The sequence below is a fragment of the Pezoporus wallicus genome, unplaced genomic scaffold, assembly GCF_028554395.1.
Source record: "Pezoporus wallicus isolate ANWC-B61680 ecotype Strahan unplaced genomic scaffold, APGP_CSIRO_Pwel_v1 contig_6312, whole genome shotgun sequence".
Lineage (NCBI taxonomy): Eukaryota > Metazoa > Chordata > Aves > Psittaciformes > Psittacidae > Pezoporus > Pezoporus wallicus.
The window spans coordinates 489103-777460 of NW_026642251.1; the positions used below are offsets into that span (position 1 = coordinate 489103).

The window sequence follows — 288358 nt, forward strand, 5'->3', positions numbered from 1 at the left end:
CCACAGCAACGCGCAAACTACCTAAAACATTTCTACATATGGAGCTATAGATACAAGACATGTGCAAAATCTGTCAACAAAGTACAGCATGAGTGGCATACAATTGGGTCCTCACAACAGGCAGCTAAGAACTAACTCAAACACAAACCACAATTGCAAAAGCAAAGACTCCTATTTTCAAACTGCAAGCTCAGTTCCTAAAAAAACAGCACCTGTCTCTGAATTCTAAATTCCCAAAGACCCAACACACTTTGCAATGCAAAAATCAGAGTTCATGGGGAAATTAAAACACAAGCACAATGTCAGCAGAAATCACAAATTTATTAATCCTTAAATATATCAATCATTTACCATTATGGCAAGAAATATGTACACTGTGTCCCATGGTAAACTGCAGTGTTCCAAAATGACAGAAGTGTGTAACTTGGTTGTGGTGGAGAGAACAAATCACAATTTCCTCACGTCTTGGTGTGGAAGACAAACTTGGTCTATAGTATTATGTCAACACCACATGCAATGTTAGAAGTATAAAAAAAACACCCTACACCTAATTTGTTAATCTTACATACAGTTATGCCACTTATAGCTGCTTCACAAAAAAAAAAAAAAAAAAAGAAGAATTAATCAGAAAAAAATGAGGCCATTACTTTTATCACAGATCCCATTGGCAGGTTAATATGGCTCAACACATTTATTGTAGATGCTTATTTTAAATATATATCGTTTAAAATCATGAAGTAATTATCAGAGAAGCTTAAATCCACCTACCATACATCCACTAGTAACAACATCAAAATGTTTAAGAACTGCTTTTGATTAGTAATCAACACAAAAAGGTGAAATGGTACAAATTTGGAAACTTTTCCATTTTAAAAACTGAAAGGGAATAAACCTAACTGCTTGCAGGGGTGTGTTTTCACAGCAATGTAAGGGAAGCAAAAGTAGTCCCTGGTTACAAAGTTTGCATCTGGAACCACGAGCACTCCCTGTGCAGCATATGAGTGTCCAGCAACCAAGCCAAGGTGGTGAGGCTGTGGAAATTGTTGTCCTTGGTGCTGTATGCTGTGTGAGGACATCAAGAAATCAAGAGCAGATTGAGGGGGAAGAAACTGATCTGTGGTACAGTGTGAGAGTCTTACTAGAAAACTGGTGTATCTATAACACATTTCCAGAAAAGCAAGAGCAGCTGTGTAAAGTCTTCATACTAAGCTTTTAAGGCCTAATATTTCTGGAGTGTATTAACCACACAACTGGTCTACAGCTTAAACAAAATGTTACCTGTTTTAAAGCCTTCTTAAAAAAATTATAGTACACCCAACAAGTGATAAAAATCTCTCTATTTTTCCATTTGAATCCCCAGAAAATGCCCCTCAATCATCAATTTGTTCCTTACAATTTTTAATTTGGCTTAGTCATCCAATAGAAATCTTCAATTAGCATAGTAAGGAAGAAAAGGTAGAGACTCAAAAGAAAAAAAAGAAGCTGCTGGCTCACCAGAACATCAGCAATTAATTCTGTTGTGATCAAGCCAGGAAGCGATGAAATTTTTCCAGTTTACACAGACTAATAAAATAAGAAGGCGTCAGCTGGTACAAAGCCAAGGTATTATCACTTCCACATTTATCAGTAATTTTGTCCATCTACATGCTGTAATTAAAATATGCTTTACAGTAACGGAGCTGCCAGCGGAAATCCTAACCAATCCTATCAGAACCAAAGCAAAATCTTGGGACTTGTAGGAGAAGTAGTCAAAAACCAGTTCTTAAAAAAAGAGGGTAAAATGTACTTTTTCCTTTTTTTTTTTTTATTTTCTTTTTTAATAAACAGGATTATTTTTAAAGTTCTCTGTCAAAACTTGGCATAAATGGAGAAAGTGACACACGTATTCTGTATCTACTGCTGTCTATCAAACTTTTTTTGTCTTTTAAGCCTTGTTACTCTCTATTTGCATGGAACATCACCTTCATTGAAATGTTAACAGTGTACAGATGGTACATACAGCAACATGGTGCATCACAATGTGTTACATGAAGAACCTTCACAACTTCATGCACTCAGAAACATGCATGAAGAGAACAGGATGGCCAAGATGGTAATCAACTAGGTGCGTTGGGTACAGAAAATGCAAGAGTGGTATCGCTGATATTTTTAGCTAGGAGGAAGGAGAAAAAAACAAAACAGATTGCCATTACTGAAGTAACATCGCCACCAGTTAATAGCACATGCTCAAGTGCTAGCCAATACTATGGAAAAAATTCTTCTCAAGATCATCTAACACAATATTGTGAAGGAAAACAAAGGGGACAAAACCCTTAAAACACTCAGCAAACTATTATTTTTCAAACAATTTCACAGGCATTTTTCATCTTTACAACATGCCAGAGTCTGTTAAGATAAAAAGGGAAACTGAGCTAGGAAGCCAAAGTACCTTAACCGATTTCTTAGAGGGAGGGCAGTGCTCAGACTTGAATCTACAAGATGAATTCACTTCCTCAGCATATTCATTACAGACACTGCCACAGACCCAGATTCTCATACAAAAATGAGGAAGAATCAGATGAAATTTACATGCAAGACATGCAGGAGCCATATGCAAAGAGAAAAGGAAAGGAACATGTAAGCAAGTACTTAACTAACTCCACTTATAGTAACGTTTGTATTACCGTAGCATCTAGGGGACGAAGTCATGATTGAGATCCCACTGTGCTAGGCACTGTACAAACACAGAACAAATTTTATTTAAGTCTTCCTGCTATTTGGTATTTAACTTATGAAAGTGCAAGAAGGTATTAAGGGAGGGAATATAAGCCTGGGAGCCTCAGGCCTGAATTTAGGTTTGGGAGTCAGTTTTAGGTCCAACAGCCCTTTGACTGCCCGTACCAACTTGAGAAGATGGGAATTTAAGAAAGAATATGTAAAATAACTAAGAGAAAAATGGCAATGTTTGGGCTGAAAGGGGAGCTACCAGCCTAGAGAAGACTTACTAGTCTTTGCCAGTGACCTAAGCACAAGCAGTAGGACTGATCTCAGGTAGTACACTTAGGTGGAAGACACTATAAACACAAAGGAAAATGAGAGTATTGTGCAAGAAGAACCAAATAACCTTGAAGGCTAGGTAATACAGAAATGTTACACATAAGAAGTACAAAACTGCACACTCAGCAGAAGTTTCTATAGACTCCTTGGTTAGAAATGACAGTTGAGGATAAATACGTGGCTATCAGATGATCCACTGATATGATGTAGATGACAAGAGTTTAAAAACAGTGCCAGAACATAACAGTTGTGGCATCATTCTCAAAAGGGAAAAGAAAGACCTTGTGAAGTTAAATAAAGCCCTGACCACAACTGTACACGGTATTTCAGAAGAAACCAGCCTAATGAAAAGATAAACCTCAAACCCAAAGAGGCAATGAGCTATTAAGGTAGCCAGGAAAATGGAGATCCTAACAAAAAAAAAGCTACCCAAGATAGTATTGGTTATTTACTCTACAAAAATAGAAGGTGGGAAGTGATCTCAATAGCCTTCATATAAAACAGCTCATGGTTGCATACCTATCTCCAGTATAAAAGCATGATGAAATAAGAATAATAGAGGATACACTGAATATGACTCAAATTTAGACTGGAAAGTTAAAGTTTCTAACCATCACACAAATGACATTTTAGAACTGTGATATGAGAAAGTCCAGAAAACCCCTCTGAATTCAAAAGGAGAGCTAGGTAAGGGATTTAAGTGATATTAATGCCAATGCTATGTAGAAGCTACATATTTAGGGTTATGTTGCAATCTCAGAGCATCTTTCCGTAAGCCTTAGCCAAACTCTAAGGCTTTGAGCTGCTCCTCCTCCTCTGTGGCCTTTTCAGCTTGGATACCCTTGTGCAATCCTCAGATCTCCTCTGTCTGACCCCACAGGCTCAAAATATCCACTGACATAGACATAACCCTACAGTCTCAACAAAATTATTTCTCAGCTTCTCCTCCTCCCATCTTTAGCAGAAATCCTTATCTGTATTAGAGAGCATGAGCAGCCATAAAGAACTGACATTACACAAGTCTTAAATACTGGCACTACTTCTGAGGGGCAAATCTCAGATCTGTACATACAACTGCATTCCCTGGAGATGTGAAGTCTAAGGGCCAAGAGCTGCTTGCTCTGTGGCATTTAGAGCTTGGCCTTTATATTCCAGAGAAACTACCTCTGGTGAGCTTTTGTGGGACCAGTATGCATCATGCCACACAGCAGCTCATCACACATACACGTTACAAGAACTAAGCGTCAAGGCTCCTGTTACACTGTCCCTCAGAAACAAGAAGCTGCAGAAGCTGTTCAGTATATATCTATAAAGTATTCCTCAAAGAATTCTTATAGGAATTATTGGCTAAATTCCATAATCTTCCATGAAAATAGGAAAAAGATGGCTGTTTTCTTGCCTTCTGGTTTTGGTATGTAAGAATGAGTGTCGGAAATTACCTCTTCTCTTTTGGATTTTTTCCTATAAATATAGTTTAAAAAAAAAAAAAAAAGAAGTGACACCACCAGCCCCCCTTCTCAAAAAACAGAGGGGATTGAAAACAACAAAGGAAGAGATTGAATAATTCTCTCGTCCAATTCATATCATTCTGCTAGAGACATTTACTGTCCAGGGTGCACTAGGGCAGATGAACCTGTTTCACTTCTGCTTTCTGGCTGCACACATACTCAGGTCAGGTCCCCTAACAAAATGCTCTTTTATGGAAACATCAAAAATCTACATGACACTGCATTTCACGAGAAGGTAACTACTGTTCCAGTATTATCCGTGTGAACACTGGCAGTGCAGCTGGCATATGAAAAACAGTGGATGACAGGGTTTTGGCTCCCATTGGTTTCACATTATGAAGTAAAATACAATAGTTATCAGTAAGTAATCAAACAACTTTAAAAAAAAAAAATCACCCAAAATCTGAAACTCAAACACAAAGAAACACCCCCCAAAAATAAAAACAACCCCCAAACAACAAAATCATCCCCACTGAATATGTAACACTTCATTCTGTTCTATCATGTTCCTTCTTTATCACGTATTATTTCATCTGGGAGAAGAATACTGTCGCAAGAAGTAAAATACGGGGCATGATGAAGTTGGAAGGATGAAATCTAAGCTCTTAACATCCAACCCAGGAAATTCAGCTGCTATCGACATTAAGATACCTTGCATGAACGTGATTATATCCTATCAGGGGAGCTTGCACCTGAGCAAACCAAAGCCTGTGCCAGTGCTGTCTAATCTGGAAACAGCCTAACCTAAGCCAGAAGTAAGGGGGGTGGGGCTCTGAGGATACGGCAGCATTAGCAAAGACTGCAGACAGTAGAACAGCAAAGGACGTGAACAGAACCTCTTGAAGCAGCCTCTTTATCTTGTTATTGGAACTATGAGTGTGTTGTAATTTAGACTGCTCTAAATCCGGCTCAATGAATTCAGGTTTGCATGCATTGAGTCATGGCATGACTTCGAGAGTATGAGAGGGCATGCAGAGATGCCCGAATGAGTAACAGAGAAAAATGATGACAAGCAAGATCTGAGGTGTACCCACACAGATGTCATAACTGTCAGACAGACAGCTTAACTTCAGCAGTTAAGCAAAGAGAGCATGGGAAAAGAGGTTAAAATGTGACAGGTACCCGTATGATTTAATTTACAAAGTAAATACATACACTGTCACAAAATCTACTCGCAGTGAACATAACTAGGCCTGCATAAGTAGAAGTGGCTGGAAATCACAACAAATATTACTCAGAACAGTGTTACTTTTTCAGAACAGTGACACTTCTTTCCTTGAAACTTTCTGGTTTGCTCTAATAGCTCCAGGTATCCTCTTGCTTTTTATCTTCTCAGGTTTTCAAATTCTGTGTGACTTGTCTCAAGCCTTATCTATATTCTAACATTTTTCTGCTCTTCAAGCTGTTAGTTCAGGGACTGAGTTGGATCAGTGGGCATCACAGTTGAAAGCAACAGCAAGAAAAGCATTATTTTAAAAATATTTGCACCAGTACTATATGCACATTACTGAACATAATACACACTGCACAAATGACCACAACTAATTACACTATCAAGAAGACAAAGTTTTTAAGGCCAAAAGCAGCTATTTGACTATCTGGTCTGACCTACATAATTTTAAGCTTTTGGTCTGAATTGTTGCTTACTTGATGGGTACTGTTGGTGACCCTGAACGGTGAAAATGAACATTCTGCCACTTTCCATCACGACGGTGCCAGACACGTGTTTCCTCTGACTGCATAGTCTTTGGCATCCCGCTTCCATCCATGTACTGTGTGAGCCGGATATATGCAATGCAAGCAGCATCATCACCCACCAAGTGCACATGAGGATTCAGGATAATGGTGTGGATTGGTTTGGTACTTTTTGATAAAGCTAGGAAGCAAAAACACACACACACAGAGCATAAATTACATTTTCTCTATGTATGCTAAAATAACTCATCCCACTTTAGACAACAAGACTCTGGAGATTAGCTGCTACAAAGTAGCAATTTTTATTTACTGATAATCATGACTGACAACTAAGTACAATTCAGCGCAGTTGCAGCATATTTTCCCCTTTCATATAAGGAAATCAAGCAAAAGTCTACTAGTACATATTATTTAATCCATGTACAAACATAGATTAACAAAGTGGGGGCCACCATCTTGAGTTTCCTGACTGAGTTTTCCCAATACTTCACTTCGCTGCTGTGGCTGATGTCTGATATTTGTACTTAATTTTTCAGTTAAAATAATTCAGCTTTTAACTCATACTTGTATCTTACTAAGTGCTGACATCTACGAAAAATAAAAAGCAGAGGCAATGAAAGGAAACAATATAAGGAAAACATATGGAAAATACTGTTTTGGAGGTGGAAAAGAATTTAGGAATACAATAATACCATCTTATGCTCAGACAATTGTCAGAAATTACTGGAAAGACTTCATTTATTTCCTTTTGAGTCAAGTCTGCTCTAAAATGGTTACCTACATTACATGGTCTTCCACAACTTTATTAAACCCACTCTACGGACAATTTTTCTTTCTAACAGCTGACATGACTGTAAAATATATATTATATATATTGTTTTTTTCATATATATATATACACACAGACACACAACCAATACCAGAAAGAGAGCTGATCAGCACTGTAGACAACGTCTTCCCAACAAATCACACTCACTAGAGGTGCTGACTGTCAGCTGCAATCATTGTCATCACACTATTAGGGATATTTCTTGTAAGTATATTCACAGCATGATTTTATCTTTTCCCCAATGGAAAAAAACAATGTATGAGAATTACTTATTGATGGTTTGTTTGTATTTTCTTTTGTACACCTTGGCTTTCTCTTTCCAAATACCTCAAACTTTCCTTCACTATCCAAAGTGCTTTGTATGAATGAGCAACAAAGGAACAGACAGGAAAACACACAGAGCAGAACTCTGAAAAAAAAAATAAATACTCTCTTCCCCTGCCCAAATCAATTAACACCCAACAAACACAATCCCAAGGAACAGATGAAGATTCATGGAGATGAAAAAGTAATGTTTACCATTTTCAAAGTAAAACCGGTGAAAGTCCATCCCTTCTACTAGATTACCCAATGCTTCAGGTTCAAAAGATGTAAGGCCTGGATCACAGATTTTTCTGTGGAACAGAGGAAATTTTGTCATCAACACATGCAGTTCTGTAAAAAAAACTTTGGGAAAGATTCCTTTTTAAATGTTTCCTTTATTCCCACTGGACATGTTACTTACCTGTGCCATCCTACTGGAAAAGAACAGAACTTACATAGGGAGAAGTAATGGAGTTCTGTTTCACCTAAAGTAGTAAATTTGGCAGCTTACTTTAGGTGGACTAGGTGTCACAGAAATCATCTTTTGAAAAAAAAAACAAAACAAAACAAAACTATCAAAGAAGGCCCCACAAGTCTATGGTATTACAAGTAGGAATTTTTACTTGTAAATCTGAAAACTGTTTCTGCCCAATCCAAAGGATATTTTTTATGTCTCACATCATAATTTAAGCAAGATTTTTTAATTTATTTTTTAACTGACAAAATTTAGATAAGAAATTGGATTAAATTTTTACTGTGAGGGTGGTGAGGCTCTGGAACAGGTTCCCCAAAGAAGTGATAAACACTCCATCCCTGGCAGTGTTCAAGGCCAGGCTGGACAGAGCCTTGGGCGACATGGTTTATTGTGAGGCATCCCTGCCCATGGCAGGGGGGCAGGAATTAAATGATCTTAAGGTCCTTTCTAATCCAAACCATTCTGTGATTCTAAGATTTCTCCTGACATCTGTACAACTGAGGATTCATTGTGATCACACCAAACTAACGTTTAGTACTGGCAAGTCTTTAAAATAGGATAATGTCCTAGGTTCAGCTGTAACAGTTATTTTTCTCCTTCTTAGTAGCTGGTGCTGTGCTGTGTTTTCAACTTTAGTCTAACAATGCTGGTAACATTGTTGCTAATCTTTTAATTGTTGCTAGATAATGCTTACCCCAATCAAGGACTTTTCAGTCTCTCATGCTCTCTCTGCCAATGAGGACGGGCACAAGAAGCAGGGAGGAAGCAGAGACAGGATAACTGATCCAAACTACCCAAAGGGGTATTCCATGCCACAGCACATCATGTCCAGTATATAAACTCGGGAGGGTCGCCCAGAAGGTCCTGATCACTGCTTGGGTAAGGCCGGGTATCCGTTGGCAGACAGTGAGCAATTGTACTGTGCATCACTTCGTGTTTACTGTTTTCCTTTTCCCCTTTTAGTTTTATATTCTCTCCCCTTGTTATTTCCCTTATAATTATTGGTGGTAGTAGTAGTGGTTTTGTATTATACTTTAGCTATCGGACTGTTCTTATCTCAACCCATGGGATTTACATTCTGTTGATTCTCCTCTCCATAACTCCAGGAGCAGAGGGGGAAGAAAGAGGGGACTGAGTGAGCAGCTGCATGGTTCTGAGTTAGCGGCTAGGATTAAATCACAGCAGATGAGCGCTGTCACTGCTGAACTGTGGGGCTTATGCTGCATCAGGACAGAATCCAACCAGAGAAACACAGGAGTCAAAAGGAAATGCTGAGAAGGGTGTTCTTCTACTTTTCAATTTATTATTTTTTTTTTTTTAAAGAGGAAGAGAAGCAGTGATGGAATTGGGCCTTTGCAGAGAAAAGCTGAGAGACAAATCAGTCCATTTTCTGACAGCAAATTCTTGCACGGTTCCTTGCTCCTTCTCAGCAGAGACTGGAGGAACCTAAATTTCACATGGTCTTTCACGCTCTAGCTACTATAAATCTCTACATACAATAAAAATTTTCTGCTCAAAGAGGTTTCTGCTGTGTCTTTTGTATTCTAAATCACAAACATGGCTTTACGTTAGTATGCCAAGACAGATCACTGTGTATTTCGTGTCAGTATTATGATCCTGTCTCAGCAGAGCAGTAGACTGGATTTACACTATTGGCTCCTCTGAAACTGGCAACCAGGCTTGTGTAAAGATGGGGCAAAGCAGCAATGAACCCATCTTGGATTTCTTGGGGGCACCGGAGGACTAACTCCAACAGTACATAAATACAAACACGCTCATATAAATATGCGTATTTACATCTACAGTACCAAATACAACAACTCTCCTCACTCCCTCCCAAATGATAAAACTTACGTGTAAGCTTCAAAGTCCCCATTGTTGATAGCTTCAATCAACTGCTCGGTAACCTTGATAATCTCCTGCTTACGAGCTGGGGAGAGATACAAATACAACTCAAAATGGAAGGCAAAGTGGCAGGTGACAGCTGAAAGGCTGTCAGAAGAAGAGCTGTAACAAAGGGGTTCTGTCACTCCCCCTCTGGCACAACAGCCATTTCTCTTCCTTTTCTATGACCAAAGGACATGATGTTATATTGATGCTTTGCACTTGTTTGGCTTCAGTATACTCCTGTATTCATGAAGGAAATAAACACATGTCAAGATCAATCCCCTTTCCTACTATGCCTCTTTTCATCTTCGTTCCACCTGCTGTTTAAAAAGCAAAACAGAACACCACCAAATTCAAACCCCAACTCTTACATTCAAATTAAAGGAAAATGATTTTTGTTTTACAAGCAATGCTCTAATGTCTCATTAGAAATGTTCTAATGTTTCATTAGGCCTTTACTTTTAAGTGTCTAATGCTGATTTTCAGGAATCTTTCTAACATTTAGTGTTCACTTTGGTCAAGTGTATGTTTGAGTACAGAGGAATTTAGGCCTTAAGCCTATAGTCAAGATCCTCTGGTGCAAAGTTCAAGGATTACATACAATGCATACACATCAACACAGGTCTAATTACAAGACCATGTCTTTCAGCTCTGACTTCTGCGACTATGCCTATCTTTTGCTTGTAAAATGCTTAATATACCTGTATTACAATAAAACTCACTGAGATCATTTGGCAATATTTTGTCTCATCTACTACTAACAAATGCAAAAGAGTAACAAAACAATATGTAGTTCTACTGAGAATATTCAAACTCAAGCAGCATTTGCGTATGCTTCAAAGGCAAAATTATGTGAAATAGTTTCTCCTTTATCTATCAATCAAGAAATGAGCTCTCAGTTCACATTTGTTGATGTTGATAGAAGTTACACTAAAACACTGCAGAGTAAACAAATCCCTGTACAGTGGTGCGGTTATGACTAATACCAGTTACTGTAGCAAGACAAAGTTTAAGAGACTTTATCGCTATGAAACATCTCACTGACTTCACTTAAAAAACTGACTTCAACTTCTAAAGACTAATTTTTTGAGAAGCAGAAGTTTTGTATTTTTGTGCTGTATATTTATCATCTGGTGAAGTTCAACCTTATACTGACAACGTTCAACCAGAGGGTCATTGCTCTCAAATACAAATTTTTGTGAGTTTAATGCTAAACGGGTAAGGGAAAGAGATTTTATTGGTACATTTGCAAGGATTTAATTTACATTCAACTCCTTATTAAACCTCAGAAAATCAGTTTGGAAGACCAAACTTGAAATCTAAAGAAATGCAAGCAATCAGGTTATAGCAGTTTCTCTTGTGCAAGCAACAGCTGCAATTCTCCTGCATGCTCCTACACATGAACTAGACTATTAACACACATGCAAATACGCTTAGAATGTTAAAACCAAAGTACTGAGACAGCTCATATTCTTCATCAAAACCAGAATGTTGGAGAGCACAGGCAGAATGTAAGTCTCCAATGCTATACTACAAGAACTTGCACTGTGGTGTTGAAGAAGCTTTTCATTTCTTTTATGCCCCACCACCTCCTTTAGCAAGTGCACACATAATATATTCAGACAAAAGGTACAAAAAGAAACCAGAAAAGAAAGAAGCAATTGAGAAAAAAGTGGATATAAAAGTGTAGTAAGGCTTTCTGTAAGTAGCTCTTAACTACTAGACAGCAGAAAGGGCAAGAATTTTTCAAGTATGACTTGCCCCTCCTTGACTGTGGAAAGGAAAAAGTATTGCAATGAAGAGATGTTTTGACTGCAGATCAGCAATGGCTCCATTGGTATATATTTAAACAACATAGATCAAACTGGACACTGTATAGCACTGTCAGCACAAGCCAAATGGCAGGATGGCTGAACACGAAATAACGGTGCAGTGTTAGAAAAGGCTTGCAAAAAGAAATCTAGAATATGCAGAGCTCATGCAGTGAGGAAATCACAAGTTTTGCATGCAAAATCTCACATACATAGACATCCCATAACGAAACTAAATAACCTGGTAACACATTCCAACCAGAGACTAGGAAATTAATATTAAATCAGACAGTGAAAAATAAGGTAAAAATCTCTGATGAGCTACTACTTAATCATGAGATCATCTTATTGGGTAACAGTGTAAGCAATGCAAATGTCTGTGAAAGTACTGTAGTTTCCACACCCAAGAGACATAAAACCACATAGACATGTAATATCACTTCTACTTGGCTAGGGACAATGGGCAATATTCCCTTTTTCATTAGTATCAGTCTTTCATTTTCCAAGTTTTACCAGGAGAAGCCCACAGTTCACTTAGATGTTACACACACTGAGACAGGGAACAGCAAACAACAAATACTATTATACAACATTCTGTGATCCAGGCCCAGAGGCTTATTAAAGTGTTTTGGTTTGTGTGTGTGCAACAACTCAATCAACCTGACTCACTGGAATCTGTTTGAGCCTTCAATAGCATGAATTTAAAGGAATGTGAATGACACAAGTTTTTCTCTGTGAATCTTTGAGATTCTTAAGACTTGATTTCTAGATTGAATGAGAATTGAAATTTGTTCTGGGTCAATCAAAATGTTGCACTTCAATCACATCTTTGATGTTGTACATTACAAGATAGAATTCAACATCAAGCCCAGAAGGGAGAAATGGAACCATGCTGCCAGATTGCTCCTGTTTTTTCTTCCAAAATGTAACTGCAGTGGAACACAGGCTTCCTGATAGGAGCCACATAACATTACAGAATACTGGTCTAGCAAAGTTCTTCTGGGCAGTTCTACCACCTAGCAGAGCTGTGTCTGCTGAGCTGTCCATGGAATAGAACACACATCCATCAGGAAGCCCTGCAGGCCACCAAAGGAGGTATCACTGGCTTAAACCAAATGTCCAACTCCAGCATTAGCATCAGTTCTCCCAGTCCTTTGGGAAAGACTTTGCAGGTCACAATACGGGCTGTGATATCAACAGAAAAATGCTGCCAAATAATCTGCCTTCCAACTGATTTCTCAATTTTTCTACAATATACCAAGCACCATGTGAAACTGCGTATGAAAGCAACTACGCTACTCTTCCCTTTCACCAACACACAAATAATTAGACACATAATGAGATCAATTAAATTTCTTCTGATTTATTTATCGGATATGCAGTCTCACTGATACAGGAGGAAAACTCAAAAATCATAACGGGATTCTGATAAAAATGGTTCAGCTACTTTTTCTAAGAGCTGTGCAAGAGCTAACTGAAAAGTTAAAGCCTGACCCACCTATACTGTCTTACAATTTGGCAATGGCATAAAAATATTGAATCTTTGTAAACAAAGGATTCATTAGCAAAAATACACTAGGTGTTTTTAAAACAGCTGAAGCATGAGGGAATAACACTCTTGAAAGAAGTTGAAGGTGCTGAGAAAAGAAGTCAAAGGTGCTGAGCTATCTTCTTGAGAAACTAATGGTGAAAGACTGCAGCTAATATAGCAGAAAGTTATCATAAAATAGCAAACTTGTATGGAAAACACAGTAGCTTTCACATTCTTCGCCCAGAATACAGATGAAGTAAATAAATTACAGACAAGACCATGGACCTACTCTCTAAACATAGCCTTTACCCCTGTAGGGTCAGTAAGCTAAGACACTGAGGCACCAGCACTTAAAAAAATATGACCCCTGCTTTGGCAAGTTGAGCAGATGTATGACCAATACAATACAAAATATGATGAAGACGAGCTATAAAAAAAACAAATAATAAGAAAAGAACAAACTAGAACATTTTCTAACGCTGGCTAAAATGATTTCTGCAGCACTGCTGCGGTGTATGTGTCCTTTTTAAATGAGTTATTAACCTCTAGTTATATTTCACTACCTTTTTTCCCCACTCAGCTATAGAGTGGAGATAATCCTTCATAATGAAAGAATACCATTAACACTAATATTTAAATAACACAAAATAAATAACAGCACCATTTACTTAAAATGCATCTAACACTATAAATGCCTTATACCTACAAGGTGCAGGCTCACAGCTACTGAAATCAAGTATCACAGGGGAAAAAAACATAAAAAACAACAGCAAAACCTCTTTTTCTAGAAGGGAAGTATGAGGCTCTCTTCTCTTCTTATAGCCTCAAGCAACATTCATCAACTCAATCTACAAGAATGGATATGTTGGTATTTTAATTGCAGAGAGGAGGTGTAGAATAAAAATGACTTGCAGATGCATAAAAACAAGGTTTTCAGAAATACACGTACAATAAACTTCATGTTCTGTGAAACACAAAAAAGAATTCCTGATAACTGACAGATATTATTGCCCATGATTTTTTTCAAAACTGACCCCAGTCTGTTTGTTCTGAAAATAACTTAAAACACCTTATGCTTCATTCAGATATTGGAGTACCTTTCTACTGTTATCAATAGTCTAGAAGATTGACTATGCAACTACTATACTGAAGTGGTTATTAGTTACCCCCACTGATCTTACAGAAGTAGGAATACGCTTTTGTATTGTGCTTTGACTTATTTAACACCAAATAACAACCCAACTGTTCCTACAGTCATCATACTGCAAGGTATAAAACCTGTATTTTTAGTCTTTCAGAAAACAGCTTATCAAGCAAGTACAGTACAGACATCACTTGCAACAGAGCCTATGGAATCCATAGCACAGACAAATCACTTTTATCTTTCAAATAATACCCAAACTGGGGAACTGCATATCCTTTCGTACTGTCTGCTTTGAAACAGACAGTGATGAAATCCCTGCTAAGCAGTGAAGCACCTTTCCAGAACAATAAGATATCATATTTACAGATTAACACATGAACTCAAAGGTGATTAAAATGATTCTGCTTCTAACTTGCTCACAGGTTGTTTCTCAAGGAAAAAAACTTCAAACATTTCAAATCAATACTCTTTCACTGCACATCTTGGTACACCTCACACTAGATTAATCTCACCACATTTGCGACATGTTTAAATACAGACAAGCAAATTTGTTCTCTCAATTCCCTTCCCTTATAGTGAATGGAGAGGAAATAAGGACTTTCAGGGCACGATTCATCATATCCTAAAATAGATATTTAAGACAAGTATGACTCATCTGACCTATTTGCATTGACTGAAGGGAGTCTAGACAACTAGCTCAAATATAGGCATCTACATTGGGGAGGATGTCTAAATCTGAGGAGACAAATCCTACCGATGGTGCTATCATTTTAGAATTGCACAGTCTGTATCAAGGTGACACTGGTCTGCTAAAATTTAATGGCACAGTATGGGGCAACCTAGCTTCACTTCTAATCTGAACATTGTCCTAACAAATAAGAATCAGATGGAAAGAACACAGCCATTAATGTTATTATTCCTACATTCTGAAAATAACCAAACTTTGAAAAGAAAGAGGAAGAGGCTAGAAATTCTATCCTCTGTTGCATAATGAACTCTGGCTATGTGGATGCACCAGACATCATCCAACTTTACAGAACACACTGCTACCCCAGCAGATGAACACAGCATGACATAAAATGTTTTTCAAAACCATTCTCTTCATATCAAATATTTGAAAATTCTCTGCTGATCATTTCTTTTACAATTTATTCCACAAATATGCCAAGAAATTAATTTCTGTCAAGAAAATAAAAGGTGCTGCATGGATAAATGACTGATTGAATCTCAGATCTACATAAAAAATATTTAGACCCTCAGATGACAAGGCATGCTCCAGGGGACGTCTCACTCAGGAATTTCATCAAAATGTAGCACATGTAAGAGTAGAACTTATCTCTCACCCCACCGCTTAAACTTAAACTTTGATATGAAGTATGGCATGTGAGTTGTCATCCTACATGGAACATCTCTTTCCTAGTGCCTGCTGATTCCAAAGACTCACCCTGATTCATCAAATTATGATACGGGTGGACAGTCTGCAGAACTGATTTTTAGGCTATTGACAGTCTTTCATCTTTCTGAAAACCTGTAAGCCTACCCCTTGTCTGATGAAAAGAGTTACTCATGAAATAAGTAGGCGAATAGATAAAAATTCAGCCCAGCAGTTTTCCACCCTATACTGACAAGAAAAAATAAAATAAAATGAATGCATCTCCTATTTAAACCTTTATCATAATGTAACATCATATGCACTACATAGTTTCTTGTGATTTATATGAAAACAATTATTCCTAAAGATGCTCTCGTCTTGGAGCTACTGTACAATTAGATTAACATTTATACTGCATGGCAAATATTGGCAAATGTTTATTTTTTAATGGAAAATCCCCTGCAGTCTCAGAACAAAGCTGCATCATGGTCACTGCATTTACAAGATACTGCACTATAGTTTCTCGACATGTTACATTAATCATGGAATCAGGCTGCTGTCTCAAGAAATGATACCTAAAGCCTTGATAACAGAAATATTAACAAGCTTTGCCACTGTGCACGTTTCTATTTAAACTATACTCCTATTTAACCACTCTACCAATTCAGAGAAATACTGTTGTTGTTGAATAGTGTTTTACAATGGAAAATCAGTAATAACCCTCAATTCTTCACCTCTTTACTTTTAAATAAGCTTTATAAGCAGTGAGCTGTGTTGACACAATAATAATCAATATCATCCCAAAACAACAGATCTAAGAAATATGGCATTTGCCCATTTTACTCATAGGAAAACTGTGTGACATTTAGAAACATATTCCTTAGTACCTCTAGCACCTGGACTGGAATGGGGATGTTTTATTCTCCAGGACTCACTTAACTATATGATAAACCTTCTGTACCTTGTCTTTTCTCAACACACCACATTTACATCATCTTCTTCCATGTCTGTGACAGCAGATTAAAACCTATCAAGTTCACCAGCTAAGAAATCAATATTTTTCTTTCTTAGAATTATAATGTATACTGATAATAATTGCTACTTAACAAATAAGGGAGTGAATTTAGTTTCATCCTACACAGAGCTAACACTCTTTTGGTTCCCACCTTCTTACCACCGTTCTGTCAGCAGGGGTATTCATCCAGCTAATCTCCAGAGCCTTTCTCATTTCCCAGACACTTCTGACATAAAGAAACTGCACGTGCCTCTGACCACCAGCTCCCATCCTCAACTTCATAGTCCGACTTCACTGTTAATTTTTTTCTTCTAAATTTGCTCTTCAAAATCACTGACATGAATTCTCCTGCTATGCAATTTAAAAATCGTATCACTTGAGCCAGTATTATGTTAGCAGGAAGCCCAGTAACTCCCATGTAGTGTCACAAAAAAGTCTTAACAATATTAACTTTCACTGATTTTCCTTAATGTTGCTCACTGCTTGGGAAAATTATTCATTACTACAGCTGTTTGTAGCACTTATCTTTTTTTCTGGTGAATGCAAGTGCGCCAAATGTAGACAACTCCAACAGCCTCTTTACAGTAATATTGCAAACACCTCCATAGTCTGTACTGATACTCTGAAACATCATTAGAGCCATCCAGAGAAAACTACTTCAAACTGGTGTTAGCATAAACACACCTTCTGTTAGCCACATCAGCAGTTTTTACCCCATTAAGCCTATCGTGTTCCTAATGTCATCTCTCAGCACTTAAGTAGTTTTTACTTGTACTTGAATTAATCCTATCCTTGGTAGACAATAACTACTTTTGGTTTTATGAAGAGCAGCCGTCCAATGAGCACAGTGTTGCTAATTCAGATTTAACGTTATGCTACAGATGAGGTTCACTGGGCATTTATGTCACAGGATTGACCTTTTTTGTGTTACTGTCAGATGATGAGGAGAGAAAAGCAGGAGACAAAAGAGATCATCTGGACAGATGAGTCTCTCAACTTACACAGTACAGAGGAAGGAGAGGAGTGGGAGAGTTCAGACTCAAGTGAAAGACTTTCTGAGTTTGTATTTTTCACAGACTTGCTCGCTGAATTGATGGAAAGAAACACAACATATGAACAAACAAAGATGAAGAGGTAGAACGTGATCAGAATCCTCAGGAGGCACTGGCAGCAGGAGCGGCCGCTGGGGCACGGCAAGGGTGGTGACCAGTGAGATGAAGAAGCAATGGAAGAAGAGGAGTGGTGGGTGGAACATAACCTCTCCAAGTCACCCTCCTTTGTGAGAGCTGTGTGAGGGTCAAGTAGACGTGAAGGAAGAAAAAGAGAAGGCCGAAAGAAAAATAATGATAATTTAATTACAAGCAACAAGAACTTGCAAAACCTTTGAGAACACAAACAATGCTAACAATGCACTTTTGGGTGCCAAAGAACAGTTGTAAAAAGGTCGTAGCCATAAATGACTGTTCAGATGCCAGTGCACATCTACTCCTCTATACAGAACTGAGGGTTTCGAAAGAGGAGTTAAAAAATGTTCTTTGAAGTTTGAAGGTTTTTCTTTACTAAAGCATGTTCCAAATGGATTAAACTGATTTCTTCCTACTGTTAAATAAATTGAAAACAACAGGTATAAAATGAAATAAATTAGCAAAATATATGAAAATAAATGTCTCCTGAATGGTTAATGCTTTGAAGTGATGTATTAAGTAGCAAAGATTAACCAAAATACACCTGATCTGTATGTGTCCTATAACTCAGCAATTTTTCCCATTGGGAATCATAATTCTTACTAGTGCCTTCATTAATTTATTTCCAGAGAAAAAAAAATACCATGAGAAATCTGGATTTACTAATCATGTTAAATCTAACAACTCAGCTTTATAAAAGTCTGTGTGTACTGCTGGCGAAAAGAACAGTGGTTATTCTCCAGCTGAGAAAAACCTTATCAATCTCTTATCAAAGAGATGCTGCTAAAGAGTTCCAGTTTATTACCACAGGAAAGAGAAATCCCACAAGCAATCCCAAAAGGCAGCATTGCTTATGGTCCAGTTTTCAGTATGTTCTTCTGTCCACTTCTGTCCTTAAATCTGGGAGGGATCTGTAATGCAGACTGCCCTATGACCAATGGTTAACATCAGAGGTTTCTGCTAGCAAGGAACCTGAACTTACAGCTTCAAGAAGATCCAGACTCACAGTCTAGAATTAGCTTATTTCTTGACTAATTAAAGCTCACTGTTGTTTGCTAAGGTCTGTTTCTAGTAAAAGAAATATGTTCCCGTCCTAAAAGATGTAAATGCATACAGAAGCAAGACAGTTACAGACATTAAAATTTTCCACAAATAACAACTGAAAACTAAGCCTGATTGTGTTGCCTTCAAGCTAAAATACCTGCCTTCAAAAGTGAAAATAGGGTAAGATCCTGAAAGGAGTGGATAATACTGTATGCATTCCCTGATAGATATCAAGCATCTGTTCTAGCTGATTTAAGAATTCTTTTTTTACCTGCTACCTTTCTTAATGTTGTAACATTTGTAACACTTTGTACAGACATGCATACACACAGTCACTCCCACAGGCATGATGCGAAGGAAACAAACAGGTTTGTAAAGTCATTTATCACCTAAGATATAAAACATGGCTTCCAGGTCTCAAATTTGATGAAAAGCGTCATCTTGAGCATACACATAGGGATCCAGACTGTTAGCAATCTGAGAGAATTCTCTGTGCTACCTCTGATATCCACTCATTCCTATCAGCATCTTATCTCCAGCTGCAGTCAGTGCAGCCAGCAGCTGCTCCTGATAAGACAACAGCTTTTTCACTGTTGTCCTAGAAAATCTACATCCAGAAGTCAAGTTTGGTATAGGGGGAAAATATAATTCGTAAGTACCTTGCTAAAGCATGAAGCTTTATCTTGTAATAGCTGTCAGGGTTGCAGGACTGCCTATTCCCTGAATCATTCTAGAAATTAGACCCTAGGGGTTACTGTCGGCTTTAATTATAATAAAACAACCTGCAAGCAGCCTCTGGTGGAAAGACTGGAAGTGTGAGAGGAATACTAAAAAGTGAAAAACAAGTAAGCTTGCAAGTAATTAACTGGGAGATTATATTTGTTGTTTTTTTTTTTTAATAAACAGAAAAGGAAATCCCTATGCACTGAAATAAAATGTGGACCTGGTGTCTGGTGAACAGGGTAGTGGCACTGCTGTGTGTTAGGCCATGGACCTGCTGCTGATACAACTGCATCAGTGTATGAAGTTGTCATGATCATCCCAGACATCAGCAGTTCAAACTGTCATTCTTGGTGACTCTACCTTCCCACCAAAACAGGTGAATTGCAATACAACACTACTCTGACCCCTCTCTTCCAAGCACAAGCAACATCCTTCATCTCCTCCTTCTGTGGTCTCCAGAAAACACGCAATGCAGCACTCTCTGGAATACAGCTTCAGCTCTTCTCACTGCCTTAATCCACCTTATGCCTTCTGTAGCACTATTATGTGGGAATGGGTCAGGAACCTACAGATAACAGAAAACTTCACCTGCTGAACATTTTACAGCAAAGAGAAGGACATGACTAGGATCTTGTCAGACCTGTGATTACTGCAAGATCCTCTTTTGGAAAAAAAATATATTGTGGCCATTCAACCTGCTCTTAACTGTGATGGCTACAGAATCATATTAAAGAATTAGGCGAAACATCTTCATTGTAGTTTTTCTTATAATTATGTTCCTGGGATATAACTGTGTGCTAAGTTTCAGACATAATTTTATAAAAATCCTACCATTATAACATCATGTTATATTGTCACACAGAGGCTCTATAATTAAAATATTCATTTAATGAGATTAGTGTCTAAACTACACATAATTGTTTGAAGGGAGAAAATACAAGGTGTTATGAATAAGGGTAAATAACACTGTATTTTCCTCTGCATCAGCCCCAGATACCTGCAACTGTCCTCCAAGGCATTACTTTGCATTCCCTCGAATCATTATCATTAGGTTGTTATTTAAAGTTAGTGGGAACTGGTTGTTAATGCAAGAAGACTGCTTAAGTGGAGGTGAAATAAGTCACTGAAACATCGGAGACCAAATTAGAGCTAACTGCAGCTCCTACAGTACTGTAATCACAATTTACAGCTACATTGCTACTAGCAGTGGATAGAAATATCTTCTCTCCATGCAGAGAACACCAAGTATGCCAAAGCAGAGGGAATTACTGCAGTGCAGCAGACCGTGGGTATTAGCCCAGCTGAGCTCCTTGGGCTTTCCAGGAGCAGCAGTACAAACCATTGGCTGGGCCCTGCCACAGGCCCTGCCCTGTGCAAGCCTGAGCTAAGGTGCCTTGATACAAATGCCTGAAGAATCTCATGCAGCATAACATAAAAGCTGCATTTTCAACCCTGAAATGCTTGGACAGCTGCTACCATCACACAGTGCTTTCATGTTTGCACTACCAGTTCATCACCCTGGCAATACTGGTATTTTTATCAAACATGCACATCACCTGTAGTCAGAAACTAAGCACTAGGTACTTTTGATACAATTCTAACTATGTTTGAATCTCTTTAAAGTTGACAATGCCCCCGTGCTCTTCAGAAGCCAGTGAAGCTCTTTAACCGGTTCAGGCCTGTGTTTTTGGGCACAACCTTTTGCATACACACTGTTAATGGTGACTTAGGCATTATACTTCCAACATATAGCAAGCCCCATTATTTCAATGGTTTCCCAATAATTCTGTTTTCCATTCTCCACATTTTGTATTTACTATCACCTCTGGCTTGTGTATATCTATAATGTTATTCTTTTGAAGCTGAAATTGAGTCTTTTCTGTGACCCAGAGATACACAAACCTAACACATTTTTTTTAAAGCCCTTTGTTTTAAAACACAATGTTACTGAAGTATGTGTAACATCACAGTATAATATACAGAGGGGGAAAATGAAAACAAGAGCAGTATCTGTGAAGTTACACAATTTTATTTAAAAAAAAATAGTTTTTAAGAGAAGATTAAAATATGTGTATGACAGAACAAAAAAGTGAAAAAACACTGGCATCTGAACAGAATAAAAATGCAAATAGTGACATGAAAAAAGGCAAACCCAGAACAGAAATGTATGCTAAAAGTACATTAAGTAAGAGTTACAAAGCACAGACTTACACATTTTTATTCTACTACTATTTTTACTGGAACTCGTATCTTAGTTAATAAGCGGTAACTTTATATTTTTCATTCCAAAACATCATGGCAAATGGTGTTTGCCAAAACATCATGGCAAATGGGAAATGAAAAGTCAAAAGTTAAGTCTGAAACACGTCAGAAGTAACACAGAGGAGCATAAAAGTAACTTCTTTTAAACAAGGAAAATTGTATTTTCTCCTATGATTCATTCGGAGTTTCTGTGTTTAATGACCTAAAAAAATACATTCACAGAACTCATGGTATGGCTTCTCCAAATGTTTCAAAGCTTAAAATCATACCTTTCACATCCTCATCTTCAATGGTTGTATTGGAACTCTCTGTTGACTCCTGTTGAGAAGTAAGTATCAGTGGAATGTATAAAACAAGCCAAGCCTCACTTGCGTGCCCTTGAAAATTACAGTTAGTTACAGGTATCATGCAAAGCCTTGAAGCAGGGTGGGATGTAATTCACAAACAAATGGTCACACATTGATTAAAGACATCTCCAGCTGAAACCGATGTCAAACACTGCTAGTCTCTACAATAGGGAACATAAATACATTTCCTGCTGTTTAATGCATTTACTTCACAGGAATGTGAAGGAAACTTTTTTTCTGTAACACCCAACTGCACAAAGTCTGTATGAAATGTTACATGAATTACCTCAGCCAAGAAGGAGTGCTTGCCATTTAAGCTTAGTGATTAAACCAACTGTGCAAAGTAAGTCATTCCATTCCAACTTTTAAACATGCAGACTTCTGCATGCTATGATTTACAGATGTTTTTCTGCTCATATGACTTAGCAACACATATTAAAACAAAGTCTCCCAGTGATTTTAAGGATATCAGACCAGAGTCTGTCATTTTCGTACTGGTTCTGTGATTAGAAACTTTTGAAGGAGATGGAGAATTGATAACTACATAACAACTTTGACAAACTTAGGTATCTTTGCAGTAGTATTCTTGAGACAACCAGTCATGCAGAGGAATGACTCATTATCGGACAGCTTGTACTTAAGCCACCAGACTGTTAAAAAGGCAAGGATACTGTACCTCAATCTTTCACAGATTACCAGAAACATGAAATACTACAGGCAAATCCAGCAGGGCACTGTCAAATCTAACAGGTAAGTGGGTTCAGAAATTTGGAGAGCTTATAAACTGGGGGCTTTTATATCTGTATTTTCTTGAAAAGCAGAATAAATTTCTTTTTCTTATTTTTTCAGTTCACAGCTCAACAGCAAAAAGCATTACCTGGTCCGTTTTTATTTGAGAGATAGAAGACAGGGCTAGTATTGTATTTAATTTTTGAAAGGATTTTACAATTAAGTAATAAAAGGTAAATCTGACAGTGCCCTTTATTTACTGTGTCCTCACAAGGGTGAGCTGAAGGAATGTTCAAAATGACTAATGCATTACTCAGACCTTTAAAAATAAAAATGTATGTGCATCCACAAATAAAACTACATGAATTAATGCACACACAAACAAAACTGAACAAGTTGCCATGCTTTTCCTGAACTGGCTGGTGTTAAGATGCTCCACTCTGCACAGGTGTATCATGCTCTATCACTTAAAATATAGGTTAAGTACTTGTAAGTAAATAAAAACCCCACACAGATACAAGCTGTAAACACCATGCACAAGCTCACATGGCAGATGTAGCCTCTAATACTGATGCATCCACTCCAGTTGCCATACTACAATGATAAATCTTTCAAATTTAGGAGTAACTCTCTGTATTAAGTGGTTTGCTTGTTTTCTGTGACCTTTTGGGGCTCCGAGTATCTTAATTGCTATGATTGTACAATTAAGTCAGGTAGATCTAGTCATGCCAATACTTTATCAGGGTTTTCTAGTCTTCAGTGGACTTCAGCGATAAAGGTCAGACTAGTGTTCAAACACAGGCTGTCTTGGGACCGTGAGTTTAAACGTGAGGAGCTGAAGAAGTAGTAAAAAAAAGCTTGTGTGTTCGACAGATGTGAGGTACATAGAGGAAGGGGATACACAAGCACAATACACACCATCGGCACTTTCATGCTTGAGAAATGTCTGCATGCATTATTGTTTCACTCAGATTCTATCCTCCTCGTATGAAATAATCACAAGTAGTTAAGACTAGCCAATGAAATGTCAATTCCTTAAGTCAACACTAAACAGTGAAATTTTTGTTGAAGAGCAAATTCATTCCAGGAAACCTAGGAACATGTGTTATATGTAAATGATGGTATTTCCTGGCCCTTTTCAAGTCCATGCATGCAAAAAACAAAACAAAACATGTTTTAGGAATCAGCTGCCAAACGTAAATGTCACAATACACAAGAAAAAGAAAAGAGTATGAAGAAAACGTATAAAAATCGAAAGACCTCTTTGTCACTTGAAATGTTAAAATTTTTTTGGAACTACTCAGTGATGTTATCGAAGAAAACCAAAGTCCTGTGTGAAAGACACATCACAACATGGGTGTACAAGCATGCTGAGAAACAGCAGATGGGATAAACTGAAATGACATCTTTATCTAAGGTGACAACTGCACATACAGAACTCATCGGTATGATCTCACCACACTCTGAGAAGAGCGTTCTTTGGTTTTACTTAGGCTGCAGCATTTTTGGCTGAAATGGGAGAGATGAGGTGGTCCCGGAGCCCAGCTGCACAGGGTACTACACACTGCCAATTGCTACTGACTCCCCAAGAGCTACAGAAGCTCAGCAATCAGCAGGACACATGAAGCAGATGAACACGGATCAGGACAGGCTCAAGAGACAACAGGTGTAACAAATGCAGGAATGAGATTTTTCTTGATAAACTCCTGGAACAGCCCTATTTTCCTGTGGAATAGTGGGTGAAATGTGAGGTGTGGAAAAGCAAGATGGAGTTGATTCTTTCTGAATACCTTATTTCCATCAGGGTTGTGGATTACTGTAGTTTGGGGCTCCTAAGCAAGAACAAAATAAAGAGAAAAAGAGTACCCATTGGTAAATACATTCTTGTTAGTGTGAGGGAGTGCAAGAAGAGCCAGCTCACAAATGCCGAACACTGACAAGAGCTAAAGCAAATGTTAACTGTTGCCAGATGGTGAAACTGGATGTCTCAAATAGATTTCCTCAACAGCAAGCCAGCAAAAAAAGATCATCTTGCCTAATGCAGCAGCATGCAGAGACCTTATTCACGACCAGTGTAAACAGGGCTTTGAAGCTCTGGAGATCTGCAGAGGCTCTCTTTGCATAAGGGCATACTAAATGCTTTACACATTTTCCTCTTGGAGCCAGGCAAGACAAGGCCAGAAATCACCCCTTTTCTTGAAGCATGTTTGCTTGCATTAGTATTAAGTGACCAAATAAAAATACAGATGAATCAATACGGATTAAGGATGTGTTGACTACCTCCATGTTTTGGAAGATGGAGATTAATACCAGTTGCTGCCCCAGGAGAGCAGCATGAAAATACATGAGAGATCTTTGCATCATTATAAAGTGTTCCCAAATCCTCTTCTCTTAAAATTAAAAAAAAAAAAAAGATGAAATAATCTTTGAAATGGCAGTTAAGCAGCATACTTTCAGCATGGATTATTGTGTGTGGCTATGTCTGGAAACAGACTGCCTTATATTCAAGCATGAAACCTGTTAACTGGTCCTCAGAACTTGCTTAGCAATGCCAGTTGTGAAAAAAAAAAATCAGGAGGAAAACTACCCACCTTTTCAAATCTATACATGGAGGCACACAGGAAATACCACCTCACAAGTGTTACTTACTGGCATATTTGTGAGTCCTGTGAAGCATGTATGCCTAAGAAATGGGAGCTACTAATAAAAGCAAGACTGCAATGGAAGCATTCATGAACAGCACTCCATTAGTAATATATTCCTAACAGAGCTTATTAATGACTTATGTCTCCTGCAGCTTTAAATGTAAGAGAAACAATCAGAAAAAGTTTAGCACTAGATGCCTCTTGATCCCAGTGAAGACCTGCAAAGTCCTGCTGTGTTTTAGGAAATGTGGAATGAAAATCTGAATAAGGTCTATTTTATGGTAGCCTAACAATAGTCCGGTTAGCTTTCCTTGATACTCACACTAATACAAAGCAGAGTAAAATAACAGAGGGTTATTTTTTTTTTTTTCGTTTGTTTGGTTTTTTTTTTGGTGCAAAAGGTTAGCATTAAAAAGATGGAAACAGTCATCAGGCAAATAACTAAGAGCAACACAAAGCACATTCTACTCTCTGGAACAGCATGCAAAAAATTCAAGTACAGTTACAAATGCTACGACTGTACCACATCCAGCTTTCATGTAACATTTTCTATCGATAAACACGCTCGAATGGACTTCCTCACAAAACAAAGAATAATTCAAACAAAAAGTTTTTCCAAAACCTGTTTTTAGAAAGCAAACAAGAGTAAATGCATGAAAAAGCAAAAAAGAAAGAAGAACAAACAGAAGACAGTCAAAAACTTCAAGATAGCATGAGAAGGTATACCAGCGCCGGGGTAGGAATATTTTCCTTGGGGCTGGTTACCACGTTCGTTTTGTTGTTTATCTGTAGATATGCAGAAAATAGAAACAGACAGGCCTTAGAACTCACAGTAGGCACTGTATCTGTATCTCACTGTATAGACCATCTATATACAGATATAGATATGGAAATAAAGAATCACAGAAAGATGAATTTATGAACTTGAAAGAACGCTAACAATAGATCCTATAGCTAGCTGCAGCTCCTCCAAACATGCTAGCTATGGGTTTTCAGGTGCAGTATATGAAGGTCTATAGAAGATGACTTCAGCTGTGACACTTAAAGGAGCCTTTAAGTAGCAGCTAAGCATATGTAAGAAGAATAAAGAATTAATAGGGGTTTGAAGAAAGTCCTCAATAGCCATTGTGATTTCTTGACATGCAACAGTATTAAATAAATTGCACCCAGTTGTTCTTTATTTCTGATTACCTATCACCTATTTCATTACCCATAGCTCTTCAGATATCTATAGATTGGTCCTATGGGCTTCTGGGAACAGATCTGAATAAATACAGCTGATTCCAGATATGCACAATACAACTAAAGCTAGAAAGAGACTGGTGCCCCTTTAGCTTTTTTGGTGTTATTTTAGAAAAAACTAATGGGCTGCTGTGATTACTTGCAGTCTCAAGAATCCTGCAGTAATGGCGTATCAGCCGTTCAATTTTGATACTATAACCTATAGTCACACTATAGTATTGTATATATATATATCACATTCTTACTCCACAAATCAGTACATATCTGCTTAAGTTTACATGTAGGTCATCGTGTTAATTCTTAAGCTTAGCATAGTATTACAGCTTTACTTATACAAAATTTTAATCCAAATTAAGCTATTCAGCAATAGGTTTAAATGTATCCGATTCTTTAAATCCACTTTTAAGAGTCAGCTTTCATAAACAGCATGGCATGAAAAGAACAGAAATACTAAAAATAACGTACCAAGCCAATTTTACATGCGCTATGAAGCAAAGTTAAAGTATAGTAAAACTAGTCTGAAGTACGCATTTTTTTCCTTTAACAATAATTAGAAAAAGTACATTTTGGTCATGTCAAATTCTAACCATAGCAGTCCAAAGTGACATGCAGAACTGGGTGTATAGGTATATAGTGTCTGGAAAGACTTTGATTAAAAAAAAAAGTTTTTACTGAATGTTCTAGTCACAGAACTTAGTGACAAATGTGTCAAACAAAGGAAAAATACCCAAAATTGTTCTGTTAATGGATTTTTTGTAAAAAAATGCAATTAATCTCTTCATTTAAAGAAACAAACCCTAGAATTTTTAGGGTCAAAATTGGATATTTTTTCTTATAAAATAAAAGCCTTTCTAAACTAATTTAAAAATGGCAATAAGTTAAGTTGCCTAGATGAAAAAGCATAAAGAAAGGGGAAGTCCTAAGACAGGGACCAAACTCAGCTGTGCATAAAACATCTTTTGATTTAATCCTCCCAGTGACTCTGTAGTTTCAGCTGAAGTATACAGCTTCTCATCATCTGAGTTTGCTCTGCACCAAGGGCTTTGCTAAATTCGAGCCTTCAGAAGTTAGCACCATGGGGCAAACTCACTCAACTTCATGTCCTCATCAGATTTGGGGGATTATTCTACTTTGGTACAGGTGTGGCAGCTGACTTGTCGATTACAGGAATTAAGTCTGGAACTGAACAGAATCTTACTTAGGATATGATGAGATCAGGATATGTCAGGATTTGCATTAATTAATCACAGACTGCCAATATCCTTATTTTAACCAGCATTTAACTGGCTTTGAAGAATATAAAGCAGTCTTGCTTTATATCAGGGTACAGTATCAGGGAACACTTTTGAAACTAAACATTATGTAGTAGTATTTGTGATAGGAACCATTTTCCCATGCAGAATGAAAACATTTTTCTTTGATTTAAAATCAAAGTTCATGGTGCTTTGTAACAGGAGGATGAGAAATAGTTATTCTTTTCACAATGGTCTTTCTACAGAAACTGTCATTAAGAGAAAATATGAGTCATCACTGAATTCCAAGTGTTCAGTTTAAAACCCACTTTGGCCCAGTTATTGTCACAATTACAGCCGTAAATTGCAGCGGTGTCTGAACCAAGACAGGTCAGAATAAATACCTTTATGCCCAAAGTAATTTGTGGGCAGACAAGTATTAGAAAATATTTTATATATCAACTAACTTGCTTTGATATTTATGGGACTGTGAGATGGCAAAACCTGACCTCCTTACTCAGGAAAAAATTTCAGAAAAAGCTCCAACCACTTCAACGAACAAGTTCTACAGGAGAATTGTGGAATAGTTGAGAACACATACAGTGCTGCTCAACAGCATACTAAACCTTCCAAAACAAACAGAAAAATCACATATCAACCTGTATAACTACAAGTTCCTACTTTTATGAGAGTGTAGTCATCAAGAGACTATGACTAAAAAGGCCCTAACAAAAGGCTGAGAGACACAAAGCAAAAACATGAGGCAGGAAATGAAGATTTCACCAGATTTCATACAGTTGTCTTTAGTAGTAGCTTAATACAAAAAAAAAGGGAGTGATATGCCAGACAAATGCCTGTTGTTGAATACATAATGGAAGTAGGTTAATCAAATTTCAATTCCAATTTTGCCTGAGTAAGGAGAGCAGGCTTAGGTCAATACTCCCTTGGTGAAAGTCCTATAAAAATAAACAGTATCTATTACAGCTGCTGCTGAAAACTGCAGGAAATACATTCAAGCCTTCTTAGATATTGAGAATACAGTATTCATTTGTAAAAGTACAAAGTATTTCTGAGTAAATGGAACTTGGTAAAACCCCTCAAAACTTGAGAGAGTAAGTCTGTACACTTTCTCTCCCTCACAGAATATACACAAGAGCTTCTATAACTATATGAACACATGGGGTTGTATTTTGTATATATTTTTAAAAGCAAATGGAAATGATTCCAAAATAAGTAACATTTTTCACATGTAACAGTTATTTTAAGGCTGAATTGTGCTCAATTCTACATGTTGCTAGGAAGGAGAACATTTATACTAATGAATGGCTTGTAAAAGGCCACTCTCTTAGGTCTGACAGTAGGACAGGGCAGACACACACAAACCCTCCAAACAGCTGGGCATGACTGTCATTACAAACATCATATAATGATATTGGTAATGGTAATCATTACTGGTCTTTACCAATATCATATAATATAAAAATATTTTAAGAAACAAAACCTGTATCCTGGGACTTAATCTTTTGCATGGTACTTCTGTAACAAAACGTTAAAGCACACTTCACATCTGGAATATCAGAAATATCCTCACTGTACCTTTCTGGTGACCCTTACTTGGACACTGCTGCCAGTGATTCTCTGCCACTGAAAGTCTGTGTTCACTTGAAGAACAGACCTCTCTAACTGCATGTCTGTGCAGACCTGACCAGCAATTTTTGCTTTTCAAGGCAACCTGTAGTCCCCAGGGGCAGGTGTGGATGAGGGATATTTGCCTTCTCCCTACAGGCAGCAGGAACAGAAGATGGCTGGGACATCAGCGTTGATCATCACAAACATCTCACAAGTCAGATTCAAACCCATAATAAATGGAAGTAGACGAAGCTGCTGGGTGGTATCACAGAGGACAAATGAAACACAAGACTGTAGAGTAGGTTGAGGAGGAAGACAAGTTACTGAGACTGACTGTCAGCGACAGAGCCTGAGCTGTAAAGGAAGATAGCTGGGAAACTAGTATGGAAAGACTGGGAAATTGTTTTTCTTTTTACTCCTGAGCATTTAGCATCTTGCCCTAGAATGGCTCAATTAAAGTGGTACTATTTCACTGTGTGATGGGGTTTGTGTTATATTTTATGATATTAATATCATTAACTTTTAAAATAAGGAGATTTTGAAGAAGGCTGTTACAAGGATACTATTTTGTTACTATTTTAACTAAGGACAGCTGCATTGGCCAACGTTACATCTACTTTTTTGTTTTCATATGTCCCCAGGTTAAAAAAAAATATGAAAACATTCTTGAAAGAACTGCAGAACAATTCACTGTGGATGGCATATAGCAACTGCAGGCTTAAAATTCACAAGGTTGTACTTTCAAGTCTTGCAGCTTCTCAAAGAATGTTAACCAAACAAAATGCAACTGTTTGATTTCCAGGTGTGAACATTTCACAGGAGTTAAAAAATCTGTTGATAAAGATCCTCACCATCATCTGAACACTCGAACTGGACTTCCTTTTCTGAATTGACCAGTCAGAGAGAAAGGAAAAGAAGAAAATGTGACTGGTTGGATTTGAAGTTTCAATGCATGGAATACAGTATATTTCTGTTTCAGCTTTTTTTCTTTTATGAAAAAGACAGCTTAGGCTGTAGGGGTGGGAAAATGATATGGAGTACATAGTATCTCAGTAACAGAAATGATAAAAATAAGACTTCCCCAGATGTAAATTTACTTCCTTTGCTCCACCTGACCATGTAGACAAACAGCAGACATATAACATATGCTGAAAACCAAAATATCAAACCCCAACAAGTGTAATATAGGCAAAATTTTGGCAACAGTTTTTTTTTCCACATATATATAAGCTATAACAAATACCATTGTAGACCTGTAGGAGGAATGATATTTGAAAAGGAAAAGCTCATCAGATGGAGTACATAAAACTTATATATTCCATAACAAAACAGGTTAAGGGTTTTCCATATGAATGAGAGCACAGTACCGAATGTATGCTTCTCCATATAACTAGGTTATCCACTACTTGGCAGTGAGAAGCATTAAAATGGTAGTGTACTAACTTCATTTCAAATCAGTCTCATGATTATTTTTTTTTTACTAGGAGAAGCATGCATATGTGGGAGAACAGGAAAAAATATACTATGAATCTGGTATTTAGATATACAACATTTTGTTAAAATAAAAAGTTCAGATTAAATAGGAAATTAAAACCTCAGGCCAAAGACACGCTTCTGAGTAAGCAGACAACGCACAGAAGAGTATCTTTTGCACCACCTAATGAAAACTTGAGGCACTTATTTTAATCTTCAGGATTCTCTGAGAAAAGAAATACTTTTCATTGCTGATAGTTTTTTTAATGGCTGTTTTTCAACATAATTATCCAGAATGTTCATCTGTGAAGCATCTCTCCTCCTGTGGGATCTGGTGATACGAGAATAGAAGCTCTAAATCATGTATGAAAGCTGCCAAAATGTTCCCTTCTTAGCAAGGCCTGCTAGTCAGGATGAGCTGATTTGTTGATATAGTAAAACCCCTCAAGTTCTGCCAAATACAGCAAGTGCATCTGGCAGGAAACACCTTATGTGGAGCCAAGCCTACCAAGTAAACTTTTGGTCTTCCATGAAATCTAATGAAAACTCAAAAGAGAAACAAGGAGGCAATAGGTCTGCAGATAAACACTGATACCCCAAAAGCTTACATGCCCAACACCAAACCCATATTTCTAGTTATAAGCTAATTAGTAACATCATTGAGTCATGTCCTGGGTTCTCCTCCCCATCCCTCTGGAAGTGGGGGAGGAAGCGAGGTGGGGAGTGAGCGAGTGGCTGTGTGGTTCTGGGTTGCCAGCTGGGTTTAAACCACGGCAAGTCATTAAGTGCAAAATCATCCTTCATTAAAATAGCAAGAAAAGCATTTTCACTGGCAGTTTTCTATTTTCCACTTACTAAAATGCTTGGTTTTCAATTACTTCATTTTATTTATTAGCTTTACCTTCTAATTTCAATCACTTTCAGTATACGGTAAGAAGCACTTACTAATAGATTTGATAAAAGAAAAGAAATAACAATGATTAATTCTAAAAACTGTCAGAAATTACAGATAGGTGGTGACTAACAAAGTAGATTTTATATCACATGTTTAACCTACCTTAACTCCATCTGGCTTTTTCAGTAAACTCTTGGCTGCTGTAAAATGAGACAAATAAGTTCAGTGTAAGGTGGTTACCCCTGAGGTTAGCCAGCTGTGCAGCAGACCCCCACTGCCTCCCAGCTGCAGATGTATTTTCAGTTTTTATGTCCTCCTTTTGTTGCTCTGAGTGTAGGAAGGAATAAATTCTAGATGCGAATACGTCAGATTATTGTACAACTCTTTTTCCACTGATTAAAGCTGTAGGTTAACTGTAATTATTGAAGCAGAGACCTTCTTGGATGGCATAGAGGAAATGGAAGCAGCATGGGTGAAAAAGAAGCGGCTTTGGATACGTTCATTTTTTCAGCTGCAATGTGTTCACAGTTGTTGATGGAGACTGTTTGATATGACTGTGAAAATTACCATTCTGATGGCAGGAACTTAGGCCTAGTGTTTGTAGAGCCCACTAGTGTCTTAATGATATTATTCATATGACAGTGACATAAAAATAATTAATATCAGATCAACCTGAAGAGCACAGTGAGGTACAATACTGTCTATTCCAGCTAATGAAAAATAAGCTGCATTTTAAATAAGCATCTCTGAGCAATGGTTCCCTGGGGGTTTCCCACCTTGACAACACAGTCACCATGCACGTAAGGCTAGGAATGTTGCAGGTAAGAAAGGAAGAACAATTTGCTAGCAAAGTGCTGTTCTGGAGGAACACTTCCTAGGAGTTATTAAGAACAAATGGCAGGCTTTGCTTCAACTTCTACTGAAGAAAACCTATTATTTCCCAAATTAGGTTGGACACTGATCAAATTTCTCCAAAGCAGTGCAGACTGTTGGGCAAAATTTCACCTGCCTTAACATTACCCATCTGTTAGGCTTTAAATTCCACCACTTAAAGCTGGCACCAAGACTGGGGCTGAATCACTCCAGATAACTAAATTTGGAGGGCTAATGTGCAGACAAGCACATCACAGCTCTGAACCTGAAAAGTTTACAACAGAAATACAGCTGGGTGACCTACCAAATTCAAATAAACCACTCACCAAAGCGTAGAGTCTTCATGACTCACTGCCAAGTCTTGAAGAAGAATAAATTACAAAACAAGCCTGGCACCTTTTGGTTTTAGTGTTGTTTACAACCCCATCTTCCTATCAGAAAGTGTATCATGGCTTAGGGTGTAAGTTCTATTCTATATACGCTGTTTTGTTCAGAAGTAGAAACCCTTTTCGAAAGGGAAATGCAACTAAAAATCTGGCATAATCAAAGGGAGACAGTCCTCACATGAAGCTCCCATCAGCATCTGCTCTTTAAAGCAACAAAAAACACCACGAGAACCATAAACCAAACCAAACCAAAAGAACTGGACCTTGCAAGCCCAAGGTCACTCAAACTAGCTGAGGATATTGGAGTTATTCAGTATGTAGTTTAAACTTGATTTTTGTATTCCTGGCTTATTCTTCCTCTACGTCTGCATTAAGTGCTAATTTAGCTCTGGTCCAGAGTACAGAAAATGTAAGACCATCTCAGAAACCGTACAGATATAACTAACATCTATTATTGTGTTGTTTACATTTAAAAAAAATGGAAAATGAAGCCAGATTGATGTTTCTAATTTCATTGTTATATCAGCCCTCCAAATTAAGTTTATTATTACGTACATCAGCCGTTACAATTTCCACATGCTCCATGATTTACAACTATAATAGAAATAAACATGCCTGCATTATGCAACAGGACTACTGGATATTTTTATTTACAGAAACATGTAAATTAATATTGAAAATAAACTGGTTTACATGAATTTTTGAGATAGACACATCCTGTTACAAAGTGTGCTTACAGGACCTGATGCAACATGGCCTTACATTTTATACTACCACAAATATTGGAAGCATTCCATGAACTTCAGAAACTCATTTCAAGAAAGTGAAAGGAAGGAGCTATTTCTAAAACCTATGGCCAAAACACCCAGAATTTCATTACTTTCAAAAGCTGTTTTATGCTGTTAGCCCTTAGAAAAAGATGAGAAAACATAAACTAATTCTTACAGGCTGCTGTTTGTAACAAATCGGGTCCTTTTGCTAAATCCGTACATAAAAGTTTTGAATTCTTTTAATACTTAACAAACATTATGTGTTATATGTAAACAATTAAATGAAAGCCAGTAAAATGAGGGCACCAAAAGCAAGAACTACAAGTATTGTGTTTATGGCATATCCTTCGGAATGTGCCTCATATGGATATTTTTTTTTTTTTTAATTATTTTTTGTTCAACATCTTTGTCAGTGACATGGACAGTGGGATTGCCAATGATACCAAGCTGTGTGGTTCAGTTGATATTCTGGAGGGAAGGAATGCCATCCAGAGGGACCTCGACACGCTTGTGAGGTGGGTTGATGCCAACCTCATGAAGTTTAACCATTCCTACACCTGAGTGGGAGCAATCCCAGGCACAGCTACAGGGTGGGCAGAGAAGAGATTCAGAGCAGCCCTGCGGAGAAGGACTTGGGGGTGTTGGTTATCAGTCAATGAGAAAATGAACATGAGCCAGCTTCAGTATGCGCTTGCAACCCAGAAAGCCAACCGTATCCTGGGCTGCATCAAAAGGACCGTGACCAGCAGGTTGAAGGAGGTGATCCTGCCCCTCTGCTCTGCTCTTGTGAGACCTCACCTGGAGTATTGTGTGCAGTTCTGGTGTCCTCAACATAAAAAGGACATGGAACTGTTGGAACAAGTCCAGAGGAGGGCCATGAAGATGATCAGGGGACTGGAGCACCTCCCATATGAAGACAGGCTGAGAAAGTTGGAGCTGTTCAGCCCGGAGAAGAGAAGGCTGTGTGGCGACCTCATAGCAGCCTTCCAGTATCTGAAGGGGGACTATAGGGATGCTGGAGAGGCACTCTTCATTAGGGACTGTAGTGACAGGACAAGGGGTAACAGGTTAAAACTTAAACAGGGGAAGTTTAGATTGGATGTAAGGAAGAAGTTCTTTCCTGTTAGGGTGGTGAGGCACTGGAATGGGTTGCCCAGGGAAGTTGTGAATGCTCCATCCCTGGCGGTGTTCAAGGCCAGGTTGGACAGAGCCTTGGGTGACATGGTTTAGTGTGAGGTATCCCTGCCCATAGCAGGGGTGTTGGAACTGGATGATCTTAAGGTCCTTTCCAACCCTAACTATTCTATGATTCTATGATTATGCAGTATTTTATGTCACAGGACAAATTCCATACATTTTGGCTTGGAATGTAGTTATGGTAACATCTTTCTGCATCTTTCTTTAAGCATAGATACTGCATACAAATAAAATATTCAAAGAATTTGCAGTAGCAAAGCAATTAGCATATTCTAAATTAAGCCCACAATGAAAGAGTTTTTGCAACCACAAGCAATAGCTATAAAGAAAACCTAAGTCAGTGCTAATAGGCCGAAAAGCAGACTAAAAAGAAATGGTGTTGTGACAACATGTAGAAAGTAAAGTGGTTCAGGACAAACAGCAATTTTGATTTAGAAAAGAGAAAAGATGTTCCTTTCACGTGCTGAGGGTCTTACCTCACAAGAAATATATAATCCACATAAAAGAAAGAAAGCAAAAGGAAAATAAAACACTTTTGTAGCCATATTGTTATGGACAAATGACCTTCAAAGGCATGCTTTGCAATGAAATCCAACAAACAACTGAAAAAATAAAATGTCTTCAAGGAAAACTATGGATCATTATGGTGTAAAACAAAGATGGCAGGTGAAAAATATCCAAATCAAAACCAAAACCCCTGTCTATTCCTCATGCTGAAATACTACTTTAAAGTTACTTCAGCTTTTTTTGGTTCATTAAAGTTGAAACTAACCCTTACACATACAGACAGTGAAAGTTATGAAAAGTGATGAGAAATGATGCATTTGTTTGAAATTTAATAATAATTCATGTTTACAAGATATGCAGCCTACAGTATTCCCACCTTTCAAATGAATTGGCAGATACTGGCAATCCATTAGGCATTAATGCAACATGATTTACATAAATGTAGTCTTCTGTGTTACAGGTGTGTGTTAAACATAGGAACTTAACTAAGAAATTGTATTTCAAGTACTATGTAAATTGAACAAGTTGTTTTTTGCATTCATGATTATGTAAATTAGTTTTGTTGACTCAGTTATCATCCAACTATTCCCAAAGCACTATCCTGCTTTCGTGCATAAATTAACTTATATTACACTCCAATAGTGACCACAGAGTAGGGGGATATGTAAAATTACTGGGTTTTGAATTTGGCCTTTTTTTCACTATTCACTTGAAATCTCAGATGGCAAAATGAAAATTTCAACATAGCACTGAAATTTTGGCAATACTGCTATTGAGGACAATTGTAGCTACAATAACAGCAAACTCATCTTAGCTTTTGCTATTAAAATTTGTTTAGTATAAAGATCTAATCTCGAGGGATATCACTACAAAACTATTCCATAAAGAGGAAACACCTCTTGTTATTTCCAGCTACGCATTAGAAGGAAGAGAAGGACTCATTTTACTACATTTTTTACACTTGTTACCTAGCAAAGCAATATAGAACGGATGTGTATTTAATATTTTTAATGCACAATACAACAGAATCCTGGAATGACATTTCAAGTATATGAAAATAAGTAAATTTTTAACTGTTGTTTGGTGATACTTATGCATGTGGAGCTGTATGCATAATTTGCCATTTTTCTGCACCAAAACAAAGAGGAAAACACTGTCTTTTGACAGATGACACTAAAAAAGCAAAGAGAAGAAACTCACATTTTACTGAAAAATTAAGACTGTCATCTACAAGAGATTCTAGTAAGCCCAAATAGTTTAAATTCTCGTTTGCTTCTGCAAAGGAAACAACTTAAAGACACACCATGTTTAGATGCTCCTGAATAATAAATATCTTTCTCTGCTAATAAATCCTAATTAGAACTTGATCACCACAGACATCAAAACATAAAGACCACATTAATCTGGAGCTCAATGAACATACCTGAGAAATTTCTGGTAGCCAGCATAGTTGTCAAAATGGCCCCCTGTGTACACATACATTTGCTCAAATTAGCATCACACTTGTGTACAGTTCTGAATGTGAACATGACACAACAAAAAGGAAAACACATGAGCAAATTACATCAATTACTACATTAACCCTGGAAGAATAGCTTGTCTGTGCATTACCTATCATGTATGATGCCATGAATGCATAAACTGTAATCTTAATTACACACCTATCAGCAATTCTCACAATCGCAAATATTTACCTGTTGTGAGTACGTAATGCACAGACCATGATTACTCACATGCACAGTTGTTATCAGCAAAAGACATAACTGAATATGAAATAAAATTTCACTAATGTGCTTAGATACCTTTATGAGTAGGAAGAGGAGTTTATTTGTAATGTGCTAACTAGAAAAGTTTGCATCTGCAAAGTTACCCTGTCTGGTCTGGTCAGGAGAAAACAAGGGACAACCTGAAAGAACAACCTTAAAGATTTTCCTTCAACAAAATATTTTTAAGGTGTATAAACGAAGATGTTTGATTGTCATTCTTTTGAATTTAACAGAATTATGCTATGTTCTGTTCACTTTCATGAAGAGCCAAAGGCTGATCATGTATCAGTTTGTTTAATACATAATACTCAAGAAAAAAATTGCTTAGGGACCATTTACTTTACACATAGAACACAAGCCAACATCCTTTTATCTCTCCAAAATCAGCTATTAATCCTTACAGATTTCATTCTTACCTTCAGTTTTCTTCTTGCATTGAATTTCTTCAAGCAATCTACAGTCTCTTGTCTGTGCATCATAGAGGCAACAGTAGAGCGTTGCTGAGAAGAAAACAATTTTAATGCACCCCGCCACTTCTCTAGCATTGAATTTACTCTACAAGATACATATTACAACCCACATAGTCCTTTAAGTTCTACTCTGTCTGATTACCCCTTTGTTCAGGTTTCTACACATTTGGGAAATTTCCACATCTACAAAACCAAGGTCTCATTTTACTCAACCATGTGTAAAGTGCCCTTGAAAGAAACAGGGACTGAAAACCCCACAAAATTAAAACAAGAAGGGAACTTTTCTTTAGCATTAGTGATATTAGGTAAGGTACATAAGATAATTCAGAGAAAATTCAGCATCTGAATTATCTGAGTTTTCCCTGTACCTCAACGTCCTCTGCATCACAGTTTTAACAGTAAGATAATGCAGCCTGCTGGAATGAGAAAGAGCTGGGAACCAGCTATTTGTCTTGCTGTGAATTTCAAAGTATCAGCCCAGTCTAACTGCAGAGTCAAACTGTAGAATGTACTGAGCACTGGAAAGCAGTCCTAGATTCAGTAATAGATAGGAAGCCTTTGCTATATGAAAACTGACCTTTTAAAAGTCCCTTAATTTTCTGCCTTTACATTTCATGCTTATCATAATATTTACAGGGAAATGAAGATGCAAAGCATTATCTAACTCAATATTACTTTCTTACACAGTTTTTTTCTTTGTGAATTTAGAAGAAAGAATGTTCTAATTTTGGCAGTGAACTGCACCACAAAGTCAATGAAAAGAAGTTAATTTCTGCAAAATCTTAGTCTAGGCTGAGACTTCAATAAATGATACTATTGACTGTATCAGTATAATTACAGTTTTATGCTCCCCTAGTTACATAGCTGCACGAGTAAGAACAAATATTATCCTCTAAACATCTCACTATATGCTGAAGTATGTGTCTGCCAAATTATTCTGTTAGATCTGTGGAAACTCCTTACACAGATCCATGGATGCTTCAGTGCTTCTGATGCTGTGATACGTTTTGCTGGGTTGATAGTAAGCATTTTATTGATAAGGTCTTTTGCCTCAGGAGTCACTGTATCCCATTCTGGTGAGGGAAACTGAAGAGAAAAAAGTATGTATGAGTATGTCATCTTGTACGATCTTTACACATTTTTACCTCGGGATTTTCACTGATACTATGCCAACCCAGTAAGGTTTATATTACTAAAGCAATACTTACTACATTGCATAAATACTGTGTATACTCACAAAGATAACCAATACAAAAATAATTTCAGAAATAATTCTTATTTCACTTTCACTCTAGAAAAGTTATGTAGGGATACAATTATAAATAACTCAATAGACAGCAAATGGTACATACATCGTAAGCACCAGCCTTGATTTGCTGGTAAAGCCTGTGCTGGTCTTCATCCCAGAATGGAGGATATCCCACCAGAAGGATATACAGAATGACACCTGCAGAGAATTCACAGTAGTATTAAGGGATTTCAAGAAACAAACCCTAGAAATTCATTTTGCACCTGACAACCATGTAAACCAAATGGCTTAATAGTATTAACCCAGCTACTGAAAAATAGTGCCTATTCATACTGGAGAAAATAGTAAATGTAGGGTTCACAAGATAAACTCCTTGCAGAGTGAGGGGAATAACAACTATCTGACACTGTACACACGTAGACAGCCGGAGAAATAATTTTCAGTGGTCACATATGTTCTAGGAAAATGCATTTTTACCTCTGGTTTTATCATGGCTTGTACTGGTGTCTGCAATATTGTGTTTTAACTAATCTCATGCAAAGAAAATTTGGGCATCTCAATTTATCTCTACCAATATATGGTCAACAGGAAATGAAAAAGTCCATTTGCTAGTCTTGCAGAGATGATTCACTGTGACTAAAGAAAAGTGCTTTCATAAATACATCCAAGTAAGCGTGGGTAGAAGTAAAATAAGGAAACCACCAATTGTTCTTGGATAGGTTGCTGCCACTTGCCAGAACCTTAAAATATGCTGTTTCAAGAACTGGATGATAAAGTAATTGCCCTGTACCTAACAAAACATTTAGTTTCCCAGTTTAAAACTGCAGTAGTAGGATACTGGTCAGATCAGATTTCAGGCTGCTTGTTAACCAAAACTAAGCATGAATTGTTATGATTTTGAACTAGTTAGGCAACAGGCACCTGCTTGTTTTATTACTTTCTGAAAGTGTGCTGTGTAGCCACAGCCAAGAATGCTACGATAACACACCTCCACAAATAATAATAAAAAAAAATGAAGCTGGTAGAATAACAAAAAAATTTGGCGACCTCTTCTAAAAATTAATACTGAATTTTACTGAATACATATTTTCTGATGTAGAGTATCATGTATTCTGGACATCATTTCTCACCCTTAAGATACCCTAAAGTGGACAGAACATTGTCTAGCAGAATAATTTCTTACCACATGCCCACATATCCACAGGTTTTCCATAAGGATCTTTCCGTAAAACCTCTGGAGAAAGGTATCCTGGAGTACCAGCAAAGCCTGTCAAAAGGCAAGGCAACTACACTCAAAAGCTGTAAGTGCTCTGCAAAAGCCAAGTGATTCTCAGCTCAGCCCACATCATACACAGGACATCATTTCCCAGGCCACTGACCACTAACTGCTTCACTGTGAACTTTTTATGGTGAATCACTTAGAAATAACAACAATGGGAATGCAAATGCAGACTTGGCACATCCTTTTCTGCCATTCTGTCTAGCAGGGGAGATTAAAAGCTGGCTAGTTACCCATCTACACCAACACTCCAGGTTCTACAGCGGTGTTAAGGATCTGGTGACGGTGCAAGAGAGGAAAGCTTCCAGAAAGACTACAAGGTAGCTGAATAAATTTCTTTCACGACTTCTGCATTACTGTAAGCTGTAGTGAGGCACCAAGTAGTGAGATGCAAATACATCTGGCTTAGGGTCAAAGTAAAAAATTAGCAAAGTAGGAGGAGTGATCCATCTGAGTGATCCCCTTGAAGATACTAACTGAAAGACAGAAAATTTACACAATGCATGCCAAAGACTGCTACAGGTTTGGTTTTTTTCAATCACTACTCTAACTTAGGCTATTTTTAATTAGCCCCAAACTATAAAGATGAGGATTATAAACAAGACTTTCATGGGATTTCTGGGAGTCTATCAGCTGTCAGCTGTGAACTGTTAAAGCACACCATGTACTTCCACTGGCTAATTAATAAAATGGAGGGGCAGCTAAGCTACAGTATTATGACTGTAAGGAGCATGTAAAGAGCCCTATTCAGTCTTAGAGGAGGGTAGATTTCTGAGTAGACAACATGAAGGGCTAAATTTAAGAAATGCTTACATATTGAGAGACCTCTTGCTTAGAATAAAAGAAAAAAAAAAGGAAAGTAAAACCACTGCTCAAATGTCTTCACACACAAGTGGAAACTCAATTCCAGTTCCAGATGGTTGCAAAATACATGGTCAGAGATGCTGAGGATTAGCTTTGACAAAAGCACAGCTGGCTATTACCTAGGATGAAGACCGTCAACTTGGGCTCAGCCTTTGCTGTTCATATTTTGCACAGATACTTCTAATCTTTTCACTGCAAAACTCACTCCTGCGTCTGGAAACCTCCTTAAGCTGACAAAAAGCATCTCTGGAGCAATGTAGCCTTTAAAATTTGCATGTTCTTCATTCTTTATTCATTACCATCTCTGCTGCATTCTCGTAAGAGAAATGGAAAAACTAGGTATAGACCCCTCTGTAAATAATAAAAACTAAACGACCAAAAACATTCTATGCCATCTCAGTTAGTGTGTCTGTTCTTTCAAGCATCTCTGCCTAAAATAAATGCTTGAGAATTCTTGAAAGGTAAGTATTTGGTGCCTTTTATGAAGGAACACGTCATTTCTGAAATACCACACTGGATTCCACAAAACTTATGAGACATGGCGATAACGTATAAATTGTACAGCTACAGATAAAGCAAGCCTTTGCCCTGCAGTTTGCAATCAGTTTAGAGTGGGAGGGGGGCAACGAAGGATGACATTATGTCTATTCTACTGAGAACATAGCTAAAATATTTTCATGAAAAATAAGCTTGGTTTTTCGCAGTGTCCTGATATGAGAACTATGAACTGTTAGAGTACTCTCATACAGAAAACATACTTAAGCTCTTTTGAGAAACTGAAAATTGTATGTTCTAAATAGCTTTGAAGATAATATTTTGTATCTCTTCTTGGCTGTAGTGCTCTACATTAATAGTTTTATTTTTTATTTATTTTTATTAATATTTTTGATTATTTTAAAACGGATGTAAAGTTGTCTCAGTTTTCAAGCTTATTGTATTTCCAGAAACATTACTATGCATCACTTGAAAATAAATACAGTACTTGGCTAACTTGATCTTCTGATGAAGATACAGGATGGGTTTAAACAGAAGTAATTGTTATGTTTTAGTATATATTCTGAACTTGTTTAAAGCAGCAAACACAGAAGAGTACACAGAAATGATTTCAGGGAAAAAGGAAAACATACTTGAAATTGTTAACTGTTTTATCAGGTAATTCTGTAAGTAGTCAGAGGGATCCCAATACAACTGTGTATCTTCCAGAAAACCACTGGTAACAGTAGCAATTACTTTAGCTGAAACAACTCACAAACCTGGAGACTGTGACTGTACAGTGACCAGAAAAGACTGCATCACCTTGTACTCCCATCACCATATGACTTAAGTAACTATCCAAAGGTCCAAGACATATGCTGTGCTTTGCTGAGTCCAGTGGCACGCTGCTACATAGTGCACGGTACTCAGCTTACAGTCTCAAAACCCTCTTACAGAAAGGCTACATATATACTTAACATCATAAATGGTGAGCATGTCTCTGGAGTCAAACCTGGGCTGAAGGTTAACTATAATTCCACAACATCAATCGATGCACCTTAAACACACAACAGAAGAGATTACTGCTCTTAAGATCTGCCCTATGCTTTCATCATCCCCTTGCTAGACTTACAGCCTTCTCAACACTTCTAATGCAAGGATTCCAAACTAAAATGGCATAATAAACCATGTTAGTTTAAACAGTCTTAAGTTGTACTTATTTGTTAACATACCTCCCTTTGACTCAGGAATAAAATTTCAAATGAGACATCTGGTGAGAACATACAGAGAATATGGCAACAAGGAGTAAGAGCAAGCAGCTGAGAGTAAGTATACAGTAGTAGCCTTCTCCTCCTGCACAGCTGGATCCAAAAGACTAACTGTAGAAAACCTAAATTTAATGCAACCAACAAATTAATTCAGTGGAGCTACTCAAATTACTTAAGTGGTGCATATTTTAGTTCTAGATGCAGGGCTGGACTGAGTCAGTGGAGCCCGCCTACACCCGCTGACGGGGCAGGGTGTTTCAGCTAAACCCTGTGACACGTTCTACAAATAGCCAAAGAACAGGTTTGCTTTGTCAACAGGCAAAGCATGAAAGTGTTCCCTTGTATTGGAACACACAGGGCTCTAGACAGTTTCCTGCTGAGACATAGTTATGGCTTAAGCAGAACAGCGACCATCACATCAGAGGACTACACCCAAAAGAAAAGGAAAGCAAAAAAAAAAAAAAAGGGGGGGGGGGGGGGGGAGGAGGGGAAGGGAGACAGAAAAAGAAGGAAAAAAGGAAAAAAATAAAAACATACTACTGCACAGCTATAATTGGAATCAGAACATGCTGTGAGTCACCAAGTGCTGCAGAATCCAGTGGAAAGCTGAAAAACCTTTCAGAAAGGAGCAATAAAAAGTTCAAAATGCCAAACACATCCAAGTTTTTTGCTTGTTAAAGCAGTCATAAAGTTGAAAGAAGGTACTCGGATCATTACAGAAAGGTTTTGCAGAGGAAGTTCCAGAAAAGGTACAGAACCCACTAGTCTTATCAAATACCAACAATAATAAAAGAGCCACATTTGACTACTTACTCTACTTTCTATTACTTCACTGCCAGCTTACCTCTTCTTTACATGTATATTTTGAAGACATTCTTTTCCATCTCCTTTCTCCCAAGTTCAGCATGGCAGTAGCTACAAGTCTAAACCAAGCACTTCACAGGAACCAAATGACCAAAAGATAAAGTGCATTATTTCACAGGGAATTGCAACCTTCTGTGGGTCATCTGCATCCACACAGATGTATTCTCTACAGAAAATAACCCTGAAGTCAAGTTCATTCTGCTGATTTTTTCTTGAGATACTTCATATTTACCTGATGCTTCTGTCATTATTATAAATCACTTGTGTTTTGCCCTATCTCTATCCCACTCCTGTTGTACTGGACTATTTGTTAATGTGCAAGAGCAATCTCCTCTGTGTTTTGTGGATTACTGAAATCCATTTATGTAAAGGTTGGGATTTAAAACAACAGGCTAGTTTATAGATCTACCAACATATGTCCAGCATACTGCCTGTGAATCCTAGATTTCCAACACTCACTCTCTCACAAATCCTTTGTGCTTCCATTCTAAGCTTTGACAGCAACTTCACAACTAGTTTGTTCAATTTCAAATGATACTTTCTAGTTGCTCTGAGTGAGAAGACATAGCTGCTACATTTTATTCTGTATTTTTCCCTCCTGGGATTTACAATTAAATTTTGTCCTGTGCTTCACATCTGTTCAGAGAGTGGTGTATGAGACAGATGCATTGCATTTGTACATGTCCTATTACTTACAATGACCAGTATTCAATCTTTTCCACTGTTTTCCTTTGGGCACTTGGTAACTGTAACAGTCTATAATTATCATTTGGGGTTTTTTAATTAACAAAAAAAAAAAAAGGAAAGTTTAGTGAAATTGGAGAGAAGTGCATTATATTTAATTTACTATCTTCCATCCTCTTAGAACCTGAGGAGAAGCACTGTGCAGGACACCTAAGATACATTTGAGGTGTCAGTTCTGGAGAACTGGATCACACCACCAACTGCCACCTTCGGGAGGGCAGACACCCTCCCTTTACAACATTTTGTGAGCAGATCTGAAGCCCAGGATCAAGCGGTCACATGCACAGACTGGGTTTGCTTCCACATTTGCATACATCTTTGTCACCTTCACCATCAAGAAAGCATACTCTTGATCGCTCCCAGATGAAGGTAATGTTTTCAAACAGAAACTCCAGTATCAATTTCTGAAAATGTTGTAAGCTGTGGACAGACAACCCTTTCCTGACAAATGTGCAAGGTTCCAGATGCTTTTAGCCACATCTTACCTTCCTGGGTTTATGCTCTCCATAATGTACTACATGAGCTGCTTATATAGTAATTTATGTACATTTTTAATAAGCCAGCTTATTTTGACCTCAGTGGGTCAAAGACCAGTTTTACAAACAGCTTCATTTGCAGATGTGAAGAGGCAGTCACCTCTAGGGCAGCAATATAAAGAGTTGTGACAGACAACTTGCACTGTCACAGCAAGATCTTGATGTGGACGACTGTGTACAGCCTCAGGTACCCAACCCCCTTTTATTTTCATTCAAGTCACATTCCTAAGTGCAAATTTTCAGGTATTTCCAGTTGACAGAAAATTTTTCAGACAAAATGTTTTTGATGACTGGGTGGGTACGCTCAGCACTATTAACGCACAGCCTTACTCTTCAGTCACACAAGCACCTGACTGGAAGGTGCCCGTCTCCATCCCAGGCTCTACACCCGTGTTTCCTTCATCTAGATACACAGGTGAAAGTGGGGGAGAAGGGGGTGGTATGCACCTAAGTCAAACCTACAGGCTGACAAAAGCTAGGAAAAGCAGGAATCAGGAAACCTAAGTTTCCAGGTCAAGAAATGTCAGTGGCACACAGACTACAGTCAAAAGGAACATTTGTAATGCTGTATTTACTAGAAGCATGAATTATAAAACCCTCTCCCTCCATCCTGCCCTGTACCAGTACTGCTGTGCTGGCAAAATCCCCAGTATGAATACAGTTGTGCCAACACAAAGACTTTTGCCAATTCCTTCGATGTTGTTGGTAGGTGATTTACCTTTGCCAGTGAAGAGGAAGCTATGAGAAAAAGAAGACCCACTTCTTGTCAAGTTGGCTCTGAGATTTGGAAATTTAGCCACAGGTCACTTCTGAAGTGTTGGGGGATTTATTTTTGTTTCTTGTTCTTTTTATTTTTTTTAAATTTATTTTTATTTTTTAAACACGTAAGGTCTGCTGCCAAGCTATGTTTAATTCAGTAAGAGTTACAGATAACATTCTTCCTGCAAGGGAAAAAGAATAGTATTTACTTACCAAACCAAGCCTGTTGTTCTCCTTGGACTTCTATAGCTAATCCAAAGTCTGCCAGTTTTACTGCTGCTCCCTTGGATTTGCTAGCTAGAAGTAAGTTCTCAGGCTTTATTCAGAGAGAGAAAAAAATTGAGATGTAAAGATAAAAAAATACGTTTTAGACAAGTTTTCACTTTTTCTTAGCTACAGTAGACTGGGAAAGAAGAAATACTTAGAGGAGTGAAAAAGAGAAGAAACCCATGTGTTTTCTCCATGAAACTGCAAAAATTGCACTTCCTATTCCTACTTGGAAAGAACCACCAGGCCTGTAAAGAGCCTTTAGGACCCCATGACAGCATGACTATGGAAAGCGTGCAGATCTGCTAGTGAAGGAGGTCAGCCAGAATGCTCATAAGGAATTGCAACACCCGTCTGCATGAGAGGACAATCCAAAGACTCCTCAGGGCCCACTACCAGAAAAATAATGAAAACTCTTATGAAAGATGCCTTTTCTTTAATTGCTAGTCTATCCTATGCAGTTTCCAGGATTAGGCATCTGTACTGTCATACATAAACTTGTTTTGCATGACATCTTAACAATAACAGACTTATTATTACATTTGTAATTAGAGGGTAGGTGCATTTACATTGCAAATCCTTCAGCCAAACCAGCATGCCCACATCTGTGCTTGCAAAGAACCTATTGCAAATAATAATGCAAGTCTGCAAAAGTTCCCTCTCTGCTTTTTTTCTTTTAGGGAATGTTGGTCACATCTGAAATCAAATGCTATAGTATACTCAGAGAATTAAAAGGATCTGAACAGAACAGTGGTATTCTTTCTGCTGTTCATAATGAATCCTTTTAACTTCATTTAGCAAATATATCAAATGCAAATTGTCGAAGAATTCAACAGATAATTTCAGAGAAGTGTGAACTCTATGGTATTGTCTTGCTATTTCTTTCTTTTCTATCTCCATTATTTTTTAAAAAGGTTTTGTTCTGCATTTACATAGTAACAAAACTTCATTCTCAAGGGTATTGCAATTTTTGTAGCAATAGGTCACAAGGGAATTCACTATATCCAGTCTGGCACTGCGGACCCAATTCTGCAAACTCTTAAACTCTGATTTCCTTTTAAATCCAGCAGCAATCCTATAGGTTTCCAAGGGACTATTTATGTGATTACAGTTAATCCCATGCAGGTACTAAGTCTGGAAACAACTGCCATCATAATCTTCTTTCAGCAAAGGCTGTCCTTAATACATCTATCAAGTACCCAGCAAAATATGCTTGACCTCAACAACTGTGATACTAATTAACAACACAACTGGCCCTGACAAACTCCTTAGTCTAAAGGTGTTTTTTCCCCCACTCACCAAACTGTAAAGGAACATTTTTGCATTTATTTACAATCATCCCTTTGTTGCTATGTCATGGAAAAGAGAGTATTAAAACCCTTGCACCAATTCATCAACTTAATGAATCTTCTATTTCCACACTTTTAAAAATTAAGATCACTCAGAATAAAATATAATCTTCATTTTGAAGCAACTTGAATTATCAGTAACCACTTCAACTACATGATCTCAAACACCGAATAGCTGAGGACTCTTCTCGAGGTTCATCAGCACTGATTTAGGCAATGTCACACTGTCATTCAACTACACTAATTCACACATGTAGTCACACAGTTCTTGAAGGTTTCCTATGAAAGTGAGAGACATTCAGTCATTACTTCTTGGAACGCACTTTCTTCTCAAAACCACTCAAAGTGACAGATGATCATACTTGGTTGTGACCTTCAGCAAGCCAAAAGCAGGGAAACACCTCACCCTCTTGTTTGAACACAAGCACTAATTTAACAAACACATACCACCTCACACCATGGGATCTCATACAAAAGAGTTTTGTGATTTTTGCTGCTGGGTTTTTTTGTTGCTTTTTTTTTTTCCTCTTAGGACTTTTTTTTTTTTTTTTTTAATTCCATTCTATGTCTATCCCCTGCCAATCACAGCACTCTGGATAATTACCACTGCCATAGGTATGTTTCAACAGAAACTGAAGCAGATTTCCTGATTTGCTCCTCTGCCAAAGACAACATTGTGTGGGACTATGTGCTTAAGCAACACGCAGCTCTCATTCCAGGATGACAGGAGCATATTAGATATTTACCATGCATTAACTTAGAATGAATGCAATTACTTGGAAAACATTAACAGCGCAGCTTGGACCACTCTGGACTCATATTTTGGAGTCAATAGTGTCAACTTGTGCCACCAGCACAGGACTGGCTGCAGTCAAGTGTGTAGAATGGCAGTGTTAACTACTACTATTACTTACAAGTAAATGAACATGATTTACGCCTTACTTTTCCAAAGGTCTTGAAATCTTGGAGATCAAGTACTTATGCCTCTGTGTATTTTTGCTTGACTACAACCAGGGCATCTGCTTTTTGGGGGGAATGCAAGAGGGTCATAATCATAGAACTTCACAAAAGCAGCAATGCTGCTAACTGCCAAGAGCTGAATTTCTACCCGGAAGTGCACTTTCACCATCTGTTAAAGAAAGGCTGAAACTAACAGGTTAATTTTTTCTGGTTCTAATTCCACCACCATTTTGACTTACACCATGGATTACAAACAGAGCAGCAACAAGCACTTCTGTAGGTTGTAAAAGCCTGCAGAAGCTCCTCTCTCCTACTAAATTATGCTAAAAGAAAGGTGAATAAAATGAGATTGTTCAAAATCTCTCCCTCACATTGCCCTCCCCAGCCCCAAACATGCCAACAAATTGTGGCCTGAGTTATTGACAGAAATCCATCAAGTTTTGCAGAGTAAGGATTCAGGCCAAGCCATAACCATCTTCTGCATATCTTGCCATTCTGGTCTTAGGCCTTGGCATCTTCTGCTGGGACTTCACCAGAATCTTTTGTATCACTCTGGCTATTTTCTTTTGCTACAAAGTAGTAACTGAAGAATGGTTTTCTGCTTCCTGAAGTTTTCACTGTCAGAAACGAAACTGGGTACGCTACAGCTTGGCAAAAGCATTTTTTCCTCACAGTTTTTCCAGTTCACCCTGGATTTGCCAAAGAAAGAATTCCACATTTTGGTTTGGAGCAGGTAACACCTGGACTTAATGCATTTTCAAAGAAAAAGTTATTTTGCCTGAATGTGTGAAAAGTTCTAGCAAGCATTCCTCATTTTGCCAGCTTGCCCAGCTACAATCTTTTATTTCAATTCCTTCTTGTGTATGTACATCGGGGACAGGAATGGCTGGAGCAGCTAGAGAAATGTGACATCCCTGAAATAAATTTAAACATACTCCACATGAGCAGGCTGATGCAAGATTTATGGATTTGATAGAGACTTGTCAGCCTCCTGTTATGCAACCATGACACAGGAAAATCCAGAAGCGCAAAATGGGTAGAGAATTTACTGTATGTATCCTTGAGTTTCATCATGCTCTCTGAACTTTCAGAATGTAACCCTTTCTGCTCCTAGAGGAAAAGAACTGGGATTTTATAAATCAGACAGGAACAATTGTTTACTTGGAAGTGAAGGCAAAAGAAAAAAAAAAAAAGATGATGGCATCCTGATTCCAGTGTTATTACTAATGATAACCAGTGGAAAATACTTATCCTGGAAGGAAATTCCTGCTCCGCATAACTCATTCAGAAAGGAAACTCAGAGGCAAAGAAGCTGTGCTAGAAGAAACTGGCATGTCTCACTGCCTTAGCCCACAGGCCATTTCTTGCTGCCTTTGTAAAGGGTCTGATATTTCAGACAGTGCTCTTCCACTTCATTTCAAAATAAACAAGCTTCTTTTACTTGAGGATCTTGAAGTCTAAGAGTCCAAATTAAGTACTCTCCTTATCCACACTGCTAGCTACTTTACTATCAGCTTTGAGGCAGACTTGCCTCTCTGAGCTTCCCAGTAGAAGAAAATGATCTTTGTTTATTTCTGTGCCAACATGCTTGAAATGCAGACAGCATTTTTGCAGTAGATGCCTCCAGCTATTCGGATGGGTAAGGGAGAGGTAATGCTCTTCTCAACACAAGAGTTTGCTTTCAGAGGCTTCTATCCCAACAGTACTGTTCATCCAGAAGGAGCTTGATTCCTTAGGTGATCATGGAGAGAACACTGTAGAAATTCACACTTTTTAAAGGTGTTCTGAAGCCAAACCATCATCTGGAGGAGGTCTTTGTGCCAGGAGCCTCAGAGCAGCTGGCTTTTCATCACTCAAATGTGTGACATTAGAGCGTAAGTGTGCTTCCCAGAAGAACTCCAAGTTATACTGATGAGAGACAGAAAGTTCCCCCTACACCCTGCCCCAAAAGCTCTGCATGACGGAGAGGAAGATCACGTATTTGATGAATACACCAAATGCTTGAAAAGAAACTCCTGTTCTCCCTGGTACTGACACCGCATGCCAGCGGACTGTGGACCTGGATAGTGAGGTAATGGGAAGTCTTGAGAAGATTTTCTCCAGCAGTTTGGCAAAGAAGTGATCCAGAGCAGGAGAAGGACTTGGGGGCGTCAGTCAATGAGAAACTGAACATGAGCTCACTTCAGTGTGCACTCACAGCCCAGAAAACACCTGTGCCCTGGGCTGCATCAAAAGAAGCGTGACCAGCAGGTCAAAGGAGGTGATCCTGCCCCTCAGCTCTGCTCTCATGAGACCTCACCTGGAGTATTGTGTGCAGTTCTGGTGTCCTCAACATAAAAAGGACATGGAACTGTTGGAACAAGTCCAGAGGAGGGCCACGAGGATGATCAGGGACTGGAGCACCTCCCGTATGAAGGCAGGCTAAGTAAATTTGGGCTGCTCAGCCCAGAGAAGATGTGTGGAGACCTCAGAGCAGTCTTCCAGTATCTTAAGGGGGCCTACAAGGATGCCAGAGAGGGATTCTTCATCAGGGACTTTAGCAATAGGACAAGGGTGATGGGTTCAAACTTAACCAGGGGAAGTTCAAGTTAGATCTAAGGAATAAGTTCTTTACTGTGAAGGTGGTGAGGCACTGGCACAGGCTGCCCAAGGAAGTGGTAAATGCCCCATTCCTGGCAGTGTTCAAGGCCAGGCTGGACAGAGCCTTGGGCGACATGGTTTAGTGTGAGGTGTCCCTGCCCATGGCAGGGGGTTGGAACTGGATTTTAAGGTCCTTTCTAATCCAAACCATTCTATGGTTCGCTCTTGTGCATAGGTGAAGAGAAGGGGAAAACAAAAAGGAAAACGCTACAACAAAAAAGAAAACTGCTCAAGGTCGTGGTTTTGGTAGGGTTTCCTGCTCTCTGCTCTCGCACGGCGTGGGGAGAGCTCGTCGGGCAGCAGCACTCACCTTGAGGTCGCGATGGACTACGCCCATCTGATGGCAGTGGAGCACAGCCTCCAGGATCTGCTGAATGCAATGACTGCATGCAAACACCAGGGGCGCGTGTTAGTCCAAAGCGTGAACTTGCCGCCCGCACGCCCGCAGCCAGGCGGGGCCGGGGCAGCGGCGGGAGCGGGGAAGGGGCCGTGAGGGGTCCACGCTCTCCTTTCCGCCCCGCTCTGCTCCGCGCCGCTCAGAGCACGACGGCCTCAGGCACCGCCGCTGTGGGATCCGTAACGGACAGCCTCGGAGACGTGCTGCGGGTCGGCTGCTTTGCTTTGGTCTTAGTTTAATTTATTATTATTTTTTAATGGCAATTTGTAAAGAGCAAATTGTCGGGAACGCGCACCAATTTTGCCAATAATTCATTGGCGAGGTCGTATTAAACATTTAGCATCCTCTGCACTTTTTTGGCCCTTCCTCACACATTCGCTCACAAATTGTAGCGGCCATTGTGGTAATACCCCCCCCCCCCCCCTCCAAGAGAGGCAGGTGAGGTCAGTGATTAACTTCTCGAGGTCCCATTTTGCCGGCAATTAGCATCACTTGCCTGAGGGTTCGTCATACTCTAACGCAGCCATGTGCGACCAGCGGTTCTGCAACTGCAACCCGGGCCTCGGAACACAAGTGGTGCTTAAATCTGCAAGCTGACATACATCACTGCCAAAGTTCACCTCCATGTGCAGACACAGTGATACATGGGCAGCCTCAACAGTTAGATATATACCAGAACACGTTTGACAGCACAGGGTAACTCCAGCGCCTTGGAAGGAGACAGGTTTTTGGCAACCATTCCCCCTTTTGCCATGATATATACTAGGCCTGTAGACTTGCAAACTGGAAAGAGGTATCATGCATTATTTGTTTGCCTAGTTGTTTTGAGGGTGAATAGGATAGGCAAGGAAACATCGCAGACAACCCACCCTCTGCCCCTACCCAGCAGAAAATAAATCCCCAAACTCTTATAGCCAATTGATGGGCGCCAGATACTGACCTTCAGGTCTCTGTGAACTATGCCATTTAGATGACAATGATTAACACTTTCTAGAATCTGCTGTATACAATGACTGCAAAGATACAAGGGCAGAATGGAAGGGAGAACATTTTAAAGGCACATAATCACATCAAATACAAAATAAAATAAAACTTAAAGAAAAAAATAAAGAACAAAAGCAATTTTACACTTCCTGACACGTCTCAACTGCACATTGACCAAAGCAATGTTGGATAGAGAGAGATCTCCAGCTGTAACGCATCAAAAAAAAAAAAAAAAAAAATCAAAGCCAAACAAAACCCCCACAAACCCAAAACCAAACCGATAAAAGACACTGAACATGGAACAGATGACACCTATGAGACAGAATCATTATTTTGTTTTTTCATTCAGCAGTATGGAAGCTTTGTCCAGTTTCCAAAAAACTGCTACAGGAAAAATAATGTGCAGGTAGTAAAACAATCACTGGTATGTTTTGGGGTTTTAGAATTTTTAGGGTAAAATTAACTTACAACACGTGCTGACACAAGGAAATGCTCAGAAATGCAATGATACACGGAAAACAAATGAAACAAACAAAAAAGGTAAAAAACTCAGGAAAAGCAAAACAATTCTCATTTTGAATCTAAAGGTTTCTTAAAATCTATTAGTAGAATAAAGCCAAGTCATTCAAAAAGGTGGCATGCACTTTCATTTAAAATATCATCAAGTACTAGTCACTCATGAAATGGAAACCCATGTTAAAAATGTGGAAAACTGTTTTATTTTGCTGCTTTAAATCATTTAATTAGCACCTAATTTTTCCATGCCCAAGTTTGCAAGTTTTGGCCAGCCTATGATGCCAAAAAGCACAACTGAAGTGTTCATCCTCTAGATCACTGGAACTTTTCAGATGTTTTTTGGTACCACAACAGCTTTTTTGGTTTTAAATAACATCTTGTGGCAGAAGTAAGTGATGGTAAGTAGTAGTCAAGGGCCACGGATTTGATACTGATCTAAATTTTTAACTATTTACATTTTTAACCATTTTGACCATGGAATTCAGAAGGAATGGTCATAAATCAGTAACTGGAGCCCAGGCCTGAAAATCCTTTCCTCTGCAAGTAGTTCACAACTCATTGAACTGGACTGCTTGTATGAGTAAACACTACTTGCATGAGTAAGGACTTGCAGGAGCAGACCAGTATCACAATCCTAGGATATGCAGCTATACATTTCATTAACTATTTCTATAGGGATATATATAGACACACACACTATATAGATATATGTACAAACACAGACACACACGAATGTATATATATAAATATATAAATATACAGAGATGCATTATAACTAAGTATTTCACTTATTTGGTCAGGTTTTACTGGATATATAAAATGCACACATATATATGATAAATATATATCATATATCATATATATATATGCACAACCCCTTCCAATATGTCACAATTCCAAAACAGAAAAAAAAAATCATTGCAATTTTTCCTTTCAAATCACGGGTATCTTAAAAACACACAATGACACCATACGCTGGCCTTTGGCATCAATACTTAAAATTTTGCTTGATTTCTACAACAGGTAGAAAGTAATTCAAAAATTTTTAAACATAACTCGTCTTCTTCCATGTCACCTAAATTAACAATTTTATCTTCTCTTCTACATTGTGTTTTGCTCTGCATTTAAATGCTTCAAGGAATGATGTTTCTAGTACTCCTACAAAAATTAGTGGGAGCAATAAACAGTAGAACCTTCCTAATATTCAAGAGAAACTTCTTGTTTGTTCATTATTATCCTACCACTGTTGCTAATGACGCTTAATGCTTCCCAATCATCTGCCAATTAATTCCAAGGGATAACTGAAATTTAAATATATATCAATGGTGGTGTGTGACTATGAACACACAAAACCATGAGGATTCTTTGAGAGAAATTTTCTGTGAAGAATTTAATGGTAGAGCATATTTTCTTTACAGTAATTGACCACAAAGTTTAAGATTCATAATTACATAAGAGTATTCAAGATTTATTATATGAGAGCAAACAGATTCTGAGATGAAAAAAAGGCCTGACGCTTTATGTCAGCATGCAAATTATGATAATTGTCAACTTACTCTTCAAGTTTTTCAACAAGCACTTGCAGAAAATTGCTAGAGATTTCGTATTTGAGCTCAGACTATGAGATGCACAGTGTAATTGCATATTGATGACACACAACAAAAATGTTTAAATACGAAAAGGAAATTAGTACTTGTGGTCTGAGAACAAGAATGGTATTTAATGTAAAATTTCTTCAAGACCAGAATATATTTCAAACTTTGATCAGCACATTTAAGAATCCCTAGATGAGACAGCTGAAATGTTATGTCCAGTTTGCAGAGGAGAAAACTGGGTAGGATTTTAACTATTTCACAAATTCACAAAGATTTTAACGAAGTGAGAAGTGATTTAAACCTTTTCAGATCAGCAAATATCAAGACTTCATAGAAGTTCTCCACCACACAGTCATAAGCTCAAAACAGCAAACTGTGCCCTTCCAAGCCTAAGAGACTCTAGGACAAATCCTAGAGTTTCACAGGCTGTGCTAGTGAAACTGATGCCAAACACCATGAGAGAGGTAAGTTACTATCCTATAGTTATTAAAGGCAACGTCAGAAAAACCAATTACTTACCTAGCATCTGCTTCACTATAATATTCTCTTGCAACTATATCTTCAAATAATTCACCTCCAGTGACTCTGTTAAATAAAAGAAGGTGGGAATGGAGATTTCAGAAGTGAAAAGCATCATAAATGAACTTGACAGGGAGAAGTCAGAGAGGAGTAACTGAAACATTTGTACAGAAATGCAAGAGGTCTTGACCAGCAAGGTGAAAGGACTCAAGTGGAAAGTTTGTCCATCCAAATCATTACATGAATAAAAAGAATGCGGTGGGAGAGCAATCACTGATAGAAAATAAAAGCAAAGAGCAGCAGTTTATTGGGCAAGATACTATACACCATTTAAGGATGTCAAGAATAAGCAGTAAAACTACAGATTAAAGGAAGCAGACCAGCATAGGAAATTATGAATGAAGTTCAGAACACTTAAGGATAGAAAACTGCAATGTAAAGACAGATGTAAAGAAGGAGAATAAGATAATGCTAGAAAGGCTAAAAAGGGAAAAGGGCCTTTAAGCTTAGGCCAAAACACAACAGGGGGATACCCATGTGCCTGAGGGTACCTCTTGTGCTTTTGCTAGAAAGAGGATTACTGAGTTGGAAGGAGAGTATCATTAGAAGCAGAGTACCTTAATCAGTTAAATGATAAGATTTTTCTTTTTTCTACAAAATTTTCAGTTGTCTTTGACAAGAAAGTAGAAATAGTTTAGAAAAAGTGTCACTTCAAATAATTTAAGAGGCATTAATGGTATGAAAGAAGAATTGTATGATCCAGGGAACCAGTAACAGAAGCAGCCATGCGTGGCTGCATCCTCAGAGTTTCATTGTAGAGCCAATGATTTAATAGTAGGAAGTGGTTAAAAAGAAATAAAACTGTGTTGTTATAACCGAAAGATGACAGTTCAGAATGAGTCACCAGCAGGATGCTTGGAATGCATTTGAAAAATGGTGACAGCAATGTTTTGACACACCACAGTAAAATCCCTCCTCATATGATACACAGTTCTGGTCATTCAAAAAAGGGAACTGAATCAGCAGTATGACCAGAAAATTAATACTAGTCTGTCTATTCACTTACTCATATCTTCCCATAGAAGCCAAGACAGTTTAGCTTGGCAAAACAAAGTTTAAGAGGGATGAAAATAACTACTGAAGACAAAGAACAGGAACCCTGTTCTCCATAAAGGAGTGCTGTAAGGGATGATATTGGTAGACTAATGAATAAGCATACAATACCTGTGAATAAATGTAAGGGTAAAATCAGGAACACAAGCTAACCAGAGCACCTTCACACAGCCTCAGCAGACAGGATGCACGAGTTAGTCTGATTCCTGCTTTCAAAAACCTTCATCCTACTGATGTGCCAACATAAATAATTCCTAGATGGAAGATCAGTGCTCATATTTCTTTGCCGATTATGAATAGAGTGATTTTTCTTATAGCACATTATAATCTCAATGAATTCACTAACATAAAAACTAGAGTAGGGATGCTTAAAGATTAAGATGCTTGAAAATCTATATTACAATGAATACAGTTAAATTTAAATGGATAAAAAAATTAAAAGTGGGGATACTTGTAACCTCCAGAGCTGTAACACTCATTTGCAAATTTCTGTACTAACTGTTCATTGTGGATCTCAGTTTATTTAGTCACATTAGATAATGACAGAAATGACCTGCTCGATCAGCAGCACAGTTCCTTTCCTCAAGAAGGCCAGTTAAAGAACTTTATTTTCATATTTCCATTTACATTTGGGATACATCATCCTTTATCTGAGTTTACACCTTGCTGACTTGGAAAGTGTCCTGGGTTCAGCAGTAGCTTCTCCTTCTTGGTAGCTGGTGCAGTGCTCTGTTTTGACTTTCGGCCTGGGAACAGAGCTGATAATGACATTTTTGTTTGGCTAAGGACTTTGTGAGCCTCATGCTCTGCCAGGGAGGAGGGGAAGTCGGGAGGAAGCAGAGACAGGACACCTGACCCGAACTGACCAAAGGGGTATTCCATACCACAGCATGTCATGCCCAGGATGTAACGGAGAGTTACCTGGAAGGGCTGGGGGACTGCAGGGTTGGAGGAGGTATAGGTCGGTGCTTGGTCGGGCTGGGGGGGGCGAGTTATCAGTTGGCTGGTGGTGAGGTGCTGTATTCTCTTCCCTTGTTATTTCCTTTATCATTATTATTATTGGTGGTAGCAGTAGTGATTTGTGTTATACCTTAGTTACTAAACTGTTCTTATCTCAACCTGTGGGAGTTGCATTCTTTTTGATTCTCCTCTCCGGCCCTCTGGGAGTAGGGGGAGGGCAAGAAGGGGGGGAAGTGAGTGAACAAGCTGGCTGGCTGGGTTTAAACCACAACAGAAAGTAATCACTTTCAGATAACAATGCTGTTCTGTAAAAAAGTCTGCAATAAAAGCAGAAGGAGGTAAAATATCTGGTTGCCTTATTTGTATTCTCTTTGTCTTTTACCTTCCAGAAACTGGTTTTGGCTCCTTTAACACAAAAAGTTTGATTGATGCATATTTTGACAGTCTTTGATACCTCCATTTTGCATGTGTATTTGTCTACCACAGTTCTGGTAAAGAGGAATAATTCTCACTTTGTGACGAACGAAAAAAAAAAAAAGCATCATTTGATCTTACTCTTCCCTAAAACATTCATTTTGATCCAAGCCCAGAAAGAAAAAGTTTTTGTCATCAAAGTGCATTTCAGTGGGAGAAACACCAAACTGATGCTTGTTCTTGAGCATGGAGAAGAGAGGGGGATATGCATTCTTACTTGCTGACACTAAACATTTGCTTGGTATTCATACCCATTGCTACGTGATGAAAAAAATGAAAGCAGGAACAGATAAGGTGAATTTCACTGACAAGCATAAGTCAGCAACTCCCATGCCCTGTCACTCTCAAGGATACATCAGGAATCATTCTCAGAAGGTAGCTACATGGCCATAATGAAGGAAGGTAGCACAGGGGATTAAGAGAGGCCAGAACTCTCCTGCATCTCCTGAGCCTCTGACTCAGAAAATCAGTATAGCCATGTTAGTGGCTTTTGCACACTAAGAGTGCATGAGCAATGAGCCCTTGCAGCAGCAAAGATCTGCTGCATCATGATATATATAGGAGAGCCAGGAGGCTGAAGGAAGCAATTCTTCCCTGGCATTTGGCACACATGAGAACACACCTGGATCATGTCCCCTTTTGGGCTCCCCAGAACATGAACAACATTGACACAATGGTGTTTAATGAAGGGCAACCAAATTCATCAGATTTGGACGCCCATGGAGAGGCTGAGATAATTAGGTCTTTTCACCATTAAGATGGAAAGGCTCAGGGGAGATCTCATTGCTGTTCACAACCCTCTAATGGGTAGATATGCAGAGACAGCATGAAAGGCAACAGACAAGCTGAAACACTGGAAATATCAAATAGATACAAGGATTTTTCTTCCTTTATTGTTATTATAATTATTTACTATGCACTTGTTGCTCAAAGAGGTTGTGGAACTTCCATTCTTGAAGATGTTCCAACCTTGAAAACCCCCTGAGCAAACTGATTCAATTGGACCGTGTTGTAGAAGGGGGTCAGACCAGAAAACTTCTAGGGATCTTTACCAACCTATGTTACTCACTGATTTTATAAATAAAGAACAGAGCAGTTACAATAAGCTGCTATATAAAACTGTAGTCCATACAGTTTAATGCCAAAGTTGTGATAAAGCATACTACTCCTTATTAGATGTCATTTTGTTAGGATTTTTTTCCCTTGTATCTTGTATAAAATATAAGTGAGACCGTAAAGCAGAGGGCAAAAAGTTAAAAAAAAAAAGCAAACCAACTTTGGTCCTTCGGTATAAAGCTACATGAACACCTACTGAGCTGTTCTGTTCTCAAGATTAGAATGGGAAGTAAATCTATCTCAGTGGCTTTCTGATACAGATAAATTGTCAACTTCAGTGAGATCCTGTTTCACAATAGGACATGCATGATATGAGCTCTGGTAACTCTCAGGATACAAATTAAAAGCCACTGCCTCTCACAAGTTATTACTCTTCTTCCATACTTTTCTGAAGAGTACACTAAAATGGCAACAAATAAATCAAGTGGGTTTGTTCAAACAGAAGTACAAGCAGCATGTGAAAACACCAAGGCCCTCTGTACCAGGTATGCTTCCAGGAAACCTGCAAAGAGGGAGGCAGAAGGATTCCATGTCCAAAGGATGATATTTCTGCTCACCTCACAGAAGAGGTACATCACAATGCAATTTTTAACTACTTCATTCAACTGACTTTTAACACTCAGTAAACAAATTACTGCATTTACAGTGTTAAATGCCACTTTCTTTTGTTGGAAACATTTGTAATAACACATACAAAAATACTCAACTTCATATACCATATGATTGATTAGGAAAGTTTATACTTTTAAGAAGACATTTAAAAGGATTAGCAAAGCTGGCTAGAAAAGCCTCTGCTGCTGCTGATCACACTGGCATTGTTTCCTCCTAGACTTCTTATTTCTTAAATTGTTTTCATAATGAAGGTGCAAGGAAGCAGTCTTACAAAATTACAATGGCTATATACTTGGTACATTTATCTGTGACCTTTCTACTTCCCAAAAAGAGCGGTTCAGGCATGTATCCTATGCAAACACCAGTCCAGAACATGTAAACTAAAGCAAACATTGTTTTGCAATTAGGATTTATTTTTTTTTTTTTTGTATTTTGGTTTCTTCTACACATACAATCCCTCCACTTGGATTCAACAGCAACACCAGGAGTCTTAATGTACCAATTGTTGCATCTCAAGTGCATGAAAATGGGCAACACTGAATCTTACTAACTTGCACAAGAGAGTCTTCAAGTGCTACAGCTGTTTCCATTCAGACACAGCAATTAATAACGACAGAATCGATTGGATTTTAACTCATTTAACATTATTAACGCTGAAGACAATCTCATTTGTGCTTAGCAACTGAAATGGGCTAAGAGATGCAAACCCTAATCACACTTGCCTCAAGCAGTAAGGGAGGAGGAGTAACAAACTTCATGAAGTCCATTACTAGTCTTACTTTGCACGTTTTACTATTCTGCTAATCACTTCACTATATCTAGTGAGAGAAATATAACAGGAGGAAGTTCTTTGCTTGGGAGAAAGATCATAGGCGGCTATCTCAGGTAATCTTGTATGTAGGGGCCATGTTGGTAGACCAGTAAGACGCCACCACTCCTTGAAAGTGATGTCAACAGGACCTTGAAAAAAATTTTGTCTACTCAAGTGCAAAACTACCATATTCCAGAATGGCACCATCATGTATGTATTTCAGAGATGGGGCGTTACCAACAGATATATATATATGTGTGTGTGTGTATGTGTGAATACTTTAGTGCATCTATTTTCTATGCAGAGCTTCTTACATGAATACCCCAACACCACATTTTATCAGAAAGCACATCTTTCATTGTTCAATGTCCAGTTTCCACATGGATTTTAGAAGACTTCCACCTTCACATTTTGGCACAAGAGCTCTTCACTCAAATGCACGCCTTCAACAGAGTACGTTAATCTCTTTTATTCCCTCCAGGTAAAAGCACAGCTATAGAAGTGAAGCAACAGGCTTCTCCTTCAGATTGCAGGCATTCCCATGACATTAATTCAACACAGATTATTAGAAATTCAAAGTAGAAAGTGGCAATGATTAGGCTTTTTTTTTTCTATTAACAAAAAAAGCAGTCTTCACTTTCTTATGTGGGATGCAGTCTGAAAGAAATTTCTAAAGAAACAGTTGCACCGAATTCCACAGAGTGAAAGAATTCATTAAGAAAATGACATGATGGTATGTGTAGGTGGAGTGACAGTGTTACACCACAGTCAGGCTCCTGTTGAATAGAAAGTAAATAAATAAATAAATGAAAGTATGTACTTGGCCTTCAAATTAAAGAAGTAGATATGGTACCTCTTTTGTGGCAGCTCATTTATGTACATTTAAAGAAACCACTAACCCACATATTTGTAACTGCAGTGAAGATGAAGTTTCACAAAAAAAAATGGAATTAGTAAGCATTAAAGCTGTAATTTCTTATTCTGAATGAAAAAATAACTGAGCAACCATCCTTAATAATGAGGCAAATGTTCTTTGCGAATGTAAGATGTTGCTTTTCCAAAGACAATGATCAGTAGGTACAGTCATTGCCTCTGCTATTTAGATGGTTTCTGTTTCTGCAAAGTAATTTATTTTGACAAAAAAAAAACAAACCAAATGATCTAAACATAATAAGCTGCATATGTGTGTGTGTGTGTGTGTGTGTGTGTGTGTTGAAGCCCTCTTTCTTTGAAGAGGATGAAACGCAAACTCATGCGGTTCTTGCACATGTTTAAGTCTGTTCACAGAATCACAGAATCCTAACGGTTGGAAGGGACCTCAAAAAATCATCTAGTCCAACCCTCCTGCAAGAGCAGGGTAACCTAGAGTACATCACACAGGAACTTGTCCAGGCGAGCCTTGAATATCTCTAACGTAGGAGACTCCACAACCCCCCTGGGCAACCTGTTCCAGTGATCTGTCACTCTCATAGTAAAGAAATTTTTCCTGATGTTCACATGGAATCTCCTATGCTCCAGTTTACACCCATTGCCCCTTGTCCTATCACTGGACATCACTGAAAAAAACCTAGCTCCATCATCCTGACACTTGCCCTTTACATATTTGTAAACATTGATGAGGCCACCCCTCAGTCTCCTCTTCTCCAAGCTAAATTGTCCCAGCTCCCTCAGCCTCTCCTCGTAAGAGAGATGTTCCACTCCCTTAATCATCTTTGTTGCCCTGCGCTGGACTCTCTCCAGCAGGTCCCTGTCCTTCTTGAACTGAGGGGCCCAGAACTGGACACAATATTCCAGATGCGGCCTCACCAAGGCAGAGTAGAGGGGGAGGAGAACCTCTCTTGACCTACTAACCACACCCTTTCCAATACACCCTAGGATGCCATTGGCCTGAACAGGACTGACAGGGAAAGTTCCAGCCACTGCAGAGTGCTTCTTGCAGAATCTAATTTTCTGCCAGGGCTGTATCTTCTGGTTAGGTGTTGATTTTTATTGCAGAATACAGGCTTGTATTTGTTCTGTTACTACTGAGATACAGATACTGGTAACTACAACTCTGTAGCTGTTCAAATGCCTCCTAGTTCACATTGCAATCTCCTGAGATATGTCTGGCATGATATATGAAATTTAATGCAGAAGTTGACTCACTGCAATTACAGTAGGCTATAGTTTCTAAAAGTACAATAGCACAACAAAAAAATAAAAATGCCACACTAGTGATATTGTCCTTAGAACCAAGAATTCTGCACGCACTTCTTGGAAAGGTTCAGGATTAAGAAGATTTTTCCAATTCCACATAGAAAGATTTCCTCTTAAAAAAAAAATAACAAAAAAAACAACAAAAAGACCCCCCCCCCCCAAAAAAAAAAGCAGAAGAAAACCCCAGTGCATGTCAGAGAACAAGTATGCGTGTTGTGCCCTACAACCATTTTTAAGCCAATAGTCAGAGCGCTTACCTGGGATATACACAAGTCAGATACAAGTTCCTTCTGAGCCCAGTTAGGATTTGAGCACTGAATCCTGAACCCCTTCACCGCAGACAGGCTATTTAACATTTTGTACTACTAGTCTGAAATCTAGCCTGGAAGAATTCTTCACAAATTTCTTTAAAGAAACTAAGTGAGAAGATAAACCAGAACAAAACCTGAACATGAGAGCACAAAATTGATTGTGGAAGACCCAGGTTCTAACCCACCTACACTGAATAAAAGTATTTCAGTTTGTATGCTTAGAAATGAGCTGTTTCACATATTTAGAGGAAATAACATATTTTCCTTTTAACCAGCATGTTGGATCTAACAAAGCTCTTGGGGGGAGTGGTGGTCATGTTTGTCAAAATCATAAACTGCCTGGAAAACTTTGCAATTGAAATAGGTAGTTCTACTCAAATAACTAAAGTTTTGTAAAATAATCCCTAATCATTCATGTTTGCCCATACCCAGAACTAAAAGCTGTAACTTTTCTGGTGACTAGAAAAGTTTGCTTGTCCCAGGCAGAATGAAGAATGTCAGTGTCTTTTTTTAAGTTGAGAGTATGAGACACCCAGTTTATCTTGTCACAATTCCTTCTTCCACTGAACAGCCTGATCTGGGAGGAATAAGCTCCACATATGCAGTCACTACATGAACAACTCACAGGACTCAAAGTCCTGAAGCAAAATGGAAAGTAAATAGGAAACTTCCTTTGTATATGCTGGGCATTTTATATTCTGAATGATGTCAAAATGAAACATTCTATTGGTAAGACATGAATTGGGAATAATAATGAAACATTCTATTGGTAAGACATGAATTGGGAATAATACAATGAAAGAATCTTTCCCTGTAGGAAACTCAGGCTTACCTTTCAATCCCACAGTGGAGATTTTCTGTAGAGAAACTATTGTTTCACACGTTGGTGGCTTTTTTTTTTTTTTTTTGTTCCTTTACAGATAACTGGCTTGCAGCAAATTATTTTTTCTGAGTCCTGTGTTTGCTTAGCTTTGGCAGACATCATGCAAATGTACTTACATACCTATATTTGATACTAAAATCCACTTCAACAGTGGCCCTGCTTATTCAAAGTTTTTAATATGGAATTAATATTCATTTAATATGGAATTTAATGTGTGATGCAAATCAGTTCTTGCACATGCAAATGACCAAATATGTTACTGTCCTTCCAGCTCTGTTTACATGTTTGTCCAACTCAGTGCACCAGAACCACTCATTTACCTTGTGAACTTGTATTTACATCTAAAAGTTTGAGTACCACATCCCCAACATGCTAAATATATGCAAAATTCATACTTACAAGTCAAAGACTAAGTAATGGAATCCTTCTTCTGAGATGCTGTCATGAAGCCGCACTATCGAAAGGGGGAAAAAAAGACGAACACCAGTCACCTTTTTAATGTCTTTAACATTTGTCTTTGATTTTGGGACAGAAGGGAGGATTACAGTTCTACTGTGGAGCTGGTACTGCATCTGTGCATGTTCTCATCAGGGCCTTGTTGGTTTTTGTTGCGGGTTATTTTTTTTTTTAATTCTCTACCCTCAGGATCATCTATTTTGTAAGGTGAGATAAACAAAGAAGCCAAAAGACTGCATGTGCAGCTCACTTGTACAGATCTTTTTAAAGGAGCTCTGCTTTTGCTGTGCCACAGAAGAATGCTGAAGCCATTTCCTACCACCTCCTGCATGTACAGACACATACGCACACACTGCACCCTGCCTTTGCCCTTCATGCTGAATCATAACTAAACAAGTACTAAAAGCAGAGTCAGACTTGATCTTACTATATGGTATTAATATAATTCAACAACCTTTTTCCTAGGAAAAACCATTAATCAGTCTTGTAAATACCATATGCAGCAGTACCAGTCACTGAAACAGTATTCTTAATGTCAGACAACTGTTTTTTCAGCAGTATTACATCTTAAAAGTTGTAAACAATGTAAGAAGGGAAAAAAAAAGAAGCCACAGTTAATCACAGATTTCAGCAGAATAACAAACGTAAAGGGCTATGTTAACAAATTCCATAATCAGACAATAGATGCAGATTTTAAAAGAGAAAGCATCGTTGCAAACTAAAAGCATTTGATCATACTAGAGTAAATGGGGTCAAAAAGGGAGTAAATTATATTCCAGCTCGCATTTCTATTATATGTACATATTTATCTCTTATATTCCTAGCTGCCATCCACTTCAACTACATGAATGGTGAGGGACTGCTGAAGGGATAAATCCGTGGGCAGACTGATGCCCACCAATCCATGCTGAATTTCCACAGCAGCAGCCACCACTAGAGCTGAAAACCTAAAGCAAAGGGACTGGGACTACTCCCTGCCTAGCTGCAGGTGCTTAGCCAGACCTGCAGGCAGCAGGGGTGGGCAGAAAAAGCAACTAAGCAAGTGTTTGTGGGTCTGACAGCTCAGCGAGGTAACTACCTCCCATTAAATCCCCATGAAGAGCCATTTCTGGAAAGATGTAAGATGCATGAAAGGACTTGCCAGAAGCAAAAGGATGTGATGCCTAGAAAAGTCACTAGCTTTTCCAGTGCTTGTCACAGCCAACAAACTTAAAGTATCCTAATGATTAAAACCTCACGCGGTGCTTACATACACCAATGTATCCATACCCAAGTTTTCCCTGAAAATGCACAAGTCAGCTGCAGAACCTTCACTTTGAATTTTAAGGGTTCAAATCACATTGTGGTAGAACTACGAATTAAGTCCTTGTCGTGGTTTAAACCCAGTCAGGTAACTTGTTCACTCACTCCCAGTGAGTGGTGCCGAGCTGACAACAATCGAGGTCCGTGTCCCTCTCCCCCCCCCCCCCCGCACCGGGGCTCTCCCCTTCCCCGCTCCCGGAGGAACGGGGAGGAGGATCGAGAGAGTGCAACTCCTACGGGTTGAGACAAGAACAGTCCAGCAACAAATCACCACCGCTACTATCAGCTAAAACAATGATAAGGGAAAATAACAAGGGAAGAGAATACGATACCACCGGCCAAGAAAGCGAGTTCCACCCGGAAGCCCCTGTCCTTCCGGGTAACTCCCAGTTACCCCCCACCCCGGGCATGACGTGCTGTGGTATGGAATACCTCCTTGGCTAGCCCGGGTCAGGCGCCCCGTCTCTGCTTCCTCACAGCTTCCCCTCCTCCCTGGCAGAGCATGAGCCTCACAGAGTCCTTGGTCAGGGTAAACATCACTTAGCAACAACCGAAAACATCGGCTTCACCAACACTGTTCTCAAGCTAGAAGTCAAAACACAGCACTGCACCAGTTAACACAAAGGAAAAACATGACTGCTACTGCTGAACCCAGGACATTATCCACCCCTTATTCCATACCATTCACGTTGTGCTCAGATCCCACATTTTCAATACACCATCGCTCTCCCACATATATACATCCATATACATACAGACCAAGAGGAAAAAATCATTTTCTTAGTGCATGGACCAATCCCTATAATGCTGCCGAGTCCATTCGGTCCATGATGTTCCAAGTTCATTCTCTGTTGGGATGATGGCTGGAGGGAAGTCAGGGCCAGTCGTTGGTGACCTGGAGACATCTAGTTGATGGGCTATAAAAGCATTACACAGCAGGCAACAGCATACAATTGAGTTCACTGGCTGTTTTCCCCTAAAATCAAATCCCCTTGAGGTATACATCGGACTTCCCCATCTTCCCGCATTACCCACCAAGTATATCCAGGTCCCTGAGCAAAAGCAATCCCACGAGTGGGTTTGCCTTTACCTGAAGCAGGAATAACCCAGACTGTCTTCCCCAGCAAATTCTTCATATGCACCACGGGAACTTTGTCCCCCTCTACAATATGTAAAAGTTCTGACTGGGCTAGGCCGGCCCTGTTGGCAGATCCTCTGGTGTTGACCAACCAGGTGGCCTTTGGTAAATGTGTATCCCAATGCTTGAAAGTTCCCCCACCCATTGCTCTCAGTGTAGTTTTTAACAGCCCATTGTACCGTTCGATTTTCCCAGAGGCTGGTGCATGGTAGGGGATGTGATATACCCACTCAATGCCATGCTCTTTGGCCCAAATATCTATAAGGTTATTCCGGAAATGAGTCCCATTGTCTGACTCAATTCTCTCTGGGGTGCCGTGTCGCCACAAAATCTGTTTCTCAAGGCCCAGGATAGTGTTCCGGGCAGTGGCATGGGGCACAGCGTATGCTTCCAGCCACCCGGTGGTTGCTTCCACCATGGTAAGCACATGGCGCTTGCCTTGGCGGGTTGGTGGCATTGTGATATAGTCAATCTGCCAGGCCTCCCCATATTTATACTTCAACCATCGTCCTCCATACCAAAGAGGCTTTAACTGCTTGGCTTGTTTAACTGCAGCACATGTTTCACACTCATGAATAACCTGGGCAATAGTGTCCATTGTTAAGTCCACCCCTCGGTCACGGGCCCATCTATATGTTGCATCTCTGCCCTGATGGCCTGAAGTGTCATGGGCCTACCGGGCCAAAAATAATTCACTGTCCCCTTAAGCAGTTTCTGCAGCTTGTTGCTGGGGACTCCATACAGCTGCCTTCCATCTCCGACGCTTCCAAAGCACTGGAGGGGCCCAGTGAACTAGATACTTGCCCATACTGTCCCACACACCCTGCCACTCATGACTGTCCAGCCTTGGGGAAAACCTCTTGGTCCCCCCATATTGTCGTCTAATCCCAGACAAGACCCAAACCTGACTCTGCTTAACTGTTGAGATCAGACAAAATGGTTGTGGGTAAAACACAGTCTGTGTGTGTGCCAACATGCTGATCCCCTTCACAATCAGCAGGCAGGTCCCAAGGATACCCAAAGGCCATTCAAAACCTTCAGAACTCTCAAACGATGCTGCTGTACTTGTCACTGGGGCGGGTGTAGCTGCTGTGCTTGCCGGCTCTCCCACCATCAGCTTCTCTTTTTCTGAGTCCAGCTCTTCCTCCTCTGCCTTGCTGGGAAATGCTGCGTGGTCTCCTGCGTCCTCCTGGGCCTCGGCAGGCGGCTTCCGGGGAATGCTCTTGGCCGTCTCGGGGCTCGGCTCGGCCGCGGGGCTCGGCTCCTCCGCGGGGCTCGGCTCCTCCGCCGCCTTCTCCCGCTGCTCGGCAGCCGCCTCCTTCCTCTCCTCGACCGCCCCGACCTCCTCCACCGGCAGCCGTCCCTTCACGGCCTCCGGCCCCGCTCCCGCCACCGCTTGGTCCCCGGGGCCGCTCTCCCGGGCCGGTTCGGCTGCCGCCGGCTCCCGGGGCCGCTCCCCCTCAGTTCCCCGCAGCCTCACGAAGATGGAGAGTAGGGTGAGGGCCAGGACGGTGAAGAGCAGCCGGACGGCCAGGTACAAGTCCACGGCCACGTCCGTCCCGCCCTGCTGCTGGAGCCCGCCCGTATTACAAGCCATTGCCATAAAGCACAGTGAGACAAGAACCTTAGCCCAGGCCCCACACTTGATAAACACTAACACAGCAAATACCGGCTCTAAGTAAGTTACAACGGTCTGAAGCTGTGAGATCAACAAGAACAACTCTGAGAGCCAATAAATCAGCATTGTGACGAGTGACTATCAATCCAGTCAGATCTGTTCTTATCTCAACCCCTCGTGCCCCACGTTGGGCGCCAAAAAGAACTGTCGTGGTTTAAACCCAGTCAGGTAACTTGTTCACTCACTCCCAGTGAGTGATGCCGAGCTGACAGCAATCGAGGTCCGTGTCCGTCTCCCCCCCCCCCCCTCCCGCACCAGGGCTCTCCCCTTCCCCGCTCCCGGAGGAACGGGGAGGAGGATCGAGAGAGTGCAACTCCTACGGGTTGAGACAAGAACAGTCCAGCAACAAATCACCACCGCTACTATCAGCTAAAACAATGATAAGGGAAAATAACAAGGGAAGAGAATACGATACCACCGGCCAAGAAAGCGAGTTCCACCCGGAAGCCCCTGTCCTTCCGGGTAACTCCCAGTTACCCCCCACCCCGGGCATGACGTGCTGTGGTATGGAATACCTCCCCGGCTAGCCTGGGTCAGGCGCCCCGTCTCTGCTTCCTCACAGCTTCCCCTCCTCCCTGGCAGAGCATGAGCCTCACAGAGTCCTTGGTCAGGGTAAACATCACTTAGCAACAACCGAAAACATCGGCTTCACCAACACTGTTCTCAAGCTAGAAGTCAAAACACAGCACTGCACCAGTTAACACAAAGGAAAAACATGACTGCTACTGCTGAACCCAGGACAGTCCTATGCTTTTTTCTTCTTACTTTAAATGAAACAGCAATTTCCAAAACTAATTTCCCTACAATAAATGAAGACTTGTCAGCAGTGTGATCCAAATCATTATCCCTTATAGAACCAAATAAAATAATGAGGATATCCTGAACTGCTTCATGTTCAGGACTGAGCTGATAAAAATGCAAAAGAAAAGGATTTTCAGATTTTCAGAGGCCCCAGATGGTAGCTTTATGTATTAACCATTTTTTCTACAACAGATGACATAAAAAGAAAAAAAAAGATCAAATAAACATGACTTTTTTACTTTATAATATTTAGCCCAGGGAAACATCTTCTGTTTACACAATACTGAAGAGAAAAGCAGCTCTTGGCTGACTGACTGCCCAGAGCTTGTGATGATTCAGCAAAGCCAAGTAGGTCTCAGTCAGAATTTGTGGTTTTGGCTGGCTCTATAGCCTCGATCTGTCTAAGTTTTTATGAAGTGCAAGCCTTTATCATAGAAGACCAAGGTAATACACTGCTGCCAATAAAAAATAACCCCAAAACCCAGAATCAACTTTCTTTCTGCTTGAGTTCTTTGAGTTGAGATTTTAATACCCCAAACGTCTGCTCCTTAAACAAAATGTGAGACACCAATTACTAGTCTAGAACAGTATCCTGAAAATTCTAGCTCAGAACAAGCCTGTAAAACTCTGGGCTTTTGAGCCCAACACTTGGCACAGTAGCATCAAAGATTCTGCTCAGGAATGAGATTTAGTACAAAGCCTTGGGTGTGTCACAGAAATGCAAGATAACATAAACCAGTAAACTCTGGAGTGCATCTAGCCCTCTTTGCCTCTCTCCAACAAAGTTTAAAACTTTTAAAGATTTTCATACATAGCAACTGATATCTTTTGATAGAAACTGCCTGTTCCTGAAATAGATTTATAAGAACTCAAAGGATGTTTTTTCTGTGAACATTTTTTTTATTCAAAGACGCATTCCTCTCTCCTCACTGCTCGCTAACAGCGTTATATTCAGACAGAAGCCTTCATATTCGATTTCCTGTATCATGCACAGATACTGAGAACTACCAAGTAACTTCTGGTGAGGCAGATTATTTGCTGCCAACTGCTTTCAAGGAGCTCTGAAGCATGTAAAACCACCCTGATTTTTTAAATGTCTTTAGTGACTTGAAACAAAGTATCAAACCCTAAAATTTAGAAAATAAACCCATCTTTAAAGTATTACTTTGGTATTAAAAAGCAGACAGTCTTGGCTTGAGCTTGGCTACAAAACAGTTAGCAGCTTATTCATACACATATTCAGTTTTCCTGGTTCACTCTTTCTCCTGCTCCAGCATGGATTTGCTGTCAGCCAGCTGAAGCAAAGGACTGTGTTAATTACCACTGTGTTTATAAACACAGAATGACTTTCTAACGCACATTCATAAGAAAGTATTCTCCTAGGTAAGAATGAAGTCAATGTGAACCTACAGTCATTAAGGCAGTTTTAGAACTGTGTCCCTGAAGCAACAAAGTCATGGGAGAAGAATAAGCTGCACTGCATTACCTTCAGTTCAAGGCAGTACAAACCCACTTTCTTTTTCTAAAACAAAAAAATAATCATGTCTACTGTCCAGCACCACACACACAGCGTATCAAAACTAGAGACAAGAGTACAAGTTTTATCTTGGATGGAGGCATTTGTCATATCCCTATGTATTGGGTCTGGCTGAGATGGAGCTAGTTTTCCCCAGGATGGAGCTAGTTTTCCCCACAGCAGCCCTCACAGTGCTGTGCTGTGTACTGGTAGCCGGAAAAGTGTGGATAACAACACCAGTGCTTTGGCTGCTGCTGAGCAGCACTCCACAGCATCAAAGCTGCCTCTCCAACATTCCCCCTCACCAGGAGGCTGAGGGTGAGCAAGATCTGTGATGGGGACACAGCCAGGACAGAAGCCCCAAAATGACCAAAGGGATATTGCAGACCATATGATGTCTGCTCAGCAACAAAAGCTAAGAGAAAGGAGAAGGAAGAGGGGGGTATTTGTTATTCATGATGTTTATCTTCCACTATGCGTACTGAGGCCCTGCTTCCCGGTAAGTGGCCAGCCATTGCCTGCTGATGGGAAGTAGAGAATAAAGTCTTTTGTTCTCCTTTGCTTCTGCGTACAACCTTTGTTTTATTAATTATTATGTTTTTTCTTAAGCCTGGTGAGGCAAATTCCGTACTAGCCAAACTCTAGTCTGACATGGAGTTACCTTCTTCAAGGATTAGCATTCTTTTTTTTCTTTCCTCCCAAATGTCTGAATCATAGACATGAGATGGGATGAATACTCTGAATCAGGATCACATGCCCCTGATTGCATCTGAAAAGGAAAATAGACTGAGGCAGCCAGGGAAGATCAAAACTGCCTTTTGGCAAGTGCTTACGTTGGCTTCTTTGGTCAGTTTAGATATAGTGTCATGCCAATAAGCCTGCTGGGTGAAAATCCCAAATAAGCATGGGGAAAGAAGAATCTGTGATGATTCAAGACAGATGGACAATCCAGAATACAGGGTGCACAACAGCACAGGGGCAAGTCCAGCATGGACCAGTCTTTGCTACTGCATTCTGCCTGCAACTCAGCTTTTCACTAGGAAAGGGAATGGATGTCTTGATGACAATTTGAAACGCTATTCACAAAGTTTAAGAGGCGATTCACTAAAAGAAATTAATATTCGTGTATTCACTGCAATCCTATCTAGACTTTCACACATATGCATCAGGCAGGATTCAGACATGACAAACCCAAAGGCAGCAATTACAAAGATTATTCATCCAATGTAAGAACTCCCATCAGTAACCCACACTGCAATTCCTATTCCTCCAGAGACACAAAAAGCATTCACCAGTAGAAACTGTGCCATTTATCTATTTTGAAAAGATTACAGTTAGACCTAATCATTATTAATCGGAGTTATTTTATGAGTGCTGTCATAATATAGTGGAAAGGACCCAAGAGTAATAATTTCTTCCCTCCTGCCTGCTGTAGCACTCTGGTTATTCTCCTCCAGTGGCTTACAGAGAAGGTATTTAACAACCTTTGACAACAAAGTTCTTGCCCTTCAACAAACCACTTGAAATACCTGACCAGAACCTAGGGAGCACACAGCCCTTGCTTTTGGAATAATACTGTAAGGCCAGAAAAGATCAGGAATATCTCTTTGTCTTCTGCACTGATTTTAGTCTGAAATACTTTCCAATCACCACACTGTGATAGTCGTAATAATTTAAGGGAGAACTCCTGTTAGATTTATTAGGCTTTTATTTAGGTATTAGTGTGGGCAAGCTCCAGTCATTTCCTTTATTTGGCTTTTTGTGCTGAGCCGCAGTATTTTGTGCTTGATCTACAGAAAAAACATTGATATAATGATCAAGCAACCTTATTATCTTCTTTCTGAATTTCTGCCTTAGAGAAATTTAAAAATCAACTCCAATGAAAAACAAATTGGTCTAGGTAAGAAGACAAGTCAAACAGCTGATAAAGTCAGCTAAAAAATCCTTCAGATAAAGATACCTACCCATATCTAAAATCATTGCCTAAAATATTTGGTTTTGTGAAATTGCTGAAGTGATAATTTTTCTCATTTGGTATCTGAATTAGTTCAGGTTACAAAGACAATATATTTGAGAAGGCCGATCTTCAGACAGCAGGTATAGCCCGTTACCAGTATGGCAGCTGCACAAATGTGCATGGAGGTGTCAAATTGCCAGAGCACGGCTCTTTAGGGAAGACTCTTCCCATGCAATTCTATTCATTCTGCTTATTAATAGAGCATGGAAAGGGATAACTGTAGTTAATGGTACTGTAGTTAAAGACACTAATTTTCCCTCTGAAGTGCTAAAGATTAAGATCTATGGACTGCCAGAAGCATTAATCCTGTAACTATGAAGCTCAATGTCTCGAATTCCTGCACTCTTAGGAAGTTACAGGGGTCATTCATGAGTAGTAAAGGTTTGAAAGGGGTTTGAAAGTCTCAAAAGTGTATGTTGTATTTGCTGAAATATGCAAACTACTTCTTCAAGTTCCTGCCTTCCTGCAAGAAGAGTGAGAAAGGGACAGATGTGCTTTCCCTCCATGTTGGCTTCTTCCCAAAGTGCATTAAAGTGTTTATGCAGCTCTTATGTGATCACTCTCTGAGAAAAATAAAAGCAACTTTGAAAAATTAACTTAATTACTAATGGAAGGAACTTACTGGAATGACTTAATTTAATCCAGAGGTTTCTATGAATTGGTATCAGCCTGCCACTATGTGTAGGATAAGCTGTGTATTTGCAAATAAGGAGGTAAAAGAAGAACTGAAACAACCTCAGTCACTGAGAAAATACAATCAGATACAGGTTTTGGTAATCCTTCAACTACCAATTTACATTTCAGACATTTGCCTCTCAGCATTTTCTGCTCTCTGGTCTCTGACAAAGAATGCCTCATGCTCAGCAAAACTGCTTGGCTGAGAAGATCTGCAGTGGCTTAGCGCTGTTAGGACACAGATCTTCCTGCGAAGTCACCCTTTGTCATCTTCCCTGTTCTGCTAATTAAAGCAAGGTGATGAGGCAAGGGAAACAAAGCTATTGCGAGAACTTCATCAGAAGCTCATAATGAGAAGTCACTACAGCAGTGGCAAGAACTGAGACCAAAGTAAAAATCCATCCTATAGCTTTTAGTCTAGCTCCCCAGATAAATATGCTTGGGACCCTAAGCTAAACATGATAAACACAAAACTGCATAAGGGAGCAGAGCTGTGGATACAAAAGCTTGTGAACCACTGCTTAGGAGTGCTGCTCATTGCACTGATGAAACATCTGCTTCCCTCAAAAAAAAACCAAACCAAACCAAACCACTTTCACTGCAACTTCATTCTCTATACCTCAGTGCTCCACATGTTTCCATGACTGTCACTACTTCCTCTCTTTTGATGCATGGTATAAACAATCTCTGCTGAGCAACCACTCCTTAAACCAGTGATGCGTAACATGGTCACAACTATAGCTTCCAGACATCAAACTCAATACAAAACAACACTGCTTAAAGTCTCTACTGTAGTTACCACTGGGGCTACTGCTCCTACTATTTTGTGCGGTTTAGGTAATTCTTTAAAAACAACCCAATGTAAATATCAGCCAAACCTAGTAAGAAAGCTGGCTCAACACAGGCACTTGGCACTGAATCTCTGCTACCAGTAACAGACCAGTATCCAGTGTCTAAGGTAGCTGAAAGCTGATGTATGCCCATAGAAGAGACCATGCAGACATAACCCCTGTATGGAGTGAAGCAGAGCGGGTAGCTGTGTGGAGCAGAAGTCCTCTGTCTGAGCTACAGATGAGGGATGCTCAAGTCGCAAGAGCAGCACTTGGCTCTTGGCATGGATGATGTGTTCTTTCCCCCTTGCTCAAATATCAGGAGCTCATTAGGCAGTACAGCTGAAGTTGAGATTGCTCCTCATGTTTACCCTTCCTCATATACAATACTATTACACTGAGACCATGACAGCCTGGGGCCCCCTGTAATAAAGCTGCTCAGTTACAGTAAAATGAACTTTGGAAATGTTAATAAAAGCCACTACCTAACAATTTGAAATATTTAGACGTTAATCTGGTGAGTACAGTAGCAATGCTCCCAGGCAGCTGCATTCTGAAAGACATTAAACATAGTAACACTTTGGTGGAGTGAGTTAAGGGCAGCAGATGCCATTGTGGGATCTGTCTGGTGTGCCGCATTTTCCTCTTTACTATGAGGGTGGTGAGACCCTGGCACAGGTTGCCCACAGAAGTTGTGGATTCCCCATCCCTGGCAGTGTTCAAGGCCAGGCTGAACAGGGCTGTAACCAACCTGGTCTAGGGGAAGGTGTTCCTGCCTACGGCAGGGGTTGGAACTGGATGATCTTTATGGTCCCTTCCAACCCAAACCATTCTATGATTCTATGATTTTGCCTATCTAAGAAAATAATCCCCTACACACACTGTTAAAAACATAAGGGGTATACTGTAATACTATTATTCAATGACTTCATGTAAGTCAGCAGTGCTGTGTATGCTATTAAAAGGTCTATGTTCACCAACAGTGAATCAAACCTGTATAGCTTCCAAATGCATTCAAAGGAAACAGCTTTTTATTACAGTGCAAATTCATGGTTGCTTAGGGTCAACAGCTTGAGAAAAAAATCCTATTAATCTGCATCTGTATTGGCATAATGAAAAATGACAGGAAAAATAATTAGGCAGCTTACTATCTGGAAAGACTGCATGGGTGCCCAAGGCACTGTAACAGTAAATCTTAACTAGTATGAAGAAAATGCCATATATTCTAAAAATACTCTTTAGTGACCAAAACTGTCCCCCATCAGGGCTCTCACTCAGCAAACTTCTGTATTCTGATTAAATGCTAGTAACCGTGACATTCACTGCCTTCACTACCACTCAAGCCTAACGCGTGCTCAGAAGTTGGTCTGTCAAACTGTTACCTTTGGTTAAATGTTCTTGCTACATGGAAAATTAAAAAAAAAAAGTATTTCCCAAAGTAGATGAAAGAACAGCTTCTGAAGTGAGACTAAGTAAATTCAGATACTGATGTCAAAGCAGACGGCCTCAGATTACCAACTCTGTTGTCACGATGAGACTTGAGCTACATTCCTGCTGGATCAAGACGGACAGTTTAAACAGGTCACCAATACTTGTGAGAAATGACAGGGAGAGAGGAAAAAGGAAGAATGCTTTAGAGAAAGTACATTTTGTGATAAGAGGAGACTCACTGAGCTACTAAGCGCCCTCAATAAACCTAAGCAGCTTTACAGTGGTGTGTAAGCACAGACAGATCTCCAGGTCTAGGTTCTGTGCAGGCTTCAGGCACTGTGTGAAAACAAATGAAACTTAAAAGATGGAAACCAATTTAGCCTAACATCAGAAATCTAGCTGCTAAAACCAGAACATCCCAAATAAAATTAACTAATTGAAAACCAAGAAAAAAGTAAACAGGTATTCCAAACCTTATAATTCTGTATTACTAGTCTCCAGGGAGAGTAGCTGTAATACCTTTTTTCTTTAACCAACAGGTTTTTACCACAGAATCATTAGGACTTGAAGGGACCTCTGGAGATAATCCAGTCTAACCACCTGCCAAGGCAGGGCCACCCAGAGCAGGTTACACAGGAACATGTCCAGGCGGTTTTGGAATGTCTCCAGAGAGGGAGACTCCACAACCCCCCTGGGCAGCCTGTTCCTGTGCTCTGCCACCCTCAATGTGAAGAAGTTCTTCCTCATGTTGAGGTGAAACTTCTTGTGGTTTAGTTTATGACCATTGCTCCTTGTTCTGTTCCTGGGCACCACTGAAAATTGTCTGGCACCATTAACACACATAAATATCTCAAAAGAGATCTTTTGAGATATTTATATGCATTATAAGATCCCCCTCAGTCTTCTCTAGACTAAACAGGCCCAGTTCCCTCAATCTTTCCTGATAAGAAAGATGTTCCAAACCCCTGATGGTCCCTGTGGCCTCCACTGGACCCTCTCCAGTAGCTCCTTGTCTGTCTTGTGTGGGAAGCACAGAACTGGACCCAGATGTGGCCTCACCAGGGTCAGTAGAGGGGAAGGATCACCTTAACCTGCTGCCACACGCCTCCCAGGATACACTTGTCCCTCCTGGGGAACCTATGCAAGGGCTGGCTCCTAGTCAACTTATCATCTACAAATACTCCCAGGTCCTTCTCAGCTGAGCTGCTCTCTAGTAAGGTCAGCCTCAACCTGTGCTGGTACTTGGGGGTCTTCCTCCCCAGGTACAGTACCCTACACTTGCCCTTGTTGAACCTCATTAGGTTGCTCTCTGCCCAATTCTCCAGCCTACTCAGGTCCTGCTGAATGGCAGCACAGCTTAGGTGTATCAGTCACTGCCCCCAGCTTCCTGTCATCGGCAAACAAACTTTTGTTGCTTTTCACTGCGCCACAACACAGGCATGTGTGCATTTAGGTGTGCAAAAAGGCACAGAGGAGTACTGCGCAACCATAAACTATATCCTTGCAGTAGTTAAAACCAACAGCTACACACCTTTAATTATTCATGTATGAATACAGCAAAGTTTTATATAGCTGTTTGAAAACCAGAGTACTAAAATGTACAGCTGTATCTTCATGTCTTTATTGAATATACAATAGTGTCATTTACTAGAAATCCTGCATTTGAGGTTAAGCTAATTCTTCCTTGCAGGTAAAGCCCTGAATTTGTAAGTTTAACAAGGTTTTTCTGGAACACAACGAAAAGCCTCAGATTAAGCCTTATGAGGATAGCTGCATGGATTAAAAGAAAGTCTGACACAAATTTTTGCTAACACCAAACCAACATCTCAGCTGCCAGTGTTGCTGCTTTAAGCACTCATGGTTTTTAACGATTTTAGCATGCATCAGAACATGAAAGGAGAGGAATAATGACAGTCTACACAAGAATTTCATGGAGTGTTAATTAATAAAAGGACAAGCTTTTGTAGGCCAGGTCTAGTGGGGGCTGGTGGAGCTGGTCTGATGAAGGGAAAGAGCAGTTTTGGTAGGAGGCTTGCCAGACTGGTCAAGGATGCTTTAAACTAGATGTGCTGGGGGAGGGGGGCATCATTCCATTCCAACACACCCAGTCAGTTGCCAGAACCTAATAAATGCTTGCAGCAACGTAGAGATATTCCAGCCACTCCAGCCAACGAGCCGGCTTCAGTTGGAGCTTGGCTCAGATGCCTCTGTACAAATGCTCATAGCATGGGGAACAAACAAGAGAAATTAGAGATGTGTGCACGTCTACGGGGGTATGATATAATAGGCATCACAGAAACATGGTGGGATGGCTCCTATGACTGGAGTGTTGGAATGGAAGGTTACAGGCTCTTTAGAAAAGACAGGCCTGGCAGGTGGGGAGGGGGAGTTGCTCTTTATGTTAGGGATAGGCTAGAGAGTATGGAACTCTGTCTGGGGACAGGTGAGCAGTTAACAGAGAGTTTGGGGGTCAGGGTTAAAGGGAATATAGCTATGGGAGACATTACTGTGGGGATCTGTTACAGACTGCCTGATCAAGGAGAACCTGCGGATGAAGCACTCCACAGACGGAGTGGGAAAAGCCTCACACTTGCAGGCCCTTTTTCTCATGGGTGACTTCAATCACCCTGACATCTGTTGGAAGGACGGCACGGCCTGGCAGAAGCAGTCCAGAGGTTCCTCGATTGTGTAGAAGACAACTTCCTTCTGCAAGTAATAGAGGAGTCGACAAGGAGAGGTGCCATGCTTGACCTCGTGCTCACCAACAGGGAAGGGCTCGTTGGAAATGTGACGCTCCAGGGCAGCCTTGGATGCAGCGATCATGAGATGCTCGAATTTGAGATCCTCAGGACAGTGAGAAGAGCGTGCAGCAAGCTCACTGCCCTGGACTTCAAAAGAGCAGACTTTGGCCTCTTCAGTAGGAAGGTTCCATGGGATACAGGCCTAGAGGGCAGAGGGGCCCAAGACTGTTGGTTGATATTCAAGGATCACCTGCTACAAGCTCAGGAGTGCTGCAACCCAACCAGAAGGAAGTGCATCAGGAGGGCCAGAAGACCTCCTTGGATGGATAAGGAGCTCCTGAGGAAAATTCAAATTAAAAAAGAGGCATATAATAAGTGGAAGCAAGGACGGGCGGCCTGGGAAGAGTACAGGGATGTTGTCCGAGAAGCTAGGGACCAGGTTAGGAAAGCTAAGGCCCAGTCAGAATTAAACATAGCTAGAGGTATTAAAGATAACAGGAAGCGATTCTACAAGTACATAGCAAATAAAAAACAGACTAGGGAGAATGTAGGCCCCCTCAGGAAGCTCTCAGGAGAACTGGCGACACAGGATTTGGAGAAGGCTGAGGTTCTGAATGACTTCTTTGCCTTGGTCGTCACTGGCAAAGGCTCTGACCAAACCACCGAAGTCTTTGAAGGCAGATGCAGGGACTGTGGGAATGAAGACCTTGGGCTCACAGTAGGAGAGGAACTGGTTCGACAACATCTTAAAAATCTGAACATACACAAGTCCATGGGTCCTGATGAGATCCATCCGTGGGTCCTGAAGGAGCTGGCAAATGAAGTTGTGAAGCCGCTGGCCATCCTATTTGAGAAATCATGGCAGTCACGTAAAGTTCCCAACGACGGGAAAAAGAGAAATATAACCCCCGTTTTCAAGAAGGGGAAAATGGATGACCCAGGGAATTACAGCCCAGTCAGTCTCATCTCTGTGCCTGGCAAAATCTTGGAGCAGATTCTCCTGGAAGGCATGCTAAGGCACATGAAAAACAACGAGGTGGTTGGTGACAGCCAGCATGACTTCACTAAGGGGAAATCCTGCCTGACCAACTTGGTGGCCTTCTATGATGGGGCTACAGAACTGATGGACAGGGGTAGAGCAGTTGACATCATCTACCTGGATTTGTGTAAAGCGTTCGACACTGTCCCACATGACATCCTTGTCTCTAAATTGGAGCTACATAAATTTGATAGATGGACCACTCAGTGGATAAAGAAGTGTCTGGATGGCTGCACGCAAAGAGTTGTGGTCAATGGCTCAATGTCCAACTGGAGACCAGTAACGAGTGGTGTCCCTCAGGGATCGCTGTTGGGACCGGTCTTGTTCAATATCTTCGTCGCTGACATGGACGGTGGGATTGAGTGCGCCCTCAGCAAGTTTGCCAATGACACCAAGCTGTGTGGTTCGGTTGATACCCTGGAGGGAAGGAATGCCATCCAGAGGGACCTTGACACACTTGTGAGGTGGGCTGATGCCAACCTCAGGAAGTTTAACCATGCCAAGTGCAAGGTCCTGCACCTGGGTCGGAGCAGTCCTAGGCACAGCTACAGGTTGGGCAAAGAAGAGATTCAGAGCAGCCCTGCAGAGAAGGACTTGGGGGTGTTGGTTGATGAGAAAATGAACATGGGCTGGCATTGTGCGCTCACAGCCCAGAAAGCCAACGGTATCCTGGGCTGCATCAAAATGAGTGTGACCAGGAGGTCGAAGGAGGTGATCCTGCCCCTCTACTCTGCTCTTGTGAGACCTCACCTTTAGTATTGTGTGCAGTTCTAGTGTCCTCAGCATAAAAAGGACAGGGAACTGTTGGAACAAGTCCAGAGAAGGGCCACGAGGATGATCAGGGGACTGGAGCACCTCCCGTATGAAGACAGGCTGAAAAAGTCGGGGCTGTTCAGCCTGGAGAAGAGAAGGCTGAGTGGAGACCTCATAGCAGCCTTCCAGTATCTGAAGGGGGCCTATAGGGATGCTGGAGAGGGACTCTTCATTAGAGACTGTAGTGACAGGACAAGGGGTAATGGGTTAAAACTTAAACAGGGGAAGTTTAGATTGGATATAAGGAGGAAATTCTTTCCTGTTAGGGTGGTGAGGCACTGGAATAGGTTGCCCAGGGAGGTTGTGAATGCTCCATCCCTGGCAGTGTTCAAGACCAGGTTGGATGAGGCCTTGGGTGATATGATTTAGCGTAAGGTGTCCCTGCCCCTGGCAGGGGGTTGGAACTCGATGATCTTAAGGTCCTTTCCAACCCTAACTATTCTATGATTCTATAAGCTATAACAAGAGATATTACATTAATTAAACTTATCAGGTTCAGAAAACCATGCAGCATACATACACGAAAGAAAAGTAAGTTACTTAAGTTTTCTAAAAGAAGGGCCTAGTTCTCCTGTTAAAACAAGTCTTAGAAACCTAGAATGGTTTGGGCTGGAAAGGACCTTAAGATCCTAGTTCCAACCCCCAGCCATGGGCAGGGATGCCTCACATTAGATCACATCATTCAAGGCTCTGTCTAACTTGACCTTAAATCCTGCCAGGGATGGAGCAGCCACAGCTTCTCTGGGCAACCTGTACCAGCACCACATCACCCTCACAGTCTTTTTTACAGACCAGTGATTGCCACAGTGTTTGGGCAACTCACTGACTGCCAAGATTCATTATGAAGTGACATACAGAATTTTAGCAATTCAAGAAACTGAAGTAATAAAACAGATCAAATGAAAACTGAATTAAATCTCCTCAGTGCACATAGTCTAACATCCTACTTAGAGAAGCAAAAGAGTCTCTCAGTCCCTCCTGGAAAGATACACTTTTGTATGGTTTTGACAGATACTTTTACCAACTGCAAATGTGGTGGAAGAAAGCTTTCATTTAGACTCTGGATGCATCACAAGGAAAGAAAACCTCAGACAGAATCACCCAGTTGTCAAAATTAGGCTATGTCCCTTTTAATACCTACAGTGCTGGCCAACATTGAAACAAATCTATAGAAAAAATATGTAGGACCTGCATGTCCGCAAAATTGCATGTTTGGGGGTTGTAATCATTGGGCAGGACGCCGCCTCCCTTCTTTCCTCTCTCAAAACACATTAATAGACACAGGAAACTAAATAATTTCTATAATGCCCACTCAGACCAGTATGTTTATTTTTAAATGCTCCCTTTTCACCAGAAGGAGGCCCCAAGGTATTTAAAGGCATCAGCTTACAAAAACACTCCAACTATTTTCAATAAAAAAGTAAGCAGAAAACTGGAATCATAGAATAGAATCATGGAATAGTTTGGGTTGGAAAGGACCTTAAGATCATGTAGTTCCAACCCCCCTGCCATGGGCAGGGACATAATCCTATGTTACAACTCAAGAAGTACCACAGAAAATAAATGAAATGTCACGTATTCTACCAGAACCTCTCCTAAAGGAGCAAGGCATGTATCAAGCATGGTCGGTAATGTTTTCAAAGCAATTAGCACTGTACCTAAGGGACTTCCAGTAACAATCACTTTCAGAAAACCCAGGCCAAATTCTTTCACTAGATAGCAGCAATTACTACAGGTAAATTTCCTAAAACTTTTAGCTTTTTTTTTTTTTTTTAATTTTTTCATGTTTAGAAGCTTATTTATTAGTTTATCGAAGTAAAGACCATCAAGTAAAACCAAAGCAGATGACTGTGTAGTCAAGGTAACTTAATAAACAATTTTCATTTGAAAGTTGATTAAAACTGTGATAGTTCATAGGAGTAAGAAGAGATAAAAGATGATCTTTACTGATACTAATGTCAGATGGTGATTTCTTTTTTTAGTAACTGAGCAATAATCCAATTCTTGCATGCAATCTGAACTGAGTGACCACTCCTAAATAACTATCCTAACAAAGAATATTTGTAATTAATCTGAACTAATCATTTAACCAAGGGCAATACTGAAAATCACAGAATTGATATGGTTGAAAGGGACCTTTGTAAATCACCTAGTCCAACCGCCCTGCCACCTAGAGCAGGTATAAATGTATTTACATGCACGGCCATTGTTTTTTGCTCTTTCAATGTTTTCAAACAGGTCATTCTGGCAGCCAGAGATAACTAGAGCATGAAGCTATTCTCCCCATGATTATCTTTCATTATCATTATATTACCTTGACTTTATTATTATAGCATTATATTACCTCTACTTCGTAACACTGTGGAAATGCAGCAGAGTTGAAGAACCAGACCTTCAGTCTGACAAATATATTACATGTGCTGTGCCATCTTGCAAAGTTGTTCAAGGCCAGGTTGGACAGAGGCTTGGCAACATGGTCTAGTGTGAGGCATCCCTGCCCATGGCAGGGGGGCTGGAACTAGATGATCTTAAGGTCCTTTCCAACCCTAATCATTCTATGATTCCATGAAAATGCTGTATTCTGAAGCTATGGCAGCATTTGTAGGCCATGGACCTGCTCCAGCAAAAGTGTTCTAGGACAATAAAGTCATCTTCATAGAAGAGACCCACACTGCTGCTAAAATACATACACACTTTCGTTTCCTTCGGAAGCTCCTGAACTGCCAATACTGGAAACCGTGGAAGTAGTCAGGGGAATTATCAGTATGTGCATCTCCACAGTCTTTCCCATGCCTCCACAGCTACTATCAGACACCAGATAGACCAGCTTTAGATCTGACCCAGTGCAGCCACCCCTGCACCTCTCACGGGATCAACGGACCTAACACAAAATGGACTACCTCAAACTTCCCATGTTTTGCAACTGTTAGTATATCTTGATACATGTATTTTCTTGCAGTTTACACCTACTTGGCTAATCTTTCAGTTCTGTGGATTGCTTCACCACATTGTTATATGTGTCTATACTTTATAGATGATGAAGCCTGTCTGAACATTTCTATAAGATGACCTTTTCATTCACAAAATGTGAATGAAAATAATCCAAGTGAATCAAGGTAAAAGGAAACATGTGTTTTCATATTTGATATTTTGGGAAATGAATCTATTATTTCCTCTTAGGTTTTTCTATTTGTTTCCTGAGGAAGCCATAACTATTGTGAAAAGAGCAATTTCATGGGGCTTATTAGGACCTGATTAGTTTATCATGACAATATACTGGTCACCCTACAGTGAAAACTCCCCGAGCATATGTAGTCAGGGAGCAAACAGGCTCATGCATCCTTGCTAAATATCAAACTAAAACTAAACCATTCATTTATCCCGTTTTAACTGAGCACTGTGCTGTGCTAGTGCACAGAACAGCAACAGGCTACTGTAGGTGGAAATTCTTGCCTCCTCTGACCAAGGAGCCAAGGTAGAGCTTCCCACAGAGCCAGCAGCACAGAAAGGGAGGCTTTCTAGCCTTACACTGCAGAGTTCAAGATGTTGCCAAATATTACTGACTTTGCAGGATTTCTGCTGCTTCTTCCTCTTCTCCTAGAAGGACATGAGTTAGCACACAACAATTGCAGATAAATACTTCCATTTGTACTTAGAGCATGCTTCCTAGGGCATGCCTTTAGTGCAGATGGGAACATGGCGTAGAGATATCCAAACTGACTTTAAGCAAGCTGCTGTGTACATCTCTATTAGTTTAATTGTATCAACATTTAAGCTGCTCTTTGACAAGAGCAAACCAGAAAGCAAGCCTAAACATCTTTGCACTAAGCCACAGGTTGTGAAGGTACAAAGTCTGTTTCTAATAGCCACTACAAGTCTGAAAAAAAGGAAAAATTTCATTTCTACCTGTGTGTATGATGCTGCTGACATGCATACACCATCAAATGTAGGGAACTAAAATTTGCCGTAACCTAGATAACCATATGCTTCTATAATTAATCAAGACAACATAAGCAGTATATTAGAGACTTAAAAGAGTACAAAACTGAGACATTGCAAGTACTGTACCAAGACAGGGTGTTCCCACAGTAATCCACTCCATCTCTATCCACTGGGCTGGGTTCAAAACCATCTGTATTATTTTCTGAGTGAATGTGGCTTCCCCATCTATCAACCAGCTATCATAGTAAGTCATGTTACCTTTAACTGAAGACAACTATAAATTACTAACATTTTCATAAGAGGCAAGTTTACAAGTGGATGGTGATACCACATGACTGAAAGAAAGGGTTTGTTTTACAAAAAGCAGAGAATGCATATTAACTTAATAGATGACAAACTTGAGGTTTATGATGAGAAAATGCCATTGTCTTTTAATCACAGTCTCACAATAAATGCAAATTAGAGAGTTTGTCCTGTCCCATGGAACCATTTGTAAGATTGTAATTAGTTCAGTGAAAACCCACATAAACTTGGATGTAAGAGAAACTGCAATAGAGAGCTGGAAGCCAGTCTCTAGTCACAAAAGCAGACTATTAGTTGCAGTTGAAACATCTCTTGGAATATTCCTCTTATTTAGCACATCCCCTATTCCTCTTATTTAGCACATCCCCTAACTCCCAAAATACGTATCCTACAGAAGAGAGCTCCAAACCATTCAGCTGCAATTATGGCTTTAGATCATCAACGCAGCAAGACTGCACAGCCAAATTTAACACCATGCTAGTGTTAACACCACCAATGTTAGATTAAGTTTACATGGATGGAATACAATGAAGTAACTCTCGAGGACACCTGGCACATAAATGCACAACAAGTATATCAATTAAAAAGCATTATTTGGATGATACAATTGCTGATACACGAGTGCTATTTGCTGCTATGCAGAACAAGAACAGAAGCTGTGGATTTTATTACAATACCAGAACATCTCCAATATACAAATACCAGGAGCAGAGTGCCATGCTTGGCCCAGCATTGCCATAATGAGAAGTTGGATGCATTTAAATGAGACAGACATCTAGAGGACAAACTAAAATTAGAAGCACATTTCCACAAGCAGTCCATGAGAATACTAACACTCTGGTGAAGCCACTAAAAAAAGAACTTCCAAATTTGGAAGGTGACTGGGAAGAGAGAGGTATCATTAAACTGCTATCAACCAGAAAGAATCCTGCATCCACAATTCTGCAGGAGTGAAAGAGTCTTCAGTGCAGAAACCTGTAAAAAACAGACTGAACTGAGCAATTACAAGGTATAATCCATTACCAGTGATGGAGGTTAGTGGTATTTGCAGGGTAACAACATTCCCTCTGTGCTAGAGTGCAGCACATGAAAAGCCACAAGACCAGCCCAGCTAGCACCCTTTGGTATTGCCATAGCTTTAACACATGCTTTCAGGAGTGGAGCAACAGAACAGCTTCACATTGTGATAAAAAGTTAATGATTTTTTAAAGGCAAACATTTGAAGGAGCAAGGAAAACCCTAAAGGACACCTGAAATGCTACAAGACTGGACAGTTACAGGGGTGACTGTCAACCTGCTATTCTGTCCTCCCACCCTCGAGCACAAGGGGAAGATTGGTCAGACTGGCACAAGCCATGCAGTGAAGGGCAACACCCCAGCAGAGCTATGGACACACCAGGCTAAGCCAGCAACCCTAAGTCCTGATGAGGAGAGACTGCAGCTATTGAAAAATCATTTTGTTGTGCTAAGTAGTTTAGAAGAGAACTCCTCTTAGGGAAACACAAAGGTAGAAAAGAAGTTTTTCAAAATCTAGAAGCATGTGGTGATGTTTGTGATGTGTACTGGCCAGCAGTCTCTAGCAGGCAGCTGGCAGTCACCATTAGATCACCACAGTTATCAGAATCTGACCAAGGAAAGAAGCTGTATTACATATTTTCCTCTTTCCTAACATCTCCAGAACATGAGCTGGGGGTAATTTATACTGCCACTTCTCATAATGTGCATTTGCATAGACATAAAACACACCCTGGGTCTATGTTGCTATTGAAAGATGAGACATGGACTGATGTTCAGCCAGCTTCCTGGTGTCACAGTGGTACAGTTTCACTGTGTTTTGTTCATTCTCTACCATGTGAAATTTTACATTTTTAGTAATAAATCAGATTTTCCATGTTCTCAATATATAACGTTAGAGATTTTATAAAATCTCTTACTGAATTGGTAGAAATGCAGAAGATGCATATGAAATGCAAAAAGCAAGAGGAAAAGGGATTTCTGCATATGAGATGATGACAAGCTCAGTCTATAAAACATACTTCCAAATGCACACCTTGCAACCAATTAAACACTGTATTCCAAAGCACCAGGCCCTGCTTACAGCTTTCAGTTAAATTACACTTTCACTAAGAATTTATGTCACAATATTTAAACATGCAAGTGGATGTATTTTGAAGAAATGAACAAAACCACTCTAACAGAGATGTGGTTGTATTCATGAACACCCACTTTTCCTTCCAGTATCCAGCTTGCTGATCAGCAGAAAAGACTTTAGAGAACAAACCATTGCAAACTCCTGGCTCTTTGCCCTATTTTCTTCTGCAGCATATTGCCCAGGGAAGCATCCTAAAAGCAGACTAGTGCAATGCTCAGATCTAAAATTATGAGCACAAAACCAGACCATACCCTGAATTACATTCTATTTTGTGCACCTGAAGTAACCAGTGATACTAACTATTTATTATAGCCCAGCCTAACTACTTACTAGGACAGCTTAATTTGTTGCTAGCTATCCTTTCTCTCAGGTCCTCTCCAGTAGACAGCCATCACAATGCCCAAGAGGCTACAGGTGGCTGTAAAATGGGAAGGCTGGAACACGTTTCCCTCCTGCCATCAGCTGCCAGCAGGGAGGCTGTTGAGATGACAGGGACAGTCTTCTGTAGGGTGCAGATGGCAAGATTAGAGACAACAGACACTTGCCGGAGTATGGAAAATCCCAGCTAGGCAAAAATACACATCCATTTATTTATTAATTCATTTATGTTGACAGGAAGATGGACACACTGGAGCAGGGTCCCAGGTGGCTATGCAACCTGCTTCCCTGGAGATTGTACAAACTTAGCACAACAGGCCCTGAGTAACCTAATTTTACTGGCTTGAGCAGGGGGTTGGGACTGGATAACCTTCACAGACTCCTTCCAACCCACGATTCCATGATTTACAACGCTTTTTTTCAGGAGGGCCAGGAGACCTCCTTGGATGGATAAGGAGCTCCTGAGGAAAATTCAAATTAAAAAAGAGGCATATAATAAGTGGAAGCAAGGACGGGCGGCCTGGGAAGAATACAGGGATGTTGTCTGGGAAGCTAGGGACCAGGTTAGGAAAGCTAAGGCCCAGTTAGAATTAAACTTGGCTAGGGATATTAAGGATAACAGGAAGCGATTCTACAGGTGCATAGCGAATAAAAAACAAACTAGGGAGAATGTAGGCCCCCTCAGGAAGCTCTCGGGAGAACTGGCTACACAGGATTTGGAGAAGGCTGAGGTTCTGAATGACTTCTTTGCCTTGGTCATCACTGGCAAAGGCTCTGACCACACCACCGAAGTCTTTGAAGGCAGATGCAGGGACTGTGGGAATGAAGACCTTGGGCTCACTGTAGGAGAGGATCTGGTTTGAGACCATCTTAAAAATCTGAATGTCCATGGGTCCTGATGAAATCCATCCGCGGGTCCTGAAGGAGCTGGCAAATGAAGTTGCGAAGACGCTGGCCATCACATTTGAGAAACCATGGCAGTCAGGTAAAGTTCCCAATGACTGGAAAAAGGGAAATATAACCCCATTTTCAAGAAGGGGAAAATGGATGACCCAGGGAATTACAGCCCAGTCAGTCTCATCTCTGTGCCTGGCAAAATCTTGGAGCAGACTCTCCTGGAAGGCATGCTAAGGCACATGAAAATCAATAAGGTGCTTGGTGACAGCCAGCTTGGCTTCACTAAGGGGAAATCCTGCCTGACCAATTTGGTGGCCTTCTATGATGGGGCTACAGAACTGATGGACAGGGGTAGAGCAGTTGACGTCATCTACCTGGATTTGTGTAAAGCGTTCGACACTGTCCCACATGACATCCTTGTCTCTAAATTGGAGCTACATAAATTTGATAGATGGACCACTCAGTGGATAAAGAACTGTCTGGATGGCCGCACGCAAAGTGTTGTGGTCAATGGCTCAATGTCCAGCTGGAGACCAGTAGCAGGTGGTGTCCCTCAGGAATTGGTGTTGGGACCAGTCGTGTTTAACATCTTCGTCGCTGACATGGACAGTGGGATTGAGTGCACCCTCAGCAAGTTTGCCAATGACACCAAGCTGTGTGGTTCAGCTGATACCCTGGAGGGAAGGAATGCCATCCAGAGGGACCTCGACACGCTTGTGAGGTGGGCTGATGTGCCAACCTTATGAAGTTTAACCATGCCAAGTGCAAGGTCCTGCACCTGGGTTGGAGCAGTCCCAGGGACAGCCAAAGGTTGGACAAAGAAGAGATTCAGAGCAGCCCTGCAGAGAAGGACTTGGGGGTGTTGGTTGATGAGAAAATGAACATGAGCAGGCAATGTGCGCTCACAGCCCAGAAAGCCAGTTGTATCCTGGGCTGCATCAAAATGAGTGTGACCAGGAGGTCGAAGGAGGTGATCCTGCCCCTCTACTCTGCTCTTGTGAGATCTCACCTGGATTATTGTGTGCAGTTCTGGTGTCCTCAACATAAAAAGGACAGGGAACTGTGGAACAAGTCCACAGGAGGGCTACGAGGATGATCAGGGGACTGGAGCACCTCCCATATGAAGGCAGACTGAGAAAGTTGGGGCTGTTCAGCCTGGAGAAGAGAAGGCTGAGTGGAGACCTCATAGCAGCCTTCCAGTATCTGAAGGGGGCCTATGGGGATGCTGGGGAGGGACTCTTCATTAGGGACTGTAGTGACAGGGCACGGGGTAACAGGTTCAAACTTAAACAGGGGAGGTTTAGACTGGGTATAAGGAGGAAATTCTTTCCTGTTAGGGTGGTGAGGCACTGGAATAGGTTGCCCAGGGAGCTTGTGAATCCTCCATCCCTGGCAGTGTTCAAGACCAGGTTGGACGAGGCCTTGGGTGATACGGTTTAGTGTGAGGTGTCCCTGCCCATGGCAGGGGGGGTTGGAACTAGATGATCTTAAGGTCCTTTCCAACCCTAACTGTTCTATGATTCTATGATTTTGTATCTGTGCAGATGGGAGTATCCTTGAGAATCATCTCTCCTAATGATCTTTCTGGGTTTGTAGACATTTCTAAGCTCCACAGCATGCTCCCAAAGTGCCACTCCCAATTTATACATCAAAACATGATCCATGGTCCAATGTCAGGAGACCTTCAATTTGCCTCTTACTGCTGCCTGCTCTGATCCCTACCTTTCCCCCAAACCCTCACTCAAGTGTTTCTTCCTGCCCACCAGTCATGCCACCCATTCTCCTTTCCTTCTCTCTGTCCCCACCACCGAGTTTATCCTTTTCTGCACATCAGAGGAAGCTGAAGTCAAGACAGCAGAGAGGAGGGGTAAGGATGGGAGTCAGCTCTGAGGTGATTCATGAAGCCAAGTATTTACTCCTTGGAGAGAGCTCTTACAGAAGCAGGTGTGTGCTGATTCCTGCCCCCAGCCTCCCTCCTTGCTTAGGAGGCAGGATTCCAAATACTCCAAATGAACAGATTTAGGGTGCTTGGTAAACTTGCTTCCTGAATGACAATGCTCTATTTTCTCTTGGGAAGGAAAACAGGCCAAGATAAAAGTATCCCACAGAGTGGGTTTAGTCCACAGCCACAAATGTAAAGGCTGGAACTAGGTTTATAATGGAAACCACCCGACAACAGTTTTGCCACCCATACAGGAGCTGCACTAATGCCATTCAAACAGGGACACCCATAGCAAATATACTGCAACCTTTTTTCAGTTTGGGTTTGGTGTCCTGTCCCATCTCCCCTTTCCCCAAGAGGTTCACAATGTTTTTTTCCAGCATTTGGGTACTGATCCAAGAGCCAGTGCAGAACTAAACTGTCAACAATGTTATCTGTACACAGCAAAGTGAATAAAACCTACAAAATCCCTTAAAAATGTCTGTGCTAGCTTTACTGAAAGAGCAAGCTTACTTTAGCTGAAGTAGTACAGATCTATGGTTTTGGAGGAAAGGGTCCAGAGGAAAATTACATATTTGTGGTTTAGCTGTGAGTCATGATGTCTATCCATATGCATAACATGTGGTTGTAGATTCATAATAAACAAAGCTGTCAAACAAATTAAAAAAGTCTCAAAGATTCATCCTGCGTGTGTAAAAAGACAGCAATTCATTTTCATCTAGCAATGCAGTTATGAAACTCTTCTTTCCAGAAAGTATATATAGAAAGGAAAACAGAACAAGAGATCAAAATACAAATAGGAAGTGTGGCAGTCACCCTAGTACTCACCCCCAACAGCAGGTTCCTCAAGAGAATTCCACTTCCCATGTCTGTGGATTACTCTGTTTTATATTTAAAATGACTGGCTACACAAGCACCAGTGACTTTATGGAAAGATAAAATGTTTAGAAGAATTTGGATACACTATGAAAAGAATATTCAAGCATTTAAGAAAAAGAAAACGTATATAAACCTAGCCATAAGCGCTCAAGGAAAAACCTTCAAAGTCTGGTTCATACTTGATTCGTGCTTTTTCATTTCCAATTTCTGTGCAAATTATGCATACAGTTTCTGAGGCAAAAAATTACAAAATTTGTGTCAAACCTGAGTGAAACCTCATTTCCTTGGTATATTATGGGTGTTGCTACAGTTATTGGGGATATTACAAGCAGCAGTGTTTCACTTGAGCTAGAATAATCCTGTCCTCCGTTGAAAGGAAAGAGAATTAACCAAGTGTGGCAAAGGGCAGTATCATCTCTACTAAAAGGCAGTAACACAGTAACCCAGAAGAGGAAAACCTAAAGATTCAATGCCACTCTTACCAGAATAAAGGGATTATGCTGTAACTGAAACAAAAAAGTCTTTACACCTAATAAAGCTGCCTTCACACTTCTGTGCTTTCACATTCCAAAAGACAGCATTATCTGACGTTTCCTATGTCACACATTGAAAATTACTGACACACTGGTTCTCACTAAACAACTTGCAGTCTTTCAACTACTGTGGTTTTATTGATAGGTCACTATTAAGGCCACCAACAGCTCTACATAAAGCTCTACCCCACCAAATCTTTACAACACTGGAAGTGAAAAATTTCAGTCTTTTCATCTAAACATCAACCAGCCACTCACAACTTCACCAGTTAAAAGAAATCAAATGCATATAGTAACAACAACTGCTGAGAATGAGAAAGACTGCAGAAAAGCCAGTTGCAGCAAAACCCATGATGCCCTTCATGTGTATTCTTGCCTGGTTCAGTCTTGTTACAGTACATTTAATTTCACAAATAGCTACTACAAAAATAGCTTCTGTATTCTGTTGTTGCACTTCACTGTTCAGCTGCATGCTGTACCCACAGCTGAGTTTAAACCCTGAATCTCTTATTTCATAATACTCACTAAACTGGCTCTTACATTAAGTATGAAATCATGTTATATCACTGGTTTATTTGGTTTCTTGAAGTTTTAATTCTCTCAAGGACTATGGTTCACCTTATTCATCATGCAAATTACAAATCTAATTAATTCAACAGAATGGATGAGATTTAAAATTGTTGAAATCATCAGATCATCTAAGCAATAAAACTACTTAAAGGAAGTGAGATCCTCTACATGGATCAGTCCCACAGATTTCCTGTTCCTCTGGGGTAAAGTGCATGAATATTTTAAATATATATATATACATAAGCTCTCTCTATATATGTATATGCATAGATAATATATTCCTGAAGACCATGTTTACTGATCATAAACTTATATAGTTAAGGATTAGTTTGATTTCCACTGCATCAGGAAAGAATGGTACTATTACCTTTTAAGTCTGTATTAATACGTTTTTCATGTAAAGTGTGAAACCTGACATTAAGCTCTGAAAAAATATTATGTTAAAGAACTAAATCCACTAAACCTGAACAGGCCTGATTTTTATTCCATGTCTGGTTTATACAGCAACTTAACTAATGCCAGCCGAGCTACTCCCAACTTTGCCACAGTAAGTAAAATGCAATTCAGAATTTAGATTTAGATTTTTGTAAATTTATGTGATATCCCATGCACAAACTTGGTAAATATAAAACATGAAGAACAAGGAAAACCCACATATCTGTAATTATCCTCTGTCCATAAAGGACAAGACAGTATGGAATTTATTATTCCCCCCCCCCCCCATGAAGGATTTAACAACTTCTATGCTCATGTTTTGTGGGGAGAGATGAGAAAACCCCAAAATGCAGCCTTGTCTTCCTCTCCTTCAGGGAAAGGGCTATGCTCCTGAATAAGCAAGCTGAACAAAGGCATGAAGAGTTTGATGAGGAGCCGTGACAAGTCTGGGTGACATCAATTTCCGCAGCAATTTAAGAGAAATTCCCAGCTCAAAGTACAGAAACCAGAGCAGACTGCAAACAGAAACCAATGCATTTATGAAATCAGTTTAGTGATCTGTCCTGTTTTCTGGTGTCCCAGACCAGCCTGCATCTAGCCTGCCTCCTGACCTGCTGCAAAGCCACCCTTCCTTGGTAAGATGCTGCTCCATACTCCCATATGCTGGTCCAGCTACAGTTTTTCATGGACGAAAGACTTCTCTGCCTTCCAAAGCATGGCAGCTCATGGTAGTTGGCAATGCCACAGCTTCAGCTCACTGAGGCCACACAAGCAGATCCGCATGCAACTGGTTCAAGCCTATTATAGCTGACATGACACCGTTTCTGCCTGGGAGTCCTACTTTACCTCTAAGTATCCTGACTTAGAAAGCCGTTCAGGGACAACCTGTCCTGTTGCCAAAAGGACTTCATTTATCACCTGAAGGGCTGCCATATGTCAGTAAAATCTACTGTGGCCTTTTGGGAAGGGATGAAGATTGATCACAGTCAGACTTGAACCTGATGTAGCTGGGTAATGGATCCTGTCTGCTTGCCATATCTTATAAACCATTTTAAAGCAAAGGGAGGAGGTAGCAGCAGGCAGGGAAGCGTGTGCTGTAATGAAGCCAGACATGTTAGCACTGCCATGTGAAAACCAGAACATTCTGGTTTACCTGATTTTACTACGCTGCACATACCATTTTGCTGTGTACAGCTTTTGACAAGTGTCAATGTAAAAACAGAAGCCCTTCCAGTAGCTACAGAGAGATAGTGTAATTCTGATTTAGAAAAACACTACCCAAACTTAGCAAAACCTCTGCAAAAACAAGCTCAACCTGGCAACCCTCCACATTTTTACCAGGTTTGAATCAGCAGTTTTTCAGACTGGGTCACAACTGCACCATCAGGCTAATGTAGATTTTATCATCTATTGGGATCACATAAATCAAAATTATCAAAGCAGACTCTAAATCACCATCAAAAGTAATAAGATGGTACAACAGCATTACACCATCAAAAATATATAGATTCTTAGACTAGAAATCAGAATGCTAAAAGACAACTTACCTAATGTTGAAAGAAGAGTGAGAAATCCAAGTTTACCAACAGAAGTACAGAAAATGGGACAATGACGGTGGATCTCTTGGTGATGAGATGATTATTTTCCCTACAAATTTGCCTTCAAAATTTCTAAATTAAAAAATTGTAAACCTAAGTATACAAAACAGCTGTAAAAGTAATAGTTACACAAGATGACAAATCTTATGTGGGTATTTGTTCAGCAAAGGATGTAAGCTTTTAATACAGTTGGGTGTTTAACCTCACAAAGGAAAAGCACTAGGATCTCCAAACAGTAAGGCTTAACCTTCATTTCCACCTTTCATTTTAAACTCTATTATGCTAGTAAAATATAATAAGTAAAAAAGAAAACCTATACACACTAATGTTGTTATAGTCATCTAAGATGAGATGATAAGAATGATAAGCACCTGAAAAACATAGCAATGCTGAAAATCAGACAAATCATAGAATCATAGAATAGTTAGGGTTGGAAAGGACCTTAAGATCATCTAGTTCCAACCCCCCTGCCATGGAAAGGGACAACTCACACTAAACCATGTCACCCAGGGCTCTGTCCAACCTGGCCTTGAACACCGCCAGGGATGGAGCATTCACAATAGCAAATTGTGTTTAGGAACATGTGTTTTCCAGGGCTGGGAGGTCGCAGTTTAATGCAGGCTTTCTCTGGCATGCTCTTGAAGCAGTCCCCTCTGCTCAATGGGACTGATGTTCACAGTGGATTTGAGATAGTTGTACATATGTTACTAGCGCTTGTTTGCTCTAGTGCATCTTCATAGAATCATAGAATCATAGAATAGTTAGAGTAGGAAAGGACCTTAAGATCATCTAGTTCCAACCCCCCTGCCATGGGCAGGGACACCTCACACTAAACCATGTCACCTAAGGCTCTGTCCAATCTGGCCTTGAACACGCCAGAGATGGAGCATTCACAACTTCCCTGGGCAACCCATTCCAGTGCCTCATCACCCTCACAGTAAAGGACTTCTTCCTTATATCCAATCTAAACCTCCCCTGTTTAAGTTTGAACCTGTTACCCCGTGTCCTGTCACTACAGTCCCTAATGAAGAGTGCCTCTCCAGCATCCCTATAGTCCCCCTTCAGATACTGGAAGGCTGCTATGAGGTCTCCACTAGGCCTTCTCTTCTCCAGGCTGAACAGCCCCAACTTTCTCAGTCTGCCTTCATATGGGAGGTGCTCCAGTCCCCTGATCATCCTCGTAGCCCTCCTGTGGACTTGTTCCAACAGTTTCACATCCTTTTTATGCTGAGAACACCAGAACTGCACACAATACTCCAGGTGAGGTCTCACAAGAGCAGAGTAGAGGGGCAGGATCACCTCCTTCGACTTGCTGGTCACACTCATTTTGATGCAGCCCAGGATACAACTGGCTTTCTAGGCTGTGAGCGCACACTGCCTGCTCATGTTCATTTTCCCATCAACCAACACCCCCAAGTCCTTCTCTGCAGGGCTGCTCTGAATCTCTTCTTTGTCCAGCCTGTGGCTGTCCCTGGGACTGCTCCAACCCAGGTGCAGGACCTTGCACTTGGCATGGTTAAACTTCATAAGGTTGGCACATCAGCCCACCTCACAAGCGTGTTGAGGTCCCTCTGGATGGCATTCCTTCCCTCCAGGGTATCAGCTGAACCACACAGCTTGGTGTCATTGGCAAACTTGCTGAGGGCGCACTCAATCCCACTGTCCATGTCAGCGACGAAGATGTTAAACACGACCGGTCCCAACACCGATCACTGAGGGACACCACCTGCTACTGGTCTCCAGCTGGACATTGAGCCATTGACCACAACACTTTGCATGCGGCCATCCAGCCAGTTCTTTATCCACCGAGTGGTCCATCTATCAAATTTATGTCTCTCCAATTTAAAGACAAGGATGTTGTGTGGGACAGTGTCGAACGCTTTACACAAGTCCAGGTAGATGACATCAACTGCTCTACCCCTGTCCATCAGTTCTGTAGCCCCATCATAGAAGGCCACCAAATTGGTCAGGCAGGATTTCCCCTTAGTGAAGCCATGCTGGCTGTCACCAAGCACCTTGTTGTTTTTCATGTGCCTTAGCATGTTCCAGGAGAATCTGCTCCAAGATTTTGCCAGGCACAGAGGTGAGACTGACTGGTCTACAGTTCTCTGGGTCATCCATTTTCCCCTTCTTGAAAATGGGGGTTATATTTCCCTTTTTCCAGTCGTTGGGAACTTCACCTGACTGCCATGATTTCTCAAATGTGATGGCCAGCGTCTTCGCAACTTCATTTGCCAGCTCCTTCAGGACCCGCGGATGGATTTCATCAGGACCCATGGACGTTCAGATTTTTAAGATGGTCTCGAACCAGATCCTCTCCTACAGTGAGCCCAAGGTCTTCATTCCCACAGTCCCTGCATCTGCCTTCAAAGACTTCGGTGGTGTGGTCAGAGCCTTTGCCAGTGATGACCAAGGCAAAGAAGTCATTCAGAACCTCAGACTTCTCCAAAGCCAGGGCAGCCAATTCTCCCCTTTGTACTAATGTACAAAGGCCAGCACAAGCTGTTGGAGCTCTGCTAGTGCAGGAACTGGAGCTATGCTTGCCTAGAGATTTCCTACCACATTATAACAGAAGAAGCTGTCCAGATTACTCAAAAATGCTGGAAAAAGAGAAAACACCAATATTGCCAAAGGCCTCACAGCTCCACTAATGGATTCTGCATAATTCTCACACAAAATTCTGCAGAACTCACTTTCTATTACTATTACTTTGGTAAGATGAAATAAGGTGAGGAGAGGCAGAAATCACAACATAAGCAGTGAGTATTGCTAAGGAATAATTGCAGGTGAAAAGGATGAGGGAGTCCTGTATTTTTTAAGCAAACTTTCTTATATAAATTTTTTCATTGGGAAATGGAGATTTGAAAAAGGAGAACAGGAAATACTATTTCTAACATGTTTTCCTTTTAAGCATTTTTCCTACAGCATTCATTAGGCATTTTGACTACATAGCTAGATAGAGAAGAAATAATGGATTTCTTCAATTAAAAAAAATGAATAAAGTGGTAACACTTTGATTCTTTTTTCTTTACATTGACTGATGAAAATATTGAATGAGAACTCTGTCCCAGATAATCCCATCATATGAGAACATCTTACATTTTTATTGTGGTTATCTGTCTTCCTAATCTCCTTAATAAATGCTGATTTTCCATAATAAAAAAAAATATCATAGAATACTGAAGTAGAACAAATGCCTTATAGAAGGCAGCTGACACTAGTTAAAATTACTTCATTAAAAGGGGGTTGGAACCAGATGATCTTTAACTTGCAACTCAAACCATTCTGTGATTCTGTGACATCAAGAGCACTTGGCAAGATCTGTTGAAAAAAAAATAAAAAATTTGCGCATCTAAAAAGCATTTTAAAAATAACTGTATGCTCCTACAGGCTTAGCTATGCATAAATACACGTATCCATATCAAACAACACAACTTCTGTGTATCAAAATGAATTAGCACAGATTTCTTCAATTTGCAAGGATCTGGAAGTACCAGATAGCTGGATTTTGCTGTAATCAGCTTCCCTTCCGGGCACTTGTCTAGTGAGAACCATCATCAGGGGCTTAAGTTTTCATACATGAATTCAGAACTTGGTATCTTACTCTATTTCGAAAAACATTCTTTCAGTAGAAATGCCAAATTAAATTTATGCTTCCTCGACACATACGTGAATATTTTACTTGTGAGCATTTGGTAGGTATGTTGATTCCTGAAATAATAATCTGGTATCATAAATACTTGCAAAAAGGCAGCATAAAATATGTTTACTTCGCCTGGTTTTTGTGTTTAACATTTCACAGTGACTACCTGAGGAGACTCAAATCAAGAACTTCAATGAAAGTATTTTCAGATGTGTCTCCTTAATTTCCAAATGTCACAGTTTTTTCCTTCAGAAAGAAAGCATTCTGATTTAGTCTTCTGTTTCCCCAATCTGCTGTGCTTTTCCAGATCTTTTGTTCAAATTCTACATTAAAAAAACACTGCACATTAAAACACATCCAATTTTAAGACTGCCAACACCAGAGTAACTTCTGCAGTTTAGTGCATATGAAAACAGACTAAAATCTAAAGCCTTTTGTAAATGTCATCCTAAGATTTCCTAACTGCATAATGGCACTCATTAAATAAAACCACCATCAAGTCAGATATGAAATGGATATAAAAGTTGTATTGTTGGGATGCTAAAATAGGTACGTCGATAAGAAGTTTAGTCCTGTATTCTTTCTCATCCTGATGAAGTAACTAAATATTAAGTATTTTCCTAGTTAGGTACTAATTGGGCACCTACCTTAGAAATACAAAAGCCACGATCTATGAAAGCTTTTCTCTGGAAAGGTAATTGGAAAATAAGCTTTGGTTCTAGCAGTGGTTTACATTATTTTCTTAAAACTCCATTTCTTTAAAGGAAAAAAAACTTGCTCATATGAAAACTACAATGTGTTCCATCACAGGCTGAAATGTAAAACAGTGATTCACCTCAGCTGTGTTTCATTACTCGGACTGGAGGGAAAGTATAAGGAAGGTAACTAAAGAGGGGGTTTTCCACCCTGAAGTATAAGGTACAGTCTTAAGACTTGAGAGATAATTAACCAAAGAGACTACACAACACTCTGAAAGGGAGTGCTATTATTTCTGTATTCCCTTAAAAATAAAGTTACCCTGAAACTGACTCCTCTGGACTTTTAGAAGGAAGATTTACTCCAGGTACCTCGGAGGAATAAAGAAGCTTGAAAGGGAAAGGATTACTGAATTCTAACTTCAGAAATCTCCCGCCCTGCCATAAGGATGTAATTCAAAAGACAAGTAATCAAAAAGAACTACACTGGAGGAAAATAAGGAAAAAAAAGAAAACCACTGACATCATCTCTGAGAAACTGCCTACCCAACTAAACTAGACCTCTGCTCTTCTATAGAGATCACATTTGAAAGAAATATTTATCAATTTTTAGTTCATTTTCTTAAATTACACACACTCTGTGTCTAACAGGATCATTTCCTTTTCAAAAAATCCTTTATTTTCTGGACTATCAAAAATTAACCGAAAGCAGTAAATTCAGGAAAAATACAGATGAAGAAAACATATGCATTTTATATCCACGGACTTGCTAATATGTTTAAACACGCGTACTTTTTGTCATACATGCAGTGCAAGTAAAACTTGTTTACAGGGGTTAATCTTGATGATTTTGATATAAAATACAGCATAACCTCTGCTGTTATGGTCAATCTACCATACTCTGGTACACTTCCTTTTTCACTCTTAGTGCTTTGTACTGTGATACAGTATGCTTACTCACTAGAGATGACAATTTTAAAATGAGATGTGATACAAACACAAGAATATGAAATCACTGGGGTACAGACAGCATGCATTTAGAATGATTTTAGGGTCAACATTTAGCTAGCTGAGGGCATGGCTCCATGAGAAGGGGTGAAAGCAAACCACTGCCAGGGCTGGGCTGCAGCCCTAGGGCAAGGGAGAGGGTAGGTGCCCACTGCGTTGAAGGCTGAACACCCAGCTCAGCATGCAAACATGAACCTCTTCAGCCCAGCAGCTTATGTGATAGAGGACTTCAGAGGCCTGAAATAATTACTGTATATAGCATTTGCACATCCCTCTTCTTCAGAGCACAGTTATGACCTTTCTCCAAGACAGAAAGCAGATACAAAGTGGCCATCCCTCAAGCAATTATGCAGACAAGGAGCTATTGTAACCACTCTAATTGGATGAGGTTGTTTTCAGTAAGACACACAGACAGGGCTGGCAGAACAGCTGACAGGAGAAACAGAATGACGACAGAATATAATGCCTGCTGCCAAATGCCAAGTCATGAAAATCTCTCAGACAGATCTAGAACATAGCATCTTTTCTGAAACAAGGTAAGAGGAATTTGTATGCAGTCCTTGACTGAACTGTGTACCTTGGTGCAGGCAGCGATGCATGGAATTTGTGCTGATGTACAGATCCCTACCTGGCTGTCACCAAAACTGTCACTGCCTGCTTGCATTTCAAGTCATACATTCACAAACACAAACACTCTACATAGAATAGCTGGCCTGTCACAGAGGACCTGGACTATATCCTAATATTGGTCCAAGCAACTCAACAAATGTGATCTCATGAAATTAATTTAGGCATTTGTTTCAACTGAGTTCTTTTGTGCACTTCAGCTCTTCCACTTCAACAATTTGATTTTTTTATGTGTCTTCCCTGTCTTGCTCAAACTCACAAATATACTCTAGTTACAGCAAGGTACAGGTAAATAATTCTAGAGTCAGGCTATCACCGTATGTGTAAACACTGCTTTCCACACTGCAGAAGGGCTGCACCTCCTCCCCTCAACAAGCTGTACATTCCCTTGTCTTGCATTACTTTACAAAGCAAACATCTTGGTTGGGATAAAATAACAGATACCAGTACATTTCCTCTTTAGCCAAATTTGCATGTGAAACCACTATGCTTTTGAGATTGCATCAGAGAGCTTTTTCAAAGAGTGAACATTTCATTTTGAATTGTGGTACATTTGTTTTCAATTTATTGTTATTATTAAGAGGAAGGAGCTGCTTCTTTCCCAGGCATGAAACAATTATATTCATCTAAAAATGTCACGAAGACCAACATTTGTTAGTTGAAAATGAAAAGGAGAAAAACTAACCAGAAGGATGAGCAAGAAAGTTGCCAAGTGCTTTACCAAGCATATGTGTTTATTTAAAACACTCACTGAGATTACTACTTTTTCTGACAACTTTTAAGAACATGCATGGGGATAGAGAAAGAAGATGGGTAGAAAAATCCTACCCTTCCAAAAAGTCTCAGGTACAGGCAATATTATGAGAGATACCCTTGGCATTATAATTCAGTGTCTGAAAAACCCAGATACAACTCCCTAAAGCTCCACATACTTCTCTGTTTCTACTGTCTCTAAAACAAGGAAAGCTTTCCATGAAAGCTTGAGTGGAAAACATATAGCTCTGGACATAAAAGGAGGAGACTTTTTTTTTGCATCTAACTCTCTTTTCTATAGAAGAACAGAATCTCAAACACAAAATAAACCAGGATAAAATAAGCATCTCAGTAAAAACAACACTAACTCTGTTGACACTGGTCTATCTCAATTTGCAGCATATGTTGTTAGATGAAATTCTTCTGCAGGTCTCAAAAAGTCATGAGCAGTTCTGCAAATAACTCCTCCTACACACTGCTCAAAAAAGTCCCAAACACCTGGCATAGACAGCTCACTGATGGCAGAGCAATAGCTCAAAGAAGATGAGAACAGTACATGCTGCTTTAGATGATCTTCTGGGATATTACATCCCATAGCACAATTAGACAGGAGCACAACCATATAAAGGAATAGTATCTAGTCTCGCCTAGAGATATTTCCATTTGACTTCTCTGAGCTGTTATTTGTATTTGTTATTTTTCATTTTCCCTCAATTTTCTAAACTGGCATCTATTGTATAAAGCAATTAAATGTTCCTACCAATATTGGGATGCTTCAAGAGGCGACAGATTCTAGCTTCTCTTTCCAGTTTCTGGTGATCTGCAACAAAGGAAAGCAAAAGAGTTGCTTTTATTATGAAGATTTACATAGTTCAATGTATTTGCTTTTCAGAAGCACAAAAAACCTTCAACCAAACAACATTGTTTCATGTGAACTTTAACATCCTTTATTTAGATCCATTAAGATTTAACATTCAAACCACTTGTAATATTGAATTAGGCTATGGCATCCAACCACTTTGATGGACTACCACAGGTAGTTCCATTAGAAAGTTCCCAATTTACCGGAGAGAACAGGAAATAGGCATGCCACAACCTGTAATTATCAGGTAATAAATCACATTACAACATGAATCAAAATAAGGACAACCTGCACCTCTTGCATTGCCTGAAATCCAATCTGCTAACTGCTTTAATGATACCTAGTGCACCAGGTATACAGTTCAACCTGAGGCAGCTGACCTGACAAATGCTAGCCCTCCTACCACTGCCACAGGATGCTACAGTAACTGCCAATAACTAATGACCAGCAGTTATTTTCCCAGCAGGGCTCATCACTCTCTCAGAATGATTATTCAGTAACCTGAAGATACCTGCACATGTAGGTCCTGATGTACCATCTGTTGGTGCCTCCTCTCCTGGACATTTGAGGTTTTTTTTTAACCTTTGGGTAGAGAGCAGGCTTTAGGTCTGAACCTGTACACCACACAGCCCTAATGACACTTCTGGAGATGGAATACCACCTGCATCAATCTCCAGTTTACTTAAGCTATTTGTGATTTTTTTGGTTTTTTTTCCCCATGTTACACACTTGTATATTTGCTCCAAACACTACCATTTATAGCACTACTGCATTTTGGTTAACATTAAGTAATATAGTACTTGTTTTACATAATACACATGAGAGTTTTCAAGGGATTCATAAATTATTTATCCTGGAAATACCTGCAAGTCTTCAGGTATGTTAAAATGTCTAGTGTTAGGCAGTATAAAACACACACAGGTAAGCTGGCAACAAAATATGCCATTTGGAGATGATAAAAATAGCCAGCTACTGCCTCATGTAATCCTGTAACTTCAACAGACTTCCACTGCATACCTCCTCACTTTCTGCAGCATAATTTCAATGACTTCTAAGAACAAAGCTTTTGTCAAGAAGCAGAAAAACACCACAGATTCAATCTTATAATATTAGCTAAAATAACTTTTCAAAATTAGAAGATAAATAAACTGTAAAATGTTCTTGGAGATGAGGCTCTTTTGCTTTTAACTAGCTCCAATTTGATATTCAAGGATATTGTAATAACCAGTGCTTCATATGGACTCATACTTAAAACGTCACACAGATGATTTGGGTTGTGGTATCTATCTCTGCAATCCTAATTAACCTAACAACTAAAAGGGGAAATTCTTAACTGCCCTTCCACCCCATAAAAACAGTAGTCTGCACAGTAAACTCTGGGTGGAATAACCAGTATTTAGAGAATACAAGATTTTTAATCTACAAAAGAATATTAGACATCAGAATATGACAGCAAGAATGAAGAAATTACCTGGTTTTGTAATTTAACTCCTACAGATCTATTATGGTAACTGTTCTCTCTCATAATACCATCAGTGTAATTAGGTTATCTTTCCAAGTCAGTAAATCATAGATAAAACCTCTGAAAACCAATTTAACGTCAGCCTCTTGGAAAAAAATCAGAATGGGCCTCAAGAGAAAACACACTGTAGATAACCCCCTCCTGAGTGCCTGAATACAGTAATGTGGTCCTGACATCCTGCTTTTAGCCAGTAGTTGACTCCACAAATTGCCTCAGCACTCCTCCTTTCACCCTTCTCTTCTGCCGGAAGCCCTTACGTTCCCTTTCAAGCCAACCACAATCCAGAAACTTCTCCTTCCCAGAACAGCCAAGAGGGGACAGGCAGATTTGCAGCCACATTTAAGTACAGGCACTTACCAGGCTCTGTGGAAAGTCCACTTCCAGCTCTGCTCTTCCCAATCCAGCATTGGGTGCTACTCCTTTTAGAGAATTTAATCTAAACATAGATCAGCAGAGCCACCCCAAAAGTGGGAAAATTCTAGGCAGATGGCTCTGTCAGCACAAGGGAGACAGAGCAGCACAGCATGACAAGGATGGCATCACCAGTCCCTGCATAAAACACATGAGCTGTGCTGGGATCCATGACCACAACCAAGGCATCTTCCCACCAAAATTACTTCCATATCCCAGTTATTCTAGTAGTGATTACTATTGATTAACGTGGGATTGATTACTAACATTGATTACCAAGGACTGAACTGGGATCTTGAGTGCTGTTCTCCTACCACTGGCTGTGTCCATAAGCAGCTAGCCAGCTTCCGCTGCCTGTCTACACAGTGCACTGAACCATCTGACTGCAGGCACAACCTCCCAAGTGTGAGAATGACAGAAGTAAAATAACAAATGGCAACAATTCCAATCTTCTGGCATATCTGAGTGCTTATAAAAGCAATGATAGCTAGAGGAACATATCAAAGATTAACACACACACTAAGATGACATTTGACTCCTGTGTTTAAAAGTACATGGGAATAAAGGGACAAGCAGGGCAGGAAAATCTTAACCTTCTCCTACAGAAGATGTCTCTGCTGTAGCATACAGCCTTACATCAGAGAGACACTTTGCAGACAGCTCTGGGTCTGACACATTCTGACCCACCTCCTTAAAGCCAACCTCATACAAGTCAGGCTGAAGCGAGACAAGACTGACCTATTTTACATATATTTGGAAATTAAACTCTTAAATCACAGCAAATAGTGACAGAAGAGATATATTAAGTCTCCAGCTCTCCTGACAGATCTTGACTGTAACTGTCCTCAATTAATGAGCACTATTTTATTGGTAGTTCACACATCCAACTGTTTTGGGCACAGTAAGTACAGACTTAAGCACAATTAATGATGTCAACATAAGTCACCAAAAGACAGAAATGAATATGAATGCAAGAGGTGCTGTAAAAATGATAGCTGCTCAACCACAGCAACGCATTTTAAATCAGGACAATGTCAAGAAATAGGGGAGAGACACATTGTCTTCATCCACTAAATTCTGTGTGTTAAAACCAAGCAAATCTGTATTTGTGACATAAGCACTACCCTGCAGCTCCAGCAGACAGGATACTAGAAGAGGGGTGCCAAAGCCCTGTTCCAAGATGAACAGAGTACCAGGTTTCACACATAAACTGGCTGATGACTCACCAACATAGACCTGAAGTGTAAAGAAAAACACCAAAAAAAGCATGAAAACCATAACTGCATTGCTTACAGTCATATTGTTTTGTGGAAAATATAAGCAGCATTTGTGTAGGCCCTGCTCATGAATCAAGAGGGGATCTAACTAAAAGATCCACTGACTGCAAGAATAAAAAGGCAGCAAAAATTGTATTTGATCCGAATGTTAAGAAAATATCAAAATAACCTGGACACAGCTGTCAGCAACACTTAAATGCTATAATAACGGAAATATGAGGACATTGATAGAGAAATATATGAGGTAGAACTACATATAAAGGCACCTTATTTACTTTTACATTCTCTGAAATTAAGAGAGATTTCCAAAGTTGAATAACAATAAAGAAGGCACTGATTAAGTAGCAGAGATTAAGGCAAACATGGAGTTCTGCTGCTTTCGCAATTCCCTCTATAATAAAGGGGAAAACCAGTCACAATGCAAAATGTCAGCCTCTACAGGCAGAATTATAAGAAAAATAAATATAGAAACATATAACAAATGTACTTTCTCAGGAAAATCCAAGTACTTGGCTTCCACATTGCAAATCTAATGTAATACATTGACAAGAAAAATATACCAGTTTACTAGAAAAATAAGCACTATCTTGCAAACTGTTTGAAAAAACTGAGCCAAAGTAACAACTTCTGAAGGCAAGTAACATGCACCTGAAGCGTACTTAAATATCAGTTCATTAGAAGGGAACTCTTCAGTACATCTTCCCCTCTGTTAGGGATGTTATTCTCACCTATTTTTCATATAAATAGAACTCATAAAAAGCTAGCAGTTTTCATTCAAATCATGCCAATGATGACTTAATTTTTTAATACAGTATTATTTGCTAAAAGTTTCTAAGACTTTTTGAAGCCCACACAGATGTACAGCACAATTCACTTTGTTTTCTATATAATAACTATACTCTTTTAAATAAAGTAGGTGAACAAAAGAGATATACTATAACAAGACCTCAGTAGACATCACACATTGCCCAAAATCAACTTTGGAAAATACAGCTGTTTGGGTTGTAAAAAATATGTTGCAATTGAAATATAGTACTTTAACCCTTACATAAAATTATCGTGTGTCACAATATCTACATAGTAAGGTTAGTACTGAAAACACTAAGGAATGAACAAGTTTAGAAAAAGTTGTTTTGGATTACACCTCTCAGAATCAACAATATAGCACCACAGAATCCTAGAATGGTTTGGGTTGGAAAGGACCTTAAGATCATCTAGTTCCAATGCCCTGCTATGGGCAGGGATGCCTCATACCAGACCATCGCCCAAGGTTCTATCCAGCCTGGCCTTGAACACTGCCAGGGATGGAGCATTCACCACTTCTCTGGGTGACCTGTGTGCCTCACCACCCTCACAGTAAAGAAGTTCTGCCTTATATCAAACCTGAACTTCAGATATTAAGAAATTTAACAAGCTATTAAGCATCAGTTGATAAGGAAATTAAACTCAATCCTTACTGCAAAGCAGATAGTCAGATATATATGTTTAAAACAACTATAACAATGGTTTTTAAATAAAATATAAAAAGCATACTCCATCTTTAAAATAGCTAGCACTTCAAGTCTACAAAACACTTTTTAAATATGGAGGGGGGAAAAATCAAGAAAGTAAAATTCATTTGTTTTTCTATAATTTGTACTTCCCAATATTCCCATGAGAATTCTCTTTGAGGCCTCAAAGCCTATACCACTTGCATGAGAAAATTTGTCAGCTTAACCCTTCTCCGCATTTATTGTGTTGATCATTTTTTTAAGTAATTCTAAGTTTCATTAGTTCAGAACATAAAAAAAAAAAAAATGTTTTCCAAATCCACAAGAGGAGCTCAGAGTTCTTCTATAAACTCAAACTCTTACAGAGGTTTTAAATCAATATTTTTAACTTCAGTAGCAGTAAGTCTGAAACACAAGCACACACATCTACAGTTACAGCATCTTAATGCCCCTCAGCTTGGCTGAAACTTAAATCATGGCTTGACCAATTACTGTGTTACCCACAGCACAGGGGAAGACGGTCTGAAACACAAACTAAACTAAGCTTGGTTTAGAAGAAAGATGGAAATACAGTCAGCATCTTGGAGGGGATGAAATAGCAAGCGACTACTTGTCATTTGTCTTGTCTGCCTCTGCTCTACCACCAGCACTACTTTAAAAGGGTCTTCTGTACTACCTCAAACTATAGTTATAGGATTACCCAGCATAGCTAGAAACCTGGAAGGTGTCACAGAGTCTTCTGTGAAGTCCCAGATATATCCTACATTGACTCTTCAGGAATAACACAGATACCACGAAGCACTTCATCTCAGATTTTGAATACAGACATTGAAATTGCTTTGCTATTAATTGCTATGCCACAGCTACTGAAGTGACACTATATACAATTAATTTCTTATACACTAGACATTCTCATTTAACTGTTACCATAGGACACCTAAGGGCACTCTGAAACTCCAGTGCTGGCAGGTACCACTTGAGTAAGGCAATCTGGAGCACTAACCCATACAAGGCACAGTGAATGCGGTATAAATGTTCCTCCTGCGCCAGCAGACAGACAGTAAATTAAACAAGGTGAAAAAAACAGATAAGTAAACACTACTTCACAATTTACTAGGTGAAATAAACTCTTTAGTGATGGAGCATAAACTAGACTACCAAATGTAGTGCTTGCATTTAACTGAAAACAACTTACCGAGTCCAAACCTGCAAGATTCTGTCAGCCCTTGGTTCCCACTGATGTCACAGATTTTAGTATCAACTGCATAAAAAATAAAGGTTATCTGCACATTCATGTGCCGAAGTACTTTGAAACAAAACCCACGAAACTGAACAATGTACTTAATTTATTCAACCACATAAATTCTTCTTGCATACTAAACTACATACTGCTAACAGATGCTTCAGCTAGTACATTTATGTGAAGGAAATACATTTTCCTCAAATTAGTAAATTACTACCATTTTTTAGAGACAAAGCTTCACACTGCAAGGCCTGCCAATTAAGAGCGCCCAATGAAATGACTGCTACTCACACTTTCAGCTTACGGGTCAAGGCAAGAACATGTGCATTGTACCATATGCCCACAGTACTCAGGCAGAGGTAGCTGCCCCTATGGATACTGTTTCAGACTGTGCCATAAAGCAAGAGGATAATTCACAAAATGATCACATTCTAGTAAAAGGGTAAGCAACACACCATGATGGGATTGGGTAAATATTCAGCACTCATTTAGAGCCATGATAGTGTGCTCAAATAACAAATACTAAAGCCGAACATTTTCAGGTATGAAGTTAAGCTAAACTGTTATTGCATGATTTAAGAATAACTCTGTTGATTTAAAAGGCACACCTCATTTTTGTATATCACAATAAAACCATGTTACTCAGGATATGTTGCTGGATGCGCTGTAATATAAGAAGGCTACATCACTGAATCATCATTATGGTTATTACTGATTGCATTGTAATATTCCCAGATTTTCATCCCAGACTGAAACAGTATATTGACTGGTGCCAATTAGGTGGTACCTGGTGTCACATAAATTATAATAATGAGCTCCCTGCATTTACTTTCTTCAGTTGCTTGTTTCACAGTAGTTGTTATTATACCTAAGAAATGCTAAGAGAACAGAGGTACCTCACGCCATGTACATTGTACTATGAAAAAGCAAAAAAAAAAACATTAATTATTCCCTGGGTCAGGCATGTAAGTGGGCATCCAGAAGATGACAACTGCACTACCAAAAAAATAAGGTAATTCTTAGCATTGTTGGAGGAGCGTCAGAAATCTTCTGAATCGGTCTGCAGTAGGTGAGTTTCGGGGTGGGGTGGGGGGACCAAATGCACATTTAACCTCACGGGGTATCCAAGAAGACTACTCGTCTTTAAAGCCTGCATGTTTCTTCTACAAGTTTCAGGAAATACCACATTCCTTCCTTCCTCCACTCAGCTTATTTACAAGTGCTGCACATAAACATCTATTTCTGTTACCCTGTTTTAAGCCAGGTTTCAATTACTGGTGATCTGAAGGTGAATGTCAAAGGGCAGGTCAAATTGCAGCTTCCAGCACTGGGCTCCCAAACATCTGAATCGTAAGAAGGTGTTGCGTAAGAAGGTGTTGCCACCTCGCCAGGAGCTGAGGAGGAAGGTGTCCTGCCATGACCAGTACAGCCAGAGAAATTACCTAGCAGGCAGCAAAATCCCATGAACCCTGAGAAAGTTCATGATAGCCTCTAGCTTAAAATATTTATGCTACAACAGCAGCAGATGAAAAGCTCTAGAAAATAGAAATTCAATAGTAGGTCACTTACTAAAAAGCTATTTCCTCTCATTTTTGACAGTATATAATTCATCAGCTGAAACTGTGTTCACCTGCCAGTATGAAAGAGAATTTTTTTTTTTTTCACTAAGAAGCCAAGCTTCAATGCTAAACATATAATAAAAAGGGAATGTTTAAGTACATTTATATACTTGCTTCCTTTGCTCTCATCTAATTACCTATACATAATTACAAAAAGGTCTCCTACACTGTCTACATAATAAACTGCAAGAAAATTAAATGAACAACACAAATAAGAAGCTCAAAAAGCAGCAAATACAGAAGCAGAATTTATAAATTCTACAGTAATTTTTGAAAGCAGGTCTCCATTTGTGAACTGTGGCAACTATCACAGCACCAACTCATTATCAAGACTGGAAAAAGATCACTGCCTGTGAAACACTGATAGAATCAGAAAGAACGTATTAGCGAGGATAACACTGGTTTATTAATGGAAAAAAACCTTGCAGCCAGCTACAAACAGCTTTTATACATAGTCAAGAGAAAGGAAGGCTTCTGTGAAACCTGAAACAGAATATGGATGTATAAAATTTGGGGTACTGACAGACTATATATGAATGTAATGCCTTGATTCTAATTCATATGACAATATTCTAATAGACCAAAATCTCGTACTACAATTTATGATGTCTGCATCAGAAATTTAGACTGTCTGGATGGAGTTTATATTGTGTAGGCAAGTAAAAAAACTGTTTAAGAAGCATCAAAATGTACTTTCTTACAAAAACTTACTATACCTATTTCTTGGATTAAGTCATATTTTATAATCAAAGAGGGTTGTAATTAATGTCTTCAGCATAGATGTCTTCTACTATGGTGTACCGATTTTAATCCAAAATGCTGATCCTGCATGATCACCCAAATTGAGCCTATCACTGTTGCAGAAATGTCTACCACTCACCATCTATCAATAAGGGTATCTAAAATGCAAACATCCCCAAAGCAAAGCCTCTTTCTTAGAATAATCTGTAATAACTTTTGTGTTTCCTGTTATTAGAGCTTGCACAGTTAACAATGTAGGCTCATCTCCCCTGTGCTTTCACATCTTTAAGCCACTTACACTGTCTGTACCCCCAGACAATGTCTTTTTTCCTCTCATATATTACTATTTCTCAATTACTATTCAGTGTCAGATGATGCATGTTTTCTCACATGGCTTGCTTAATCTGAGGATGGTCTCTACAAGCTGCTTCCTACTCTGTGAAATATAGTTCAACACTCTTCAGGTTTTCCCATGTTTTTCTTTAGACAGCTAAATGAAGAGAAAACAAGGAGCTCTAAGCCCCAAGAGGCTCTCCAGATGGCATTGCAACATGCCTTAACACCTACCCTAGACCACCTTGTCCTTCTTCCATTCTCCCATGGAGATGAGAAGAAAACTAGAGAAATTCTGGCAAGGGAATGCACTAGAAAACAGCTGTACTTTATTTCTAGTGTATTATTTTTACAAAACAAATCAAACAAGAGCAAAACCAAAAAAAAAATATTTTGCTCCCTCTCCTTCACAGAAAAACAAAGCTCCTATTAAAATGACACCTTGTGATATATTAAAATCTTTCTCCATGTTGTTTTTGTTTCTATTAGAATTTAAAACTTTATGGTTGGAGAATGTAACCTCTGGGCACCTAAAATCTCACCAGAATAAGCTCTTCTATCCTAACAGGAGAGATGAAGAGACTATTCCCTGAGATAAAAGGTGTTCGAAGCTTTTGAACCAAAAGCGTTTCAAGTGTCAGAGAGCTTCTGATCCTGTTTAGGAGATGAAGCCCTTGTCTAGAAACGTGAAGCCCTGCTCCACATAATCTCTATGCAATCCAGTTGCCAGGTAGAACCCAACCACCCAACCTTTCAGCAGTTTCTGGGCTCTGCAAAGACATACCTAACTCCTGGTAATATTTAGTCAGTTTTCATGGGTACAACATAGGTGCAAAGCACCAGAGGTCAGCTAACACCCTGTGTGTCAGGTCTGACAATATTCGTCATATCTAGCCCATTTGTAAGATGAAGGGTTTAGAACTTAAAGGTCTTCTCCGACCCAGTTGACTCTATGATTCTATGAACTGAAAACAGCTCAGTGAGTCTGTGAAGGTTTCACTAGGGAAAAAACCCTTTTCTCTGTGCTCCTCTATCATAGGAGCACCAAGGTTTTTTTTCTAACCTAAGTAAGAAAGAAAGGCACATAACCAAGCTGATGCTCTCCTATCCATAGATATTCCAAGCTATGCAACAAGGACACAGCTATGAAGCTCTTCCACCCCAGACCGCCAGCACACCTAGTGCTGCTACAGACTTCCAGGCCAGGACCTCTCCTACTTTGCACTGGTTCCCTGTATTCTTATGCTTTATTAATTCATTCAGAAGAATCTATCTTCCTGAAGCAGAAGTTCTGGGGCCAGTTCACAAGTTGCACTGACACCATGAAGTGCCAAGGCCATGCTGACACACAGGAAAAATCAGACTTGGAGCAATCCTACCCACTTCCCACAGCCATGGCAGAGCCTGGCCATACCTGGAAACAGTAGGCAAAGTATGCTTCCTATCTGCATCAGATACCTTTTTTAAACTCTGTCTGGACTAGTAATAAGTCCCTGGAAACAGTCCAGTTCTATTTGTTAGAAGTGATCATTTCCGTAAGTTCAAGTCATTAGTGGGTGTCCTGGTTTTGGCCGGGATGGAGTTAATTTTTTTCCTAGTAGCTGGTACAGTGCTGTGTTTTGGATTTGAGAACAATGTTGATCACACACCAAAGTTCTAGCTGTTGCTAAGCAGGGTTTACACAGAGCCAAGGACTTTTCAGCTTCTCACCTCACAGCAAGTAGGTGGGGACCACAAGAAGATGGGGGAAACACAGACAGAACAAATGACTCCAACTGACCCAAGGACTATCCCGTTCCATCCTGCATCATGCTCAGTATATAAATGCAGGGAAAGCTGACCAGGGCTGCTGCAGGGGAACTGGCTGGGCATCACTCGGTGGTAAGCAACTGCACTGTGCATCACTGGTTTTGTACATTCTAATTCTTTTATTATCATTATCATTATTATTATTTTTCCTTCCTTTTCTGTCCTGTTAAACCCATGAATTTTACTTTTTTCCTTTCTTCTTCTCCCCCATCCCACTGCAGGCAGGAGTCAGCAAGCCACTGTGAGGGTGTTTAGCTGCCTGCTGGGTTAAATTGTAACAGTGGGGACCAACGATATTGCTAAGCCCCTGACTGAGCTGATTCTGATGAAAGATAAATTTAAAGAACTTTAGCAATTTGCAGTCATTTTCAGACTCTAAGACACAAGAACCACATTTATTCATCTAACAGTTCATCACACAGCCCTCTGTATTGTCCATTAATGAGTGCATGCTACAGAAATGCTTGCAGATAAACCTTCCTTACCCTCTCCACTATGCTTAAAGAAGGTAAATGCTAAGGAATACGGTCCTTCAGTTCCCAAAACCACTTTTTCAAAATTAATGCCCTATCATTTACTCCCTGCTCCTGGGGAAGTATCTGCCAAGTCAGGCTTTACTTACTCCTCTCTTCCCACTATTTATAGCCAAGAAAGTGGGACATTCTTATAATAACCAGTTATAGACACTGTGAGTACTCCTCTGACCCACCCCTCCTCATGCCTCCTGAACAGAAGTTCATTGCTATAAAATCATCTTTTCCATGGATACCTGGGTCCACAATGGGCAAGAACATGCACCAACCAATAGCAGAGCCAACTCTTTTATTAGGCCATTGGTCAAAACATCAACGGTCCAGAAATCAGGGCACAGAAATCCACCTCCCATTACTTCTGTGGCTCTGTCTGCATACACACTTATATTCAATTGGGTTTCTAAATATCAAGAAAAAGCAGAAGATATTAATCCAAGATGCTTTGTGAAATAATCAATAAAAGCCACACCTGTTGATTTTCAAATTCTGCCCCAGGGCACTAAGAAAACAAAAAGACACATTTGTGCTCAGCTGCAAAGGCTACCAACAATAGCAGTTTGCAGTTGACTAATGCTCCTGCAGGGCTTTCTTCCACTTCCCTCCCACTTTCTGTGTTAATGTTTTAGCCTTCATGGTGTGTGCAAATTTGATAAACAGACACAGAGACTTCACTCCTAGCTAAAGAGCATAGACTACAGAGTCAGAGATGGTAAAGTGTCTTCATGACACTTTATCAAGACATGTTAGCCCTGATTTCTATGACAACTACAACCAAAAAAAAGCTGCAGGATATTTCTGTGTTTCTTCTTTTTCTAGCACCAATGCTGAAATGGGGGAGCCAGCGATATACTTTAAAGTGAGGTGACAAAAGGAGTACAAAGAACGTTTGCCATTAATAGCAAAGCACTGAGCTAAGAACATTTGACTTTTTCGACATGATTTGTGTTTAATGATATCCAAAATGAACAGAAGAGATGAACAGGATGATTCTAAGAATGCAGAATGGATTTTCTCAAACACTGGGAACTTTTAAACAGTTCTTCACAGCACACAGTCACACAAGGCTAAGTTCAAACTAATAAATCCTATCTTTTTCTTCCCTTAAACTCTGATTTGTTGGGATTTAAACAGCCAGCTGGCAAGTGACTCTTCTGAGAGAAGTGACTCAGAAAAGCAAGAGAAGCATCAGTAAGAGTCTGAAAATGCTGCACTGTCCCAGTAAGCCACACTGGCACAAGTGAAAATAACTAATCAACAGTCCCCAGAGAACAAAAACTACTTATTGTTTTGTCATTTTTTTGCATTTTGACATATTTCTGGGTTAAATACCCTCACCAGGTTAGAGGAGATAAAACTCCACTTATTTATGTTTTATCATAGAATTCCAGGTTGGAAGGAGCCTCAAGGATCTTCTGGTCCAACCTTTCCTGGCAAAACAATGGTCTAGACAAGATGGCCCAACACCCTGTCCAGACAAATCTTAACAGTGTCCAATGCTGCAAATCCACCACTTCCCTGGGGAGATCATTCTGATGGCTGATTGTTCTCACTGGGAAAAATTTTCCTCTTGTGTCCAGTCAGAATCTCCCCAGGAGTACCTTCTGGCCATGACCCATCACCTTTTCCATGTGAATCCTTATAAAAAGGGAAATAATCTTTACAGCTACCCTTTAAACACTGGAACATGGTGATACGGTCTCCCCTGAGACTTCTTTTCTCAAGGCTAAACAAACCCAGCTCTCTCAGCCTTTCCTCACATGGATTCCCAGTCTTCTAATCATCCTCATGACACTTCTCTGGACCCTCTCCAGCCTGTCCACACCTTTTTTGTATTGCAGGGACCAAAGCCAAACAAATATTGCAGGTGTGGTCTCAGAAGAACAGAGTAGAGTGCCTCTCCAGAAGTAGAGGGATGAAGACTTCACTGTCTCTGCCGGTGATGTCCTTGTTGGCTTTCTTTGCCACAGCTTCACACTATTCACTCTTATAGAGCTTGTGTCCACCACGATGCCCAGGTCCCTTTCCAAAGAGCTATCCCCCGATAAGATCCAAGCCTGCACTTCACTCTTAGATTGTGTCTACTCAGGTGCAAGACTCGTCCTTACTGAACCCCATGAGGTTCTTGTTAGTCCACTCTTCCAGCCTATCCAGGTCTTCCTGCTGGGTGGCTCTCCCTTCCAATGCATCCACTTCCCCACCCAGTTTGGTGTCATCGGCAAACTTGGTCAGAGTACACTTGATCCACGCCAAGTGCAAGGTCCTACACCTGGGTCGGAGCAATCCCAGGCCCAGGTTGGGCAGAGAAGAGATTCAGAGCAGCCCTGTGGAAAAGGACTTGGGGTAGTTGGTCAATGAGAAAATGAACATGACCCGGCTTCAGTGTGCACTCCCAGCCCAGAAAGCCAACTGTATCCTGAGCTGTATCAGAAGGAGCGTGACCAGCTGGTCAAAGGAGGTGATCCTGCCCCTCTACTCTGCTCTTGTGAGACCTCACCTGGAGTATTGTGTGCAGTTCTGGTGTCCTCAACATAAAAAGGACAGGGAACTGTTGGAACAAGTCCAGAGAAGGGCTATGAGGATGATCAGGGGACTGGAGCACCTCCCGTATGAAGGCAGACTGAGAAAGTTGGGGCTGTTCAGCCTGGAAAAGAGAAGGCTGCGTGGAGACCTCATAGCAGCCTTCCAGTATCTGAAGGGGGCCTCTAAGGATGCTGAGGAGGGACTCTTCATTAGGGACTGTAGTGACAGGACATGGGGTAATGGGTTAAAACTTAAACAGGGGAAGTTTAGATTGGATGTAAGGAAGAAGTTCTTTCCTGTTAGGGTGGTGAGGCACTGGAATGGGTTGCCCAGGGAAGTTGTGAATGCTCCACCCCTGGCGGTGTTCAAGGCCAGGTTGAACAGAGCCTTGGGTGACATGGTTTAGTGTGAGGTGCCCCTGTCCATGGCAGGGGGGTTGGAACTGCATGATCTTAAGGTCCTTTCCAACTTTAACTATTCTATGATTAGATGATCCCATCTTCCAGATAATTAACAAAGATATTCATTGTTGGTTTATATGCTATATAGACATATATGCACAATCATACATAGTAATTTTATGTATCATATAATTTAGGTATTACATAAACATTACATCTACTGAAATTAAGAAGCTATAAAACTCTTCCATGCTAATGCCAACAGAAAGGCCCTGAGAGCCAGTAAATGCAAGTTTTGTCACGTGTGGCAACCAATCTTCACGTGACATTTAACTGCACAGTGCTGCATCTTGTACTATCTCCTTAATCATCTTCATGCAAGACTTACATTTGCCTTAGCAGGAAAACCTGACTGTACATTTCATCCTGAATCTTCTTACTATCTCCTTCTGTCTCTACAGCAGTATTATTTTCCTTTGTGACTCAAACTTGCAAAATCTTACAACCGACAGTCAGCCAGATCTTCAACCCTTACTCTTTTTGGACCAAAATCTGGTTTTGGTAACAACTCTATATGCAAAGCCTGAGCACATTTAAAAGAATCATACGGCTTCTTTTCAGACTGACCACTTATGTTTCCTATTGCCTTAGTCTCAGTTTCCCATTTCTGGCTCAAACACTGTGACTTCACGCAGTACAGCCTCCCAGAATTCTTACCTCCCCTCATCTGGCACCTCAAACCAGCTGCTCCCCACCATTTTTACCAGGTGACCCTCCTGGTGTTCCTCAATTCACTTGTCCCCTTTTGCACAATGTTTATACACTAGGTTTTGAAAGCTCTTCTAATTTTGTCCTTGCAGCCACTTCCTCTCTGTCTTGTAGGAGCTGAAGCAGAGAACACGTGTAAGCCAACCAAAGCACTGCAGCTGCTTTAGCACGACACATTTCAGCCAAATGGCAGCTTCCATTTTATCAGATTTTACACAGGAATATGTAACACTTCAGCAACAGGAGTTTCAGGGTGCTTACCTGCTTTCGCATCACACTATTTGACAGGTATGGGGAATGCAATCTGAAGAAAACTCTAAATGCCTTCTGAAATACGGAAACTGTCAGTAAATACAAAATACCGCTGAACCAGCAGTTCAGTTTCATAAAGCATCTGTCTGAAAGCCTTTCTACATATCCCCTTGTGCAGCAAGTGTGAAAGCTATACGACGTGTTACCAAAAATCTCAGATTTGGCTCCCCGTTTCATTAGAAATCCCTGAAGTACAAGGACATTCACAGCACAAGTGAGTCAGCATGTACAGCTAATGGAAGTGACAGCTTCATCTCACACAGGGGACACTTCAAACTTGGTGAGCAGTTTCATGACTTGTTGCTTATAAATGGAACCTGACAAATTTATTAGATTTGTGCAACAGTCATCTGATGGCTATCTTCTGTTAAGTATAGATGTTTTACTTTCCAGTACTATATTCCAATGAGCCAACACAAAGAAGTCAGTCTGCAAAACACTAAATCCTCGAGTACTTGCTCCCACATATTTTCACAACCCCTGTTTATAACACTGGAAATGTTATACAACTGCTCCTGAAGGAATAGTTCTAAACCATAATTAGTAAAATATTTTGTTTTCCATTTCGTAACTCATTTCCTGTAGAAAGTTGCAGTGAGTTTGCAGAAAACAACAGTATTTGAAAAACTAATTCTCAGGAATTGAACGTTCAGAGACGCACTTTTCACCAGGGACTGCAGTGATAGGACAAGGGGTGATGGGTTTAAACTTAAACAGAGGAAGTTCAGGTTAGATATAAGGCAGAAGTACTTGACTGTGAGGGTGGTGAGGCACTGGCACAGGTTGCCTGAAGTGGTAAATGCTCCATCCCTGGCAGCGTTCCAGGCCAGGTTGGATAGAGCCTTGGGTGACTTGGTCTAGGGTTAGGTGTCCCTGCCCACAGCAGGGGGTTGGAATTGGATGATCCTTTCCAACCCAAACCATTCTAGGATTCTAGGATTCTATCTATATGAGGGATGCCTGGAATTTCAGTCATTGATTCAGGACAAGCACTGATTCATTGAACAAGCACTAAAGTATCCACTTGCCCTCAAATACTTCACTGGAGATGTATGAGCTTCAGCACATACTTGGAACACCTTGTTGAGCTGCAGTCCTTTAGAGCCCAACCTAACAAGGAATAGTTCAATCCATTAAATACACTATGAGCATGATAAACTGAACAGACTTTTGTTTGACAACTAAAATTTTGAAGGCACTTTCAAGTATCTATGTTTCTAAAATCATTCTGTGAAACATACATGACACATATTCATTTTCTCTCCAAATGTTATAAGCCAACATTTTCTAACAGTAAAAAGAGAAAAAATGCAGCTTACTATAGACACCCGAAACAGTCAGCTATAGCAGTATGTCAGTTGCAGTAGCAAATGATTTTTTTTCTAACTTGAAATAAATTATGGCAGACACCAGCCGATAAAAATGAGTAATTCATACATATAAGGACACTAAGTCACGATGACTGCCTAGGGTATGCACTTGGACAGACACGATGAAGCTCCTGATTTTGAAGCTGCTGCAAAGAACAACAACTGAACTCTAAGTTCTTCACTTTGCCAATGTTTATTTTTAGAAATTATATCAATGTTCACCATCTTCTGCCTTGATGTAATTTCTAGAAGAAGATACTGCATTAATTGTTCGGGAAAGAGAACCTTTTTTAGTTTCTTGAACAGAAGATGGTCAATGAGAAGTTCAGTTCTAATAGCTTATGGGTGCTAGAGCATTCCATATTGAAGAGAAAGGGAAAGAGAGTAATCCCAGGCAGAAATTTTGTTGTGCAGAAAAGGTCAACAATTTTTATTTCTAATATTTCCTGTAGTTAGTGCTACTTTAAAACTAAACATTACACATTACTTGTTCTACCAGAGACTAAGGGCTTCTTTTATGCAAATCCACTTGAAATCACTGACATTTATCTTAATAAAAGCTCAGGGACTTAAACCCCCTAGGAGGAAACAACTGTAGAAGCAGAATCAACTCCAGGAAGAATAAAAACAATGGTTTGGCAACTATCATTATGACTCACAGGAAATTCATTGAGCACATCAAAGCCAAAGCTTTTCATAACAAAAAGAAACGCTAAGAATGCATAAGCACACGCCTACAGGAGTATTTCTTCAAAACCAACAGGAGGCTGTACTAGTGCTATATGACTAAAGATACTACTGCATTAATAAAAATATCCTAATGACTAAACCTCAGTATTTACTAAATAGTAGGTAATAAATAAAGCAGGTATTTATTTCTACATGGCCTATAAAAAGCTATCACAGTAATAACACTAAACTCACCAAGGAGTTCAACGTTAAATAGTAATTTGGTTATCTTCCCTCCAATAACTGATTCGAAAAGAAAGAAGTGGTTTATGACTAACCCACCATATTAATTTTTTTCTGTTCTGCCAAGCTGCAAAGTCTTTGCTCATAAGAATAACAAATCTCCTCCTCAAATACCATGTGTATGAATAGGTTTAACCATTTGAAGCTTTATGTTACAGCCATCTTTAATATCAGGATTCTGATGCCATCACCTCCAAGCTAAATGGGTATGGTCTGATTTTCAAAGTGGATCCTCTTGACGTTGTTTCTAGAATCACCAACTTGTAACTCAATTCACTGAGTTTGTAAAACTTAGTATGGTTTTAAAAACTATTAGTCTTGCAGAGACATACTACCAAGAGATATAGTACCTAAACAGTGTCTCTTCTCAAAGAAAGTAAGTCTCAGAGGTGGTACTGTTGAAGTATCACCATAGTAATTTTAGTTAGTGTTAACTGGTGAATCCTTTCTTGAAAGTTACCGGTCTAACTCACATTAATCTGGAGTTCTGTCACAGAGTTTGAATAGATCTCTTATTCTTTCAGTTTGATTTCCTAACCCAATGTAACTGACTGAACCATGAAAAGACAAAAGCAACCAATCCTGAAGCAAAGGATAAATGCCCAAATCCTCCAAGTGTTTTGCCTCCTAATTTGTCTTATTTCAGACATTCACACCAAAATACCTTGCCTGATTAAACACTTGCCGCCACTCCTTCTACAGACATTGAATCAAGATGCTCCCAGGCAAGTAAGCTTGAGGCTCCTTTTTTCTTCCCTCAATTAAGGTGAGGATAGAATAAACAGTATTATTAAAACCAGCCACAAAACAAAGTAAAAGCAAGCACTATGAGATATTTAAACTTCTGCTTTTGGCAAATTTCTGGCATTTACTGTGGAAACAAGCTGTCTGCCTTAAGTGTGCATCTGCACTCTGTGCCATACATTATATCCAGAGGACAAGCAAAGGAACTGTGGTCTACAGAAATCCTCTACTAGATTAAGCCATCTAGTGCTGCACCAGGAAGTCCCATAAGGCAAGCTGTCCTCTTTAATGGTCAGTGGCTGCACAAAACCTGCCTAAAGGGATTTAAGCTTTTTTCCGCACTATTAAGGCAACAGACACTTGGGTATTTGCATGTGTAGTGTTAATTCCCAAGCTGCTAGCCTTTTCCCTAGCTACTGAGCTTCTTGGAAAACACTGCAGAACTGGGTTATCTCTCTGTTGGCAAAATGAATAGGGTAAGTAAATTGTTCTGTGGTTCAGGAAAATAAAAAGATCCTAGAGTAGGTGGAGCATGAGAGCAGAACAGAACTGTGAGGAAAAGCTGTCAAAAGGAGAAAAAAACCTCATCGTCCTTCTATGTAAAAATACACTTGATGCATTGCAATTTTTCACGGTGTCAGGTTCATCCCTGCTACAACTTCAGCATTAATGATACGATCAATCTTTTAAAACCACATGCAGCTTTCAGGGATAAACCAAACCCAGTCAGTAGGCCATCCCAGTTAATGAATGTTCATTCCTTGGTTTTGGAAAAAAAAAAAAAAAAGTCTCCAAGGGAAGATATTCTAATATTTCAGAGAGTTCAAATGCTGATACAGTGACTATTAATAGCTCTTTGAAAGGGTCAAATTGGAATATTTTAAATGGTAATTATTGCACAGTATTTTACTGATACTGCAAAAGACAACAAGAAAGCCAGAAGTGTAACTGGGAAACTACTGAATTTGATTAGCCTGATGATTTAGTGAGACTAAGTATATAATAATATATTTACAGCAACATGATTTGGTCAAAATATCCATGTTGCCACTTTAGGTCAGAAATTGCAATTTACTCAGCAGAAAAACTCTTGACTAGATAGTGGTTATTTCCAACAAGAAAAACTGGCATTCTGTTCAATTCCCCTTCCCTTCAGTATCAGCCTCTACTATTGGCTTTGTTTTTTTTAGGATCTGCAGCATATCTGACAAAGTTATTTAGCAGAAATACTTTAAAGTATGACTGTTACGTACCACTACTAATAACCAGATTTCACATGTTTTCCACGGTACAGCTGAATATTCTACTCGCCATATACACTTTTCCGCCAACTGAATCTAATCATAGAAAAAAAAACCTCTTCTGAAACTGGAGGAGGGAAATAACCCAGCCTTCAGTTGTGTTACTTAATTAAAACTGCCACTTCTAATTAAATTGCTGGCAAAGCACTAGGGAAATAGTACCACTGTTACACCAAATTTATGAAACAGGAATTCATTACTCATTGACTGTATTTGCCCAAAGCCCTTTTTGGCTAATTCCAAGAGCTCACAGCCATTGTATGCATGGAACAGCTGCAGGAGATGGCAAGGCTTTGTAGTTCACAAGAGAAAAAAGGACCACAGCACTTCTTCCAAAATATCCATGAGAACTGACACAGAAAGCACTGTTGATGCACAAAAGCAAATCTCAGCAATTTCTGCTTCTTCCCAATACAGCTCATCAGTTTCAAAATCAAATCTGCACTTTAATTCCTTCCACCACCTCTCACACACCTGTGGCAGTAGTTTCTCTGCTGCCTATGGCTTTTGAAAGAACAAGACTGTGACAGGAAGGTAGCTAATAAAATAAACTCTTCAGAATAATTCATTAGCAGATGACTTCTTCTCTACACTGCACTGGTGAGGGCACCCCCTCAGTGCTATGTCTACCTGTGGGCTGCTCAGTACAAGACAGCTCAGAAGCTACTAACAATAGCCCAGTGAAGGGCCACAAAGATAATGAAGGGACTGAATAATCTCTTCTACAAGGAAAATGATGGCCATCTGAAGGGCCAGAAGGAGGACATAGCAAACTACATGCCTGTCAGTGTGACCACGGTGCCAGGGGAGGTTATGGAGCAGATCATCTCGAGTGCCATCACATGGCATGTACAGGACAACCAGGTGATCAGGCCCAGTTAGCATGGGTTTGCAAAAGGTGGGTCCTGCTTGTCTAACCTGATCTCCTTCTATGACAAGGTGAGCCACTTAGTGAATGATGGAAAGGCTGTGGATGTTGTCTACCTGTAGCTCTTGACACCATTTCTCACAGCATTCTCTTGGAGAAACTGGGTGCTAATGGCTTGGACAGATGTACCCTTCCTAGGTAAAACACCGGCTGGCTGGCTGGATCCCAAGGTGTGGTGCTGAACACAGTTAAATCCAGCTGGTGGCGGGTCACAAGTGGTGTTCACGAGGGCTCAGGACTGTTTAATATCTTTATCAATCATTCGAGCGCACCCTCCTTCAGTTTGCAGATGACACCAAGTTGGGAAGGATTGTTGATCTGCTCAAGGGCAGGAAGGCTCTACAGAGGGATCTGGACAGGCTGGATCAATGGGTGAAGGCCAATATTATGAGGCTCAACAAGGCAAAGTGCCAGGTCCTGCACTTGGGCCACAACAGCCCTATGCAACGCTACAGGCTTGGGGAAGAGTGGCTGGAAGGATGCTTGGGGGAAAGGGACCTGGGGGTGCTGGTCAGCTGCCGACTGAACATGAGCCAGCTTGTGCCCAGGCAGCCAAGAAGGCCAACAGCATTCTGGCTTATATCAGCACCAGTGTACCCAGCAGGACCAGGGCAGTGATCATCCCCCTGTACTCACACTGCTGAGGCTGCACCTCAAATCCTGTGTTCAGTTTTGGGCCCCTCACTACAAGAGAGATACTGAGTTGCTGGAAGAGGTCCAGAGAAGGGCAGTGGAGCTGGTGAAGGGTCTGGAGAACAAGTCCTGTGAGAAGCTGAGGGAACTGGGGTTGTATAGTCTGGAGAAAAGGAGGCTGCAGGGAAACCCTTTTACACTTTACAGCTACCTGAAAGGAGCTAGTAGTGAGATAGGCATTGGTCTCTTCTCCCAAGTAGCAAGGGATAGTATGAGATTGCTTAGGTAACTACAAGTGAAAGTGTTGCAGAATGGCTGTAAGAGCAGAACCATAGAGTTCTGGAGGACTGTGCAAGCAAGGCAGGGGGTGGCCCCCACAGGTGGCCGGAGAACGGACCTGGGAGGAGAATGTGGAGGAAGCTGTGGGGGCTAACCAGTACTGTTGTGCCAAGAAGGAGTGGCTGAATACCACTCCTATATATGTGTGAACTGCGTCACAAATAAAGTAGAAGTTGCTTATCACCCGTATTGGGTTGGCCTGTCTGCTTCTCCTCGCCGCTTACATGAAAGAATATCTGTTAGCTAAATGGGATGTCCATCCTGACCAGAATCTCGCTATCACGGAGAGCAGGATTAGGCTGACAGCTGAAAAAGACTAATTCCCCAGACTAGGCATGGACCAATGTTGATTTCTGGCACTTACTGTTGCACCTACTGAATACAATATGCAACAACATCTACCACAAATACAGCTGACTAGCTTTTCCTTTGGAATCTGCCTGCTTTGCTCCTCAGGCAACATAGAAGGGAGGGTGTCTGCAAAGAAGCAGAAAATTTCCTTTTCAAAAGGGAGATCTGTTTCCACCTTTGCTCCAAATTTTCCCTTGAATGGATGTATCTGTGATGAGAGAATATTACAGAGAGAAAGCATTAGTATGCTGTGCAGCATCAGCCTATCCCAGATACATGCACACAAGGGCTAAAGCAGCTTTCACAATTAGCAAGTCCTACACAGCTTTCTTGCACCACCCTCTCACTTTTGCATGAGTACAACTATGCAGAAGAACTGAGTGATAGTGCCATGGAAAACATTACTCTGAATTGCTTAACTTCCACATTCTTCAAGTCTGATTCGGAAACTGTACTGCTGCTGAACTGTGTGCAAGGTTGTTATGCATCATGTATGAACACAGGTGTCTTGAGTCTTCATCCACGCAGCTCCTACATGTACAGTACTGAAGTAAAACTTGTGTAATACAAGGTAAATACCGAGAATCCAACTGTGGCCTGGAGGTATGATAGAGCACCAGAATCTTGATTACCACTGGAAATAATAGTAGAGCAACTATCTCCTCCACAGCAATGCCCACTGATATCTGCACATTCCTGAATTTAGTCCTGAGCAAGGACAAACAGCCTTCAATAGACTTTTTAAAATTGAGGATTTAGAGGAGCTCTTACTCAGAAAAGCACTACTAGGCCCCTTGGTAAGCACACAAAACCAGACACTCTCACCCTTCCTTGGCAGAGAGCCAGTCACTATAGTCATTACTCTGGGAGAGCTCTCACTGATGGAACAGGTCCACAGTATGCAACTTATGAGTCATGCTACAAAAACTTGGCTCCTGTAGTTGTTTCCCATCTAATTAAAATTCACTCAAACATCCCACAATCTGGCTTTTACCATAACAATATCGGTATCTGTGTCTGCTGCCAAGACTGTTCAGCACCACAAACTGGCTCTCGAGGTACCACATACACATGATACTGAAAGATACATGCAAAATGATCTATTTTGTTGCCTCTCTCCCCATAGGACCCAGTCACAGGCAGCCAGAAATGAAGTTCCTACCTTTTTTTCTTTTTTTTTTAAAGAATCGATGGAAGCAGCAGTACTACAGTGCAAAAGAAACACATATGCAAAAAGTAAACTGTGTTCACATATTTTAGGCTAGCCTAAAAGATTTTTGAACGTAGTTTGCCTTCACTTTTTCCTCCCACGGGAGGAGAAAATCCCTTCTGTTGCCTTTTATTTTTTATTGGCTGTTTTGAAGCAATGTCAAGTTCATTTATTTTAATTGGTTTTATTCCTGCTCAAACTCTGTTGAGAAATTCCTCAATTGCTACTACTTTTCTTTTTCAAAATGTAGTCCAAAAATACCAGTGAAGATTTGGTGACCTGTGCAACTATCCAGCATACAGGAATGAGACAACATAATACAGGAAGATTTTTCTCTTGCAAAAAAAGATACCCTGGGTTTGTCTCTTTATGCAACCTTGTGGATCAAGCCACAAGCAAAGCCAGTGTCACTGTCACATAAGATTGTCAGATGGCTGCTAAAGTGAAGTTAGACTTAAAAGTTTCTTCAGCATAGACTAAGTACATAAAGAGATTAAACACTTAGTATTATTGTCTTGGCCTTTGGAGAAAAACAAAATGCAGTCATCATCATCAGCAATACAGAAAAAGTAAAAACAACATTCCTTTCCAGAATAAAAACCTAATCCATTTTTTTATCTATAATCAAAGTACCAAAGACTTAAAAGAACGAAAAAATGCATTTAAATCCCAAATAAACAGGTTTCCTTTACAAGCCTATGTGCTCACTGAGTCAGCCTTGCCTTTAAAAACAGACTAGCGTTCTGCTAATTTAATGTTCTGTATTATCAGAGAACTTAACTACTTAAGTAATTAAAATCCCAATCCATGAACAATTCCTGCTTAATGTTAAGAACAGAACAAAATAAAAACTACAAAACAAAACATAAACCCCTCCCCACCAAAACCAAAGCCATGGGGACATTGTGCAAACCTAAACACAGAAAGCAACCTAGAGAACAAAGCTGGTAGTTACACCTTCTGTTACGTGCCCACTTATGCTTCCAGTCCTTCCATGTGCAAGCAGTAGCTGAAGGTTCTTCAAGCTGGCTGAAGCCACTGACACTCAGCACGCTTTGTTTAGAGTAGCTTAGAAACACACCTGGCTGAGGGGAGGGTAAAACTACCTGCCTATGGCTTCTCTATTGAAATGTAAGGCTTAAGTGAGCTAACTGAATCATTTAAGGATGGTGGGAAGCTGCTTCTAATACTGACATATCTTTTAAATTCTGCGTATTGCAGACACGTGAACACTGTTAGTGACTCTCATGTCTGAGATACTGGCTGATACTGGTGTATGTACTGCCAGCACTGACAGCTAGCAAGAAGATACAGCCTGGAGAGGAAAACTAGTGACTTTTCTGCTAGACTATAAATGCTGTTCTTCAGACGTTTAAAAACACAGAGGCAATTGACTCTTCTATTACTAGCAAGTATCTTCTTCTGTAGCATAATCATTTCTCATCAACTACGATGTCCAAATTAGGCTACTAATTTAACTGTGTTAGCCACTGCTATATTTCGTTCACAGTTTTGGGAACAGATGCCCTCACTCTGGACCCTTGACTATTCCCAGTCAAGACAGCCTTGAAATGGTCACACTGTGACCACTTCCACAGAGCTTTAAGAGAAACTATGTCAGCAAGCAAAATATTTAGGTATTGTACTTTACTACTGGGAACATTAAGACTTCACCTTTGCAAGGGTCATGTAAGAATAGCACGAATACTTTCGCCAGGCTTTCAGAGACTGTTCCATTTTCCATCACTGTCCCTTAATCATTACGGGCCGAGAAAATCACAGTCCATATAGAATAAGAGCACAAAGTCTAGTGAACAGATTACTAAAATTTACTGTGCAGTTGCACAGCAGACCAGGTATAACTACACAGAAGTTAAAATTCAGTCTGCTGGGTTTCAGTGCAAAACAAGTCAGCTTCCCCCTTTATCTACCACAAAGCATTTCTAGACCTGCTTTCTGTACCTCTATGAATAACCTCATGTCCTATACCAGGAAGGAGTCACAATCAGCTTAATTTATAAATTCTCTGTACAATAAAGTTTAGGAAAACTCTCTCAAAAGGAGAAAGGTTATTACTTATCTGGATCCCAGCTTCTCAAGATAAAATGTGAAAATATTATCATCAGCAATCAGTGAGGTAAGCAGACAGCAAAGCTCTCAGGTGAAGTAACAGCTTTTGGATGCAAGATTTGCATTTTCCTCTTAATTCTCAAACTGGAACAGGTTTATAAAAAGCAAAGCACAGTTCTATTGTGTATCCTATTTCTAGGGCTTCCCTTTCCCAGCTACAGGCTTTGGACCTTCATCCACTTTTGTGCATTTAGAAATCTCTTCTACATTCATAAATAATTCTACACCTGAGTTTTAAAAATAAGGAAATACCACTTCATGAAAGATACAATATAATCAGCTGCGGCTACATAGACAGAACAAATTTGAGTCTGTCTGGAGAAAGACCTGATTCATTAGAAAAACCTTTAAGGCTTTGAGGTTCATTAGAAAAGCTACCTCAAGACTTCCTGCTAATAGTAAAGAGCTGTTCTAGATTACAGTACTAAAGCGTATTTTAGTAAAGTACTTTTTGAGATGCTTGTTGGTTTTAGTTTTTTTTTTATCCAGTTTCTACATAGTCACTGAAAATACTGGCAAAAGGAAGGAAAATCACAAATATGAAATTTAACCAGTTAAGATCTTATACCTACTTTTCAGAAAACTGCTTTATAAAGTGTGTGTCATTTCGCAAAATATACTAGTTCTTTATTCCTCCTCTACAAATAGTGACAAGCTATTTACTTTATTATTTCTACAGAAAACCGCAATAATTTGCATTTCAATAATGGGGAAAAACAAGACAGATTGAACATTTTTTCTAGAGTCTTCCACGAGGCAGAAGACAGTAACACAGAGAACTACATTTCAACAACCTAGTAATGCCATGGAACACTTAACTTTTACTTGAAGCCAGAACTATAATATTGCACTGAGATTTAAACCTATTTCTGTGTCACTATTTCTGTAACAACTTCTCTTCAGGTCAGAAACTGCAAATGTAACATTCAGATCAACAAAGACAAGCTGAGTGAGCTGCCTTGCTCACTGCAGCTAATATTAACCACTAACGTGAACTTTTCCTCTCCTCAACTCTCCAGAGTTCAGTGTAATCCAGAAAAGAAAGTAAATCCTGTAATGGTTTCAGAGCTTCAGTACTAGATACAAAACAAAACCCCAGAAACAAACAGCAGAAGCCATTTGCAACTCGGGAACAAGAAAAAAAAAACAAAACATTTTTTTTGTACATTGAGGCAATCACTCTCAACTGAGAAGGAATAAGCTATTTGCCTCTAACATCCTTTCTCACCAGAGTGGAATTTCCTTGGGAAAAAAACCTTTCAGTCTATATTCTCAATTATATTTAGTACGGAATGCTATGCTCTCAAAGTAATGGATACAGACATCTAGCAATTTATACTGTGCAACTATTGACTACAGTAGAAAGAAAGAAAGAAAAGTCAACCTTAAGAATATTCTGCTGTTTAAATGGGTTTCAAAACACCACAGTGATACAGGTATAAAGTAGCTGGAGGCATGGAATTTGCAAAGACAAAATGAGCAAGGGTGAAGTGCCAACACGAATGTCAGGGGTAGGCAAAAAAGGCAAAAGTAAACTACAGACTTGTTAAGAGTAAAGGGAATAAAAGCAAATCTAAAAAGTGTTTGACTGCAGTGCTAAAGTACTAACAACTGAATGGCTTCCACTTCACCTAAGCACCTCGAGCTAAAATAGTCTTAAAAAGAGAGTATCGTCAGGCATTACTGATTCGGCATCCACTGTGGAAATGACTTTTCATTCTGTAAGTTTAAACATGCAGTTTAGACTGTTGTGAAAAGAGATACTCTCCAGTCATATAGCACCACCCTGACAACTTGTTACTAAAGCCAACCCACAACTGAAGAGTTCACTGATAGCAAATTCCACAAATCCACTTAGTTGGACTTAAAGAACAAGGTAAGTCTGTTTCAGCCATCTGGTACAATAAGTTTTCCAGCTTTAGCAAAATTAGTCATCTTCTTGTTCCAGCTGACCAGCCCTTCTGGAGTAAGGCTTTAGTACTAACATGATATACCTGTAAGTATAACCAGAGAATGTGCTTCCTCCCCAGGTACTGCAGACACTTGATGAAAATTATTTATGGATAACAAAGTCCAGACAGCTTCTTTAAAATCATTTTAAACAAACAGCTTTTGAGAAGCATTGAGAAGAAACTGCAGAAAGGTCACAGACAACTGTAACTCTCTCCTTAGATGTGCAGTATGCATTGAAATGTAGAACCACAGAATGGTTTGGGTTGGAAAAGACCTTAAGATCATCTAGCTCTAATCCTCTGCCATGGGCAGGGATGCTTCACACAAGACCATGTTGCCTAAGGTTCTGTCAAACCTGGCCTTGAACACTGCTAGGGATGGAGCATTTACCCCTTCTTTGGGAAACCTGTGCCAGTGCCTCACCACCCTCATATCTCTACCTCTTCTAATTTTGAAGAAACCTGCACCAGCTTTTCACTCAGTTCACTGGCAAATGTGCAGAGAATATCTAAACCATAATGAATTTGAAGGGAAAACACTGGGATTATATAGGCATGCATACAATAAAGAGAAGACAAACATACAAACACAAATTTTTTCCCCCTCACACCGCTGTTTTTATAGCATAGCAGCTGTACACAGCAACATCCAATCTTACATAAAGAAAGGGCTGGCCAGTAAGAATTTAAACACACAAGACCTTGATCTCAGGGAAATGAATCTATAAAAACTCAAGCGAAAACTTAAAACAAAAGAAGCAACTGCAAAACTAAATTATTTCAGTGCCACAAACTTCTAAGACTGCCTATGGCATTAAGTGGTCCTTCAAAAAATACATTTATTTAGGGTACTTGCAGCATCCCAGGTGTAAACATAATTTTTGTAATGCTGAAATATTGCTTTCCTACTTTTCCCATTGTTTTACAATAAAATAAATGCTTTTCCCTAGTCAGCAACTTTTGGTATATATTTAAAAAAAAGATAGCACCACTCCTAACATTGGAGTTTCCATCCTAAAAGCATCTGATTGCAGTATTCACAAATGTGTCAATGCTGCAACAAAATACAAGATTCCACAACTCCAGTGATTTATTTATAAGACTCAATTAAGAAACGGAGCTCCTGAGAAGAGCTATTTTACAGCTTCAGGTGTAAGCAAAATGCGTTTTAAGAAGCCACCACCCACCATGTGCAGTTTTAGCAACTCATTTTTTAAGATTAAGAGACATGTTTATTTTTGTACACTTAGTAACTTTGATAAGTTTATGAAAATCAGCATCTTGGCTGCAAGTAGCGCCTCGCTTAAATGTGTAATTGCTTAGCCAAAAAGCAAAACAAGAATGTGTTAATGAGGCCTGTGTTTTCAGGAGCTGTGTATGCATAGGAATATTTTAATACACCGAAAGGCTGAAGCAGAAGCATTGAAATATTTCAGCAGCCCTTGTAAGCACTCACAGATTGAGATGTCAAGCAAATGAAACTAAAAGAGAGAAATCGATGGTCACAGACCTTGTTATGCATTCTGATAAAGAAAACACGTATGCTTTGGAGTTGTCAGGGCACAAACACAGTATCATTTATGGCAAGGGAGGTACCAAAATATCTGTGACGCCTGAGTCACACTGCAAAAAATAACTGAACCTTCACACATTCTTGAATTGAGCTTTTCCTCTAGATCACAGTATTTTAGGCAAAGTTGGCTCCACAGATCACTTGCAAAAAGCACATACTACTCTCAAAATCACAAGAGAGAGTTAAGAAAGGAGTATCACCAACTAAATAATGAAATAAAAAGTCTTATCACACTTTCAGCATCCTTGTGTAGCACTGTTTTCCATTATCTTTGGTTGTACAACCCCTCTTGCTCTATTTCTCCCGCTCCTTCCACCTTTTTGTACCACAAACTGTTCTTAAAGTTTCTACTCAGCTTTTGCCAAATAAATCACCAAGTAAGCCTCCAAATCTTCATTCATAAGATCAAGGGAATTTTCCAATCAAGTGCTTTATTACTTGATTTCTACCCAGGATGAAAAAGTGAAGAAGAATGGAGGCTTCTCTTTTTCTTACTGTTTCTGGGGGTGGGGGCTCCTCATGTTCTTTACCATACCCACTTAATGGTTCCATAAAAGAACCATTCACTGGCACCTTGTCTCCGTCAGCATTTTCTCTGTCATTGAACACCACAGAGTTCAGTTCATGAAGTAGTTAAAAAAAACATTATGAAAAGCATATGACGTTAAAGCATACTCATTACAGTCAGTGGATGTTCACAAACGAAGTAGAAGTTCATGGCTTCATATAGGCACACAGATACACTGTCCCTTCACAGTAACACCTGGCAGTATATTTCAGTGCTCATGTACACATGGACTCACACACAATTCAAGTTTCATTTATAAATGTTAAGAGTAAATAGAACAGATCACATCAAAACTTGCAACAGATTAATTTTCCATCACAAACACAGGCATTTAGAGGCAGTTCTTCTCAAGGTAGAGACCTACAAAAGGATAGCAAGCACTCAGAAAAGCACCGTATCTCTACGTAAAGCTCATATTGGTCAAGTGCCTACTTAAACATTCCTGGGTGTGTCCCTTTCAAATACTGCAACCACAACTTACACATTTTTTAAACCTGACTATTGCAACAAAAAGTGTAATCTCAACACAGGAAGGAAGCTGCAGATTTAGAAACCTGTATTTGGATTACAGGTTCTAACTCGAAGCTCAAAACAGAAAGTGCCAATCAATAAAGTCAAGATTTAATGCCAGAAATAAGGCATTAAAGCTAGTAATTACCTGTGTTAAGCATAACCAGTAAACGATTTCACCTGGTAGCATAACAACACAGATATTATGGCACATTCTATTTTATTGCTGTGATCATATTTTGAGAACAGCTTTATAAAAATAATGGAACAAAGTAATTTGGCACTCTTTCGACTTCTATATCCATGCAGTCTCTGTAGCAGAATTAACATTTTCCTGAAATGCAAAATGCCAGAATTAAAAAATCAAGTTGTGTTATCACCAGCAACAAACCTCAATAGATAAAACTGGTTTTTTGTTTATATTTTGCCTGCAAACAACATCTCTGTGCAACTGACTCCTTCTAACATAAGGAATCAGGCCAGCATTTTTACTGCTGATGCACGTAAGAAAATCAGACAAAAAGTTCTGAATCTAATTGAAAAGCAGCAGAGAGGTATTACTGCCCCCCAAAACAGCATTCTTGATTAACATGCCTGTCCTGGGTTCAGCAGTAGCAGTCATGTTTCTCCTTCTTGGAAGCTGGTGCAGTGCTGTGTTTTGATTTCAGCTCGGGAACAGAGCTGATAACAAGGATGTTTTGGTTTGGCCAAGGACTTTGTGAGCCTCATGCTCTTCCAGGGAGGAGGGGAAGCTGGGAGGAAGCAGAGACAGGACACCTGACCCAAACTGACCAAAGAGCTATTCCATACCACAGCACGTCATGCCCAGGATGTAACTGGGAGTTAGCCGGAAGGGCTGGGAGACTGCAGGGTTGGAGGAGGTATCGGTCGGAGCTTGGTCGGGCTTGGGGGGCGAGTTATCGGTCAGCGGGTGGTGAGGTGTTGTATTCTGTTCCCTTGTTATTTCCTTTATCATTATTATCATTATCATTGGTGGTAGCAGTAGTGATTTGTGTTATACCTTAGTTACTAAACTGTTCTTATCTCAACCCGTGGGAGTTGCATTCTTTTGATTCTCCTCTCCGTCCCTCCGAGAGCAGGGGGAGGGCAAGAAAGGGGGGGAAGTGAGCGAACGAATTACCTGACTGGGTTTAAACCACGACAATGCCTTATCCAAAACTGACTAATATTAATTACTTTCACCAACTTCAAACATGCTCAGCAAGTTATGAACCCCTAATCTCCCTTTCAACAATCTAATTGGTGAAACACTAAGAACAGTTAAGTACTGAAAGGTGAGATAAGCTCCAAACAGACACGATTTTAAATGCAACCTCTTTCAAATTCCTATTTAGTGTACTCCATTTGAAGAAATAACTAATCATATCTGTCTAAAACAATGACATGCTTCTCATCCTGCTGGCCACATCAGGACATCAGAGTGCTCCAAAGCATTTCCACGACAAAAGCATTGCATGCCTAGTTGACCCAATATACCAAGCTTGGTCATGAGTTCTTATCAAATATTATCACGAAACTACATCTTGCAGCTGCTCAACTCAGCCATTCTTCAAGTAAAAGCCTCAACTGACAGCTGTTAGACTGGCACATGGCAGGTCTGCTTAACTTCACTGAGCTTCAGGTAAGTCATCTGGCAGTTAAGAATATATTTTAAATAAATACAGGTGTTCCCACAAACATGGACAGGCAGCTGTGAGGAAAAATAGCAGAGAATGGAGAAAAACCGTGCGAAGACCTACAGAAGAAAGGCTGGCTGATTGAGGGACTGTAGAGTGACAGCTCCTGCCCCCAGCTTCAGGAAGAAAGAGCAATCGTTTTAAAGCAGGGCAAGTTTCAAAGCAGCTGCACTGCTCTTCATGGCTGGAGCAAAGGCTCCCCAGCTCTCCTGAGCATCCTCCTTCTATTGTTATTATACATGGCTACGTAATACTGGTAAAACCAGACAGATATTAGAGATTTTGGAACCTATACTGATGTACAGAGAAAGAACTGGCTGGACGGCCGCACGCAAAGAGTTGTCATCAATGGCTCAATGTCCGGCTGGAAACCAGTAACCAGTGGTGTCCCTCAGGGATTGGTGTTGGGACTGGTCTTGTTCAACATCTTTGTTGCTGACATGGACAGTGGGATTGAGTGCGCCCTCAGCAAGTTTGCTGATGACACCAAGCTGTGTGGTTCGGGTGATATGCTGGAGGGAAGGAATGCCTTGACATGCTTGTGAGGTGGGCTGATGAAAACCTCATGAAGTTCTACCATGCCAAGTGCAAGGTCCTACACCTGGGTCGGAGCAATCCCAGGCACAGCTACAGGTTGGGCAGAAGAGATCCAGAGCAGCCCTGCGGAGAAGGACTTGGGGGTGTTGGTCGATGAGAAAATGAACATGACCCGGCTTCAGTGTGCACTCCCAGCCCAGAAAGCCAAATGTATCCTGAGCTGCATCAAAAGGAGCATGACCAGCTGGTCAAAGGAGGTGATCCTGCCCCTCTACTCTGCTCTTGTGAGACCTCACCTGGAGTACTGTGTGCAGTTCTGGTGTCCTCAACAATAAAAGGACAGGGAACTGTTGGAACAAGTCCAGAGAAGGGCCACGAGGATGATCAGGGGACTGGAGCACCTCCCGTATGAAGGCAGACTGAGAAAGTTGGGGCTGTTCAGCCTGGAAAAGAGAAGGCTGCGTGGAGACCTCATAGCAGCCTTCCAGTATCTGAAGGGGGCCTCTAAGGATGCTGGGGAGGGACTCTTCATTAGGGTCTGTAGTGACAGGACACGGGGTAACAGGTTCAAACTTAAACAGGGGAGGTTTAGATTGGATATAAGGAAGAAGTTCTTTACTGTGAGGGTGGTGAGGCACTGAAATGGGTTGCCCAGGGAAGTTGTGAATGCTCCATCTCTGGCGTGTTCAAGGCCAGATTGGACAGAGCCTTGGGTGACACGGTTTAGTGTGAGGTGTCCCTGCCCATGGCAGGGGGGTTGGAACTAGATGATCTTAAGGTCTTTTCCAACCTTAACTATTCTATGATTCTATGAAACATTATTTCAGGACTCCATCACATAAACAGTGTTGTCCACAGGTATTAACCAAAGGTGCTGAGATCCCTATGGATCTTTGCTTCCACTACTGAGCATTTGAAAAAGTGAGTTTAATTACGGGGGAAAAGCATCCATATGGATATTCAGGGATGTGTTTTGATACTGGGTGAGAGGAAACTGGGAAGATTTTTAGAAATCAGGCCTAAAATGAAAACACACTCTGTTTCAGATCCTATTTGATCTGAAAACATTTATTCTATTGCAGTGCCTCTTTGGGATTAATGATCAGCTCTAAATAATCAAATCCAACTAACAATTATTTACAGACTAATCCAAATGCATGACAGCATTTCTCCACCAGGATGTTGAATTACTTAAATGTTACATGACTGATTCCTTTCAATAAATGTACAATAAACAAAATGTGCAATGCTGTGGTACTGAAAACAGCTACCTTCTCAAGCACATTCACTCCTAGAATATAGCCCTCTCCAAGGATGCTGTGAAGGTGCGTCCCTCCTCTGAATTATGCAGCATGTAAACCAGCGTTTCCCAAAGCTTTTAATTCATGTCACAGAATTGGAATCATAGAATCAACTACATTGGAAAAGATCTTTCAGATCATCAAGTCCGATCATTCCCCACTGACTAGGCCACCGCTAAATCTGAGGGCCTCATCTATATGATTTGTGAACTGGCCAGGGATGGTGATTCCACCCTGGGCAGCCTGTTTCAATGCCTCATCACCCTCCTGGTGAAAAAATTGTTTCCAATATTCAACCTAAATCTCCCCTGGTGCAGCTTGAGGCTGTTTCCTCTTGTCCTGTCACTCCTTACTTGGGAGAAGAGTCCGACCCCACCTCACTAGAACATCCTGTCAGGTAGTTGAAGAAAGAGATAAGGTCCCTCTTGAACCTTCTCTTCTCCAGACTAAAACCCCCAGGTCCCTCAGCTGTTTCCCATCAGACTTGTGCTCCAGGCCCTTCGCCAGCTCCGCTGCCCTTCTCTGGAAACATTCCAGCACCTCAATGTCTGTCTTGCAGTGAGGGGCCCAAAACTGAACACAGTACTCAAGGAGTAGTCTCACTAGTTCCCTGCACAGAGGGATGATCACTGCCCTGGCCCTGCAGCCTCACTGGTGCTGATACGGGCCAGGATGTTGTTGGAAAGCTTCTAGTGCCTAGAAGCTTTCCAACTGCTGCTCTTGTCTTTGTTTCCATTCCCATTTCTCACCCTAAGGAAGAAAAGGTAGTTTGCTGCAATTACAACTGGTTTAATTTTCACTACCGAGGAGAAAGGAAAGGAAATGATCCAATCTCCTCAGTCCACCTTCCTCTCAACAACCTCTGAACTGACTTCTGACTGACCCCTAATCCCGCAGCACCAGGTGTCAGAACATTTCATCTGAGAGAGATCAGTGTCAGCAACTTTTGTCTTCCAGATCTCTGGAATACCTCCACTGGAAGCTGCCTTGCAAAATAAAAGATTCTTTTAAACCAGAAACTTCCTGTGTTGCAATTTTCACTAATCACTATTTTCTCAAAAAGGTAACAGCACCAGCAAATATATGAGCAAGTGCGCCCTGAAGGTCCCAAGTTGAGTTATGAAACACGCTTAGTCTAGCAGGTAAATTGCTGAGCACACATTACATGCTGTCATTTCACTAAAGTGGTATCATTCCTTTTAGTCATTTTTTAGACTTGACTTCAGCTAACAAAGAGAGGGGAAAAAACCCTTCTGGATTGCCTCAGGGATGATACACTTTGAAACTCAAGTAATTCAGCTACTAAATACTGGAAGTCCATAGCTTCTGTTAAAAAGTCCTATTACAGGAGGCAGTCTGACATGAGTCACCTATTCTGATGATCTTCTTAACTAAATCATGTATATTTCAAGAGAACTATAAAAAAAACCAACACTATACAGACAGTTTCATGAATGAAACAACTGAAGAGTGTATGCGGCTGTGTATACATGCATGTGCATATTGTTTCTCTAGCCATACTGGCAGGGATTGCCCCTTCACATTTTTGATTAGCACTCTACTCATTCCAAAGCCATTGCAGAAAAATGACACATTTCCTAGGAAGTATTGCAGTCTGGTACATCTCTATAGGGATAACCCCAAATCCATAAACCTGATCTTACCAAAGAACTCTGGTTCAACATAGGCTTTCACTTTAGAGCATGTCACACAATAAAAGACTTCCTAGATTTCAGAGGATCGAGACAGAGATTAAACAGCTAAGTGGCTAATTGTCAGCTATAAGTTATGAAGAGTAACTCTTCTATTTATACCTAGAAGCATTGGTATAGAAGATGAGACAGTTTTATTTGATGCCATACAACATATTGTTATTACTAGAAAACAAATCTTAACTGCTACAAATTCATTTTAAACTATTACAGTGAAAAATAATCATGTACAGTTGACTTGCAGTAAGTACTTTAATCCAAAATTTATCACCTAGGAAATTCTTGAGAAGTAATACATTGACTCAAACAGTGATGTCCATTTTAATTTATAAAGTAGTAAGACTAACATTAATCTGGAATAAAATATACTTATTAGTAATTTGCTTATGGTAAAACAAGATAATCCAACAATAATTAAAAACCCCATAAGGCCTAGTCAACTATAATATGCATTCAGAATGGCACTTGAGGAAAGCAGCATTATGTCCTACCACCATTGATCTTCTCACATAGTTCAGAAATCACATGCATTTTGCTGTCAAGTGAGCCAACCATTTCTTGGATAAGTGAAAAATTAGAATTTACCTTTATACCAGAGGCTCTCCCCATCCCTCCTTTTAACAGTTTTTATTATACTGACATAATCAGTTCTAATACTTACGAAGTATCAGTTAATTTTTAAAATATTTACTTGTTGTTTGGGTAAAAATGCAGCAGTTTGCATATATTTAAAGGAGCAAGGCTGCTACCAAGGACCTCTGATGAAATGCAAACAAATTCACAACTGTGAACAAATGATACAACTCAACTGCAGGTGAACTGCTGTGGCTTTAAATCTCATCTAACCTCCTTTTCTTGGTTCACTTCTAATAATTTTTCAAATCTATTTTGGCTACTAGCAGAATGAACAATATTCTGCTCTTCTTTCAGTTAAGGAACCCTTGATCCAGAAGGAAAGAAACACTACGTAACTTGTTTAAGTGAGTAATTACTTATTTTATTCCTCCCCCGAGAATAATGAATCCAAGAGTAAATTGGTCCCAAGCTGAAGTTCTCCCACTGTACAAAATACCAGGCGACCTGAACTCTCCTATGTAGTTCTGAACTTTCACTTACAACTTCCCGAAGTAACATGTAACTAAGCAACCTTTGCTCACATTCCTATTAAAGGCTCTTGTATACACATATTGCTATAAATAAGGTCTTCAGTAATTTTTTATGAATTATTCTTTGTAAACAACTGATTGACTCTCTGGGCTCATTTACCCCATCTAAACAGCAGCATTAAAATACTTACCCCTTCCAAGGCCACAAAATTATTTTTCATCAACTATTTTACAATGTAGTAAGCTTCAGAAATTTTCAGTTATCATTTCAGCTATCATTTTGGAGTTTCACAGTTTCTCTCCACCAAGCCAACCAACATTTCTGGAAGCGAAAGCAGCAAGTGGACCCTAAAGAGCTGCCTGCATGCCAAAACATGCCTGAAACTCATTCCTATGCACAACTGGGCACACATTGCTGGGTACTGCCTGAAGACCATCTAGCTGAATTATAAAAACAGTATTCCTATTGTACGCAGCAGTTCAGATATAACGGAGGCAATCAAGTTCTAGACTTAATTTTATTTAAATAAAGGAAAAACTCTAATTATAAAAACATGTCCAAAGTTTTCCACTTAATTTAGCAACCCTCATGTAAGAATCTTTTCCATAACCCACTAATCCCGTTTGCATCTATTGCTATTTGCCTTAATAACAAAATTAATACTTCTAATTCATGAAGCCAAATGATCTGTGGTTTGATTATACAATGAATTTACTCTGAAGTACATACGTAACTAGACATTACTACACAATTCATTTTCTTCATCATTCTCAACCTACCAGGAGACTTTCAAAAGCCATGAAGTGTGGGCACCTGTGGCACTCAACCAGTGTTTTAACACCTGAAACACAAGCTGACTTTTAGGTCCCAGAGCAAATGATGCTGCACAAAAAAAAAAAAAAATTGATGTGGGTTTACACAATGTAACATCATCAAATGAAACAAATGAGTATTTAAAACTCAATTTAATGTAATTATGCAAGTAGTTTATCTGGACAGCATTTTATTAATGTCCCCACTTGACATGTTTATGGCTATTTTAAATCCAAACAAGCTTAGACGAAACACACAGTAGTTACTGTCTGCTTTGATGTTGTTGAGCAACTGGAAGTTTATTAGGTTTCTACAGCCAATTAACTGTCCATCCCAACTTAGGAGGAAGAGAGATCAATGGGTCAAATCCTCAAATAGCTTTAAGCTCTTCACATAAGGCTTTTCTTGCTACTACCAAAGACAGCTCTGGTAACTCACAACTGGCAACTAAAAAAATATAAGAAAATCTAGCCACACTTTTACAGAGATTTCCCTCTGCATTTGCACTCCAGCTTTTTCAGTGCAGAAGAAACATGGACCACCAGGACAATCTAAGCTCTTCTGATGTAGGAATCCATCAAGAGATCCAAACAGAAATAGCAACAGCCTATCTGAATTCATTCCATCACATACAAAAGCTGGAGCAGAGTATATACGGAAGAAATCACTTTGCCAAACACCACCACAGTGGGGACTGCTCTCTGTTGGTCTGTGCCTAAGTGCGAGCAACAAGTGACGGCTTTATGAGTTTTATTTTTACTTTGTTCAACTCCACAGGGAGAAGAGCCATCACTATATATAACACATTAGTATAGCCCAGGAAAGCAAAGCAGGAACTAAGGTTTGTGTGTTTTAAAAGGAACCCACTGTACCAACTTATCAGTAAACACACACCAGACCACAGAGCCATTATCGCATTTTCTCACAATTTTCATTGAAGATTACAATGAATTAGAGCCACATTTATATTTAAAAAACCCCAAAACATTATGACTACTTTTCTACATTTTTTTCTTTCTTTAAATTAGGTATCCAACTATTACCAAAAAAAAAAAAAAAAAAAGAAAGCTCCACAGAATTAAGTAAATGGAGCGTTTGTGTCTAACAAGAAAACACACCTTGCAGTTACACAAGAAATAAATACAAGTCTCACAGTGAATACTTCTGCTTTCTCCAGATCCTGTGTAGCCCTTCAGGTAAACTAATATCCTACAACCGCTTCCTATTTTCTAGGTGTATTTCTGAACCACTACAGCACTGTACGAGATACAACTACACCTCTATCACATAGCTAAGTTAACCCACATCATGAAACATCCTGAAAGGATGTACAGAAGGACACTGAAGCTACAGATCAGGTGCAGCACAGAGAGAGTCATGTAAAGCCACTGTTCCATCGTTAAACTGGTGTAAAATTAATAAAGTGCTCCCCCACGCTTATGCATTTGTTCAGTGTAATAATGTGAAATATCAACCATCTCCCACAGAAGATTCTAAATCTTCCACTTCTAAATTACTTCAATAAACACATGAAATTTAAACATGCCCCATCTTTTTCATATCCCATCTTCCATCCCCCTTACCTTCACTTTTATTTTCTTATCCTTGTTTTTATTTTCTTCACTAGTTAACTACTTGAAAAACATTAATTTCCAATTTCCCTCAGCAAAAGGAATTCCAGCCTACAGCCTGATAGTTTGTTTAATGGGCTGGATACTGTATCGATAGCACTTCTATTTAAAGATATACTTCTAATTGTACACTTATATCTCAGCATATGCACAGTTAGGGACCATGTGTCAGCATTTCAGCTTACAGATCAAATCAGACAGTTCAAAGGGTTTAATGGGAAGCAGAAGGGATTCCAGTCCATTCATAATTAACAGTAAGTTTTTTCTTCTTTATCCCTTTTCCAATGGTTCTAAAAATATGAAATAAAACTTGAGTCTTAACAGATCAAAATGTGCATTCTGATGGCAATTAAACACTGCATATCCATGTGTTTCAAAGCTTCCGATCTACTACTTGATTATTTGTGAACTAAAGCTTCAGCACATCCGAGTGTGCTCAAAAGGATGTTCACAAAATGGCTACATTTAGCTTTCGATGCACAGAGCTGGTCTAACTTTGGTCTCAGCAGCCCCACGCCTTTTCTGACAATTCCCTGGTACAAACACTCTATCACCTACACTAATTTTTGGAAATTATACTCCACAGACTTTCAAAAACCCTTCTGATAAACAAAGTTGACAGGTATCTTCCTCTCTCAATCTGGGAGATGGGGGGTAGAATCTAAACCACAGAAATGAAGAGTGTCTTACTGTCATCTTCTAGTGAGTGATGCACAGAAAAGTCTTCACTGCAAAACATTAACATGAATTTGAAGTCAAGAGCTGCAGAAAAAAAACAAACATCACACAACACAAGAACCTGAAATGACTGGCCATGCTTATTACTACATAGTAGGTAAACCCAACAGAAAAGGAAAAAAAAAAAAAAAGAAAAGAAAATATAGTGAAGATTCAAAGGAAAAGTACCAGGAGAAAAATACTGTCAAAAGCAAGTATTTCAAATCTGGACTTAATGAAGGCAACTCAAGTGTCCAAAAGGACTGGGATGGTACCCAAGTATTCAGACCAGGGTGAAACATTGAGGAATTTTGTACCCAAAAACCATTCCAGGAACTGTCCAGAAAAAGTCTCTTGAAAAGAGAGTTATCCTTTAATCAGAAAAGCATCTCTAACTCACATTCGCTGGGTGGTAAAATCCTTTGGCTCTTCAGATGACTCTAGATATTAGTACATCATTAAACAGCCAGTAAAGCAAACATGTTGAGAAGCATTTTCATTAAGGCTAGAGGACTTAAGGTACTTTGTTGAAACCACTATTATGATCATACCCAGAAGGGAAAATAAACAAAACAACCCACCTCTAAGCAATAATTATTATTTTTTAAATTATGAACTATGATGAATATCTGGATAATTTTGCTGAGTTTATCAAGTTTTACCAAGTAAAAAGTTTTACCAAATTTCTGGGGAGCTGGAAGGCCTTTTATTTATTTTTTTTAATAATCATACCATCTTGCCATTCAACTTGAACAGTTGTTAGTACTGTATATGTGAGAGGCTGTAGGAGGATAAACATGCCTAAAAAATGTAAAGGTGTAAATTCGATTTATTCCAAATAAATAAGGCCTACAGTAGATAACCTGTTAAAAAAACAAGCCTACAAAGCTAAATCAGTCATTCAGCTACAGCAAAGATCTTGGCAACTTTTAATTACTGGATTTCAGAATCACACAGTTCAATACTCCTACTGAAAATTTTAGAGTATTTACATTCCTTTCAACATTAAGAATTGAAGACTGTGTTACTCCTCTGCTCTGCTTCCTTAGATTTGTTTTATATTTGGCTGGTGCTTCTTTATGACATACAGACATAACCAGGCAGGGTTAGGTAATCACTTAGCTTTGAGTAAGCAGAAGACTAGGCAGAAATATTATCCAGTTCTTCTTTAATATCCAGAAGAATTCATAGGAACTTCTCCTAGTTTAAAAGAAGTCAAGAACTCATTCTGGCGGGACAGAAAAGATGAAGAATCTTCAGAAGTATATCTAGTTCCTCCACTGTACATGAGAACTGCAGTGTTTCCTATTCCCTTTCCTCCATCAGCAGTTCAGCCAGATTTTGGTTAACAATTTGGGCAAAAGGTAACAAAACTTCTCAAGGAAGTTTCTCAATCGTCTGTTTTGCTCTAGGGAATCAGTTATGTGTTTTTTGTTGCAGTTTTGGTTTTGGTCCTGTCACGCTGTCGTGTCCGCCCACCCACTACGGGGAACTCCCCTCTTCCTCTCCCAAATCATAAGAGCTTGCTCAGCATGTTTCACTGCCTTTCTGAAATTATCAAAACTTTATTGCATTCTTTAGTCAACTTGCTTGGAAAAAGATTCCACTTCACCTAACTACCCCAAAATAACCTTTTCTGTGTTATCCACTTTAAAATTTATGAGGCTAACAAGATACTCATCCAGAGATCTCCAGCTGCATTTACAAGTATCACATATACAGAATTATTTTAACCAAGCTCACTAGTCGTTCTTAGAAATTATTCTATTACCCAGGGTTATTCTGTCATTGTAAGAGTAATAAGTGAGACCAAGGCTGCTTCTTTAACAGTGAAATGCCTTATGAAGAGATTGCATACTAGAAAGTCTAAAAGCACGCAAAAGGATTTACTGGGTAGGTAGCATCATTGGAGCCTTTTTTACATTACTGCTTTAAAAGAAGTTAAACAGCAATGACATGTTTGCTTTCAGCAAAAAGACAAGACATAGTTCCTAATTTTTCCAGAAAGGGAAGAACAGCTAGGACAGACTACTCTAAAATAACTTAGTATTAACAGCTTAGCATTTCTTTATGAACAGTTTATGCACAGAAATAATAGCTGAAGAACTTTCTCAGAAGATTTATACATCTACACAGTAACTAATGATAGCTTACAGGCACACTTAAGTATGGAACACTAGCCTGAATACTTCATGTGAAAATGACCTTAAGCTACATGACAGACTTCTTAATGAAAACTGACGTGATAGTTCCTCCTTCTCAGTGAAGTAGGTTTTTAAGAGACTGTTGTTCTAATCTTTTACATGCACTTTTTACTTCCCATTCAAAAAGCATCATTTGATTCGGAGTCATTTTTTCGAAGAGTTTCTTGTGAAGAGATTGCATACATAAACATATACTAGGTAATTACAACAGAGAAATATCCTTTCCAATTACAGCCTTCATAGTCTAAATATGTTCTTTGAGTAACTGTACTGCAAAAGGCCATTTTCTATCCCTTGAAGGTTGATTCTGTGGTGTCATGGCAAAGCATCGTAAGGAAAGTTAAACAGCTAATATGCTTTCACAGCCTTCCAACATCACAAATAAAAAAAAAAAAATGCTCTTAGTTCCATCCTCACCCGCTCTATCTGCTCTTTTCTCCTACTGCATTTTCTTCATGTTCACAAGCCACCACTGTCTCATGCAGAACACAGAAATGTAGGAAGAGGGGTGAAAAAACCTAGCAGGGCCATTGCTTAAAGAAACAAATCTTCCATATGAACAGAACTCTCTATGAACATCTTCACCCTGTAGGTGAATTTCCTTAGCAGCCAAATGAGCCTGTAAAAGCCTATATAAATATCCATCTCAGCCCTCTAAGAAGGCATACGCTGTTAATGCTGTACCTATAAATGTCTTGAGGGAACAGTTGGGAAGGAAAGGGCTTTGCAAAGCAAGTAAGGAGCTTAGCAGACAGAGATAATCCCTTTCAGGAACACACAAAGACATTGAGAAAGGTGAACAAGCATTATGAGATCTGTATTTCATGGAGAACGTGCAGCATCTCTGTAGCAATAGATCAGAAAACTAGGAACCACGGCAAGCACTCTGTCAGACTTTCATTAAGAGGAGCTCGATTTGGCAATCTCCTCTACACGTCACCTTCTTCACTAACAGTAATTGCATCACAAATCTCACTGCAAACAAGAGTACATCACCCCAGGCAGAAGCACAACTCATTTCTCTAACAGGTATTTTGCAGCAGTTAAGCTGCACGTTATTCCCTGACTCGCAACAATTTCTGCCAGAAACAGTATCATTTCAAGAATGTTGTAGATATTTTATGGTCACATGATCAACTAATTTTAAACAGCGTGCCAAATATGAACAAAATCAGGGCTAAAAGCAAAACAGCCTTTCACCTTTTATCATCATGCTCCTTTCCTCCCAGTAAAAAAACCCAAACCCTTAGTGTTTTCAATGTCAGCTACTCCAAGTTTTTTCCACTGAGTTTTTAATATTTATCAAAGCATTTCATCCTTTGAGTCTTAAGATGTTGAATTTGATTTAGGCTATTTTTAGTCAACTAATGGCATAAAATCATTCCAGTTAAAGAATGTTTTACTATGGCATATGAAAATGAAGACCAAGAAGTAACACAGGTTAACACCATATTCCATCAACACCAGTAGATCATTTCTGAAGGTAAGGACATTTTGATCACATGGGTTTGAAACATCTTAAAACGGAAGCCTACATTCCCCTTCTGCATGTTGTTAAAACTCAGATATGCTAATTCAAAATGGTCTGTACTACATCTCAGCCCTTTCACATCTTTGATACATTTTATTGTAGTGGTGTTTCTAAGTGAAGCCTATGTTTGTGACGTATCAGCAGGAAGAGAAACATGTATCACTGAAGAAGCCCCTTAACACGATTACACCTGAAGCTGCGGTAGTCAGGCAGAGTACAAGCAAGGTGCCAAACACGCTTATCTTGCTTCGTATTCTGTCACACCCCACAAAAGCGTCTAAAATTTCTCAGCCTGTTTCCAGTGATACATGCAAAGCATTTCCCCTTTCTGTACCCAAAAAGGAGAGGCAAGAAAGAGGCCAAGAATTTTACATGAAGAAGTCATACACAAACCCCCTGTATTCACTGGAAGAGCAGCAAGTCAGACATTACTTAGCACTGGGCATAAAGGAGAATGAAAAGAAAAGAGAACGGAATGGAGTTTTCAACAGACTGTCTGAAAACTCTTTCCATAGCCCATTTACTACAATCAGCGAACATGCTCTACTAACAGGACAAGTTCAAATGACCTTTATTTGGCTTGACATTGCCTGGATGAGTGGCAGTAATATCATACATACATGAAATGTTTGTGACATATTCTGCAATTTTCCTATCAGCTCAATGGGGATAAAGCACTGACAGACTACTTCTAGTGGTCACTTGCTGTGTAATGCCATTCCGTGTCCTAAAAATTTACAAGTAAATGTTAAAGTTACCTGCATGTTTATAGAAAGGAATGGAAACTGCAATTTTACCGACTGGTACCTGTCAATATTACGGTACAGTTTTCACGCACGTGCTCTGACCAATTTCAACTCTCCTTGGATTCAGCCAAGGCTGGTAAAGGGATCACCCTCAGAATCCTATGCTTGGTTTCACACTGGATGCAGTGTTACAAACAGAATTACTGATGTAATTTCAATCATATGCTAATTTTTAAAAGACAAAAGGCAATTCTGAAATCAGCCCTCTATACTGTGATTTTTTTATTGTCGTCCCAGGGCAATTCACTGGTTCCATGATTTAGCTCTTCATGTTCCAAGGGGAATCACTGAAGAAGTACACAAGAGTGAAAATACAACATACTATTTCCTAAAAGAAACATCAGAAATCAAAGTTAAAGGAAATACTTGGTTGGTTATTCTAATTTCTTTGGCAGAGGGCATAAGAGAGCCATCTGCCATGTTAGCAGCATTGCCTCCCCATTTGTCCATGACACTATACAATTGCATAAAAATAAAACAGTTCCACAAGTTAAAGTTAATCCTGCTGAGACAACAAATGAGAAAAACAGAGTTCAGAGGAGGAATTATGTATCATTATGATCCCATCAAACACAACCCACCACAAGATTACAACAGAAGTGCCATCTAAGTGTTGGTAGCTAACTGGTGATGAACGCAGCAAAAGGCCTTCCAACAATGCTGCCCTACCCTTTGGCTCTGACAGACATGGGGGATTACGCCAAAGCTTGTAACACAAAGATCAGACAAAGGGGAGTCCACCACAGATTCTTCCCAGATCTCCACATTGCTGTACACCCAAAGCTTTCCAGGGTTTTCCACGGATGACTATTAGGGCATTAAAAGAAGTTCTTGTTGTGCTGTTGCACACTTAACTTTCTAACTACCACCTCTGCAGCACAGGAAGACATAAAACCTCAAGAAAATTGTGCTTTCTAGAGTTTTGGGTTTTTTTTTTCTGGTTGGTTGGTTGGTTCGGTTTTGCCTTTTTTATTTTATTTTTCAAACTGTTGTTACCAAAATGCTACAACAATTGCTGTTTGTCATTTGTTAAAACACTAAAAGCTCGTATTTTATACTCCTTTATTAGTGGGGTAGGGTTTTTTCCTTTTCAATTACAAAAAACAGTGACATCCAGGTAATGATGACAGAGTCACATCAAACAAACAAATAGAAAATTTTCTGAATTACTTTTTTTTAGTTCACCATCCAAAAACTCTCAAAGGACTGTAGAATCATCAATAATTTATTTACCCCATCCCCCAGAAAGATGAAAGTCCAAGCTGACAAAAGTCTGTTTCAATCAAATGCTATAAGCAGACAATAAAAATGTATCTATTTAGGCCTTTGTACAGATAACTCTAAAACTAGATTTTTTCCACCATTTTTAAACATTTATTTTCCCCTTTTATAATCAACCTTTGCAAATTTCCAAGTCAATAAAAGGAAGAACATTACAAGTACTCAAACCAGCTCTGAGAACTCAACAACAGGTTTGACAACATTGCTTCCTCCTGCACAGCCCTTCATTTTTATATTAGGCAAGAAAGCTTAGTCATTAAGGAAAACTTCAAGTGCATTTGCGGTGCTTGTCACTCAACAATCCACTACAGAGCATCCATTTATTTAATGAGAATCAGGCTGAAGTAGTGGTGGGCTGTTTCATTAAGTTGTTTCATAGAAAATCTCATGAAAATATGAAGAATCTTCCCACACTAATGACGTAAAGGTATCGCTGTAAGCACACAATGTTAAATGTATTGCAAAGTCTTACTCTGCTTTATATTTGGATATAAAATCATTCAAGACAAACCTTTAATAGTTGACTACAAAATAGTTCATTAGCTGCAGACATGAATGACACCATAGTGGGATGCCAGCATAATATTTTCATTTCTTGAAAAGGCAAATCTAGCGATAAACAGGTTAAATGAACATCACGCCTTCCAGGTAAGTTAACCAGATCTCCCCCCTCCAAATTCTTAACCCTTTAAAAATAACCATGAGGTCTTCTCTCTTGGTGACTATTATCCATGCCAATGCTTCCTTTCCTCTACAACCTCTTCTCCTTTTATATGGCAGGTAGTCCACACTCACAAAACAGAAGAACCCCTGGTACACCAAAAGGTCCCAGCAGGCACCCCATGTATTATTTTCACATTTTTATAGATAGGTTCAAACTGAACTTCAGAAAGCTGAAGTTAAAGCAGCATGGTTTTCTGGTAGGAATGGGTAAATGTTACCGTGAGAGAAGAGCAGCCTTCAGAAAGCACTAACACACACGAAGGATATGTTTGTGGTATTGGAGCACACTTGAGTTCAAAGATTAAGCATGTAATATAAAACCATAGCAAATCTAAGCTCAAACGTGTAGTTTCATGGAGAGTTCTGGTTAAGCGTAGAGTTTGCAGTGGTACTAACTGCCCATTTAAGGTGCTTAAATACTGTATATGAAATTAATTTGGTCAAAACATATGCCAGAATTGAGATATATCCAAAGCACATTCAATTCAAATAGGCGTGAATTTCAAAAAAAGGATTTTTCTAACATTTCGACTACAAGAACTTTCGTTCCACAATTTACACAATACAGAAAAGGAAAATAAGCACATTTCAAGCAAATAGAACAGTGTAAGAGACTGTTTAAAATAATCTTATAAGGGCCCCATCTCAAGAGACACAACCCAAAAAACACCACAAACCCCACCAAAGCAAACAAACAAAAAGCACACCAAACCTACACATGCCAAACTCAGAGGCCCATTTTATAAACTGCCTCAAGGATCTGACTTGAGAACAATGGTCCTCAAACCAGGAGCTGTTTAATACCGAACAAACCTGGTGGAGTAAGTGTGCATGGGAAGGATATATGAACACCACAGAGTCTGAAACTATCCATATCCTTCTAGTATCTCACCAGAAGTTACAAAGGATACAGGTACTAGACTAAACATGATCAGGTTATAGCAGCTGAAAATTACTGCCCACCAGTGGAATTTTCTGACTGTACACAATTGAATCTGCTACAGCTGTAAAATAAAGTAGGTGAGCTTAAACATCATCTACTGAGGTCTCAGACAAAGTCTATATGCACAGTTTCCTCAATGGTTCCTTCATACACTCTTTTCTTGGCAAAGAAAGAAATAGTATGTTAAGAACATGGACGGGCAGGGGAATCCTTCAAAGACATAAAACATCAAAATGCATATGCTTGCATTCTGTTCATCCCAGCATGCAAGCACAGAAGCAGATTTAGTCTGCAAATACCCCATATTCACATAGATAATTTTGTACAGCTACATCTTGTGATGTCATAAAAATCTTCTGGGTTTTGGGGGGACTAGTAAAATTCCCAGAGTTGACAATCTCTGCTCAGTAAGACAACTGTTGGGGCTTTTAACTCTTATTTTGAAGCCACTTGGAGTAATTCAGATAGCTGTTGTATATGTCATTCTCACACTGAAAATGCATTCATGTAATATAATTAAAGAGTTGATTTGGGTTTTTTTTTCTAATCACAGCTGAGATTGGTCAGTAACTGTGCTATGAATTACAGATTCAGGTGGGTCAACTTCAGATACCTGAGCTTTGATGTGTTGCTAAGGTTTTTGCAAGGAATGAGATTGTAGCATTAGGTACATAGATCATTACATTTGGTATATAGTTTGCAGTCCCATAATCCTATTTTCTGTATAGGATTTGCATGGTCTGCTGAACATTTAAGAGATGTAAAGAATATACACCTGATTCAACTGACTTTTGCTGTAGAAGTCTGATAATATTAGTATTAACCTGGTATGATTACAGAATCCTATTATTTACTGAAGAAGCCACCATTAATTCTGAATTATCACAAGCTTGTTTCATACCTCATCTATTCAGTACTCGTAGCTCGCAATTCAGTACTGGAAACAAGCTATTGTCTTTTTTCTTTTTTCCGTTTCTGTAGAACTACATCTTGAAGTTTGTCAATCACCCTCCAACTGAGCATTACTCTCTTTGTAGGGACCTCTTTCCCTTCCTCCAAGTGAAGCAGGAAAGGGAGGGGGCAGGGAGAATCTCAACAAATTATCAAAACACTGTACTGAAAATAATAGGAGTTTCGTTTGTTGTTTTGATTTTTAATCTGTCTAGCATCAGTTTTTGATTGATCATTAAAATTCATTAAGCAACAAACCCAACATCAAGGTACACACATCTACTTTAGAAAGATAAATCAGTCAAGCAACCTGAGTATTTACAAGGCTGAGGAAGTTTAATACTCCCTTCATTTGAAATCATACCTCCCATTTTTATAAAAAACTACTCAAATGTTTTAACAAAACAAGGTTATGCCAAACAGCATGTGGCTTTACATGAAGCTGTCTGGTTCACTACTAATAAATACTTTTGCTTAAAAACCCATTTCATATAGCTTTAATAAAAATTACTATATTCTGTGTAGGACAGTAAACGAGACAGATGCAAATCCAAGTACTGATCTCATGAATGCTTACACCCGTTAGCAAAATTCACCATGTTAGCTGACACACTTACCTGTATTGCTAAATACAAAGCCACTGCTGATTGATGTAAAATCGCCTCCTTTTCAAGATTAGATTGTGAAGACTTGATATAATTAACTTTTCTGTTCCAAAACACATTCACCAAGCTCAAGATCTTTAACCCACCTACTTAGCCCTTATTTCCAGAAGCTCTGGATGCACTTTACCACAGAACTGGAACTGACATCAAGTGCCCAGCTCCCACAGAAGGGTGAGGGCAGTGAGGTGCCTCAGTCATCACAGTTGCTAGGCCCTCTCACAGGGAAAGCTCTAACGGTCTACTCTATGGAGCCCCATCAAGCATACCTGAGCAAAGCAGCATCTGAGACCCCTTACACAACACCTCAGACCCACATAATCACTGGTGACTGCCAGAATTTCCTCACAAAATGCTAAAAATACAAACTAGTCAAGAGAACTGCATGCAACACAATTCATGTAACCAGAAGATCATTCATTTTCCCTGTTCAGGAAGCTTCTACTGTCCACTCTCACAGCTTTATGAAACATCAATTTCCCATAAACTAGGGTTTAAGAAACATGACTGGAAGTGGCCTCTACGGGGGGAATAAACTTAAAATGCCAGGCAATGCATTTAGAGGAAAACTCAAAATCCATATTGAGCTAATTAGGCCGTTTCACATATTTTATTGACTGAACCAGTCAACAACAATTAGCAACACTTTTAAAGTGTTTCACTTTTTTTAATGTGTGAATTAATGCAACTTTTCTTTAAACAAACAAGAACTAAGCTGCTGTAAGTACATTTGCACAGTTGGGTTGGGTTTTTTTAGGCATTTTGTTGAATAGATGAGCATCTGTGGTTGCAGAAACAGAAGTCAACACTCGACAAACACTATTCCTAATTTAGCTTCATTTCATGGAGCTATTTTCATAGCAGTTTCTATTCGACCTTGCACAGAGGTGAGAATAATGGCAGGCTGTAGAAAGCTACTATGTCATGAACTGAACACCACCTCTGTGATGGAAAGAACTGGGTTTTTGTCTTTGGTCTCAAATACGTGCGATCTTGAGAAACTGTGCCAAAAAAAAAAACAAAACAGAAAAACAAAACACCTATCTACATCTGTGAATATCAGGTTGGGTACAGTAAGCCTTCTAAAACACTACTCTGTTGGAGTTTTCTAGGCAGGAATCAATGCCTTCTGCAAGGATCCATTGTTCAAAGTGCAGAAGCTAAGAAAATGAGACATCTGGGGATCAGTAAAAATAGAGACTACCAAACTAGCTTTAAAATTAGTAGGAAACTGGTAAAAGAGGTGACAGGAAATGTAGTAATGAAAGGGAAAGCTGAAGTGAAATTACTAAAGACATTCCTTATCCATCTCAGAATGGGGGAATCAATCTGTAAATAAACACTGGAATTTACCAGACAAGATCCTCTCATGCAGATACAGGTGGTTAATAAAGACACTCATGAGGTCTCACCTTATTTTGTTTTTCCTGGTCAATTCCAATCCCCCATTTCAAACACCCATATATAATGCATAAATTAGCTTAGAGCATACATAAGGAAGAATGGCTGTAATAATGGCAAGCATCATACAGAGGGAGGCTAAAGGAAGATAGCTGTTAAAAAAAAAAAATGATGGAGACAATACTGTCCTTGATAAATACACTGATGAAAGATGAAGAATCCTCTGAAGGAATTTCTGTCTGAAGAACAGACAGCAAACACTGTCCATGAATAAATCCAGGATGTAGATTAGAAAAATTGTCAAAGAGTGTAGTACCAAATTCTCTCTCCAGGAAAGCAAGACCCTCACCTCCCCAGTTAATTTTAAAATAGAGTTTGATTACCAAGTAAAATTGTTGTCTTTGTTGAAGGACTCAGCTTCACCTTGGATACATTTTATCTCCCATTTTCCACTGAAGGCCAACCCCAGATGATAAGATGCTCAAATGTTCCGTACAAGTCTGACAGTGGATAAATGTGATTTGGAAGCAGAAGGTATCAGTTTTAGCTAGATTTAATCTGTCATATGAAACAGGAAAATGAAGAACAGACCACTAAACAACAACAATAGAAAAACCTGACTAAATCTGACTTTCAAGTATTGGTATATGACCAATTGCTAGCATTCAGAACTACCAAAGAAAGACAGCTGGGGAGAAAAAAGGCATCAATCCTATTTAAAGGGGATGGAGGCAAATTGATCCTACTTAAAAGGACAATACAGTGTATTTTCACCCATTTTGTGCTGTAATGAGTACAAGCTTTGTTGAAATGTAATACCCTGTGAAATTTACACTGCTAAAGAATGTCCTGTAACCAAAATAATGTATAAAACTTAGAACATTAAACCTCACCATTTTGAGAGTTAAAAATCCCCACCATCTATTACAGATTTGAAATACACCTAACTCATGAGTCCCCTTACTTCAGGTTTCCTAAAACCATCTCTGAGATATAGAATCAGAAGAGTTAGGGTTGGAAAGGACATCAAGATAATCTAGTACCACCCCCTGAAATGGGCAGGGACACCTCACGCTAAACTATGCCACCCAAGGCTTCATCCAACCTGGCCCTGAACACTGCCAGGGATGGGGCATTCACAACCTCCCTGGGCAACCTATTCCAGTGCCTCACCACCCTAACAGGAAAGAACTTCTCCATTATATCAAATTTAAACTTCCCCTGTTTAAGTTTGAGCCTGTTACCCCTTGTCCTATCACTACAGTCCCTAATGAAGAGTCCCTCCCCAGCATCCTTAGAGGCCCCCTTCAGATACTGGAAGGCTGCTACGAGGTCTCCACTCAGCCTTCTCTTCTCCAGGCTGAACAGCCCCAACTTTCTCAGCCTGTCTTCATATGGAAGGTGCTCCAGCCCCCTGATCATCCTCATGGCCCTCCTCTGGACTTGTTCCAACAGTTCCATGTCCTTTTTATGTTGAGGACACCAGAACTGTATGCAATACTCCAGGTGAGGTCTCACAAGAGCAGAGTAGAGGGGCAGGATCACCTCCTTCAACATGCTGGTCACACTCCTTTTGATGCAGCCCAGGATACGATTGGCTTTCCGGGCTGCAAGCCCACACTGCCAGCCCATGTTCATTTTTTCATCACCCACCACCCCCAAGTCCTTCTCCACAGGGCTGCTCTGAATCTCATGTTTGCCCAACCTGTAACTGCACCTGGAATTGCTCCAACCCAGGTGTAGAACCTTGTACTTGGCATGGTTAAACTTCCTGAGGTTGGCATAAGCCCACCTCACAGGCATATCTAGGTCCCTCTGGATGGCATTCCTTCCCTCCAGCATATCAACCGAACCACACAGCTTGGTGTCATCGGCAAACTTGCTGAGGGCGCACTCAATCCTACTGTCCATGTCAGCAACAAAGATGTTGAACAAGACCAGTCCCAACACCGATCCCTGAGGGACACCACTGGTTATTGGTCTCCAGCTGGACATTGAGCCATTGACCACAACTCTTTGCGTGCGGCCATCCAGCCAGTTCTTTATCCACCAAGTGGTCCACCTATCAAATTGATGTCTCTCCAATTTAGAGACAAGGATGTCATGTGGGGCAGTGTCTAACGCTTTGCACAAGTCCAGGTAGATGAGATCAACAGCTCTACCCCTGTTCATCATTTCCATAGTCCCATCATAGAAAGCCACCAAAGTGGTCAGGCAGGATTTCCCCTTAGTGAAGCCATGTTGGCTGTCACCAAGCACCTTGTTGTTTTTCATGTGCCTTAGCATGACTTCCAGGAGAATGCTCCAAGACTTTGCCAGGCACAGAGGTGAGACTGACTGGTCTGTAGTTCCCCGGGTCACTATGCTAAACTTACCACCATTAAGTATGTAAGGTGATCTATACCACTGATCTGGTCCTCACAACGTGTATAATATTAACACACATCACCTAGGAGGGTGGATGGACAACACATCAGCACCTTCTTCTACTCTGGGAAAACTAATCTCATTGCATGTTTTGATTAACATGTCATTGAAAGCAATTTATTACTTCATTTAGACAGACAAATCATGTTAACCACAAATAAACAAAAATTTAAAGACACTAATTCATGCCCTCATTACAAGTAAAATTACTTTAGTTAATAAGTCTTTCAGCATGAAACATTTTCCTACAGCAAACAAGCTCGCTGGGTACACACAAGCTTTGCCAGACTCTGATGCATCTTTTTCTGTATGTAACACATACGCACGCACAGAGTGCTATACCAGTGACTTTTTTTCCTTCCTTCCTTTCCCCCCAAAACACAAATGCAACAGTTACGAAATACCATATAGTGCTATAGGTACAAAGCAATGTCACTGGGTTTTGGAAGTTCTTCCATCCAGCACCAGTACACATCATGTTATAAATCTTAGACTTCTCCAGTAGTAAAAGACTACTGAAAGGATTTAACTGAAAGACTAAGCAACCAGAACTGTTTTTAATATGCTAAACTTAGTAAGCATAAATTATGAATATCAGCAAAAGCACCACAGAAAGATGCAGAAATCTGACAAAAAAAAACTTGCCCCCCTCCCCCCCCTCCTTTTTGGGGGTGATGATACTAAAAAGCTCTGCAAAAAGAGGGCTTTTATGCCATGATCAGCCAGGTATTTAGTCCCATGAGCATATACCAGTGCAACCCTAACCACAGTTTCATAGCTGCCTATGCTGTATGAAAAAGGCAATACTAAGCAATTTACCTTATACCTGAGCTTCATTTTTTGTCATTTTGAAAGCAGTATACACAGTATAAAAAGCACCAAGGTGAGCTTTAGATTTTCATAGCTCTAGTGTTTCACAAGTAAGAAAAAAATTAGGGTTTGAAGGTTGCATTCTATACTGAAATGTAATTGCATATTGCAGACACTTAATATTTGTGACATCTTTCTACAAAAAAAGGTGGAAAACACGTCTTTAAGGGAGTTTTAGTAACCAAAGTTCACCAGCACCTGGAGCTGCCCCAAGGGAAACCAGAGGTCATCTGCCCTACAGTACAAAATCCTCCCTCCAAGGCAGTACCACAGCAACAGAACTCTGTCCATGTTACATGTTTCAACTGAATATACAACACATCTTCACTTATTGAAGGATATGAATAAAATCAGCCAAATGAGGAAGGTTTCAAGGGAAATCTTTGAATTAGGTGACCATTTATTCTAATGAGCAGTAGCATATTAAGACTATTCCTACAAGAAGTCTCCCAAACCAAAATCATACCTAAGCACTGCTCAAAATCTGCTACACAGTACAAGTAATTTCAAGGCCTCCCTTAACTGATTAAATCACAAACCTATCTCTCCAAGAAGTTAAAATATAAATGAAAGCTTAGGCTTGGCAAATCCCATCAGACTGTCAAATATGGATATTATGTAGGAACCCCATCTGTTCATGCAGCAACATGAATATGCAACGTGACTGTTGCTGCGACACTTCCATTCACATTGCAGAAAATTTACAAGCAAGCACTTCCTGATTACAATTAAATCAGGAACAACGTTCTGAAAACACATGCAGTAGATTGCTTGCCACAGACATGAGCTTTGATGCTGGATGTTTCTGTTTCCTTCTCACATGCCAAGATGATGAAACTTTACAGCAGAGGTGTGTTATCCTCCCCGCTTAGACTGAGGTTTGCTCATCTCCCTTGCTGGGCAAGGTACACTGTTCACAGGTAAGGTTCAAGGTACCTGTTCCATAGGTAAGAAGAGTTGCTAGCTGCAGGCCATAGGGCTGATGAGTTGCTCAGAAGTGCTGTGTACTTGCCTGTAGACCATACACCTAACAACTGTCAACTAACTTTACCATCAGGGGTTTGGTGTATTCTATTCTTTTATATACCTTACATCTGTCAACACTCATGCACATGCTCACTCAGCAAACATGCAGTTCATATATTTTTATTTATTTTTTTTTTTCTACTTACAGATCAGATTCTGAAGTTTTTAATTCTGCAAATAATAACCTTTGACTAAAGACTAGTTTAGGTCAAGTTCTACATGCAGTGGAATGTAACCATAGCCATGCTTTTGCTTCCCACAGAACTGCCAGCTTTGTGTTGGCAGAGCAAAAACTGATGCACTATTAGAAGAGTCAACTCCCTCCCCAGCATCTTCAGGATAGGGGGAGAGGCTGTCCAACTTACAACCTAATTGATGACTTAGCTGTAAGTGAGCAAAAGAAATCACATGACCAATCTGAGCTTCTTCACAAAGCACACTCTACATTCAAAGTGAAAGTGACTGCCAAAACATAAGTTTATTCTTGCTTTATGTATGCCAGACAGTTCTCTTGGAAAGCACCACCAGGATGTTAACTTGTTGCAGCAGTGTATAAATTCTTGGTTAGTGAGAAGAATAATAAAAGCCTCCTATTGCAAGACAAAATGTTTCATCCTGACCAGCAAATATCTACAGTATCATATTTCCATCATTTAATAAAATCTACTTTTTTACTTTTGAGAAGTTTTTGGGGGTTGCTTTTTAAATTAAGCCTGCATGTTTTACTCTCCCAAGTTTCCTGTGGAATATCTATTACTTACAGAAGGCCAGGAATTAATGGCCTCAAGTTACCTCAAATCCCCAGGTAGGCAAAGTTCCTTTCCATCAAACACAACCAACTTCAACCAAAAGTTGCACAGACTTATTTGCAATAGCTTGCTCAGCATATTAATTACCATTCTCTGGACTTAAAAACCCAACTACAAAAAACAAATACATGCTGTAGCACAATTTATGCTTCTCAATTTCAACTAAACATGCCCTGGACTAGAATAAAAGCTAAATCAGAAATCAGATGTATCTGCAAATTTGCATAAACTTTCCCTCCCCAGCTTTTTTGACTCAGCTACAGGTAATGCTTCTATCTAGTGGCACCTACAGAAGCCACAGATTCAAGAGAAATTAAGTAAACTCTCAGTTCAGCAGAATACATCCAATCAGATGCAACAGGAATTAACAGGGCTGCAAAGCTTTAAAGAGAGTTTCCTAATTCAAACAACCAAAACTGCATTTCAGAACAAGGCAACTACAGTCTAGAAATTAACACTGGATTACAGTGGAAGTGTCTGCCCTGGAAGAAAATGCTAAACCATGTCATTCAAATTCTCCACTCTGATACCATACACAAGACATTTCTCATAATACTAGGATTAAACAGAGGAGTTGTTTGCACAAACATGCAGACAAAGATATACACAGAGCTCAATACATACAAGGAACAGACAGACATTGGATTTCTGTGTCTTAACAAAACACAGCAGATGTTTCTTCAAATTCATGGCATAATTATTTTTAATGAGGAATTAAAGGAACTAACATCTTTAAGTTAGGGGTTTGTTCTCTATTAACCTTTTTCAATGAACAGAGGAAGTTATGTTTTTCACATAATCTTTTAAAAAATACACACAATATCCTTACATAGTATTTCACAAATGTGGAGTAAATGTTTACAAAGGTGGAACCTGGATCCTGACATACTGAAACACCCTAGCCTACATTTCTCAGGAGGTAAAATGAAGGACAGATGAATGAAAAGCACTATTTTGGCAGCATTTACATTTGTAAAGCAAAATATTTATCTAACTTTTATTTAAATCTCTCAGATCAGGCACTTTGCAATTAAATAAAAAAATAATAAAATAAAAAAAAAAATGACAGCCTTCTCCTGTGCTCTAAGCAACAGCCAAAATGGCGACCATAAAAATAATAAAAATATAATTTAAAAAAATTAACAAAAAACAAACCCAGAGATGACTTCACATACCACTAATCATAACCAGACAAACTGAATAAATAATTGTTAGTATTTGGTTTTAAGAGGTTAGAAACCTACATATGGCAGGACTTTTACATAGTAACACTATTTTTATTTCACTTAGGTTTTAAGACTGAGAAAGGTTTTGAAATCAGATGTGGAGCAAACAGTCAGAAATTCAGTCTCAGTTCTTCCAGGAACAAGTGTATTTCTACCTTGATGTCAAGGAGGGCAGAAGTCACTGAAATAGCTCAGCTGACCTGTAGTTTTAGATTGCCACAGACATAAAACAGTGTTTTCAGTGTACAGCATTCTGTGCAAAAAGACAGAACCAATCGACAATGAAGGTTAAGTATTTGCCATTGCATTTGTTTCCTTCTTTCTGTATTTGATCGAAAGCTTTCATCTGGAAATCTGATTTGGACCTAACCACTAAAACATTACCAGGGAACACACCTTCCCTCAGACCAGGAGGAAGAGAATACATTCATATTTAGGTATCAGAATGCAGATGTGAACAGCGCATAAAGGTAATCAGCTCGTATCTTCCCCTCTGTTTAGCTCTTTCTTCTCTCCCAACAGAAACAACTCCCAAAGTGGAACTGTTTAGATGTGCAGCTAAGCCTTCAGCTTGCAGTACGTGAACACACAGAACAGAAGCACATATTGGTGCCAGAATTCACAACTCCTGACAAAAAAAAAGCAGGAAAGCAGTAGCTAAGTAAGTCCCCAAGAACCCTTTTTGTTAGCACTTAAGTGAAACAGCTGTGAAAGTGAAGAAGGGGTCCAGGCCAAAGTAGTAGTGAAACATAATGAGAGAAAATTGGAAGCTCATAAGAGGGACAGATACATTCAAATAATTTCTAACTTGATGCATGATTAATAACTGCGCTGCATCAAAAGGACTGACCAGCAGCTTGAAGGTTATCCTGCCACTCCACTCTGCTTTCGTGAGACCCCACTTGAAGAACTGTGTGCAGTTCTGCTGTCCTCACCCTAAAAAGGACATGGAGCTGCTGGAGCAAGTGTGGAGGCCACAAGGGCTATCAGGGGCTGAAGCATCTCCCATACAAAGACAGGCTGAGAAAGTTGGAACTGTTCAGCCTGGAGAAGAGAAGCTGCGGGGAGACCTCAGAGCAGCCTTCCAGTATCTGAAAACAACCGACAAGGAGGCTGGAAAGAGACTCTTCATCAGGGACTGTAGTGATAGGACATGGGGTAACGGGTTCAGACTTAACCAGGGAAAGTTCAGGTTAGATACAAGGAAGAAGTTCTTTACTGCGAGGGTGGTGAGGCAGTGGAACAGGTTGCCCAAAGAAGTGGTAAGTTCCCCCTCCCTGGCACTGTTCAAGCCCAGTTTGGACAGAGCCTTGGACAACATGGTATAGTATGAGGTGTCCCTGCCCAGGGGACTGGAATAAGATGATCTTAAGGTCCTTTCCAACTCAAACTATTCATTATTCTATGATTCTCAAAATTATATAATATTTGCTATAGGTAATTTAATTATGAACTGCCAGGAAAATCTATTTAAAATTTCATTCAAATTGAGAAGAAATTACTACCAACCAATGTTCATCACAGTAAGTTTCAAAGTCTTCATTCTCACTGGTAAAAAATGTCAAATCAAACCAAAAGCTAAACACATTCAAAACAAAAACACCTAACCAAATATCTGGGGTTTTTTAATAACACTTGTATGAGTGCTCTCTACTGCTCTGAGCTTTCTGAATGGACTCAATTTGAACAGATAGATCTGGTAGACTCAAAACCTGTGGTAATTTGCAACTGAAACAAATACTTGTAGATAAATATGCAGATAAATCATCCACGTTAAATCACATTTACGTCTAACCAAAAAGAATGCCATGACTAAGCTGAAGACAGAAGTAGCATAAGCATTAAAAAAGGGCAACCACACCCTTAGAAGGTAAGCCTCCTTACTACATGAAAACATTTTTATAAACATTCTTATCACATGGAGAAAGGTAAAGGTAAACATACTGCTTCTGACAGGTGATTAACCTGAGAAACAGACCAGAGCTAGATACTGAAAACAGCTAAAAACCTAACCTTAATTCTTGTCTTCCATAGACAAAATCTGCTTTGCTGGCATTTAAATGCCCTTAAGGACAGTACTCTACTTGTGGGAATAACTTTACATGTACGTAAGAACGTAAATTAGCATTAAAAGTGTACTTGCACAGGTAACTGTGTGCTTCAGAGATTAAGATCTTTAGCTAGATTAGGAAGAACTATTTTCTCCTCCTGTGGAGTACTGAAAGCCTTATTAGAGCTTGTCTTCCTGTAACACATCTGGCACGGGCTGACACAGGCTACTTGACTAAACGTTGGCCTAGTGACACAACAGAAACACTTATCTCTGTCATGAAAAACAGCAATGAAAAATACTATGCTACATGCTTCACATGTCATTCATTTCCCTAATGCATTTTAAATCACTTTAGGGATCATGAAATGCTCCACTTGTACAACTTTAGATACTGAAATACTCTTCCCACAGCAAGATTACTCAATAATGCCACTAAAACACAGTTCTGAAAGGGTGGGGTTTCCAGCCTCCTCACCCATCAGAGCTTGTTTAAGAGAAGCACAATCACTGTAGTCACCTCTGGCTATGCACTGCATCAGCAGTCACAAACTCAGAGGAAACCCTCTCTTCTTTGAAGAATAGGAAGATGCTGAAAAATGGTTAGGGAAATTTCCTTCTAAGAAGGAAGATAAATAACCAGTGAAGCCTTGAAGGCTTAAAGCTCAGAAGCTCACTGAAGCTAATGGAACGGCTCATCCCTGAAAGCTCAACAAGAGCTTTTTCACAAAGAAGTGGAGACCTCCAGCTGATTCTTACATTACCCTTAACACTGCTTATGCCCATGAACAAAGCGGTTCATATTTCTGCTGCAGCAATCTATGGGCCAGGAGAGGTGTGCGTAGGCAGTGTTTACAACAGCCTTTGAAAAGAAAATGGACTGGAACATCATCCTCCTCTCACAGATGCCAACAAATTACTATCAAAGGCACAGTGGTTTTGGCCACTACAGAGAAAATGTCAGTATGAGTTACTGGAAAAAATTAAACCCAGTGAAAGCTTATTAGTAACTGATATTTTCAAGAATTATCAGAGAAGCAAACACTCATCTATTTTATTTCTTTTTTAGTCAGAAAATGAGGACCAAACCTCTTAAGAAAATTAGATCTGTTTGTATGAAATCCATCTGGATCAAAGCCAGAAGCATCTCAAAAGAGAAGATAAAAGATGTACAGATAATAATAAAAAGACGATTTGTTAATTATTTGGGATTTAGAACAGACAAGGGAAAAGGCACCTCACAGAAGTTCACTTTTATCCACACTGCTTTCAACTGCAAGAAAAACAAGACAGAGGAACCCAAAAGAGCATACTTGATAAACTGAGTAATAAGAAAATCCCAACAACCTCATCAGGTGAAATGATACAGAACCAAGAACCAGTAAACATACATTCTTCATTTTATGCTTAGTTTTCTGCATGCCTGTTCACTGTTGCACACATCTCTAGAGGGGTATGTTCCTTCCCTCCCCCCCCATAAAAAGGTCATATACTGACATGAAGAGATTTAAATGACAAACGTTTATTATTTCAATTATTATAATCAGAAAAACATGGAGCAGAAACTGCCACCTGAAGTATTTAAAACTTTAATTTAAACATTTATAACAAACAATTTATAACATTCTTGATTACAATTTGTAAATAAGAGCACAGCAGATATAAATAACTGATCATCAACTTAGAAGCACAAATGTTACTTCTGCTAGAGCAGGGGCATATCTTCTTTTCCCCTCAAACTTAAAACCAAAGCCTGTGTGTCTGTACACAGACAATTATTCTGAAATTTCCCTGTAATTATACAAGGGAACAGACAAAAACCACATCTTCACTGGCTTAAGTCTGTGACTAAGTTCTTTAGTTCAGAAGGACTACTAAAGTAAGCACTTGGATAGATCTCCAAGGAGTGAGGTGTGGGAGGGATGGCGAGGGAAGGACTGTCTTGACTGTGCTGAAACCACCTAAATAACTCTTACTTTCAAAGCTACACTAAGGAAGTTTTATTTGGTCTTTAGAGTCTTGACTTCTCCATGTTAAACACTTAACTTCCTGTTCTTCAGTCTTGCAAGCAAGAAGGCCCAAATTCAACACTGTGATTAAAAGACTTCCAGAGAGTCAGGCACTGTACAAGTGACACGCATTTTGAAGCCAAGAACCTCCTAACTGTTCACAGTTGAGGCGAAATAAACACGCCTTTAGATTGACATTATAATTGGTATCTCAAGTAAGTACAAAACACAAAAGTGAACTGGTACCTCATCATAATCAGATGCAAATACAATGAAACTTATAATTTAGATTTGGAGACCAATATCATAGTTAAAGGCTGTATACCTATTACCAGTCAGGAAAAAGCATCACAGTTTGAAGCTTTTTAATGCTTAAGTTTTGCACCACAGGTACAATTTCTGCAATTAAAGAACTGCCCAATAAAAATCTGATGATTTCTCCATGAACCTTGCTCTTCAACAGCTGTCCAGTAGATTTCAAAAAGTAAAAAACTGAAACAACTACCACAAAAAGACCCCAAACAAATAAAAAACCTCAGAGATTTATGGGATCTCTGAAAACAGAGATGGAAACACATTCCCTTCATGGATGTGGTATCATACACGTTCTGATAAGAAGAAGTACTTCATGGTCCAGATTTAAAGCATAACCCCTTCCTTTACGTGATTACGTGCTAAACCTGTAGAAAAATCTCTGTGTGAATTTTGCCTCATGCCATCTTAAAAGCCAACTTTTCCTAAATACACTTCCACTTACTGATGGACTACACCAAGGACCAACCTGGTCCTGTCTGCACAGTCAAGGCAGTACAAAAATTAAAGCTTGAAACATATAGTATACTTATCAAATTATTACTTTAGCCTAGCATTCCAAGACTTATCCCATCGACATAAAACCCACAGCACAGAAGCGCCCTGGTGCTGATCTCACTATAGCTTCTCATGTCAAAAGGTACAAAGACCTATGAAATCACACAGAATGTGGTGGGTTACTTTAAACATCAAGATTCAACAGACCACATTTTTGCACTAACAAAAGAAAAAAGAAGATCTGATTTTAGCAAACTTGTGGAAATATTTTATCTGTGTATTACCATTTTCTTAGCCCCCCTGCCTTTAAATCCGTAACTCTGCAAAGAAGTATTTTAAATTTAAGTACCTTTTGAAAAATAAAGGAAAACAAATCTTGCAGTGAAAGTACAAAGACTAAAATTCAACAAAAGGTAAAAATTACATTTTCACACAACTTTCATCAGCTGAAAATAAGAGTATGACACAGTGCTGTAACATCTTTATGAGCAGCATATTCCCAGAACATGCTATTATATCATATGTATTATTTTATGTTTAAATGTAATGCCATTTACCTGCAGCAATTCCTCTGCATCAGAAGCAAAGCAGGTTCACCCTCTGGCACTATATGCTTATTCACTCCCACATTCTTCACCACACCACAAATTCACATCAAAACACAGATAAATGTTAATGGAGAACAATCCATAATCCCCAATATCTTCAGAGATGCTCCCTGACTTGGCCTTAAGCACTTGACAGATCACCATTAAGGTTTGATGTCATGTGTATGTTTACCTCAAATGTATCATATCCCCCTGAGACTGAATTATCCAGGAAATACACACATCACATAGACAATATAAACAAGCTGTACAGCAGGTGTTACTGCTGGCTTGTAACAGCAAAATAGGTCATCACTTCATCAGAACAATTTGCTTCACAAGTGGCTGGTTCATAAAATTGTAATTTCTTTCCTTAACATAAATTTTCTTCTCATAATGAAGTTTAGCATGAGGTAAAAGTACACTTTATCTCATGTACTCTTAGTTAGATAGGCCTTCTTCATGTTTAAATGCAATGGCAACACACAATTCAGTAACTGTATAATATTTTAAATAAAAGCTATAGAGGAAACATTATTTCCCAAGCTTAAAAAAAAAAAAAAAAAAAAAATCAGCTTGCAAAACGCTTGCAAGCTGATATTCACTGTTATTTAGAGGAATAAAAAATGAAAAATGTAAAATTCTTTTAGTACCTGTACATCTTTTCTTGAAATGCTTTACAGCTGCCTCAAACCTCCAGTCGATCCACAAAACATTTAACATAGAAAAAAAAAAAAGGAAAAAAACGCAACCAAACAAAACCAAGAAAATAAAAATGCATTAAGAAATTTATTAAATCCTTTAGCCATTTTTATTACTTTTTTAAATGCCTACCACAAAAATGCAAAAAACAGGGAGAAGACACTGTAAACACTAGGTTAGAATATACCCACCCCGAGCTGAAAGCTTTTTGGTGTTGATAATTTTGGCAGCGTACTCTTGTCCTGTGGTGATTTTCATACACCTCCTCACGACAGAGAATGCCCCTCTGGAAACCAAGAAGTGGACAAAGTGTCAGTCCAACTGAACTGGTTCACTGCCATTACCGGCGCGAGGGTTTTAAAGGCTTTCAGCGTGAGGTGTGATGTCGGCAAAATTTAAAAAAAAAAAAATATATATATATAAAAAAATACATGTTTTCAGACTTAAGATTACTCCCGTCAGAAAGGTGGGTGCAAGCCGTAAGACCGAAGCCATTCCCGGCTGCTTGCTGGGCAGGGAGCAAGGCATCTTTTCGCTACCTCCAGACCGGTACACACCAAGGGGACTGAGCAGCGGAAGCCCCAGCACCGTTCCAACACCTTATCCCCGGTGACACCGCCGCCCTCCCGCCCGCTCCCGCCGGGCCGCCAACATGGCGATCGCGGCTAAAAAAGCAGCCGGCCCTGGCCCCTCTCGCCCCGACGCCAAGGGGCACCCCTAACCGCCCGGGTCCCCCATCCCGGGCACATAAAGCCTGGACGCTGTTTGGGGGGAGGGGTAGGGTGTGCGTAAAGGCTGGCGCCGAGGCGCTCCCCGCGGTGTGGCCCAGCAGCGAGGCACCCCGACCGGCTTTCAGCACCAGTAAGGCGGCTCCCGGCCGCGACATCCCCCGAGCGCGGCTCACGCACCGGGGCCTCCTCACAGCCAAAGGCGCCGCGCCTTCCCCCCCGTCCCGCCCCGAGCCTGCTGCCTCACGCCGTCCCGACAGCAGCGGGACTTGTCCGGCGGGTTCCGTCCTTACTTCCCGAGCTCCTCGAAGAGCTGGTACTCGTCACTGAACCGGGTGCAGGTGGCGGTTGAGGCCATCATGAGGACGGGCGGCCGCCGGTATCTCCGGCGGCCAGGGACGACCAAATGGCAACAGCGAAGAGGGTGCGAGACGAAGAGAGGCGAGGCTCCGCGCCGGCTTCTCCTCCTCTTCTTTGTCGCCGCCTCCTCCTCCTCCCGTGACGGGGCTGTCTCCGCGGATTCCTGTCCGCCAGCTGGCGCGTCCTCTCCGCGCCCTGTGGGGACAGACACAAGCACACCAATAAGCCTCTCCCTCAAGCTCGCCGGGTAAGGTGGTCCCCAAACGGAAAGTAAAACCGGGACAAGGGGCTCGGCGCTGCCGGCCGCGGGGTGCCTTCACCATCCGCTCCTTCCACCACCAACCCCCTCGGGGACCGGTCGCCCGCGGGGCCGCCGCGCCTCATTCCGGTCTCCCTGTGCCGTGCCTCCCCCTAGCGACGCAGGCCGCTGCCGCCCCGTCGCGGCTTTTTTCCCATACCCGTCCTGGACGCTGCGATGAGCGACTCCCACACTGCGGGAGGGGACTGGAGCGGGACTGGGCGCTGCGCCCCGGGGACAGCGGCGGCGAGAAGCGCCCGTGGCCGAGGAAACGGATGCACCTGCACTCCGCGCCTCGGCGGCCGCCTGACGTCACACACACCGCCCGAGGAAAGCTGGGGAGGGGGAGATAGGCTGAGGGGACAGCTGCCTGTCGTGCACGCGCTCCCGCGGCGTGCGGGAATCGCGCGGCCGTGGAGGCGGGGTGTGGAAGGCCGCCGCCAGAAGCTATTCGCGCCACGCCCCAACCCTTTCCCCCACATCCCCGTCCCGGCGCGTCACGGCCCCCTGGCAGCGGGCGCGGGGAGGGGACAGCGCGCGTGCGCAGGGTAGAGGCTGGGGCGGTGGTAGCAGAGCTGTAGGTGGTCTGGGTTCGACCGCCCGCTGCTGCAGGCCCGTCGAGTGCTCGCGCTGCATCAGTTACCCCGCCAGGGCTGGGCCGAGAGCTGTTGCGGGCGAGGCCGCGCCGCCGCGCTTAGGGGGCAAGAGTTCAGCGCGGGAGCGGCTCTCCCTGAGGGGACGGTGGCCTGAGGCGGCGGTTTCCGCAGGCGCTCCGCAGCTGGCGGCCACGCCGGGACGGAACAACAGCCATGCTTAGCACAAAAGCGTACCGGAACCTGCCCGCTCTTTAGCAGCCGTCTGCCATGAATGGCTTCATAGCAGTCAACTACTTCCTTAGGCACAGATTAAGCATAACACACTGTTAACCGAGTAAATTGGGGTAGAACTAAATGAAGGCGTTATCCGTGCACCCGTGGTTGACTTCCTGAAACTAGCCATCACTCTGCATTACCCTGAATCCACAAGGATCCGTTCTGAGGGATGGAGAGCACAAGCAGCGAGAGGAGAATCACTGACAGTGGAAGTCACTGGGGGCAGCAGCAGCTTGTAGGGACGCCAAGACGTGGTTAGATCTTGGCCAAGGCATTGAGATGTTGAGACACTAAGTAGATCTTGACGTGCTGCGAAGGGAGCACCATCTACACCAAGCCCAGCACCACCCGGAAGTGAGAATAACAGTATAGTTGCTGCACAGACAGACGGGGAGGGTTGAGAACCCAAAGCAAAAAGCTTTGTGATGAAGATACAATGTAATAGTAAACAGCTGCCTGGATTGTTTTACCTTGGTGTAATTCCTGTCCCAAATAAGGGCAAGCTTCTCAGCTCAGATATCATGCAACCACATCGTCACAGTCCACAAATGGACGCAAAATGAGGGGTCACCAGGTCACCTGAGCTGTACTGGAAGTCAGGAGAGAATTCTGTGACACACTGCAAATGTGTTTGATTTCCAAGTGTTTGGAATTGTTTTAATTCTTTAAGCAATGCTAAAAATGCTGTTGAAATAAGTACATCATTTGTGTACTGCAATTTGGGGGGTCAGGTGAAAAACACATGTTTAGATTTGGTTTATCCCTCCTGTTTCCTTTTCTAAAGTATTTAAAGCTGAAGTAATGGTGGCTAATGAAGAAATGCTAGTTACTGGAACTAGAACCAAAACTTGCCATTTGCAAACTTTGATATTTTTCCTTTAAGAATCTTTTCAAATGTATATGCACCACCAAAGCCTTTGTAACTTCATTCTTGCTTCTGGTCTAGGCTTTGACAGTGACTATTTACTTTAGGCAAGCTGTATCATTTTGCTGTTACTCCTTTCTGCTAAGCTAAGTGGTGGTGAAAGAAGTAATGAGTTAAATTAACATCTGCACAGTGCTTTAAGCATTTAAAGCATTTAATGTGTCAGTTTGTACTGCAAGTAGAGCTTCACTATAAAAGGCAATGTGTAGCTGAGGTCTAAAGCATCTAAATCCTATTTTGATATGCGAGAAGACACACATACGAAATACCTCCACAGACGTTTCTTTAAAGCTCCAGAGTTTCTAGAACAAGGATCCAGAGCTGCAGTTTTGTAGGAAGAGTTAAAACCTGCCAACTCTTCCCTAAAGGAACATGAATGCCCGTGTGTGTGTGCAATGCGGACATATAAGTCCATCTACTAGAGTAATTTTCTTCTGGGTGAGGCAGCTGTACCTTCTACAAAGACACTAAATTCATGGCACAGAGGCAGCAGCAAAGGAAATATTTGAGAACTGTGAGCAAATACAAAGCATTTACTCTGTAAGCTCCTCTCTGGGGAAACGTTATGTGCAGCAGTATGAAAAGACTGGAGGATGTTTGAATTTAGACCAGCAAATTTACACTGAAGCAAGAATGAATCTTTTCTCAGATTCAGTGAAGGAAAGGTACCTTAAAAAGTATTCAGAAGGGTGGCAGATTTTTTAGTTCCCTTTAACAAAAATGTAACTTGCAAGTTGTGCATAATTTTGTATATATCTGCATAAATAACACTATCAGCAGTACTGAAACCCCAGAGAAGTCTGATGATTTTGAGTATTTACAGGGGCATCTCTGCCAGGTTCCTTATCTACATATACGTAGACATTAAAAAAATTAAACATACTCTTCTTGTCCTATGTAATTTTTTCCTAATAGTATATTCTGAAAACAAGCATTTGGCCAAAGTATGTGTTGTGTCATAAAATTATTATTTAGTGAAAAAAATGTTGGATTTGTGGTATTTTAATGACATAAGGATGCAAGATTCACACTGAGATTAAAAAAAAGTATCTAGCATGAATTTTATTATAGGAGCTAAGGAAAGACAATAATTGTTTACAAGATCAGTATCATAGTACTTGGAGAATTTCCATAAGGAGAGATACTAGGGAAACAATGAATAGCTTGGAAACACTCCAGAGGGTTTTTTCCATGTTACAACAACCATTTCCTAAATGTAGTTCGCTCTTTAGCTGAAACAAACCCATAATTTGGAGCTGCCATTTAAGTACTACATCCATTCTCCAAATTCCACCCAAGTAACCAGAAGCATCCAGAATGGCAGCCAAGGGTCTGGCCCACTAGGTTAACTTCTAAAAGCTGGCTGGAGTTTCAGGTTTCTATTAAGGCCACAGGAACAATCTGTTGTTGATCTAGTGAAGGCAGAAAGTCAGATCTTGGTAATGAACAAAAAAAAGGCTTAAAAAACATCCCAGACTGTGTTTCTTCAGCAGGTTTGGTGGGTTTTGGGGGTTTTGTTTTGTTTTGTTTTTTTGGTGGGGGGAGTTGGTTTTGGTTTGTTTTTTGTTGGTTTGTTTTTTTTTTCTGAGAGAGCAGTAAGCAGTTCAGATCTGTAAGAAGAGCTGTTCCTCCAAAGTTCCTGCAGCTTAACCAGTGGAATTAATTATATATTCAACTTCAGAATCTGAAACGTTTATTATGGCAAAGGAAATTGTATTTAATTTAAGAGTTTGCTCTTCAGCAAGGCCTTTGCTTTATATGGCTTTATTTTTAGACAGCCAAAGTGAGGTTTTCATTTTATTTCTGATCTTGCAAATAGAGCTTTTCCATTTGCTTACAAGGGAAGGAGTTGAAGAGCTTTCAAAAGATCATTCCTATTGTCCTGGGTTCAGCAGTAGCAGTCATGTTTTTTTTTTTTTCCTTTGTGTTAACTGGTGCAGTGCTGTGTTTTGACTTCTAGTTTTAGAACAGTGTTGGTGAAGCCGATGTTTTCGGTTGTTGCTAAGTGATGTTTACCCTGACCAAGGACTCTGTGAGGCTCATGCTCTGCCAGGGAGGAGGGGAGGCTGTGAGGAAGCAGAGACGGGGCGCCTGACCCGGGCTAGCCGGGGAGGTATTCCATACCACAGCACGTCATGCCTGGGGTGGGGGGGTAACTGGGAGTTACCCGGAAGGACAGGGCTTCCGGGTGGAACTCGCTTTCTTGGCCGGTGGTATCGTATTCTCTTCTCTTGTTATTTTCCCTTATCATTGTTTTAGCTGATAGTAGCGGTGGTGATTTGTTGCTGGACTGTTCTTGTCTCAACCCGTAGGAGTTGCACTCTCTCTATCCTCCTCCCCGTTCCTCTGGGAGCAGGGAAGGGGAGAGCCCCGGTGCAGGGGGGGGGAGACGGACACGGACCTTGATTGTTGTCAGCTCGGCACCACTCACTGGGAGTGAGTGAACAAGTTACCTGACTGGGTTTAAACCACGACAGTTCTTTTTGGCGCCCAACGTGGGGCACGAGGGGTTGAGATAAGAACAGATCTGACTGGATTGATAGTCACTCGTCACAATGCTGATTTATTGGCTCTCAAGGATTTTCCTCTTGATCTCACAGTTTCAGTATACCATATCTTACGTCCGTCCGGTATTGGCTGTATTAGTGTTTTTCAAGTGTGGGGCTTGGGCTAAGGTTTTTATCCCATTGTACTTCATGGTAATGACTTGTAATACAATAGAATCATTGATCATGAAACTGATCTGGCTCATGTTCCCAGTGTGGTCACCACCTTCATACTTTGGGAGGTATATGATGGAGGTGCTTAGCAATTACACATCTTTTTTTTCCTTCTCAGGTGCTCAACCTGTGAAGGAGACATCCTTTTACCCTCCTAGTCGTCCCCCCAGACCATTTACATTTGAGAGTTTTGAATTTTTTGAATGGCCTTTTAATGCTGTTGAGACTTGTTTGCTGATGGTGATGGGAATCACCATGCTAACACGCATACAGAGTGTGTTTTGCCCACTACTGATTTCAAGAGTTAAGCAGATTCAGGTTTGGGTCTTGTCTGGGGTCAAACGACGATGTAGGAGGACCGAGAGATTTTCCCAGAGGCTGGACAGCCATGAGTGGCAGGGTGTGTGGGATAGTATGGGCAAGTATCTAGGTCAGTGGGCCCCTCCAGTATTTTGGAATTTCACTACCGAACAACTGCAAAATCCAGAAGAATTAGTAAAACACTTAAATGAGGTGTGTGGTCATTCTGGCCATACCAGAGATGGACAAATCACGGCAACGTGCTGGGGCTTGGCCTATGCTTACAGGGCCTTGTTCAACACTATCCAGCACCTTCAAAAGGAAAAGAATGTCGGCGGATTTGAGGGCAAAGTGACAGTCGCTACTCAAACTTTGGCTGCAATGAACTGCGCAGCTACCCCAGTGGCAAGTACAGCAGCTGCTCAAACTTCAACTGCAACAGACAGCGCGGTTACCCCAGCTCCAAGCACGGTAGCTACACCACCCCCAGCAACAAGTACAGTCGCTACTCAAACCACAGTGATAATCACTGCAGCCAAACCAGAGGACCAATTCGTACCAATATCAGTTGCCCCTGTACGCAAGAGAACAAGCAAAAAGGAGGCAAAAAGGGTGAAGCGAGATGAAGAACCAATGAATTCACCACCCGGTCCAGAATCTGATCAGGAGTCATCCTCACATGACGAAGAAGAAGAAGAAGAGGTAACTTCTCGACCTCGGACCTCAACCGAGCTGCGGAATATGCGAAAAGATTTTACCCGTCAACCAGGGGAGCACATCATCACCTGGTTACTCCGATGCTGGGACAATGGGGCCGATGGTCACGAACTAGAAGGTACAGAAGCCAAGCAGCTGGGATCACTTGCTAGAGAAGGGGGAATTGACAAAGCAATTGCAAGAGAGAAAAAGTCCCTCAGCCTTTGGAGGAGGATCTTGGCAGCTGTGAAAGAAAGGTTTCCGTACAAGGACGATGTTACGAGTCGTTCGGCCAAGTGGACTACTATAGACAAAGGCATCCAGTCTCTGAGGGAATCGGCCATCGTAGAGATGATCTATCACATCAAGCCGAATAACGGGGATACACCTATAGATCCAGATGAAGTTGAATGTACACGACCCATGTGGCGAAAACTTACACGGAATGCACCGTCATCATATGCCCATTCATTGGCAACAGTGACCTGGAATGACATAGTACCACTAACAGTGGATGAAATGGTTCATAAACTCCGAGAGTTCGAAGACAATCTCACTCCTTCCATCATCTCAGCTGTGAAAAAACTGTCCCAGGACCTCGACAAATTGAGGGACGATGTATCTGATTTATCCAGCTCCTCACGTGTACCAACACACGTCTCAGCTATTAACAAAAGACGTCCTATTGTTCGAGAGAGGAGATACAGAAGGTATATGCCAAGGGGTACCCTATGGTTTTACCTGCTGGATCACGGAGAAGACATGACAAAGTGGGATGGAAAACCTACTTCAGCTTTGGAGGAACGGGTGAGTGAACTGAAGAGGGGAGCAAGGGCCAAGACTGATCGTCCCATGAGAGCTACGGCTTCAGTCTCTGGTGAGCAGTTTCCCAGATGGAGTGGAAGAGCTGATTTTACTCCAGCTCCTGTGATAATGAAGAATAATCCCTTTCAACACGACTTAAGTGTCCAATGCTGTGACGACCATTAGAGGGGCCCTGCCTCCAGCCAGGTGGAGGTAGGGGACAATCGGATTTACTGGACTGTGTGGATCAGATGGCCTGGCACATCAGTCCCACAGAAGTATAAGGCTCTAGTAGATACCGGTGCACAGTGTACCCTGATGCCATCAAGCTGTCAAGGGGTGGAACCCATCTATATTTCTGGAGTAACAGGAGGATCCCAAGAGTTGACTGTGCTGGAGGCTGAAATCAGCCTGACTGGGAGGGAATGGCAAAAGCACCCTATTGTGACTGGTCCAGAGGCTCCATGCATCCTCGGCATAGACTACCTCAAGAGAGGGTACTTCAAAGACCCAAAAGGGTACCGGTGGGCTTTTGGTATTGCTGCTTTGGAGACTGAGGAAATTGAGCAGCTGTCCACCTTGCCTGGTCTCTCAGAAGATCCCTCTGCTGTGGGGTTGCTGAAAGTTGAAGAACAACAAGTGCCAATTGCGACCACAACAGTGCACCGGCGGCAATATCACACCAACCGAGACTCCCTGATTCCCATCCATCAGCTGATCCGTAGACTGGAGAGTCAGGGGGTGATCAGCAGGACCTGCTCACCCTTCAATAGCCCCATATGGCCAGTGCGAAAGTCTAATGGAGAATGGAGACTAACAGTAGACTATCGTGGCCTGAATGAAGTCACACCACCATTGAGTGCTGCCGTACCGGACATGCTAGAACTTCAGTATGAACTAGAGTCAAAAGCAGCCAAGTGGTATGCCACGATTGATATTGCCAATGCATTTTTCTCCATTCCTTTGGCAGCAGAGTGCAGGCCACAGTTTGCTTTTACTTGGAGGGGTGTCCAGTTCACTTGGAACCGACTGCCCCAGGGGTGGAAACACAGCCCTACCATTTGCCATGGACTGATCCAGACTGCACTGGAACAGGGGCAAGCTCCAGAACACCTGCAATACATTGATGACATTATTGTGTGGGGCGATACAGCGGAAGAAGTCTTTGAGAAAGGGAGGAAAATAATCCAAATCCTGCTGAAAGCCGGTTTTGCCATAAAACGGAGTAAGGTCAAGGGACCTGCACAGGAGATTCAATTTTTGGGAATAAAATGGCAAGATGGACGTAGACAGATCCCCACAGATGTGATCAACAAGATAACAGCAATGTCTCCACCAACTAATAAGAAAGAAACGCAAGCTTTCTTGGGTGCAGTGGGGTTCTGGAGAATGCACATCCCAAATTACAGTTCGATTGTAAGCCCTCTCTATCATGTGACCCGGAAGAAGAATGATTTTAAATGGGGCCCTGAGCAGCAACACGCCTTTGAGCAAATTAAACGCGAGATAGTTCATGCAGTAGCCCTTGGACCAGTCCGGACCGGGCCAGATGTAAAAAATGTGCTGTACACTGCAGCTGGGGAGAACGGTCCTACCTGGAGCCTCTGGCAGAAAGCTCCAGGGGAGACTCGAGGTCGACCCCTCGGCTTTTGGAGTCGGGGATACAAAGGATCTGAGGCCAGCTATACCCCAACTGAGAAAGAGATACTGGCAGCCTATGAAGGGGTTCGAGCTGCTTCGGAAGTGATTGGCACTGAAGCACAGCTCCTCCTGGCACCCCGGCTGCGCGTGCTGGGCTGGATGTTCAAAGGCAGGGTCTCCTCTACACATCATGCAACTGATGCTACATGGAGTAAATGGGCTGCACTAATTACACAACGAACTCGAATAGGAAATCCCAGTCGTCCAGGCATTCTAGAAGTCATCATGGACTGGCCAGAGGGCAAAGATTTCGGAATGTCACCAGAGGAGGAGGTGGTGCGTGCTGAAGAGGCCCCACCATATAATAAACTGTCAGAAAGTGAAAAGCAGTATGCCTTGTTTACTGATGGCTCTTGCCGTATTGTGGGAAAGCATCGGAGATGGAAGGCAGCTGTATGGAGTCCTGGACGACAAGTTGCAGAAACTGCTGAAGGAGAGGGTGAATCGAGTCAATTTGCCGAGGTGAAAGCCATCCAGCTGGCCCTGGACATTGCTGAACGAGAAAAGTGGCCAGTACTTTATCTCTATACTGACTCATGGATGGTGGCAAATGCCCTGTGGGGGTGGTTGAAGCAATGGAAGCAGAGCAACTGGCAACACAGAGGTAAACCCATCTGGGCTGCTGCACTGTGGAAAGATATTGCTGCCCGGGTGCAGAACCTGGTGGTGAAGGTACGTCATGTAGATGCCCATGTACCCAAGAGTCGGGCCACTGAGGAACACCAGAACAACCAACAAGTGGATAAAGCGGCTAAGATTGAAGTGGCTCAGATGGACTTAGATTGGCAACATAAAGGTGAATTATTTTTGGCCCGGTGGGCCCATGACACTTCAGGCCATCAGGGCAGAGATGCAACATATAGATGGGCCCGTGACCGAGGGGTGGACTTAACAATGGACACTATTGCCCAGGTTATTCATGAGTGTGAAACATGTGCTGCAATTAAACAAGCCAAGCGGTTAAAGCCTCTTTGGTATGGAGGACGATGGTTGAAGTATAAATATGGGGAGGCCTGGCAGATTGACTATATCACACTGCCACCAACCCGCCAAGGCAAGTGCCATGTGCTTACCATGGTGGAAGCAGCCACCGGGTGGCTGGAAACATACGCTGTGCCCCATGCCACTGCCCGGAACACCATCCTGGGCCTTGAGAAACAGATTTTGTGGCGACACGGCACCCCAGAGAGAATTGAGTCAGACAATGGGACTCATTTCCGGAATAACCTTATAGATATTTGGGCCAAAGAGCATGGCATTGAGTGGGTATATCACATCCCCTACCATGCACCAGCCTCTGGGAAAATCGAACGGTACAATGGGCTGTTAAAAACTACACTGAGAGCGATGGGTGGGGGAACTTTCAAGCATTGGGATACACATTTACCAAAGGCCACCTGGTTGGTCAACACCAGAGGATCTGCCAACAGGGCCGGCCCAGCCCAGTCAGAACTTTTACATATTGTAGAGGGGGACAAAGTTCCCGTGGTGCATATGAAGAATTTGCTGGGGAAGACAGTCTGGGTTATTCCTGCTTCAGGTAAAGGCAAACCCACTCGTGGGATTGCTTTTGCTCAGGGACCTGGATATACTTGGTGGGTAATGCGGGAAGATGGGGAAGTCCGATGTATACCTCAAGGGGATTTGATTTTAGGGGAAAACAGCCAGTGAACTCAATTGTATGCCGTTGCCTGCTGTGTAATGCTTTTATAGCCCATCAACTAGATGTCTCCAGGTCACCAGCGACTGGCCCTGACTTCCCTCCAGCCATCATCCCAACAGAGAATGAACTTGGAACATCATGGACCGAATGGACTCGGCAGCATTATAGGGATTGGTCCATGCACTAAGAAAATGATTTTTTCCTCTTGGTCTGTATGTATATGGATGTATATATGTGGGAGAGCGATGGTGTATTGAAAATGTGGGATCTGAGCACAATGTGAATGGTATGGAATAAGGGGTGGATAATGTCCTGGGTTCAGCAGTAGCAGTCATGTTTTTTTTTTTTTTTCTTTGTGTTAACTGGTGCAGTGCTGTGTTTTGACTTCTAGTTTTAGAACAGTGTTGGTGAAGCCGATGTTTTCGGTTGTTGCTAAGTGATGTTTACCCTGACCAAGGACTCTGTGAGGCTCATGCTCTGCCAGGGAGGAGGGGAGGCTGTGAGGAAGCAGAGACGGGGCGCCTGACCCGGGCTAGCCGGGGAGGTATTCCATACCACAGCACGTCATGCCCGGGGTGGGGGGTAACTGGGAGTTACCCGGAAGGACAGGGCTTCCGGGTGGAACTCGCTTTCTTGGCCGGTGGTATCGTATTCTCTTCTCTTGTTATTTTCCCTTATCATTGTTTTAGCTGATAGTAGCGGTGGTGATTTGTTGCTGGACTGTTCTTGTCTCAACCCGTAGGAGTTGCACTCTCTCTATCCTCCTCCCCGTTCCTCTGGGAGCGGGGAAGGGGAGAGCCCCGGTGCAGGGGCGGTGGTGACGGACACGGACCTTGATTGTTGTCAGCTCGGCACCACTCACTGGGAGTGAGTGAACAAGTTACCTGACTGGGTTTAAACCACGACACCTATAGACTTCTCATTACGAGGACTGCTGGGAATATTGTATCTTTAGTTACTGAACAAATGCAAAAGGCATTTACAGGAGAGGTCCAGGCAGAAAATGGCCTGAAAACCTGGCTACCCGTGGCCTTAGGTAGATAGTTGCTTTACGAACAGGAATCCTTGGTGCTTCCCAAGTTTGTGCATATCCCACTGGGGCAACTGATAGAAAACACAGGAGCAGTTTCAGGTACATTACTGCAGAGGCTCGCATTGATAATGCATGACAAACATCCATGAACTGGCTAAGAAGGTAGCTGTGGGCTTGATCTAAAGAGCATCAAGGAGGTGAAGGAAGCCAAGGTAAATGTTTCTGCTAACAGGGAGGGCAGAAGGCAGGAGTACAGTGGAAAAGTCAGAGGAGAGACGTGGAACTAGGACCAAAAAAAGGAAGAGAGAGTGATACATGAAAGTGAGAGGAAGGGAGAGGTGTCAGCAGATAGAAGGGGGAATTAGAGCAGCAGACCTGTGGCTGGTGGAGTTACATGCCTTGTGAGAGAGAAGAGGGACAGAGGGTAAATTAGTTTTATAATAGGAACAGAGAATCACAGAAACATAACAAATGAAGAGGACAGGCAACAAAGGGAGAAAACTTCTTTTAAAAAAGGGAGTATGTAAAGAGAAATTGAAAGAAAGTAGAATGTTTATTAGAGTCAGAAACAAAATAATCGATGTGAAAGTGGATAGAAAAATGAATATCCAAAGACAGCAGAAAAAAATGGAGAGAGGTAATCAAGGAAAAGATCAAACCAATATGTGGAAATAAGGAAAGATGTAAAAACAAGGTAAAGGAAAGGGTTGACTGTGAGAAATCACAAAGACGACAATATGTGGGTTTGCAATTCACTGTAATAGTTTGAACTGGAGGCAAGAGATTTCAGGTCAGTAGTGAATTATCTGTTGCACCCTATGTTGTACCTCTTTTGTTTTCTCACTTGAGCTGTTGAATTTTCCTAAGTAAATCTGGGGTAAAAGGAGAGGGCAGGGGGAGGAGAGAGCCCTGGTAACATCATCTGGTTGGTGTGCCAGAGACTCACTCGTTGTAGCCTTTCATTTCCAAGTGGTGTTGGTGGCCCACAGTGTGTCCTAACATCTTCTTCTGGAGCAGCTCCCACCGAAAGACTTTCTGGTTGGTGCTGACTTCAGAAACTGGTACCAGTCCCAGATATCCCAGGTCTCTGAAGGTCATAATAAACTGCATTGGAGCCCCTGAGCAGCCTGCCTAGGACTTGCTTTTCTTCTGTGGAGAAGCTCTCTTGCTCAATCCCTTGCTGCCATTGCTCCACCATGTGTGTGTAAGTACCCAGAGAAGCAGCTCCTTGAAGGCTCCCAAAAGCAAATTAATTATTTATCCATTATTTATACCCCTGGCAAGCACCTTACTACCTGACTATGGTAATGTGTATGTGGTCACTCTTATTCTCCTGCTGAAGCACTCTTAGGATTAATTTACTCTTCAGTGAGCCAGAAAGATCTTGGCAGAGTAACTGATTGGATAGTTCAGTGATTATGTCACACTCTTGGTATGCAGGAGACCAGAACTTCTCTCTGGCCTAAAAAAAGCATTACTCCTGACAGATCAGGAGGCATTGCTGTCCATTTAACTCCTACCACTAGGAACACTACAAGGAGAACTAGGCGAAAAATTAATGCAGGTTTAATGTTGTTTTAGCTTTGTGTGTGTGTGTAGCAAGGACAAAAATACAGGCTTAGCAAAACTGAGATGTTTTAGTTTGCATTGGAAACAAAATAGAAATACTCTAAGATACAAGTTCAGAATTTAAAATAATGCAATTTTCTTTTATTTGAAGGTATTTTTAATGAAGACTGTTCCTTTAATGCTTTTGAAGAGAGTGATTTCAATACACTTGCCCTGGTTTCACTTTAATTTTGAGCTGAGTAATTTTTTTATGAATTCCTAGCAACTGAAATACTATGTTATTTACACAGCTTTTCTTACATGCAAGTAGCAGAGTCAGCAGCAATCTAAGAATTATATCTTTTGCCACTGACTTTCATGGCATGAATTTGAATGATAGATATGATTAAAAAAAAAAAAAAGTATATGCTTCAAGCTATGAATGAGTTTGTCAGTGAAACAATAGCAGAACAATAGAGAGAGAATAGCAGAACACAGAAAAGCATGCAGAAGGTTGCTGTTTTACAGCACTTAATGGCTGAAACCAAATTCAGGAATGCCAAATTCAGGAATTCAGTGACAAAGTCAGCAGACACCACTGCTCTAAGAAAGAACATTTTGAATCCTCAGATCTAACTGAAGGAAAGACTAGGGATTGAATTAAAGTGTTCAGAATGCTTCAGTAAACATATTATAAACTGTAACATCTAGGAGCATTACTTCATAGTTACAACATATCTTCTCAAAATTGACTTTGATCAGCTGGATTATTGCTGGGTTTTGCATCAGTTACATTTATCTGTAGGCAAATCAACCTTCCCATCTGAGTTGAATAAGGACTTAGTAGTTTCTGAAGCCAGTGGGATATTTACTTTGTTTTCAGTAGTTCACCTGATGTGCACAATAGAGGTAACAGCTTGGACAAGTGAGCTTTAAATATTCTTAATCAGACAGGCTAGTGTACAGTCTACCAAGATTGCTGCTGAACCTCAAAGGTCATTTTGTAGAGTAAGACAGGAAAGGTTTTTCCAGACTACATTGTTTCGCTGGGCACTAGAGCCACAAGAGTCCCCCAGCTGAATTCTGCAAGACCTTGCAAGGCTATGAACTGCTTCTCTGTATTTACTACATACAACACCCAGGAGCTGATATCCCAAATGCTGTCAATAACTATATATTGGGGTGCACGCATGCATATGGCACAGTTAGGTTGTAGCTAGTACAGTGTAGAGCAGATAAGCACAGAAAAAGAAATTAAATTATGACAGTTTTCTATACAGCAAAAATATCTTTGATGTTAATTTCAACAATTAAAATTGAATTATTCCAAGATGCCACTGAAGTGGTGTGGATTTCCCTCCCCAGCAGTTGGCTAACATAGTTTACATTTAATAACTTCAAGACTTTCTTTGTTCAGAGTTGCCAACATTAACAAAAAACTGCTCTGGTCTGAAACATAGATGTGACAAATACAGATATAACTGTTACAAATTTCTCTGAAACTTATATAGGTCCAGACCTCATGAAATTCCTCCCTGCTCTCCATTGAGGAAGAATGGGAAAGAGATCTGCCATGTAGAACAATGAGCCTTGGGTTAAATGCTAGGGAGAATCGTCACATTGACAAAGCTCTTTCCAAGAAAAGGTGAAGGAAGAGAAAGAACAAAATTCACCTGATCAGACCGCAGAAACTCAAGTTATTTTTGGAAAACCACTCATGAAATCTTGTCTGTATAAGCTTATAGATCTGTTCCTGACAGTGCTCATTTCACGTGTCAGAGCCTGAATTTGTGTTGATTTCTGTGGTTGCTTTCCAAATGTTTCTGGAAGTTTTAGCACCAGCCTTGAGCCCTGTATGATTAGATGACTCAAAAAGGATAAATATATTTCCTTCCAGAGTTCCCAGGTTCCCACTTCTGGTTCAGTGGTGAAAGACTCAGAAATACATGCATTTATCTGGCATGATAAGAAGTCGGATTTTAGTGTAACCTTGTCATATAAATTCAAGAGAAATATGTGCATCTGGTAAAGCTGGCAATGACAGCCTCAGTATCTTCAAGTTTATGAGTTAACTATGATCTTGGCTGGCATATTGCACAGAAGCTCACAGGTCTAGAAAGGAAGTAGAAAACAGGAGACTGCATTTGCTCATCTGCTGTGCTCCCTTTGCATTAAGCAAGCCTTATAAAGGCATCAGAGGATGCAGATAACTGCAGACCCACTGTGACTACATGCTGGCCTTCCGCATCAGTACCACAGCTCCCGTAAGAACTGGAAAAGGAAGAGGCAGTGGAAAGGAATAGGAATAATACAATGTGTTTCAGTTATTGCTAAGTCACCTAAAAGCCTGATGGTTATTATTGCCAGTTATCACAATAAGGAGTAAGCCCTGGTCTGGTCCAACCAGGGACCAAATTTAAGGGGATATAATAAAAGTTCAAGACATCTCTATTCATTTAGTAGAAATCTCATTCCAGTCATGCTGAATCTTTATTATGAATGCTTTTTGGTGAAGGTTTTGTAAATATTTTCAGGCATTTCCTGAAACAAATGAGAGAGGTGACTCATTTCAAATTAATTTCATCTACCATAGGTTTTAGATTCAGAGCATGCTTTTGATGAAGAAATTTAAAGAAGGAAATTAATAACAATGTCCCCTGCTTCCCATACAGGGGTGTTCCCACCACTGGAGAAGAAAGGGCTTACCAAGTAGTAATGGAGCTAAGACAAGAGGCAGGCTTGAATTATGGGGGAAGTCTATGTTAAGATTTTAGAAGGGAACATTATCGGTGTGGTGAGAAAATATTGCCATATTTTGATGGCAATAGTTTGGACAGATTGAGCCAAAGATGGGAGGAAAGATTTCATCAGGAAAGAGGAAGATCTTGAATAAACTAGTGCATAGGCTAGTGCTGAGACACCACTGAGTGGAAGGAAGGCTAACTTCAGAGACACAGTTGTAAGGCTTGTGGAGGCTTGAAATATAAGTAGAGGAGACATGCAGTAACTGGTTTCGTGACCTGGACAGCAGGGAGTGCTAATAGTATGAGAAAAGTGAAAGGAAATAAGGATAAAGATAGGTACAGCTTTCAAACAGCTAACCGGTAGACTAATTTTACTTCGTCAGAATGCCATTTCTTACATCTTCACATACTGCACTCAGCACACCTCAGAATACTCAGAGCAAAAAATATATTCTTATTTACTAGCCAAAACATTTCAAGTAAAAGTAATTACTTGAATTAAGTGCAAATGTCTGAATCAGTTCACTGGAAAAAGAAATACTTGAGTAAGGAAAGTTTTGGTTTCCTTTTCAAGTGGATTTACATTGCAAAATGTAAAACGATAAAACAAGAAACCCCTTTTTCCTGCTTTTTGTTTTTAATCATTTGTGAAAGTTGCAAGCATTTCCCAACATCTCATCTATTGTGTTATCTGTGGAGCTCCAAAGAACATCTATTGTTGTAGTGCAAAAGATCTTGATAAAGGCACAGCTGTGAATGTTACTGTTGTGTTTCAGTTACATATAGCATGGAATCGTTGAATTGTTTGGATTGGAATAGACTGAGATCATTGAGTCCAAGCATTAGCCCAGTATTGCCAAGTCCACCACTGAACCATGTCCCTAAGCACTACATCTACATGTCTGCAGGGGATGGTGACTCCTGCCTGCCTGGGCAGCCTGTTCCAATTCTTGACAACCTTTTCAGTGAAGGTATTTTTCCTAATATCCAATCTAAACCTTGTCTGGTGCAACCCGGGACAATTTTCCCTTGACCTATTGCTTGTTCTCCCTGCTTTTATGGTGCAAAAGGCTTCTGTTGATCTCTACCATTCTCTGTTTACTGAGCCCTTCGCTGAATGGATTAAAACAGACAGGGCCATACATGAGCCTGCACTGCAAATGGAATTAACAGGCACCTTTACTAGACACCTTTTTGGAAAGGGAAAATAATGAATAACTGGATCTGACAGCTACTATGTCAGGGTACCTGCAGAGTACCATCCAAGAAGCTCAGAGGCTGTGGCTTGCCAGGTTCAGGTGGGATGGACACCCCTTGTCTCAGAGATTCAAGTAAATCTGTTGCCAGTAGATATCAGAAATACTGTGTTACAGGAAGGAACTTTAACTCAACCTGGGTCTTTATTATGTTTACAGAACTATTTTCCCTTAGATGCGTTAGCACTAAATAACTTGTATAAATAATCAGAAGGATTTTTTCACACTTGGAGCACAAGGTTTTCTCTGGGAACTGTGAGGTATGATGGATGTGCTAGCATCATTTTTATTTCAAGCGAAATTGATGGCCAATACAGGACATAAAAACTTGCTGAATAAAATTCATCTCCTTAATTGTATCTAAGCTTTGGCTCAAGTAAATATTTTTTGAACAATTAGCATGAAATATCGTGTGTGTCATATCCTAAGTAATGATCAGACTTATGCAATGTTTTCATTTATTCTTTATGTATACCTTTAGTAGTAATTTTGTCTGTAAATTCAGATTTAACACAAATTACCAGAATTTATCAACTGTCTTCTTTTTTTCATCTGTTTTTGTTTTTGTTTTTTTTCCTGAATACACTTTTTCCACAACTCGTAGTGCTGGTAATTGGCATAGAACAGTACCAGAAGTGCAATGATAGCCACAGTGTGTACTGTGGGAGCTAAGTAGCTTAAGAACAACAGGAATTACTCATGTACAGTCTGGGTTTTACTCAGATAACATGAATATTCACTATCAGAAACGTGAATATTCAACATCCTCTCCTCCAGTTGATGCAAGCAGTAGGTAAACTCCTCCCCCACCCTGAATTCTGTCTAGAGAACGTTTCTGATTCAGAATTGCAAGGTCTTTCAATTTATTTAGTTTTGGGTTTGTTTTAAAAGATCTAGTAAAATCCAGGGGACAAAAACCAAAAAGATATTTCCTAGATGTTTTCCTGACAAGAAATAGGTTCTCGGTTTCTTCATTGGAAAACCTTCTTTCCTTCAGCTTGCTTTTCCTCTGTGATTCCATCTTCCATGGCTAATTACACAGAGGAGAAAAGAGCACCTGAATAGCTTAATCACCGCGGGAGGCTTCTCAGTTCCAGCCTTAGTCAGCTGTAGTCTTGACATATCTACGTGTTTCTTCCTTCCAATTACAACACCGGAAGGCCCAGGAACAGTTTGGATTTTTAACACTTTGTAAGATGAGATCCCAAAATACCATCAAACCAGTGTTGCACATAAACTACTTTTCCATGCAAACAAGTAGTCTGACTGCAAAATTATCATTGGAAATTAATGAACTGTTAATTTATCCCATGAATTTTGGCCATTGGCGTAACATGCCAGAACTCTATTAAAATATGACCAACACATGAAATGAAGTCTATATAAACCCAGCAGAAAATGGTAACAGATATCAATAGACAATAATTACATGCACTCACCAGCAGGAATATACAGAGCAGGTTGTAGCTCAGTGTACTATCGCTGCAGGTTGGCAGTGGAAAAAGGGTGGGAAAAAAACTATTACTGAGGGAAAAAAAGAGACATCAGACATAAGATAGAATTTCCCATAAAAAAACTAAATGTAACTTAAAGACAACTTTCAAATATTTTTAAAGTATTTAAAATGTAAACAATATTTAAAAATTTAGACAATTTTTTTTTTAAATACTGTCTAATACAATACGGAAGTATTGTAAAAATATAAAATTACAGCAGTATAAAGTCAGAATAATTGAGAATTAAGAAATTGTAGGACTGTGAGTGAACTTTCTAAGTCTGGTAAACTGTCCTACAATGAAATGAGTGTTGAAGTAAGTTTGTATCCTATTGGAACTCTTCAGTACCACCAAAACAGAAATGGGAAGTAGCGTTACTACTCAGAGGAGCTGCTATGTCCCTCTTCCTTCTCATACAGGTGAGAGTATGGAAGAGCAGTAACAATACAGGCAAGCTATACCTCTAGTGAAGGGGTCCGTTTAAAAGAAAACTCATTTCATCTGATGGGTAGGAGCAGGAAAGCATGATTATTTTAGGAGAAGATTCTGGTATTTCTTGCCACATTGTGATTCTGAAGTATTCTGATAAAGTTAATAGTCTGGAGATAGAAATATATATGTGTACACACAGATGTAATTGATAACAGATTCTTGTTCTTGATAATTAACTGTATACACGTGGAAGACATCTGGACCACCCAGATTCCTCCTTGGTCTCTATAATGTCTTGCTCATTTAAAAAGTTGCTGAATCCTATGCTAGCACAGCTTTTTGGGCATGCTTGCTCTAATTACTGTGGTGCTGGGACATTGTGCATCAGATTTATGTAAGCCCTTTGGTGGCTTCCACTGGTGATTTAACAGTTTAGAGCTGGAGTTTTCCTTTACTGATACAAACCCTCTCTAACATACTGTGCTAAGTCAGGGTGTAAGCTATCTGTAATACCAATCAAACAACAGTTCTTGGCACCATGTATGTTGAGAGCTAATTTCATGGTCACATATTAAAACAAGAGGTGTTAGAGCTATGCGATCTCTTCAAATATTATTCTACATATGTAACTACAAACCTCTGGAGGGATCTTTCTTACATGCTCTGTATGTTGTTGCAGCTGGTGTACCAAAATGAAAGTATCTTCAGAACTAGAGGAGGACAGTAGTTGGGTTTCATCAGGAGGGTAAGTTCCTGGTGCTGTACACTGCATTAGTGATGCCCAGCCTTCAGAATAACCAAGAATAGAGGCACTGCAACAGCTACCTCAGATAAAAGCTTCTCTCCTAATGGAGGGCAATTTTCTCTTCTTCTATATGGAAGAGAACAAAATGTCATCCCCAGCTGTTTCTCTCTCTCTCCCCCCCCCCCCCCTTTTTTTTGTTTTTAACTTAGAAAGTCAGTATAGGTATATCTGTATTGTCATTTACAAAAGCATAGATCCATGCCTAATCCTAGTACATGATTTGTATCAGTGTGTGTCACAGGGTTTCTGGTCGTTCTTTCTCCTTAAACTATGTTGTTTATACTCATTGAAAATCCATTTTTTTTTAAATAGAAAAAAAGCCCAACTTTCTGAGATTACACAAGTTGCAGAAACAGGCCACTTTGATCTTTTTGTCAGTATTTGCAAGGCAGGTGTTAAAGAAAGTTACTTTAAAGTATCCCTTTGAATGGCAGATCTGTTGAATGATTTACTTCCGGCTCATTTCTGCCAGAATTCAGAGAAATGATTTTTTTTCTTTATCCTTTGTAGTCCTCTAAGTTTTGAAAAATTGGTTTTTCATGCTACATGAAAAATGCTACATGCTACTAACCATGGATTTGTTTTTGGGTTTTAATGTTGTTTCTAGAACACAAAAGGTGTCAAACCCAAACGAGGTTTCATAACAATGTCATTACATAACTATCCAATTAGTAGCTCATTCACTGCTATCAATAGCAGCTTCCACTGCATTGTGTAGGGCTACAATAACTGGCAAGAAGAGGCTTCACATTAGTTATTCATTCTCAGAAGAGAATAAATAAACTTCATGGAGATTTAGGAGATGCAGAGTAATGTGCTGTTTGTTAGTTGCCAGGCTGCTGCCTGCTCAAATGCTATCTGCCTTTCCAGACTTAGAGGAGTTGTTCAGACTCAGCAGGCTGTCATTGCAAGCCTTCTATATACGTATTTATCTGATTTGCACCGCATACAGCAGGCTACCAGAGACAGTTCAGACCATGAGTAGTCTGAAGCCAGGAACTTTTTGAAGTATTTTTCTTTTGAATAGTATCTCTAATTTGGTGTTATATTTCATATTTACATTAACTGACATAATGGAATTAATTCTCCAGTGATGGTCATGATTTACAGAGGTTCATCTGGAGTTCTGCCCCAAAGCTGGCTGTCATTGTCCTCCATTTCAGCTATTCCATAATGTCACATATACACAGAGGAATCTGAACTCCCATCTGAAAAAACTCAACTGAAGTTTTGATCATATTAAGCTACTTGAGCTGCTGACCATAGAATCTGATTCAGGACTTTCTGTAACTTTCTGCGCAAGACTTTTTTTTTCTTCCAAGGCAGAGATCAAACATGATTTCTATTTTTTAAAAAAGCTACTTTAATAGTTGCAGCATGTGAGCTAGTTTGATTTTACATTCCTCTGTTTCTGAATTCCAGCACAGAAGTAATAAATTTGTGAAGACATTTTTCCATAGCCTGATGTAAGCATTCTACTCTTCATCACAAATTTCTTTTTATATCAGCTCTCTCCTCTGATATAAAGATGGGTCAAATTCAGATACACACATGCTTCTAAAACAAGTTATTCTCTTCAAGACCATACTCTTTCCTTGGGTATCTCCACTGCTCCTGAATTTCAGACTGTTTGAGGTTTTGTATCTCTCATACTGTCCTTCTCTTCACTGGATGAAGCTCACCATCACCTGCTGTCTGTGGGAACATAACAGTCTCATCCACTCCTTTGCCCTGGGCACAAGCTGCTTCAGAATAAGGATCTACTTACATCAGCACAAAACAAATTACATAATTAATGGGCTTGACTGAACATTGACTCAGATTGCTGTTTCTGCGTTGCTTCCTTGTTGATGTTTTTCAGACCCTCCTTACTTGGCCTACAGATCTATTTTAGACAGATATCTTACATTTTTCCCCTCCCTGGGGAAAAGAAAAAAGAAAAAAAGAGAGTTTCAGAGTCACCTGCATGAGTTAGTTAAAACACAAAAAGAACATGCACATTCTTTCATGGGCATATTGAACCATACAGTATATGTCATTTAATTTCTTCCTCGTATTCATGTCATTGTTTTTCCTTCTCTTACTATAAACTATTTAAAGTTAATAATCAATGTAAAATGTAAAAATGAAATATGAACATGTGAAATGTGAACTCTCTGTGTCCCTACATAGCCTCTAGTGTTCTGTACAAGGGTAATCATAGATCATGTTCTTTTCTTTTTCTTGCTATCAGGGCAATGTATTAATTTTGTGTGTTCACATATTAATCATCAATTTCAATGAGATTCAGAATACATTTTGCCCTTTCTTTTATAAACCTGCAGAATACACTAAAGTCCCAAACACCTTACGTTCAATGATGAACACGTATGTGGTCTCTTCGAAGCCTTGGGTGGCATGGTTTAGTGTGAGGTGTCCCTGCCCATGGCAGGGGGGTTGGAAGTAGATGATCTTAAGGTCCTTTCCAATCCTAACTGTTCTATGATTCTGTGATTCACTTTTCACATTTATGGGTAACTCTGCATGAAGCAACTCACAGCTCCTTTGGATTGCTGGTGGGAAAGAGGAGGAAAAATGATCAGGCTTAAGATTCTAGCACTTCTTGTACTTTCACATTGAAGGTACAACTACTCCAATGTGTGAAAATGAACAAATGTACAAATGGACAGCTGAAAATCTGATACTGCCATTAATGGAATGGTATCCTTTGGTATCTAATGAAGATAAAGCTTCCTCATGGCACAAAATTACTTCTCTGCCTGCTTATGGAATGGAACTATGTGTTGCTCCAGTGTCTGTCTTCTTGCTCACTTTGTATTTCTGTTTTCCTGACTTCATGACTAGATAGAAAAAAGCCATCAAGTTTTCTCTCTGAAAATACTTTAAAAGCTATTGCCTTGATTTTGACAAATTCCATATAAAAAGGGGGAGAAAGCTAAATTAAAAGCAAAGAAAGATTTGAGTGTCAGATTTTCAAAACTCAGCAAACCGCTCAGAACTGGAACCATGAGCAATTCTGAATCTTGTCTGAGTTTCAGAAGAGATGTTGCAGGGATTGCATTAAATAAGGCTGCTATTCTCCCATTTTGCCAAGAAAATAAGCACCATTTTTGTGTAGAATACCTGGGTATTATAAGCTTTAAAAATGGCTACAAAGTATTTGGCACAGAAAAGCAGGCTTCCCTCTTGAAACCAGCAAAGCAGATTCACCTTTGGTGTAGATCTGTTGATTGAAAGACTTACAGAATTGATACACAGTTTGAAGGTATATAATCTGCAACGATAATCATGTAGGAAACAAACCCTGCAACATATGCAAAGCCAGGAGATGATCGGGATGTTAAGCTTGTGGCCAACATTTTTAGTTAAAAACAAAAAATAAAAATATTTTAAAAAGGAAAATATAAATGGGCTGTATTTCCCATTGAGCCAGGAAAAGGTTTAGTCTTACCTGATAAAAAATGTTGAATAATTGAAGGAACACTGAGGGTACTGCTGTACAGAAAAACATGTTTCTAAGGACATTATTGGTTTGTATAAAGGACTACTTTCAGCTTCTGAGTTTTATATTCAGAAAAGTTTTCTCAGCATATAATCATCCAATTATGCTTGATGGAAATTTTGAAAATATTCTTAAAAATTTAAAAAATCATCTAACAAATTTTTCATAGAATAAATTATTTTTACAGGATTATCATGGTCTATAGCAGCCTAAAAAAAAAAAGAGGATTGCTTACCACTTGAAATGCACAAATGCAGAAGATGAGTCATAATGCTGCCAAATTAATGGCCTCTGAGAGGGTAAATGGGAAACAGGGTGATGAGAGCAAAGCATGTAGAAAGAATTGGTTCTGTTTCATGCCATCAACAACAGTCTGCTTTTGGTCATTGTCCCATCTTCAATTAGTTTACAAATACACTTGCTACTTTGCTTCCTTTTGATCAGATTCGTAAAAATGAACAGAATGGATTGAATGGCAATGTGGATGACAATATATGAGGCAACAGGAAATCTCAGCAAGAAACTGATGAGCTACTTGGTTTTTTTTTTTCCAGTTTTCTTGCTTGATGCCACTGCAAGTAAGCCTTGTCTTTATTGTAGGCATGTCACACCCAGGAATTAAACTTATAGGACTAGAAGGATGCTTCTGGGCCATTTTAGCTTTTATAATATGGCCAGGCTTCACCTCTCATCTTCGCTGCTAATCAGATTAAAATTCTACGCTACGCCAATATAACATTAATGATTAGAAAACTGTTTAATATCCAGCCTAGTTGTCCTTTCATTTCCATTAAGCTTGTCCCCAAATGCTGTTAATGCTACTTGTGTGTTAAGACTGCAGTTTGCATCATCTCTCAGTCTCTGATCAGAGAGTTTTCCTTTTCCCTCTCATCCTCAAATCTGTCCCTGGCAGCTGCTCAGACTTGATTTTCTTAAATACAGTAAAGCCAAATTCTAAATACTACTTATAATTACATGTGTAAGTCTCATTATAATTATTATTTGGGGGAACATCTCACTAGCCCTTCTCTATTTCTGCTTAAAACATAGAAAAAACATGTTATATCAATTCTGATAAATTCTAGCACCATAAATCCCATGTAGCCATCACCTGTAAGCTAAAGTAAAGCTTGTCTCCAAATAGTTGTTTCCAAGTGATGAAGGAAACTAGATGCTCAGACATCCAACTAGAGACAGTTAAGGTTCAGTAGGGATTTAGACCAAAAGAGGAGACATAGCACACCCCCCTCCCCGCCTTGGAAAAAAAAAAGAGAGTTTGGCCTGTGGCATGAATAGAGCAGAGCAGATTTTTGTTTCATCAGTGGTTTAACTCTTACCTGTGTTCTCCTTTCACTTGTGAATAGTGATAGATAGAAAGAAATTGTTGCTCTGAGAAACAGTTGTGTTTCTGTCCCCCATTTTGTTTAAAAAAATACACCTACATAGTGAGCTTTTTTTCATTTAGTGAACTGGTAGACCACGTTACTGTATGTGCATTGCATATATATATACATAGGTACATATCATTACAATATATTTCCTAACTAATAGTTTCTTTAAAAAAGTCTCATGTTTCCTCCGTACAGCTTATAATGAAATACCATGACCCCAAATTACATGTTTTTTTTTTTACTTTAGCAGCATATTACTGTATTTCCAGGGGACATACATATGAGTTGGAAGGTTTGATTGCGCAATAATAGATGTTCAGGGATTTACAGCCTTTGCTATCTCTTTGTTGCAAAGGTATCTGCCAAACGTGAGATTTTCTTTCAGACATCAGTGAAATCATGGGTTATTGTTATTGTGGAACTTGTCCGACCTTTTGACAAGGCTGCTCTGGAGACCCATATAATCACTCACTGCAAGCCTCTTGATGGTTGGAACCCCCTAAATATCAAGGTCAAGAGCAATCCACCTAAAGAAATACAATTCTCTCTCCTTTCATGATGTCATTGACCTTGGGAAAAAAAAAAAGTGCAGGTTAAAATGATTTTGGTGATCTGTCTAGCAGTAGAATTGCATACTCACAGTTGTGACAGCCTTCCACTGGGCTGGTATTTGCGACCTGCCCACTGCCTGATTGACACTATTAGTTTTGAAGGTTGGATGATCTAGGAAAGATTAACTTAAATTCTCTGCATTGCTCTCAGATTGAGAGGAATAATACCACTTTTTTTGTTTGAAGATGGATCAATGGAAATAGTTTTTAAATATTACTAATTATTCACAAGCTGAAAACAATTGCTAATTCCTTGCAGCAGTGGAATTATCTTATTTAAAATGAACACAAGTGTTCAGAAATAACTCCCAAATTACCATCTCACTTGCTTTCCACAAAAGGCAGTAAATGTGATCAGTGTGCTCATATAGGGAATCAAATGATAGAAAATCAGTCTGTAACAAACAGACTGACTAATAGGAGTTTAGAAGAGAATGAAGAGATGCACAGGGCATGTTTGCTTTCTTGACTTGGCTTTAGGCTGTGCAGAAAGTATCTCAGAATACTGAGATACTCCAGGCTGACCTGGAGTATTGGTGTGCAGAGATTTATAATGTGCTGAGCATCCCAACCTAAGAGAGTTTAGCGTAGCTGAGATGACCTGAAAATCATTTCAGTTTCTGCAGTAAAAAATAAACCAGCAAGAGCATGAAAGGTCATCCTTGAACAAGGACATGTGGGTGTATAGGAGTGTTTAATTTCTGGAGCTAACAGGCAAACCTGTATCAATAATAGTGCACACCAGCATTTATAGCCTCCCAGTTACCCAATAAAATTTCAGGTAGCACAAAAGAACACGGAAGAAAAGAATATTTAAAGAATCCTATTATAAACCTTCCCTGTCCCACAGGAAAAGAGAAAATCCATAAGTGCACCACCAGCTGTGTACAAATTTTTAAGGCGCCTTTCATTGTTCTCATGTTATGGTGAATCAAGTGCACACTGGTAAGGAGACCCTTTAGCCAACACGGAATGGAAAAGTATAAACATGAGAGAGCAAAAATCACCTAGTAGGAGTCAAGATGATGAGAAAAATATTAAGAGATCACTTCCCAAAAGTGATCAAAATTATCAAAAACATTCTTTAAATCTACTGCAGCAGACAAAAAAAAAATGGAATTTTGGTTTTGTTCTTTAAAAATAAACTTTTAAATCACTGGCTGGAACCAGAATCAGGTGGGTAAAAGGGAGTTCATACCAGTAGCTTATAAAAAATTTAGGTAATCATGTCCTAAGATGACAACAAACTGGACACTTTTTGTCTTGACCAAAGCTCTACAAACTGAAGCACACAGAGGAGTTCATCATTAGTTTCTGCTACAAGAACAACCTTGTGCCCTAACAATGCGATTAAGCACCTGTGTGTAATTTGATGGCAGCCTCAGGCCTCTACTACTGAAACAGCCTTAGGATTTCTACAAATTACAGAAGAGTCACAAAATCATAGAATAGCCAAACAAAAAGCCATTTTCAACACTGAGTAATGGTATATTAGTTGGTGTTTAAGAGGTAGTTTTACAAGCAAAAAACAATTTTATGCAAAAAAAAAAGTGAGAAAAAGAATTAAACTGAAGAACAGTAACAGGAGCATTACTTACATTGCTCCAAAAGCACAGTGTTTCCAGGAGTTACGTGTTAGTCAAGATGCTAAATTGTGAAATATCAAGGGTAGATTGCCTATTAGAAAGCAAAGAACAGCAGCCTTCCTCTTCTGAAAAGTAAAAATGAAAATGTCATTTTGAATAGGAGAAAATACAGACAATTTCAGTAAATGCAGCTGGCTGGTTAAAAGGTCCAGAACCTGTTTTGAGCTTATTCATGGCAGGTTTTTGAATCTGACAGCAAGTAAAGACACTCCTTCTGATGTAAGGGTCTGTCTCTCGGACAGTGTAAAATTTTACAGTGATGCCATAGGGTGACTTTCAAAGCTGTTATTTCCAGAACGGACTGTAAAGGATTTTCTGGTAGTACCAGTCTCAAGTACAAGGTTAGCAAGAAAGCAATGCACACAGTGTTTGGCCCAAGCTCCTCTCTCTTGCCTGAGTCAATTCTATGTAAATTAAATTGGACTCCTATGTTCTTCTCATCTCTTCTCACAGCCTTTCATCAAACCATTATTTAAAATAAGTATTTCCTTCCTTCATCCCTTGCTAATGTTCATCAGCATTAGCTGAAGTTCTCAGCCCAAGATGAAAGTCAGCTAAGAGAAAGAAAACCATAGGCAGGATCCCAAGACTGCCCATTTCTTCTGAACTTGATGCTTTATTTCTGCTCGATCCCATTCTTTCAAACCTTTACATTTCTTGCCAGCTCAGAGGCTCCAATTTCAGCATTTTCTTTAAAGCAACTCCTAATTGTGGTAAGCCAAAAGTACAAATTTTTGAACATAGATAAACCCCCTTCACTTGTTTCTGAGAACATGACTAATATGTGAGTGCTCAATACAGCTTACTATTAACATGCGTACAAACAAGGCAGCCAAATCAATAAATTACATGAGATAGGCTTCTCCCAGAGGACAAGAAGGAAGTAAATGAATAAAAGTACATATGTTAGGCGAGGCTAACAAGACATCTGTGGAAGGGAGGGAAAGAATAAATCTTTTCCTTGTTCTCAGTGGAACTGCATTAATCTTACCTCAATTAGGCTTTTCTTACCTAATGCTTTTCCCCCATGAGCAAGCAAAAACTGTAGGAACGATGGAAAAAAGAGAGCCATAGCAAAGGTAGAGTGTAAAAAAAAAAAAAAAAAAAAATCCTTTCAGGGCACACAACAGTTAAAATCTGGTGATTAAGCAAAGCATAGCTCGTCTCTGACTTTATACCGCTTACACACTACATTTTCTCTGCCCAGAGTCAAACAGTGAAAACTAATCCTTTCCAGAGCTTTTTATCAAACAACGATGATGAAGTGACTGTCATGAAGAACCCCTCCCTCCATGCAGAGCCATTTTCTCTGTCATTCACTGAGTCCTGGTGCTTTCTTAACACAGCCCTAAGCACAGCAGAGATTGGTTTATTCCACCTTCCCACTCAGTTCACTTTGGATGTCTAAGAAGAAACATGTTCCATTTCCACTCATGCAGTGTACAGACTGTATCTCATGTTAAATACCAGAAAGACAGTCACTTCTTATGTTCAGGGTGCCCCTTTCACACTTACACATGTAGAAATTCCTGTGTAATGCAAATGTTCCTTCATCATGGAAGTATCTTTATAAGGTGCTGACAATTAGTGATCTGCTAATCTAGTAATACAAGAGGGTATGTTTGCCCCCCTATAATAAGAGCAGGCAAGAACACAAACGTGCATTCCTATATGCCTTAGGTGTGTGGAAAGTGTGGGTTTAGAGGGGACCTTCAAAAGCTTCAAAGTGTAACCTTCAGAGCCTTTGCTCTTTGACAGGGTTGAGGCATGTTAATAATCTCTTACAAGCAAACGACACAGAAGGCAGGAACAGCAACAAAAAATATTCACAGATTTCGTACCCAAATACTGCTTACATTTGTTGAAATCAATATTTTACTGCAGTTTACTACCTTCTCTTTTTCTGCGAAGAAAAAGAATCTGTATCTTTATCTGTCCATCCATCAATTCGTCAGCTTCTGATATAGCAGCACAAATCCCTATAACAATCACTGGATTAACACAACAGTCACACCAGGTAGGACCCACCTAGTACCTTCCTTGCCATTCTACCACTTTCTCTATCCAGTTTCTGCCCTTTGAGGCAGAAGCTGTCTCGTACTCCGTGCTTTCACAATGTCCAGTACAATAGCAATCTATTTTGTGACCTTCAGATGGTCTTTTTTTTTCTTGTTGTCCTTTGCTAATATAATGCATATGATTCATTAATATGAAGTCTCCCATAACACAGAATATCTGGTTTTGGTTTTATTTATTTATTTTGTCCTTATTCTGTGAAGTTGTCAAGTCACTTTTGGGATATTTTTTCTAAACCTGGTCCTTAGAAAGTCGACACTAGGATGGGAAATCCCTTCAGTTTAATCTTTCAGGGATAATCCCATGGTAGTATATGCTATTTCTGCATTAGATGTTTGTGAAAGGAGAACATCTTTCTTTTTAGTTGTCTTTTTCATTTAGTTTTGGAAAAGATAATCCTTGGGTCAGTAACTGTCTGGTCCTGTTGAGCTTGGCAGAGTTTTTTTCCCTTGTATTTCACAGCATTTTTTTCGCCTGCATATATTCCCTTGAAAGCTTTCCTCCATCTGTTTTGTATTTAAATGCTTGGACGAGGCTCTGTATCTCAGGTGATGTGGCCATTTCTACACAGGGCATTATCTGTTTTGCCTTTAAAAATGAACAAATGATTTACAGCCCAAATGCTGCTCTCTCATTAGTGGTAAAAACAGTGACTTTTTCCAAATGTGGTGAGGAAAAATTTTGTTTCCTCTTCTTCCAAAACTACCATTTGAGCTAGCAGGGAAAAGGTGGAAAGGGGGGAGAGCTGGACACACGCTTCAGATTTTAAACATACATACTTGTTTTTAATCAGTATTTAAAACCTGACCATTTTTATAGATAAAAGCAAATTTTTTTTTCCCCTATTTTGGTCAAAATTTCGCTCTCTGAAATCCAATTCAAAACTGACAAACTGTTATATACTTTATAAAGTTCATCTGCTTTTGTCTGTAAGATGTAGTGATCTCAGAATACAATCTGTAAGTTACTGTTTTTAATCACAAAACCCGAATTAAGCTACATTGTAAAAAAAGTGTTCTTATTTTTTCTTAGGAGGAAATTACGGCTGCTATAATTTCCTTGTAGCAAAAGGTTCTGGTTTAGGAAGATGAGGTAAACAGCTAAAATTGTCAATGGGATGCACTTCATAATCCAAGATTTTAGGTGTAGTCTAAAAACATTACCTAATACTAAACGTTACATCATGTAAAAGATAATTAGTAGTTATATTACTTCTATACAAATGGATATACATATATTTCTGTCTCTAAAAGTACTGTTTGTAGCAGACAGAAAAAGCTGGGTGAAATTTAGCTCAGACTAAGCCCTGTTTGATTCTGACGTGGGTGATAGTTCTGGAGGACTGAAACTTAGAAATATGTTTCCTGTTGCTATAAATTTCACCACAACCTTTGTTTTGATATCTGTGTTTGATTTTGAGTACACGGAAGGAGTAATACACTGTGCTCAGCTGGAACCAATACCATCTATACAGTGACTGACAGTACAGTCTAGTTTATTCTCTGATAAGGTTTTGTCCAACTAGATGATAGGGTTAAATATGGGCTTCCTCTAACTGAAATAGTCACAAAATCTTTAGAACCAGCTTTAGAATTTTTAGTCTATATCAAGATCCCTGTTGATGTTATTAGGAATTTTACTTGAATATATATTGAGTAATAGTTAAACACTGGAATATTTAGAAATTGTCTTGACCTTGAAGTAACTATGTATTTTATTGGGAAGCAAAGTTATTATGATAGTAACCACAGTAACTATGTAATTGATTGTATAGTGGAAGACAGCATACATATCTTGCCATCAAAAAAGAATTTTATGTAGATAGAAGAAAATTATATTGCTATGCTACCAGCCACAAGATTTAATGAGTACCTGAAATTCCCTGGAGAGATGAGAACCAAGAGTGAATAGATTATTCATCTGCCTTTTCTGATATATTTGCTGAGTTGTTTTGTTCTAAGAACAAGGAAAATATTTGTCTTGTAGTTAGTGTTGGAGATTTTACTGCGCATTCTCACTTTTATAGCAAAACTATCTTATCACTTCAAATGCATCCACCTTTTGCATGCTCTCAATAGACATCCCTAAGGAGTAATGAAAATGTTCTGTCTCATTTTTGAGCAAATCACAACAATATCTTCTGCTTACTTCTGTTCCAGAACTTTCCATTGGTGGAACCCAAATCTCTTCTTGCTACCTTGATGGAAAAGGACAGGAAAAGATTTTAAATTTGTGTAAGTAATTTAAGTAACAGCAGCAATTTTTCATCTATCTATCTCAGCTGCGTTGGCCAAATTTCACACTAGTGCTCCTCCAAATACTTGTATTCTCCTCTGCATATTCAGTTGATGCTAGCAGATGCTTTGCCTGCATGTCAGCCCTCCAGGGATGGAGCCATAAATGTCTTTCTGAAAACTGCATTGAGCACCATTCCCCTCGCAGCAAAACTTAATGACTTCACATAGGAATCCAAAACCAAATGAGGCCTCTTGCTTAAGAGGAAATCAAGTTATAGTTTACTTTCTTATCCTTGCTTGAACTCAGCCTTCTGCAACCACTGCAAGGCTTTCTCTCTTTAAAATTAATGTATTCTGTGGAAGGTGCTTATAGCATCTTATTGACAGGGATGAAAGGCAACAGGGTAAAACCAAGCTCCAAAACACTTTTTTTTCCTTTTTTTAATCACCTTGTATAGATAGATCTGTGATCAAAAAGGGAATGATTTTCCATTAAACCAAAGGCAGACAAAAATAGAAAGATTGAACAGAGTAAGTCCAACCTATGTGAAATGAATGGCCTGGATGGTCTATGTACTGTTCTTTAAATTGGAGAGTGACATTTATAGCAGTTAGCATATGATTGCATAAGACTCATGAAGTGTTTCACATCTTTGTGAAGTGTTTTTACATCTTTGCATTTACAAATGGGGGAATAGCTTAAAATGTGCTAGAAAGCAGAGGGTAAATGAAAGGTTTATGAGTTGGTTTTCTAGGTTTTTTGTTTTGTTTGTTTTGTTTGTTTTGGTTTTCTTGAAATCTCGGTTTTAGAGCTAATCCTGTGCTTTGTGGGAACCTAATTCGTGATTTATATGTGACTTGGTTTGTCAGGACTCAATGTTTGTTACAAGTGCAGTGTTGCTGAGAATACTGCTAACAGTATCCTGAGTGGTAAAACGAAGATGGTACGTTCTGAAGACTGAAAATTTACTGAGGAAAACATAAATTTAATTCAGGAAAGCATAAGAATATATTTTTCTACTCATTTTGATGACATAGGCAAATATGAAACTATGGGGAAAAAAAAGTTTCGTTTGTATTGTCAGATAACTGTTAATAAAAGGAAAACAAATTATAATTACCAGACCCTCATGTAATGTAATTCACTTTCCCACCATTGATTTAAGCAAGTATTAAATTGACTTACAGGCAGCTATGTTAACTTCTATACCCAAGAGGTTTGGTTGTGATCATGTAAGAACTTAATTTCTTATAGTCTTTTAGATTTATCGTTCCCATGGTGGATAGAAAGGCTGATCATATCTTACCAAAGTGCAGACTGCCAAAGAAATGAAAAAACCCTAAGTCCCCCCCATATGGCCTCAGTTTAGATCATTCTTTGTGTGTGTGGACACGTATGGATACAGAATTAATTTTAACTACATATATACATGAGTACATAAAATTATATAAACAAAATATAAAATTATATATATATATAAACCCATTCAAATAAAAATTATGAATTCATTATGATGACTTGATCACATACCTTGTCTTTGCTCATTCACATGCATTCATTCAATCTTCATGCTGGCTTACCCCTGAAGTAACAAGGTCTATAACCAGAAAGAAATTAACTTCTCTAAACCTCAAAGTGGTACCATTATAGCAGACAATTGTAACTGTGGAGTAACAGGTCAGAACTGCAGTTCATCTCAACGCTGTGGCCGACAAGTGAGGTCAGGTTTTTTTGCTCTCTCTTATTGTGTAGTTGCTTTGAAAGAAAACACCTTGTTTCCTGTATTGATAAGAGTACCATGTTACTAAACGGCAGCACTAGGAAAGAGTAGAAATCAAATCTCTGGTCTGCGTGGTCTTATGTAGCCAGTCCCTCCTCAAAAAGTGTTTCCCCTGAAGACTTCCAGTATTTCCCTTTGTGTGTTCCACCCAACACATGCAGACAAATAAATATTCTTATGCACTTTTTAATAATTCTTACAAAATTACACAGATTTTTGCAATTGAGTAGCATACAGCATGCATGAAAACGTAACAGCATTTTCCATATATTCTCAGTATAAATAAACATGCAGGCTCATTCATAGTGTTCTCTAGCACTGAATGCTCTGGTTACTTGCTAAAGAGAAGTTGTGTCTACAGAACTGTTAAAGGAAATGAAAATAAGAATCTCAGAATTTTTGTAATTGCTTTTATGGAACATAGCTATTCAGGGAGGGATTTTGTGCAGCTAGTAAAGGTGGTGTAACTACAAAAAATACAGCCTTCTTATAAATCCTCTATGCTCCCTAAGGAGACCTCAGGAAACAGGCTATTGCAATGCAAATTTACATGGTTCCCTGAAGAGATTTAGCTTTTCAACAGTTTACACTCCAGTTAAAATAATTTTGATGGCCCCTGTATGCTTAAAAGTTTAATATTTAGATTTCATATCACTTAGCACATTAAATTCTTCCTGGGTCTCTACACTGTGAGTTACTATGGCTGTACTTTGTAGCTGTCTTCATCCTTGATGTAAATAAGAAACCGATCTCTCCAAAGCAACTGAAATTAAAGAAACAGCCAACAAATAGTCAGAGATTTTGCTGTCAAATACTAGAAGCATGGAAGAAATACATGACCCCCTCCTCTGTTCTACATCATAAGATAAAAATACAATTTTAATTCACATAATAGAACTTGTGCCTAATGCTGTTGGATGTGACTAATAAGACTAATTTGCAAGAATACAGGTGAACCACTGCTGCAGTCTTGTTTGCAAGTATTTACTAATTCATGCTTTTTGTTAATGATAGGTATTTGGACAGCTGTTAGTACTTTTAGAGTTACTCACAATTTGCAAAAATCTGATCACCTGCTGCTAGGAGTGATCTGCTAATTCCCTTCTGATTAAAAATGTTCATCTTCTCAGGAACCATGGAAGTTTGCAGTCGAGGTTCTTGTAAGTTTTCTGTTTCCATATTCATCTAGATATATACATCATCTATTAAACATTTACAGAGGATACCTCTTAAAACAATGAAATATAAATGAGTCATTTGGTGGAGGCAGTGCATTTTCCTGCAAGTTTTACCCAGGCGGGTGTTTGGGGGGTTATGCAGGGATAATCTAATGAATCTGTCAAAGGGGAATCAATAAGAGAATAATTAATTTAATTTCTTATTTTTCAAAGTGACAGATTGATGATGGATTCTGAAAAAAATATTAAGCATTATTATTTTATCTCAAAAATAACTGGTCTATAGCCATTCCCCATCTGACACAAGGATCTTTCTACAGAAAAGTTACAAAGGCTTCTGGAGGAAAATACTTAAGATATTTAAGAGAGCAGATGTTTACAATTCTTCAATGTATGTATTTTAAAGTAGAAACATATCAGTGAGTCAATACTTCATTGTCTATAAAGATTTCATGCATAGAAGTGGCATTTCCTTATGTAATCAATTTCCTAATTTAATACTGGAGTATGGTGGTCAGAGAAGAGCATTCTGGCAGAAAGGGAACCATGCAACAGAGCAAGTGAGAAGTGGTAATAGCAGGGGAGCAGGCTTGTTTATCTGATCACCTTCAGCACTTTGGGAGGAGCTACCAACAAATGACAGCTGTCACCGGTAATAATTATGGTATCAATGGTAACAGTCATGGTATAATCATGACATATGGGGTACTTCCCAGAAAGAACCAAAGAGATTAAACCATAAAATTACAGAACACATCGTATTTAGTATGGTTCTTAACATTTAGTTTTATTTAACCCCATTTATGACACATCTGAAGTGCAATTACTTGCCCTACAGCTTCAATTTTATTTTTTTTCTCCCCCCCCCCCCCTTTTCCAAATACCTTCCTCTTCCTTCTCTCCTTTCCTTTTCATGTAAGTAATGGAAAGCCTGTAACAGCCATAACAGGTGCTGAAATTTGCTGCTTGTTTGGAGAGGAGATGAAGTAAAAGCACCAGAAATGCAAACCACCTTGTCAGTCTCTAGTGGAAAGAATGCAATTGCCTGCCAAGGATAAGGATAAATTTAACACTGAGTCACAGAACATGAATAACTGGTGTTTCAGGTAGGATAGTATTTCCATAGCCATGGATGTTTGCTTTTACCATTTGCTATGTCATGTTCAGGAGATAAACATCATTGCTGTGTTTCCTATTACAGGAATCAAAAGAAAATATAAGCTGTGTTAAAAATGGAGAAAGTGCATCTCCAGGATCACTCCATGCTAGAAGGAAAAGCATTACAGTTTTGTAATTGCTGTGAATGCAGCACATTTATACTGCAGCTCTAGACAATATTCTCAGCCTCTAACATGAGTGAAGATACCCATACCCCTAAGTTTCAGTGAAAGCAGTACTTAGATATGTCCTTGATTTTAATGTAGAAATCAAAGCAATAAATGAGAGTTTAAGCCACCACTTATATATACGTTATCTATTCCTTTCTCTAAAGACAGTAAGTTTTTTACATTCTTGGTAGTTGTCCTGGGTTCAGCAGTAGCAGTCATGTTTCTCCTTCGGTGTAGCTGGTGCAGTGTTGTGTTTTGACTTCCAGCCTGGGAACAGTGCTGGTGATACCGATGTTTTCGGTTGTTGCTAAGTGATGTTTACCCTGACCAAGGACTTTTTGAGGCTCATGCTCTGCCAGGGAGGAGGGGAAGCTGTGAGGAAGCAGAGATGGGGCGCCTGACCCGGGCTAGCCAGGGAGGTATTCCATACCACAGCACGTCATGCCCGGGGTGGGGGTAACTGGGAGTTACTCGGAAGGACATCGGCTTGCGGGTGGGACTCGCTTTCTTGGCCGGTGGTATCGTATTCTCTTCCCTTGTTATTTTCTCTTATCATTGTTGTAGTTGGTGGTAGCGGTGGTGATTTGTGTTGTACATTGGTTGCTGGACTGTTCTTGTCTCAACCCGTGGGAGTTGCACTCTTTCGATCCTCCTCCCTGTTCCTCCGGGAGCAGGGAAGGGAGAGTCCCGGGGGGGGGAGGGGTGGACTCGATTACTCTCAGCCCATCACCACTCACTTGGAGTGAGTGAACAAGCTGTCTGGCTAGGGTTTAAACCACAACAATAATGTATATTATCTTTCCCTTATCCTCTTTTTACATTATTCTTGACTGGAAGTATTTTTGAATGCTGTCTCTATTGCAACATGCAGAGCTTCCCTTTAGGCTTTAACAAGTCAGCTACCAATGAAAAATACTATAAAAACCAGAATGCCTAAACTAAGGGTTACCTGGACAGTTTATATATACTCAATAACTGTTCCATTGAAATTTGATAGATAACACTGCAGTGGCAGTATTCCGATCCCTACGTGAATTAAACAAGGGCTTGATTCACTTCCTAGAAATAAAAGGCATACTAATCAGTTTCCTATAAGAAGTGCAAAGATAGTAAACAAGGGGTGGAAGGTGGGGGTGTTCATACTTTTTAGTAATAGATTTGCCCCTTCTATAAAATCTTGTGAACAACTATGATAGTTGCAATTTAGATCACTTTGGTTTTGTGAACACTTTCAGTCTAAAATACGCACTCAAGTAATTTCTCTTGATCAAATGCAGAATACTTTCTTTTACAGCTGCCCAGAATAATACAGGATTTGAGCTCTCCTAACTCTTACTCACCAAACTCCAAGGGGAAAATATTATTGCATGCTGAGAGTCATTATGGTGATTCCAGCCAATTTATGAAAAAAAATCCACTCCTTCTACAGAAAGTATCAGTATGGACTGAGCAAAATGGAGATTTTGGAAGGTTTTGCAGGGAAGAGTTTTTGAAGAGTCGTCTGTGCAGTTTTTGTGTAAGCATATGGGTAACCATGTCAAGTCACATCATTTTGCACCTAATCCAACATCTGCAGAACTCATTTGTAGCTCTGTTTGTTTTTGAGGGTTTTCATGTTTGCAGTAGGCAGCAGGAAGAACCTGCTCATGTGTGGTGCTAAGGTATTGCTGCAGGAAAGCAGAATGTCATCTTTCAAAGATGTAAAACTGCCTTTTGGCCATGATGTACCTATTAAACAGAAGTCTTGTAAGATTTATTAATGCAGAATCTGAGTTTACAGTCTTGTGAGTGCCTCTACACCTCACCTGCCTAGAAATTTCTCCGCATTTCAACTGAATAGACCAACTTTTTCCAAACACTTTTCTTACCAATGAGTGACCTTTGAAAACCATCACCACTCCCAACTTACAACTCCTATACATTCCCAGGAAAAACACCTGATTAGATGCGGCATATGAAAACAATGTTATACGACGTTTACTGTATGTGGTGGATGCAAATACTTGTTAACTTTTGCCTGTTACAACTCATTCCCTTGCCCATCACATTTAATAATACCAAATCCTGCCTCACTGCCTGGAGCTTTTGCTGCATTAAGATGCTGCTTTCACTTTGTACCTGTCTCTTTCCACCCACTCTGCTAAGAGTTTGGTTTAGACCTGAAGTGGGAAGTCACAGTTACCAACCAACAGTATTCACAGGAGGTGCAGCTAGCTATTGGCTTCAAAGTCACAGCAACATAAATGGTATATAAAAAACCTTTCCTATAGTTAGGAAACTGTCAGGCATGTTTTTCACCTCTCTATAATTTTGTACAACCACTAACATGAGAATATGTCTGCAAATCAAGCATGCCAGTAATATCACTGTAAAGTGACCAAAAATGGCACTTAAGCAGTTTCTTAAAACAAAAGTAAATAACCCAGATGTGTATAATAAGTCCAGAGGGTACCCTCTGCCTCCAGACAGTACTCTCCTTCTACTGTCTGTAGTTTAGTTTGGGTTTTCAGTAATTACACCACTATTGTTCATTGTCTGCACGGATGATTTCTTTTAAACACAAGGAAAACAAGGAAAAACGCACACAAAAAATTAAACCTTAGCAAAAGATGAAAGTGTGCATCAACTCTTTGCAATATTATAATCACTCTGGGTGCAAAAAAAGGTGAATAGTTCTCTTTATCATTAATATCTTTAATAAATTATATCTCTTTTTAAACAGTTAACCATTTTACATACTTCATTCATACTTCACAAGAAACTTCACTGAAGTCTCTAAAGAATGTGCAGCTGTGAATAAAGCATTGGCAAGATGGTAGGATGCATGAGAAAGAAGTGAATAAAAAGACCAAAGTTCTGATGCCATGAACAGTGATTTAGGCCAATACATAACTTGCAAACTATGGCAAGAGTGCGTATGGGAAGCTACAGGTAGGTTCTTGCATCTTGCCCTGTAGTACCTGGCACAGATACTACAGAGAAAGAATAGAATTTGGTTCTGAAGTTAAATGAGTAAGAAAAGGGCATAAAGGCATTGCATGTTTACTATTTTAGCCTAACACATAAATTTACTTATTTTCCTTGCAGTATCAGCTCAGGTGTATAAAATACAACTATACAGAATAATCCTATCTTTCTGTAACAGCTTGACCAATATGGCATGATTCAAATAATTTGTACTTATTTTTTTTAAAATGCAAGGAAAACTAATATTAACAATAAAAGTTGCCTGTTGGTGATGTGTGTGTCCGTGCATGCACTGGACAAGAAATCATTTTCCTTGAATGCTGAAATTTTTACAGAACCTTTTTATTTCCATGTGTCAATTTTATTACAAACAATGTGTGCGTGTGACTTCTCTTGGAAGATAATGTAACAGCTTAGAAAAAATATACTATCTCTCCCCAGTGTTTTCCCTAGTGCTGTATATAGCTTGCTGTATATTATTTCTAGATACATTTTTATATATATATACTATTATTTCTATATATTAATTTCTTTAATAGTGAATATTATTATTTCAGCATAGCTATCTCCCAGCTGTCATCTGGCTTCACTTAAGTTATTCTGAAAGACTTGGGGGTTTATTATTTTTCATTTTACACTCAATTCAAATAGTAACTCATAAAAATACCCATCAGCAAAATGAGAAAAAGAAAAGGTCAGCACAATCAGGAAATTTTTTTAAAGAGGTTTATTTATTGCAATCATTTATTAATGCTTTCCCCTTCTACAAGGTTACTATTTTCTATTTGAAAGTCATTTGTTGCAAGAAAAGTATATCCCCTATTCATATACTACCTTAGTAATACATATAGATACATTCTTAGGTTTAATATATTTGGAAATGTTGTCACAAAAGCATATTAATTGACTTTTATTCTGTTTTGACTTACCTACATTGTTTGACACAAGCCTTTGGCACAGCTATAATTAAATGCTGTTAACTTCTCTCTGAATTGAGCTGGAGCTGGGGCATCACAAAATAAGGTAGGCTCCCAAATGCCTTTTTGGAGTTAGAATCATAGAATCATAGAATTGCTAGGGTTGGAAAGGACCTTAAGATCATCTAGTTCCAAGCCCCCTGCCATGGGCAGGGACACCTTACGCTAAATCATATCACCCAAGGCCTCGTCCAACCTGGTCTTGAACACGGCCAGGGATGGAGCATTCACAACCTCCCTGGGCAACCTATTCCAGTGCCTCACCACCCTAACAGGAAAGAATTTCCTTCTTATATCCAACCTAAATTTCTCCTGTTTAAGTTTTAACCCGTTACCCCTTGTCCTGTCACTACAGTCTCTAATGAAGAGTCCCTCTCCAACATCCCTATAGTCCCCCTTCAGATACTGGAAGGCTGCTATGAGGTCTCCACTCAGCCTTCTCTTCTCCAGGCTGAACAGCCCCAACTTCCTCAGGCTGTCTTCATACGGGAGGTGCTCCAGTCCCCTGATCATCCTCGTGGCCCTTCTCAGGACTTGTTCCAACAGTTCCCTGTCCTTTTTATGTTGAGGACACCAGAAGTGCACACAATACTCCAGGTGAAGTCTCACAAGAGCAGAGTAGAGGGGCAGGATCACCTCCTTCAACCTGCTGGTCACGCTCCTTTTGATGCAGCCCAGGATACCGTTGGCTTTCTGCGCTGCAAGCGCACACTTAGGCTCATGTTCATTTTCTCATCAACCAACACCCCCAAGTCCTTCTCTGCAGGGCTGCTCTGAATCTCTTCTCTGCCCAACCTGTAGCTGTGCCTGGGATTGCTCCGACCCAGGTGTAGGACCTTGCACTTGGCATGGTTAAACTTCCTGAGGTTGGCATCAGCCCACCTCACAAGTGTGTCAAGGTCCCTCTGGATGGCCTTCCTTCCCTCCAGCGTATCAACCGACCCACACAGCTTGGTGTCATCAGCAAACTTGCTGAGAGCGCACTCAATCCCACTGTCCATGTCAGTGACAAAGATGTTGAACAAGACCGGTCCCAAAACCAGTCCCTGAGGGACACCACTTATTACTGGTCTTCAGCTGGACATTGAGCCATTGACCACAACACTTTGCGTGCGGCCATCCAGCCAGTTCTTTATCCACCAAGTGGTCCACCTATAAAATTGATGTTGCTCCAATTGAGAGACAAGGATGTCATGTGGGACAGTGTTGAATGCTTTACACAAGTCCAGGTAGATGACATCAACTGCTCTACCCCTGTCCCTCAGTTCTGTAGCCCCATCATAGAAGGCCACCAAATTGGTCAGGCAGGATTTCCCCTTAGTGAAGCCATGCTGGCTGTCACCAAGCACCTTGTTGTTTTTCATGTGCCTTAGCATGCCTTCCAGGAGAATCTGCTCGAAGATTTTGCCAGGCACAGAGGTTAGGCTGACTGGTCTGTAATTCCCCGGGTCATCCATTTTCCCCTTCTTGAAAATGGGGGTTGTATTTCCCTTTTTTCCAGTCATCAGGAACTTCACCTGACTGCCATGATTTTTCAAATATGATTGCCAGCGGCTTCGCAACTTCATTTGCCAGAGTTGGTGCTGTATGCTCAAAAGTTGGAACAGAACTCTACCAAAATTGCATTTCTGTACATGATATATTCTTAATATGAGGCCAGCTTTTAATTACTGAAGCCTGTGCCAGTTGTGCTTGAGCCCAGCAGCAGTCATTCCTAGAGATTACACTTTATTTAGAATAAATTCGACAGCCTATCATCTGACCATTTACTGCTTTGTTCTGGCTAGTCATAGGGCATTCTAATTCATTGAACCATATCTTTGCTTCTTCACAGAAATTTTTCTCAGCACTTAATTTGCCTAGTGAAATCTGTATTATCCCAATATTATGTATTAGATACATAGTAAGTCAGACGTCTGCATAAAAAATACTGATAAAATTACCAATAAACTAGTTTCTGATATGCCTCACTGTTTACACAGACTCACAATCACACTGCTATATATTTTAATAGATACACAGATTTTTTTTTAAACCGTAGGAGACCTCTCTGATGGTGTATAAATGAACACAAGTGGGTCAAATAGCAAGTTCAGGTTTACGTGGTTACTACAGTTGCCAGGAATAGAAAAAGAGATCTGTCAGTTCCAGTAGAGAATTGAGAAAATTCAGTAATACTGATAAATAACACATCTACTGCCTAAAAGGAAAACAATCTAAAAGTAAAGAACTTAAAAAGTGTTGCAAAGCTGAAGCAAAACTAGGATTAAAACCAAACAGAAGAGCAGTTATGCTGGTGCACTTCTCAGTATATCTTTGGCTGTATTACCTTTCCTTTAGGGGCACCCAGAAGAGCTTTAGAAACTGTAGCCCAGTATACAAGCCAATGCTGAGTTTCTGTGTCATTCAAGCAAGACACACTTAACCACGAGGTAAAATCAGCTAATAAAGTTCTGAATCACATTTACTCCCTTTAAATTTTGATGCAACTTCAGCACTGAAGGCCCTGTATTTTAGTGGCAAAGTCAACCTGGCTTGGCCTTTTCAAGAGAGTCGGGTCTTCACAGCACAGCCTTACATCTCCTCCACTGTGTCTTCTCTGGAGGAATAATCTCCTGCTCAAAGTGGGGTGATCAGCACCTCTTCCATCTCACAGAATTCTAGGTGGAGTGCAGAGCTTAATGATATTTAAGATCCTGTACCAGTAATAGACTTCATTTCAGCCACTGGTGAATGTGCCTGTGCAGTAAAGCTTAGCAGCTAAATTAGGTTACCTGTAAGAGTATAGTTAGTTCCCCCATAACTGTGTACACTCTCTTTTTTCACTTAAAAATGCTTTCAGAAAGTTAACCTATGATCAGTTACTGAAAGGACATCCTAACAAAACTTCACTGGCGCACTGGAACTGACACAGTGGTAGCACTGGAAACAAATATCAGAAACAACACTGCCTTCCTCTTTCTAACAGTCATCACTGCACTGGCTCTTCTATTCCAAATGTTTGCCATATGTAGCTACAATAAACAGTAGAGAAATGTTTGTCCTTAAGAATCTTTCCCCTTTACCTTCCTTTCCTTTTCCTGCTCTTGCTCTGTTTTTTTTGGTTTGTGGAATTTTTCCCATGGATTAATTCCCCCCCCTTTATTTCAGTGGGTTGTGATTGTGGAGTAACTCAAGTCCCAGGTACTTCCACCTCAGCAGGGTTCTATAAAAAGGAAAAGATGGGGTTTGGATTTGCTTTGAATGTCTTTGCAGCTGTGAAACGTGGATGGCAGTGTTACTGGAACAAACTCTTTTGTGAGGTTTCCTGTACTTTCTGCTTGCAATACTGTCAAGAATATTCCTAAGGCAGCTTTTCCACAGTGACTTGGAATTTCACACTCTAGATGAAAGCAAATCAAAAGAAAAAAGCAGAGTTTAAAAGAAATAGAGTATTTCAGGTTCGCTGTGTTAAATTCAAGAAACGAACACACTGAAAGGAAAAGATTCCTTCTTTTTCCCTCCCTTCACCAACTCATAATTTCCTACTTAATATTTCCTCCTGATTTCCCTGCAATCTATCAACAGTGTCCCAGAAGTTGCTTCTGCTTTATCTATTATTTACTGGCAACTGCAAAGTGACCTCTCAGACACAAAGTCCACAGGCAAACACTTCATGGATATCAAATAGCCTCTGGATCTCTGCTTATAGATGGAAACAATTGAAGTAGTACAGAAGCATATCTGGTTTAGCCAGGCTTTTAAAAGGTGCTGCCCCCTCTTAGCCTAGGGAAATCTAGTCCTGTAGGACTTTATTCTCTCTGTACTTAGGAGTTCAACATCAAGAACTATATCATGTTTTACCCATGAAATTCAAGGCAAAAAACAGGAAGGCAGCTCTGCTCCCTATGACCTGTAGGAAAGGTTGCCAGCCTCTTGAGAAACCCAAAAAAGTGTGCTCCATTCCATGTGTGTACAATCGCTCACATGAGACATATTTCCATCTTCAGCTTCTCTGAGGACACCTGTTTAACTTCTGACTTCTTTTTTTTTTTTTTAAAAAAGCACCTTGTCATCATCAGCTGAAAAACAAGGGGATGTATTAGAGTCAGTTCTGGAGCCGCTGCTGAACTCTTACATGCGCTGTGCTTTGTGCCAAAGAAGGAATTACAGCACTTGGGTCTCACAGGCACTGCTGTTTGTGGCGTAACCACGAGAACAGCTTCCAAGCCCTGCAAATTTACTGAGTCTGATCACACTTCTCACATCCCAAAGCAGAGCACCTGGAGCCTGAAGCAAACATTCAAAGCTTCACTTCCTAAGGACCATATAGAGAGGGCCTAATGCTAGCGATAAACACCCAGAAGCCACTGATTTAGTAGAATATATTAATGGAAAAGAAAAGGTGCCCAAATCCCAGGGTCAGATTGCTTGATACAAGTATATGTCTTGCTGTGAGAGTAACTTTGCTAACATTGTATGATAATGCATGCAAGTGTCTTGGTTTATCTTTTATTGCTTAGCATTTATTTAATATGATATCTTTTACCATATTAAATATACATGTAGATGGTGATTGAGAATACGTGTTTTAAACAGTCATCTACTGCTGTAAAAATACAGATGGATGAATGCTTATGTTGTTTGGAGGTCTTCATTCAAATACAGATGAAGAACTTTACACAAGCCAGTTCTATCTGTGTGGTCACTGATGTACTTTTTTTCAGAGGCTGAATGTGTAAAGCCACTGCCTTGGCTTGCAGAGAGATGAAGAGAGCCCCCATCTCTTGCTTCTCTAATCCTATTATTCTGCCTTTCATAGTCCAGAAACTTCAAGGTCCAGCTGAAAAATTCTCAGAGCATATTTCCTTTTGCCAAGAGCTAATATATTATTCTCAGAAAGGTGCAGAGAGCTGGTTCCAGCTTTTCTGTCATGCTCCTTAGATGTTTATTTTTTATAGGTGCTGCTGCTAAACTTCTCTGTCAGAAACACAGAAGAAAGAAGTCACAGCCACAGTATTCATGGAGAATATGAAAAGAAATGTACTTTTCAGGGAAGAACACAGCTTGGGAGGGAATGAGAATGAATCATACTGAATTATTTTCACTCACTGAATATAGTACAGAATAGGAGGGGGAGAGAAATGTGAAGATATTTGCCTCAGTCATTCTATAAAGTAATAGCTAAACCTTCTCAGGACTCCTTTAAAAGCTGTATGAAACATTTAGTCTAGATAATTTCTGTACAAGCACTTAGTGGAGTGAAATCATACAGAAAAAAAAAACCAGCACAGGCTGATTTAATGGTGGTGGGCAGACTGTCACAATTCAAGGGGAATAAAGAAGGGTTGTGATGGTTGAGCACTTTCAAAGGGATTTCAAAGGATTCTCTGCCTTCTACCAAGCACAGTGTAAATAAGATAATTTGTCCTATGAGAGCAAAGAAGATGTCTCTGCCCCCAGAAGTAGCCCACATTGGTATATATATCTATAGGTATATGTGTGTGGAAAGGGTAAAAAAACCACACCCTACTGCAATGTTACTATAAAACAATGTTATACCACTGCAGAAGAGATCATGGAGATGCTGCATTGGTTTCACTACACTTGTGCAAAATCACATCACATTATACTGGTAAAAAATGTACTTTCAGAACGGACCTAACGAGTACAGTCTAACTGACCACAAAGGAAGGGTGGAGAAATTTCTCTTTTAAAAACAAAAGGCCTTTATTTAATGCAAGAACCCTATGTACGCCTTGCCTGGATCAACTCCTATAGAGTGAAAGTTAGCTATATGAAACAAGAAATACCTCTCATTTTTATTTATTTTTATCTTTATTTTTTAAAAATATTGCTTTTAACTTAAGAATTTTATTAAACCATTTCAGTAAAGTACATTTTGATAAAAGTTACTCTGGTCATTCTGGAGATGAAATACCATCAAGAAGATGAGCAGGTAATCTGGCACCCTTCTAAAGTTGAAATCCTTTGAAGAGAATGAGCTAAACTCTTTTTTCTGTTCATAAACAGTGCTATGTGTAGTCCTGCGTTGTGGTAACATGCACCAACAGCTGATGAGGAGGAGGGATCAGAACTGAAATTTGAAAAGGGTAAAAGGAGGAGACAAGCACATACCCTAGGATTACAGTTAGGAAATACGTCCCCGTCTCAGTGGTTCTTGGATGAAGAAATAAATGCATCTCTCTCTGGAGAGACAGAAATTTCTGTAACACCAGTTCACAGTGTTTACCAAAGTCCATTTTTCACTGACTCATCTCCACACTGTGCTGCTACAAGTTGGCCTCTGCTCAAGAACACAGCAGGAAAGATTCCTCTGCTTGCTCAAGGTCTTCTTACTGACTAGGGGCCAAGTTCTCTACTGGAGCTGGAAAATGTGCCAAAAAAATGTAACTTGTTTTGTTTTTCTTTTCATTCTCAGTCATAAAATGGAATTGCTTCCCTGCACCACAGAAGATGCAAGTTAGGACAGTGCTATGATTCAGACTGGGTAGGCAGGGAGAAAAGTATGTGCTGGATGTATGTGCAGGGCATGTTAGTTAAGCCAGCCGGAAGAAAACAAATGGAGAACATTTTGCTTACAACATGAATGAAAAGGATGCCACTCTACCAGAGGAAGGGAATGGGGAGCTCCTTTTCCCATTCCTTACAAGATGAAAGCTAAGGGCTCCAGGGAAGATCTTACCAATAGCAAGGACGCCTCCGATACACAGCCCAGAGCTCCTCTTCCTAACTCCCATTTAATTTAAAATAATTACTTCACCCTTTCTTTGGGAAAAAAAAAAAAAAAATCTACAAAGCACTTTAATGAGAAAGCCTTACCAAGATGAGTAATTCTTGTTGGAGAACAGCACCTGAAGTAGGAATTTTTTGTGTTTGGTCTCAATCTATGCACACCTTCAAGGGGAATATGTAAAGAATTGTGGGATGATCTGAAGGCTAGACCATGAAATTAGAAAAAATTATCAGAAAGAAGGTGCACACTTCTAATGATCTGGGTAATTCAACATTGGAACAATTTATTAAGCTTGGGCTGGATTTTCCATATAGTTTAACATGTTTGTACTTAGACTGCTTCATAACATGGTATCTTGCAGCAAATTTGTAAACACAATTTGGTAGCACAGATTTTTGCTTCAACCTGCACCAAGTGCACATACAGATTTAAAATCATTGACAGGAAGGCTAATACAAAAAAAATGAAATCACACTCTCAGCTACTCTGGTAATCCCACCCACCTTTCATGCGATACAGGGAGATTTCAAGCAATCTCCAAAAGGGCAGAAAACAAAACTAATATTCGTAAGAGATTTATAAGTAAAGCCAAAGATTCATTTCCGTTTGAAACAGATGGTCAGGCAAAGGCATTCTGGATAATTTAGCAAAAGCCTGCACTTCAACTAGCTAACAAAAGCATCAGTTTAATCTTCCATCTAGTTGCACAGGATAGCCTGTGTATTAAGGATCAGGAAATACCTGCATTGCTTAAAAATTAACACGCTGACAGGACTAGGGCAGATCCAGTTATGAACAGCATTACTGCTGTTAATGAAAATAAATTAAAATTGCAAGTGAAGAGAAAGTCAAACAAGGCTTATAAAATTATTGAAAGGAATGAGAGATTGAGAGCTGAACGAATCAGGAGAAATCTAACACGATTATAATGAATGGGAGATACCTAAAATATCACCGAGATGTTGTGGTGGAAGCAGTGTTGGATAAATGCAGTAAGTTTGATAGACAATCAAAAGTAAGTTTTTCTTCATTTCTTTAACGCAAACTAAGGAACCATAATATGACACAGTTACAGTATTAGATGGATAAATGTCAATGACAGCACTAGAAACATGCTTTCATACCTTGGGAAGTCTTCTATCTCAGGAGACAATGCAGAAGGGATTCACTGACATGTCTTTTCCTCTGGGAATAAAAAAGAGTGGTGGTAACATTATGCCTGTGTTGTTTTTCTTCCTTCTGTTCTCCTCATAATAAACAAGCAGCAATTTTGGCTTACTGCTGTCACATCTACCTTAAGTAATTCCTAAACTGACCGCTTAAGACAGTAAGTATATCACCTGGATCTGTAAATGGCAGTAACTACAAACTCTCAGACCTGCCCTCTTTTCTTTATTGAAGCTGTTACTGTTTTCCAGCAGTACTGATGCCCTTGCAGTGCAACTTTATTTTTGTTTGTATTTTCAGAAAGTAGTTCATGGAAAAAATTAAAATTAATGATCTTCAGGGAAACAATATCACCAGGCAATTATAGCCTATATAAATTCTGGAATTAGAAGACAGTTCTACAAATAGAATTGTAGATAGAATTGATACTGTCATAGGGAAAATACTACTCATCTTGTCTGATGCAGCAAAACAGTTTAGTGAGTGTTCCCCTACCCTGTGCTCCTTCCAACTGAACCATGGGCATGGCTAGTAGCTGGTGTTAGATGTGGTCTATTGAGAGGAAGGTGAGAATGTCTAAAACTGCTCTTTGACTCCAAACTCCTTCCAGAGCAGATAAACCGGGCAACTGAGAGGCTGCTGTGGTACTGCTGCACATTAATTTAAACACGGCTGCCTCAGAACACCAGGAGAGGCCACCTGATGAAGTGTTTGAGGAATGATGGCCTTATGGTTTAAGCATCAGATGCCCATTCAGGACATCCAGGCTTTTGCCAGCCTTTGCCATTGACTTCCTCCGTCACCTTGGAACAACCTGTATCTTATTTCCTATAGGTAAAACAGAGATAGAAATAATGTCCTGCACTGCAGAGGGTAGAATTAGTAAATGTACAGGAGCTGCTCAAAACCAAGAGCGTACATAGTGAAGGAAAAAAGTGGAAGAAATAACTGTGATAAACGCATCACAGCAGTGTTTCAGTGAGATGAAGTGAATTTCATCATCCAGCAGTGATAAACCTGCATGTCAGATCCAGAACCAGGAAAATCAGAATGAGGATTTTCCCACAGCAGTGGGAATGGAATAGCTGTTTCATAGCACTGATTACTTACCTGCATGATTTTCTGCTGGGAAAATGTGACTCCTAAACTAGTTCAGTTATGCATGCTACCCTGAAGGCTGTATCTGAATAAATACAATATACCTGATTTAAGTAAGTGTGAGTTAAACAGGGCCTACCCTTTGGAATAATGAAATGTGAAAAAGTGACTCTTGAAAATTTACTCCTTAGAGAAGTATATTAGTATTTTTCCTGAATTAAACATTATAGGCATGGCTGCTCTTAGGATATTTGGGGTTATAAAATATAATTAGACAGCTTATTCTATATCCTCTTTATTTTATATAATTTCATCATCTATTTTGCACAGGAAGCTTTTAGAAAATGGCTGTAGAAGTTGCAACAAAAAATTGAATTGCTGTGGGAAAACATAAAATACTTTTCCAGGATAATTTCAAACTTTATTTTTTTCCCTTGTAGAATAATAAATAACACTTAAGAAGTAAAGATTGCTTCACATGAAACAACAAAAATAAACAGTTCCCTGTCTGGGCTCCTCGATGGGGAGTGCCATCCCGAGACTGAAGCAGCAGGGGATGCTCTAGGCTCAATGTAGCCTGCAAGGGCAGAATTTGACCCTTACAGCTACCATCCACCACATGAGATTTAGGCTTTCAGGACTCCTGGATGCCAAACTGTTTTGCTATTTGAAGCAAACAATCAACAGACTAAAACAACTCTGATAGAATATACGCCAAATTGCATTAGCAACAGCTACTTGATAGGCCTTCAACATGGCTATCAGTGAGAAGTCATCATTAACAGGAGGTGCTGTAATGGGAAGCAGTGTTGGGTCCAGTCCATGCAAAATGACTGCAGACAAGATTTTCGGGTGACACAAAGGCTGCTGGAATGGTGTACAAGGAGGACAGGGCAACTGCAAAATGATGCAAATTACCTGAAAAATTCATGGAATCATAGACATTCGGCCTCTTCAACAAAACATGTTTTTCTGAAATCAGCTATAGACTGATGCACAGAATACGTGTAACCAGGAATGAAAGCGTTCCAGTGGAATGGTTCGTGTGGTGAGGAACCTCAAATCAATTTGAGAGTCACAAAGGACACACAGTTCATTAGAGGCAGAGGACTACTTGTTTCCTCTCAGGAGGTGGTGTTTCTTCCACTAAAAGCTTGAGTGAAACTAATACTAAAATATTGTATTTACTTTTGATATCCACTGGAGAAGGTGAGCAAAAAAGCCTCAGCTCCTATTCAGGAATGGAGAAAGTGCTATATAATGGTAAGACTCTAAGGACCCAATCTGTTCAACTTCTAAAAAAATTTAGAATTGGAATACAGATGTACAATCATAAAAGGAAAACACCAGGTGCCAAATGGCTCAGTCTTGCGAATAAAGATAGTACAAGGCTGGAATCTGTAGCCAGACAAAAAATCAACTTAGAAAGAAAGCATGCATACTTTTAACTCAGAAATTAACCACTGAAAGAGGTTTACAATGGGAAGTAATAGATTCTTCGTATTTTTCTGCTTTGAATCATAACTGGATGCTGTTCTTCGTGTTTACTCAGGTAACGGTTACCTTCTAGTTAAACAGAATTTACTAGGTTTGGGTAATGGAATAGGAATTAAAGTATAGGAAATGGCCACCTGGTAAGCTTGTCTTTAGCAAGAGACTGTATATTTAACAAGTCTACTGTATAAGCAAACAGGACAATGAGAACAGTTTTTATTTGTTCATAAATTTAGCTGAATTTAAGATCACTTTATATTAAATTATTTCCTTTGTATCTCTGAGGAACAACCGTGACTAATATGAGAAAGATATGATTTTAGCTGGATTTCAAGGGCTTTCTTCTAGTACAAGCCCTCATGCTGGCCTTTGCTGGCATGGATGAGAAGGAAACAGATGTCAGTGAGATCTCAGCATGCTGAATCTGTAATAGTGAAAATCTTCCACTGATTTTAATGTAATGATCCCATAAGTTTAGTCAGTGCATGGAAGTAAGAAAGTGATTGGAAAGAAACAACAGGAACCAGGAAGGGCACCTTTTCATCTCAACTTGCTTGTTATCTGGGGATACTCACATGCTAACAAGTTTAATGACTTTCCCTGTTAATGACTTGTAGCTGGGGCTATGGGAGGCTGAGGAGAGCAGCGGGATGGCTCCTCCTGACGCACACCAGGCACATCTTGTCCTTCTTGTGTTGCCGTTCTATGCAGGGGTGCTTCTAAGCAGACTTTCACATATGATGTCAAAAGCAAAATGAATCATTTAGCCTTCTTCCTTTCAAAGAGAAGTAAACAAAATCAAGTGGCAGTAAAAATCTCAGAGGCTGTGAGTTGCTCACTGGCACTGAACACCAGGTCTGTGCACTCCCTCTGCACCTCTGCAAATTCTTCTTTGTGGAGGTTAATGTTTGTTAACTGCAGATACTTTCTTCTGTTGCCCAATGGAGATGATTAATTTCCAAATCCTCCATAGCTATATAGTAATAACAGATCAATTATTTAAGTATATTAGAAATAGGTGTTGCTAAGAAATTGCTTAGCAATTGCTTGAGAGCCTGAACAATTTGGTAAGGATAAATGACACTGACCAAAACCCTCCAATATACTCTTTATCAGCACTAACTATATTCACTTCATCCAGAGTGATGAAATGTAATGAAATCTGCTAATGAAAGCCCAAACAAAACTGGAACCAATCACTGTAAGAAAGGTATGCTGTCAGAGAAAGAGTTAAAAGGGTTGCCCAAACGTATGACTTCTATAGTTATGCTCTTAGCTTTAAAGTTTTGCCAATATTCAAATCTTTGAAGTTGTTTGGGTTTTGTTTTTTGTTTTCTGTTCTTTTGTTTGTTTGTTTGTTTGTTTTTTGTTTTGTTTTTTGGTTTGGTTTGATTTTTTTTTTTGGTTTTGGTTTGGTTTGTGTTTTTTGGGGGGGGCTTGTGTGGGTTTTTTGTTGTTTTGGTTTTGGTTTGGGGGCTTTTGGGGGCTTTCTTCTTGTTGTTGTTTTGTTTAGTTTTGTTTTTGTTAAGAAGAAAACCAGATGATAGTGGCTGAAGTATTTCTTTAATGACATTCAGTTCACTCTCCAAAAATGTTCCTTTTAACCAACTTGCAATTCCTCCATTCCCTGTACTATACCAGTCACAGCTTGGTACTCTTCATATTCGCACAGGGCCATCTCTCCAGATATACTGGATTCTGTTAATAGTGATATCCTTTCCCAATCTGTGCTCTATATTCTTATAATGAAGAGCCATTAGTACTTTTAGAGCCCTCTTGATTTTCTCCTGCATGTGGTTCTGGGCTGCTAATCTGGAAGCAAAGCCACATTTAAAGGAAGAATTAACATGCCCTTGCCAAAGTGATTCTACAAAATGATCTTTTAAAGCAAATGTAAGGAATGACAACAAACATCACAGCCTGTACTAATTTTAGATGATTAAATACTTTTACTGAGAGTCTGATGTTTACAAGGAATTTAAAAATACATTTTTCAGGCTACACTGGTCTGACATTTCAGGACCCTGTTCTCTACTCATTATGGAAATTCACAATAACACTAATTAATCTGTTTTATTACTTCAATCACAAGGTAAACTTTAGCAGCATTGCCCTGATTTTAATTGAAATGAACGGAAAATATGTCTTTGTTGCAACATTAACTCAAATCCAGACACTTAATTGGATTTTCTTTCATGCTGTTAAACTGTATTTCTGTCTATTATTACTAACCTGCTTGGCAGGGGTGAAAACAATTCTTTTTCAGGGAAAGAGAATAGTTTTGTATTTTCACACTCACTGGTCTGCCTTTTACAAAACCCCTCTACTTCATCAAGACTTTGACATGGGTCCCACAAAAATGAATTTAAGTATGTTATTGAGTACTCTGCTGAAGAGGAATGGGATGCTGAAGTGAAGCTTGCATTATATAAATGCTAAATTAAATCTTACACTCTTTTTTTCTCTCTATGCATTCTCTGCCTGCTCTTGGAAATGAAAAAAAAAAAAAATAATTGCGATTCCTGAGAATAAAATTCATTAAGCCAGTAGTCAGCACGTAATATATTGTATATTCCAGCATTTTTCTCTGAGGTAAACATTATTTATAGTATGTGTGGTATGAAGTAAACTAGATTTTAATTGCTTTGCTTGCAGATTAACAATGAGTGTTCACTGGGTTTAAAACAAGATGACAAAAGGAACCTGTAGTTAGTCTGCAAATGTTACATACTGAAAACTACCAAGTATTTTTCCTTCCCAGGACTGGTGTACAATGCAAAACAACAGCCAGAAAAGGTACAATCCTTTGTTCATAGATCTCTATATGAGGAGGGGGAGGGGTCTCCTGTAAAACATACCATATGTTATTTTCTTCCTTCCTTTTTCTTTCTTCAGAGATTTTCTGAACAACTTTTTAAGTAGAACCTGATCCAGCACCCCCATTTGCACTGAATAATGCCACTGGGCGGAATTCAGTATCCCCTTGTAGTTTAAGGAGAACAAACATCCTCATTTCTTTTGTGGAAATCACTCTTACTCTTTGCCATCAGCTGAATCCGAAGCTCCCTCAACTGAAAGAAATTTTAACAGCAAGTCCATTCCTACTTTATTCCCCACATGCTGCAGCCCAGGATCTGACCTTGTATGTTCTAACTTTGGGTGCTGTGTCTCTTTCTGTGGTAGAAAGCTAATGCTCTTTATAAAAGGCAGCTTTTAAAGTGTGGATGGCTGTGTTAAAGCATGAGTGGTGGCTGCTGAACATGCAGTGCCTGAAACATAGAGAAAGAAAAAGCAGTTTATTTTATGCAGTGTGATCACAAACTCCTAAATTTCAATGCTGTTTAGATGATACCTCAGATAACCCACTATGTACAATCCTCCATGGATGGAAACACGAGGGCTCCTTCATCAGCTTGAAATCCAATCAGCACCCATTTCTTCCAGGGAGAAAGAGAAACTTGCAGGCTTTAATGGTGTGGTTCACTTTCGAGAAAGCCTCATGTCCCAGCAGATGCAGAAAACTTTTGGATGTCTTCAGACACTAATGACTCCATTAGTTGTGAGAACTCATGCTTCATGACAGAACTTCACATCTTACAACATGACCCCCATGCAGACTGTCATTTTAGATTTACTTACCATCCTTGGCACATTCTTCCACTGGTCTTTATCTGTAGCAAGGATAGTGGTTTGCCTCCAACTTTATACTTTTACAACACCACCACCACAACAGTAATCAGAAGGTAACATGATAATATTTTTCCACACTTACACGATTTTAAAAAGCAATTCAGCATGGTATACTATGTTCAGGGACCACAGATCACAAGGCAAGACATTCTTGCTTCTGGTTTTCCTTTTTTATTTCTTTCTTCCTCTCTTCCCTGCAGTTATCCTTCTCACTCTTCAGGCTTCCTTGACGTACAAATGATGATCCAGGACCACAGCTATCTATGATACATGGAAAAAGAAGATAAAACCTCCTCAGGCTGGTCCTCCCAAAGGCATGCATGTCACCAAGACCAGATCAGAGAGTTACAATCAGACCTGCCTTTTTCTAGTACCCATATAGCATGCAGAGTAATAGAAGGCTTGAGACCACTTAAAAATAGTAAGTAAATCCCCCCTTGCTATTTCTCCCCTCACCCACTCTTTTTCTAGATGTCTTAAAAAACATGGATAGAGATACCAGTTAATGACTTGCACCAAATATCAATTGGTATTCAAGCATGACTTTGCACACATACATCTGCCCAAGTAAAGTGGTAACTCCCTTGCTATGTCTGCCCAGCGATTAGGAGGACAGTTGGTTCTCCTTCATAGTATAGGACTGTGGTTTCAGTATGTCTGGTAGCCAGTTTTGAGCTCTTCACTGTGTTTACCTCTCTTACCTTCCCTGAGACCACACATGTAACAAATTCTGAGACATAACTAACCTGTGAAATCCTTCTGTGAGAGTGTGTGAACTCCTCACAACATGGTATTACCAAAATCTAGAGACCATTGTGTTGTTGGAGTGAAAAAAAGTTTTGCCTGAAAGTAGACAGGAAAATTGAAACATGTTTCTTTCACATCAGGATCATCAAAATCATCAGGATTTTGTTTTCAGCAAAACATCTGTAAAGGCTTCCAAATGTTAACTGTTTTCTGACTTCCTCTAAATCCAACTTTTGTCCTGTACCAGATCAAGTGTCAGTTTCAAGGGAATCAGCCTAACTAAGAGCCATTGCAGCCTTACAAAACTTAACTCCCATTGTGTACTCTGCAAACACTCTCGTGGCACATTTATTTAATATACAGGCATGCTGGAACTGATCCACTGTTCTGCTCTGAACCAATAGCTTTCAAGGACTCCCATCTCTCCAGAGAGGGGACAGATGCAAATTATTACGGAATAAAATGTTGTCACAGAATAACGCTATCTGGTTGCTTCTGTCCAATAAAAGCCAAAGCAACCATAAAACTTTCATGGAAAAGGGTGATCATTGACTCTTATGAGGATAACACTTTACCACAGCACCTTGTTTCTACTATGCCAAAATAAATTAAAATATCTTAGTCCTTCTTCATGTCCTGTTCAGCTTACACTTCTGATTTTAGCGTTTTTTAAAAAGACCTGAAAAGTCAAAAAGCTTACTATTTCTTTCTAATACTGAAATGGAAAATGAATGCTCAGTGTGAAACACAGATGTATTTTAAACACAAATACAATGATTTATGTATTAAGTTGTAAACTAGACAGTATAATGTTTCAAAACTAGTTCTTACTTCCTTCATTTCTCTCCTAATGTTTAGTAAGAAAATGTAGATTCTTTCCTAAACTAGAAAGGTACATCATACGAACTCATAATTTCTATCTTTGTCCCATTTGTACATATACCTATGCCTTGATATCTGATCCAGACTAACTTAAAAAGTCTCACTTTTCCTCCAAGACAAAACCGACATGTATTTTCTCAAAGACATGAATTTTATATACCACATTTTGGAGTACAGTTATTAATATTTCAAGGACATCAATGGTACATTAAAAAAAAAATAATTGAGAAATCAGAGAACATTTGAGTTCCCGATCACTCACTGAATAGTCTGAATCTTAAAGCTAGACAGATTTCTAAGAAAATTAATTACTCCTCCTAAGGACCATACGGCATGAAAAATAACAGTGAATATTAAACACTGATGCAGATACGCATCATCTTTTTATAATTACAATTTATAGGTAACTTCCAGGATTCCATTTCTGTGTTCTCTCCAGTATATTCACTACAAAACGTAATTCTAAAATGTGACAAGTGTTGTTTGTAAGTTTTTGTTAATAACAGCTTTATTCTGTTTCAGAGCTGAAAAATATGCAAATTACTAGGGTTTGGCAGTATATGTCTGCAGTTAGTTTCTTTTTAAAAAAGGTCATGCAATGTTGGAGCATTCAACATGATTCGTATTTTAGTGTGCACTGATTTTATGGATGTTTAATTTTCCAGCTCTAATCCATTTATATAAACGTGACTTCTGAGTCAAGTGAGAGGTCTTAAGCAGCCTTATTTTAAATTTTACCAAAATATTATAGCTGTTGAACAAATGAATCATCAATTTTACTTAACATAATTTATCTTGAAACTTATATGTGTGTATTCATTGTATCAATTATCATAGATCACCAAGAATATGCAGTCAGTACAGCCATTAATCATCTAGGCAGACACCTTGGAAAAGGGCAAAGTTTGAACTGTGTCTCACATGATGTACATATTGGAAGAAGAAATTCTGTTTCAGAAATGAAATGGTCTAAAATATCATCCCTGAACCAAAAATAATAGTAATAAAAAGCTGAGTTTTAAAAATAAGTTTTTTAAAATATGAGTATTTAAAACAAACAAGAACAGAATTGCTGCATTTAATGCAAAAAAAAAGAGGCAGGTTACTTTTATGAATGCCATAAAAATTAAACCATTTTAATAGATACATAAATAAAAGGTTTAAAGTAGAATTTCCCCCCAAACATGAAGATGGCCTAGCTTCTGTACAGAAAGTGAATAATATTCATGAGACTACTAAATTAAATAATAATTTTGTTACATTCAAAATAATTGGAGACAAATACATAATGAAATGATGCACCTGAATCATTCTCCTTTCTCATCCTAGCAGTGTATACAGTATTTTCTTTTACAGTACTCTAAGGATATGGATCTGTTAAATAAAATCTCTGAATAACAGAGTGGAAATAAAATTAAAAATCAAAGGAAAAAAAAACGAACAACCCTAGCACCCAAGGGGTACCTTGCATCAGCCCATAATTACAGTTTTAATGGAGGAGAAATAAGTACTGTGCTGTAAAATAAATAATGTCTTTTACATATTGCTGTATAGTTATCTTAAAGTGTTAAAATATTACATTCACTTTGATGATATGTTTTTCTCTATGCCTATAATAAATTATATCTGGCATGTGCTAGCTCTTCATATGTGTTGAATAACAACCTTCTTGTTTTATTACAAATGGGGGGAGCTTAGCACATCTAGGACATTTAAAAAATATTTCTGATTTATGTAAGACAAAGTCTAATTCAAAGCAGCTTTCCTCCCATCATGGCCATGGCCCCCTGCCCAGCACCTCCAAGAAGTTACTCTGGTGGCTTTAGGTTTTTGCTGTTGTATCAGAGAAGGTCATGGCTTGGTGACTTAACACTTTCTGACCCACGGAGTTTCTCAAGTTTTGTTTTCCCTTTCCCTCTATGAATCATCTTGTAAATTTGAGAACATCTGCCACTAACATCTCCATACTCTCCAAATATTCCAACTAATTTAGGCAAGAAACCACCATTTGTCCATCAAAAATTAGTTTACAGAAATGAGATATTACTGCTGCTGTTATCTAGAATTTAGCAGTGATGGGCAAGCACCATTCATCCTGTAGAGGAGAAAGTTTGTCATGTAGATGCTTACGTACACTCAAGGCGAAGCTTTGACATATCCTGTGCTGGTGAAATCACAGAACAAAATTAAAGATGACAACCTTCATCCACAGTCCAGAGCTAGCATTTCTAGTATATTCTGTCTGAAGTTCAAGAAGTTTGGCTAAGCTGACTTGGACTTGGCAAAAGAGCGTGCTTAGAGTCTATCCACCAGCAAGACGTGAACGGCAATGTAATGACTGTCCTTTTTTCTGATTTGTTTTTTTCTTGTTCTTCTTTTGCTTATTCACACCTTTACTTTTATCAGCTTTCTTTTTCTTCTCATCCTCTTTAAACCACGGACCCCAGACTCCTCCATTCAGCTTCGGGTTACTCCGAGGGTCCTTCGGTGGGTATCGAACGGGAACTGCTGTCTTATTGAACTGTGAAAGCCTCCGCAGCAGCTGCTTCACTACATCTGGATACCTTGTGGAGAGATCCACTCGTTCATAGGGATCAGCAGTGATGTTGAAGAGCCACACTGTTTTGCCAGCTGACCAAGAAACACGTTCGTTGTGCCAGCGATTGGGGCCTGCATTACTGAAGGCCTGTGGAGGTACCCAGTCACTGTATCCTGGATTTCCTGTCAGTAGTTTCCAATGATTCACTCTGATGGCAGACTGAATCGCAGTGTTCCAGATCCCATAGCCAGCTGCCCAGGACCCATTTTTGGCTTTGGTGTAAATTGGGTCAATGTTGTGCAGGATGTCTACCCGTGGAGAACGTCTGCCTTCACTAATGGTTTCCCATATATCATAACCATCCAGCTGGATATCTTCATCGATCTGCCCTTCTGCCAGAGTGATCAAAGTGGGGAACCAGTCTGTGATGTGCACAAGCTCCTTACACACAGACCCTTTGTTTTTCAGAAGGGGACTATGGACAAATCCAACAGCGCGGATCCCTCCTTCCCAATAGGTCCCTTTGCTTCCTCGGAGAGGCCAGTTGCTTCCTCCAGCCATTGGCTGCCCACCATTATCTGAAGAATATATGATAATGCTATTCTCATAGTAGCCATGCTGCTTTAAAGCAAGGGTTACATTGTTTATGGCTTCATCCAAACAAGCCAGCATTGCAGCATATCTTCGCCTATTGATGTTATTTATCGATCGATAATGTTCAAAATACTTGCCTGGTGCCTGCAAAGGCGAATGAACAGCTTGGTAAGCAATATAGAGGAATATAGGTTTCCTGGGGTTATGAGAAGCCAAGATTTGTTGTACTTTCTGTGTGTACATCTGTGTGGAGTAGATGCCGTTGTCGTGATCCCAAGCTGCATTGTCATTCTCATACAGGTCATAGCCACATATCCCAGGGCTGTCACATTTGAAGTGGGTGTAATAGTCGCCGCTGCCTAAAAGGGAGCCGAAGAAAGTGTCAAATCCTCTCTGCGTGGGCATGCATTCTCTGCGATAAAATCCCAAGTGCCATTTGCCAACCATGTGCGTTGAATAACCAACCTCCTTCAGCTTCTGAGGTAGTGTGATGTTATCCAGAGGTAAGCAGTTGGGCTGGCTTGGACGTATAATGGAGTGCTGAAGGCCGGTGTGTATCTGGTACCTAGAGAAAGACAGGAGACAGGCATTAGGTTTTGGTGGGGAGAAATGCTCAGACCCTCCTTATGCATGGAAACCCATGCATAGCTAACAGAAAATATTCCTATGCATGCATCAGTTTTCTCTGGAAATATTTTGAAGTGCATATGTCAAAAACTAACAGTCATACTATTAGACCTGCTGAAACAGGAAACTGGTAGCTGTTTCTCTTCACGCATGTTTAAGAATGGCTCTCTCACCTCCTTTGGCCAGTGGGCAACAGTACTGAGCAGGAAACATGACAGAGAAGCATTACACACTTCTCTCCCTGCTGGCCCCATTTTTAATGTTTTCATTTCCTTGTAACTGTGACCAGTATCAAAGGATCTCGGAGGCAATATGCTGCCTGGGAACCATCATTTGGGCACTACTATTTTAAAGGTAGTGGTCTAACTCATAGACCTTGATGGTATCCCTTCCGTATAATAAAACCCCGAGAAAGCAGAACAATTGCATTGTGGATAAATACAATTTTTCAACTGCCTCATAATTTGGTAATGGTAAACATATCTACAGCATATAGACATGCTGGATTTTGAGCATGTAACAGCAGTATGTTTAAAGGATAGGATAATAAATTCTGCAGTGGAGTACAGTCTATGGCCTCCATATGATTAGAAAATGAATGCAGCATGGGCAGTAGTACGTATCAAGAATCAAGGGCAAATCCATTTAAATGAGTTTGACTTTAAAAATTAAAGTGTAACAGCACACTGTAAACCAAAGAAGATTTCTCCCTGAGAGTGAGATTAAATTCTCAGGTATGAACAGAATAGCCAGGTCCACCAACACTGTGAATCTTCTCCCAAACCTCTTCTTTTATTCATTTGTGGCAGTAGGAGTTGGGGCTTCGTAACACATTCTGCTCGTATTGCCAATCTGACTGGCCTCCTGAGCTATCTAGAAAATTAAAAGCATTAGGTTCTGGCTGCCCATAAATAACTTAAAGTCTGCCATCCTGGCCAAGATGTTAGAAGGCACCAGAGATGTCTTTAATGCCTGCCTATCTGTAATAATTGTGTAACTCACATTTTATTCTTGAACTTATTTCCACAGAAACAGAAGCTCTAGTCTAATTAATTTATTGCAGAAGCCTTGGGTGTCACACTCCTCTGCTTTAAGCTGGCCTGTACCAAATATACTGCAGCACTGCTGCTTTACTTTGTCTCTCTGGCACTTTTTCAGAGCATTGTTTCTGTACCAGCTTGAGGACCTGGAGCCCTGACATCCAGTTGTCCCCAAAATCACACATTGTTGCTGACACAAGAGATACTGCAGTAGTTACAGCATACCCTCAGAATTCAGGGATTCTGGATCTACACTTGCCTTTTGAAAAAAAAAAACAAACCACCGTGCACACAGAAATACCCACATCTTTCCCATGATTCAAGTATAAGACTTGTCTTTTAGAACAGGTAAGCTTCAATAAGGAAACTACACTGACTATCGCAGTGCCGCATACTTCGGTTCACTCCATCTTTGAGAGTCCTCAGGGAACTACGTTCACAAGACATTTCATTTCCTTCCCCTTCTCTTTCCTCTGCCTTGTTCAACTCCTTCAGTAAATTCCCCTTATTTGATCCCATTGAAGAAGTCCTTGTCCGTCCGTCCCCGCCTTGCTATTTTAGTAAACAGCTTTTGCTTTCCCAAATGCTGACAGACTCCTCTATCTTGAGATCAGCTCCAATCCCTACTGGGCAGTTTCTCCCTGGATAAGCCAATTTTGCTGGAAGTCAGCATTCTCTAAAGTGATGCTGTTGCAATAGAGATCCTTCCACCTTTCTCCTTGACAAAGAACCTAAGCCTGGGGGGAACAGGCAACAGAATTTGCAACACACTGCAAAACCAATTTGCCTCTTGAAAGTGCCTACACAAAGTATGATATTCATAAAAAGTTAATTCTCATAAAGAGCTCATAAACAGGCAGATTCCCCACCTTGGGCTTTTCGATTATTTAGCCAAGAATGGAATTCCTACACTGTTAATCTGACAAATACTGTACCAAAAAATATCAAGAGTTAGCCTCAGTTATAGATTATATTTTTAGGAAAATACCTGGCATACAGCAATGCATTTTATTTCAGCAGTGCCCTCAGTATGCTGGTTACAACACACACAGAGCAGTCCTGTGTCAGGTCCCTGCTGCTGTCTTTTTGCAGAAGACTTTGGTGTGTTTCCCATATGTGTTGGTGTATGTTATTTATGGCTTAGCTGTGCTTCTTAATATACATCTATGTACACAAATAGATTCTAGATAGATATTCAGATGTGTAAAAAGGGATCTGCAAAATAACCAATTTTAAGTAAAAATATTCCAGCTGGAGAAATGTTTCAAAGAAATATCAACCTGTATTTATCAGAATATTCTTCACTATTACAAAACAGTCAAGATCTGTTCACTCTGCTGTGCCACATGCCTTCCTAATTGATCCATTATGTGCCAATATTGCTTTTTCAGTGAAAGTCTTTTGCTTTCAGAGGACTTGCAGACCATCCATGGGAAAACAAAATAATGAGACCGAAAGACAGTGATTATGTGGAAGTAAATGGAATTAATAACAATAGGAAAAGTGTCTCAAGATTACTGTTTTGAAACTGTATTTAGACTGTGAAAGAGAAAAAAAAAACTGAAAAAAGCAAAACACAAAGGAAATAAGAGGCAGATGCTGATTTGGGGGCAGTTCTCTTGAAGATAAACTTATGAGCTCACTAACTGCCATGAAATGTCTGTGAAATACATTCTATAGATTTCATCGCTTTCCATCACAAGATTAGCTAATTCTTTAGAATGAATTGGTTGAATTTAATTCCAAATGCAGAAAGGAAGTTATAAGCATGAATAGTCTGGAATTCACTGTAATTACAACACTAGTAACCAGTTAAATATAAGCAAATGCTGACAGTCCACAGAGCCTAATGTCATATTTTGGACTTCAACACTTATGGATGGCGTTTACAGAAAGGTAATACACTGATAATATTCTGTACAAAGTATAGGGGCTCAAGACCAGTGAATACTTTATACACATGTACTACCCTCTCTTACTCCTTACTTCTCCAAGTTTCTAGATTGTGGCTGTTTCTATTAGATATATCTACTAGAAATACAGGACTTACAGAACAAGGAACGAAGTAAAATTTATGTGAAAAGTTCAGCTAATCATTTGCATATTGAAAATTAATTTATGCTCACTACATGGGGATGGCTCTTCTTTGCACATTTCTTTTTATTTCTATTTTACTAGTGTGGATGCTGTTCAGATTTTACAGTAAAATCACTGATAATTGTTTCAGCTGTTCAATACTAGTTGACTGTTACATCACTTTGTTTACTTGTTTGTGGTGGAAACTTGAAAGCAACAGGCTCCCAGTGGGAGTATCTTGATGACTTAATAGGGCCTTTGCTTCTTGTGTGCTGAGAAAAAGATTTTAGAGAATTCTTAAAATGAACAAACAAATAAATCCTCTATCGTAAGTTTGAGCTCACGATACTGCTTTCCAGTATGATTGCCCTTCCTGTTTTGATCTAGAAAGGTACAAAGCTAAGACAGTGGCTGTTACATTATTCCACTTTCAGTCTCCAGGTGCAGAGACCATGAAGTTGTTAAAAGTCAAATGCACATTCAAATGCCAGAATCTTTGTGGATGCAAATCACCATGGGTACACCAAAGTCAATTTGACCTGAGCTGAGGAATGCATTAACATTTGGAGGCTTAATTTCCCCCTTCTGATGTCCTTCGTAAAGCTAAAGTTTCCCAGTTCTTATCTGGAGAGAAAACCAAAGTACAGAAGCAGATTGATGACAGTAATTTTCACACATTTTCGCTACTATTCCCCTGAAGCAGAGAACAAGATAGATTGAAGTTCTGTGTAGTAGAAGACATTCTCCTGGCATTCCCCACATCCCTGTGGTGCTTATGAAGTCTTAAACATACGTAGGCCAAAACGGTTCTCCTTAAAAAAAAAAAAAAATCCCCTAAGGAGTTTTCTGTTATTTTCCCCCTTAACTTCAGGGTGGATTCTGCACTGCGCAAGAGGCTGGGATGTTTCTAATTTTGTAATGTGCCTGTACAAAACCACTGATTTTAAGCTTTCATAATTTTAAAATACTGCATTAATTGTCTTCAAACTGAGATTCTTTCAAGGCTTACTGAAGATTAACAAAGACGCACAGTTTGAGGTTTCTGATTTCAGGAACTTTTACTAGCATAGTTCTAGTAGAACATGTGGAAAATGTATTTTTATTATGCTTACAGAGTTCAGGATATGTAAAAAAATAAATAATCAATTCTTAAAATACTAAACTCTAGCCGAGGATTTAGAAAAGACTATTTTAAATTTAAAAAACAATAATAATTTGCCAAAGGAGTTGCAAACAGACCAACAGTACTGAGGTTATGCATGTTACATGAGTTAAAGGGATCATTACTGACGATTATGCATCTCCTTGTTAAAAATATTAAAATACAACAAGTAAATACCAGTTAATAAAGTAAGCTAAAGGGACTGCTAAAGAACAGTCTTCGATACCTTACCTGAAACTGTGTAAAACACAACAGCTTGAAATATAGCTATTTCAGTTGAGTAAAGAATATAGGAAACAGTGACACTTTTCACTTGGAGGTTTGAGTCCTCAGAGGTCCCAGTTAGTGGGGTGAAAAATCCAACAATCCCAAATATCCCAATTGCCACCATCAAATCATTAGAAGCTGGACTCAATGATCCATAAGAGAAAACAGAGATAATAAAGACTGCTTTATAGGGTACTGAGGCTTTAGTATGGTGCCTACAAACCCTTAGTTTGGAAAAGCTAATTACTCTGAAGAGATACGTTTACTCTCATTTACCTCAAAGTTGGTTTGGGCTCTGTAAGATGCTTGTCAGGCAAGCAGGAGCTGACTGGAGGCTCTTCTGCTTTTAGCCCTCCAAATAGGTTGGTAAAGCTCATGGCAGAGAGATGCAGGGTTCCTGATTAGACATAGACCAACACCAACATGAAAGACTCACACAAAAATTATTTGGATCAGAAATACTGGCCATAAATCTAAATGTTTTATGTGGAATCTGCTAAGATTTTAAAAACTAAAATGAAGGAGTGAAGCTGGAAAAGGGACAGGTTGATGCAGGAACCACTAAGGCATAGGATAGAGCTAAGGTGATTTAAATGAGATGCAGATAAGCTTACCACAGCCCAACATGAAGTGCTACAAAGCAGTCATCGTCCCTTCAGACTGATGACGACAGCCATAGCCTGTAGCTACAGTGCTTCTCTCTCAGTCTGCACTGAGTAAATTTACTGATAAGCAAAATATTTTCTAAATTTTCATGTCTTTTTTATTTTCAATCTTTTCCTGACTTAGATTCAAATGACAAGCCTTGCCTTTGTTAATTTCCACTTACCATGCTCCCATGAGAGCAAAAGCAGGCAGCAGGTATCTCAGTATTTGTTGTGGTAGCAAATTTGATTCTCTTCTAAACAAGACCAAGTTAGCTAAACTCTAAACACATTTCTTCAGTACTGATGGTCTATGGCCATAGGAGGTAATCCTGCCCCTCTACTCTGCTCTTGTGAGACCTCACCTGGAGTATTGTGTGCAGTTCTGGTGTCCTCAAAATAGAAAGGACATGGAACTGTTGGAACAAGTCCAGAGAAGGGCCACGAGGATGATCAGGGGACTGGAGCACCTCCCATATGAAGATAGGCTGAGAAAGTTGGGGCTGTTCAGCCTGGAGAAGAGAAGGCTGCGTGGACACCTCATAGCAGCCTTCCAGTATCTGAAGGGGGCCTATGGGGATGCTGGTGAGGGACTCTTCATTAGGGACTGTAGTGACAGGACAAGGGGTAACAGGTTAAAACTTAAACAGGGGAGGTTTAGATTGGATATAAGGAAGAAGTTCTTTACTGTGAGGATGGTGAGGCACTGGAATGGGTTGCCCAGGGAAGTTGTGAATGCTCCATCCCTGGCCGTGTTCAAGGCCAGGTTGAACAGAGCCTTGGGTAACATGGTTTAGTGTGAGATGTCCCTGCCCATGGCAGGGGGTTGGAACTAGATGATTTTAAGGTCCTTTCCAACCCTAACTATTCTATGATTCTATGATTCTGTGGCAATGGTGTAGTAGTCCACATGATGTGTTTCCTAAATGTTAACATGAAAGTTTTGGTTTTCATGCAATATAGTCTTCTCAGAAAAAATCCTAAGGAGCCCTGAGTCTATATTATAGAAGTTAAAGTTTGTCTTTCAAGAATAGCAGCTATGCAGCTGCATGGGAGGAAGTGCCTTTTTTCTGCCTTAAGTTCCAGACACTTAGTTCCAAAGTAAAGTTACAGCTAAGGCCTCAGTTTAACATGCAGTTTAAATAAGAATGTGATTTCAGCCAGGTAGTTGGCTGAAACAGGACCAAAGTAAGCAATCAAAGCTTGTGCTCACTCACACATGAGTGATGCTGTAGGTATGGAAAGAACTCTCCAGTCATATGTGCAGCATTTTGTCCTGGTATTTTAGCCATTTTTTATTCAGATCTTTATCCAAACAACACTAAAGAGGGAAGGAAACACCTTCTGCATTAGAACATGGTCTGTCACAAAGTATATCCTTTTCCAATATAATTTAAGGGTAGAAAGCATGGATTGGCTTATGCTGCCTATTTTATTACCTGCTTAAGATTGTGGGTAAGATTCTCTGCAGATTGTCCCGGCAGTATTTGAATTAGATGTGAAATACTTTTACTGATACATTTATTTGCAAATGGTACTATAGATAGGAAGTCACTTCCTTAAGATGGTGGGTGCATAACTTCCAGGAGAAAAACTCCTTGCAGAAAAAAGAGGAGTAAAGATTTATTACCAGAGCCTGCAGGCAGTTCTTCACAGGCTGGAGAGTTCAGACGAGCTCTGCTGAAGCAAATGACTGTGCCACACAGCCTGACCAACACTGCTTGATTTTGTTTAGACATTTGAGGGAGGCAAAGACTGTCCACTTTCAGAGACTGGCATGATCCCTCTGGTCCCCAGAGTCCTGGCTCCCAGCTATTCAATTGACTGAATGCTGAACACACACTGGGATGAGACCAGGGTGTGTGTCATTGCCTTAGATTTACAGCTTCTCTTGGAAAAGAAATGGAGGTGTATGCGCAGGGAATCCCCAGTCAATCTGAACAGGCCCCTGAGAGCGTTTTCTCTGCTCAAGTCTTCTGACAAACTTAAACATATGACAGAAAAAAACCCCTCTGTGAATCTATCATATAACCATTTTTGTTTCCTAGCTTATAGATTTCATATTTGACTGGGGGAAAGGCAGGTTATGAATGTAGGTGGATCAGAGAAGCAAGTGCAACATTAAAGACTAAATGTGAATTTCAAACCTTTGCAGACTTCACTGTGCTGGCCCAGATGAAAGAAAATTGAAGTTTTCACATGCAGACATACCCATTCATTTCATCTTCAGCTGTATTCCTTGAATTTTTATATGCTTATAAATCAGGGCAGAAAAATAACAATTTCTAAACCAAGTGTTTACAAAAAAAGTCTAACTGAAATTACTTTCTGAATTTATGTTCAAGTTTTTTGGGGGGGGGATGGTAGTTTTTTGGTTTTGTGGGTTGTGTTTTTTTCTTTTTTTTTTCTTTTTTTGGGGGGGGGTTAAGTCAGCTAAGACTCTTCCATCAACTGCAGGAAAAGAAAAAAACCTAAGTAGTGATTTATTCATGGATTATTAATGTTACCTTTTTTGTTCCATTTACCTTTTTCCGAGGACCTCCAGGAGCTGAGGTATCCTTGTTTAATTAAATGCTATTTGGATTTTGATGCATTAATTCAACCTCAACATCATTTAGAAATTCAGATCTCATGCAAGCTCTGACATGTGGCCATTTAAATAATGCCCTTACAAATACATTTTTATCACCCAGCACTTAGAAATGCCACTCAGGGTTACATTAACAAAATAAACATTTAACCATAACAAGAAGCAGAGGAACTTTCAGGGAACTGCTTGATGGTTCAGAAGCTGTGATGGACCCTGCTGCTCAAAAGCTGGAGAACCAAGGCGGAAAATGTTGTTTGTGGCTCTATGTTCTGACCAATTTTGCATCACAAGGACATGGACCAGCTCTTCTCTCTTTTATCTTCCCAACTCCTGCTAATGCACCGTGGGAGCGAGGCAGAGCTTGGTGAACAGCAGGAAGGAAACTGTTGTCTCTAGATCTGCCAGTTTTAAAGGCAAAAAAAGGTTGTGTGGAACCAAGCTGGGAGAGAAAAGAAACTGAAAATCTTTATCTGCATTTCCTTGGGGTTAATCTCCCTGGTTGCAAGGGGCGGTTAGTGCAGGGAAAAATAAAAATCATATAATGCAACTCAAGCGGAAGCTTCAACTTTAAATCACCCCACAAATTAAGCCGCAATTAATTTTTTCAAACCCTAATTCTGATTTTTAAAAACATTATTAAACTGGCAGCATATCTGATTCTAACTTTTCCTGTCATTAAGATAATTTTTCTGCTCAAATGGGAGGGCAAAAAGGATAATGGAGTGGGAGCCAGCAGCAGCTGGAATGCACATGTGTATATGCAACTATTGTTTCCTTTGCTCCCTGTTTGCTGCAGCTGTAGAAACAGAGAACAACATTTCCAACTTTATCACAGAATGTTACTCATTTAGAAAAATGGGGAAGTAAAATGTGTGATTGCATAATCAGCACTCTAGGTTTCCTGTTTACATGGAAGTGACATGAGAAGAAAACAATTTGACTAAATACTTTGCATGCCAACCACAAATCCAGTTGACGCCAGCAAATTCTGGGCTATCAGCAAAAATAAGTCCCATCTGATATTACACCCAATCAACATGTTACAAGGAAAGAAATGCAGTGCTGTGAGTTCTTGAGTATACCAGAGCTACACTCCAAAAAGAAAAGCTCCCATAAACAGAATAGCACTGTGTTTCTCTGACATTAAGGCAAGCAAACAGCAAAGAAAAAACAAGTCTTCAAAAGAAGTCATTTTTTTAGTCCTGCTGCAGTCAATTTTATAGAAAGAGAAACAGAAGAAAATGAGATAAATGGAGCCTAAAAGCCATAAATTGGCATGAAGAAGAACTTCCCCCTCAGGTACTTCAAAAAGTGGTCTGCAGCCCTTGCTGCAGCACTGCATGAGGCTGGAGTGGGATCAGCATGTCACAAAAGGGACACGGCACATATCAGTTTGTGAAGGCTGTTCTCTGTGCTACAGCACGTAACTCCTGAGCATTGACAGTGTGTAAAACCAGCCTTCATTTTAATCTGTGTGTTCACTGCTGTGCTGGAGAGAATAGCATCTCAGATACTAGTAACATCCTGAACTAGTCATTTTGACAGACAGGGTTCCATTGTATATTGTTGAAGCATTCTGCTAAAAATCCCAAGGCTGAAATCTTTATATAAGAAGAATTTATTCAGTGAATGCACCTAAGAGACGTGAAATATATTCATTATATGGTTACCTTTCATAAGAAGACATCTTTCATAAAAAAGATAAACTTGATAGCAGTCCTTAAGGTAGCAGCCAAACAGTTATTTTGTTACCTTACACTTTAATTAAAGTACCCATTTTGACCACTTATTACTATTTTTGAATTATTCATCTGTCCAGTACTTAGAGCCTTTATCAAGCAAAATGCTGTATAGTGACCCTGAATTGTCAGCAAGGATGACTGAGGACAAAATGACAAGATGGAAAATCCAGGTTAACAATAACCATATATGGTTTTATATGATATCATTTGAGACAGGGAACTGATTTATAACTAAAGAACATTATGACACTGATGAAAAGTCAGTATTATTTGGCACTTCAGAGACATCTCAAGTGCTTTAGATACTTTCTTGCAAAATCCAAATCCAAACATTCCATTTCTGAGCATGACATTGAGGGATGTCATAGTTTCATCACTTTATTGCACTGAAGTGTATCATAAGCCATTTTCTTTTGAAATCTTAGATTAGTCTTTAAGACTGTAACTTAAAATTAGAGCTAAATTACTGAGAGTATGCTAAACAAGTGGTATTGGCCCTTTAGTATTTTTTAATATTCCTATTATCCTGCTCTATGATATGTCTCAAGCTCAACCGTCTCAAAGCACCTATTACAACAAAGAGAGAAGAGATTCTAGGCCCCTTAATCAGTATGTAGCTACTTAATTAGAAGGATCAATTCCATCAGTTTCAACTGAATATTCTTAGATAAATTTTTGCTCTGTGTTATAAAAACATCAGTATAAGTCCCTGGATTAATGCAGGAAACCCCTTTTCCAGTGTAGAGATTCATTGTGAATGACAATTAATTAAGAAATACTCTTGCATAATCATTTCTGCTTCATCTCAGCTTTGCTATTCTATTTGTTCTACTTAATGCAACCTATCATATAATGTTATTGTAAAACCTGTATGTTTACATTAAAAGGAAATTATTATCTCTTCCTTTATCTTCCATTTATCACACATCAATTCAACATATCAGGATATCCACCTAGAGCAATATGATATAGCTGAGCATTCGTGTTTAAAGCTTAATTACACATTTCTAGACACTTGTAACTGGCACTGCTTGACACATCAGTTGCATAGTAAATGACAAACTGTGATTCAAAACTGAAACTGAGAGGCACGCAATCCACTTCCTCCACTTTGGCAACGTAACTTCAAGCTTTATACAAGACTGCAATGCCCGCCGAGACACCTCCTGTTCAATATTTTTAACACTACCATTTTTTTTGTTTTTCCTACCAGTGAGATAACCATGCCCTTCGCTGTTGGCTCTACAGGTATCCTGGTACAGACACAAGCCACAGCCTGTTTTGTGCCACTCCAGAGATTCTGCTAGAACTGGAGTAATTTTCCCAGGAAAGACCTGATGATACCAAGAGCAGCTTTATCCAGATTGAAGAATAAAATACATTTTGACTTTTCAACACCACAGATAGTTTTCTGGGTTGACATTTACTGGCAATAGCAGTGGCACTGAATGACTAGCAAAAGTAATAACCTTGACTTGAAAGAGAGGGCTAGGAGCCAAGAGACACACTTTCTTCTGGGTTCTGCATAGTTTTTAGCCTGAGCACTTCAGCTGACCTCTAGTTCTTTTGTCCTTCTGACACTTTCATATTAGTTTTTTAGTCTTTTGTGTTTCTCCTTTAAGCAAGGGATGGTACTATGTCCGTTGTACAACACAACTAATGCTCAAAATGGGTTTTTTAAGTCTGCTGATAAAAAACATTGGCATGATGCAAAGGAGCCTCACCATAATGCTAAAACCACTTTGTAACTGGATTTATTAAAATACAGCACGTAGAGGCATCTACTTATTTGAAATTATCTGCTTATTTACAATGATTACCAGCAGTTATGTATGAATTTTGTCACATATTGCTGGCTACTGAACTAGATCCTCTTTCCTCACTAAATTCTGACTGTTGATAGCACTACTGAATTTTCTTTTCTACTTCCCAATTCATTTGAAATATACCATATTAAAATCCATTTTTTAGAACTTACCACAACATGCAAATCCATTTTTGATCAATGGCTGGTGTTGAAGGCATGGTGTGCAGTTCCCAAAGAAGTTATGGATTAAGATAATGAACTATTTTATCAACCTGTGTCCCAGACAAAAGGTTCCTGATTGACAACATGGGGAAATAAAACATCTCTGTTTATTCATAGGGGAGATTTAACAAGGAAATGAGATGCTTTTGCTGCCGTGGACGTAGATGTAGGTGTGCTTTTGTAGCAAAGGAAGGAGTAGGGAGCAGTTTTTCAGGGCTGTCAGTCATTTATGACAATTTTTAACTAACACGTCAGGGGTATTACATACTGTACAATATGGCATAAAAAAGAAAGTAAAACATCTGTAGTCAGAGCATGATGCTTTTCTTCCTTTAGGGATTTTCAAATTTCTGTGAAGCAATAAAAGTATGAAGACAATTTGAACTCCTTTCCCACATATCCTTAAACGTAGTGGCCATCAGTTTCTCTCTTAAAAGCTCCATATGTTGGAACTCAAAAGTAACAACAGTTCAGCAGGTACTGTGCCCAGGTCACTGCAACCTGTCCCTTTTAAGAGGAGCAAATAGCAAAACCCCCCACAGCTGCCTCTGATCATGGTGAGCCAGGAGCTTGGTACTTCATAGGGCTCTTTTCTCCTGGAGAACTCAATGGATTCTCTGCACCCAGTTCAAATTAGGCAAAGGCTAGGAAAAGTGTAAGGCTGCTATGTGGAGCAGGAATGCAGTGAATCAGAAAGCTCTCTTTTTTGGTGACTAAAAGCAGCCCACACATTTGATAGTTGCAAGATACCAGGGTAGGAAGCACTACGAAGCCCCCTCCCACCATTTTGCCGCATTTTCCCCTTTCCTTCAGTCCCTGATGCGATGGAAAAGAACAAACTAGAGTTAATAAGGGATGGAGGTTATTAGCATGTCTGTTTCCAGCCCTTCATGCGACTGAATAATGAAGTGATTTGGATAAATGGTTCTTTATTTGCCTCCTAAATCTGGCTTAGCCAAACAAGTAATGTTATCTTGGATGTCACTGCTGCACCCTCTTATCCTCAAGGTAATTTCTCATTTACACTGCTCCTCAGTCACATCCTGCTTTGCCGTTTGCATTGCAGAAGTGTTCAAAACAGAAACTAGGGCCACAGTATAATAGCCCTGGGGATGGAATGGAAACAGCTGCCTAATGATTGTTAGTCCAACTAAAATCTAGAACTGATCTCTCTTACATATATAGCAATTATGTCTAAAACGAGACTATAAAATGTTAATATATAATGAAACTGTGCCTTATTTAAGATGTTAGTAGGTGATTCTGATCCCAGACAAATTACCACAGAATGACTCATGTAATGGAGTGAGTTGCATAAGCATAAGGGAGGTGTAAATTCGACTCACACAAAGTTTTGGCATTCAATATCTTAAACAATTAAATCCTAAGTACATCCATGTAATCTATGTAGTGATGCCATCAACGCTGTACACTTGCCTTCTTAGGGCTTCCCCCCCTCCCCTTACCCGAAAGGGTGTTTAACAGAGTGGTATTAGCATCATATACCCTGTAGTAAGTGATTTAAAGGCAGATGCCTCTTGCAAATGTAGGTCACACACACTGAGGCAGGAGGTATACTATTCTATATGTATTATAATCTCTACTATGCTATGAAAGAACTTCAAGGCAAAGAGTGACTTGGAAGAGGTGGATGGGGTTATCAGCCTGATTCAGACATCAAAACTAAGGGAGAAGTTTTCACTGAGTTCACAGGGCCCTTGTTCAGACCTCTTGCTTTGGTACTTTGGACCTATCTGCCCTTTCCATACTCTGTAAGGCACCCAGATGGGTCACTACCAGCCTGACACTTGATAGTAACCATTCTGATCTACAGTCAATCCAAGAGCTGCTCATATATTCATATTTCTCTTGTGCAGCTGTATGCTGTTCTTTTTCTAGAGTTCACTACATCCCATCCCTGCACATTATACAGAAAGAATAAGCATAAATTATGGTGTTGTGTTACTAATTGGTTGCATGTATTGTCATAGCCCATAAATTACCACAACTAAGAGCTGAAAGACAAAATCAACATAACACTGGAAATTAAAAACAATTAAGAAAACCTGAAATAATTTAAATTGTGATCTTTTATACTGTGAGGCATTTACTTTTTCAAAGGTTTATTTTGGAGCCATAAGAAATAAACATTAGTTGCTAAGGAGAAAGGGAAACACATTTAGCATTTCTCAAAGTGGTTTTGTTTGATTAAATAGCTATAGAGCTCTGACTCAGGAAGATCGCTTTGTAACAAAAGACCGTCCACTCCTGCTTCAACTCCTTGGAGGTAAAAGAGCTTTCATGACTGGGGTAGATTTAAACAACTGCCTGTTCTTGAACTGATGATTCAGTGTACTTCCAGTCTTTGCAGCATCACAAGAATTTTACAAACTGGTCTATAAATGTTTTTATAGCTAAAGACACAAATAGGTGCCTAATGGGATTCGTAAAGACCTCCCTAGATCTCCATGAAATCAATACAAGTTACAGCAATTAAAAAAAAAACACCCCAAAACACTGATTCCGAATCTGCATTATTAAGCTTCTTTTAAAAACATCTGGTCCTTCAAGACCTTTCTGTAACCCTTTCACTCCAGCCAAGGCAACTGAAGTTGTTAAGGTGGGTGGAAACTTCTGAATACTGGTATGTTCATGGGGACATCTAAAATGACATCTAGGACTCTTAGAGTAGCATGGCAGCTTTTTTATTAGGAGAAAATATGTTCGCTGTCTAAAACATTTTAATAAAGGAGATCAGTAAATTGTTCTCCATTTTGACTTGTAATCTTATTACCCCAGTAGAACTGTATCTCGTGTAATTAAAAGTGCATACTACTCTGTTTTCTCAGAGGTTGCAAATCAAAATTACCATCTCCACAGCAAAGCGACTCCTACACATTTCTCTTTGACCTTTGTGGAGCTAGGCACTTGGTGAAAAAGTTGACAGGAAGACCGCAAGCCATCACTCCTTTTCAAGTGCTATTAACTATGTGGAACAGTGCTCAATCCATGGCAAATGACGTGTGGCTCCCAAATCACTTGTGTTCTTTCACGGTTGTGAAATTATGGATTTCAGTGGTTAATAATCCTGGCAATAATGTCAAAATTAACAAAAATGCATTAATGCCAAAGAAGCGAAGAATCATCCCTGAGAGTCTGTTATTGTTATTTTGAACATTCATCTCTATATGAGGAGAGGAATATGGGAATTGTGGAGATTGTAAAGGGAAAAGAGGGGAGGAGAAAAAAGAAGAATCAGGCACGCTTCATATGTGTCATGAATAAGAAGACAAAGTATTTCTTTCCTCCTCAGGAGCAAAAGAGTTAAAGGAGGAGAAGATCAGCACAACTGAAGGCACGCACAGTAATTTGCTGACATTGTATAGTATTGCCTGTATTACAACTGTACAATACCACACAGAGCTGATGAGTCGTGACAATATCACAGAGCTATCTTCAGTTGGGAGAATGTGAAGATTTTAATAAAACTGCTAAATATCAGAACATCACATCTGTTCAGTTTTGTTTGTAGAGGCTTTCCCATTGACTAAGCAGATCTGTCTTCCCTGTGTAGCTCTGCTGGGTCACATAGGAGGGAAGCAGCCCAAACAAAGCTATAAACCCTTCAGGGAGCCTGTCAGCTAACTCAGTAAAAAATTCTTATCTACTTTTTCCTATTAGTTCTAACAATATATAATGTACACAGCTTTGCAGTCTCAAAGCATCCCACAAAACAGATAAATCAACATCCCTATTTGAAATACAGGCACTCCAAGATAGGGAAAAATGAAACATCTCACAGAAATAACCCAGCACTAAAGACATAACTGTAGAAAGAGCCCTGGTCATCCAAGGTCAGCGTGGGGCTCCACAATGACATAAGAAAAGTCCACAATTAGGTTCAGTGCCCCAGAAATGGAAAACATGAGAACTCCTAAACAGGCAGCCTCACTCAAGGGAAGGTTAGAAAAGCAAGAACATAGTTGGATGCATGACACTAACTGATTGTCTTGACAATTTTCATTTAATGTACAGAATTCATCTACATTCACCAAACCTGACACTCCTTGTAGTGCATTTCCTTACGTACAACTGGAGCTTAGTAAGTCATTGCCAACTGCAAATACTGTCTGAGAGCAATGGGCTTATCAAGGATCTATTAACCAGGTTTCTCACAAGAGTGGATGCACAGTATAAAACACATTTTCAACTTGTTCTCCAAATGTGACCCTGCAAGTTAACCATGCTGCCTAAATGCACCAGTTCTTCACCAACTGACTCAGTTGACTTGTTCAATATTCAGCACATCATGTATTTTGAATTCTGGTAATCTGGGTCCATGACTGTAAAATCCCTCAGCAGTTCATCTGATGCCAAGCTTTTAATGAGTAGTGCTCTATAAATTGCAGGACCCACTTCTTTACTTTTATTTGTTTTAAAATCACGCATCTGCTTTTCAAAACCAGGCTTATACATGTGTGTTCAAAATCAAAATGCAAGAAGGGTTGCCAAGAAATGCAAGCTAAAAACCTGGGTTAAACATGCATTTTGGCTCTGATTTGGGAAAATGAAGCTTCTTCTATCTTTCTGATATAATTTATTTAACCGAGAGGTGAGCCGTAGTGATGGTCATTTGGGGAAACTGCAGCAATCTCTCCTGATAAGAATGGTCAATGGCTGCTCCAAATCAGGAAGAAAAGAGACAGAGAGAGAAAGAGATAGGGAAGGGCAAGAGAAAGAGAAGATCAATCCACAGAAACCACATTAGAATTAAAGTACAAAATAGTTGCTTCATTAAGGCTGGATCCAGATATTAACATTACCCAAAACTTTAAATGAAGCCTTACATTACTTTTTGCCCACTTTCTTTCACTACTTTAAGTACATACTATTTTAGACATAAAGCCAGTTTCAGGTATTGTTTTAAGTGCAGTATTTTAAAAAACAGATAGCTACGTATCTAAAATCCAAAGAAATTTGAAACGCATCTAATCTAGAGGAGATGGTATGTAATAAAAATGTAAAGTACACTATGAGATAGCTAACAGAAAACAGAATTACTTCTCAGGCTTTCACTGCCTGAAAATTAAGATATTTTTTCTTCTTTGTGGGGCTGGGGGAGGTTTTTGGGTGGTTTTTTTTTAGTTTAAACCATCCAATAAATTTTGTGATGTTACTTCCCTCCTGCCTCTTTTCCATTTGAAGACTGAATTAAGCAGGAAAAAAAAAGTTCTTGTGGCAAACTAGTTTTGTGCATTTGGTCACAAGGAGCATAGCTTGGAAATGATGCATCAGTCTAGGAACAACAGAATAGCAGAGAAGAGAATTATTATACTTGGAAATGGCATAAACGCTGGGTCAGCTGCAGAGAAACCATGGCTGGACACACTTTCCCTTGAAATATGTAAGTTAGGTTCAGCTGTGGGATATGAAAGCAAGTTTTCTCCTGGTTCTTCAGTTCTCCGGTATGTTACACAAGCTCCCTTTCCCCTTTATTTTCATAACAGTACATAAATATTTTGTGAACTGGGTTTCTCTGACCCACTGACTGATTCATTTGTCTCTTTGAAATTGTATCTCATATGCTATGAGAAATTCATTACCCTTGTCTGTCCAAAAAAAAAAAAAAAACAAACCCCAAAAAACCCCACAACAGTAATCCTGTTTGTTGCCTATGCTACACGTCAACTCAAAGCATAATAATTTTTTACTTAATGTTAATATCAAGGTTGCATGGAGACAATTGTATTCTGATATTAGAAGCAGTAAAGCTCAAAGAGCTTTTAATTAATTCTTTAATACCTGAAGTTCGCCACTCCCAAAGATATAAATAAAAGAGTAATGAGGGAAGAATATATTCTCTTTCAGTGTGGATTAATGTAAATCCTCATTTCTACCAGAAAAATGAAAATATGTGTCTACATATCTTATTGCATATCTGGTATTACAGGTGACAGTGAAACACAGGATATTCTAATGCTATTCTAGGCTAACATTCAGGGCTTCATACAGTGCACAAGGTTTTGCAGTATTATGGAAAAATGAATATCTAATGCAAGGCATTTTATACAGGACATCAGAGTATCCCGGTTCAACACAGCTAAATAGATCTGCATTAATGAAACTTTCTAGATTCTTCCAAACTTTTCCAGTTTAGAAAAAGTGGGTTTATTTTTTTTTTCCCCTCCACTTTTTCCCATCTGCCTTCATTCTCATTCCTGTGGAATAGAGGGAAAACCTTATGCTTGAAATTACAGTCAATTGCAATTCTGGAATCTAAGCTAGTATGATTGGTTTGACAAGAAATAACTGATTTTCTTCTGAGATTACCAGCATTCCCTGTACAAGATCTGAAATTGCTGTTCCAACTCTTCCTCAGTCTAACTCAAAATTAATCATGATTTAAAGCATTTGCTTATGAACTAACCTTTTTATTTTATTTGTTCCAGAAAAATCTCTCATCACTACTTCTTCTGAGCCTAAAAATATCCTTTGCATCAGCTACATTTAAGGAATTTATGTGCTGGAATAAAAGACTTACTGTGTCACTGAGACGAAACTAATATAAGCCTCACAGATTCACTTTCAGGAAGTTCTGATACTGCCTTCTGTGCTGGTGTACAGGGTTTTCCCCTGCATGAATGTCACTGCTTTGCCCAAGTTCAACTACTTAGCTCCCTGCAAGGTTTCAGGAATTAAGTGCATCCTCTACAGGTTTCCCATATCTCAGTGTATCAGTACACAGTCAGGCTGGATAGTCAGGTTGCTATATTTTTCCACTGCATGTTAGACTTGTCCAGCACACCAAAATCACTTTTGGAAAGTCAGGAGTAATTAAATCTGGCCATCTTTCTGGTGAAATAATATTTCCATTAAAAAAAAAAAAAAGCATTAGAAAAATCCAGTCAAAGCCCAACTTCCTTCAAGTGAAAACCATACTACCAAAAGTTTAAACTGGAAATGTCTTAGAAGTGACAGACATGTAAGCCTTTCTCATTAGCACTGTGGCTTGAGATCTGAAAAAGCTCACACTTCTATCAGTTGCTCTTTTTACTATGTTCCCTGAATAGAGTCTCAAGCTACATGGCAGGAGAGAACACTGACTACTGCCCTAAAGACACAGCCTCTGAGGCCAAGAACAGTCCAGCAGTTTTAATGGTGCAATGGACTGATTTTTCTGACAGCCACAGGGATATCACTTACAAGGGATATCAGACAGACAGGGTCAAGTTCCTACATTCAGGTTCCTGATTCTGATCACAGTCTCAAAACCAGTTTTTTTAGTGTTAGAAGTTAAGAGTTCATTATGTCTTCTGAAAAAAAACCACCCAAACCAAAAAATCCAAACCACAAAAGCCCACCATCACCTGAAACTCTTGTTTTTCTCTTTGTCTTGTGTATCACTACATGGTGGAACACTTTTCAAATCACAGGAGTTTCTCAAAAAAGAGAAAAATTCCTCTAGCTCTACTATGACAGAGACAGAAATTGCAAAACAGTAGCTTGATTGAGGAAGGCACAACTCAGACATTTACACATCCTCTAGTATAGCTGCAGATATTCTGGTGATAAGAAACAAAATCCTGCAGCTGACCAAGTAAGAAGCACTGTATTTTGCTCATTTACCTGGTTTTCTTCTGCTTTTCTAGCTGAAAAAAAAAACCCAATTTTTCTTTTTTGCTATCTCCTCTTGGGATAGGAAAAATTTCAAAGAAAATTCTCTTTCCTCAAATCTGCAGTTTCCAAGGTGTGTTACTGAAACAGAAAACATAAAACAATCTCAATGTTACAAATTTCAAGTACGTGACTATTATGGAGCTCTTAATTAGACTATAAATGGAAAAGACAGATTTACAGTGGCTTGCTGAACAAGTGGAATCATGCAGAGCATACTATGCCTTTTAATAAAACCCTAAAATGCAAATACATTACTTCATGCTTTTACCAGACAGAATGGTTTCTCCCACTTGCTCCTTCAGGAATGTGCTTACAAAATTCCACTTCTCAACTCCTACTTCAAAATTCCTCCCAATTATGGCCATGTTTTCAGCTCTTGCTTAAAAAACATTTAATGGCCTTTTATTACCTGCAGATCATTTATTTTCTAGAAAAGAATCCAAAAGAATTAAACACTACCCCTACACATTGCTGTTTCCATGCTAAAGTAAACTGTCATCTAAAGAAGCAAAGTATGGTGGCAGGAAAGGTGGAATCTCCCTCCTGATCTGTCTGAAACTTCCCTTGAGATGTAGGACAAAGTACATAGGACTCTCGACTCTTTAATAAATAGTGGCATACTCTTGAGATCTCATTCTGCCTACCCTCTCTGAGAAGTTGCCTACCCCAGAGAAAATTTGCCCGGTGCTAGCAGAAACCTAGTTTCCGTGATAGTTTAAGACCCCCCACTGTGGTCCAAGTTGGCAAAGCCAAAATTACATTTCCTTTTTCTCCCCCCAGCACCTGGGCAGTAACCTCTGACTTTGGAAAGGGGACATGTCTGAGCAAGGCAAAAGTATGTTATACCACATCGCTAAGCTGAAATGAATTTGCCCATCACGGCTCTTCATTTTATCAAACCAGAATAATAATTCAGTCCTCCTCCTCTGTCAGCGTTGTGATGCCAGCCTTGTTAATGTCTCTAAAGCTGTCTGAAATCCTTTGAGAGGAGCAGCTATGGAGGTACAAAGCTGTAAGACTGAAATAGCTGTGGTTTCCATGGTTCAGTGACTTTCTCAGACTTCAGTGATGACAATTATAGGGGCTGGACTTCTTGTCCTTTGTTCCTCTGAAAATAGCTTTCAAAAATTGTAGTATAAGTCCAGAGTGGGAAGGTAGGTTACAACAAGGGGGAAGTCAAAGAGGGGGAAGTCAGGCTCATCTATCTTATTTCTTTACCCGCATTATCATGCACCGACACAAATTAAGACGTGGTTTCTTTCTTTCCTCACCTCCTTAAAGAATGAATTTATGAGGTGCAAATTTAGAAGCAAGTGGCATCAGCAAACACACATGGCCTGTGAACGTTTGTTTCTTAAAGACTGACTGTGCTGTAAATAGGTTAAATTATCTGTTTCAGGGAAGAGAAGCAACCTGTTCTCTCTCTATCATGTTTCCTTCATGCTGAGTTCCAGTTGTACCACACAAACTCAGAACATTCAGTTTTACCACACCCCCAATGAGATGGGAGAGAAAACAGGAGGGCACATACAGTTATGCTGCATTCAGGTGTTTGCGTATTTTGTGCATTCAGGTTTGTGTGTGCTTTTCTCTGGGTTTTGTGAATTACCTGTCTTCAGCTGCCTACCACTTGCTTAAATGGGTTGTGTTTAGTTAGATTTAACTAATTTAAGAAAATCCACATTGTTATTTCTAAACAGTATATCAAATTATAGCTTTAAGGGAATAATATTTTATATTTAACAAAATAATTATATTTTAATAAGTTGTATCTTTTTCATTAACCATGGCAAACCTCTGTGTGTGCATTAAATAAAATGTTGTGAACAGCTGCTGGCTCTTAAATTTAGGTTCATCTAGCTAACAAAACAAAGATATATTCATGTAAAAATATACTAAGGGAAAAATGATGCTTCTGAAATGTACACCAAGAGTGCGGTCATGAAAAATTCAGAAAATTAGTAAATCATCTACCTGGGACTTCATCTCTGGAGACAGATGAAGTTGTATCTCTTGCTAAGGTCATTTGCCTTCTTTGTTTTCTGCACATACCAGACAAGAGATGGACTTGACCTTATCAGCAGAGCACACTGCATCTCTGTCTCTTGAGCAGCTCTCAGGCTGTCCTGAACACCTGAAGAGTCACAATGAGCCTAGAAAATGTAAATGCAAACAATCCATATGGTTGTGTATCCCCTTTTTTCTCCTTCTTTCTGCAGGCATAGAGAAGACACTGCCATGACAGGAGGCAGCATGGGCTGAGCACATTGTGTTCCTAGTCACTGACCGAGCATCACTTGCTCGACAGAATGGGAATGCAGAGGAAAAGAAGCACACATTCCCACAAGTTACATACATTGACTCAGTGTGACCAATACACCCAGCACTGGGGTGAAGATGACACATTGTTACTGCTTGTCTTTGCCAGAAAGAATAAAATGAAAAGCACAGAATAAATTTACAATTACACTTTTGAACCACAAGAACCATTACAGGAAGTCTTTGTAGATACTGATTTATATTTACAGTAAACTTTTCTAGCATTCATTTCCAAGTAATCTCTTTCCTTTGCTAAGGTTTCCTAAATCAAATGACTGAAATTTATGATATGAAGGCTGCAGTGCTTGGGCTATTTGCATAAAGTATCTTAGTACACATTTAAAGGATGTCAAGTTAAATTTATGCTCCATGCCTAGTTCCTTTAGAACCAGGACTCGAGTGTTTTCCAATATGAAGTCCCTAAATAGTCAGCCTTAGACCTCTGCAAACCTGGAGTATTTCCCTTCATGTTGATGCAATTGATGTTACTAATTGGGAAGGGCAGCAGATTTTGATGCATTGGAGTTTTTTGGGCCAGACAAATGGACTGCAATTAAAACATGGTTGTTAAACCCTGAATTGATGAAAGATTTATTTGAAAATAAAACTGTTTATGCAGGAAAATATATGTAGTTTGGATCAGTGTACTATAGACAGAGTTTCTGTACAGCAGATAAGCCTTACAGCAGCTGATAAGCCTAAAGCAGACAGTGGAAGGGAAATATTTTTATTCCATTGCTGCCTGGCCAGTATTGTACCAGCACCAACTGTTTCAGACACTTCTGCAGTGTGACAATATTTGCAAGTGTTTCCTTCCAAAATGTGCAGAATTTAATTCCAAGTAAGCAGGACTGTTTTGACACAACTTATCAAGTGCTACCAAACAGAGCAGATTCAGACCACACTTGTTCCATTTGCTAAATTCAAAGTTTCCCATGTGGAAGCCAAGGGAATTAGGCTATACAAAAGTAGGGGTTTTGTACATAACTTTTTCTTTAAAGCCAGCTACTGTGGCCATGTACATCTATTGCCAGCAGATTGAAAGTTTAATTGAGACAGTAAATTTATTTTCCATAGAAGAATGGCGGTAGAGAAAATGAAAACCTTTTTACGTCTCCTTTGCTAACCTTTTTCTAGATACCAAAACTTTACTTGGCATTCTGTAGTCCATTATTTTCCCTTTTAAATTCAACACAAGGCGGTTATTTTAGAAACTACTTCCAATTATATACATGATCATTTGGCATAAATAATTTTAAAACTAAAACTCTTCTGCCATAAGTTTCATTTGGATGATGATTTCTAATACAGTAGTATTGACATACATTTATTTTACAGGCTGTTCTACCAGGACTACAGGGAAATAATAGTGTTTTGGGTTTTTTTTTAGGAGTAATGTATTTTTGAGCATAGAAGTTTTTCTTCTAGGAAGCCTTTCTAAAAGGCTAGGTACTTCTTCAGCACTTATTATTTTGAATAGTGAAGGTTTAAAATCTTCAGCATTCTTCTGAAAATTATGAGTCACACTGAATCTGACTAAATTACAGTACTGTGCAACCTGGCCATCTCGCAAGGTTGTTTTATAAATGCTAAAGGAAAAAAGACAACAAAACCTACTGATATACAGAGAACAGGAATCCTTGCTGGGCAACAGATCTTGCCCTCTGCTGTAATGCTAGCTTAAATGAAGAAACTGACAATTCCAATCTTCTGTGATATAATCCTGATGGTTTCAGTCTAGTAAGGGATTAGTTTTCCTGCCTTCTTCGTCACAATCCATGCTCTTTGGAGATGAAGAGCAGAAATTCTTATGCACAATTAAGAGCATGCATGTTTTATTCCTGAAGCCAAAATCCAATACACTGACAATAAGTGCTAAATTCCATTTTGCTGGACATGATTCAAAAGAAAATAAAGGTCATATTTCTAATAAAACGTAGTATTAACTACAGGAGAGGAAACATCTGGAGCATGCCTGATGGTCATTTCCAATCTTTAAAAACTAATGAGGCCCCAACAGTTAATTTTGTAGAAAATGCCCCTGCTGTTAAATCCCATGTGTCTGCTTCAAAAGACCTTAAAGCTTCAAAGTCTTCTAAGAAAATACCTTCATGTGTCAATGACCAAAGACCAATTCATGAAATTGGTCTTTCCTCAACAGAGAAACAAAGTAATGAGAATACTGAAGAGTACAAGCATACAACTTGTACTGTTGAATACAGGAGCTGTACCTGCATATTAGCTTTCTGGCCCTGCACATAACATGATCACCTTGACTTGCAACACAGACAATTTTTTTGGTGAAGAAATCTACTCAAGTAACTTTATCTTGAAGGGCCACGGGCCACAGGCCACAGGGCTCAGCCCCACCTATGGAGAACTTACAGCCTGTGAAAGGCTCATTGTTGCTTGCTCACTATCAGAAGTATACAGCTGAGATGCAAACCACAACAGCCTGGTTCCCTGGCTTGTACCAACTTTTTTTCTGCCAGCTTCAGCACAACAACTGGGCTACAGAGAAGGTTCTGTCTACTCATTTGGGTACTTGTTCACCTCATTTCTTCAGAGAAGAACAAACCAAATTAAGATTGAACAATCAACCTATTCATATCTTCATTTAATACCTGTGGGTGACATCCAGTAATGCTCTAGCATAACAGGATCCATTGACAGTGGCATGGTTCATTCAACACTGTAATGGCAAACCCCAAGATAATTAGCTTATTTGATGAACCAGAAACACAGAGAAGGGAGAGTAGAAATACCTCAAAACCAAAACAAAACACCTGTAAAAGCCCAAGGCTCAAAAAGACATAATGAAATGCCCACATGATTTCCTTAACTAATCCTGAATATGTACTTGGCAAATTCAGTTTCAAGTTCTAAGATAAAGAATTTGCAATAAATATATTCAAGCTACAGGCTTTTTATTCTTAAAGTACATCTGTGAGGAATAAATAACAGCAATTGTATTAATTACATTTATAGCTATTACTTTCATATGGGTTATGAATACATTTTTAAGGAGAAATTTATACACAGTGTATTTGCTCACCTGTGTAGACTATGAATTTGCACTAGTAGAACTGCTGCATTGCCTTTTGAAGAGGAGAATTGAAATTCAAAAGGAACTTGAAATTAGAAGAATAGCCTGAACTAAACAGAACGCAATTCACTTACAACAGCTGCAAAATGCTGCCTTTAGGCAGGAGTTATCAACTGCACAAACTTTTTTTCTTGCAGAAAAGATCTGTGGCTTACTGATAACCAAACCTGGAGATGAGGCAGTAGTGACTTGATGTTGGGAAAAAAAACACCATCCTCTTATTGGGATGTATAAAAGTGATTGGCTAAGTAAAATATAAGACATCCTGTTTAAATTAAGGCAAGAAAACAGCTGACAAGGGTTTTCCAGGTCTGTCAGAGGAAAAGGAAATGCATTCACCTCTTATCCAAACATTCAGACCACAGAGGGAATATACCTCAAACTTGGCTGCTATCTTACTATGGCTTGGGATGACCTAAAGCACACTTTGACCTGCACTGCCCCAGAACTTGGGCGTCGTAACAGGAACAAACCTGTAAGGATCATCATCCTGGTTTAATCTGCAGATCGCAATTTAACGGGTAAAAATAGTACAAGATCTGTTGTTCTTGTGATATTCCCTACACATCAGCTGTGGAAAGAGAGTCACACGCTCTCTGATACACAGATGCTTTGACCAGATTTTCTGCTGAGGTAAATTCATGCCAGCAAAGAAGTTGATGAACTTCATTCCAGTTACTCAACAGTGAAAATATTTTAGGAACTTTGGAATTTAAAACACCAAGGCAGTACTGGTCGAACTTCAGCTGGAACATTGTGTCTAGTTCTGGGTGTCACTTTTAATAAGAAATATGCCCCAAAATACAAGTCCTCTGGACTCCTTATTTATTTCGACTAAGAGTCATCAGAGGTATATAAACCAACATCGATGTGGAAAGATGGAAAGAACTGATTTTACTCAGGTTATGGAAGGGAAGAGCAGAAACATTATAATAGACTTCAGATGTATGGGAGATTTACCCCCTTTTTGTAGCAAAGTAAGTTCTTCACTTGGGAATTGCCAAGTGATCAGATCATAGGCTGAAACTGTATAAAGAAAGATGGAAGTTAGACAATTTAAAAGCTATATAACTGAAATTATCGCTAAGACTGCCTGGGGAAAGTGTAGAATTTTTTTTTTTTAAAGGCTTTTAGGAAGAAGTTATTCCCACATATTTTAATAATGGAATTTCCTGAAGGAGGATGGACTACACAATTTACTAAAATATCTTAAATCCCTGTTTTCTAGAGGTATCTGTATAGATACAAAGCAGCAACTGCTAGTTTGATCGCTCCATTCCTAGCTGGCTAGCAGCAAGCCAGGCTCAGTTCAAGAGCTGTAAAGAAACCACCAAGAGAGCACTAGCCATGCCTAAGCCAGCCAGTCCAGCTAAGATTCCCTTATACACATCCGACTTCGCTGAGCAGCAAAAGCAACCATCTCCATGGAGAACAGCTGAGAGAAACCATCCTGAGGAGCAGTGTTTAATTTGTTCCTTCAGCATTAAGACAGCAAGTTTCTCCCTGCTACTGGAATGCTGGCAGTGTCTGCAGGAGCTGGGTCCAGCCGTGGTGAACAGGGGCTGAACCTGGGATGCTGCAGCTGTAAAAGGAACATCTGCTTTAAGGAAAACACCTTGTTCTCCTCTATCAGATTGCAAACCAAAGTGTAACATTTTCCTACGATGCTAAGACAAGCAGAGAACTAAGTTCTAGGACTGCTAGTATAGATTAGTTTGAATAAAGAAGAGCAAACTCAAGAGGTGAATAATCTTGCTTATTTACCATATCACATCACAACATGTCATATCTAATTAGAAACCCCTGAACTGCTTCCAAGTGCCTTAGGTTTGTTTTCTTTTTCAAACTTTCTTAGGAGTAGCACAACCTTTGCAAAGTTCCTTGTTCTCCCTGTTAGTATAATCTCTTCCAGTTTTAAAATGGTATGCTGATAGATTTTTACAGGGTAAAAATCAAATATTTATTAGAAAATTGTCTTTGACAGAAGGCTTTTAAACTGTTTTAAAACACTTTCAGACTGCGCAAGGAGTATCTATGATACTCCTTAAAGCGTATTTACTACTGTGATCAACTGCAATCAATCAAGCTTTAATCCTGACAAGGCAAGTATAAATATTCTTTGCTTACAGATACAAAAGTTATCTGCATGCATGCCAGTAACTGATTAACATGAACATAAATTTAGACTGTATCTAAAAGATACATCAAATTTTGCACTTTAGCCAAAAATACCTGAAGAATTAGAGAGATCTAAAAAACAGGGTGACATGATTCTTTCCTGTGGGGAAGACTTGGTTTGGCTCCCCCTTAGCTTAGTGCCAGAGGCAGGACAAGAGGGAAAATGAAGAAAATGGATTAAGTCTGGGCAGCTGAACTGATTTGCCTTGGAAGCAGACAGAAGATGCCAAAAGGAGGAGATTTAAAGTAGGACAGATGTGATAATCCTTGTAGTATGCTCTAGCTACTACCCACTTCACCCCAGCCCCAGTAAATAAACCTGCTATTATCCTTCTTGAAAGAACTTTATCCAACAGTACTCTGCTGGATACGGCTCTTTATTTGTTATTTATTTCTCTAGCTGTCAGGAAGCATGCATGGTAAGGCTCACAGAATTTTATGCAGCACATTTTACAGGGAGAGCAGTCATATAATTTAAGCACGTAACTAAGCTGTTACCTCCTCAGAGATGTCCACTGATCTCCACTGACAATATATGTATATGGCTATACAGGGACCCATCTTTGGTGCTTTCATTTGCATTTAAGTTAAATGCCAGGAGTAGGGTATGTGTAGTGGTCTTGATTACACCCTAAGGGGTAAACTTGTACATGAAAGATGCTTTTCATGCTACCAGCCATATTATTTTCAACAACAACTGCTTTTGTTACACAAAGCTTTGCATTATGAATACCAAAATTAATATTTGGAATCAGCAGCTGAATTCAAAAACATTCAAAATGTTTGGGGTTTTTCTTCATTTGTATGTTCCATATAATCATTAAATCAATGATTCTAACAATGGAACTTAATTTACAGTTACTGTCAGCCTAACTGCATTCACTGTTAGAAAAAAATGCCTCTTCTCGTAAAAGCATCCCTATGCCTATGCTACTGTCCTGGGTTCAGCTCTAACAGTCATTTTTTTCCTTCTTAGTAGCTGGTGCAGTGCTGTGTTTTTGACTTTAGTCTGCGAACAATACTGATAACACGCAGATGATTTTAGTTGTTGCTAAGTAATGCTTACTCCGATCAAGGACTTTTCAGTCTCTCATGCTCTTCCATGTGCCTGGTGCACAGGAAGCAGGAGGAAGCAGAGACAGGACACTAACCCAAACTAACCAAAGGAGTATTCCATACCACAGCACACCATGCCCAGTATATAAACTGGGGGCAGTTACCCGGAAGGCCCAGATCGCCGCTCAGGTCAGGCTGGCTACTGGTCAGTGGGTGGTGAGTGATTGTATTGTACATCACGTGTGTTTATTGGTTTGGTTGTGTTTTTTTTCCTTTCCCCTTTTAGTTTCATATTTTCTCCCCTTGTTATTTCCTTTATCATTATTAGTAGTTTTGTGTTATACCTTAGTTACTGGACTGTTCTTATCTCAACCCGCAGGATTTACATTCTTTCGATTCTCCTCCCCATCCGCCCCCCCCCCCCCCCCCCCCCCCCGGTTGAGTAAATGGCTTCATGGTGCTGTTATCAGCTGCATTTAAACCACGACTGCTACTCTCATCTTATTTTCTAAAACCTAAGAGAAACAGAAACCAGGAAACAGCTTTCTCCTAGTTAACTGGGAAGAAAGAGGGATTGTTTACTGTTTTTCCTCTTGTGTGATGGGTGCCTTCACCCTACAGGCAGGGTTTCCAAACACAGGTACTTGGGCAAATGATCTTTGTCATTTGACTGACTGCTTACATGTTGTTTTTTGATCCTGTATGTACTTCTGACCCTAAATACATTTATTATGAAGATCAGTAATTTTCTAAGCAGCAGAAATGCCCCCTAACCTCCTCCCTCAAATCCCAACTATGACATGAAATCATTTCACACAAAACGTATTACTCTAGTTTTGTTTTTAACTGTCTCAGGCTGTGACTTGTTTATTTAAAAAAACAAACAACAAACAAAGCAAAAGAGCCCACAAACTATTTTTTGAAAAAAGAAAAAAAAAAAAAATTGCCATACTTAAGCTGACTCACCACAGTTAATTGCAGAAAAACATGGTTTTGTTACTGAATGAACAGGTACGACTCAGTGACATAGAGGAAGCATGCTGAATAATAAAGTGTCATCTTGACATGACAGGTTTTCATTTTCAAAAGCACTATAAGGACTTGCACAAAAAAAAGCTATGTCTATACAAACCAAACCCTTAAATCAGATTACTGGTAAAGATCCTGCCCAGTTAACAAATGCAGCGTAGGAGATAACAGCTAGAGTTTAGACTACTGAACTCCTTGAAGTGCCCTTCATGGTGACATTCAGAAGTAGCAGGCAGAGTGTCAAAAGGACACTGAAGAAAGACACTTGGCTTCTAGTAGCAACACAGAGAAGAGCCTGGAGGTTAGTATAGAAGACTTTAACATACTACTTGAGCTACATTTCCTCAGTGGAAAACAGCCAACATTTTACATGGCAGAAATATAACGTAATACATAGAAAGCTCTGAGCTAAGGCAAGCAGAAGCATTTCTACTGAAAATGTCTGTGAAAATATCAGACTTCTCCAAATGGAAGCTAAAAACCTGCTGCTCCACTCTGATCTGCAATATGCTCAACCCTGGCTAGATCCATTCTGCAAAGCCTCATCACAACCCGGTAAAGCAGCCCCAAAATTTCAAATTGATACAAGGAACATGAAACCAGAACCTTGTAACAATGGAAACTCAATCCATAAACCATGGATAGGGTCAGGTGGCAAAACATACAAAGCATTCAAATCAACAGAGAACCTTAAAACACTGAGAGATGCTACATGCCTTCACCCTACAAGGAGGGTTTCCAAACACATGTACCCAGGCAGATGATCTTTGTCATTTGACTGACTGCTTACATTTTTTTTTAATCCTCTATCTACTTCTGAGCATAACCTCCTCCTCCAGACCCCTGTTCCAAGGGGATGGATGGATGTTCCATGGGGAGGGATGGATGGATGGATGGATGGATGGATGGATGGATGGATGGATGGATGGATGGATGGAACCTCTATCCCAGTGCTGTGGTCCAGCTGTACCATGCAGTGGCCCTGGCTCCTGGAAGAGGTGTGTGGCTCCAGCTCAAGAATGACTCTCACCCCCACATGACTACTAAAGGTTATAAAATGAAATCTGTGCCAGAATAAGGCTCTAACAGGGCTGTAACAATGCCAAAGAGTATTACCTAAGCTCTTAATCACCACCTAAGACTGCATCACTTACAGTATCTATGCCTAGTATTACCAAGATGGCCAAATACTCCTCAGTTTATCAGAGACTCATTCTTTATAAGTTTAAATGAAGCCTTAAAGGTTTTGCAATGTAAAAGGATCAAATTGTATAGTTACAAAATTAAGAACTAAGGCATTGTTATCCTTCTGCACTGTATACAGGATCAAATTCTCACCCTCCCATTAAAATGAATTCAATATTGTAACAACAGCAACAATGAAGACAACAGAAATATATCTCACAAATTGTATAAACACTTCAGTGAAGAACATACCTGATACATGTAAGTCCGTCTTTACTAATGTAGGTACTTCCTGCACAGATGTGGTAAAGTTCAGAATCTGAGGTACAATGCTAAGTTTAGTGTTGTTATATTCTTACCAGTGTGTTGCGTTCTTAAAGAAACAAGACTTTAACAGGGATGCAATAACGACAACTCGAGAGCGACTGGTCAGGTAAAAGGGCCATAAACCAAGCAGGCACACTCCAAATACTTTATTTTTTGCCTAGAGAACTTCTGCAAGGGGAGAAACAACACAGAAGTAAGTTGCTCCTTCCTCCCATCCACCAGGAATTTTATTGTGACAAATTAGAACCATAAAATAGTTTAAGTTGGAAGCAACCTATCAATGTCTCTGAGCAGCCTGACCTAGTCTTGATGCAAGCAGTGCCCAGCCTTTCTTCCTTTCTCTGTGCACCTCTGAAAGAACCTCCTGCCTTCTCTTTCCCCGCACTGAGGTAGCTGAAGACAGGGATGAGATTCCTCTCAGACTTGCTTTCTGCACAGTAGGAAACCCAGCTCTCAAAGCCTTACCTTGTACATAAGGCGGTAAGAAAACTAAAGAAAAGCATCCTGCATGTCAGTAAGTCCTAGAAGCATATTGCAAATGACAGTGGATTTGAAAAGATAATAGTAAAATAAGTACAAAAGTTAAATATTCTGTTTTAAGAGAAATCAGCGAACATACTAGAATAACTTTCCCTAAAGTCTCTTGAAAATACGACATGGAACAGTTAAGGAAGGAGCTGCCATTATGCTATGGACATTAACAAATTCGCTGAACTCATTTCATCAGTTGGCACAGAAGAAAAAAAAAGCAAACAAAAACAAAACAAACAAACAAAACCCAAACAAACACAACCCCCCACTATTTTTAAGAGATTAATGGAAACAGGAAAAAGTTCACAAAACAGTTTTCTTAAGTTCACTAAACTGGACAACCTGGTAAAGCTAGGGAATTGCCTAACAAACAACAGTCTAGATTCCAATTTCTTGAATACTTTGCAGTATTTTCTTATTTCCAGGAGGAAACAAACAATAAAAGAGAGTTTATAAAGTCACTGCATCCCTACTGTGTAATTTGTCAGGACACCCAATTAGACAACCTCCAGAGGCCTCCTCAAACCCAGTTTTCTGACTCTTTGAACTGTAATACACGACAAACTAAGTACATAAAATGTGATTATAAGTATTGCTTTGACAAAGTTTATTAAATTCAGAGAGCTACAATCTGTGAGTTAACAGTATATTGGAGTGTATTCAGCCTAAAGATACTGCATTGCTTCTCCCTACCTGAAGACTAATTTTCACTGCATTGCACCCTACCAGTTTACATTACAGAGAAAAGCTGAGGTCACCAGCCACACCTACTAGCTCTCAAGTAAGAAAATTAATAAATTGGGCAGCTATTATAAAAAGACTACTTATTGATGCATAGAAAGCAAACACATCCCATGCAGGATCACTCTCACATGCACAATCTTCATTTACCTCTTACTATTTATATTAATCTAATGAATTAAGGCTGGTGAAATTACCCTATTTATTCTTAAGCATACATTCTAAATCTAAGGAAACTTTCTTCAGGATAGAAAGTCTGCCTACAAATCAGTACAAAACAAGGAAAGAAACCCAACAAAAAAAAACAAACCAAACCAAACAAAAAAAAAAAAAACCCAACAAACAAAAAAACCAACAGGGGAATAGAAAACCTCAAAGGTTGACAGCTAAGAACCAACAAACAAGTGCTAGCTCCTCAAGCTGCAAGTAACTACTAGTCTGGAGTAGAACATGAAAAAAGCAGCATGAAGCATCATGCGCTGAAGAAGCAATTGCTCAGATGTGTCAAACTTGACAACCATTGACTTGGTATCTATTAATAAACATTAACATTTTAGGGTTTTAGTGGAAATTAACAAATCATAAACTTTCCATAAAAATCAATTCACACAAATCACAACATAAGGAAAAAAAATTAACTCCCCACAAAGTGAAATAAAATAGTTCATAAACCTGGCAAATCTTTCTACAAAATGTATTTAAAAGAAAACATGAATTTAATTTGCCCAGATTTTAAGTCCCTTCTAACTTGAACATCTTGGTCTAAATCCTTTAACATGAAAGTAAACCCCATCTCTTTACTACACAGTTTTGTTTCCAGCCACCCATCTGACATCCTCATCTCGATTGATTTACAGGGTCTCATGGAGAAAGAGGAAGGGAAATCAAGATTTGTTATAATAGGAGTCCACCACTTCCACTCATTCAAGTTATTGCTGCAGGCAGCAACATGCATCATCAATTACAAAGCAAACATACCAGGAACAATGCTGAATGAGCAAAATCCCTTAATTATTTAAAGCCTAACTTTCCCATGGAATATAATTTCTCTTTTCCAGTTCGAAAAAAGGCAAACCAAAGGCTTAAAATTTATAACTTAAACTCTTCAGAGTACTGATCATTTACAAGCACAGATACTGTAAATTTATTTCCAACTGTGTTTCTTTAATTTACTGCACTTTTTATAAATTTGACAATGAAAAAGAGAGTTAATGTACTTCCACTATCCCATTAGTTATATATGTCAGATAACACTATGTTTGTCTTATAGGCAGCAGACCTAAATATCAAACAGTACTCTTAAAAGTTACCAAGAAGTGATATAAGAAGAAGTTATCAGAACCTGTAGTACACTTTCCTATTTCCTCCATGTTATTTTTATTTAATCTTTATTGTCTGCATGAAGTTCTGTTTCCAACTTTTTCCTCCAAATGCTCCTTTGCATAGTGCATTAGCAATTACAGTGATATGAACAGATTTCTTGTATCTTAAGCCCATAGAGCAGTTCAGTACCTGGATCTAATTTTCTGCAGAACAAACACAGGAGAGCCGAGAGGCAGAAGTAAACGAGAAAATTAAGTCCTTGCATTTAATTATTGATTCATTCTCTGTGTATGCTGCATACATATATGTATGTATTCATGGACAATGTCATCCTAAGTGAAAGACGTAACAAGAACATGGAAAAAGATACCTCAACATCTTTTGCAGCAACGCCACAAATTGTCCTGAAAGAAGTCAGCATAAAAAAGTAATTACATATCGCAAGAGTTATGAAGGCCTACAAAACAAAATCTTGGGAGTTTTCAGAGAAAATGAGGATACGGAAAACAGGAATTTCTAGGAGAAAACTGAAGTCAAGTTTCCACAGACCTTTCTTTCAGAATGAACACTGAAATAATTTCTAGCATTGAAAAATGTTTTACAAACATACTGCTTCCGAATGCCTTCTGTAGTTAATACAGACTTCAAATGAGCCACAGATGAACCTCAGCTGGAAGAATAGCCATCCAGTTCAACTCTTTTCCCCAAGACAGATTCAACTACATTATGTCATTCCTGACATATTTGTCTTATCTGTTCTTAATGACTGGCAATGAAGAAACACAGCAACTTCCCAAAGGCAGCTATTCCAGAGTTTCACAACCTTTAGCATTTGAAAGTTTTCCCTGTTCTCTAATCTGAAGTTTTTTCGTTGCCCAAGAAAGCTACTCATTCTTGCACCATCAATCATGACACTGAAAACACATTATGTCCTTTCTCTTTTCACAGCTCTTAAAATACTGAGGACTCATCAGGTTCCTCCTCATTTTTCTCTTCTGGAGACTAAACTACTCAGTTTCTTCTGATTGTTTCTCCACGGTTATCCTTCTAAGATATCTGATCATCCTTATCTGGACACTATCGTCCTCTCGGAGAGCGATGCCCAAGTTTGGGCACAAGTGCTCCAGCCGTAGAGCAGAAGAGCTCCTTCGCGTATCTACTAGGCTGCTGTATTTATACAAACTGGTTTGATGTTTGCCTTCTTTGTAACTGCATGACATTGTTGACTTTATATTCCATGCATGATTCACTACAATTACAGCCACTTTTCTACAGAAATGCTAAGTAGTTGTTCACCATCCTCTGGCTTGTAAAGTTATTTCTGCTTCAGCATAGATCTGCTATCTATCACTGCTGACTTTAATTCTGCCTTTTTTTCAGGTTATTTTTTTAATTTGTCAAGATTTTCATTATCACTATAGTCCCTTAATGCTGGCAGTTCCTCCTATCTTAGTGGCATATTTAGTCAGAACATCTTATTTAATCATTCAGGTTCTTAATGGAAACACTGATCAAAATTAAACTCCAGACCAATGACTGCCAAGTCTCTTTACTTCAGGGTAGATGAGACCCCCTCTCGACACTTAAGGCTGATTTTATCCAGTCCTTCATATTTGGTGAACTACAGAATAGGGAATGTAAATAATGGAGTGCTACACACATTCCCCAGTATTCCCACCAGGCCTCTGAGACCCTTCATTCCAACTCCGAGCACAGAAGTGAGCTTCTGAGTCACACACCATTGTACTGGTTCCTTCTCAGAGCAACCAAACTGCTGAGACTGCAGCTGGGACCATTATGCACCCAGGAGGCAGGGAAAGCAAAGGCTTACAAGTCTGAAACCCCCAAATACAGTGCTTTTGTTTGACTACAAGTTAGCTACACTGCTTTCAATTCAGAGTACTTTAAACTCTATTCTATTTCCGTTTGCCAAAATAACTCTTAGTGTGCTAAGACATCATAATTTTTAAAGGTGAACTGTGTATTGATATACAGTGATGCCTACAAGAGAATACATGCTAACCAGCTATATGCATTTATATGTGTAATACTTATATAATTAGGCAACAGATGTAATTATTTATATTAAAATAACACTTTGATTATGCTTACTGATTATACAATCTATTTTTGTTTGCTTTGGAGGAGCAAATTCTCATATTTCATTTTATGCCAGTGAAAACAGTATTTACTTCCCCGAGCCTTCAACATTTCTCTCCATCCTCCATCTCCATATTCTATTCATCATGCGAATCTCAATCTTAGGATTAGTGTAGGATTCCATGATTCATAACTGTTCACTGTAAAAGAGTTGAGGTTCCTTAGTGATCTGTCAGCCTATCTATGCATTGGTTTCTACAAACAGAGAGATAGATCCCTACTCCTGCATAGGTCAGGAACCTTCCTGTGGCCCAAAGGGGTTCCAAGGCACATCAAGGTCCTAAGGTTACAAGTCTGATGGTCAGCAGAAAACTGGAAGCCTAGCAGAGGAAATAGGTGTCCACTGCCTGCTTCCACACCAAAAACATTTATGCGATATTATGTCTACATTCCTTTTAATCAGTGAATCTTATTTCTCAAATTCCTTTCCTAAATTAAGTATTACTCCAACAAATATAACTCCATTGCGTAATACCCTCCATGGAATTGGGTCAGCTACCTCAACAGATATTCACCTAAGCTTATAGTCTTTTTGTCTCACCAGCTCATAATAATTCTCTTGGCCACAATCTTTCTTTAAAAACTTTGGGAAACTGTCCCCACACTGACTGTTCTTCAATAATTCTTCATTTAAAAAAAAAAAGATGACTCTTAATGATAATACAAGTTAGCAATCTATCTAAATAATCAACACCACACACAAACATAAGTCAATCTTCTACTCTCTACCTCACCTAAATCCACTGTCATACATGCACATGAAGAAACCTTTACACACAAATAATCTTAGATTTTCTTCATGTTACATGGCCTGTATTGTTCCATAAATCAAGATATTAACCCATGCTACCAAACTAGTCTATGAAATAATACAAGGGGTGAAAAATCATAAAGTAATTAAGCACACAGATAAAACAGCTAACTCACTAAATGCTTGGCCAGTGAGCTGATAGGTGCAAGCTGAGCACCCTTGTATGTTCTTAACCCATTTCCTAGCTGGGAGAATTTGAAGACCTTAAGTCTGAGCCACTATTTTTTTATTTTCTTCTATATGAATTATAATAACATAAAAAACAGAAATGTGTTTATTTTCAATTTCTTTAATGGATGAATTAAAAAGCAGCCTTTTAGTTTAGATGTGTTCTGTACCACATCCATGTCTCTTTGTATCTTAAGGATACTCCTGCATGGCTGATGTACATAGAGGCAGATTTCTTCTCACCTAACTCAGCATGTGTAATTATTTGGTTTATTGAGGAATGCCTAATACTTCCAAGGAGAAAGCAACAGCAAAAAAACAGTGTCGCGCAATACAAGTCATCTGGAGGACTACTCATGTTGACTGATCCTTTGGGAGAGGGGAAAAATAAAAAACTTCTACAATTTCTCAGCAGGTCAATCACCTCATGATTACATGCAGTTAAACCTCAGGTGAAAAGGGTGGGGCCAGTTCTGCGCAAGCTGCGCCTCACCTAAAAAAGTCCTCTGCACAGGCTGGAAGAGCTTACTCTCACTTGTCTGTATGGACAGGCGAGGGTTGAAACGGCAGGTGACAAGGTGCATGGGAAGCTGCAGATCCAACCTTGCACGCGGGCGGACCAGCACATGGGTCGCTCGAGATTGCTCAGGAGATGACAGTCCTGGTCCGACACTTCCTGATTGCCTAAGCACCCTTTTCCAACCAGATTTGCATATTCCACATGCCCTTGGTCATCATGCTTGTAGCAAGTGTGGTTAAAGCCCTTCCCAAATCTTTGCTCACGAAGCCAAGCCATCACATGCAGGGCACTGCCCTGTTGAAACCAGCCTTAAGCAGCACTTAGGGATGAGCCTCCAAACCCCCGATGATCAAATTTTGACTCCAGCTGTGGAAGCTGAGGCAGGAACTGCAGCAGTCCCAGGAGCACCACAAGCTGGAGCCCCTGTCCCTTCTGTCATTGCAGTCATGCAGCTTTGGAGCAGGGGTTGAGCTGCCTCACTTGAGCTGCCTCCCTCACCTCCCCACACTGGCCCCAGCACAGCAGCTGGGAGAGCAGAGCAGAGCACATCACATGTGGCACTCAGCCCACTGGCTCACACTTTTCTTCTCTGTTCCCAAGATTCAGCTCAGCTGCAACTCCCCTTTCCACACCCATAAATAAAGCCCAAAATAAAAAGTTGTGGAAGCCAAACTTTACTATTAGCCTGAAAGCAGCTGTTTCTGATGGAGTGAATGGGGAAGGAGGTAACAGGGGGAGAAAGCAAGAAATGAAAATGTGTGTTTGGCCAAAGCCTCAAGTACAGCTCATGTGAAATCAAACAGAAGTATAATTGGTCAGAAAGACAGACTCACCAACAGTTACCCTGTGGTACAGCATGAAGGGAAAAAAACAGCTAATTCTACCTCTTCCTTCTGACATGTTCACCTCCAACCTCTTTCCTTGTGCTCATTCACTAGCACAGGACAGCTACCAAAAGGGTCTCTTTACTAACTTAAGCCTTGGAGGGCCTGTCTAGAGACCTGTGAAGAATTTGAAGCCTCCAGTTTAACTTCCACTTGGCAAGGTGAGTCAGTGCTCCCTGATGAGTCCGGTTTACATAAGCCCCTCTGTTTTTTATAGATCAATCAGGTAATGTTTGGAACATGTTAAGCGTGGTATGTGTATTGGGAGGCATGAAGCATCCAGGTGATCCTTCTGTGGACAGGCAGGCTTCTAGCCTTGAACTGACACATCTTGGAATCTGAGAAATAACAGTACTTCTCCTGGCTTAGCAGTTTTTGAGTCCTGCCATTTCAATAAAGGTGCCTCTACTAAGAAGCATTAAAAGCACTTGTTACTAGCATTTATCTTCAGTGAGAATGCGTAATAGTATCCTCTGAACTTCTCTTGTTAATACTCTACCCAAGCCTATTAACCCCTCACCACTCCCTCCCTTATTTCTTAGTCACGTGAGGTAGATCTTTCCCTCTGCAGCTCCTTCCCTCTGCAGCTCCCTTTCTCTCAAAAGTAGAACATGAAAAAAAGTGTTCTAAAGGTTTTAGTTAGATCAGCAAACTAAGAAAATTAAAATGAAGAATAAGCTAATTTCTTTTTTTTCCTATAAAAGCATCCAAAACCAAAGCAGGCAGATTCCCGCCTGACGAGCCAACGACAAGCAAGGTTCCTCTGAACATGCCTGACTTTTACTATATGTTTACACACAACCTGCTCATTAATTACCAAAGGATTAAAACAGTTAAACTGAGTTACTGTTACTCCTTACTTTACTTTTGTTCCTTTTTGTGCTTAGACAACCCCTGCAGTCTCCCAAGAGCCGAAGCAGCACCCTGGTTCCCCCGGAACTGAGTAATCCTGTTCCTCCAGTTACTTCATGAGTCATTATTGGGTAACATGACATTCCCTTTGTGAAGCCCTGCTTCCCAAACCACTGTCCTCGGAAAGCTGGCTGGCTACATGCTGCTAGCGAAGGTTGTTCCTTCCAACTGCTGCATAGCTTTAAAGACAACCAAGATGCATTAAGCACTATCCTGATACACACTGCCCTTGTAAACCGCTACTTCAGTTGTGCAGGGCCACTGTGTTCTGATGAAGGAGTGAGTAGGTGTCTCAAAATAAGAAATGGTCCACATAAAGGAAAAAGAAAAAAAAAAAAAATCCGAAAAACTGTGAGGGGAAGCCTTGCTCTAGATAACATGTCAGTTCTCCATGCAACTCTCTGTGGTCCAGCCATCTGGGAACTAGACTGAGACCAGGAATTATCTCCAACTCTACCATACAGAGACACAAGACACGAGGCCAGTCGCTTGTTTCATTTAAGCATGTATTTTTTCTACTAGCAGTATTAACATTGCTGTGTTCCTGTTTATACTTAAGGAAAGGAGAACATAAACAAAGTAACTGTTCCACTCTCATTTTCTTTTGCTCTTTTAAGAGTTCCCTGTTCCGGTCAAAATGAGTTAAGCTAAACAGAAACAAGGTGAGTTTGTTCCAGAGTAAATGTGTCCACACTTAAGAGGTATTTGGGAACCACTCCTACAGCTCAAATACCAGAGAGGGCAAAGCACACACAGTACCAGCCCACTGCTGTTAGCATTTTGGCAAGGCACCTTGTTTAGTGGCTTCAGAGAAAAGTTTCCAATTGTTTGCAAAGCAGCAACCACACCATGACAAGAGCGATGCTGCAGCATGGGGAATCCCGACAGAGTATGGATTCCTGGCACTCATCCACCTGTGACGCACTGAGGAACCATCTCATACATTCAGTACAGCCCTCAGAGAAAACTCATCGCAAGTCAATGCTCATGGGGCCTGTGAGCCAACATGCTGGCTGCAATGAACACATGGGAGGATACATAACTTTTTCAATTCCCTAACACAGACTGCTCCTGCAAGTCACTGTGAAATGGCCCAGAAAATCCAAGCTGATCACTTCCCAGCACTTGCAACACTACTTGACAACTAGCACGTATGTTTGTGAGGCAGTAACTGTAGGACAGTACACTGCAAGGGTAGCACACAGTGCTGAATCCTCACCGCCTCACAGAGCATGAGGTTTTCTTTCACTACTTCAAACACATTAGAAAGTCCATTTTGCTCAAGGTTTTAAAGAAGATCAAAAAGGCTCTGCCAATAGGATAAAAAAGATGTGGACCTTGCCAGGTTCAACCTGTGCTCTTTTCAACAGGGACAATGTTTTAAGATGGTGAGGTAAATGATGAAGTAGCAGTAAACTTACTTTCCAGTGATAAACTGACTTCTGGACGGTGTGCACATCGGCTGAACATAATAGTTCTCCAGTTTAACCCCTTCAGCAGCTAGCTTGTCCAGAGTGGGCGTCCTGATCTCGGATCCGTGGTACCCCACGTCTCTGAAGCCCTGATCATCAGCCAGGATGAAGACGATGTGTGGCTGCGAGCTGGGGGAGCTGACCCCCGGCTCCTCACCCATCCCAGCGCTCGCTGCTCCCGTCTCTCCGGGGCCGAGTCCGAGGCTGTCCCAGGCCAGGTAGCCGTAGGTGAGGATGCTGAGCACCGAGAGCCCGGCCAGCACCCCCACCACCACCATCTTGCCCTTGCAGAGGCAGTGAGGCCAGCTGCACCCACCACGGGCCATCCACCTTGGCTGCAGCGAGAGCCACACACCACAGAAAAATAGTAATAACCATAAAAAGAAAACCAAAATCTCCCACAAACGGAGCCAGATGCCGAGGCGAGGCAGGGCTCCTCAGGGGTCCCTCCGGCCAGGGCCAAGTGGAGGAGCTCCGCCGCTCATCTTGGCCACCACCATCTTCAGCAACCTCAGAAGCTGCCGCCCGGTGCCGGTGCTGGAGCCGGTGCCGGCCGGGTGGGCAGGGCCGCGCCGGGGGTCACAGCATCCTCGGCCCGCCCCGGTCGCGCGCCGGGGCGCCGCTGCCTGCCCGTCGCGCGGCCGGTGACCATGCCGCGGCGAGCCAGGGCGCCCCGGCGCACCGCGGCGGCGGAGCGGGACGGGACGAGACGGGTCCGGCCCGGACGGACGGGACGTGCCACCTCCCTCCGCCCGCCCCCTCCGGCACTGCTCGGCCGCTCCCTCCCTCCCGTCTCCTCCGGTCCTCCTCTTTCCTCCCAGACTTCACCCTGCTGCTGCCGGCACATGGGCTGGCGGCCTGGCGGCCCCCTGCCCGACCCCCCTGAAAACCCAGGCCCTGCCCGCGCCTTCTTTTCCCTTTCCTCCTTCCCGGCCTTTCCCCACCCTTCCTCCCGTTCCTCCCCGCAGCTCGGCGGCGAACACCACCGCTCCCGCCCCCCCCCCCGAGCACAAGTCAACCCTTTCCGCCCGTGAGTCCCACGTCTCTTTCCTTCCTGCCCGAAGCTAGGTGGTCGTCGTCAATCCCCCCGAAATATCTATTGGTTTAAGTGTTTCCGAAATCGACACGAACATCTGGAAGTTATGAATGTACCGGATTTGTTTTCAGCCACAAAACAGTCCCCAAATCCCAAACCCTCCATTCTGGTAACGCTGTGGTACATGCGAGGAACGCCCCCTTTCAAAGTGCTATCATTGTAAGAAATATCGGTTCAAGTATGAATTTGCTGGAGTTGCAATATGCAACTTCACCCCAACCCTGAATGACACCGAAGCCAGCAAAAACCCATGTTCATGCACGATTAGGCTAAACAGAAGTAAATGTGCAGGTTTGACCTGTCTAATATGAGTCATCATGACAGGAACAACTTCAGATTTTATGAAACATTAATTCTTCCAGAACCACTTGGAGAAATCCCTGTCATGACTGCACCTCAGCAGCCCTCAGGGGCTCGGGCTGGTCACTGCTGGTAGCCAGCCTCCCACAGGAAAGCTTCTATCTCTCCTTTCTTAAGAGCTGATGGATTCTAACTCTGAAAAGTTCAGCATAATCTTAAAAGTTCACTCTGCTCCCCACAGCTCTGAGTAATATTGCCCGAAACAGCCAATTTTGGGGCTGGGAGGGAGGAGTTTTTTCTCATGGAGCATTACTTTCCTCTTGCACAGCACATTAACTTGTGCATAATATTAACTTGTGTACTGCACGGAAACCATGTCATCTGGAGTAGCTTCTGTAATGCAAAGTTCCTCGTATCAGCATTAAAGTATCAGAACAGAAAATGCGGCATGACAGCCAACATAATGGCTCCCAAACTTAACTATTTTTCTGCCAGATACACTTTTACTGTATCACAGACTGGTTTTGGTTGGAAGGGACCTCACCCAATTTCAACCCTCTGCCATGTGCAGGGACACCTTCCACTAGACCAGGTTGCTCCAAGGCCCCTTGTGCTACAGTTATAATGCTGCAGCAGGAAGAACATGGAAGTAGAGGGGGGTTTAGTGAATTTAATGTGGTACCTAAGGGCTTGTCCAAACTGGAAGTTGAGAATAATTAAATTACATCTGCATTGTGAAACCTACAGAGTTTAACTCCTGAGGTAGAATATCGTCTGACATTGGAAGAACTTTACAGCACATTAACTCAAACTCCTAAAATGCCAAAACAAAACAAGAAAACAAAACCCACCACAGAACTCCAAAACCTTAAGCTGAAGAAACACTTTTAAATTTTCATATACTGAAATGACATTCCCCTTAAAGCGTTCTCTATTCAATTTTACTCCTTCTATTCCCCCAGCTTTTACAAAACTAAAAGCATGCGTATGGAAACCTAAACCTACGGGTGGTAAAATGCAGATTTGGTTAGCAACGCTATTTTGCCTTTAACCCATCTCTTGCAAAATGGCAAACAAAATATGAAGTCCTTTTAACATAAACTAATAGCGCCATGGACCCAGACAATTGGAAGAGCATCATACTAAATATCTAATCAAATGTATATATATTTTCTAGTACTTTAATACAGTTTTCATTATTTGTTTCAAAAATACCAACCATCAGCTACAACTGTATGCTCTACATAACCCATGCATTATGCTATCCACATATAGTTATCCATAACTAGCCATATATGATTCTGCTTGTATAATCAGAATATTTCGAACATGTCCAAAATATTCAGAGTGGTAGAAGGCTGGCTAAAGGGGTTCATTCCTAAGCATATGACCAATGGCAGTGAGTAAAACTACAGAATCATCTAAATTTGGAGTTTGGAATTCAGATTATTTGAATGGTAGGAAAAAATATCTATCAGTAGGGAGCTGGCACAGCGTCTATGTCCCTGCAAAACAGAGCTATTAGCAGACATCAGAACAGAGCCTTCGATTTTCCCACTGCCCCATTAACCACAGTTAACCCTGGTAGTCACCGCCCAACTGCAAATGAAAACATTGGAGAGCAATCTCTGTTAGACATCTATAAACTTGGCCTTCTGTCTTTGTGGGCCTGCCAAAATTTCCCTTTTTCCTACTTTTGTAAAAACAAAAGTAAGCTTATGTCAGCAAAATATTCTGCTGACCTTCAAGTAAAGAGGCCTTGAAAGATAACATGCTATTAATATTCCACTTAAAGTATTTGTAGACACTTGGGAGTTGCAAGTGAGATTTACACAGCCCATTCAGGATGCTCAGTCAAAGCCACAAAAGAGTTGTGAAAGCTGGAGGAAGTGTTTTTCCCTTAGGGGAAAAAAAAACAACCAAAAAGTCCCAAAACATGACAGAACCTTCACAGATATTTAAACTTGAGTGCAGTGAATACACTAATCTGAATATATGGTAGTTAAAATTGAATTTATTATACCATTAGAAAAGGACACACTTTCAGTACTTGTTATGCAGGCTCTGTATGAAGACCGTTAAATAACCAAATTATACATGTGTGGAGAGGATAACTTTGGTTGAAGATAACTTTTGTTATCTTCGATCAAGGCAGGGGCTTTTCTGGTTGTTTCAGCTCAGGCTGACATGCAACCTTTCTGTTTCCAAGACACACCTATTTGGCACACAAATACAAGCCCAAGAAGACAACAGCTTTATAAAGTTAGGCACAGTTGAAAAACTGAAGGACACTGTTTCTTCAAAGCCCATCATGACAGAGAACACAGCGTCAGTACTAGCAGGGACAGCAAAGCATTACTCTGGGTGAAGGATCTTCTGTCTAAACCTGGGTTCTGAGGAGTAGGGATGTTTCTGAGGCATGCTGTGCTCCTATGTCCTCCATGATACCACTCCGCTAGCTGCTGGACTGTGTCAGGTTCAAGGAATCCAAAGGGTTTGTTGTGGTTTTTTTTGGGGGTGGATGTGAGGCAGTTTTAAACCGAGACACACCTTGGACAATGCAGATGAAAATGCTTTCTGAAAAGGGTGATAACACATGCTCTGTTTTCTTTTTCTGCCCTAACTAGCCCTTGCTTTCAGCTGCCTTGAAAAGAGACCCTCCTGGGATGCATGAGCAGGCTAGCGCACAGCTCCAGCCTCAGCAGTGTGTCCAGGCTGGAAGATGAAGTCTCACTCCTTGTGCCACTACACATTCCGAGGGGGAATCACACTCAGAGTTCTAGAGCAGCAGGAATAATAACGGTAAATAAGGTCTTGGAGAGGGAGCTTGTAGCAAAAAATAGATTCGAGTGCTAAGACTTACAAGATAACATTCTAACTGTTTTTCTAACACTTAGTTGAGCCCTAGAGAGGTATTTCTTAGTAGTGGGGACTACATGTCTCTTCTTACTCTGGAGTCAAAGCTGTCTGTACAAGAAAGGTTGCAATTCAGGATGTGCATTCCAGTGCTCTTCCTGGTTATGCCTGAGGCCAGAAAACTTAGTCTGCTTAAGGAACAGCTTTTTGAACTGTTATTTTTAGCTTCATAGCTACAAGTATAGTAAGAGCAAAATAGTCGTTGGCCTGCACACACAGTCAATATTCTTCATTTTTCCAGGAGCTAGAAATGTAACTGGGCATTTCCTTTGACCCCAGTGAATCTTTGATGCCCCTGTCCTCAGCATCCCCCCTACTGGGGAAGGGAAGAAGCAGGACTTCACTGCACTCTGCTTCCCAGGTGGATGCTGTGATACTGCCAGGCACTCATCACTGGAAACAGTATATTAGAAACAAGAATAAAATCCCCGTGAGTCATGGGACTTAGATCATTCCCTTTGCCTTCACTGGGGGACCTTGCTAATTAATTTACAGATGTGCTGCTTGTAAATGATCAGATTCTACCCATGGCTTACTCCCTGATTTATGATGACATAACCAGAACTAATGGCTGTTAACTTATTCTATATTTAACACAGATTTTTCTCAATTCCCTGCTTTATTTCATAGGCAAAGGTCCAGACTCTGATCTCAGGTGCCTGCAGTGACTTAAATGTGCAGTCATTCAAGTGATGGCAATAAAGTCACTCTGGAAATTTTAGGACTTGACCTTAGAAATACCTCCCATGTCAGTCCCTGCAGTGATTGAAAGGACCCAGCTTTAGAGCCAGTGGTTACCTTCCAGGAGGACCCTCCCTTTTCCTCCCCATTAGGTAAGGTTCATGATCCCAAGTGAAACAGAAAAAGTCTTTAAATGTGTATACTGGTTCTGGAAAGAGCAACTGGACAATATGCTGCCTAATGCAAAAAAACGCTTAACTATCCTACAAACATGAAAAATTTCTGGCATTTCAGACCTTATCCAACAAAGGAAGCCTGTGTTTGTAAGTACTGCAGTGCAGCACTTGCATTTTATGATTATCCTTCCCTTCTACCCTCCAAGAGTAATCCCAAACTGAGAACCAAATATTTATCATATAACACACATCGACACAATTAGGTGCCTCAAAGGCATCCATTCCCACTTCAGGCAGCTACAAAACATATTGAGTAGGGAAAACACAGCAAAATTAAAATGGTCCTATTGGAGTAGAATACGAATTGTCTGGCCAGCATCTTGTCTCTGGGCAGTGATTACAAATATATTCCCAGAGAAAAATAAGAATAAGAATTACATGACACTTTTCCAGATATTCCCCAGCCTCCAACAGTTTTAGATGAAGAAATTTCATCAGATGTATATGTTTTCTAATGATTATGAAGAGAGGCTAAGAAAGTTGGGGCTGTTCAGCCTGGAGAAGAAAAGGTTGCGTGGAGACCTCATAGCGGCCTTCCAGTATCTGAAGGGGGCCTGTCAGGGTGGTGAGGCACTGGAATGGGTTGCCCAAGGAAGTTGAGAATGCTCCATCCCTGGCGGTGTTCAAGGCCAGGTTGGACAGAGCCTTGGGTGACATGGTTTAGTGTGAGGTGTCATTGCCCATGTCGGGGGGGGGGTTGGAACTAGATGATCTTGAGGTCCTTTCCAACCCTAACTATTCTATGATTCTATGATAATGTGCTTCCTTAGGAAAAGGACACATTTTATTAGCAGATGCCAGGGAAAGTCCTTACTGAACAAAGGTTCAAACAGTTCTCAGTGGCATTAGATGATATAACTCCTCTGAAAATGAAGTGGCTATGGCACTACATGGTAGTTAGATTTACCTATCATTTATGAAGCAGAGGAGCTTCATTTGCTTCATTTATGCACTTAAACATCTTTTCAAAGCTAGGGTTTATCAGTTGTAATGGCAGAATAGAATTTACTGCCCCATGGATGAGGATGGAACAATTTCTTTTTCATGGGACTTAAAGTGAGGAAGCTTTATAGACCCCATTCAATTCAGAATGACTGACTGGCCAAGAAGGTTCCAGGAAAGGCCATGCACAAATGGAACGATAATGGTTCTTAGTACCTTTGCTTAAGAGAAGGAACACAGTGTAGCTGGTGTTGCTGCAGCCTGAGAAGGCAAATGAGGTGTTGCTGCAGCCTGAGAAGACAGATGATGGTGTGGCTGGTGTTGCTGCAGCCTGAGAAGGCAAATGATGGCCAGAATGTGACAAATCGCTGGCTGCAATGTTTTAGCACAACTAGAGCAGCTGTTGAACAGTATTTCACAGATACACCTTTTAAAGTTTCACAAATGATGCAATATGGCAGGATTGCTCAGCTGAATTCTGATATTCAAGCTTATAAACAAATTTATAAATAGAAAACTCTTGGAGATCTGTGACAGACTGCCTATTGGACAAGTAGACTTAGAGATAAATGTGAACATGTTTAAGATCTAGTTCTTTTATGCCTTCACAACTCCTGCTATCCCTACATCATTATCTTCTTGGTGCCCTACTTCCCCCCCCCCCCCCCCCGAGCATGTCTAATCAATGTTTCATTGATTATAATCATGCTGCACCACACAAACACTCAAGTGCCTAACTTTGTAGTATACAGACTATTTAAAACATAGGAGTTGAGTTTATTTGCATTTTGTTTTGTTCCTTGATTCTAAACTGGTACTGGAAAACACATGAACTAACAGAAAATAGTAAACAGCAGACAAAAGCCAAAAGCATAAGCACTTCCCTATGTTCACATTTACTTAGTGCTAAGAGAATATACAACCAACAAGTAATACCTGCACAGACTTTAAAGTATGCCATTTTCAACAGCTTAAAGCAATAACTTTTTTTTCTTAGACTTGTGCTCTTACAACCACCATTCTTCACACCAGTCTGAAATCACCTATTCCATAATAATGATGGAAGTGTGTCCTGAGTTTAGCAGTAGCAGTTAATTTTTCTCCTTCTTGGGAGCTGGTGCAGCCTTGTGTTTTGACTTTCACCCTGGGAACAGTGCTGATAACACCGATGTTTTCAGTTGTTGCTAAGTAATGTTTACCCTGACCAAGGACTTTGTGAGGCTCATGCTCTGCCAGGGAGGAGGGGAAGCCAGGAGGAAGCAGAGACAGGACACCTGACCCAAGCTAGCCAAGGAGGTATTCCATACCACAGCATGTCATGCCCGGGGGGGGTAACTGGGAGTTACCTGGAAGGACACGGGGTCTTCTGGGTCGGACTCGTTTTTCAGCAGGTGGTATTGTATTCTCTTCCCTTGTTATTTTCTCTTATCATTGTTGTCGTTGGTGGTAGCAGTGGTTTGTGTTGTACATTGGTTGCTGGACTGTTCTTGTCTCAACCTATGGGAGTTGCATTCTTTTGATTCTCCTCCCCATCCGTGGGGAGCGGGGAAGGGGAGAGCCTCCGGGGGAGGACGGGACGGGATGGGACGGGCCTCGAATGCGTCGAATGCTTCCAGCCCGGCACCACTCACTGGGAGTGAGTGAACAAGCTGTCTGGCTGGGTTTAAACCATGACAAAGTGTTCACAAACAGTGTACATGAGGCCCTCAGTGACATGGTTTAGTGGCGGCCTTGGCAGTGCTGGGTTAGTGGTTGGACTTGATGGTCTTAAAGGTTTTTTCCAACCCAGGTGATTCTATGATTCTAAGATGAATTTTTATTTTATCTAAATGGAAGATTAAGCAAGAAATTCTCAGGAAGTATGCTAAAAAAGCATGACAGAAGTTACTGGCCTTTTGCTCCCAGGATGTATTACTCATATGAACTATACTTGACCAAGTGCTTCCTTTCATCCACTTCCAATTCTTTCAATAGAGTCAAAGCAAGAAGAGGAAATAAAACACCAAACACCTTTTTTGCTCTTGGCAGCAGTGTTTCAGAGTGGGATCTACATGGATTAGCATGACAGTATTATTCAAACTCATTAAAATCTTGGAGCTCTTCACACTATTATCCTTTGACTGCACAAGATTGATGGTAGGCCACAGTGATTTGTGCAACAAGAACATCTATTCAGCATTTTGACCATCAGTTAAACGTAAAAAGGTAGGAGGTTAAAAGCAATAGGAAGTTACTCATTAAGACTTTTCTGACTTTTCTCTAAGCTGAAAGTGAATGATGCAGTGGAGTTGCATGAAAAGCTTAAATTTCTTGCCACTTATTCCTTTTCTTCAAGGGTAGGTGGGACAATCACCTCACCACACTCCTGAAAAAGAGGTGGGGGGAACTACATTAAGCCACTGAATGAAATTAAGATAGATGGAATGAACAGAACAATTGCTGTTGATTTCTGAGATTTTGTTTGCTTATTTCAGCATCAAACTGCTGACATCACTAACTATAAATTTAGGGAGGAAAGCCAGTAAAGAAGACACAAAGAGATTGTAGGTTTGACAGGAAAATGGTCTTTGTTTCAGTCAGGAAAAAGAGAAGAAAACCCAACAACAGACCTCTCAAACACCCAGTCTTTCCCTCCTTGCCCTGAAAAAAAACCCAGACCCACCCTGACAGCTTACTCCGTCAACGATCACTAGGCTACTTACTTCAGCTGGTTTCTAGTTCTGAATGCTAGAATGTCATTAATGTAGAAAATCATTGGTAATAGATGATAAATGATAGGTGTCACCTATGTATTTCAGTAATTGGAGCTATTCACTATCCAAATAACAGGACTAAACTCAAAAGCAGAACTGACTAATCACATCAGATCAATGCTAACCGTGTTCCCTCTGTATGTGTTGGGAAAAGCAATAAAGCTCTATCTGTCATATTCCTTATCTACCTAGAGTTGGAAACAACCACCTCTTGTCTAAGAAAGGGGTTCCTTCCAGGAACCAGCACTTTGGGGATTTCCTGGGTTAGAAGTTGTGTCACAATCATTAATTGAAATGGAAATTATATAGTTTTATATTAAACCTGTTCATATTTTTGATCTTACAGCCACCATTGGTGTAAGCGTTACAATTTGGCTAATACACTGTGAGAAATAGTGCTTTCTGTTTATTTTAAACCCACTACCTGCTGGATTGCTCTGTGTCCCTTTTTTTTTGTACTGCTTGACAGAATGAATGACAGTTCAGTATACATCTTCCCATAAGATTCAGGACTTTATGAATAACCAGGATATTCTTACAGTTCTTAAGAGAAGACAACTGAAAAGATCAAGTCTAATCTCTCCTCACCCAGAAATTGTTCCATATTCTAATTAAGTGGTAAAAAATGTATTAAAAAAATTCATTTCAGAACACATATCCCATTGTTACATTGCTAATATGTATACATATTATTAATTCTTGTTTATTTGACAGCACAGGAGAACTAGTACATTCTAGCAACACTATTCTGCTTTGTGCAACCACTTACCTATAAGAACTTCCATTTGTTTGTTTTGGGTTTTTTTTAACTCTGAGTGAGTTTAATAGTGAGGTCATCAAAGCTGCCCTTAGTGAAGAGAGTATGAATTACATTTATTTATATATTCTAAAGCTGGAAGAACCACTGTGATCACCTATGCAGCTCATGCAATACAGACTACAGGACTTCCCCAAATTTATGCTCTTATGAACAACTGAGCAAATATTTTAGAAGTAAATCCAGACCTCATTTAAAAGTTATAATTACAGAGTGTCCATCACAGGCTTGATACCCTATTTCAGCTGTTAATCAGTATCACTCAAACTTCTGTATTTTACGTCTAGTCTGAATTTGATATTTATGTCTAGTCCAGTTCATGAGGCAACTACTTGTATTATTCCTCACTCATCCATAAACTCTCTGCTTACACACACAACCATAACACACATTAAGAGACAGGACATGATAGAAGAGAAAAAAAATCCACAAGGCTCTTTAGGAGAAATAAATATCTTTGATATTTAAATAAAATAGCACTTCATGAAAGTTTAGTAAATTATCTTAGCATGTGTGAACACAGTATATTTCAAAATAAGTGTTATTTATTATTAATATGAAAATGTGTGTTGCTCTGTGGAGAGAATTTCCTCCATATTCTCATTATTATAAATTGAGCTCTATCATTCTCTAGAAAGCTCTTTAGTAGAAATGACCCTCCATCGATCCACAGCAATGCCATAGCTGGAATAGTAGCAAGGCCATCAGAAGCCTTTCTTGTAAAACTGTTAAAACACTGAGTTCCAGACCAAAACTGGAGGGAATGCCTTCAAGATCCATTCTTGCATGACTTGGTCACCACTTGTAGCATTTGAACTGTCACTCTAAGTGACATTTAACCATTTTCACATTTATTCAGAGCAAATTCTGGAAACCTTCTTAAAACCCCCCTTGCAACACTAAGATCACTTATGGTATTCAGGAGAACTGCCCTATTTTTTGTGTCATACAGCATCAGGATAACTAATTTGGCATAAAATAAGTGTTGCTTAGTAATCAAAAGGTAATGAAGAAAAAGAATGCATTTATCAAAATCATACTACAAAAGTTAGCCAAAATGAAATTCAGTGTAACACTGTATCACGCAGAAATTTAAAATCTGTAGATAGCAGTGTGTTGTGAACACCAGGACAAGAAAAAAAAAAAAAAAAGCTGATTAAGTTCAATTAGTAATTAAAATGCATAAAATGTGACCTCTTGGATTCTACAGAGGGCAATAAGTTCCAGCTGAAATGCTGTGTAAGAGCATGTCATGCAAATGAAAGTCTCAAGGCACTATTACACTGTAAGTAATAATAATGAGATTAAATTTTGCAGGTGGGGGGTTTCTATCACTTCTTGGAATTTGTGAGCATTCAGAAAGTTAGCAATATGATAAACTGGATTTCAGCTGGGCCCTGAGGATTGCCAGGATTTCTGCAGACATACCATACCCCCCTTTCCCCAGCTGAAAGTGTAACAAATCAAGCATTTTCTGAGACTCCTTTATAATGTTCTGCTTTGGTAATATCACACATATCGGTGCTTGGATTAATTTATGACAATGCCAGTATCGTCCCAGGCTTATGGATGAAACCCCGCTGACCTCTCTTCCAAACAGTTCCACTACCTCCCTCTCCAAATTCCTGCCAGGCATGTTTAATGACTCGCATCAGGCTGTCTTTTCAGTTATACACAAGCCTTCTGAAACGTCTTCGCAAGTAACCAAATACTGAGGGGAAAGAAGAAACTGAAATCCTGTTTCAGGATGATCACAGAAAGTAAGCTTTCCTTCCCTATAAAAACAACTTGAGATTCATCAACATGGTCTGTTATCTTGCCCTCTAACCTCAGCACAGATCAGTTCTTATTCTCTTCAATTGCTCATTCCTCCATCCTCTTTACAAGCAAGCAGCATGGTACAGGACTCATTTATACACTGGCCAGCTCCTGTGAGAGGACTTTAGACAGACAAAGCCCTGCAATAACATCAAGTTGCTCTCCCAGATGAGTTTGCATTTCCTTCACCACAGAAAGGGAGTAATTGAAATGAAAATCTCATGGCTCTTAGCTTTCTCATTTGGGATGAGTACCCATGCAGATACTTCACTGCCAGCTCTGCAGTACTGACAGTATCATTAAGCTTAGCTCCACCAGGGACATTTTTTTTTTAATACACCGAACAGTAATACTTTTATGCTACCTAATGAGTTTTGTGGTGTCGCATGTTACGTGGGGAAGCAAATACCTATTCCTGTGCAGAAAAAGTAATGGGCAGAGCATTCAAAGCATACGCTGTTAAAAGCCAGTATGTGTTTCTATAGAGCAACCATTTCCTTTTCTTTTAGCAGGTCTCACAAGTTACAACAGGCACCTCCTATTTCTCTGCAGCTTACTTAGAATTCACAGTAAATACCTGGGTGTGTGCCACAGGCTGCAGATGAGTTGAAATGCTGTACAAATATCCTCATGAGAAAAAAAAAAAGCATACTTACAACTTCAGGTAGCTTTCCAGTGCAGTCTCAGAAAAAATCATTTACGTTGCAGTGTGCAACTGCACTGTGCCTATAGATGGAAGGAACATGTTTTGACTAAGGAATGGCTGATTAGTCTAGTCCAGAAAAAGCCTGAAGTGAAATCCATCAAAGACCATGACAGCGGTCCTCTCCCTGATGAGCTATGGATGAAGCCCACAGAATGACACAAGTTCATGTAACATCCTGATGCTGCAGTTGTTAAATCAATTGCCACGGCTTAGAGTGAATTTTACTACTTTTTTCTCCTTTCCCCAATGATAGGCCTTACAAATGCTCTGAAATAGAAACTATACCACATGCAACAGAGGAAAAAGAAGAGGGAGAAGCCCTGAGAAACTGTCATTTACTCAGCAGTTTTGGTATCAACCTACAAAAGTCTGGAGTTACTTGATCTGCAAGTTCCATTTCTTCCCTGGGAATGGACTTCAACTGTATGAACATTTGGCAAAATGTATTCTTAAATCTTAAACAGTTTGCAGCTGCTGGTAGGTCCATGGTTGTGAGTATGCATATGCATGTGTGTATATATACACACTTCTGTATATATAACATATGGATAAAATATAATTGTTTCTGTTGATTTTGGATGCTCTTTATTCCACAAGCTCTTTCATCTACACTGTATGACCAATAACTCCTGCTACCATAGAACCTCAGAAATTTGGGCACATGTTGTGGTTTAAGCCCAGAACCATGCAGCTGCTCACTCACTTCCCCCCCCCCCCCCCCCCCCTTCTTCCCTTCCCCCCACTCCCGGAGGGATGGGGAGGAGAATCGCAAGAATGTACCTCCCATGGGTTGGATAAGAACAGCCCAGTAACTAAGGTGTAACACAAACCACTGCTGCTACACCAGTAATAATAACAATAAGGGAAATAACAAGGGAAGAGAATACAACTGCTCACCACCTGCCAACTGATACCCAGCATGACCCGAGCAGCAATCTAGCCCTTCCGGGTAACTGCCCCCAGTTTATATACTGGGCATGTTCTGTGGTATGGAATACCTCTTTGGCTAGTTTGGGTCAGGTACCTGTCTCTGCTTCCTCCTGGCTTCCCCTCCTCCCTGGTAGAGCATGAGACTCAGAAAGTCCTTGGTCAGAGTAAACATTACTGAGCAGCAACTGAAAACATCAGTGTTATCAGCGCTGTTCCCAGGCTGATAGTCAAAACCACAGCACTGCACCAGCTACTAAGAAGGAGAAAAATGACTGCTACTGCTGAACCCAGGACAGCACAGCAACAGCATGTATGGTCTACACTTACACTAGCGCAGTTGTCATAAACTAAAAAAATAATTGTATTTGGTGCAATAAAACTGCAGGAAATACAAGAATCAAGAAGAAATGTCTAAATCTTTTTTTTCTGACATATAGAAATGTGTACTTACAAGTCCCTTAAAACTGTATACCTCTTTTGGTTTGGGGAAGAGACATATCAAGATATAGACTCTCTTTCTACCACTCAGGAAGATACCATATAATATTGTTGCCAGCAGCTATAATAAATGCTTGGAGCAATGTAGAGATATTCCAGCTGCTCCAGCCAATGAGCCGGCTTCATTTGGAGCTCGGCTCAGATGCCTCTATACAAATCCATGGGGAACAAACAAGAGGAGTTAGAGATGTCTGCACATCTATGGGTGTCAAAGGGAGAACAGCTATGGGTGACATTATTGTGGGGATCTGTTACAGACCGCCTGATCAAGGAGAACCTGCGGATGAAGCACTCTACAGACAGATAGGAACAGCCTCATGCTTGCAGGCCCTTGTCCTCAGGGAGGACTTCAATAATCATGATATCTGTTGGAGAGACAGTACGACCCAGCACAAGCAATCCAGGAGGTTCCTCGATTCTGTGGAAGACAACTTCCTTCTGCAAGTAATAGAGGAGCTGACAAGGAGAGGTGCCATGCTTGACCTCGTGCTCACCAACAGGGAAGGGCTCGTTGGAAATGTGGGAGCCTTGGTTGCAGTGATCATGAGATGGTTGAATTCGAGATCCTCAGGACAGTGAGAAGAGCGTGCAGCAAGGTCACTGTCCTGGACTTCAGTAGAAAAGGTTTTTGTCTCTTCATGGAACCTGCTTAGTAAGGTTCCATGGGATATAGCCCTAGAGGGCAGGGGGGCCCAAGACTGTTGGTTGATATTCAAGGATCACCTACTACAAGCTCAGGAGTGTTGCATCCCAACTAGAAGGAAGTGCAGCAGGAGGGCCAGGAGACCTCCTTGGATGGATAAGGGGCTGCTGAGGAAAATTTGAAGGAAAAAAGAGGCTTATAAAAGGTGGAAGCAAGGACAGGTGGCCTGGGATGAATACAGGGATGTTAGAATAATAGAATCATAGAATAGTTAGGGTTGGAAAGGACCTTAAGATCATCTAGTTCCAACCCCCCTGCCATGGGCAGGGACACCTCATGCTAAACTATGCCACCCAAGGCTCTGTCCAACCTGGCCTTGAACACCACCAGGGATGCAGGATTCACAATTTCCCTGGGCAACCCATTCCACTGCCTCATCACCCTAACAGGAAAGAATTTATTCCTTATATCCCATCTAAACTTCCCTGTTTAAGTTTTAATCCGTTACACCTATCACTACAGTCCCTAATGAGGAGTCCCTCCGCAGCATCCTTACAGGCCCCCTTCTGATACTGGAAGGCTGCTATGAGGTCTCCACGCAGCCTTCTCTTCTCCACGCTGAACAGCCCCAACTTTCTCAGTCTGCCTTCATACGGGAGGTACTCGAGCCCCCTGATCATCCTCATGGCCCTCCTGTGGACTTGTTCCAAAAGTTCCATGTCTTTTTTATGTTGAGGACACCAGAAGTGCACACAATATTCCATGTGAGGCCTCACAAGAACAGAGTAGAAGGGCAGGATCACCTCCCTCGACCAGCTGGTCACACTCCTTTTGGTGCAGTCCAGGATATGGTTGGCTTTCTGGGCTGTGAGCACACACTTAGGCTCATGTTCATTTTCTCATCAACCAACACCCCCAAGTCCTTCTCTGCAGGGCTGCTCTGAATCTCTTCTCTGCCCAACCTGTAGCTGTGCCTGGGATTGCTCAGACCCAGGTGTAGGACCTTGCACTTGGCATGGTTTAACTTCATGATTTTGGCATCAGCCCACCTCACAAGTGTGTCGAGGTCCCTCTGGATGGCATTCCTTCCCTCCAGCGTATCAACCGAACCACACAGCTTGGTGTCATTGGCAAACTTGCTGAGGGTGCACTCAATCCCACTGTCCATGTCACTGACAAAGATATTGAACAAGACCGGTCCCAACACCGATCCCTGAGGGACACCACTCATTACTGGTCTCCAGCCAGACATTGAGCCATTAACCATAACTTTTTGTGTGTGGCCATCCAGCCAGTTCTTTATCCACCGAGTGGTCCACTTATCAAATAGTCGTCTCTCCAATTTAAAGACAAGGATGTTGTGTGGGACTGCGTCAAACGCTTTGCACAAGTCCAGGTAGATGAGATCAACTGCTCTGCCCCTGTCCTCCATCAGTTCTGTAATCCCATCATAGAAGGCCACCAAATGGACATATATAATATGGCCAAAGCTCTACACCTTCAGATTGTGGGTCAGACATCTCGTTTTCATGGGATTTTAAGAATTTCATTTTTTTTTAATACATTTTGGATCCTATATGGCTATATCCTGTATGGTGCACTGCAGTCCAGAACTCCTGGGTTGAGGTACAGGATTGGGAAGTTACCTCTTCCTCTTCCTTGTCCTCTGATTCCTATAGTAGTAACTCTTGTTCAGATGACGTCCCCTGTAGTACGTGCATTGGACCTTCATCTTTCTTCACTGCGTGGCTTGCTCTTTGCGGCTCTCATTTGCTCTTCCCTTTGGTCGTTGGGGCAACCAATATTGGCACAGATTGGTCCTTTGATTTAGCTGAAGTGGCTATCTCTGTGGTTGGAGTGGCTGCAGTGACTGCCACTAGGGTTGGAACAGCTGCAGTGTCTTTCGCTGTGTTTGGAGTGGCTGCAGTGTCTGTCACTGGCGTTGGAGCGGTGGCAGTGTCTGTTGTGAGGGCTGGTGTAGCTGGTGTGCTTAGGGGTTGAGTAGCTGCGTTGTCTGTTGCTTTGCCATCAGATTCTGAGACATCTTGTTTTTCTTCCTCATGGGGTCAACCTATGAAAGGAGACATTCTCCGATGTGCTTACTTGGAAGACGACTGAAGTCTTTTTCTCCAAGGCAGCAATATCAAAAGCCCATCAGTACCCTTGAGGGTCTTTGAAGTACCCTCTTCTGAGGAAGTCTATGCTGAGAATGGTCCTTCCTGGAGCCTCTGGCAGAAAGCTCCATGGGAGACCTCTCCATTTTTGGAGTTGGTGATACAGAGGAAACTGAGCATCTGTCCACCTTGCCTGGTCTCTCAGAGGATCCTTCTGTTGTGGGGTTGCTGAAGGTCAAAGAACAACAAGTGCTAATCTTGATCAGAAATGAGGCTGAAAAGTCCTTGATCAGAGTAAGCATTACTTAGCAACAACTAAAAACATCAGTGTTATCAGCATTTTTCTAAGACTAAAGTCAAAACCACAGCACTGCACCAGCTACAAAGAAGGAGAAAAATGACTGCTACAGCTGAACACAAGACAATCCTCAAACTTATCTGTAAAAATCATGGTCTGTACACAAGCAAACCACACAAATTGCTTACTGAAAAGCAGAGTCTGGTGTTTGCTTAATGCACCGATTGCCACTGATTAAAGATTGACTTGGCAACCATAGAAATGTGTTCTGAAAACACAATTGCCTGCTATGTCAAAACTTGGAGCCAAAATCCTAAGAGGTCTCTTCCAGAATGGCTTTGCTTGTAACCAACTCTTGTTCCTCTCTTGTGTATTTTTAATCATACTGATGAAGACCTTAATTTCAATTTCTTGTTTAAACAAGACTAACCTCTTGGTTGGAGCAGACCTCTCATAATATTAACAATAAATGTCAAATTCTCAGTTCAGTTCTTAGATGGCTCATTTCACATGCACCATGCCAACATGCCATGGTTGCAGGCCCTAATTCCAAGTATACAGTAACTTCAACATGATTGGAAGCATGAAATAGGAAACTTGGTTACTTTCCATATTTTCTGACTAATCCTGTGGACGTATGAAGTCTCAAATGGAAGGTGTCATGCTGATCAGGCTTTGATCTGGAGCCTTGATCCAAGTTTGCTGTTTCTAATGTACAGCATGATACTCAGAAAAAAAGAGCCCCTTGGAGAAAATCTTGGGGGTAAAAAGGTTTAATTGTGCAAGATTGGATCTAACTCATAGTAACAAGTAATATGCTGTCAGTGGAGACTCTTATATCACTTAACATGTGTAACCACTATGATTTCCTCTTCACCTGTTGGCTGCCACAGGGTGTTGAACCACAAAATTCCAATATATCACACACAGAGAGCCGCCTGCCTAAGGATCCAGAAGAAAATTCAGTCTGAGTTAGCTGCAGCTAGGAATGTTAAAATGGATTAAACTTCCCATGAGGTCACTTGTAGTCAAAGTTAAAATTACCTTAATTTGATTTAGATTGTTTAGATGAATACTGACATCTGAAAACTGCCAAGATAGCCCAGTGTAACTCGCTTGTAATTCTTTGCACTAGGGAGCTTGTCTCTGCTTTTTCTCCAATGTAGGCAGTCAACATATTTCAAATAGATTATGCTGACTTGGCAAGTTTTACTAGTTTAGCAAGAAAACAATTATAGGTAAGTTGTTTTAATTAGAAGTGATAGGATGCCAAACATTTTCTGCCACAAATTCTTGAGTCCTTTCTCTATGTCATAAAGAGCCATTAGTCACCAATTAGGCTCCTGGAATCCTGTAATTTGCCCAACACAATTAAGAAATGCAAATCCAAAAAAGCTGTGATCCAGAAAGTTGCACACTGGGTACATGCAGTTCTTGCTTTGACAAAGGGCTTGGGTTGGAAGGGACCCTTAAAGGTTTTCTCTGGCAATACCATAAAACTGAGTTTCCAAAATGTTTTCTTACACGTTTTTTTCTGGGTGACAGCCTTTTATACCTTCTGAATAGTTCTGGATCAACGCACAGGAAAAGCAGTAAGAATGCCTATTTTTGGAGACACCACCCAATCCAATTTATTATTGGCTCTACCATAGTATCAGCTAGAAAGATGACTTCCCCAGTGGGATTTCACCAAAACAGAGGTTATTCTACTGACTTTCATAAGAGGGTAGCTACAAAGATCCAGATTATTTTGCATTTTGGACAACCCAGTAAGGTCATTACCATAGATGTAAGAAAATCAAGTATGTTTTATATTTATGATCTTTCTCCCACATTTTGCACTGTAAGTATTCCTATTTGATGAACTTTTTGGGCAGCTATTCTCTTATAAACAGGTTAAACTATAAAACCAGTTTCAAACTGTGGATGATTTTGTAATCATACCAGGTTAAGGGCAGCAGCTAGGGACAGTGGCAGTCGATAAAACTTAACTGGTTAAAATAAAACTGGCACCAGTATTTTTTCTGTTAATATGATTAGCCCTTTGGAAATTACTGCATGACATGTGTTTCAAGCAATCTGCCTCTTTTTTTTTTTTGCTATTGGGCTGTCAGAGAGACCTATTTATTTGTTTTAGAAACTCTACAGGAGGAAAATGTAACTCAACACTGCTGCAAATTGTGGTAATATCATGTACTGAACTGATTTTAGTCTGTGTATGAATATTGGTGTTTCTATGGTAATTTGAGCACCAGTTTCTGGATATGAAAACCAAGTTCACATGAGCAAAGCCCAGGCACCAACACATACACACACACTTGCTGAATGGTTTTGGAATCAATCCAGCATGACTTATTTTCCAACAGTAAATGTCCTATGCATATAGCATTCACTAAACACTGTAAACACTATCTGCAACACTTTACAGTCTGAACTACACCCTGGGAAATTTTTATACCAGGCTAGGAAAATGCCAGCCAAAAGGTAAAATTGGGGGAAAAATCCCACTCACATTCCTGCTTTTAAGCACTGATATTCTTTGTAAGGGGGGTGGGGGGAGGGGAAGGGGAGGAATAAAACTATCACGTATAGAAATAACTGCTTATTAGTAATAAATAAGCATTTTGAAGTGAAAAAAAACAGGAAATCCACTTCAGCAAGGTCCAAGAGAAATCTGCTTGCAGCACAACATAGCTAACAACAGTCATGTACTTCCTGATGCTTTCTCTAGAGTGACAAAACCTGCACAATAAGCACAATTACATAGAGAAGAGGTGTGATTTTGCTAATACGTGTTTTGATGGAAATGTGCAATGTCAAACAGTGGGGATGCACTGGAGGGGGTTCTTTTAGCCCACCCAGTGAAAGTTTTAAGGGAAGAACTGGAATTTCCTTGCACTAGAAATGGAAAACAAGTTCCACAAGAAGATAAGAAAACAAATGAGTTTGAAGCTGACTTCTCATTGAACTTTGTCGTGGTTTAAACCCAGTCAGGTAACTTGTTCACTCACTCCCAGTGAGTGATGCCGAGCTGACAACAATCAAGGTCCGTGTCCGTCTCCCCCCGCCCCCTGCACTGGGGCTCTCTCCTTCCCCGCTCCCGGAGGAACGGGGAGGAGGATTGAGAGAGTGCAACTCCTACGGGTTGAGACAAGAACAGTCCAGCAACAAATCACCACCGCTACTATCAGCTAAAACAATGATAAGGGAAAATAACAAGGGAAGAGAATACGATACCACCGGCCAAGAAAACGAGTTCCACCCGGAAGCCCTGTCCTTCCGGGTAACTCCCAGTTACCCCCCACCCCGGGCATGACGTGCTGTGGTATGGAATACCTCCCCGGCTAGCCCGGGTCAGGCGCCCCGTCTCTGCTTCCTCACAGCTTCCCCTCCTCCCTGGCAGAGCATGAGCCTCACAGAGTCCTTGGTCAGGGTAAACATCACTTAGCAACAACCGACAACATCGGCTTCACCAACACTGTTCTCAAACTAGAAGTCAAAACACAGCACTGCACCAGTTAACACAAAGGAAAAAACATGACTGCTACTGCTGAACCCAGGACATTATCCACCCCTTATTCCATACCATTCACGTTGTGCTCAGATCCCACATTTTCAATACACCATCGCTCTCCCACATATATACATCCATATACATACAGACCAAGAGGAAAAAATCATTTTCTTAGTGCATGGACCAATCCCTATAATGCTGCCGAGTCCATTCGGTCCATGATGTTCCAAGTTCATTCTCTGTTGGGATGATGGCTGGAGGGAAGTCAGGGCCAGTCGCTGGTGACCTGGAGACATCTAGTTGATGGGCTATAAAAGCATTACACAGCAGGCAACGGCATACAATTGAGTTCACTGGCTGTTTTCCCCTAAAATCAAATCCCCTTGAGGTATACATCGGACTTCCCCATCTTCCCGCATTACCCACCAAGTATATCCAGGTCCCTGAGCAAAAGCAATCCCACGAGTGGGTTTGCCTTTACCTGAAGCAGGAATAACCCAGACTGTCTTCCCCAGCAAATTCTTCATATGCACCACGGGAACTTTGTCCCCCTCTACAATATGTAAAAGTTCTGACTGGGCTGGGCCAGCCCTGTTGGCAGATCCTCTGGTGTTGACCAACCAGGTGGCCTTTGGTAAATGTGTATCCCAATGCTTGAAAGTTCCCCTACCCATCGCTCTCAGTGTAGTTTTTAACAGCCCATTGTACCGTTCGATTTTCCCAGAGGCTGGTGCATGGTAGGGGATGTGATATACCCACTCAATGCCATGCTCTTTGGCCCAAATATCTATAAGGTTATTCCGGAAATGAGTCCCATTGTCTGACTCAATTCTCTCTGGGGTGCCGTGTCGCCACAAAATCTGTTTCTCAAGGCCCAGGATGGTGTTCCGGGCAGTGGCATGGGGCACAGCGTATGTTTCCAGCCACCCGGTGGTTGCTTCCACCATGGTAAGCACATGGCGCTTGCCTTGGCGGGTTGGTGGCAGTGTGATATAGTCAATCTGCCAGGCCTCCCCATATTTATACTTCAACCATCGTCCTCCATACCAGAGAGGCTTTAACCGCTTGGCTTGTTTAATTGCAGCACATGTTTCACACTCATGAATAACCTGGGCAATAGTGTCCATTGTTAAGTCCACCCCTCGGTCACGGGCCCATCTATATGTTGCATCTCTGCCCTGATGGCCTGAAGTGTCATGGGCCCACCGGGCCAAAAATAATTCACCTTTATGTTGCCAATCTAAGTCCATCTGAGCCACTTCAATCTTAGCCGCTTTATCCACTTGTTGGCTGTTCTGGTGTTCCTCAGTGGCCCGACTCTTGGGTACATGGGCATCTACATGATGTACCTTCACCACCAGGTTCTGCACCCGGGCAGCAATATCTTTCCACAGTGCAGCAGCCCAGATGGGTTTACCTCTGTGTTGCCAGTTGCTCTGCTTCCATTGCTTCAACCACCCCCACAGGGCATTTGCCACCATCCATGAGTCAGTATAGAGATAAAGTACTGGCCACTTTTCTCGTTCAGCAATGTCCAGGGCCAGCTGGATGGCTTTCACCTCGGCAAATTGACTCGATTCACCCTCTCCTTCAGCAGTTTCTGCAACTTGTCGTCCAGGACTCCATACAGCTGCCTTCCATCTCCGATGCTTTCCCACAATACGGCAAGAGCCATCAGTAAACAAGGCATACTGCTTTTCACTTTCTGACAGTTTATTATATGGTGGAGCCTCTTCAGCACGCACCACCTCCTCCTCTGGTGACATTCCGAAATCTTTGCCCTCTGGCCAGTCCATGATGACTTCTAGAATGCCTGGACGACTGGGATTTCCTATTCGAGTTCGTTGTGTAATTAGTGCAGCCCATTTACTCCATGTAGCATCAGTTGCATGATGTGTAGAGGAGACCCTGCCTTTGAACATCCAGCCCAGCACGGGCAGCCGGGGTGCCAGGAGGAGCTGTGCTTCAGTGCCAATCACTTCCGAAGCAGCTCGAACCCCTTCATAGGCTGCCAGTATCTCTTTCTCAGTTGGGGTATAGCTGGCCTCAGATCCTTTGTATCCCCGACTCCAAAAGCCGAGGGGTCGACCTCGAGTCTCCCCTGGAGCTTTCTGCCAGAGGCTCCAGGTAGGACCGTTCTCCCCAGCTGCAGTGTACAGCACATTTTTTACATCTGGCCCGGTCCGGACTGGTCCAAGGGCTACTGCATGAACTATCTCGCGTTTAATTTGCTCAAAGGCGTGTTGCTGCTCAGGGCCCCATTTAAAATCATTCTTCTTCCGGGTCACATGATAGAGAGGGCTTACAATCGAACTGTAATTTGGGATGTGCATTCTCCAGAACCCCACTGCACCCAAGAAAGCTTGCGTTTCTTTCTTATTAGTTGGTGGAGACATTGCTGTTATCTTGTTGATCACATCTGTGGGGATCTGTCTACGTCCATCTTGCCATTTTATTCCCAAAAATTGAATCTCCTGTGCAGGTCCCTTGACCTTACTCTGTTTTATGGCAAAACCGGCTTTCAGAAGGATTTGGATTATTTTCCTCCCTTTCTCAAAGACTTCTTCCGCTGTATCGCCCCACACAATAATGTCATCAATGTATTGCAGGTGTTCTGGAGCTTGCCCCTGTTCCAGTGCAGTCTGGATCAGTCCATGGCAAATGGTAGGGCTGTGTTTCCACCCCTGGGGCAGTCGGTTCCAAGTGAACTGGACACCCCTCCAAGTAAAAGCAAACTGTGGCCTGCACTCTGCTGCCAAAGGAATGGAGAAAAATGCATTGGCAATATCAATCGTGGCATACCACTTGGCTGCCTTTGACTCTAGTTCATACTGAAGTTCTAGCATGTCCGGTACGGCAGCACTCAATGGTGGTGTGACTTCATTCAGGCCACGATAGTCTACTCTTAGTCTCCATTCTCCATTAGACTTTCGCACTGGCCATATGGGGCTATTGAAGGGTGAGCGGGTCCTGCTGATCACCCCCTGACTCTCCAGTCTACGGATCAGCTGATGGATGGGAATCAGGGAGTCTCGGTGCGATATTGCCGCCGGTGCACTGTTGTGGTCGCAATTGGCACTTGTTGTTCTTCAACTTTCAGCAACCCCACAGCAGAGGGATCTTCTGAGAGACCAGGCAAGGTGGACAGCTGCTCAATTTCCTCAGTCTCCAAAGCAGCAATACCAAAAGCCCACCGGTACCCTTTTGGGTCTTTGAAGTACCCTCTCTTGAGGTAGTCTATGCCGAGGATGCATGGAGCCTCTGGACCAGTCACAATAGGGTGCTTTTGCCACTCCCTCCCAGTCAGGCTGATTTCAGCCTCCAGCACAGTCAACTCTTGGGATCCTCCTGTTACTCCAGAAATATAGATGGGTTCCACCCCTTGACAGCTTGATGGCATCAGGGTACACTGTGCACCGGTATCTACTAGAGCCTTATACTTCTGTGGGACTGATGTGCCAGGCCATCTGATCCACACAGTCCAGTAAATCCGATTGTCCCCTACCTCCACCTGGCTGGAGGCAGGGCCCCTCTAATGGTCGTCACAGCATTGGACACTTAAGTCGTGTTGAAAGGGATTATTCTTCATTATCACAGGAGCTGGAGTAAAATCAGCTCTTCCACTCCATCTGGGAAACTGCTCACCAGAGACTGAAGCCGTAGCTCTCATGGGACGATCAGTCTTGGCCCTTGCTCCCCTCTTCAGTTCACTCACCCGTTCCTCCAAAGCTGAAGTAGGTTTTCCATCCCACTTTGTCATGTCTTCTCCGTGATCCAGCAGGTAAAACCATAGGGTACCCCGTGGCGTATACCTTCTGTATCTCCTCTCTCGAACAATAGGACGTCTTTTGTTAATAGCTGAGACGTGTGTTGGTACACGTGAGGAGCTGGATAAATCAGATACATCGTCCCTCAATTTGTCGAGGTCCTGGGACAGTTTTTTCACAGCTGAGATGATGGAAGGAGTGAGATTGTCTTCGAACTCTCGGAGTTTATGAACCATTTCATCCACTGTTAGTGGTACTATGTCATTCCAGGTCACTGTTGCCAATGAATGGGCATATGATGACGGTGCATTCCATGTAAGTTTTCGCCACATGGGTCGTGTACATTCAACTTCATCTGGATCTATAGGTGTATCCCCGTTATTCGGCTTGATGTGATAGATCATCTCTACGATGGCCAATTCCCTCAGAGACTGGATGCCTTTGTCTATAGTAGTCCACTTGGCCGAACGACTCGTAACATCGTCCTTGTACGGAAACCTTTCTTTCACAGCTGCCAAGAGCCTCCTCCAAAGGCTGAGGGACTTTTTCTCTCTTGCAATTGCTTTGTCAATTCCCCCTTCTCTAGCAGGTGATCCCAGCTGCTTGGCTTCTGTACCTTCTAGTTCGTGACCATCGGCCCCATTGTCCCAGCATCGGAGTAACCAGGTGATGATGTGCTCCCCTGGTTGACGGGTAAAATCTTTTCGCATATTCCGCAGCTCGGTTGAGGTCCGAGGTCGAGAAGTCACCTCTTCTTCTTCTTCTTCGTCATGTGATGATGACTCCTGATCAGATTCTGGACCGGGTGGTGGATTCATTGGTTCTTCATCTCGCTTCACCCTTTTTGCCTCCTTTTTGCTTGTTCTCTTGCGTACAGGGGCAACTGATATTGGTACGAATTGGTCCTCTGGTTTGGCTGCAGTGATTATCACTGTGGTTTGAGTAGCGACTGTACTTGTTGCTGGGGGTGGTGTAGCTACCGTGCTTGGAGCTGGGGTAACCGCGCTGTCTGTTGCAGTTGAAGTTTGAGCAGCTGCTGTACTTGCCACTGGGGTAGCTGCGCAGTTCATTGCAGCCAAAGTTTGAGTAGCGACTGTCACTTTGCCCTCAAATCCGCCGACATTCTTTTCCTTTTGAAGGTGCTGGATAGTGTTGAACAAGGCCCTGTAAGCATAGGCCAAGCCCCAGCACGTTGCCGTGATTTGTCCATCTCTGGTATGGCCAGAATGACCACACACCTCATTTAAGTGTTTTACTAATTCTT

The 288358-nt window shown here is 40.2% G+C and overlaps 2 protein-coding genes across 21 annotated transcripts; both read right to left on the minus strand.

The window, feature by feature from the left end:
• Positions 1 to 302: 302 nt before the first annotated feature.
• On the minus strand, positions 303 to 164864 carry CAMK2D (calcium/calmodulin dependent protein kinase II delta). 19 transcript variants are annotated; one of them, XM_057428333.1, is made up of 22 exons: positions 164489 to 164864; positions 163659 to 163753; positions 101273 to 101332; positions 64120 to 64174; positions 55245 to 55310; positions 51544 to 51616; positions 46231 to 46333; positions 40413 to 40496; positions 39333 to 39427; positions 38944 to 39066; positions 37927 to 38010; positions 37168 to 37210; positions 32174 to 32208; positions 30495 to 30527; positions 26267 to 26326; positions 24686 to 24727; positions 22089 to 22137; positions 9701 to 9776; positions 7588 to 7682; positions 6192 to 6420; positions 2664 to 2713; positions 303 to 2152 (listed from the first exon to the last, which is right to left on the minus strand). In XM_057428333.1, exons 1-21 carry the CDS (start codon positions 164554 to 164556, stop codon positions 2707 to 2709), a joined length of 1575 nt encoding a protein of 524 aa, XP_057284316.1. In that variant the 5' UTR covers positions 164557 to 164864; the 3' UTR covers positions 303 to 2152; positions 2664 to 2706. The 19 variants fall into 19 exon arrangements, with proteins under 19 accessions (XP_057284316.1, XP_057284314.1, XP_057284315.1 ...); XM_057428331.1 differs by having other exon boundaries at positions 32174 to 32211; XM_057428332.1 differs by lacking the exon at positions 51544 to 51616 and adding an exon at positions 52571 to 52643.
• A 55049-nt stretch (positions 164865 to 219913) lies between these two features.
• ARSJ (arylsulfatase family member J) lies at positions 219914 to 263759 on the minus strand. 2 transcript variants are annotated; one of them, XM_057428328.1, is made up of 2 exons: positions 263015 to 263759; positions 219914 to 223054 (listed from the first exon to the last, which is right to left on the minus strand). In XM_057428328.1, the coding sequence occupies exons 1-2, from the start codon at positions 263389 to 263391 to the stop codon at positions 221659 to 221661; spliced, it is 1773 nt and encodes a 590-aa protein (XP_057284311.1). In that variant the 5' UTR covers positions 263392 to 263759; the 3' UTR covers positions 219914 to 221658. The 2 variants fall into 2 exon arrangements, with proteins under 2 accessions (XP_057284311.1, XP_057284312.1); XM_057428329.1 differs by lacking the exon at positions 263015 to 263759 and adding an exon at positions 247287 to 247443.
• Between the last annotated feature and the right edge of the window lie 24599 nt (positions 263760 to 288358).

Excerpts from the sequence above, each read along its gene's own strand:
- CAMK2D (XM_057428331.1), bottom strand. The coding sequence starts at position 164,556 with ATGATGGCCTCAACCGCCACCTGCACCCGGTTCAGTGACGAGTACCAG. Across the intron at positions 26,327-30,494 it reads GTTCGAGTGTTCAGATGATG|ATAAACAACAAAACGAACGT; the intron begins GTGAGGATCTTT and ends GCATATCTACAG. Across the intron at positions 6,421-7,587 it reads CCGGTTTTACTTTGAAAATG|CTTTATCAAAAAGTACCAAA; the intron begins GTAAACATTACT and ends TTTGCTTCCTAG.
- ARSJ (XM_057428328.1), bottom strand. The coding sequence starts at position 263,391 with ATGGCCCGTGGTGGGTGCAGCTGGCCTCACTGCCTCTGCAAGGGCAAG. Across the intron at positions 223,055-263,014 it reads AGTCAGTTTATCACTGGAAA|GTACCAGATACACACCGGCC; the intron begins GTAAGTTTACTG and ends GTCTTTCTCTAG.